This window comes from Schistocerca piceifrons, chromosome 6 (assembly GCF_021461385.2).
Source record: "Schistocerca piceifrons isolate TAMUIC-IGC-003096 chromosome 6, iqSchPice1.1, whole genome shotgun sequence".
Lineage (NCBI taxonomy): Eukaryota > Metazoa > Arthropoda > Insecta > Orthoptera > Acrididae > Schistocerca > Schistocerca piceifrons.
In genome coordinates this window covers 340733624-340977416 of record NC_060143.1, presented here as the reverse complement: position 1 = coordinate 340977416, position 243793 = coordinate 340733624, and the positions used below count along the sequence as shown (strand labels likewise).

Below are 243793 nucleotides of genomic sequence, written 5' to 3'. Positions count from 1 at the left end.
GACACTTCCACACAGTTTTATAACCCATGCCCTCATGAGTTGTTGTTGTAATCAGAGCAAAAAAGCATACTCCACCTGTCAAATTCAGTTTGGTATGTGTACATTTCAGTCCTCATGCAAGTTGCTGAGTGACCTTAAGAGCAGCAGTAGTTCCACAACTGCAAATAAAATTGAGAGCTTCTCAAAATCAAATGCTGTTTTTGTTTGGGGAGGGTAAATGCAAGCAACACAGTAATTCTAGTATTCACAAACTTCTTTTAAAGTTTCAGTGATGCATAATTTATTGTCCTTTATTGTCATGTTCATTATTTTTATGACAGGAATTGTAATGTGACATGAATTATTGTAATGTGACAGAAAATCAGAAGATACAATCAGCATTTGCTCTTGTGCACAACTGTTTTTATCAACATACCTCTAAAACAATAAACACTTTACTGTCTTCTTGCTTTCAATCATTACTGTATCTGTGTATGTAATTTCCATAAAACTTCAAAAAATTTCTAAAAAACATTTAAATTCTATCATTTGATATTGTAATAAGTTACGAAGAGCTAGGCATACTTTATAACAGAATTTATCAGATTTCAGATCAATCAGAAAAACCACATCTCTGGTTATAAAGAGAAATCCATATAAAGTATATATTTTTCATATTTACCTTATTCCTCTGTTAAACTGTGTGTGTGTGTGTGTGTGTGTGTGTGTGTGTGTGTGTGTGTGTGTGTGTGTGTGTGATTTTGTAAATGCATGCACACCTGCATTATGCAACTAATTTGTAGGGTAGTTCTGAATATAACACTCCTTTACCTCGAAGTAAAAATGCTATTAACATTCATACAATTGTCACTGGTTCCAAAAATGATGAAATTTGAACAATATTAGCTATACTGTTGCTGATAGAAATGATTGCATGAGAGTTAAACATTAACTTGTAATAAAAGTACATAAGTTTTGTTACTACATGTGCACTACTGTTTCTATATCCACAATAGATTTACTTTGCCATTATTATGCCAAAAGGCACATTACATTAAATGAAGTTATCGTTATACTTCCTTGCAGAGTTAAGATTATCATTTATGCAAAAATCAGCTAACCTTCTTGAGATTGAAAGAAAATTTGATCTCTGACTGCATTGACAGCAAATGAAACACAAAATAATAATTCTATAATTTCTGTGGGTATGTAACGTCACACAAATGTAGATAACATTTCCATTATTAAAAATTATATATCTATTAACATGAAAGAACATTTGTATAGTCTTTTGCTTCTTGCTACTAGTGGTGGTTGATTAGATAGGGCCATGTTTGTAAATAAATAAGCTTTTCACAAATTATTGTCAGTTTATTTAGCTTTTTCCAAGCTCAATGATAATTATCTGTTGTTGTGCAATAATTCATTTAAGACACATACATAGCCATTTCCTCCAAGCCCACACTGATAAAACAGAATGAGTTAATAACCTATTATTCAAATTTTGCAGGCTAAATACAGTGTGGTGGAGAAATGCTGTTCCAAATCTTGAACATTAAAAAAAAATGCTATTACTGACTTTTTGATCATCTTGGCTATACAATGGAGCACCACAAAAAGTACATGTAAAACATGCATAAATAATACATAAATTACAAAACATAAAAAATTAAGTTAAAATAATACTTACTGGCAAAAGGCAGTATTTTGTTTTAAAATAATTTTCTCCACAGAGAAAGTCATTATATACTTAAGAGACATCGTGCATACAGCTCCTTGACAATGAAACATTTACAGCACAAACAGTGTCTATGCTCTTACATCTCTTGTTGGCATGTCTCTTCAGATGTACAGCTCATTAATAAATACATAATTATGATAAGATTCACAATTTAGCTGTGCGTATCTACAGTTTGCTATTGCAAGTTAGGTGTACACATTATAACATATACTTATGTACATGTGCCATACATCAAGCATCGATTTGTGCATTTTCAGATAATTACAGCTGAACAATAGATTCAGATATACAAATTAGCATTGCTCATTTGTACATTTTTTGCATTAACTGCACCATAAAATAACACAAATATCTTTGGCATTTATTATGCAAAACTGTGTTCTTTGAAGTCACATATAATCACTATTACCATAAAAAGGCAACTGGTTCCATTAGTATCATAGCTAATCTGACAGTTGTTATTGTAACACATGGAAGCTCATTTTCATCTGTTCCTCTTACATTCAGTATTCACATTCACTATTCTATTTTTGAAATAAAAGTGTCAATATTTTTTTTAATTGTGGCCAAATGTTCTTTGTCTCATCAATGTGCTACTAACATACCCTGAACTTGAAAGCTCATTACAAAATAAGTTAATGTAATCTTGTCAGTAATATCACAGGTCTTTGGAAGATACAGAAAAGTCTTGCTATCTTATGCAAGAAATAATCTGTCAGTATATTCTGAACAGAAATATATTCTTAGAAGCATTATTTTCCTAAAAACCATTTTATCACATACATTTTACATTTGTTAAAGTTGTCATCGAAGAAGTAATATTGAAATTAAAACAGGGCAACATATTAATATACACAAAGTATTTACAATTTACATTGCCATAGACAAGTAAACAAAAATAAATAATAAATATGTTCAAGTATCAACAACAACCACATTTTTTCCGGAAAAATGTGGTGTTACAAAAATAAACTTCCTTTGTACAGTAAACTTCCTTATAAAATATCTAAATGTTTTTTCATAGTACCGTATGATATCAATAAAACTCCATGAAGTGTATAAAACTGCACAATATTAACATCTGTAAACTTATTACAACAGAGGTGAATTTGTTCCAAAACAAATTTATATTTGCTTTATGACAACAAATTAGTTTTTCTGTTGTATAATTGTGGTATATCATGATGATAATTTGTGACTGGAAGACTATTCATTCTTCTGGTGAAATTATGTTGGCAATACTAACATATGACCCAAACATAAAGCCACAGACACCAAATATCATAATGCAGATATCTTTACAGAGTATCCAGTTATATCTTCCAAGATCATCATGCCAAAAGGTAAGAATCTCTATCAGAGGAGGAAATATGAGGGCTAATGTGGAACTGCTGACTGCACCGACCAACGAGATGACAGCTCCAAGATTTGGAATAGCAATAGCGAGGCAAACTGGAAAAGGAAACAGATACATTTCAATTTCTTCACATATGCAACTAGATGTTCATTCATTTTGGAGATGAAATTTCACATGAAACCATTTCATTTTAGCTTATAACCTGTACACATTACATGCTGCAGGGGCCAATATACAGTCACAATACAACATAAATGTAAAAACATTAAAATAACAATATTTTATTCATTTAAAGGAAGAAAAGATGGAACACAAGTTATTCATGTTTAGTGTTATTGGTGTCTTGATTCTCACTTTCTTTTGTTTGTATCATAAGTTTGTTCATCCTTCTTATCTCATCAATTTTGGGTTATATTTCTTTAACTAATGTTACATCACAGAGCCATTTAATACAATAGCAAAAATTTCTTTCCTATCTTCTTATACAGAGTTGGGGAAGTAGAGAGGGGAAGAGGGGAAGTAGAGTGAAGCACAGAAAGAGAGCTGATATTATCTGAAGGTAAGTCTACTTACAGTGAAAAACCAAGGGGAATCATCGAGGCCACTATAGAATACAGGTTATGTAGGATCTAGTATCATGAAACATTTCCATTGCTAGTACTTCTGTTGAGTTTGCAAATTGTCACTCCATACAACTCTGGTTGTGGTTTACATTACACTGGGTTATTTGTAGAAAGTGGGATTATATTTTGACTATCTACTAACGACTGTAATGAGTTAACTTTTACTCCCAACTGAACATGCATGTAGCATGAATGATATAAGAAGGAGAACATGACACTATGATGGGTGTCCATTTACGTTTAGTAAGACAGGAATGTACAGCCAATTCTGTGACACAGTACGTAAGAGTGATCCTGAACAGAAAATTGTAGTAACTGGGGTAAGAAAATGTTTGTTGTAAACCATTACATAACATACAAACTGGATGAAACTTCCTGGCAGATTAAAACTGGGTACCCGACCGAGACTCGAACTCGGGACCTTTGCCTTTCGCGGGCAAGTGCTCTACCAACTGAGCTACCGAAGCACGACTCACGCCCGGTACCCACAGCCTTAATTCTGCCAGTACCTCGTCTCCTACCTTCCAAACTTTACAGAAGCTCTCCTGCGAACCTTGCAGAACTAGCACTCCTGAAAGAAAGCAAGGTTCGCAGGAGAGCTTCTGTAAAGTTTGGAAGGTAGAAGATGAGGTACTGGCAGAAGTAAGGCTGTGGGTACCGGGTGTGAGTCGTGCTTCGGTAGCTCAGTTGGTAGAGCACTTGCCCGCGAAAGGCAAAGGTCCCGAGTTCGAGTCTTGGTCGGGCACACAGTTTTAATCTGCCAGGAAGTTTCATATCAGCGCACACTCCGCTGCAGAGTGAAAATCTCATTCTGGATACAAACTGGATTTCTGAAGTGGTCATAGGCCTTGAAAATGTTATTGGTGTTACCAAAATCATTATTTGAGTCTTCCTCTACTATTGTACTTTTGCTTGTTGGATTACTTTTCCTGTAACTGTCAATCTAATTTTTAATTCAGTAATTAACTTCACTGTAAAGCTTAATTATTAATTTAGTTTGCAATCCAATAAAGATTGAAAATTATTTCTTGTCATTCAATCACAGATTTACAGTAACTGGTCATAAAATGTACACAATATGACAAATAGATTGCCTGGAAATAACAACATAATTCACAACTTTGACGGTCTGAAAACAGTGGAAAAGGCTGAAATTGCCTTGGAGCTGTGTATCATGTTTCGACAACATATTGAAAAGCCCACACACAGCCAAAATTGGAAACAGTGACAGTGACCCAGTTAATTTCATTACACTGTGCTTATTAGCAAACTGTTTTTGTTGAACAGTGAGAGTTACATATAATGGATCTCTCTATGCAACACTGTGTACAGAATATTTACATGACATGATAAACATGGCTCCCTTTGGTAACACTTGGCATCAATGAAAATGTTTCGGGCTTAAAAATAGTAAATTTACATGTATTTCCATCTGCTGAATTCAAAAATCACCATAAAAATTACAGATTAGGTCTCAGATAAAGTGACATTTCATTCTTTGGAGTGAAAATTTTAAATTATGGGGGATTTTTTTTTTTTTTTTTTTGGGGGGGGGGGGGTGGCACACCTGTGAAATAACAAAACACAAATGCTCTTCAGCTGTTTGTAAGTCATAAACATAGATACTGTTGCTGTGACTGTGAATTACATGTAGTTTTTACTCAAATTAATGCAAAATTCCTGATTCATGAGTGCTTTTTTTAGTGTAAAATTTGTAAAAATGCCACAAAAATGTGTAAATATGGTGAATAACTTTTGTTATATTTGTGGTGAAATAACATTTTCCTCACATAAATGCAATCTGATGCCTCTTGTAAAGACTGCCTATCAGTATTATTTCGGTATGAAAGTAGGGGACCAGTCTTGGGCTCCACATAAATGTTGCAATGCATGTTCAGTTACACTGCGAGAATGGCTGAAAAAGAAGAAACGATCTATGGCTTTCGCTGTGCCTATAATTTGGCGGGATACAGATGACTGCCTATAAAGGCAGGATTGTCTATGAAGAAAAGAAGAACAGTTCAGTATCCAAATCTTCCACCTACTATTTGACCCATTCCACATTCGGATAGTTTACCAGTTCCTACTGCACACGAAAATTGTGTGTTTGAAGTAGAAAATGAAGACAGTGTGGAAAAAGAAGAACCAAACAAGCCTTCCACATCCCATGACCATGATTTTGAGGGAAAAGATGATAAAACCCCACAGACTGAGTCAAGCAGAATTGAGTGATCCCATTAAAGACCTTGGCCTGTCAAAGGAGAATGCAGAAATTCTTGGGTCTCGACTACAGCAATGGAATTTTCTCCAAAGTTATGTGAGAATCTCACAGTACAGAAAATGTCACATGGAACTGCTTCCCTTTTTTAAGAAGAAAAATAACCTTGTTGTTTGCTGCTACATTAATGGCTTGATGAAATCTTTGAATTTGAACCATGATCAAACTGAATGGAGGCTATTCATAGACTTCTCCAAGCTTAGTTTGAAAGCTGTGTTACTTCACAACAGGAACCTTCTTTCATTTATTCCTGTTGGTCATGCTGTTCACATGAAGGAGACATATGCAAATATGACAGCTCTCTTGGACTCAATTAAATATCATGAACACAAATGGAAAATCTGTGGTGATCTAAAAGTCACTGCCATACTCTTAGGAATGCAACTGGGTTACACAAAGCATTGTTGCTTCTTATGTATGTGGGACAGTAGAGATAGGAAATTGCATTATATTAAAGAAGACTGGCCTGCAAGAAATCTTCACCCTAGCGAGAAAAATGTTGTTGCCAAGCCTCTTGTGGACCCAAAAGACGTTCTTCTTCCACCCCTGCATATCAAGCTCGGTTTGATGAAAAACTTTGTCAAAGCTATGAACCTAGAAAGACAGGCCTTTAAGTACATAAAAGGGAAATTTTCGAAATTAAGTGACGCAAAAGTTAAGGAAGGCATTTTTGTCGGACCACAAATAACAGAACTTGTAAACGATCCTGCATTTGACCAAGTTTTGGAGGGGAAAGAAAAGGAAGCTTGGGAAGTCTTCAAGAGTGTTGTTCATAGATTTTTAGGCAACAAAAGAGATGACAACTACAAGCATTTGGTGTCAGTGCTCCTGCAAAAATACTGTAACCTTGGATGCAACATGTCCCTTAAGATCCATTTTCTCCACTCTCACCTAGACTTTTTCCCTCCTAGTTGTGGAGCTGTTAGTGATGAACATGGTGAGAGATTCCATCAGGACATTTCTGTTATGGAACAAAGATATCAGGGCCATTGGAATGGAGTAATGCTTGCAGATCACTCTTGGTCTTTATGTAGGGATTCTACAGAACTCCATTACAAGAGGCAAGCTAAAAGACGACGAAGTCCATAGGCCACCACATGATTCTCTTCAGACACTACCATCTGCAAAGTATTTTTCCAGCAATTTATAACTCTTAGCATGTAATTACCAGTTGAAAAAAATCCAATGCACTTTCATTGTTGTTAGCATGTATGTAATTAAAATGTATCCTTTTCTCTCAATCCGTTAATATGTAATATTTCCACCTTGTGTATACCATACAAACTAGAGCTAATAACAAATTTTCACTGTCATATTTGTTTTTCTCAACCCAAAATTAGTATGAATTGCCTCATGAAGTGCTCGAAACATTCAAAAATTATTTTTTTGTTGCACAGTGTAATAGCAGCAGTCAATTAGAGTGCATAAGATCTTCAGCTATAACCATAGTACCATGGTTAATGATGGTTAATTTTAACCATCATTATATAGCTATTTTAACAATCATTAACCATGGTACTATGGTTATAGCTGAAGATCTTGTCTCATGAAGCAAACCTGACAGACCATAAAATTATTCTGTGACATTACCTTACAGATACAAATACATTGTAGTGTATGCAACTGAAAATGAAATGTACATCAGATGAAGACAGATAAAAAAATGTGTCTCACTAGCATGAAAGTGCAAGTGCACAGACAGATACAACTGACCTCAGACAACAAAATCTATTTGTTCAAAGATCCTAAGTGGTTCTCCCATTCAGTGTTTTTAAGGACCAAACAACAAAAATTAAAATAACAGCTAATTCACAAATTTTGCTCCCTCATCTGTTTTTCCCACCTGCTGAAAGATCCCCTGGGTACTTAAGTTTGAAACACAATCACATTTTTGCATTACTATGCAGCTGGTGCTGTTCTTTATCCTTACCTATCATTACAATTTGCCAGCTAACTTATAGCAGAATCGCAGCATATTTCTATGAGCATTACTGTCTTACTGGCTATATTAATCTGAACACAACCACACAATAGAAATAATAAGAATGTACTTACAAGTGAAAATAACTAACACTGTGCGTAAAATATACTCTCCCAGCATTTGTGCTCTCTCTGTTTCCAGCCGAGGTCGAATCAAAGGCCATATAATACTCATTGGAACATAAAACTGCAAACCATAGGAGAAGAAAATGGCAACTGCCATCATCAGTCGCACTGACTGTGCCAACCTGGAACATACAAACACTGTGTGTCAAAAAGAGAAATGTATATAAATAAAACACAGATATTGGTGGATAGTAAAACAGCTTGTATTATTTGAAGTTGGACCCAGTTATTCTGGAAACTAAGAGAAATCACTTTATGGATGTCATTACGAGACTAGTTCACACTTGCTACAGTATCACAAAATATTTGGGTTGCTACTAGTTCTGTAGAGTGCTGTTTGCAGTAAACATCTTTGCTTGAACAAATCTGGCAATAAGTGTTAAGGATCCTGTAATACCTAAACTATACTGTAGCAAAAATTTTTATACAGAACCCTTTTACCTCTTTATTTATAAGTTATACTAACAATAGAAAATCCAGGATGGAATGTAACAATATTATGAAAAGGAAAGTTGCTACTCACCATATAGCGGAGATGCTGACTCGTAGATAGGCACAATGAAAAGACTGTCACAAATAAAGCTTTTGGCTATTAATGCTTTTTTCAACAACAGGTGTATACACACACACACACACACACACACACACACACACACACACAACTGCAGTCTCAGGCAACTGAAACCACACTGCAAGCAGCAGCACCAGTGTATGACGGGAGTGGCGACTGGGTGGGGGTAAGGAGGAGGCTGGGGCGGGGAGGTGGAGGGACAGTATGGTGGAGATGGTGGACAGTGAAGTGCTGCAGGTTACACAACAGGCAGGAGAGAGGTGGGGAGAGGGAGAAAGTAGCGAAAAAAGAGAGACGTAAAAAGACTGGGTATGATGATGGAATGATGGATGTCCGGTGCTGGAATGGGAACAGGGAAGGGGTTCCCAACTGTGCAATTCAGAAAAGCTTGTGTTGGTGAGAAGGATCCACATGGTACAGGCTGTGAAGCAGTCATTGAAATGAAGGATGTCATGTTTGGCAGCGTGTTCAGTAACAGGGTGGTCCACTTGTTTTGTGGCCACAGTTTGTCGATGGTTGTCATGCCCACATAGAATGCAGCACAGTGGTTGCAGCTTAGTTTGTAGATCATGGCTGGTTTCACAGGTTCAGATTCATTAATGACATCTTTCATCATGTGATCTAGTAGATAAGCTGCAACCACTGTGCTGCATTCTGTGTGGGCATGACAACCATTGACAAACTGTGGCCACAAAAAAATGGATCACCCTGTTGCTGTACATGCTGGCAAACATGACATCCTTCATTCCAATGACTACTTCACAGCCTGTGCCATATGTATCCTTCCCACCAACACCAGGTTTTCTGAATTGTGCAGATGGGAACTTTCCCTGCAATACATCCTATGTTCCTGTAACCCTCCTAGTCTCAACCTTCTTTAGTGACTGTCCTCGCCAATCCAGCCCCTTCCCTGTTCCTATTCCAGCACTACAAAGACCCATCACTCCATTACCACACCCAGTCTTTTCACTTCTCTCCTTTTTCGCTACCCCCACCCTCCTCGCCACCTCTCCCCTGACCACCACCTAACCTGCAGCACTTCACTGTTCACCACCTCCAAAATACTATCCTTCCCCCTCCCCACACCAGCTTCTTCCTTACCCCCACCCAGTTGCCACTCCCATCACACACTGGTGCTGCTGCTCACAGTGTGGTTTCAGTTGCCTGCCTGAGACTGCAGTTTTTTTTGTGTGTGTGTGTGTGTGTGTGTGTGTGTGTGTCTACATCCATTGTTGACAAAGGCCTTAATGGCTCAAAGCTTTATTTGTGACAGTCTTTTTATTGTGCCTATCTGCGAGTCAGCATCTCCACTATGTGGCGAGTAGCAAATTTCCTTTACATAATATTGTTATACTAATAATATGATTATAGAACAGACATTTGAAGAGCTCTACATTCCTTATAATTTTTTTTCACAATATGTCTATACAACAATCTGCCAGCCAATGTATAGTAGGATTCAAGCATATTTCTATTTTCAAATCTGATGTAAAATAACTTACAAATCCCTTTGTGGCAGATTCAAAGTGATGCTTCCCAATTTAACTTTTTCTCCATACTTTAGGTACCCAAAAAATCCAACTGATGTGTACAAAGCTGCTACAATAACCATTCCTGTATTTAGAACTCCAGTCCATCCACCAAAATCCTGAGGGGTTTTCATGTTGTTTTCCAGAGGAAGGACCTGAAAAAATAAGCAATACAAACATGATTTTTGAAAACAATTATTTGAATTGTGCAAATACATAACGGCTTACAGAATTGTGCAAATACATAACAGCTTACAGAATTGTGCAAATACATAACAGCTTACACCTTTTATTGGAGTATTGTGCGAGATTATTAATCTATACCATCATCTCACAAGACCACAAAAATGAAATAAGAACATAGGAAGATCATCAAGTACACTTGATTGAAATACTGTGTGTTCGAGTGTGTGTGTGTGTGTGTGTGTGTGTGTGTGTGTGTGTGTGTGTGTGTGCGTGCGCGCACACGTGCAGGAGCAGGAGGGGGGGGGGGGGGGGGTGAGGAGGAGGATACCCACACTGAAATGCCAAATGAAAATGCCCAATGTTCAGAGGAAAAGCACTGCGGTCAGCTGAACTACTGAATCTATTACACATCATTTTACAAAGTGATACAGTGTTTCACACCAAAGAGTAACAATGTATGGAAGGTTATCAATAAGTATGTAAAAATGTATGAGAAAGTATTTTGTGTGTTACCTCATCAGCACTACGAACTAACTTGAGAATGTAATGATTGTCAAGGCCTGTAAAATACTCATCATAATGTCAATACCACAGTCGGTCAGTGAGAATTTGTGTCATCTAGCCAGGAACTAAGAATGATGAATGGGGAAAGCTGGAGATGATTTTGGTGAATATGCTACATTAGCTAATAATTTGTGTTCCAATTGCAGCAATTTGGCTCTTGTGGGGAAAAAAAGTGTCACCTAGCACACAGATGAACATTAAAAATGCAAATATTAGTTCATAAGGTCAAGGAGAGTTGTACAGTTGGCCCTTGTTATTGTTCAACTTTTTTTTTAAAAAAATTGAGAGACATTTTTTCTTTCAAACATGTTTTACTTTTTTCAAAACTCCATTCTGTATCTCAAAAAATGTTATGATCAATCTATGTTTCCATCTACAATCATGAAGTAACACCACAAATTTTGATCCACATTGCTTCAAATTCTGGTCAAAAGCAGAAATTGTGACACATGTTACACACAAACGTTTATTATCATTATCCTTTTCTGCATGATACTGTACACAAGAATCTAAAAGCATGTCAACATTATCTATGATTTGGAAACCTCCAGGCAACAATCATCTGAAAGCATACTATCAGTTATTGCAATTACTTTAGCTGTGGTTGATTTTAATTATAAAGAAGCAGGAGGTTTCATCTTTCAATGATCTATCAAATCTGTAAGTAAATCATATTCAACACTGGTTCGGAGTTCCCAGTATATTGTAGTATTTTGCTCTGATCTGCACAGTCGTCTATTTGTTTACAGGGTATTTAAGCACTATGTAAAAATAATTGTCTTGCTCTGTTTGTCATAATCACTGCTCCAACCACTTCAAATGTTAACTGCACAATACTATTACAGCTTTTACCAAAAGCTGTTCAGATATTATTGTCATATAAACAGACTTTAATTTAAGAATGTCCACAGAGTAGTGTGTATTTTTGTTGTTCTGTAACTATTTGAGATTTCGTAGGGGTAGTAATTCATGTCAGTTTGTGGTTTTGAAAATGAAATCACCTCTGTGCTGACAATATGTCATAGCTTTTGGTGAATGCTGTATAATTTTCTATGTGTAATAGTGTTTATTCTCTTACTTCATATAGTAACAATCACAAGCGTGTAAATGAATGAAATAAAAGACAAAATACAGAGTAATGATCACTTTTGTGGAAAGCAAATACAAAATGGCTAATGACAAGTGGCTGGTGGAGAAGAGTTGCACAGGGAATAGAAGGATGAATAAGTGTAGAAGCAGTGCAACAGGCAATGAAAATGACTGTATGACATGGATGAAATTGTAGAAAACAGAGAAAAAAATCCATGAAGCAGACGGATGCTGAATAAGAAGATTACCTACCATAACCAAGAGTCCTGGGGGGACAGTAGCACAGGCTTTGTTTTCATTATTAAAGCACTCGGTTGATACAATATAACAAAGAAGAATATTAGATAACAGGTAGTTTAAGGGAATATAAAAGTTACTGTAGAATGTAAATAATTTAGAGGTAACAAGACCACTCACTGAATAGTAAAAGCATTGAATAATCGACGAAAGCTAGCATGTTTTCTTTTTCTTTTGTCAATGACTCAACGCTTCTATGTTCGATGAGTGGTCTCCTTTGCTCCTTTTTACTGAGAAATTTAGTTCTCTTAATCCATCTTTACATACGTTTCTGCAGTATATAAGAAGCCCTGCAGATAGGCGACTAGCGTGAGTTTTGGTGTTCTCGTAAAGATAAGTCATTTTAGATTATAACAACATTTAGTTTAGTATTGGCTATGTGGTAAATAGATGTATTAGTGAGCTTTTTATACATACCATTAAAGGTTTCATTTTTCTTCACGTAATATAGCAGAAAACGCGAAAAGATCGTACAGTCGGGTTTTAGTCGTATTTTCTGTTTACGTTTTGTCGCAGCAAATGTATAGAATTTTGTTTAATTATTCCTTGCCCTCTCCAGCTCTTTAACAGTAGCATACCTCTTCATTATTTAACTCACACTTCCGAAAAGTAGTGTAAAGTTTACGTTATTGTTTCAGAAACTTTGCACTTTGTTTTTGTTTACATACAGTTGCGTACACGCCAAATTTGTAGAATCATATTTTCAAGTTTATCTGTAATTTAACTGACTTATTCTTAATACACTATTATGTTTAGCATGAGTGAAAAGTGTTTGACCTGCCATAGAATTGTTAGATCGGGCCTTTGGTGTGACGGGTGCTGTAGTTTTTTCCATGTTGGTGACTGTAGTGGCATGGGAGTAGGGGAAGTAAATGACACTCATCAGTGGTTTTGTAGGATATGTAGTAGAGATAGGAAGATGCTAGAACAGGAGGGGACATTTTCCACCCTTCTGGCTGAATTAGACAAGGCCAGGGGAGATTTTGACATGTTAAGGAGGGAGAAGGGTAAAGAGAGGTGGAAAGTGGCAACAGGCAACAGGAGGAACAGGCCTAGAACTTTGTCTGACAGCTATGTGGTGAATGTGGAAAATAGACTTGACCTGTTGCCTCAGTTAGAAGCTGGTGAGCCTCAAGCAGTTGCAGGTGTAGACAGGGCACAACAAACTTTCAGCAGCAAATTGAAAAGTAAGAATATAGGGAAATCAGTAAAGAGAAAGAAAGTGTTGTTGTTAGGTGGTTTCCATTAAAGAGGTGTTGACCAACTTTTGCAGGATGAACTGGGATCAGAATACCAGGTCACAATTTTTTTTTAAACCTAGTGCTGGAGCAGGTGACAGAGGATTTAGGGTCACTTTGCAAAGATTTCACTAAGGATGACACCGTGGTTACAGTGGGTGGGCCAGGTAACAGTGCTGACAGGGATCCTGGGTACAGTATAGCTCGTATCTGTTCTTGGGCGCCATGACTGACCTCATTCGAACTCTTCTGTAAAGAGAGTTAATTTGGAGTTGGATTGGCTGCTTATGTCGGGTGCAGGTTCACACACTGGTGTGGTTCCTGCTGATTATCTCAATAGGTGGGATTATACTAGGCATGGCCTTCACCTCAACAGGGAATGGAAGGGTTTGGAAAAGACCATTTTTTAGGGTAGGGAGGACAGAAAGAAACTAAGTTTTAAGAGAGGTTAGGATTGAGACAAACCTTCAGTTTGAGAAAGAAACCCAAAAACATAATTCTAGCTTATTACATCAGCATAAATAGCTGTTGGTCAAGAATTTTCAACAATCTGGAGAAATTTCAACTCTACCCAATTTTAACTCAGTCAATGTGAAATGTCAGCTATCTTTATTGCATCAAAATATTTGATGACTGAGAAATAAAATTAATGAATTAATTAACTGCATAGATGAATTAGAGTCCTCAAACCAAGCTGACATAATCTGCCTCTCTGAACATCATGTGACTACTGTTATAGAACTTTTAAGTGTTACAGAATTTAGGTTAGCATCTCACTTTTGTAGAGCAGAGATGGTGAAAGGAGGAGTTGCCACATGCATTAGGAACTGTCATAAATTTAAGAACAAAGACATTCATAAATTTTGCCTAGAGCAACATATGGAAGCATTTGCAACAGAAGTGGAAGTTTATAAAAAAGCCTTCATAATATTAAGTGTATATCAAGCACCTGCAGGTAACTTTAATTTGTTCATAAACCACCTTGAAGCTGTACTGGCCCATTTAACAACCAAAAACAAAGAAATAGTGGTTGCTGGTGACTTCAATGTAGATTCCCTTAAAGACTCTCCCAATAAGAACTTATATGAGTTAGTAACACTATCATTTAACTTCATTCCCACTGTAAAGTTCCCAACTGGGGTAGCCAATTGCTCACAAACAGCCATTGATAATATCTTTATAGAACAGTCTAATGAACAAAATTATATTACAAAACCAGTAGTCAATGGCCCCTTAGACCATGAAATGCAATTCCTTCTGTTAAATGTTAATACTGGACAGGATATAAAATCTGTCAAATCTGAACTCAAGAGGGTAATAAATAAGGAAAAAATTGATTCTTTTAGGACACTCCTCAGAGACATTCACTGGAGTGAATGAAAAATATAACACTTTTGCTAATAAAGTGCTTACCTTATTTGAACACTGTTTTCCCACAAAGCTAACCAAGGTTAGAGCAAAGTCTACAAAGAAGCCATGCATTACTCAATGAATAGAGGTATCATGTAAAACAAAAACAGTTCTGAGGTTGATGCTACAGCACATTACAAGAAATACCGAAAAATATTAAAGACTGTAATACGGACATCAAAGCAAATATATAACAAGTAAAAGATAGTCATATCATGTAGCAAAATAAAGACAATATGGGATATAGTGAAGGAGAAGACCAGTAGAGCCAGACATGAGGAGGGGCAAATAGCATTAAGAGTAAGTGATACATTGGCGACAGATATGTACAGTGTTGCAGAACTTTTTAACAAACATTTGACAACTGTTACTGGAAACATGGGGTTGTCAGGTTCTGTAGATGCTGCCATGGGATACCTCAGACCAGACATTTCAAGTAACTTCCATAATATGAATGTGACCCTCACTACCCCAGCAGAAGTAATGTCCATCATGAAATCTTTAAAATCAAAAATGTCTAGTGAGTATGATGAAATATCAACAAAGTTAATTAAAGAATGTGATTCTGAGTTAACATATTAAGCTTTCTGTGTAACTAGTCGTTTATCAGTGGAATATTTCCTGAATGGTTGAAATATGCTGAAGTTAAGCCACTGTTTAAAAAGGGAGATAACAAAATAGTGTCTAATTTCACTTTTGACAGCATTCTCAAAAATTTTAGAAATGGTAATGTACAATCAGCTTTATAACCATCTTATCACAAATAACATACTGTCAAAGTTGCAGTTTAGATTTCTAAAGGGTTCTGATATTGAGAGGGCTACCTATGCTTACAGTGAAAATGTACTTAATTCACTAAACAAAAAATTGCAGGCAACTGGTATATTTTGTGATCTGTCAATGGCATTTGATTGTGTAAATCACAATATCCTTTTAAGTAAAATAGAATATTATGGTGTAACACAAAATGCTGCAAAATGGTTCAAATCTTATATCTATGGCAGGAAACAAAGGGTGTTATTAGGAAAGAGACTTGTACTAACCTATCAGCCATCATCCAACTGGGAACTAATTAAATATAGAGTACCACAAGGTTCCATCTTAGGGCCCTTACCTTTTCTCGTGTATATCAATGAACTTTCATCAGTAACATACATTGCAATAAGTAGCAAATCAATTGTAGTCTTAGAAAGATTGGCTAATAAAATATTTGTGGACGTTAATCACTGGTTCCTAACCAGTTCTTTGTTACTAAACTTTGAAAAAACACATTACATGTAGTTCAGAACTTGTAAAGGGTGTTCCACGAGAATGTGCCTAACATATGATGACAAGCAGACAGGAGAAGTGGACAGAGTTAAATTCTTGGGATTACAGCTTGATAATAAATTCAACTTGGAGGAGCACACCCACACCACAGAACTGTGGAAGCATCTAAACAAATCTCTATTTGCAATGCGAATTCTGTCAGACATAGGGGATATAAAAATGAAAAAGCTGGCATACTATGCTTACTTTCATACGGGATTATTTTTTGGGGCAATTCATCAAGCCAAGCTAAAGTTTTCTGGGCACAAAAATGTACAATAAGAGTTATATGTGGTGTAACTCAAGAACATCCTGCAGAGGCCTGTTTAGGGAACTAGGGATACTAACTACTACTTCCTAATATATTTATTGCTTAGTGAAATTTGTCATTAAAAATATATCATTTTTTGAAACCAACAGCTCAGTTCATGGAATCAATACTAGAAATAAGAATAATCTTCACACAGATTTAAAGTCACTTACTCCTGTACAAAAAGGTGTGCATTGTTCAGGAACACACTTTTTCAATAACTTGCCAGCTGCCATAAACAGTTTAACAACCAATGAAATTCAGTTTAAGAGAAGCCTAAAGGATTTACTGGTGTCCAACTCCTTCATACTCCTTTGATTAATTTCTCAGTAGAACCAACTGTAGTAGTTCGATTATATGATTATTACCTTACAAATAAAAAACACTTTTTTAATTTTAAATTCAGAGCATTAATGTGATCTTAGTAAATGAGTGTTGTAAAATGATCCTTTCATATAGTGTTCATAAAAAAAAATTACGGTCATTCCACTTGGGACGTGTGGAAGGTACATTAGCTTATTTGATTTAGTTGTAAATATTTGTCTTAGTTGTAAATATTTGTCATGTATTATAGCTTTTCTGACATGTTCTACATCCTGGAGGACCTCCTCACTATGGATCGATTGGAATGAAAGTAAATCTAATCTAAATCTAATATGGCAGAAGATCTCAGTAGGAAGGGAGCAAACTAGAGAATTTACTCTCATTATGAGCAAGGGGATGGGACAGGACAGGGGATGAAGGCAAGATTTTCATACCATCTTTACTGCCCCACTTTCAGTCTATTACCCTCATAAATGATGAATAAATACTCACCACACCAATTCCTTCAAATGCATATATGGCAGTTCCAAAGTAAAGGGGCAGTTGTTTCCATGTAGCAAATGCTTTGACAGATGATGTTCTAGGTAGCCCTTGTAGCATGTAGAAGAATGTAATTCCCAGGCCAGTCACGGTAACAATGGCAGCAAACAATGATATTGGTGTGAGGTACTTCAAGTTCTTCACCCAGTTTAGAAATATCATGGGAATCAATAATAGTAGAAGATACGCATCAATTCCTAGATGCCACTTGAAGTAATACGACATAACCTGAAACAAATTATTTAATTCATCAGTAAAAGAATGTACTATTTGGACTGTTCCTAAAGCGGTATCTTAAATTTGAAATACTTTACAACATAATTTTTGATAATACATATCCCTCATATTTTTGTAGCAAACAATAAAAGAGGTTACAACATTATCACTTTAATTTTTGGATGTTTTGAAATTGTTACCTGCTACACAAAGAAAAATGACCACTACACAGTTTAAAAAACATTGGAAGTTAGTTATTTACATGTTCCATTGATCAGTCTCGCAGTAACCATTATTATGAAATGCACACAAGAATAAAAAAAACTTTAAAAATTTTTATTACCTGCCCCACTCCCTTAAGTGGCACAAAATGCATATATTATACATGTAGATTTATTTATTTCTATTCAAGAATTCATCTATGTTATAAAATGATTTGTCTAGGAGATATGATTTCAATTTATTTTTGAAACTATTGCTGCTGTCTGTTACACATTTTATTTCATGTGGTAATTTATGTAAAAGTTTCACAGCAGCATATTATACCCCTTTCTGTGCCAAAGATAGGTTAAGTAGAGCACAGTGTCTTTCTTTCTCTCTGGTATTATAATCATGAATGTCACTGTTGTTTTTACACTGGTCCATATTGTTGAGAACAAATTTAATTACTGAGGAAATGTACTATGAGGCTGTTGTAAGAATTCCTAACCTTTCAAACAAATGTCTACAAGATGTGCAACTATGAGCCCCATACATTAAACCACTTTCTTTTGAGCAATGTATACTTTTTGCCTGAGTGCTGAATTACCTAAAATATTATTCTGTAAGACATCAGAGAGTGAAAGCATCCAAAGTTAAAGACTACTATACATTTTAGCTTTCAGCAAAATGGCCTTCCCCTGAAGTAGAAAACACACACGTATGTGCGCGCGCACAAGCCACATGTACGCGCACACACGCATTTTGACCACTGTGCCTGGCTGGTGTGGCCTCAGCGGCCAGAGACAGTGATCATTCATGTGTGAGTTGTGCTTGTGTGGACTGTATGTGTTTTTTACTTCAGAAGAGATGATGATGATGATGGTGATGATGTAAATAAAAGCAGGTAAAGACTTCATGTAGTGTGAGGATAAGATGCGTAGCTCTTACTTACATCTCTCAAATTGGCTGCCACAAATACAAAGTACACACAGCAGAACCCAAGTTGTGTTATACACAGAAAAACGTTTATCATAACTTTGGCATAACTTGAATACTTCCGAAGAGGTTGTGGTCCTGTTTGGAATGAAGTTTCAACTACATCAGAAAATCCCAGCGATGGTACTTGATTCCTTCTGCACAGTTCATGAGAGCATTTCACCTGCAGAAAAATGTTTGTTTGTAAAGCATTCCTTACATGAAATATCTCCATCTAAGGAGAGTTTTAAACTATAGCAGATAAGAATATTCTAAGACAATTATGAGCTGTCCAAACAGTCTGAAGCCTGATTGCAGTATTATTTATCTGTGCATACTTTTACCCCTGACCTGGATAAAATAAGACAATTGATGGAGTGGTCCAAAGTGAATTCTTTGGGGTAGGAAACCACGGGACATAAGTCTCTGAAAGATGTGTGGCATAGTCAGGAGTGGAGACCAAGACAACTGAACAATTGTACCATCCAAAATTATGAGATAAAACACTGCTACGCCTCCAAAACCACAGTTTCATTTTTACACTGTATATACACAGTAAACACAATGGATTAAATGGACCAATGTAATCTACTGGCTTGTATTATTACCAGATCTGACGGCCCCCTTTACTATGGGACTACAGCAACCCATTTAAACATTAGTGTAAAAAACCCAATTTGAAATCAAAAAACACATGCTTGCTACTGTAACCGGAGCTTACATTTGCCATAAATGTCATGCCATATAAATGACTGGGGCAGATTTTCAGACACAGCCGTGATACATTTTGAAGGTTGGTGGTCAGAACTTCAAACTAAAGCAGGGTACATTATTATGACTGGTTGGTACAATTATTCTGCCACCCTGTTGTCTCCTGTTTGCTGTGGAACATCAGCACCAAATGCTTATGTGTTCTTATGTAGCCCACTTCATCTCGTATCCAGTTAATAATAAGTATAGTCAGTGAATTATTACTCTAAAACACAAAGAAGACCTCCCTGAAATGAATAAGATGCCAATATTTTCTTTGGGAGGTGATTCTTATCATGAAGTAGTGCCACAAGAATAAAAATAGAAAACAGTTATTACAAGAATTGTTCTCAAAGACAAAAACACTTACCAACATGTGCATACAGTGAGTGCAGATCACCCCCATCAAGAGAGTCCCAATTGTTCCCACAACAAGCCCAGCATTCCTAAATGCATCTGGCATAGCTAAAATTCCAGTGCCTATATTTCCTTTCAGTAAGTGAATCATTGTATCCAAATTACTGAAACAATAAAAATATATATAACAGATAATAAATGCCAAAGTAAATTATACCAAATCAAATGTCATACAGTACTATAAATAAAGCAGCATTTGTTCTAAACATTAAAAATGACATCTGTGAAATATTTAAAGTTTGTATGTACTACAAAAATAAAGTTTCTCAGCTGAAAAACGTCCACAGTTACATCAATCAACAGTCTCCTGTACTAACGTGCAGTGGAACAAAACATAAATTATATTTATCTATGTGTGACACTCCAAAAGCATTTCTTTACACCTTTTCAGTGCATACAGAAGCTGGTCTGTGTGTAGAGAGAGCAGTATCACACAATCTGATTAATTATACTATTAGTAGATCATGTACTAATGCCACACAGTCTCATGCAGTACCAGTCTGAAGGTGAAACAATATCCTCAACAGAAAAAACTCTCAAATCCATTACTGTGGCAACAATCCAGTTGAATCAGTTTTCATTCTGAATCTCAGGATTATACAAAAGTCAGATTGTTTACACTGTATATTAATGGCTAGCATAACGACTGTATCAGTTGAAATTATGTCAAAAAAATACTGCTTAGATGTCACAACCAGCGCAAAGATATGTTCCTAGGTATCTGCGAAAACTATACAACTATCAGTGATATCCAATTCAATTTGAGGTATATAAATTCATGTAGCTACTCTTTGATTTCAAGTAAACATTTAATCATTTTCCTGATACTTATGATCCAGTATTTTCATTAGGGGCTAAACAGATACTTACAGACCAGACATGTTCAGATTGAAGGCCAGTGCTCACACATTTGTTAAGGTGTAAGGCAGGTTAAATGATGTCACATTACCACCAAATTTCACCACAATTCTGCCCAACACCACCATGGACATGTTACTCCATGAGATGGCTGTCACACTTCGCATTACCCACATCTCACCCCTTCTCTTGAAACCATGCGATTTTGTTATGGATGGGCGAGGAAGTCATTTTGGTCACCCCACTGCTGAGAATCAACATGAAACGCTTTCAGGTGTCATAAAGGTCATGAATGAAACGAGTCCTTCTCTTGGAGCATTCATTTTCACACATCCTGGGGTCATAAATGAAAGTTTGCAGTGTCACATGCAACAGCACAACTTTCTTGACAACCTTTGACACTGCTGTCACCTCCCAAACAATTCATCCCTTCTCTACAGACATTGTAGGGTTGTACCCTCTCTGACTGTGATCTCATCCGTTTGAAGTTAAGTATGTCACAATTTTTTGCTGTTGTATACAGGGCGGAAGCACTAGGGTCCATTCAAAATCATTTGACGACATTTGAACATGATTCAAGGTGGAAACCAGTGTTTATGCTCTCATTCTTCTTTTTACATGGTCTTTGCATGGGGGAGGGGGGTGGGGTGGTTTGATGTTTATACATTTATGAATAAAATGCGAATGGTCCCTCTAAGATCCCCCCTGTTCGGCAACAGCCTCGGTGCCACCCATGCACCATTCTTCGGCACTTTACAAAAGTCTCTGCACATAGATACCCATTCACTTATCGCTATCCACCAGCAGGACAGGCAACCCTCTTGACACCACCACCTGCTAGCCACAACCAAAATTAGAGGAGCTTTGAAAGGGTTGCCTATACTGTACGGGAATAGCAATGCACGGATGGGTGTGTCTGTACAGAGACACTTTTCAAATCCCCAAAGAATGTGCAAAGGTGACATCGATGATGTAGCCAAACTGCCAAATTGTGGGGATCTCAGTGGGACCCATTGCCATTTTATTCATGGAAGTGTCAATGTCACACCTCTCTATGAAAGGAGGGATGAAGAAGCATAAAACAACCTTTCCTGCTTTGGATCTTGTTATATTGTGACAAATGGTTTTGAACTGTCCTTTGGTGGTTGCACCCCATATACCAGAGCAAAAACATTCTCACACTACACTCCAAAGGGGTGAGGTCATGTTCGGTGGGGATGCAGGGCGATAAAGTCCTAACAAAAAGGTTGAATTGTCCAGGACACGGTTGTCAAGAACTTATTCTCATTGCTCGTAGCACTGCAAACTGCACATTTTTTACCAAGAAATGTGCAAAAATAAACGTACCTAGGAAAGCGGTGTTTTCACTCAAGATCTTCATGGTACCTACAGAGGCCTTTTCGTGTCTATCCTGAGCAGGGGTGTGTCTGAAATGTTTTCCTCAGCCACTTATTAGAAAAAAGGTTGTTTTCAACTCTGCATGCTGTGGTTCTGACTTCCATCACATAGTTGTGAAGAGAAAAGGCAAGATGGGGTACAAGCAAGTGTGACACCCTTCCCTAGGTGCAACATGTCCTCAGTGGCACTGGGCAGAATTGTGGTGTAATTTGGTGAGAATGTGAATTCATTAACCAACCTTACACCTCATATACGTATACTTCTGAGCACTGTCCTTTTCACTGAAAATGTCAACACCTTGCTGCTTGAAGTGTCACAGAGGCAAAGGGTGATGTCGCAGATTGCCATGCTTTTGCACCACTCAGAGGAATGGTGTAGGCACCTTTGAGCCAAATTTTTAACTTATGCATAGCAACAGGAGTAAATAACGAGTTTCAGAAAAGTGATCCTTTCATTTTTTTGTGCCGAGGAAAACATTTTACACACACCCTGCTCAGAATTGACACAAAAAGGCCTCTGCAGGTGCCATGAATGGCTTGAATGAAAATACCCCTTCCCAAAATTCACAAATGGGAACATTCTTACTCTACTGTCAGCATACTGGTATTTGGCTGAGAAGATCTGGTTGCTAAGCAATGGCCCAGCCTATTTGCTTGAGGAGGGAGTGAATATATACAGGATGAACATCAATAAAACTGAGAAACTACAAGGATGGATTCCTGACAGGAAACAGAGGAAAACAGGTCCTATGAACATGTGTCCGGAAATGCATTGTTGCCACAGGAGATGGCGCTGACAAATGAAAGTTCCTCTGACCACATGCCATGTGTTCCTTGTGTGTTACATGCTTTGTGATTGATACAGTGCACTGTTAGCAGCAGTATGATCTGGTATTCATGTTGGGAATAAACCGAGATGGTGCTTCTGTATGGCCAAGCAGGTGGAAACAGTCGAGACACAGCAATGCTGTACTAAAACAAGTACCCTCATAAACATCAACTACATCACACAACATTTCAAGCCCTTTTAGGGCGTTTGTGTGATCGTGGGTCCTTTCAGACAGACAAATGTGCAGGGAGGCAGTGGAATGTGAGTACACCGGACTTCAAGGACTGGATTCTGCCTCATGACCATTCCATCTGCTTGGCCATAAATAAACTTCATCTCGGTTTGTTCTTAACATGAATACTAGACCATTCTGCTGCTTACAGTATGCTGTGTCAATCACACAGCCTGCAACATGCAAGGAACACAAGGCATGTGGTCAGAGGAATTTTCACTCGTCAGCACCATCTGCCTTCCATTTCCAGTCAGGAATCCATCCCTGCAGTTTGTCACTTTTATTAATGTTCTCCTTCTACATTTGTTTTTTGTGTGTGTGTGTGTGTGTGTGTGTGTGTGTGTGTGTGTGTGTGTGTGTGTGTGTGTGTGTGTATTCTGAAACCTGTAAAAATCATTATCATCTTATCATACACTCTGCAAGACAATTCTTAACGCAGGTATGAGTTTTGCCTTAGTGTGTGATCACTAAAATACCTAAAAAGTTCTTGAGAAAATATTGGTAGTGCTTCACTCTGTGAGATTCAGATATTTTTGAGGTAACTGACTTTTTGTAGTTTAGTACAAGAATATTTTCTTAAACAGAGCCATTACTAATCCAGTAGTAGTAGTAGTATAAGGAACAGTAAGAGTAGTATTTTGAAGTGACTGAGTTCTGTAGTTTTTTTTTTTTTTTTAGTTTAAATGGCAATGTACACAAATGTGCCCATTTTACAGTCTGTGTTCTTCACTGTTGCCTAGGAGCATTATGAAAAAATACATTGAAAAAGAGTAATTTGAACTCCTGGCATTTAGTATACGAGGAATTATTCATACCGTCCCAGAGTATTAGTTTACAGTGGCAACCATTCCCATAGTGAATAACTGAATACAGTGCTACATAAGATGAGTAAAATAAGTTTGGATTACAGAAATCCTGACCCCATTTTGTCAGCAGTTGACGGCTGCTCTTAAATTCTTCATCATTTCATGAATCACCATATAAAAGTAACCCTATGTTATTCCACACCTTTCCCTCCTTGTACTGTTTTTCACAGCATGGTGTAGTTTATCTTATGATATCCTTCTTAGATTTTATCTTTGGTAGTCATCAAAATCACTGAGCATCCTGAACAATTAAAACTATATTCCACACACTGTCAATCATTCTCACAAGATACTGTGTTTAAGTAATGACAGATATAATCTGGTAATCTGTAACTGTATGCTACCAACTAATCTCACCTCGCCAATCAAATCTTGTGACACAAATTTCTGCAGTATCCAGGATTTAAACTGCCTACCTCCAGATCAAGCAGTACTGAATCATCATTTTTTATGAACATCAGTCTCGGAATTGGATGTGTGAAGCAGAAAGCAGCACTTTTTTTTGCGTATGATGGTTCACTTTCTAATCTAATGTGGTATATGGGTAATGGGAGACTCATACTTACGAGGTGGGGTGTTCCAGATCCCTCTGCAGCAGTGGGTCATAGTCCCCATCGCCAAGCGTTGGCTCCAGTGGTGGCTTGCTGCCACCTGTGCCTACTGGGCTGCTGACACCACCATCTGCCTCCATCTGGCCAGGCAAGTGGACCAGCACGCTGTCTGGAGAAGCGCGTGGAGGTGGTGGGGGTGCAGCCAGAGCACGTTTCTCATAGCTGTCATTGAGTGGCTCTGTGGCAGGCAGCAGTGGTTGCCGTTCATCTCGGCCCTCCTTCATCTTGGCGCCCACCGGCAACGGTGTCGCGGCGCCCAACTGGACAATACAAGTGCATACATCAATAGCTGTGGATTACTTCACAGACACAAAATGTTGCAACACTAAAATTGAAGTTACATATCATGCAAATTATAGCATAAAGCAATGTGCAGACCTTGGAAAAACAATAAAAACAGCTACACCAACAATTATACCCTCTATTGCACATGCACTTTTAGAACTTTAACCATGAACAGATGAGGAACTGATGAAATTAATAATAATATCTATCTGCTGGGTAATAATCTAAAACTAATGCTGTCGTCAATCCAAAGGTTTGATTGAACACCCCACTGTTATATGAGACATACTTTTGGAGATGGTATGCTCTTCCCTTCCTCAAAACTTTGAACTGACTTACCAAGCCATTATATGTAAACCTACTATTTAACGTGCACTCGGGACGCCATTTTCACATGCACAAATCACTACTGTAGCTGAAAGGCCAGATAAGTGGCAGATAAAAAAATCTCAGAGTCAAGTGAGAACTACAGATTTGTAGCCTGACACTGAGTTACACAAAGAGTACACTGTACTGCCAAATTATTACATTTATTCCTAACACTGACACCTACAGTACACAGTGGATGCCATGTTATATGATGTGTGGTCATCAAGTAGGTAAACAAAGGTATTAGCAGACTTTGTATACACATTTTTGTGTCACAACCACTGTAGCAGGAAGATCCACTTTACATGAGGGGTGAAACAGGATGACTGTAAACTTTCAGAGCAAAAGAACAGTGTTCCTGATAAAAACAAATTTGTGGACTCTGTTGTGGGACGGTGTGGGTCAGTATATAGTCAATAAACTCTGTGGAAGCCATAGATCTGTACACAATACTGATTTTGGAGCCTGTACTCTGATCACGTTGGTATATGGAGACCAACAATACCTTCCAAAATAACAGTCCACTGACTAAATAAGCCAGGTTCTCTACCCAAACTATTGAGTGAAATCTACAGTGACTCAGAACTACAAAGATGGCGTCAATAACCATACCAACAACGGTCTACCGACGGAAAATAATTTCTCAATGGATGTAAGTAGTTCAGCAAGACACACATTACATTTCTGGAAGAATACAAATTGGTAAGAGAGAATTATGGGCTGTAGTATGATTTTGTGGCTTTCTCTGCGACCATTACCCCACATGAAAAGTAATCTTAACTGATTTGGTGCAAATTCATCATCAGGCATTACATTTACTCTTTTTATGATGATTGTGAATGGGACAGTCCAGAAAAATAACACATCTTACCAAATGGTTGGAAGAGCACAATAAAGGCTTTTGAGTACTTCCTTGTCTTGAAACTGATTTGATCTTACCTCTGTTGAACATCTGTAGGGGCACATAATTTGTTGTGTTTGATACATGAATCCGCCACCACAACCATTTAAACAGTTGTGGGGCACTTTGCAGTGACCATAACATCAGATGTGGCGGGATGCTTTATAGTGATTACAAATTCATTTATCTTTGGAAACCTATGACAATAATAATTACTTGTAAAGCTCAATGACCAGGTGCAAATCTTTCAACTGATGCCATTTCAACAACTTACGTGTCCCAGTTATTCAACCAGGGGAAGGTAACCTACAGTTTACTGTGGAATCAGAACCACTAGTGAATCTCTAATTGACCAACAGATGAATGCCATGTTAAAAGGCAGACTGAAAAATCAATGGTCCCACTGGGATTCCATTCTTTCCAAGTACGTGCTTTACTGGCAGACCACCAGGCCCAACTTTGGAGGCCTATAAGAAACTGATTGAGTCACTTCCACTTTGCCTAGTTATTATGTGCTTTGTAAGTAGTGGTTGTTCTGGATACTGGCATATGATAATAATATTTTGACTGGGCAATATATGCTGATTTGAGCCAACTGCTAATATTCGAATGGTCATTTATCATTAAATTGCTGGTTTTTAAGGCTTTTGACTAATCAGTACATTCATTACACTGTAAATACTGGCCAACCCAAAGATAAAAGTGGACAATATTATTTTACTAGCCTAGTCCTCTTACCTAAATAGTTGTAGACTATTAAAACTATAGTGTGCAACACAGTTAAAGAACTTCTTTTTTGAAATCACATAATTGCCTCCCACTGTGACACATAAGTTTCATATTTGGCTCAAAGGTTTCTACAATCTTCCTCTGAAACAGTGAACAAGTGTGGCCCCTGTGACATTATCCTTGGGCTTTGTGACACTTCAAACAGCAGCGTCTGCACATGCAAAAAGAGGCCAGAGGTCAGAAAAAGTTCATGTGAGGTGTTGGATGGATTAATGATGTCACACTGACAACAAATGTCACCAAAATTCTGCCCAACGCCATTGTGGGCTTGTCACACGGTGGGCGAGTGAGTGACACCAAGGGTCTTGCAGTATCATTCATGCATGTATCAAGATCGCATCTTTCCATGACGAAATAGGAGGGCCGAAAAATACAAGCACCCTTTGCTGCTTCGGATCGTGTTCAAATTTCTTTGAATGGATTTGAACAGTCCCACCCTGTACACCAGAGTAAAATTTGCAGTCATTCTGCACTCCAATAGGCTGCTGGCCCACAAATGTCCTTTGTGTAGGGTTGAATCAACCTGAGGTTGTCAGCAGTGTCAAAGGTATAAAGAACATTATCCTGCTGCACGTCGCACCGTGAACTGTATTTTTCGACCACGAAATGTGCGGGAATCATCCCCAAGGGAAGAGGTGGTTGCATTGATACCCTGAGGCCTCTTCGTGTAGATTCTGAGCAGCAGTGTGTCTTAATGTCTTATTTGATCATTCATAAGAAAACCGCATGATTGCAATGCTGGGAATTTCGGTTCTGACCTCCATCGCGGAGAGGTCATAAGAAAGGACCAAATGTTAGTAAGAGTGGTTGTGATGACTTTTCTTTCATGTGACACGTCCATGGTGACTTTGGGCTAGAGTTGCGCTCTACCAGAGCTACTGGTCGGTAGTTTTGGTACATCACACAAGTGACGTAGTAAATGGTGGGATTACCAGTAGTATTTGGTAGCATTGCTAGGAAAAGGAACAAAAGAGAATGTGTAAGAGAGAAACTTGGAACAGACGAGTTCTCTTTGTTTTCTGTTTCTTTGTTTTTAACATAATTAGTGCCGCACATCACTGAATTTTAATCCATGGTGTAGTTTACATCCCTATATAATACAAATTGTATTTTATGAGTAATAAGTGTTAGTTGATCGCGGATCTTCCGTGCTTTTATGTAAACAAAGCAATAACTTTTGGTGCGAGTAGAGTTTACATGCGCAAACATAAAAAAATATAATTATTGTTATTATTTTGTACTCAATACGACGTTCTTCATCATGATCAACAGGGAATCGTTACCGATAAATGCGAAAGTTGCTTACAAATAACAGAAACATGTTTTATATAAAGTTCGACGCAGTACTGCAGCAATGTCTGATATATTGTTGTTTGGCGGTTCCTTTTATTACAAATGAAATGAACACCACTGGCTGTATACAGGCATTGATGTAAGTCAACAGGAACAGTTGAAAATGTGTGCCCTGACTGGGACTCGAACTCGGGATCTCCTGCTTACAAGGCAGACGCTCTATCCATTTTTTTAAATTTTTATTTATTTATTTATTTTTTGCCATCTCATTTTGTTCGTCTTCGTTCGTTGCATCTGCTCGGGCCGGATGTCGCAATACACCAGTTTCAGTTCGTCGTTGATCCATTAACTCAGTTTTTTTACTACAGAGGGCGGCTACCCCTCAGACCAAACAATCCATCTGAGCCACTGGGGACACAGAAGATAGTGTGATTGCAGGGACCTATCTCCGGCACGCCTCCCGTGACACCTACATTCGCAACTTATTGTCCCGCACTATATTCATAGTGCTCCTGCCCATTATACCCACTACTCGCGGCTTTATTGCTGATTCCAGTAAGAGTTCTGGCATAGTTAGGGTTCTTTTTATCTTTTTGTCGAGGAAATTGTGTTTTCTCGTGCTATATGATAAAACTGTATTATTTCCTTTATATTTACAACATTCCTCTGTTTTACGTTACAAATCAACAATTTGCGAATAAAACCTGAACTGAACATTGACAATTTTGATACAAATACTTTGTATTTTAAAGAAACAGACAGGAGTATAACTATGCAGAACAAAAATGTTCCGCAGATTACTCGGGCCTCTAAACATCCTCGCTCAGTTTCTAGAGAGTTCGCCGCTTCTGGTTTTTAGGGGAATCTAGTAAGACACTGAGCGCTTACGTAAAGAAAGACATCGTTATGAGGAACGCCCGATAGGTATGCAACACACACAACGTACAGGCAACGCAGGTGGGGCCTTAGCTGATCAAAGCTACTATTGTGGCGAAGTCTGATGCCATTGTGACATCTTTACCGCAATTTACACCTCACATTAACTTCTGAGCTCTGGCCTTTCTTTCGCATATGTCGCCACCTTGCTGTTTGATGCGTCGCCGAGCCCGAGGATGAAGTCGCAGGGCGCCACGTTTCCGCACCATTACACAGGAAGGTTGTTACGCTATATTGTCATTAATGACGTCTGCTTGCTTAGCTGGGTGGTTACGTGCTTGCCTCCCATGCAGCGGGCCGGGATTCGATTCCCGGCCGGGTTGGAGATTCCCGCTCGTGGACTGGGTGTTGTGTTGTCCTCATCACCATTACATCCTCATCACCGGCACGCGAATCGCCCAGTGTGGCGTCGACTGGAATAAGACTCGCACTCGGCGGCCGAACTTCCCCAGTGGAGCCTCCTGGCCGGCAATGCCATCCGATCATTTCATTTTTTTGCCATTAATGACGCAACTACCGCACGGAGTAGTTAATCTGGACCTATTAAAGATGTTGATATTATTTAGGCCTGCCTTTTGCCTGTATCACACAATCTAAGGCGTGATGGAAGAAATCTTTCCACTGTTGTAGTTGTGGTCTTCAGTCCAGACACTGGTTTGATGCAGCTCTTCACGCTACTCTATCCTGTGCAAGCTTCTTCATCTCCCAGTACCTACTGCAACCTACGTCCTTCTGAATGTGTTTAGTGTATTCATCTCTTGGTCTCCCTCTACGATTTTTACCCTCCACGCTGCCCTCCAGTACTAAATTGGTGATCCCTTGATGCCTCAGAATATGCCCTACCAACCGAGCCCTTCTTCTAGTCAAGTTGTGCCACAAATTTCTCTTCTCTCCAATTCTATTCAATACCTCCTCATTAGTTACGTGATCTACCCATCTAACCTTCAGCATTCTTCTGTAGCATCACATTTCGAAAGCTTCTATTCTCTTCTTGTCTACACTATTTATCGTCCACGTTTCACTTCCATACATGGCTACACTCCATACAAATACTTTCAGAAACGACTTCCTGACACTTAAATCTATACTCGATGTTAACAAATTTCTCTTCTTCAGAAACGCTTTCCTTGCCATTACCAGTCCACATTTTATATCGTTCTACTTCGATCATCATCAGTTATATTGCTCCCCAAATAGCAAAACTCGTCTACTACTTTAAGCGTCTCATTTCCTAATCCAATTCCCGCACCATCACCCTATTTAATTCGACTACATTCCGTTATCCTCGTTTTCTTTTGTTGATGTTCATCCTATATCCTCCTTTCAAGACACTGTCCATTCCGTTCCGCTACTCTTCCAGGTCCTTCATCGGCGAACCTCAAAGTTTTTATTTCTTCTCGATGGATTTTAATTCATATTCAGAATTTTTCTTTTGTTTCCTTTACTGCTTGCTCAATATACAGATTGAATAACATCGGGGATAGCCTACAACCCCGACTCACTCCCTTCTCAACCACTCCTTCCCTTTCATGCCCCTCGGCTCTTATAACTGCCATATGGTTTCTGTACAAGTTGTAAATAGCCTTTCACTCCCTGTACTTTACCCCTGCCACCTTTAGAATTTGAAACAGAGTATTCCACTCAACATTGTCAAAAGCTTTCTCTAAGTCTACAAATGCTAGAAACGTAGGTTTGACTTTCCTTAATCTATTTTCTATGATAAGTCGCAGGGTCAGTATTGCCTCACGTGTTCCAACATTTCTACAGAATCCAAACTGATCTTCCCCGAGGTCGGCTTCTACCACTTTTTCCATTCGTCTGTAAAGAATTCGAGTTAGTATTTTGCAGCGGTGGCTTATTAAACTGATAGTTTGGTAATTTTCACATCTGTCAACACCTGCTTTCTTTGGGATTGGAATTTCTGCAAGTATCTGCTTGCTTTTTGCCAGAAACGGGAAGTCCTCTGTATTCATTTTCTAGTGCTCTTGTCTCACTGTCCTTCTTTCCACAGATGCTCATCTGGACCAAAGCCTGAATTCTGATCATTACATCCAGCTCCTTCCACTCCCACCTAGCCGTACTATCAGCTTCGTTTTATGAAACAGAATCTCATGTTCAGAATGAAAAAGAAAAGTTACAATTTATAGTATCAGCTATTTCATCGGCGTGATTAATGAGAGGAGTAATTCCGGGTCCAAGATCGATGGTACTCGTGTAAAGTGACCTTGCTGCATCTACTCAAAACAGATTGTAATCCAGGAAGCGAGCACCTCCTAACAAAAAGTAACGGTGTCATCGTCCGAATACTTCGCATAGAAATGAAATACGTATCCTGTCTTCTTTCAGGTAAAAAATTTTCACAATGCAGCTAGGACAGTAAAGATGAAGAGGAACTGCGGAAAACAGAATCACGCATCATGCTTTGTCCCTGAAACATCAGAGAGTGAACCAAATATTTCGGCAATGCTTCCCTGGCATTCATTGTGTCCTTATATGCTCATTCGTCATTTCAAGTGAAACTTCCAGTGTTCCGCGTCTAACCACAGGATGTTTTGCATCACTATAATCGATGACGATAGTGGGGGTAGTGCTGCTGGCTAATGGAAACCAAGCCCAACACCTCTCGACGAGACGTGCGAATTCAGACAACACTCCTACTAGACAACCGAAAACTCATATCATGTGAAATGTCGAATCAAAACAACTTCAGCCGTCTAAATTTCCAGTTGTTATTTTATTTGAACAATCAGTTTCAGCGCTACATTACGCCATCTTCAGACCCACTGACTGACATGTAGGAAGACTCCCACCTTTGGTGCAGTCAAAACAGGGATCAGCATTCAGTGACTGGTATATGTAGATTTCTTCTTAACACAGCGATCCCTTGAATCATTACTTGCCGACAACGGATTGCTGTGTTAAGGAGGTCACCTGACCCCTATTTTGACTGGACCACAGATTAGATTCATCCTATCATCAGGGGGTTTGAAGATGGCGTAATGTAGCACTGAAACTGATTGCTCCAATAAAATATCAACTGCAAATTTAGATGGCTGAGGGTGATGCTGAGGGAATTAGATTAGGAAATGAGACGCTTAAAGTAGTGAATGAGTTTTGCTATTTGGGGAGCAAAATAAAAGATGATGGTAGAAGTAGAGAGGATATAAAATGTAGATTGGCAATGGCAAGAAAACCGTTTCTTAAGAAGAGAAATTTGTTAACATAGAGTGTAGATTTAAGTGTCAGGAAGTCGTTTCTGAAAGTATTTGTATGGAGTGTAGCCATGTATGGAAGTGAAACGCGGAAGATATATAGTTTGGACAAGAAGAGAATAGAAGTTTTCGAAATGTGGTGTTACAGAAGAATGCTGAAGATTAGATGGGTAGATCACATAACTAATGAGGAGGTATTGAACAGAATTGGGGAGCAGAGGAATTTGTAACGCAACTTGACTAGAAGAAGGGATCGGTGAAAGGACATGTTCTGAGGCATCAGGGGATCACCAATTTAGTATTGGAGGGCAGCGTGGAGGGTAAAAATCGTAGAGGGAGACCAAGAGATGAATACACTAAACAGTTTCAGAAGGATGTAGGTTACATGTTGCAGTAGGTACTGGGAGATGAAGATGCTTGCACAGGATAGAGTAGCTTGGAGAGCTGCATCAAACCAGTCTTCGGACTGAAGACCACCACAACAACAACAACAACAACAACAACAACAACAGGGTGTTTTGATTCAACATTTTATATTGAACAGCCGAGGTCCCGCAGCCATCTGTCTGAAGATGGATTTAACAGACTATAGTATGTGATTCTGACAAAGATTGCCAGTTGGACTGCGCCACACATTTAAGGTACAGGCAGTACTTATCTGTCGAAGTTCTTGTTTTCTCTACATAATTAAACCGATCTCTGGAGTCCCCATTTTATGTAACATTTCTACCGGAAGTGCAACGGTTGTAAATTCATGCTTAAATGGTACACATCGCCCGACTGTGGATTTGATTTTGTAGTAGAGTGATCGGCAGGGAAGTCTTTAGGATCAACTGAAAGAAAAAATACTTGGATGAAACCGGGCTGCAAAAGAAAAACATTAGGACATTGTACTTGCACACAAAGATGTTTTGGAAATGGGAAAACTGAGGATTTAAGTACGAATTCGTACAACGTACACCATATTCGTGATATGTAGGGCTACGTGGCCCCACCGCACTCCGCAGTGCTCTCACACCTACAGTCATATCGCTCAAGATCAGGGCTCTTGTGCTGTTCCTTCTGACGTTGCACTGTTTGGTATCTTATCTGTCCGGTAGGTGTAACTGTATTCCCACGGTGCGCATTTGTACAGACAATGACTGTCCGAACAGTGCACTGGATCTATGAAAAATCCTGTATCACTGTATATGATAAAGTGCAAGGATACTAAGTAGATTTAACTGAACAGATATTTAACATAACAGCTGAACGTCACGGGCAAAAACACACCAAAACGGAGGAAGAAGTTTAAACGAAGAACAGAAACGGAACGTTATTTTTTTTTTTTTAAGAAAAACTTCGCCCGCTTCGTCTTTGTATTACTTGGATTTATCTACCATCATGTGAGTCCTGCAGTAACAGTAATATTCGTTACTAAATAACATCGTACCAACTTTCAACGGCCTGACACACAGAAATTTCCGAAACATCTGGTTCCATTTCTAGTTATGAACGAGAACTTGTGTAAACTCTGAGACGCACAGTATGGAGTAAGACGCATAAGTAGAAGTAAATTGTCGCAAATACGCGTGTGTGGCAGAAGCATTATGAACAAAGAAAACTGCACCAAGTAGTGGTAATCTATTAAGCACGTGAAATGATAGAAGATAGAGAAGACTACAGAACGGTCGAAAGCAACAGCTTATGTAACAAACACGCGACGTTATTTTCTTTTTTATTTGCTACACCGCTGAAGGTCAAGAGAAACGCAGCGAGTAAACTGACGACGTTCGACGAATGGGATATTCGGTTCTTCCTCTATAAACGACGTTAAGAAGCTAAGCAAAAGTTCGATAGCCGCATAGATTACTTCCCTGTAATATCTGTACCCATAATATTCCATCGACAACCAGTACAAGTAGGTGTTTTGAAATCTGGCGATTCCGCTGGCTCCAGTGATATAATGTGGTGCTTCTATTTCACACACCTCGCTCAAATAGTACACTCATCCTACCCCGTTCACTTTTTATTCACTGATTACTTTTACAGACGTCACTTTTTGGCAGCATTTTCCTATCCTCAGATACCCGAAAGAGACCATTTCACCACATATCTTGTTGCAAGCGCGCACACTTTATTATCGTTACTATCGTCTGTTACGAGATCATGTTTCTAGTATCTACACCAAAACACTAATCTCTTGTGCACGATGGAAAAACAAGTTTGTACAGCACACAAAGGGGTTACTATTTTGCTGCATCGAAAGCGATGCTTTTTTTAATGGAACAGTTTGGTGCTTTCATGACGACTGTTAAAAGTTGTAGTAACTCTCAATTTTCCAATTAGAGTGGGTATCTTTTCCCTCCGAAACGAAACACGACACACATTGCTTGGACGAGTTGTACTCTCCCGTTGCATAACATCAACTTGAAGACCTCCTTCCAAGACCTCTTTATTTTTATAAAACACCCAGATACATGAAATTTACTAGCCATAAGCACACACAGTACTGAGCCGAACTTATTTAGGTGTTCTGAGAAGGCAGCTTGCACTCTAAACGCACCGATTCTAGTTGTGTGTTGAATACTAAATGTTTGTTATTTTGTAGAGCCTTATTGAAAACAAACTGGTATACATAGGAGTTGGACAAAAATACGGAAACAGTGTCCAGTGTAGCTGTGAATGCAATATGTCCGATCTAAGCAGATTGGAACGTGGGCAAATTGTTGGTGTTCGTATGACGTGTGCTTCCGTAAACAAGGCAGCGAAGTGTTTGGTTTTTCAAGAGGCACCGTATCGGAGATTTGTACTGCGTACAGGGAAAGCAGAGAAACATCAGCCACTAAGTCGCAAAGCTCAATAACTAAGTCACAACGCGGACGGAGGTGTATGATGAGCGATCGTGACGGGCGATCACTGAAGAGGATTGTGACGACAGCTGCAAAGTGTCGCACCCGAGAACACTGTCAGCACGAAAACAACACGATGGGAACTCCATAAGTAGAGCACTGCAGGGCGAGCTAGAATTCCAAAACCAGTCATCAGTGATGCAAACGCGCATAACAGGAAAACGTGGCGCCGAAGCCTTAGAACCTGAACTGTGGTGCAATGAAAGGAAGTCATTTAGTCGGATGAGTCTTGTCGCACACTGTTGCCAACTTCTGGCCGAGTTGACGATTCAAGAGTGAAACGTGGCGAGGATTCGATGATGATTTGGGCAGCCATACCGTGGTATTCCACGGGTCTCATCGTTACTGTTTAAGGTCTCGTTACCACCAAGGATTATGTGACCAGTTTGGTTCATCGGGTCCAAATCAGGGTAAAATGTTTGTTCGTCAATGGCGATGCTTTGCTCCCATCGTCCGGGACTATCAGCACGAGGATGAACTGTCGCATCTCCCCCGGTCACCATTCAGGAATTCGCAATATTATTGAGCTTTTGTGGTCGATTTTGGAGAGAATGGTGCAAGATCCATTTGCACCAGCATCATCCTTACTTGAATTTGCAACTGCTTTCCAGGAAAAATGTTATAGGATTCTCTTGAAAACCTTGCGGGGCCTGTATTTATCCATTCAAAGAAGACTGGAAGTTGTTCTGAATGCCAACGGGTTTCCTAGACAGTCTTGATGTAACGCAGCAAGTTATTATGAGATGACATTCGTTGCAGTAAGGCACGCAACCGTCTAAATACGTGGGCTGCAGGATGGCTTTTTTCACAGCACAGCTGACTCTGCCTACCGTGAGAACTGCACAGAGTAACATTCAGTCGATATGAAGATTCATACCCTCTACGAATCTATATAATCCATATTAGTTACTATCCAATTTTGTTCAAATTTGGTACATAGCCTTTTGTTATTAATGGAATGATGCTGTCAAAATTTCAGACTTTCATTTATTATAGTGCCGGAGATAAAGAAAGTTACCTAAAACTCATAAAACCTACGCTTGTTTCTTAAAACCACATTAGGAACAGTAACAGATTGACTTTCATTATCATTTTAAACCATTCCACAGTTATCAGTGCATGAAAATCAATTAGAGTTTTCTTTTTAAAACGTTAGTCAATGTGCATTACGTAATACAAACATCGGTCAAAATTATTATTTGATTATATTTTGCCGTGTGAGTGCATGAGAGAGAGAAAGAGAGAGAGAGAGAGAGAGAGAGAATGTGGGACATACGTTCAAATTTCATATTTCATTTTTCGTAAAACCTTGTACAAACGAACCGTGGGTAACTTATGGTGCAATCACGATTCGGGTGACGTATATCGGTGTGTGCTTGCTTTTGTGTAAAAGCAGCCAGAATGGAAGTTAGAGGCGGAATAAGTTCATTTATCAATTTGGAGAATATTTCGCACTTCGTTTATTTTGATTGAACAAAACACAAATGGTTCAAATGGCTCTGAGGTCATCAGTACCCTAGACTTAGAACTGCTTAAACCTAACTAACCTAAGGACATCACACACATCCACGCTCAAGGCAGGATTCCAACCTGCGACCGTAGCAGCAGCGCGGTTCCGGACTGAACCGCCTAGAACCGCTCGGCCAAAACAAAATACAAGAAATTGAAGTTTTGCTGACATTAATTACTATCAAATTAATGATAGGATATGGAAAGATTTGCCACGAGAATGATCTGGAAGGAACGTTCTGATTGGTCGTTTAGATCAACAGCCAATCAGAATTAAACTGTTACCGTGCGAATAGAGAAGTGGGCAGATAGGAGCGTACCTCGAGGAAGAGTCGCTTCCTAGCCGGTCTACGGATAACACGATGTCAGGCCGCTCCTTAAAAATTGTAAGATCAGGAAATACTGAGCAAATTTCGGTTAGAACATACCGTGACTGAAGCGACTGGAGTTACGAATATTTTAATGAAAGTTTGGTGTTTCTAAGTTAAATAGTTTGAGAAATATGAGCGTGTAAACTTTCTGGTCGTAGTAACTACTCCGCGTAGCGTGTTTCGTGCTATGTACGGAATATTTTGGCGAGCACCTCTTACACGGAAGACCACTGAAACAACCGAATGTTTAACTAGCGAATAGTTGTGGGTCTGTGACTGGTAGAACGTGAAAATTAGTTTCGCCGGACTTACTAAAATTCTGGCTGCTTTTCGAGTGAATATTTGTTACACAGACAGTGAACTTTGAATGATAACGTTTTACCATATTAAATACGGACTTGATAGTCATTTCATGTGTTTCAATATGAATAAGAAGCAGAGTTAATCTAATTTTAAAAGCTTTTCTGCAAGATCCCGAACGCCAGATTTTTTAATCGTGAACTGTCAGGTACTGACTCCCAACTAGTTACGCGGCCTCCGTGTGGTAGGTATTAGGTGGTAGCTTCATCAACGCTGCTTTACACTGCCTAGCACGTATCCGCTACCACAGAGTGAAGGGACATCGGCAAGAATCCTATCGAGGTAGGTGGACTGAACGATAGCGCTAACAACAACACAGAACATCGACCCCGCCTCGCCGCATTGTGTTTTCGGCGGTCCCATATTTTTGTCCACTGCCCTGCAGATACAGTACTCGCAGTGACCAGAACGTAAAAATTCCAGAGTTATCGGAAAAGAAATGACGCACGGCAACAAGTTAGGTTTCGTATCGTATCTCGTGCAAACTACTGGCTGTTGAATGGTTTTGACGAGACAGCAAGTGAAGTGTCCCTGCAGAGCCTGGCGGTAGCAACTCGGTGCCTGACAGCAAGTGGTGGAATGCGGGCTCATTAAAACAGCGGTATGCTCCGTCGTTTCGTTTACATGCGAGGAAGCAAGGTCAATAGAACGGCTCCCACACTTATTGTTCAATTGAGCTCCACTGGGCGGAAAATGGCGTAATAAATGACGAAACAGCTGTGTGTGTGTGTGTGTGTGTGTGTGTGTGTGTGTGTGTGTGTGTGCATTATCGTATTTTGCTTTGTATAGCCACGCGGGCTTCCGCTCTATCTGGTTGCAGAGCGCAGACTACCACATGTGGTGGCGTCGTTGGCCCAGATACATAAGCAACGTGCCGACTGCGGCGAGGAAAAAAAAAACCTTCATCCACAGAACTGCCAACGTAGCTGCAAACAAGGCCGTAGAGGCATACAGATTCAGCACTAACTGAGCTGTGGCACAAACATGCAGCCGAGGGAAAAGACAATTTAAAAATGGTTACTATGTATCAGAACACTGATTTGTTTTACGTAGTAGTAAGCAGAAGAAGATGTGATACAGGACTTTACGGCTTTAACAACAAGCACAAACCAAACTGCGATTTGAGATATCGCTCTCTCCCAGCAATGAAGCTTTCGCGACGAGCCTGAAAATATCCTGCCATTAACAAATACAGGTACACATGAATGTAACTTCAATTACGATGATTATACAGATTGCTGAGTGTTTTCTTCGAAGAAATCGATGGAAACGTGTGTATTTCACTGAAATTTTCATGTCTCTAGTGGCTTACGAAATGTAGATTATTGCGCCGAGGTTCGAAGGAACAGTGATGCTATGGAAATGAACTTTCACTTTAAAAAGGCACTATTCTCACTACGCACTTGCCAAATTATTAATGCATAAATGGTAAAGACTAAAGACACGACAATGAAAGATTTTTTTTTTTTTTTTTTTTTTTTACAAGAGCTTCATTGCTGAAATTAACGCCAACAAAAAGCGCAACTAGTGAGCAAGACAGTAGTGTTAGGTTGGGGACGAATCTGTTGGATCTGGACCTGTCTCGTACACTAAGTTTTATAAATTTTTCTTGTGTACTTTAAATAAGGACTTGGTCACGACGTAAAGTATGTTGTCACTCGCCTACTGTCGTTTAAAGAAACACGCAAAACTCTAACTTACGAAATAAATAAAGCAGTTGTTCCAGCGAGGATTGGCCTTTAACACCACTTTGCTTTACCAGACATGACACTAATCGATGTGGTACGCCCTGTCATTCCGGTGGTCTTTGAACAGACGCTTCCTGCCACTTAAGCGAGCGACTTTCAACTTAATATGCTGTACAGTCAGAAGCAATTACACGGTCAATTCAATTAATATGGCCACCTCCTACCTTCGACCTCAACGTGCAATTACTATTCACAGACGGCAGGTGATAGCACTAGCAGTGGAGGGCATATAAGGCGTGTCGGGGAGGAGGGGGGAGCGTGGACGGAAAACAATGCAATCGTTGTGGGTAAAGCGGAAACGGAGCGATTTATCTGACGTCCAAAAGGCATGATCACCGGCTTTCGGGCAAAGCGTGGAAGCATTTCTGAAACGGTTAATTTCGTAAACCGTTCGCCTGCCGCCGTGGTTACAGTACACCGTGCAGGGAAAAATGGCATTATCCAAAACCGGCAACGAGACAGAGGTGCACCAAGGGCCGTAGTTGACAAGGGTGAACGATGGCTGCGGAGATGTGCACGGGCGAACAGACGTGCACCTGTTGAGCAGCTGGGCGCTTAGATGAACCAAGGGGCTACCAACAATGTCTTCTCAAAGACCATTCAGCGAACGTTGCATATGGGTCTGCCGCGCAGGATTAGCCGCGCGGTCTGAGGCGCTGCAGTCATAGACTGAGCGGCTGGTCCCGGCGGAGGTTCGAGTTCTCCCTCGGGCATGGGTGTGTGTGTTTGTCCTTAGCATAATTTAGGTTTAAGTAGTGTGTAAGCTTAGGGACTGATGACCTTAGCGGTTAAGTCCCATAAGATTTCACACACATTTTGAACATATGGGTCTCCGCAGCAGGCGCCCGTTTCACGCACTCACGGTGACTGCTTTTCATCGGCGACTAAGGCTGCAATCCACATGCCAATAGCGCAATTAGAGGTCCACCGACTGGCGACAGGTAGCCTCTTCTTATGTTCCATCGGACAGATGGCCGTTGACGTGTACGGCGTGAAACGTCTGAAAGCAACACCATTCAACAATCGTCGGCGCGTTACGGTCTGGCAAATGTTTTCGTGGCGTTCCCTCGGTGATCTCGTCATTCTTGATGGGACAATAGATCAACACATGTATGTAACTACCATTGGGGATCATGTCCAACCCGACATGCAGTTTGTTTTTCCGCGGCGCGATGGTATCTACCAGCAGGACAATGCAACGTGTACGTGCGTGGTTCGAAAAGCACCAGGATCAGTCAACCGTACTCTCTGGACACCAAACTCCGCGTATTTAAACCCAGTCGATAATGTATGGGACCACCTCGGTCAGGCGGTTCGTGCCTTGGATCTTCAACCGGGAAGTGGTGGCGTCAGGAGCGGCTTTCTACCACCTACTGTCATTAACGTATAACAAAACCCGCGTAACAATGCCGAACCTGTACAGAAACGGGAAATTGGCAAAGAGGAGGAGGAAATTAGTGTTTAACGTCTCGTCGATAAAGAGGTCATTAGAGACGGCGCACAAGGTCGGATTAGGGAAGGATGGAAAGGAAATCGGTCGTACCACTGTGCTACCTCGCTCGGTGGCAAATAGGTAATGATGATGATGAAAGAAAAAGGCCGTGTACTTTGACACGTGTTAGTATCCGCTACTGTGATGCACCCTGTGTATCACGTACCAACGAGAGACGCTACTATACGTGCCGTTCCGCAATTTTCTTCAAAACAACTACGAATCCAGATGCAATCTTTGGTTACACCCTCGCTCATAGATCGAAACAGGATACATTTCAACAGTGATGGTTGTTTCCTGTCCCGACGCCCCTAGCCATCCGTGGTCGCAAACGACACCACTGGCGGATGACAACCAGCGCTAAGGAGATACGGAAGGTTTCCTAAACCAGCCGTCGTCCCTGGGTAACTGTAGCTTTTGCTTATTAAGGAACGGCGCAGATAACTGCGTGCCGGTGCCAAGATATCTGCATACCAGCCAAGCAGGAGCCGCAGGGCAGCATTCCATACGTGCTGACGTTCGAAGGCGGAAGATTCAAGTGAAGACGGTCTGTCACACGAAGTTTCGTGGGCGCTGTGGAGAAAGCTGCGTTTTGCTTACACAAAACTGAAACGTACAATAGTTTCGCGCAAGCGTTGCAGATATTGTGAAATAACCATTTAACTAAAGCAAATATTCAAACTGTTGTGTTTTCACTCTTAACGAGGTTCCTCATTAAACCTTCCATACAGGAAACAGTACTAGCAGCGGGCAAATTCTGAAAACAGCCGCAGTAGAAAATATCATCATCAACTATTTCAGGTAAAAATTCTTCCATTGTTGTCGTAGCATATGTTGTATTGAATTTTTGTGACAAGATGATATTGTACGATATTTCAGTACTTGTGTACTGATTAACACAGGCACTGCAATAGCGTATTTATCTGCCGATCAACTTTCATGTACGTCTGATCAGTGCGGGAATATACATAATGGAAGTACGAGTACAGGGACGGGCCGTAGACGCGTGGTTGGCGACATATGATAGTTTGGGTCTGGCCGTGAGTCGTATACGGATAGTCTAATGGTAGGCGGCCGCTGTGACAAGCGGGAAATAAGGGTTCGAATCCCAGTCCGGCACAAATGTTCACTGTCGTCATTCCATTCTACAGCTGATGATTGTCCTTGTTCGCAATTGCGAATACATTTACTATAGATAATACTGTGTCTGAAACAGAAGGTTACGTGGACTTGTGTCTTAGTTTGGCACTCTCATGTAAGTTGTAAACATTAGTGAACTGTATGTTGCTAAACACACTGACTGGTACCGTTTTGCGATCGAAAAGGCGCCAATGTTTTTCTAATCGCAGATAAAAATTGCCAACTCTACTGAGGTAACTGATTTCACTCCTGTCATCACCACTGGAAGTAACTTTCGTCGCTATCTAGGTCATTAATGATGGATCCCTCGATCACATGAAGATGGATGGGGGAAGGTATCGGCTATGAAATTGCCAAAGGATTCATCCCGACATTCAAGGAATTTAGTAAACCGACGAAAACACTACATCAGCACTATCAGAAGTGGAGATGAATGTCGCTCCTCTGTAAAAAGATTCCACCATCTTTGCATTTGCTGAAGTAGTTTAGCGAAATCACGGAAACTTAAATCAGGGTATTCGGAAGGAGATTGGATACCTCATCCTCACGAATAAGAAGCGAGCCTGTTAAAAAAAAGCGCAACCTCATTTGACTTGTCCCTAACGTACAACACTGCGTCAGTTACCGGTTAGTAAGAAAACTGTGTTTTTTTTCTACTAGGACATCGCCATGTATCACGTCTCATCGCTAATACAACAGATGTATGGGGTACACTATGTATAACAAAGGGTACGCACGTTCCCGAGTCAATTAGTTTTCTTACCAACAGGATTAGGAAGCGATGCATCCTAAATCAGTGGGCAATTCTGTATGCACTACGATCGTGTTTTCTTGAGGAACTTCCTGGAGATAGCTAGAATGATGCTTTCATCGCCTGAACATCCTTAAGTGATTTGATGCACCGACATCACTTATTTGTAGATTGGTTGGACAGATGTCATACGCGAATGCTCAACTGGAAAGCTACTCTGCCTGAGGTAAGTGTACAAGAACTTTTTTTAACTTCCTCTTGCTTGTTTGGTGTAACGTCACAGGCGCACAACATCAAAGCAATGCTGTCTAGTGTATAAGAAAACAAACGTTTGCTGTTTTCCTGTGCTCTAGGAGAATATCGCGACAAAGTTACCACGAACAAGTTTAAAGCGCAACATCATCTTTCATGTCATCACATTCACAACGTGGTATCCTGTTCATTTGCAGAATGAAAGTCTCCATTTAATCAGTGAAATAACTAGATTGACCCTTATCTCCTCTACAAACATTCATCGCACACATACTCGTACATGTATAAATCCTCTAAAGGTTGTGTCAGCAAGCAATGTAAACAATAACAGAGACGAATGTGTACAAACAACCCCGCTCTCCTGATACAGGCAGTGTGAAAGGAAGCAGTCCACGCACACGTGTGGCTGCCAGAAGCTGGTAGTGGATGACGTAACGAACCAGATCAGCGAGTCCTCGGAGAACTGTCCGAACAGGTTCTGCGGCCACCAGTGAATGGTATTCAAAGATTAACTGAAGAACGACACACTCGCAGCTGCAACAGCATTTTTTTTTTGCCTGGCTGAAGGTTCTTTATAAATTAGACAAAAATCAGCCAACAGGTAAACATTCTACTGTGCCACAACAACAGACATAAAATTACAGTGGTCTGTCTGCAGTTTGGGATTCTGTCAGTTCAGAACAAAAGCTCGAAGTAGACAAGGATTGGGCCGGAAAACTACACTGTCATCCTATAAGTAACTACATGACCACTCCCCTTAAGGGATTTTAGGAAAATACTCAGAAAACCTGATTCGGAATGCCCTGACGGAAATTGTAATCCTTCCCTTAATGGGAGTCTAGTTTCACAAAATTTTCACCAATTCGCTCTGTGTACATTGTTCAAGTTACCGTTCTTGGTTGATAAATACTTCATCACAACTCCAAAAAAGAAGACGTTTCGAAATCTAATTGCGTATCAAATTGCCGAAATGATAAAATTTCACCTAAATCGTGTTATTAGCAAAAACTGAATATGGAACCCATCGCTATTACACATATTCTGTTAAACGCTATTGACTTTTGTATAGATTCTTGGAGCTAGAGGCTATACAGACATGCTCAGACGTAACCAAACTCATTCATATTTACGAATCGGCTCCACATCCCATCTACACTCCGTAAGCAATCTCATGGTCTGTGGCTGAGGGTATTAATACCATTATCGCTTCGCCTCTTTTCTGTTCCTCGTCATGAGTGATGCGCGGGGCGAACGGTTTACGGTAGGACACCGTATGAGCTCGAATCTTTCCCATTTTACCTTCATGGCATTTTCGCAACAGATAAATAAGAGGAAGCAATATAATAGGTGTTTTCTGACTCTCCAAGGGATTTTAATAACAAAGCACATCGTGATCCACAACTCCTGTAGTAGTTAGCGTCTTCCACTGGCGTTGTGTGAGCATCTCGGTGCCACTTTCGGCAAGGGGCCCACGCTGACATTCAGTAAAGTATCGGCCGAAAGAAGGTTTTGTACGCCGACTACACTTCTTCAGGGTTTTTCCAATAAATCTGTGAGAACGCCAGATGGCCAAGCGTTTAGCAAAAATCTCATTTTTGGCGCGGATCGGGTGAGGCATGAGCCAATTGTGTTATGTAGTTTCCAGGGAGCGGTTGGCGCAGCAGAAAGAGCACAGAACGGTAATCCGAGAGTAGTGGGGGTCGAGATACTGAGTTTAAGCATTTTTATTTTTTTATTTACAGTTTTTACCTTACTTGCACTGCATATACACCGAAATAATGCTGAGTATGTTGTACTTATTCATAGAATGCATGAAAACGAAAGGCAAAGTAAAATTTTGGATTGCAAATATCTTTCCAAGAAAGAATTGTATGGCAAGCGTAAGGAATTTCGTTAGCGGTGGGTTACTCACTAACTGTCCGACGACAGAACCTTTAATGAATGTAAACCACTTTTTTCTAGAATCTTTCCAGCAACCACGTAATTGTAAAAAGAACCGATGGCAATAAAATTACTGATACTTCCACTTTTGCAACGAATATCACCCCGGCACATGTGCAGCATCACCTGCAAAATATTAAAATTATCTAATTTGACATATGAAGTTCTCGTTTCCACTCTACCATCCCTTCCTGGAAATTTATTTGCAATCTCTCATTTTCCTTTGCCTTTTCTTTCCACATCTTTTACGAAAATGCTAAAAATACAATACATTGAGTATTATTTCGGATTATTTGACGTGTAAGTAACGCAAAAATTGAAAACAAAAACGGCGACGCGACGATCATCGGATGGATTACCATTCTGTACTCATTCCGTTGCGGCAACCGCTGCCTGGAAAATATGTCATGACTCGCACTACTCGTACCAAAAACTCTTTTTTTCCCTAAACGCCCTTGAGCTTCTGGCACTTTCATCTCTGGCCAAGTCCTGCATATGCCACAAATTTGAACAAAATAGCTGATGACAGAGAATAGAAGCTTTCGAAATGTGGTGCTACAGAAGAATGCTGAAGATTAGATGGGTAGATCACATAACTAATGAGGAGGTACTGAATAGGATTGGGGAGAAGAGGAGTTTGTGGCACAACTTGACCAGAAGAAGGGATCGGTTGGTAGGACATGTTCTGAGGCATCAAGGGATCACCAATTTAGTATTGGAGGGCAGCGTGGAGGGTAAAAATCGTAGGGGGAGACCAAGAGATGAATACACTAAGCAGATTCAGAAGGATGTAGGTTGCAGTAGGTACTGGGAGATGAAGAAGCTTGCACAGGATAGAGTAGCATGGAGAGCTGCATCAAACCAGTCTCAGGACTGAAGACCACAACAACAACAACAACAACAACAGCTGATGACAAGCAGGCATGGTGTCCTTGACAATCTGGTGTGTAGCATTTGCCATTCCTACGATTATTTTGTGTGTTCCTTCCTAAACAAACTGATCCAGATGCATATTCCCACATATTTAATGTAGGCAACTGCATCCAGTGACTGTTCCACATTCGCGTTATCATACAGTGACAGGTAGTTCTGTTGGTTGAGTGGTTGATTTGGTGGAAGAGACCAAACAGCGAGGTCATCGGTCTCATCAGGAAGGATGGGGAAGGAATTCGGCCGTGCCCTTTCAAAGGAACCATACCGGAATTTCCCTCACGCGATTTTGCGAAATCACGGAAAACCTAAATCGTAATGGCTGGACGCGGGACTGAACCGTCGTCCTCCCGAATGCTAAGAAGTTCTGTCTATTTATCTGTAATACGTTATATTCTTATTTCTGTTCAGCTCAACTACCAACCTCTGCACCGAGCTTCGATCCTCTGCCGATCTTCTTACATTTCGCTAGTGTTTTCAGGCGTTGCGACTTGTCTACAAAAAGCACCGTCTTCTGCGAACAGCTTCATGGAACTTCCGACGTCATTCGCTACGTCATTTGTGTATATTATGAACAGTGATGGTCCTATAACATTCTCCTGTGGTACACCCGAAGTTATTTTTCTGCATGAAAATCTCTCTGTTAAGAACAAACTGCTGTTCAAATGGCTCTGAGCACTATGTGACTTAACATTTGAGGTCATCAGTGCCCTAGAACTTAGAACTACTTAAACCTAACTAACCTAAGGACATCACACACATCCATGCCCGGGGCAGGATTCGAACCTGCGATCGTAGCAGTCACGCGGTTCCAAACTGAAGCGCCTAGAACCGCTCGACCACACCGGCCGGCAACAAACTGCTGTATTCTGTCCAAAAAGAATTCTCCAATAAAATCATAAAGCTGTTCCAATAGTTCAGCAACGCGACTGTGCGGAACTGCATCGAAATCCTTGCGGCAGTGAAGGAGGATGGAAGAAAGGAAAGAAGATGAGAGTTTACGGTACTGCTGACTTCGAGGTCATTTAATGACGGAGCACGCGCTCGTGTTGTTTCAATGATGGGGAAGGAAATCGGCCGAGCCCTTTCAAAGGAACCATGCCGACATTTGCGTGGAGCGATTTAGGGAAATCAGGGAAAAATCTAGATGACCGGACGCGGATTTGAACAGTTGTCATTCCGAATGCGAGTCCAGAGTGTGCTAACTACTGATCCACCTCGCTCCGTGTTGAGAAGAAACGCAGCATTAACATGGGAGCCGGTAGCTACTGCGTTTTGGGTGTCGTGAACACGGTGGTCACATAATGACGACGATACAGCAACTTGTTCAAGATACTATTGTCGTACTCACTCAAACCAGATGAAACAGACGCTGTACGCTGTAGCCACCTTACAGACGCTGTACGCTGTAGCCACCTTTGTGTTGTGGAACAGCAGCTACAGCCAGCCAGTCAGCACAGCATTTCAGTTAAAACTGATACTGCGGCGACACTGGGCGGAAACACGTGGACACACACACAAAACACGTACTACGGGGCGCGGAATCAGGTCCCTCCGCCGCACATTGACGTTCAGCCGCTTGCAGCTGGCTGGTACTCCGGTCGCGCGACCACTGACGCAAGACGCCGTTCTGTCGGTCGCGTTGAGTCACGGCCGACTGCTCTCCGCCCCCCCCCCCCCCCTCCTCCCCCACCCACAGCGTGACTGCCTCACACACATACACTCCTTTTCTTCGCGTAGGCCGACTAAGGTGCTTCCGACAACAAGTTCTTTGTTGGCAGTGCCCGCTCTTGCGCTGTCAACCACCTGCTGCCGCTACCGGTTCTAAGCGGTTGGGAGAGGACAGGTTGGTCCTATCCTTCCGCGGCACTGTCTTCTCTTCCTCCAGAAGCAATTATACTCGAGCGATTCAAAGCGCCACGGGGAAGGGGAAGGTGAAAGTGGCGTTCTCGAGAAGGCAGCTTCTGGATAACTTTCTATCTTGACTGTTATAAGCTAAATGCTGGACGGATTCTACGAGTACGTCTCTCCTCCAAACTCTCGCCCGTTTATAAAGTGCGAAACCCACAGACAGGAACGAAGGTTAGGAAAATTCCACACATCGACTAATTATGTGGATTCCTATGGGGCGCGGGTCAGAGCCGCGGTTCTAGGGGAGGGGCTCAGTCTTACTATCACAACCCCTCCCCCCCCCCCCCCCCCCTCCCGCAGATATTACTTGCTGTTACCTTCAACGCAACAGAGATGCCTTCATGATCGGTAAGCTCGATTATTCCACGGATAGTGTAAATAATTTCAACACTATGCAGCGTGTAGTTTATAGTTGACAGCCGTCTGAATTCGTCAATGTATCGTCTGCGGCTGCAAACCGAGTTTCGTGCTGTTATTAAACATTTTCGTTTGAAATGTTGGACAGCCACACAAATCAAAACAGAATGGGATGAACGTCACACACACTCTGCATCATCATTGAAGTGGTTCAAGTGGCTCTGAGCACTATGGGACTTAACATCTGAGGTCATCAGTCCCCTGGAACTTAGAACTACTTGAACCTAACTAACCTAAGGACAACACACACATCCATGCTCGAGGCAGGATTCGAACCTGCGACCGTAGCGGTCGCGCGGTTCCAGACTGAAGTCATCATTGAAGATCATTTAGTTTTGGATTAATGAATTTAAACGTGGTCAGTGAAGCACCGAAGAGGAAGCCCGCTTCGGCTGAGGTCACCACAAAGGAAACCACTGACAAAATCTATGATATGGTAATGCAAGACCGCCGAATAAAAATTACCGAGACTCTAGATATATCAACTGAGCGAGTGCATAAAATTCTGCTCGGAGAATTGGGTATGAAGAAGCTCTGTGTGAGGTAGGTACCGCGATAGCTCACAGTCGACCAAAAGCTCATCGGCATATTTCAGTACAACGCTGGCTGCCTTTAATCGCAATCCGTAAGCCTTTTTGTCCCAATTTGTGACTTCTAATGAAACCTGGAGCCATCATTACACACCAGAGTCAAAACTGCAGTCAAAGCAATGGACAAAGGTTGGTGAAAGTGCACCGAGGAAGGCAAAGACTACTTTGTCGTAGATTACTTGGAAGAAGGGAGAACCGTAAGTGGACCCTACTATGATTCATTGCTGGAGCGTTTTAAACTTGAGTTGGTTGAAAAAAAAATACCAAGGTTGGCACGTACCAAAGGGGTCTTTCACCAGGATAATACACCATCCCGCATATCTGCGATGCCACTGGTGAAAGGCCATAACTTGGGCTTTGAATTGGTTCCTCGTCCAACCTATTCACCAGACTTAGCTCCAAGTATTCTTCCTGTTCCCTAACTTGAGACTTTGCCTTGGTGGGAAGAAATTTTTATCAAATAAGGAAGTGATACTTGCAGTCAACGAGTATTTTGGAGAATTTGACACAACCTTTTTTTCCTATGCGATCAAAAAGATGGAGGATCGCTGGGCCAAATGTATATAAATCAAAGGAGCCTATGTTAAGAATTAAGGCAAGTTGTTTATGGAAAATACATTTTTCCTTGCTTTTTTTTACGAGATTTGTCAAACGGTCCTCGTAATAATAATATAACAGTACATGCAGTGTTTTAATATAACAATTTGTTCACTGCAGGACGTAGCACATCGATTTTGGTGTATCATTCATTCTGAAAAATATAGGAAATGAAAAGCGTTTAAGAAATGAAACGTGCGTATGAGATTTTTGACCGGAAGACCACTTTCGGGACGTCCAGCCGCCGAGCGCACATCTTTTTATTTGACGCCATTTTGCTACTTGCGCGTTGGTGACTATTAAATGACGATGAGTACTACACACGCATCCAGTCCCGAGCGGAGAAAACCACCGACCCGGTCGGGAATCAAACCAGAGCCCTGTGATAGGTCAGCAACGCTAACCACAGCTCTATGAGATGCTGGCAGCGTTTAAGAAGCATATAATGGAGGAAATGATCCCTGAGAAGATAAGCAGCAAAAAAGGTCGTATGGACATATGGCCTGAAATGCTTTACCACGGGAGATACAGCCACTTGAATGTAGAGATAAAAGGTCTTTGACCCCAGGCATCAGCACTAGGCAGGTGGCCCCCGGAAGCACGGGGTAAGCCGGACGACCGTGTGGAAAATTCTCCACAACTGCCGCTATCCTTAACACTTACAATGCGCGCAGGCCTTATTACCTACGGCCTTGCCTTCGTGGCGACGGTTCGTCGCACAAGCTACGACCGTGCTGGGACTTCTGTCATCCATTCTATTCACAGATGAGGCTACGTTCACCACGAGCGGTATCGCAACCTTCACAACACACACTTGTGCGATACGAAAAGTCTTCATGATATGGTGGCAGCGAACCGTCAGCACCGGCCATGCCTCAATGTGTGGGTGGGAATTAATGGCGATCACCTCATGAGACCAGTGATCCATCCACTACGCCTCAAAGATGACGCATATCTTCACTTCCGTATGTAAACTGCTACTGCTTTTCGAAGACGTGCCTTCGGTGGCACGAAGGATAACGCAGATACTACACGATGGTGTTCCAGCTCACTGCCCTCTTGAGTGTAGAGCTAAAGCACTAGTACAGACAGAACACCCCATTTGCCTGTCTGTTCTCATCTGTGTTTCAGTCACTGAAACCTACACTGTCAAAGATCGTTGCGACAGGATCTTCTCATGAAATTTCAATCACCAGTTTTCTCTTCCGAATGCGAAAACGTTCTGTTGGCACTCACCTACATGGGAAGAAATCATCATCACGACAAAATAAGAGAAATCAGGACTCGCACAGAAAAATTTAAGTGCTCGTTCTTCCCTCGCGCCGTTCGAAAATGGAACGGTAAAGAGACAGCTTGAAAGTGGTTCATTGAACCCTCTGCCAGGCACTTAATTGTGAATAGCAGAGTAATCTCGTAGACGTAAATACAGGCCTCCTATTTTACCCCCTTTTTTGAATTTCAAACAACAGTGCCATGTGTATGTTTTATTTCTAATAGAAACTCCAAATACAAATTTTCATAGATTTAGCTTCACAAATGCTTGGACATGAAATATTTCCATGCAAACTTTCATCCCCGTTCCACCCCCCCTACGGGTTGAATTTCCAAAAACTGTGAAACGCATTTTTTTTAATATCTAACTGAGAAGCCAAATTTATATTTCCATAGATTTAGCTTTAAAATTCTTCTGTAGTAAAATATTTTCTAAAAATCTCATCCGCTATTGCATTTCCCAAAAAAAAGGAACACGTATTTTTTTTATTTGTAACCGAGAAGTCCAATATCAATGTTCGTAGAAGCAGCTTTAAAAACACTTTAGTAGTTCTTTACTAATGATATATTTTCCAAAAAAAGCTTTCATCCACTATTTCACCCCCATAGAGTTAAATTTCCAAAAATGCTGAAACACGTAGCCTATTTCTTTACTTGTGAGCGAGAAACTAAATCCAATTTTCATAGGTCTGGCTTCAAAACTGCCTTAATAGCGACATTTTTCATGAAAATCCTTCGGCCCCTATTTCACCCACTTAAGGTTGGAATTTCGAAAAACCCCTTCTTAAACGTCGTCTACAGTACAAGATCCACACCTTCTCCAAATTTCAAGAGTCTGTCCTCTGCGGTTTGGGCTGTGCGATGATGAGTCAGTCAGTCCGGACATTGCCTTTCATAGGTAGAGGTGACACCTCTGTATACAAATTACACGTTTACTAAGTACTTTAAAACAAATAAAATGGTACTTGTAATAATATGAAAAGAGAGTCTCTCATCCATGTTGCCCTTTTGCCTATGATAGTTAAGTTTCTCATACGTTGAAATTTTTCACAAATGATAAGTTTAAGGGCAAAATCTGTATGCAGCGTAAGAAGCCGGTTAAAAAATCTTTCTAACGATACCTCATTCGCCACTCAACGATCAGTATCTGTCGAGAAAAAGAGATGTTGATTTGAGAAATTATATGTAACGTATTTGGATCCTAACAACCCTACTGTCGCGTGACACAACCCGAACAGCAGCTACGACTACTTAGTGTTAAACTCGCGCAACAACCATCCCTGAGTTGCAATTCTTAATTGCTTTCTCCTGTTAAATACTCTCATGGAGCGTCGCACCGATAACTACTATCCATTCCATAACAATTGAAGCTTGAATTTGAGCTCATTTTCTGGTTGCATCGCATGACGGACATCGATGTATTGTACCTTGCCAGAATATAGGAAATGAATAACTTTTATTTGGTGTATGAATATCGTATTTTAGTTGAAGAGGGGACGACATAAGCGATGACATTTAAGGGAAAGCGTGCTTTTTTTTCGAGCATTTTTTGTTTATTGTCGAATTTGAAGAGTCATAGAAACCAAACCATAAACAGGAGAAAAATTTCCCTTGCACAGTTTTTCTATTTGCAAGAGGTTTCTCGTTATTTCCTGATTAGTCGTTTCATCGCTATACTGCCAAACGCAAGACGCTGCGACTGAGCTTACAATTGCAGCTAGTGGCAAAAAGCATGCGTGTAAGGCTTGCACTTCTGTTGGTCCCGTTGTATGTCATCGTTAATGAACACTCTCCGTGTTTTTCAGTTAAGAGACTGTAAAGTAAATCCCTTAGGGGCCGCAGCGTATGTGAGGCTGTGGTGGAGCGTGTTTGTCAATACTAGGGCGGCGCCATCGTTCTAATGCGCGATAAGTGCCTATTCATGGGCGAAGAATAGCCACGTCTGGGAGGGGGCAACAAAATGAGAAACTGCTAGTGAACGCTAGATATAAAATCAGTTCTCAATAAATGAACACTGAACAATACTGCATATTTTAAAAGTAAATGAAAATTCGATTAGCTCGAAAAAATTTTGCAGGAAAAAAATGACGACTTGAAATAAAAAACACCTTATCGCTTTCGCCGCTGTCTGCAGTCTCCTTGCTGCAATTGCAGTCGTCTACTTGGATCAGCGATGGTTCCAGTGCAGTGGGCTCTTTGTAAATACCTGTTTTCAAATTTGTGCACATGGCCCCCTGAATTCCTCCAGATACATTGGTAAACACTTTCGAGAGTGGAGCTACAAAACTGTAAATTATCTTTTATCTTAAAACTCTTGTTCTTCTTTGCTACCACGTTTTTGATAAAGGTCTAAATAAGTTCAGTTGCGTTGAATTTGCAGTACGTCACTGGCAACCACAGAAGTTTAATTTCCTTGTCCACCAACCGCAGTATAGTTTCCAAAAGGTATTCCTGTGAGCTCAAGCGCGGTCGCGTATGTTACAGTACGACTGCTTTAGTAGCTCTACGTTATTGCTTCCCATCCATTCAATACCAGAATCGTTCCTCCATTTCACAGATGGATTTCGTGATACTGGATTTATCATGGTGCGGTATGGAGCTCGATCTGTAACAATCGCAGATACGTTTGATAATTCTTCGAGAACGCTCCTAAATCAATCTCCGTAGTGTCTGGCATTCACCTCAGAATCATGATCTGCACCTTCTTTTTGCCCAATGATAGATAAGCCGGCATTTTGCACGAACCCATCTTCATTCCCAATCGATTTTTCAAGACCCGGACGGAGTTTAAATTCTTCCTTCTACATCTACATTTACATTTATACTCTGCAAGCCACGCAACGGTGTGTGGCGGAGAGCACTTTACGTGCCACTGCCATTACCTCCCTTTCCTGTTACAGTCGCGTATGGTTCGCGGGAAGAACGATTGCCGGAAAGCCTCCGTGCGCGCTCGAATCTCTCTAATTTTACATTAGTGATCTCCTAGGGAGGTATAAGAAGGGGGAAGCAATATATTCGATACCTCATCCAGAAACGCACCCTCTCGTAACCTGGACAGCAAGCTACACCGCGATGCAGAGCGCCTCTCTTGCAGAGTCTGCCATTTGAGTTTGCTAAACATCTCCGTAATGCTATCACGCTTACCAAATAACCCTGTGACGAAACGCGCCACTCTTCTTTGGATCTTCTCTCCTCTGTCAACAAGACCTGGTACGGAGCCCACACTGATGAGCATTACTCAAGTATAGGTCGAACGAGTGTTTTGTAAGCCACCTCCTTTGTTGATGGACTACATTTTCTAAGGACTCTCCCAATGAATCTCAACCTGGTACCCGCCTTACCAACAATTTTATATGATCAATCCACTTCAAATCGTTTCGTACTCATACTCCCATATATTTTACAGAAGTCACTACCACTAGTGTTTGTTCCGCTACCATCTAATCATACAATAAAGGATCCTTCTTTCTATGTATACGCAATACATTACATTTGTCAAGGGTCAGTTGCCACTCCCTGCACCAAGTGCCTATCCGCTGCAGATCTTCCTGCATTTCGCTGCAATTTTCTAATGCTGCAACTTCTCTGTATACTACAGCATCATCCGCGAAAAGTCGCATGAAACTTCCGACAATATCTACCAGATCATTTATAATATTGTGAAAAGCAATGGTCCCATAACACTCCCCCGTGGCACGCCAGAGGTTACTTTAACGTCTGTAGACGTCTCTCCATTGAGAACAACATGCTGTGTTCTGTTTGCTAAAAACTCTTCAATCCACCCATACAGCTGGTCTGATATTCCGTAAGCTCTTACTTTGTTTATCAGGCGAAAATGCGGAACTGTATCTAACGCCTTCCGGAAGTAAAGGAAAATGGCACCTACCTGGGAGTCTGTATCTAATATTTTCTGGGTCTCATGAACAAATAAAGCGATTTGGGTCTCACACGATCGGTGTTTCCGGAATCCATGTTGATTTCTACAGAGTAGATTCTGGGTTTCCAGAAATGACATGACGCGAGCAAAAAACATGTTCTAAAATTCTACAACAGATCGATGTCAGAGATATAGGTTTACAGTGTTGCGCATCTGCTCGACGACCCTTCTTCCAATCATTTAGAACCTTCCGTTCCCCTTAGAGACCTGCGGTACACGGCTGTTAGAAGGGGGGCAAGTTCTTTCGCGTACTCTGTGTAGAATCGAATTGGTATCCCGTCAGGTCCAGTGGAATTTCCTCTGTTGAGTGATTTCAGTTGCTTTTCTATTCTTTGGACACTTATTTCGATGTCAGCCATTTTTTCGTTCGTGCGACGATTTAGAGAAGGAACTGCAGTGCAGTCTTCCTCAGTGAAACAGCTTTGGAAAAAGCTTTACGCGTGTAATCCTCTGTTTTAATGCCATTATCATCCCAGAGTGTCTGGAGACGCTGTTTCGATCCACTTACTGATTTAACGTAAGACCAGAACTGCCTAGGATTTTCTGTGAAGTCGGTACATAGAATTTTACTTTCGAATTCACTGAACGCTTCACGGATAGCCCTCCTTACGCTAACTTTGACATTCTTTCTGGTCATTCCACTCTAACACTTGCTCTGCGACAATCTTATACATTTTCTGATGCGAAAAACATTTTTCCTGCAATCCAAACTTTACGGAATTATTTGCGTCACACTAACTCTCATCAGTTTAATAAACAGTCCAGCCAATGTTTGGTAAGTATCTTAATTCCTGCGAGTTCTTGTTTATTTTCCTGCTACTCGGTTGTTTTACATCAGCACGGGTTTTTTGTTGAACTTTTTTTGTACTTGAAGCTCAATTCCCGAATAGCATGCCAAAGGGATGTTTCACTTACGTCAGGGAAGTCTTCCACTTCAGCTTTTTCAATGAAGCTGCTACTGTTGGACACTGCTTTTCGTGGATTTTCCTTCTTATGACACCCTGCGTAACTCGTCCAATGCAAATTTCCGACGTCTGCTAGTACTCTTTTGTTTTGGCGACACAAGACACCATCAGAAGTCGCCTTTACCGGCTGTGATACGCAACTGGTCACACCCTGCTCTTTTTCGGCCTCAAAGCAAGCACGCGCAATGATCACCATGGACTTTTCACAAGTCCGTAAATGGTGCATGGTTTCACACATGAACAAGGCACATAATTATATCACGAAGACTCTCTCAGATGAGTACAAAACAATGCACGAATGACAGCACAATTCTTTCTTATCTGTTGTGAAGCCCCCACGTAAACACTACAACATTCAACATTCAAATGTAAATACTGTTCGGAGGTTCGGCAACATAGTATAAGTCAGCAACGGGGCGTAAGGACGGAAAAGCAAATAAATTACCAAAAAAAAAAAAAAAAAAAAAAAAAAAAAAAAAAAAAAAAAAAAAGTGTTCAAATGTGTGTGAAATCTTAGGGGACTTAACTGCTAAGGTCATCAGTCCCTAAGCTTACAAACTACTTAACCTAAATTATCCTAAGGACGAAACACACACACACCCATGCCCGAGAAAGGACTCGAACCTCCGCCGGAACCAGCCGCACAGTCCATGACTGCAGCGCCGCAGACCGCTCGACTAATCCCGCGCGGCAAATAAATTACACGCTTGTATTAGCGCTTCACGTGGAAAGTATCTGAAAACATAACATCAGTGATAGTGAATATTTACACTTCTCATGTTGTTCATACGTATCAGCATTAGGCGAATTACGGCATCTACATTTGTCATTATTACAACAAAATGACTACTCGGCAACCAACAAAATCCGCTAAGTAAAGAATGGTTGTAAGTTTGGACTGTGCAAAGAAAATTTTTCTCCTAATTATGGTCAGGTTTTTATGACAACTCAAAGTTGGTACTCGCAAAAAAGTGCTCGAAAACGCACGCTTTCTCTGAAATATTATCGCGTATGTCGCCCCTTTCCAACTAAAATATTATATTTATACACTAAATAAAAGGAGACAGTTGCACGATTCCACACACGATCGATGATCTTCTTTTTAGTAGTGATGCTCTCACCAAAGACAGAGCACGTAATACGCTGTGATTAATAGTTCTAAAGTAATTATTGCGCAATCAGGAGAGGCCTTTCAGTATTCCCTTCAGCTCCAAATGTTCAATTGTGTGTGAATTCCTAAGGGACCAAACTGCTGAGGTCATCAGTCCCTAGACTTACACACTACTTAAACTAACTTATGTTAAGAACAACACACACACCCATGCCCGCGGGATGACTCGAACCTCCGGCGGGAGGGGACGCGCAATCCGTGACAAAGCGCCTCAAACCGCTCGGCCACTACGCGCGACCCCTTCAAGCTTCAGTATACAGACCGTAAGTCTATTTTCTAGGAATTAAAATTGGTCACTAAAACCGGACAAAGCCAATCTGCTTTGGTCAGATGCACTTTCTACACTACTATCTTGTGCTCATTTCTCACCGATATCGCTAAACGAATGTTGTTTTACGGATGATGCGAGAGCCGTAATCTTATCGTGTCGACGGCGCTGCTTCCTTATTTTGATGGACAGAATTCTCAACAGTCCACCGGGCGGTGGTCTCCTTGTTTCCTCATGTTGACACACGGTATCTTCTCGGGACAATGTTCTAACTGCACCTGTAAACTGAGTAACTGATGTTATCTCTAATGGGACGCTATGTAGTTACAGCATTGATTCATCTGTCCTCCTAGCTGTCTGAGCTTTATGATTACATGGTTTCGTCCCGATATATCCTGACAAAATTCTCTCGGACTTAATAGCGTCAAGTAGTTTAAAATCAACGATCTTTCGACCGAGTAATTCACAGTCATCGTCAAGTGGTGACTGTACGACTTGACGACGGGCGAGGAGTACTCGGTCGGTAGTCTGTGGTTTTTGAACTACTTGACGCGGCTGGAAGCCCGACAGGAGTTTATCCGTTTGAACCTTATCTGCAAGCAGCGGTGCAATAATATTTCTTACCTTTAATGTACGTACTCTTTGGCTACTTCTATTAGTTCATGTTTCCTCGTGTATTGACGGTAGCAAGTAAAGCAGCATTCAGAAATTATTTGCCATCGATTACAGTAGGACGTGAAAAATACAACATTTTGGTAATTTAGTCTCCCACAGATTCTTTGTGGATTGCGCAACAAAATTTCTCCCTGCTTCCTTACGCAATAGAAAGTGCTCGAAGCTCACAGAAGCGACGAGGCGTCTCGTATAACTAGCAAAGTCTTTCCAGTTGCGGGACAACGGACACAGGCCACACTTACGGTCACTTACACGTCTAATTCATTACAGACGGACTATAGACTCTAAATAAGAGTGTAAGTAGCCATCCTGGTATCGCCCTCATGTTATTTCGGGAAGCTATAGAAAACTGTACCTGGATTACTGAATGAGGGTGTAATTTTCTTGAAAAAGCCCTTTTTGCTGAGCCATCTGACTTATTCGACTGCACTACAGATACACAGAACTAAAGACTTATATTCCTTGCCGGCCGAGGTGGCCGAGCGGTTCTAGGCGCTACAGTCTGGAACCGTGCGACCGCTACGGTCGCAAGTTCGAATCCTTCCTCGGGAATGGATGTTTGTGATGTCCTTAGGTTAGTTAGGTTTAAGTAGTTCTAAGTTCTAAGGGACTGATGACCTCAGAAGTTAAGTCCCATAGTGCTCAGAGACATATATTCCTTACGTCGATATGTTGCAGACTAATGGAACACATCTTGTAAAGTATGCTGACCTTTCCGGTGGCTTAAATTCCTTGACCACGTCCAGCAAACAAGGATACCCAATCTTCCTCGACAAATCATTCACGGTCAACAGCAAAAGATAAGTCAAATAAGTATTAAATAGGCCAGACTGTCTAGCAGAAGATGGCTGGCTCCAATTAGAGGAGAAGATGCCTAGCTCTACTTCAGGTGGAGTTGATGTGTTCGACAAGATTAGGTGGACACGGAGCGTAAAGTAAAAAAAGACGCAGACTCTGGCAAATCCAATCAAGTTTCTCACTTACTAGACACACATACGTGGATGCGAATTTTCTACGTGGAGTGGCTCTCTATTTCACCAACAACACCTACACCGCAAGCAAGAACAGTTGCTACACGACGACCATAATAATTTCCTAGGCGGCCAAGTGAGGAGCGTATTTGCTTTAGCAACTATCAAGCTTGAGTTGCACAATAGCTAAGACATTTGTTTCTCATTTAGGACGAGAATGTTCGTTCCTATTCCCTTTCTGACGTTCTAGGCTTCAACACAACTTTAGAGTTTAACTTCGCTTTTTTTAAGAGGTGGGGTCATTCTTAATGTGAACAATTATTCGAAAATCTACGAACTTACTACGAACCACGCCAGGACACGACTGGGGGCAAATACCACTAAGAACTCAGTTGTCTCTTGTTACGAAAGTCAGATAAATACTCATATGGTGGCTACTAAAAAGAATTACGGATCAATCCTGTGTCACTTTATTGGTAGTTAAAGATCGAGTGTTCGCAAAATCCCGATTTTCTTTTAAGGAATACAGCACCACAAAAAAAAAACAGATATGTACTACTACAGAATGTTATATCAATAAACGGCTAATAGCTCATGTTCAGCAACGAAATTGGCTTTATTTTCACTTAATATGAACTAAAACTAATATTTCACCAAGTTCAAAGAGAAGACAACAGCTTCTCGTTAACTAATGCGGTAAAATATTGTATCTGGTCAATTCGGCAAATGGTCTTCCTCACGCCAATGATCTGACGTTTTCACAAACGGCACTATGGACCTATCGCTACTGCATCAGATGAATCTCCGACGCTCATAAATATTTCTCAGATAGCCTCAAATTACGAGGGCAATCCCAAAAGTAATGTCTCCTATTTTTTATAAGTACATAGACCTGTTTATTTCTACAATCGTTTACATCAGTTTACAGCTTGAACATTTAGCTATTTTTCGACATAATCACCATTTCTGTCGACGCATTTTTGTAGACGCTGTGGCAGGTTTTGTATGCCCATGTCATACCAGCTCGCCGCGGCTTTGGCGAAGAGGAATGCCACCACTGGCGTGATTGTTGCTTGGTCTCAGGTGTAAAGTGGTATGCCCAAGTTTAGTCACCCGTGACAATTGAGTCCAGGAAGTTGTCCTGTTCGGCTGCAAGGCGGTGAAGAAATGCGCAGGAAGCATCATCTCGTTTCCGCATGTGGTCCTCGGTCAGCATGCGTGGCACCCATCTTGCGCACACCTTCCGGTAGTTCAATGTTTCCGTTAAAATTCTGTGAGCGGTGCTTCGGGAAACCTCAGGAACCAACGTGCAGAGACTATCCAGGGTGACCCGCCGATCTTCACGCATGCTTTGCTCAACCTTCAACACCGTCTCCTCAGAAACTGACGGTCTCCCGCTCCTTTGTTCGTCGCGAATTTCGGTCCGATCAGCTGCAAACTCTCTACACCACTTGCGAACATTTCTGACATCCATGCACGACTCACCATACACTTCCGTCAATTGGCGATGGATTTCAATCGGCGCAGTGGCCTTTGCGTTCAAAAACCGAATAACTGCGCGCAATTCGCACTAGGCGGTAACATCCAACGGGAGCTCCATTCTCAACGGCTGCCAAGCCAAGACAGCGCCTCAGTGCAGTGTGCGCATGTTTACACACAGTGCCTGAAGCACTCTTCATAACAGTGTGACCAACTGCCACACAAAGAGTGTTCTGTACTTATTAAAAAATAGGAGACCTTACTTTTGGGATTATCCTCGTACTACCTGGGATTAAAACATGTAGAGTTACTCTAAAAAGTGCAGCTCGGCACGCAGCACTAACAACGCCGCACTTAGTAGCCTTGACACTACTAAGATGTTACTGTGTTGCAATGTGACATCAGTGCGCCTCGATAACACCTTTTACAGACAGTTTTTGAGCTACTGCCTCCCCTCTTCCCCCGAAAATTCGGATTTCTTGGTCACAAAAAATAACTAACAAATGACAAAAACCAAGGTGTCTCGCAGGCTTGTAGTTTGAAGATCGTAGTTTGAAACCGCGAAGGAAGTAATATTTTTAATGTACCACATATAAAAGTATAAAGGGATGAGATATCTACGAATAGAATCACTGCAGCCAACACTACCATTCTGGCGGAAAGCACGGGAGATTTTGCAGAATTGTCAAATAGAATGGACAGTTTTTCCTATCTCCCAAAAAGTAGAGCGGGCTGTTTGATGTCCGTCCCATTAAAGAGCCAGGGTTCTCTTCGGCCTATTAAGAGGCAAGCTGATAGAAGGGCGGAATGTTTTCATGTGGTAGTAAATGGAAAGGGATTACCACTTAAGGCAGTTGCCTAACCACCAAGAGAAACCTGGCGAAAACCTTAGTCGGAGCGAGAGTACTGGACCTAGAACGATGCTGTCCATTGTTCCAGATAAAAATAATAAAAAAATTGTGTGTGTGTGTGTGTGTGTGTGTGTGTGTGTGTGTGTGTGTGTGTAATGGATTCGCAGTGACAATGATTTTATTGTCATTAATCACCCTCATCATTTTCTTTGGGTATTTCTGGACGATGTACGTAAGTAAGTTACGTAATCGTTACATTGATCTTATGAGTCAACGAAGATAACAACGTACAAAGCACTCATGTATGGTAGTGGAAATATCCAAACAGTGCTACAAGCTGGTACGCAGCGGCAAGCTTTTAGCGTCTTTATCTCCCCAAGTACGATCGCAATTATTAATACTGTCGCCCCACCTCTTTTTCTCTTATCGTCGTCAAAGTTAATTTTGTGTCACCATAAAATGCCGTTTATACACTGAGGCATGTGACGTCGCGACTGGCTAGCGCCATTTTCATTATCACCAGAAAGTTGAAGCCAGGTGCGTCCACTGTGCGCATATACGTCACGTACTCTGTATCTACTGCGTTGCGCAGACAGCAATACCAAGGTTAGGCAGCTGTCCATCATCAGTCACAGAAAATAAATGAACTGCTCTGGAGTTTCTATGAATAAATTTCTTGCCTTTCTCAACATTTAAGCATGAAGACTAAGTGGCAGCAACACTGAAAAGACTGAGTTAAGATAACCGTCATATGATTTTTCAGGATTGAAACAAACCCTTGTCAACCCCCCTATAACAGTAAAGTGTGGCATTAATAACACATTCTGTTTCATTTTACTGGTTCACTACAATAGAGCAGAATAAAATGAGTAAGACGTATTCAATAGTTTGTACTGAAAGGTAAAGGATGATGGGCGAGAGAGATATTTCGAGTTCAACGGCAATATTCAGTTGATTTCAGCGAGCACTGTATTAAAAGAAGTCAAAAGAGAAGATGGCATACTTGGAAAAAGCCATTGCGGCACGAGAAGAATATTTAAATTAGTAACTGCTTCAAGGCACATTCAGGTACAAATAGTGATTCTCGTCATAGGTGGCATTCGCCTGAAGTCAATTATGTATACGATGGGCAACGTTAAATCAAGATTATGGGACGGCGATTAGATATTTGGTACTTCCGAATATGAGCACAGGGCCTTAACCATTGTGCCACCTATTTCTCTACGATCAGTGTGAGGTCTGATAATGACAAAAACATACAAAAGAAAAGAAAGTCACATTGGATCTAGGAAGATTCTGAAAAATAAAGATATAATAGAAACTGCTGACCTTGCGCCTATAAATGGAAGACAAAGAAAAGATTGAAATGCAAACAAAGATTACACATTCGTGCAGTTTTCAGACCTGGCGAGTGACAGCGACAACATAAATTGAAAATTTATTTTCGATTACCTGTGAAAAAAACTGAAAATATCGAATTGAGAGAGATGAATAATCTATTACAACGAAAAGGGAGTCATTACTTCTGGAAACCGGGACAAGCATATTCGTCTTCGGAAAGATAGAATATATAGCGTCGCAGATTATCGCCATATCTCTTTTACTTCTTACTGTGCCGGCCGGTGTGGCCGTGCGGTTCTAGGCGCTTCAGTTTGGAACCGCGCGACCGCTACGGTCGCAGGTTCGAATCCTGCCTCGGGCATGGATGTGCCTGATGTCCTTAGGTTAGTTAGGTTTAAGTAGTTCTAAGTTCTAGGGGACTGATGACCACAGATGTTAAGTCCCATAGTGCTCAGGGCCATTTGAACCATTTTCAACTTCTTATCCTAAAGTGCGCGAAAATTACAAAGTACAAAAAGAAATGTAGCCGATCTTTGTGGATATGTAGAACGATGTATAAGGAATAACTGATTCAGATAGCGACCGACATGCCTTCTCTCTCTCTATCTCTGTTGTATAACCAGAAAGATCGTTGCCGCACCATGCTCACTGACTGGAGGAGACACCAGACGAAATGGAAACATGAAAAAAATTGCCAGTATCACTTGCCCACTTTAAGGGGAACATTAGCGGCAAGTTAGTTACAATCGGGCAAAATGAACTGTCTCCAGAAAATAGATTTTGTCGTAATGATATCTTGGCTCTTAAACGGCGCGCAACAACCGCAATGACGCTTACGTCGAAATGGTGTACGTATTCCTGACACCTACCTGAGAGCCAGGTGCGGGGATTGTCGTAAGTGCGGCATTTGTAAAATTTGGTTCGGGTCAGGTGGCTCTTTAAAATATTAAATTCTATTGCATCACAGCAAAGGGCGAAATTCTTTTCATAAAAAAATTAATATCTTCCAGGAACATATGTATCTATGTTTATCACTTACATATTTCGCTGAAAACCAGCACTCATGGTAATCTTATCAGTTGTCTCTCGGTGGCTTTAGACACGCCTTAGCATTGTTTCACAGTGTGACGATGATCCACCAAACAGGCTTCTTCCCAGATTATCTGTATTGGTAGGGCAGATTTCACGACACACAATCCGGAAATTAAAACGACACACAATTCGGAAATTCAAGGATGTTGATGGACTTTTACTCAGATCCATTGCCAGTTGGAGATTTCCGCAATAATTCTTATTCAGAATACGCGATACCCGAATGCGGCAGACTTTAGGAAGTGAGGTTAACATGGACCAGGCAATAGGCGAAGCAATGGTTCGTTTGTGGGTGCGAATGTTCAGTGCAGAGTGCGGAGTGTTCACTACCAAACGCGTCACAGATGTGGATTCGCGCGAAGCGTGAATGTAGAGAACAGCGACGCGACACTACATGTTGACAAAAGTTGCCTCTTGTATGGCGATGACGAACTGGAACGTAGTGGAAGGTACGTATTTGCTTCTATAGCAAACTCCAATGCTGCTCCACTTAAAAATTTCCCATTTACCTCGGAAGATGTCTCCCGCAGTCGGAGACGAAACGTCAGGAGAAAGTTTTATACATCGGCCACGGGCTATCAGCCCGGACGTTTTAAGTGAAGACAATATCGGCCGTGAAAGCCTACATTGTATGATCCAATGCTACTGTTGTTACTGACCATCGTATCTCCGGAGGTGGTGACACTCAGGCGTTTATCATCATTCGTTATTATGTATCGTACAGACGAGAGGGCACTCGGAAATTTTGTACAGAACGAATACTGACTTGTGTTTGCACACCCCAATGACCTTCGATGACAATACCTTCATCACCTCGATCACACGGGTCTAAGTACCACTTGCCGTGGAAATGATATCCTATTTGCTACTATGTACCAAACAGAATAAACATGAAATTGCTGTAACTACTGCAACAGGTCGATTAACGATAGTTCGTAAATGTGAGAGAGATACTCCAAGAGACAGATCAGCTTCGAATTCCACGACCATAAATTCTTTGTATCTCTTTCTCAACTGATCTGACGCTTCCTTCATTGCCTAATTTTTCCACTAAACCTTTCGGTCGTCTTCAAGTAATTAAATGGGAAAAACAAACAGCCGGTCTCGAGGCCCTTCAGACCCTACTGATGTCGACATCCCCCATCTCTGGCTACAGTACGGAAGTTGTTTATACGAGCTTTATTTTGGAAAATGCTACAACGTTAACACTTGGATAAAGGAGCTGCCTAGGTAGCACATTGTGAAACACTTTTGCCTTGGGCTATTTTCTCTAACGCACAAGACAAACGAATTTTGCGTCGGAAAAATCCAGCTATGTTTACACACCGGCAACTTGCGACTACGAATCGACAGACGAGCAAACTGACCGCCCCTGTTGGCTGAATCCCAATTATCACAAGTAAAAATCCGCTAAAACATTTTATGATACTCATAGTGGAAAGTGTCCTTTAATGTCAAGTAGATCTGTTTTGTAAATATAAAGTGGTGTAAAGATCAGCAAGATTTGCAAGTTGCATACTTCCTGCAAAATGTTGCGAGCCTCGGTCATCCTTTCTCAATCCAGTGACTGTCCAGCCACATTTATCTGTTATAGTGTTTTAGACATTCCCACTGGATTTCTTCTTTGTTTTCAAAAGTTTCATAACTGACAGTAAACTCAATTTTAGTACTTCCGGATGCGCGGAGGGACCCGTTTATAGGGAATTGTTATATTTTAATTCACAAAAATTACAAACAGCAACCAGACACTGATTACAAGGCTATTTATGAAGAAGAGCCCTGTATATAAACAATATTTTCCCTTTCTGTCGTCACACCAAGCCAGTTATGACAGTGCACTTGTGATATGAAGTTTCCACTCTCTTAATGTCAAAGGCATCGACATACCATACAAGGCACGCTGAGTACCGCAACTTATTGTTGTCCAGGAAATTTGAATGACTTTCCTTGTGAGAATATACAGGGTCTTTCTCCGATTACGAAATATTTATTTCTAAGGAACTACGTTAGATACATCTATACGGTTTGTTGCAAAAACTCATGAAATTTTTATACGAGTAAATACACTTCTACTGTGACCTATAGCATTTAATTTCTTTTCTCTTTCTCTTGTAACAGGCGGCGTCATTTAGGAGTGCTTCTGCCAAAACGGTGTGTATGCAGCAGAAAGTGCAATGTGCTTTGTGGTTTCATGAAATACCGTCGCCTATTACAGTACAACGACAATTCAGAAGTTACATAAGGTCGTAATCCACCAATGTCAAAACCTTCAAAGGATGATATGAAAAGTCGAAAGCGACCGGCATTGTTTGTGAGCAGGGAAGAGGGGGTAGACCTGGAGTGAATGACATTGTTGAAACCATGACTACAGATAAACTTCAATGCAGTCCGCGGAAATCGACGCGTCTTGTTTCAAGAGTAACATACATACTTCGGAGCATTGTGGTGGAGATTTTACACAAACAGCCGCATTTCCATGCATACAGCACGAAGTGCAACTTCTGCAAGCTCTGCAGACAGATAATATGCCCAGACGATTTTGCTGCGAACGTGACGGAACGAATTAATTCAGACAATGAATACCTTAATGAAGTTTGTTTTCCCGATGAAGTGATTTTTCACATCCCATGGAAAGTAAACAGGCACAACGTCCGAATATATGGGTCGGAGATCCCACAGGTCGTGGTACAGCGTATTAGCGAAAAGGTGAATGTGTGGTGTAGCCTAATGTACAACACAATTGCTGGACCGTTATCTTCCACTGAGCCTATCATTACGGCAACAGATTACGTGGACATACTGGACCTTAACTATGCACCTCAGTTACAGGAATTACAATCATGGGTAGTGTTGAAACAAGATAGTGCATAGTGGCTGTTACTTGTTCCCAAGTTCTTGGATGAAACGTTCCCGGACAGTTCGACCCATAGAGACGGTCCAACATGATGGCCACAACGTTCACAAAACGTAACCCAGCTGACCTTTCTTCCTGGTGTAATGTTAACGGGATAAAGTGTTCAGTTCACCAGTTCCTGAACATCGCTTAGAAGTTGTACGGGCAACAACGGAGAACACGGGCAAATGCATCCATACAACAATTTACGTGTTAAGCTTCCGTTTGCAACAAACTACATGACTATGTAGCATAGTTCCTTGGAAATAAGTTTCTGTAATCAGAGAAAGATCTTATGCTCACCCTGTATAGTAGGTTTTGCAAACAAAGTATTCGTAAATATACTCCAGAGGCTGTTTTATGTAATGTGGCACCTCTAACACTGGATCCATACATATTATAAAAGTGAGTGAGTGAGTGAGTGTGTGTGTGTGTGTGTGTGTGTGTGTGTGTGTGTGTGTTCAACATCCCTTCCTAAACCGATGGACCGAATCAACCAAACTTGGTACACATATCCCTTACTGTCAGGTAACAATCGCTGTTGGGGTAAGAACCTACTACCTATCATAGTTCAAGAGATATGACGCCATAAACAGTGAGATGCGTGAAGGACTGCCACATCATCCATGACGTTTAAATTTATTACTTCTTTGCTACTAACTGTATTCGCATGACATATAGTTCAAAAGATACGTCGTCATAAACGCTAGGATATGCGACAAATGCCGCATCGTGCATGAAGTTTTAATTCATTTATTCTTTAGTACTAAAACATTCCTACAGTCGAGTAACTTACTGAAATCCCTGACACATGACAGCGCTTTCGACAGCTTTCAACTGCTAAGCGCAAACGGCTGTAGGCGAAAACAGCTGTATGTAGAGCTATAAGAGGCGTTGCCATAGAGACGTTTACAAAATCGCTTTGTAGACACGCGAAGCAGTTGTACTTATACATTTGTACATTATGCATATTTCTTTGTACGACAGTTCCATAATTTCAAATGTGTTTTCACGAATACATGGAAATAAAATTTTTTCGATATTAATTACCAACAGCGCAAATTTTTTATTTCCGTTTCTAATAGAAAATTGGCAAAATGAATACCTAAGCAATGTCGGGTTAGCTAGTATGTATATAAAAATTCTTAAAGGTTTTCGAGAATTCGTAACACGCAAAGTGGCGATCATTTTCCTTTATGGTTAATACTTGTGACTTTCTACTCTTATTGTAGCAATTAACTTTCTGAAAAGAAAAATATTCTTTTTTAAATGGGATGCAAGAGATTAGTTGTGATATTCTTCCTAGTACACATCACACGACTGTACTAAAACTGGGCTGTGCAGGCAGACTTTGTCCGTAGTTTCAGCATCTTTACAGACAAGGAGACGCATTACGATATACGACGATACTTTTTTATAGCACATTACGAGGGACACAACCTTTATGTTTAATTGTGACAGCAGTCGCCAAACATGTTTTCTTAAAAAAAACACATACACAAAGTGTGTTTTTTCACACTTCGAGTTACAGGCACCTGTAAGGGATAGTTGCACTCCACAACCAAAGAGCTCTGGCGGATTCAAGTGTCATGACATTACTAGCAGAGCAGGGTAAACAGGACAGCGGGCGCCAGGAGAAATCTCGCGCTGGGTCTGCTGAACCACGGTCTCTTGCACACGGCACGGAGGTACAAGCAGCCCAATTGGAACCATGCCGCAAGATAAGGGAGTCATTCGAAGGTCACACCGCAGGCCACTTGCATTTTAAATATTGTACCGCTTTCTACCGGCTTTGCTGCCCGATCTGATTGCTTCTCCGGGACAGCTGTGCGATGTATTCGGGCGAAAGGTAGGTACAGCAAGTAACTAGCTAACACAGATGTCCGCGTCGGGTAGATCGGCTTATACTGCAGAGAATGCAGCTCAGCTGTGGCTAAGAAATACTGCGGTACGTTATAGAAACCGGCTTCGAAGAGTATCTATGATTGAGCCTACGTGATCATTACATTTCATATGCCTACAAATTAGTTAACTCGTCTTGAGTAGTAGTGGGGAAATGTGCAATAATTACACGAGAGTGGATGAACTACTTAGCCAAGCTCCCTTGCAAACAATTTTTATAACTGGTTACAGGTTTCGGTAAGCATGGTTACCATCTTCGGATCTCGATAAAAGTTATTACATGTCTCCTAGAGCAGTTGTACAAGTACTTTCTAAAATCATCTCCAGGTATGTGAGGGTCACGATAAACGATGCATCATCAAGTCAAGGTTAACACCAGAGCATGAAGAGTAATTCGCGAAACGCTCGTGTCCCGTACCACACAGTACCGTGCACTCCATGCTAGCTGCAGTGAAGTACACAGTAGTGTGTGGTATGTGACACGAGCATTTCGCGAATTACACTGTATACTGCTGTGTTAGCCTTGACTTGTCGATGCGGCGTTCATCTCGACCTTCACATAACTGAAGATGTTTTTAGAAAGAGTACTTGTGTAACTGGTATGGGAGACATGTAATAACTTTTACCCAGAAATGAAGATGGTAATCATGCTTACCGAAACCAGAAATCAACAATAAAGGTTGCTTACTAGCGATCTTGCCTAAGAAATTCACCTTCTCTCAAGTCCAATTATTTGTATCCATTTATTTGTATGAGTTACTTAATTCCAGTTGTGGCTCACTGATGTTGTAGATATAGGATACTACTTTTTTCTCGTATGAAGCGCACAATTTTACATTTGTGAACATTTAAAACGCGTGTCCAATCTACACACCACTTGGAAATTTTTTCCAGATCTAACTGAATATTTGTGAGGCCTTTATACCTGACGGTATATCATTATCGGTAACTACATCATTTTCGAAAGGTCTGAGATTACTAATGTTATTGTCTGCTGGTTCATTACTATATCAAATTAACAGCAAGGTCCAACACAACTCTTTCGGGGCACGCGTAGGTTTCTTCTTCTCCTGTCGCTGACTCTCCGTCCAAAACATAAGAAAAGCCGTGTTATCTCCACCAAGAAATCTTCGCTTCAATTCAGATTTCGTTTAAGACTCCGTACGATAGTAATTTCAGTATTGACGATGGTGTGGTTCTTGCAGTGAATGGGCCTTGGACAGCATTCCTGCGCTCTCCGGGACAGCGGAAGGTGAAATGAACGATAACTGCTATGCGTGAGGCTTTCTGAGTAAGACTGAGGAAGGACCGAAGACAGAGGCTTAAAGCCTCGTCAACGAGAACTTCAGACTGAGGAAGTCCAGTGGACGAGACAGGGCACGACATTTCGGAGGAACCAACCGGCTTTCGCCTTAAGCGATTTAGGGAAATCCCGGAAAAATCTGAATATAGACAGCCTGAAGTGGATTTGATCTGTCGTTCTTCCGAATACTAGCCCAGTGTCCTACCACGGGGCCAACTCGCTCCGCCGGAGTAATAATTCGCCTCAGACCAACAAACGAAAGAAGTAAGAGACGGACCACAAGTGGAATTGGACGAGGATTATGAAGGGAATCAACCACGGACCTGTTGAGGAAATCGCCCAGGCCTGTGTTTGAAATGAGGTATGGAAACCATCGAAACCTAAATCGAGATTTAAGCCGCGAAGCGTCCAAATACAAAGTCCAGTGCTGCAGGACGATCGGTCGGTTAAAAGTGTGTTAAAAGTTACACGAGTAACAGTGCGTACGGCTCCACATGGATTACAAAGATAGCTTAGGTAATAACAGCGCCATCATATCACTACAATTAGCCATAAATCGGACCGACACGGTCCACAAGTACTCACTCTCACTCTCACACTCACACAAGGAACAATAATCGGTTCTGCGTAAGACGGAACGGTCTGTGTGAGACGAGACACGCTAATACGCGCAAGCAAAACAAACACTGTCTCCCATTCAACGATCACTTTGCTCCAATAAAACAGTTTTTTTAAAAGCTTCAAACGCACAACTGTTGTGCCATTATCAACGGGTAGCTTATATCCTTATTTTCAATTAATGCCTGATTTGCGGTACATTTTCGGATGTCCAGGTGGGTTGACGATCTCAGATATATGCAGAATATTTTGACAGCTGATTGAACGGTCCTCGTCAAGTGGTGCCAGAAGTGGTCTCTGGAATGATCCGCAACTGCACTCCAATCCGTGTGGGTGCAATCCAGATAGCCAGCGCCCTGAAGACCGCTCGCAGCAAGAAGAAAGACGACTCCGTCATGCGTCCAAATACTGTGCATACATCTGAAATTCTCGATCCAATTGGGAACTGGAAAATACGTCGCCTATTTTCGATCAAGGTCGTTGGTAAAGAACATTTCAGCTCAGACAATGCTGTCCCAAAATTTGCAGCGTTTTGACGAGAATTGGATACAAGAGGAGCCCTGGCGTTTCCTGTATCGCACAATGTGGGCGCAGACAACGTAGCGCTGGCTGCGCGCCACTATCTTCGACCAGCGGCCGTGACCCCCGTCTCCCCAACTGATCTCTGCTCTTGCTGATGCGGACACACTCTGCAATTCCGCCAACTGCTACTGTCCAGTCCGAAGGATGATCCGTTAAATGACCCAAAACTCTTACAGCTCCTCTCTAGACACAGTATACCAATGTTGTTCTGATCCGCTCACCAGACAAATAACGAGAGCTATCCAGAAAGTAAAAAACGTTTTGGTCTATCGCGGCGGTGGGTGGGCTACAGCCGCCACGTTATTGCCATAATGTTTCTATACTCAATACGCATCCAGCGGTGGTGGCGTGTGGTCGGTGTCTATGCTACTTTGCTTTCTGTAACGTACTGGCCGGCCGAAGTGGCCGAGCGGTTCTAGGCGCTACAGTCTGGAAACGCGCGACCGGTCGCAGGTTCGAATCCTGCCTCCGGCATGGATGTGTGTGATGTCCTTAGGTTAGTTAGGTTTAAGTAGTTCTACGTTCTAGGGGACTGATGACCTCAGCAGTTAAGTCCCATAGTGCTCAGAGCCATTTGAACCATTTTTGTAACGTGCTGAAATGTGCGCTGCAATAGAAAATCCCGCCACTTGTGAGGTGCGATCTGTGATTAGCTTTCTGTTGGCAAAAACTTCAAACCAACTGAAACGTATCGCAACGTTCGTGATGCCTACGGAATAGGAATAATGAGAGAAAGCCGACTTATGCAATGGAGCACGGATTTAAAAAATGGCCGTACCATTGTTCACGATGAGGATCGCGGTGGTAGGCCCAGCCTTGTGGATGACGAACTTGTGAAGAAAATTCGTGAAAATGATCGTTTCACGATACGGAAACTTCACTACATTATCCCGAAATTTCATTCAGTTTGGTGGATGAAACTGTGCCGGAGAACCTTGGCTACCACAAATTTTGTGCTAGATGGGCTCCCAAAATCCTAACGGAAGACCACAAAAAACAGAGACTGACTACAGCACTGACCTTCCTCGAAGATTATGACAAAACCGGTAGCCAAGAGAGGGAAAGAGAGAGAAGCAGTCACAGATGACGCCCCAGCTCGTATTTCGTTTAAGAGTACATTTCATTACTTTCTCTACCACTCTCTTTACTTACGATAAAGTTTAAGCCAAGTAACAGCGAAAAAGAGAAATGTAGTATGGAAAAAAAAAGTACGTATTCAACAGCAAAACCAACCACACCTACAACGCACACAACCCGCAATATGAACGAGTCAGCCAGGGTGGCCGACTACTCAGGGGTTCCTACGGTAGGGCTCTTCGCTCCAGAGAGTACACAATGGGGCCGGTTGTCCGAAGAAGCCAACAAAACTTTTTTTGGATCTGTTATTACGTATTCGGAACCTAGAGTTACGCATTTAAACAATATTTTCCCCTTTGTCATCGCCATCGATTCCACTCATGACACTGCACAACCGTTAGAAGGCTGTTTCCGGCTTGTAATGGAGAAATCATTATTGAGGCTATTCCGTTAACGAAACTGCCATCGACGTAAAAAGGTATGGTGAGAAGTTCACTCCGTGCACACTGTCGTCTAAGAGAGTGAGTGACATTCCTTGTGAAAATATTTTCTGGGTAGATGTTTTATATGCACCGATAAAGTTTTTGTATTACTAACGTTCATACATAAGGTGATACTCTGTGGTTACTAATTATTGATGTCTCATGTGCAAGATTGTAAGACTTCCAGCCGCTGCTCTCATTCTGGTATTCCCTACCGAGCACATCTGATGTGGAATACTATGCTAACTTGTCGTTTCGTCCATGGCTTCTTTTTTTATCTGAGACGATGATACTGTTTGAGTAACGAGGAAAATCTTTAGAGCATATTTGTTTATCCTTAATTTCCAACGCGAACAAAACTATATATCTTAATCCCTCAAGTATGGTTGCCGCCAGTGGTGCCATCAACACATTTTTCGAGGCAAAAAATCTTTGCTATCTAAAATGACACGTTTGTCAGACCAGCCACTACGTGTCACTCTCCTCACCGCGTCAACTGAGGCATCTTCTTTTGTAACTTACAAAAGTGACGTTATTGTTACGGCGACCGCCAAGTTATACGTTATAATCATAAAAATCTTCTAATTCAATCTTATCTATAGCTGCAAATTACGCTAGAGCCCAATTTTATGGAAGTTTCAGCGAATTAAAATAAAAATCAGAGACCCTCGCAGATTGTCAGTTCTGTTCGTTTAAAAACTGTGTTCATAAAATGTCGACTTGCACCTGGTTGACGCGATGACAGAATGGCTAAAAGCGTACAAAACAACTTTACATAGAAACTGAATAGTATGTTGCTCCTATGTATATAAAATGATTGCATTTGATTAGGACAGTAAAAATTTGAAACTGGAGCATTCACGGCGAAGAACTTCGAACGTTGTCGATGCATTTTTATCTGAATCAAGGTATTTAGACGTCATGGTTTGACTGAGATAGTGCAACTGCCTCAAATGGCTTTTTACAAAAACTGATGTCAAAATCTAAGTTGAGCAGTGCTCTCATATCAGGCTTGGTGGGAACAGTTGATGGAAGTTTTTGCCACCAAAACCTGTGGTCTTTGTGAATAAAAGATGGTTCTGACTTTCAATAAACGTTATTACCATAAGGCATAATTTCTAGACTGAAAATCAAAAGCGAAAACTTGAATTAGGCGATGAGGGCTGACGCAAGAAAAATGACTGGTATGAAAAGAACCGGATAATTTCAGGCAAAGGAGTGCTTGCACTCCTGATTAATACAGCGTAGAACTCAACAAGCATTAGACCACTAAGTTCTCGACGGCTCTCGTAATGAACCCTTCCAACTCTTGACGATTTCTTAAAAATGAAATCACACGATGAGATACCCAATGAGTGAGACGGCCATGTGTAAAAGCTTTTGCCGGCCGGAGTGGCCGTGCGTTTCTAGGCGCTACAGTCTGGAACCGCGTGACTGCTACGGTCGCAGGTTCGAATCCTGCCTCGGGCATGGATGTGAGTGATGTCCTTCGGTTAGTTAGGTTTAAGTAGTTCTAAGTTCTAGGGGACTGATGACCACAGCAGTTAAGTCCCATAGTGCTCAGAGCCATTTGAACCATTTTTTTGTAAAAGCTTTTGTCTGTGTCGGATTGTGAGTAATCGATCGACACGGCATGTGCTTGTCCCGGAACTGTCCGACATTCGCATAAAAACTTAGTGGAGGCCAGCCTTGCTGTCGTATGTTCGCATTCTTCTACCCCTTCACCTTGCCTCTCGATTCCTCAGGCGTTCCAAAATATCCCTCAGGCGTTCCAAAATATCCAAGTATACATCCCCTCTGATTCTTCTCTAGGTGAACAGGAATTAGCTAACATATGAGCGACCATTTTCTTTTTTCTTTTAAATATAAAGGGCAGTGTGTGATGTCTGGGGAACGAGTGTCGCAGAAACGGCGCGACCTGTTAGATGTCCGCGAGCTGTCATCAGCAGAGCTTATCGAGAGTGGACGGCTGACAGTGACGCCGCCAAACAGGCGACAAGGCGGTGGGCGTCCTTGCACAAACCAAGGCCGAGGACGGCCAGGACGAGGCTGGCCTGCCCTGTAAAGGAGAACAGGAGGCATTCTGTGTCACCACGGACATTACGCTGGGGAACAGCAAATTTTGCGGAGCCCATCATTTAAGTCACTTTACCTTAGAACCTGATTTGTAACAGACGATATCGTAGTAGTAGTAGTAGTAGAAGTAGTAGCAACAGTAGTTTTAATCATCATTGGATCTGTTTTACAGAGATAATGGACATGTTATGGTATTACAGTTTTGTTGTTGTTGTTGCTTTCAGTCCGAAGACTGGTTTGATGCACCTTTCCATGGTACTTTATCCTATGCAAGCTTGTTGGTCTTCGAATAACAACTTGTATCCTTCTGAATCTGCTTAGTCTCCTTCTACGATTATCACTCCCCCCCCCTCCCCCACGCACTTGAAAGGTGGCTACACTGAGTCACAGCGCCAGAGATTGCGCCAAAAATTATTTATTATTCCGCCGCCTCCACTGCGGCAGTAGTAGTCCAGAGGATGTCGAGAGCAGTCGTTGTACTGTTGGGCGAGAGAGTGGGCGATCTGAGTGTTGCACGGTTCCGTTGGTGTAATGTATATATGGAAGAAGATGCAATTGTCAGAATATATTTTAGAAAGGAGATGGGCTTTTGATTTATGATGCTGGTGTAATGGAATATTTTCGTCAATATCTAATGAGGTAAAAAGATGTTACAGTTTTCTTTGATAACAATCCCTCTTGCTCACAGATACAAAAAATGCTTCAAATGGCTCTGGGCACTATGCGACTTAACTTTGGAGGTCATCAATCGCCTAGAACTTAGAACTAATTAAACCTAACTAACCTAAGGACATCACACACATCCATGCCCGAGGCAGGATTCGAACCTACGACCGGAGCGGTCGCTCGGCTCCAGACTGTAGCTCACAGATACAGTCAAAAAGCATCTCGCTCGTGTTCATTTATTAGACTTGTAATTCTGGTTTCTATGTGCAATTACAGTATTTCTGGTTTTTCAATTAGTTCACTGTAAATGGTGTTTAAAGTATTTTGTCGTATTGAGAAAGAACCGAGCCAGATACATGTACGTTGAGTCGCACTACCACACACAGACCAGTTACACTTGTGCTTTGTTGTTTCGTAGCTTTTATAGTTGCAGGGGACTTAATTAATCAACTGTGTTAATGGAAATTCCTTGTCATTCTTTATTTTTATTTTATGCAGTCAGATTGCGTGCTAATACTAGTCAGGGCCAACCGATTACGAGACTTCGTAACTGGTCACACAGCTAGTAAAATTATTGCATTTATTCATTAATATTAGTCTTTTCTTTTTAATTAAGCCCCCTTGCACACTTCACTCCAATACTAAACATATGATTCCTTGATGTCTCAGAATGTATGCTAACAACCGATCCCTTATTCTAGTCACGGTGTGCCAAAAATTTCTTTTCTTTCCCATTCTGTTCAGTACCTTCTCATTAGTTACGTAATCTGCCCATTTAACCTTCGTGTTCTCCCGTGGCAGCACCTAAAAGCTTACAGTTTAAGGAAAAGAAGATGGACTATCTATGTAGGGATGTACAAATAGGTCTAGTTTGACAATAATTAGACAGGTAAGTGACCAAGGGCTTATTGTGGGAACTATCAATACGTTGACTGAAGTGAATTAGGGAAACCACGGAAAATATGAACCACGATGGTTGGATGGAGATCGCATTCTCCATCCTCCAGAATACAAGGCCAGTCTGTTTAAAACAGCGCAACTTCATCCAGTTTCTCCCTAGTCACTTACTGTTTTGCAACAAAGTTAATAATGTAAAGAGATAGTGCTGCATTGTTCATTCACTTACTTAATAAGTGCTTTTCAACACCCATTTTAATAAGTTTGTTTTTGCAATCTCTTTTACATTTTTAGGCAATTCAACTTAAAATTTTTATCACTTGATATTTTTGTTGTGCATAACTGGTTGATAATGGGCAATTTAATACTCCAGCTTGATTGTTCCTTCACTATACACGTTTCCACTTCAATACATCATAAAAATGTGTCGGATAGACACAGATGAGAATGATCAAACAATACGGTGAACGAATTTTTTAGCAGCGACTGCTGACGCTACAACCGTCTGATGTAATATCTTCAACAGCCTGGTCCAATGAGACGGGTAGCGGCTAGAGACGCTAGAGTGAGGCAGTGTTTACCGCGTCTGTCGCGCGTCATGGATTTCGAACAACGCGTGAATAATTTCTATGTCAGGTTGCCAAAGAAATTCATGAAATGTTGAAACTGGTGTATGGCGATAATACTGTAACTCTGAAGACTGTTCACAAGTGGTATGAAAGCTATAAAATAGGAAATGAGGCAGTAAACGAAGCTCGGGACACCCATTAACCTCAAAAACCACAAGAAAATATGCAAGAAGTGCCAGAAATTGTTCGTTTCATCAGGCGAATAACTATTCGAGAGCTTACTGAAGAACTTAGCAACGAGTGAGTGAAAAAATTATTCGCTAACTTTTTAGTGATGAAAACAAGGAAAATCTTGTTTCAGTTTGCACGGAGTTAAAGGAGCGTCTTCATTCAGATTATGACCAAAACTCTAACTGGAAATGAAACTTGGGTTTACGAGTATGACCCTGAGACGAAAATTCGGAGCTTCCAATGGAAAATCAGTGAATCCCCCCCCCCCCCCCCCCCCAAGAAGGCACGTCAGTCAAAATCGAATACAAAATCATGCTCATTTCTTGCGATATTAAGGGCAGAATGTGATCAGAATTCGTTCCAAGGGGAACAACTGTAAACGCCGAATTTTACGAGAGCGTCTGCAATGTTTGCGATACAATGCACGAACAAAGAGCTCAGAAAAGTGGGACAGTGGCTTCCTTCTTCATCACGAGAAAACGCCGTACCACACTTCGCCTTTGATTCGCGGGTTTCTGGCCGGAAAAAGTGTTCCTGTCTGTCCACATCCGTCTTACGCAGCAGATTTAACACAATTCCACTTCTGGCTCTTCCTAAAAATTAAAACCGGCTTAGAGGAAAACATTTTGACACCATTCCTGACTTTGAGTGGGTCACGACAGAGCAGCTGAACACCCTTCCACAAGAAATTTTCCAGAAATATTTACAGTCGTGTATTCAGCATTGGAACAACTGCACTGTTAGCCAAGTACTTTGAAGGACATTAAATCAAATTCCATGTAAGCACATTACTTTGGTTCTAGCAAAATTATTCACCGTATCATTCTCTCTCTCTCTCTCTCTCTCTCTCTCTCTCTCTCTGTGTGTGTGTGTGTGTGTGTGTGTGTGTGTGTGTGTGTGTGAAAATGCCTTGTGTTATGAACAATCAGACCTGTTATTGTTATGCCCCTATTATGTTCCCCTGAAAGGATTCCACAGCTAAGAATTGAGTGTATATATGAATGGTGTGTAACTGGCTGTTACAAATTGACATGACTCTAAGTGCTTAACCTGCCGATGTCACTTGGCTGCAGTATCGTTGGGTGTTCACACTATTTCAAGTGAAAAGTGAAAATTTTTATTTTTCCTAGAATGTATGTGTTTGTTACACAGCTTATAAGGCTGTTATCTTCATTTTATTTAACAGAGTCATTTTCCGTCTTCGAACTAAAATTCACGGCTTTTGTATTTTATGTTCATTGTAACTTTATAGCACACTGACCAACTGTAAACTTCCTAAAGGATGTTGGTTTGCTTTATTTTCCAGGAGGTTCTTTTTTTTTCACTGTAATGTTGCTGCCATCCGCGAAAACAATTTCTTTTCCATGATTACCGCTATACGGAAAGTCACTGAAGGTCCTAATACGCTTCTTCGAGGAACACGTATATCAATACTTTTTGGTTCTGGCAAGTGCTACTGTCCTGAAAAACAGGGAAAAGCGTGACTGAAAAGCAGAAGAAGGGAAGAGATTTGTCTCTCACACGGGTCAGGCTTCTCATTACATGACATCAACGGTTGTTTCAGGACACGTCGGCATCCAGGATATCGCCTTCCCTGCAGTAAGCAAACAGATAGTTCTTTATACCAGTGTCCTATAGCAACATTTCCTGGGAAATTTGCTACAGACAGCACCATGAAAGCACTCCACAAGTTTTTAACATGACATGAAATTTTCCATTGCAGCGTAATTCTCCATGATAGAAAGCGAGAAACGCACTAAAGTGGTTTTTAGATCACAGCAATAAATTCCCGTTCATGTCTTGATCCATAGATATCCTGAATACCAACCTCATCGAGAACATCAAGGAGCGAAAGCTTGGAGCCCACCAAACGCCAGCGGGTGAAGAGCTGGTGCCATCTACCTCCTCCGACAACGAACAAAGGACGTGTGGAATTCTTATTTTTTGCTGGCATAAGGTGAAGCACTACTTTCTGGCTGATCGTTGTTACTAGAGGCATAGTTCTGATCTCCAATACACACTCCGTTCTGTGATACAAAGATAACCACTGGGAAATGGACCCACTCTGTGAGTGCACAGTGTCAAAGATGGATTTACTTTGCTCTGAGTCTTCTGAGGTCCAATGTTTAGGTGCCAAGGCTTTTTCTGTTTTCTTTGGCACCATGTTGTTCAGACAACACTGTTGGTTTGTGGAACAGGTGACAAGACAGAGATTAACTCAGAAGAGGGGCGTTAACACCAACTTTCGAGCTAGATCATTGATGCCACGACTGTCGATGTTGGTTTGATGTGGCTACGTAGCAGTGTCGAGTAAAGAGAGTTTTTGGTTACGAAAGGGGTAAAACACAGGGCGGAAAAGCTATTTACAACTTATACATCAACAAGACGGCAGTTACAAGAGTCTAGAGGCATGCAAGGGACACGTGGTAGGGAAGGGAGTGAGACAGGCTTGTGCCCTATCCCTGATGTTATTCAATCTGAACATTGACCAAGCAGTAAAGGAAATCAAAGAAAAAATTGGAGAAGGAACTGCAGTTCAGGGTGAAGAAATAAAAACTTTACAGTTTGCCCGCGACTTCGTACATCTGTCATCAAAAGGCTTCGAAGAGCAGTTGAATGGAATGGACACTGTCTTGAAAGGAGGATATCATCAAAAGCAAAACAGCTCATCCGAAAAACAGTGATACGAGCCACTGGCATGCAAAACAGCGGAAACTTTGAGGAACTTTGATAAAGCAAACAACCATAATATAGATATAATAAGATAAAAGAATACGTATTTCAGTCTCGTGACTTAATGTTACATTTCCCCCCGTTTAAAATAATTACGCTATTTCAAAAAAAATTACTTCACTGACCTAATAATGCACAACAGCAATTCAGTCTTCAAAGTGCAACTGTGGGATTTAAATGAAGCGGTCGAAAGAAAATGGAACAGAACATTTTCTACATACTTCTTCACACTCAACATCACTTCCGCATTCAATCAGTCCCATATCAACTGCACACCAATTACGTTTTCTAACGATGATAATAGTATTTCGTTGTTATAACCTGCCGTTTGCCAAGCGTATTGTCAACATAGGCTTTTACTTGCGATTTTTCAGATTGCAGTGTTACAAAATCAACAATCCATCTCATGCAGAGCCTGTATTGCCTGTAAAAGCGCACCTCAAGATTAAGGTAATATATTGCTGTCTTCGGTATTTTCTTTTTGGTCCTATTATACCGATAGCCAGTTTCTTCGCGTCACCAGTTACTCTCTTAGCCTCTGAATAGGTGATCACCCAAATGTCTAGCGTGATAAGGGGCGCAGTTTTTTCCATTAAACACTGCTTTTCTGCTTCGCCTAGTTGCAGATGTAGGGCTATCGCTTCTTTATATTATATGCACTTTTTCGTACGGCTCTGAGCATTCGAGATCACGCATTCCTCTTATAATTAAGAAACTGAAGAGACAACGTAAGTGTTTTTCGTATTATCCAGGTTGAACTATAAAAAGGCAGTTTTTTGGCTCCTTGTGTCTACCTGCATGCATAGAAAAATGTAAGAGCTCTGTGTAAACCAAGTTTCGACTTACCAGATCTATCTTTGCACAGACATCCGTATAATAAGGGTATTGCATTTTCTATTCCAAAAAATCTACACTGACTGAAAAAAATCGCAACACCAGGAAGGAGTTGTGCTGCATAACCGTAAGTCTTTAGGCGTGTTTCTACTTGTGAAAGGTGATGTCTATTCAAATTTTGTGCCACTCACATTAGAGTGGCGCCAGCAGCAAGGATTAAAATCAGATTTCTTTAGATACATGCTTAACGGTCGTGACCGTTAGCTACCTGTGAGACTGGACATGGTGAGTTGATGTTACTCAAAAATGCATTTAAGGCGACAAAGACGCTATAACCATAACCTCACCAACTTTGAACTACGAGAAGCTCTATGTTCCTTCTGCGATACTGCAAAAAGATTTGGCAGGAATGTAGCCAGTGTACATGATTGCAGGCAGCGGTGGTCACAAGAACACCGGGCACTAACGAGAGGGAAGACCACCGTGTTCGGCATATGGCTCTCGTGCATCGTACTTCATCTGCAGCAGCAATTTGAGTAGCAGCTGGCACCGCAGTGAACTGTTAAGTAGCCCGACATCCTTACAGAGTGCATTCCACTGACCTCCAAAACAGTCATTTGCAACTTCAGTGGTGTCAAGCTAGAGTTCATTGGAGGGTAGGGTGGAGGTCAGTTGTGTTTCCTGATGAAATCTGGTTGTGCTTCGGTGCCAGTGATGGCCGTGTGTTGGTTAGAAGGAACCGAGTTGAGGGCCTGCAACCAGCCTGTCTACGTGTTAGACACGATGGACCTACACCTGGAATTATGGTCTGGGACGCGATTTCATATGACATTAGAAGCACTCTTGTGGTTATCCCAAGCACCCAGACTACAAATTGGTACGTCAGTCTGGTGATTCGACCTGCTGTGCTGTGCTGTGAACATCATTCCAGAGGGGTATTCTCCAACAGGATAAGGTTCTCCCACATACCACTGCTCCACAGAGTGCCTACACATTGCCTTGGCTTGCTCGATCGTCAGCACATAAGTGGCATCATCTGACAAGTCCATCGTCATCCATAACCAGCATTAACCGTCCCTCTACTGCCCGACCGAGTGCAACAGGCACGGAACTTCATGCCACAAAACGACATCCAGCGCCTGTAGAACAAGACGCGCACACGTTTGCATGTTTGCATTCAACAATACGGCGGTTACACCGATTATTAATGTTCCAGCATGTCAAATTTTCAATGGATTATCTCACGCTTACATTAATCTGTGACCCTGCAATTTTAATCTCTGGCATATTTTACCTGGACAAACGTATTCCAGAAATTTCATTAATCTTCATTAATCATGTTTTCGTGTTACGATTTTTTTCCGTCAGTGTGGATAGGGAAATATTCTACGGCTTGCAGTGATCACCGGGTGCTGCAGAGAGCGCTTTGAGGCCCAGAGAAAGACAGTTGTTGCCAGGCAGGCGGAATCCTTGAAAGCAACGACGCAAACACGTGGCCTGGCGTAGCGTGGCGTTATCACGCAGGCCGGCCCGACCACAGCTGCGTCCGCGCGGCACGCCAACTTTCGCAAGCGTGCTCCCGCTGGCTGTTTTACTCTGCGTTAAATGCTGCAGTGTTCCCTAGCATCGGGAACTCTGTTACAACGCTTTGAGTCCGAGGCGTCACTGCTTTCTGTATCACCTGATGCAGATTTAGGATTACCGCTGTTCTCTGTACAGTGTGTCTTGCCGATAACGTAGAAATCAATGCCCTGCGAATCCGACACAATCTTATGTATCTGCGCGTTTCTGTCTCCAATTAGACGACGAATTCATAACAATAAAGATGTCTATGAGCTGTTGAACAATTTGTATAAATTTTTCTCTGTGTCTGACGGAGTCTGAACACAGGCAAAATTTTATGTAAGGGCGCCGCCGCGAAAAACTTCAATGCCATGTAGTACGATTTCAGCCATCAGTGAACATAAACATATGATATTGCCACTACACGTAAGAGGCAAGTTTCTAAGTTGGCAAATCTTTGCAAAACACGTATCTGGTAGTATATCATTACGACTGTATACAGAATATGCTAAAGATCTTCCTCTTTAGATGATGATGATTTTTGGTTTGTGGGACGCTCAAATGCGTGGTTATCAGAGCCCGAACAAATTCCCAATCTTTTCACAGTCCAATCTTGCCACTTGCATGAATGATGATGAAATGATGAGAACTACACAAACACCCAGTCATCTCGAGGCAGGTGAAAATCCCTAACCCCGCCGGGAATCGAACCCGGGACCCCGTGCTCGGGAATCGAGAACGCGACCGCGTGACCACGAGCTGCGGACTCTTTTCTTAGAATCAGTGTAGTGCTCGACGAGCGAAATATTCCTACCGATTCGAAAAAAGCGCAGGCCACTCTCACTTTGAAAAAGATTCGACGAACAGATGTACAAAACTATAGGCCTGTATCTCTGACGTCTGACTATTGCAGAATACCGGAACGTATTTTACGCTCGCGTATTATGACGTTTCTGGAGATCGATATTCTCCTGTGTAGGAATCAATATGTGCTCAAGTTGAGAGTGGAACAAGAAGTATCGGTACGAAGTACCCTCTGCCACGCATTCTACAAAGGCTTGCGGGGTATTTCTCTACGAGGCGTATTTTTAAAAATTTATAAGAATTTTATTTTTATATCAAAGCCTGGATTTTAATGTACTTTTCAACACAATTTCCAGCTATATTAAGGCACTTATCGTTCGTATTAGCATCTTCTGAAATCCGTCCTCATAGAAATATGGTGCCAGATGTTTTAACCAGTCCTGTTCTGACGTTTTAATATTCTGATCTTCCTCGCAGCGCTAGCCGATTATGTGCCTCTTTAAGTGCAATGATAGTCTAGGTCAGGGTTATATGGAGGTTGATTGTTTCCAACCATACGACACGATGACATCTTGAGTGTGATGAACCACTTGGACAGGAATTGTCACGCAGCAAAGCGATCCCTCTATTGAGCATGCCACGCCTTTTGTTTTGGATTGTACAGTGCAGTTTTTTCTCTCTCACAATAACTGTCCGCATTAACCATGCTACTACGAGGCGAAGAGAAACAAAACACTGTACCCACTCCAAAACGCAGTGCACATGAGTTGCCGGATTGAAAATGTTTGCTGGAACTTCAGTTTTTAGGGGACGTTGAATGTGTCTATTCCAAGCACTGTTTAGAATCCAGTGAAACGTGAGCAATCCTTGTATCGACACTAGTGACAATTTAGCTTAGAAATGTATTCCCTTCGAGATAGTAACTTTAGTGGATAGTCATTGCACTGGTTGAACGACTGGTTCTGTGCATTTTTTGTAACCTGATTGCGCACAGCTTTGGATACTGTAAGCGTTCTGTCACAATTTCATAGAGAACACTTGTTGAAACGCGAGGAAAGACATGCTATTAGGATTAAGTCGTGCTGCTACTGTCTTCTTGAATTTTTTTAACGACTTTCTGCACGATGTGGTCAGCAATGACGGGCGGTCGCTTACTTCCTTTCTCATCGCGCACGTTTGAGTGGCAGTCTTTAAATACTCTACGCCATTTTCTAACAATTCCAGCACTAACTCATACTGTTTTCTCCACACACTTCATTCATCCGCCGATGAATTTCGACAGCTTTCACGTCTCATACATTTAAAATACGAATAACAGCGCGTATTTCGCAATTGGTCACATTCTCAACCAGTTGAGCTACTTTGAACACCGATCAATAAACGTTCGTGCAAGCTAAAGCTACCGGAGTGGCTTTTTTTAGATAGCCAAAAGTTGAAGGTACTTTCCCAGCATGCGAAGTACGTCGACCGCAAAGCTGCAATGGCCATATTTCAAAAGGGTACTCGTAGAATAGAAACGGTGTGTTATTCAGATGTAAAGCTGATTGGGCAACATGTAAGTAAAACGCCAAGAACCTCTGTGAACACTCACAATTAATCAGGGGTTTAGTTTTTGCCGATGGCGTTGCATTTTTAGCCAAAAAAGCAAATAATGTTGGGGATCTTGCAGTAAATTGCTGGAAAAACTGGTCTAAAAAATATCGTATGAAAAGATGGAAAGACCAGAAAATTAGACCTCGCTTACTTACTAACAACAGAACAGCTAAAACAAACGACCGATATCTTACAAAGCCAAAATCAGACACTCTATTTAGTTATAAAACCAGAAGGACCCGACATTGCTAAGACTCTTATTTTAAATAAAAAGTGACAGCTCGAAGAAATTGAAAACATGGAAAGGAAGATTCTCAAAAAAAAATATCTTGGACCCCAGAAGACTACCGATGGTAACTGGAAAAATAAGCAAAACGAGGAACTGACTAATGCACCGAAAGATTACGAACACAATGCGGAAACGACAGTTGAAACTTTATGGACACCTCGTAAGAATGGACGAAAATACTCGGCAAATAGATCGTCAGTTAGATCTCTGATGGTTCAATCCCGTCACATCTGCGAGCCGCTTTGAATACCCGCCCAACAGTTTCGACGCGTTCTGCACGCACCGCCGAAAAAGTGTTGACGTTGGACAGGACTGGTGATACGGCGCTCCGAGGCCCGCTACGGTGGAACTTTCCAGGGTGGTCTCAGTTCCTGCCGAACGGCAATGAAGCATACATCTGGTGGACAACCTGCGCCGTGTGGACACAGTTTGCTGCGTGTATCGACTTAGACGACAAGTGGGACACATCAACGGCTTTGAGGCGTGGTCTGATATGTTTGACTTACAAGTGCATTGGATTTTCGGCTCGCTTGAAATCTGTTGGCTGACAAGGTGCACTGGTTTACGGATGTCTGGTGACCTTCGCTTTGGTCAAGTTAAAATGGGATTGTGTTTACGACAAGCGCTTCCTGTTCATTATTAACTGATAGCGAGACATTGTGTGTTACCTTGCGCAGCCTACTGAACAACCGTTACTATGGGTTCTTTTACGAGCGGATGTAATTCTTGATTACTGCTTGAACGGCCCTTGTTTTGATGATTACATAATTTGTGGACAGTCATTCAAACTAAAGTGTTTCTTCACACCTCTGGTGGTTACGATTTGAAGTTAGTTTTATGTAGCTGCCAGCCTGAATTAAAACTGCATGTAAGAATTTTTAAATACTGATGTTACCTACCATCTCAAGGCTAATTCTTTTAATTCTGGCCTTGCCAATTAACTACTGTGAGAGTTTAAATTTTAGTAAATTCCTTAACAACCCATATAAGGCGTACTTCCTTGTGTGTGTGGTTTTTTTTAATGCTTGTGCATTATACACTGTGTAATTATATATCGTGGTAATACACTTGTAATGTCAAGTAGGTCTCCCTCTCTTCAGTAGGATTTTTATTTTAAATAGATGCCTAGCGTTGATAATATAAAACCTTTTTTTTTTTAATTTGTTGTACACACCTCTCTGCCCGGTACTACCACTCCTACTTACCGTCGTAACTTCATTGAAGCCGACATCTTAATGAGTTAAGAGAGATCAAAAGAGATGGTATTTTAGAGATGATCCGAAAGGGGCAAAATGAGTTGTAACGCAGAGACTTTCTGAGGGCATACAACGCGCAGGGCGCGACCACAGTGGCTATACTGGCGAGTTCCCACCACAAAGAAAGAGAGCCCAATACAATTAATTTGATATTTCGAAACACACATCGGGTTGCCTACAAAATTTGAAACTCAGTAATAGTAATCAGAGACCGGACAGATCTTTAATTAACAAGTCATAGAACTAAAACGGTCGTTTTCTGCAATTAAACTAATTTTCCCCAGCCGACAAGTATCACCGAATGATTGCTTACAAGGAGGACCAAAGAATGGAGAGGGCAGAGTAATTTTAACAGTCTGAATTTGGTTAATGCACTAAATGCTCAAAATGAAAAATTTACTTAACAGTTCCTGGTCGTCACGTTCGAATGTAATGTGAAGTCACGCGGTGGGTAGGCAAACCAGTTTTCCCTCATTCGGAGAATTTACGCCAAAACAGGTGCCCCAACTTGAGAGTGAAAAAGACCGAGCCGCCCTCCCGGGTGAGGTTGCATCAGCGGATCGTTACCTCCTGCTGTCATGTTGGCTGCTGGGACCCACTTGTGAACTACGGACGGCCACGGCGGTGCGGTGCCCGAGTTTACAAACAGCACCGAGAGTCACGAGCCGTCTCCTTTCGGTTGCTGACCTCGGACGCATTCAATTCGCAGACAGTAGTGTTACGGACGTTACCGACGTTTTGTTGCTGAAATCTTGTCTTGAGAGTGGCCATGTGTTTGAGCTGTGCGTGGAGATCAGCATGATTCGCCTTCCGAAGCAGCAGTCTGATTGGCTACTACCGAGCCAATGCACCGATTGCACATTGAGCATCCGGCATTGCGACCTCATAAATCGCAATGAGATAAGTTTTGTCGTTCGGACCCCCTTCCCTTCTTTCATCATACGGATCTAATGGCTAGCATCTTATTCTTTCATTCAACCATTCCTCGCTCTCTATGGGCCGGACTGAATCTAGTTCAACTTCAGTGTCGTTTGGCCTATTTTCTTCAGCACTTCCTTGTCCTACTCGTACAACAAGATGGCTTCGTGCGATATTCAGATTTTCCAGTGCATGCTCAAAACTTGTGACAGAGATACCTCTCATTCGTGTGTTTTACTGCAATATACACTCGAGAGCCACACAAACTGGTACACCTGCCTAATATCGTGTAGGGCCACCGCGAGCACGCAGAATTGCCGCTACACGACGTGGCATGGACTCGGCTATTGTCTGAAGTAGTGCCAGAAGGGAATGACACGATGAATCCTGCAGAGTTGTCCATGAATACGTAAGAGCACGGTGGGGTCGAGATCTCTTCTGAACAGCACGTTGCAAGGCATCCCCAGATACCCTCAATAATGTTTATGTCTGGGGAGTTTGGTGGCCAGCGTGAGAGTTTAAACTCAGAAGAGTGTTCCTGGAGCAACTCTGTAGCAATTCTAGACGTGTGGGCTGTCGCATTGTCCTGTTGGAGTTGCCCACGTCTGTCGGTATGCACAATGGACACGAACAGATGCAGGTGATCACACAGGATGCTTACGTATGTGTTACCTCTCAGAGTCGTATCTACACGTATCGGGAGTCCCATATCCCTCCAACTGCACACGCCCCACACCATTACAGAGCCTTTACCAGCTTCAAAACTCCATAGATTCATGAGGTCTTCTCCATACCCGTACTTGTCCATCCGCTCCATACAATTCGAAACGAGACTCGTCCGACCAGGCAACGTGTTTCCAGACATCAAAAGTCCGATGTCGGTGTTGATGGGCTCAGGCGAGGCGTAAAGCTTCGTGTCGTGAAGTCATCAAGGGTACACGAGTGGACCTTCGGCTCCGAAAGCCCATATCGATGATGTTTCGTTGAATAGTTCGCACGCTGACACTTCTTGATGGCTCAGCATTGAAATCCGCAGCAATTTGCGGAAGGGTTGCACTTCTGTCACGTTGAACGATTCTCTTCACACGTCGTTGGTCCCGTTCTTGAACGATCTTTTTCCGACCGCAGCGATGTCGGAGATTGGATGTTTTCCGGATACTTGATATTCGCGATACACTCGTGAAATGGTCGTACGGGAAAATCTCCACTTCATCGCTACCTCGGAAACGCTGTGTCTCATCGCTCTTGCGCCGAATATACCACCTCATTCAAACTCACTTAAATCGTCATAACCCGCTATTGTAGCAGTAGAAACCGATCTAACAACTGCGTCAGACACTTGCTGTCTTATATAGGCGTTTCCGACCGCAGCGCCGCATTCTGCCTGTTTACATAGCACTGTATTCGAACACACGTGCCCATATCAATTTCTTTGGCGCTTCAGTGTACATGCCTACTTTAACCATATTTACTGGCTATCAAGTTCTGTAACTTTCCCAGTTTCCCTTTGTCATTAAATGAAGCTATCAATTAGACGACGAAACATCTGCCGAGAGAAGTAGTCCCGTTCCGATATAGAGTAGTAGTCAGACATCTTTACGATCCAGGGACCGTATATCAGCATGTGAATGTAACTTTCTGGATGAGAGGGAAGGCGATATACAGAACACCATACTGCATCAATCTGTTCAAACAACAGCCCAGCATTTACATACAAACATAAAATAATTTGAAGAGAAACCATTAATAACGGTCAAGAGAGAAAGAAAAGAAGTGGAATAATGAAGAGATTCTCCGCAGAGAGGAAAAGCAAGGTCAAATAGCCATAAGTTCCAGGCAGTCCGTAGTTGGCCGCATGCGTAAGGAAAAAAAGTTCCATCCTGCAGTATCGTCTGACGTTTGACAAGTCGTGGAACGTTTGAGGCGCACTGCTCACTCACCAGCCGACGCCTCGATGCCTCCCTATCGCTGAGCACGAGCCGCCGCATCGCAGCGAGGCCGACAGGTGCCGGTTTGCCGGGCGAAGTCTGCCACGCGTTTGTGCTCAGGCAGCCCGCATGTGCTCTCCGTGACGCAAGTGTTATCTGATGTCGCCCCCACCAACGTCGATACAGGTGATCACCAATTTGCGTCAGCAATGTTCAGAAACGTGACAAGCGCGCTAACTTGAATTTACTTTGATCTTGTTTAGCAACTGCTACTCGCCGGACCCATGTACTCTCTTCACGCACATAACAAAAAAAAAAGTTTCAGAATACGCGTGAAAGGACCGGCGGAGTGTAGAGCCGGCCGTTAACAGAGGGCAGCTGACGGCGCAGCAATAATACAACGGACATCTAAGAATCCCCGCACATGGCATTCAAAAATTGATGTTGTAAATTGATATTGCTAAGAAGTTCAGTTCACGCTCGTATTATACAGGAGCAAGATATTTGAGCCACAGACTTTTGTAATACTGATTAATATCGTATCTAATTCAACTTGACGTAGATAGGGAAGACAACTGGAGAAGGGGGGGGGGGGGGGGGCAAAAAACACGAAGGAATTATCCGAAGAGATGGAAATCGGTAGATGAGACGTACTTGTACAGGCAAACGATTACAATTTCAGAAAAATTGGATGATGTATTCAAGAAAAACGGAGAAAGTCAACAACGCGTTGCTCCATCTCTGCCACTAATGCAAGGAATTATTCAGCTTGCCATTGATTGATAGAGTTTTTGAATATCCTCCTGATGGACATCGTGCCAAATTCTGTCCAATTGGCCCGTTAGATCGTCAAAATCCCGTGCTGGTTGTAGGGCACTGCCCATAATGCCACAAACGTTCTCAACTTGGTATCTGTCCGAAGACCTTGCTGGCCAAGGCAGGGTTTTAGCAAGCACGAAGACAACCCACAGCGTATGAGCAGCATTATCTTGCTGAATGTAAGTCCAGGATAACTTGCCATGAAGGGCAACAAAACGGGGCGTAGAGCAACGTCGACGTACGGCTGTGCTACAAGGCTGCCGCGGTTGACAACCAAAGGGGTCCCGCTGTTAAAAAAAAAAAAAAAAAAAAAAAATAATAATAATAATAATAATAATAATAATAATAATAATAATAATAATAATAATAATAAGTGCTACCCCAGACTATTACTCATGGTTGTTGGGCTGCATGGCGGGCGACAGTCAGGTTGGTGTCCTACCGCTCTATGGGACGTCTCACTGACTGGAGTAGAAGTGTCTTCAGTGATGAGTCCCGCTTCGAAGTTAGCGCCGATGATCAGCGAAGACGTGTTGGTAATATCGTTGTCTGTAAAACAGACCCGGCTTAAATTTCCGGTAAGCTGGTTTCAAGTTCTTCTCTGTCCATGAGATAACTACGCTACAATAAATGTGTAACTGACGCGCTACACTGAAGTGATACGTACTCTTCTGAAGCTCTGCGTGAATATATAGTAACACTAAAACGATATGTTGAAGCATCTTTCGTTCTACATTATTACAGTGCTAAGTATTACACAGAACGTCGAAAAAAGCTAGGACTATTTCAGTCTAAATATACGTTATTCATGCGCCTATTGTGTAGCACTCATTATGCTCGTGAATAGCAGTGAGCTTCATTTTTCATTTCCAAGCTGTTGTTTACTGTAGGGCGGTGTACTGCAAGCAGCTGAAGGAGGAAAGGTTAGAGTTTACCGTAACGTCCCGTCAACAACACGGTCGTTAGGAACGGAACACAAGTTCGGATTAGGGACGGCTGGGCAAGAAAATTGGCCGTGCCCTTTTCAAAGGAACCATCCTAGAATTTGCACTGGTTTACGCAAATCAAGGAAAACCTATATCTGGATGGCAGGAAATGCAGATGAATTGTCGTCCTCCGCCTCTCCCCCCTCCACCGAATGCGAGTCCATGTGCTAACCACTGCACCATCTCGCTCGGTAGCAGGCGGCTAAAAACGAACTCAGTTGTAGCTCTTTTACAAATATATTCTTTTTTTACCAATTAACAAACTATTTGACACATTGCATATCTTAGCAACGACCATTAGCAGCAGCAGCAGCAGCAGTGTGACAGGGATAAAAATCTGCAGAACATTGTATGATGATGATCGGACGCAGGAACTCTACGAGGGGCGTTTGAAAAGTCCGGGCAAAGTCCGAAAGATGGCACCACCGGCGCCTATCGAGGTCAAGTTTAGTAGGTCGCATCTTTGGAAAGAACGCACACCAAGTTTCAGCCATATTGGTCTATTTCTTTATGTTTGGCATTCGTGTGAATAAAGGAAGCCGAGTGACTGTCAAAAAAAAATGGACGAAAAAGAATTTCGTGTGGTGATTAAACATTATGAAAGGCAAAACGCCTCAGGAGACTAAAGAGAAGCTTGATAAACATTACGATGACTCTGCACCTTCGATTAAAACAGTTTATAAGTGGTTTCAAAATTTTCAGAGTGGCCATATGGGCACAAGTGGCGCTGAACGTTCTGGACGCCCTGTGGAGCTTACGACTCCAGAAATTATTGATAAAATCCATAATATGGTGATGGATGAAAGAAGAGTTCAGGTGCGTGAGATTGCTAGTGCTATGGGCATCTCAAATGAACGGGTACATAATATTTTGCATAAACATTTGGACACGAGAAAGCTATCCGCAAGATGGGTTCCGCGATTGCTCACGCTTCACCACAAACGGAATAGTGTGAAGTGTTGCAAGGATAGTTTGCAGCTGCTCTGGAAGAATCCGCAGGACTTAAAGCGTCGTTTCGTCACTGTGGATGAAACATGGATACATTACTATACTCCTGAGACCAAACAACAATCTAAACAATGGGCTACCAAGGGAGAATATGCACCAAAAAAGGCGAAAACCATTCCTTCGGCCGGAAAGGTTATGGCGACTGTCTTTTGGGATTCGCTAGGGATAATCCTCATCGACTATCTGGAAAAGGGCAAAACTATTACAGGTGCATAATATTCATCGTTATTGGACCGTTTGAAAACCGAGCTGTAAGAAAAACGCCGGCGATTGGACCGCAAAAAAGTCCTTTTCCATCAGACAATGCACTAACACACAACTCAGCAGTTTTGGTCGCAAAATTATTGGAAATAGGATTCCAACTCGTTTCACATTCCCCCCTATTCTCCAGACTTGGCTCTCTCGGAATACTATTTGTCCCCCTATTTGAAGAAATGGCTGGCGGGACAAAGATTTTATTCAAACGAGAAGGTGATTGCTATTTTGCAGATTTGGACAATTCCTGGTATTCGGAAGGGATGAACACATTAGAACAGCGTTGGACGAAGTGTATAAGTCTAAGAGGAGACTATGTCGAAAAATAAAAAAGGTTTATCTCAAACACGTAAGTAGTTTTTATTTTTGCACGGACTTTTCAAACGCCCCTCGTATGTAATTAAAGCATGCAAGCATCACAAGTTGAAAAAACTGACACTATCTTTCCGCTATACTTAGTAACCACATTCTGCAAGAATCGTCACAGGTCACGCCGTTGTGGGCCACTGCTACCAAGCGGCAGAATAGTGTCAGTGTGTGTGTGTGTGTGTGTGTGTGTGTGTGTGTGTGTGTGTGTGCGCGCGCGCGCTGCACGCGATCCTAGCGCACGTGCTCCCCTGTGGCCCGTCCTAGCGTGACGACGTGTCGGAAAGTCCCCACGCCGGATCCGCGTCAACTACTCCCGCGACCTCATGGTCCCCTGGCACACTGGAGTATAGGCCACCCGCAGCGCGCCGCCACAAGTTAACGAACCTCGCGACCCGCATCCGTTGCTGGTGCTGCATTACCCGGTGGCATGACGCATCTTTATCGCATCAACGGACCAAATACCACATCACTGACTCACCACGGCGGGTGCACACAAAAACTGTCTGCTTCCAGTGTAAATATGAGCGTCGCTGCGACCCTTGGCAGTACAAAGGAACGGAAAAAAACTTCAGATCTCGTCCTCACGAGGGCAACGAATTACCTTCTGCCTTGACTCCTGTTCATTCAGCTACTCGGGATATAATCCGGAAGATTATCCGCTAGTGACTGAAACACGCGACAGGATTGTTAACAGATCGGCATTCATCCACGAATGATACGATGGATCGCCATACGCCGAGAGTATAGATACAGATCTAGAAGAACGATTACTGTTTTATTAGCATTTGCGGTATTATTAACCAAGCAGCATGAGCGTTGCTGTGACGAGTATTTAGTTTCCTCACTGAAAACAATAGACAGTTTCGCAAAAACAATTGGCGTCTTTACATTATCGCCTCCCAAGGAACCTCCACCTTATAAATACTACACTTTTATCTTGGTTCCTTCGTGTTGGTCTAATTTTTTTATGTCTCATGACAAAAAAAGTTTCAGATCAATAAGACGACATGTGCGGTAAGCATCTGCTGCAAAAGTACATCAACAGTTGTTGCTGGAGGGCCTCGACGAAGCAGCTGTTGACCGATCATATCGAACACTTGTTCCTTGGATACAATCGTATGGCAGGCAAGGGAGCAAAGGTTCCATCGTCCTTCAGCGACACTCTTCGCCACATGTGACTGGAAAGTGTACTGCTGAAATAAGGCTCGGGGAGTTGCCTGAGAGAGGGGTAACGACTGTTGTTCAGACTGCCCTCAGTATGATTCGAGATAGCATGCTGAATCCAATGGACTGGCGAGCCACTGAACAATGTACGCTGACATTACGGTAGCTTGAACTTGTATGTGGCTGACATTGTACGACTCGTCTTAGGACGTAACATTTTATCATTCAGCACACCTGCGAAGGCTTTCGAGTACTCATAGCAGTTTGAGGCGGTGGTTATTTCTAAATAATGGAAACTGAGATAACAATAAGCGTGATCTCAGTCTAGACATCAGCAGAAGCCGATGAAATATCGATGCTGACAGGACGACAGCCACAATCACGTTCCAGCTTCGAGCAAAATACGGTAGATGGATCTTTGAGGCCAATTATGGCCACACTCCTAGTATGGCGGATATCCCATACGTGACGAGTAGGGCCCGGATTTTAACGACAACTCATGGTTTCTTCCTGAACTTTAAGGTGAACTCTACACTAATTTGTACACAAATCCAGACAGTGTCGTGTACAAAATCTGTTTTTACTATGCATATTTCGGCCTGCTTTTGCCACAGACACAAGAATAAAAACATGCCAATCCGTTACACAGAGTTGCAGCACAGATGCGATCAGATTACCCCGATGTGGACAACTTAGTTTCCTGTGGCAAGAAAATCAATTTTAAAGCTCCGTTACGGCTGCAGAATACAAGGCACAAGCGTCTTCTCTGTCCCTGCCCCTCATCCTGTTCTTACACGATGAGGGTCTTGGCTTAATGCTGTTGAGTATTATTGCACCAAAGACACCAAAATGAGGACAGCATTTTGCAAGCTTGATAGCGATGAATTAAGTGTTCTCAAGTCTGTAAAAGAGGTCTTTACAGATACCATGTCTGTAAACTTTGCATACATCAAAACAAACTTTTCAGTGGTGTCGAAAGCATCACACGACTGGAAGGTGCTGGTAATCAACTGTGTGATGCCCTGGGTGTTGTGTTAACATGTGCAGAGTGAGTTGGGTCGAGCTCGTGACAGACAAAGTGAACAACAAACTGCAAACTGTTCTACAGCGGAAACTTGGATATTCTACAACGTACAAAATAATTGAGTCTTTCTGGGAATCCCACAACATTTGAAAACAGTGAACCAAAGCTGGAGCTCCAGTGGCCTCGCCGCCTTCAAATACGCTCCTCCTGTGATGTGGAGAGGAGCTTTTCCAAATAGAAAACTGTCTTCGGCGACGAACGTAGATCTTTGAAAACAGAAAACCTGAAAATACACCCTGTGCGCCAGTGCAATCATTGAGAAACTGAAAATTGATAGAACGTTTTAACAAATTGGGAATACTTTAACCAAGTGGTGTGCAGTAGTAAAAACACGGTTTTATTATTCGTATACGTGTCACTGTTATGAGTGTACTTGGCGCTTTTTTCCCATACCAATGCACACATTTCGAAAACAAGTCCTAGTTAGTTTTAAAAAACTACAAAAAAAGTACTACACTCACAATTTCTTCAGAAATGAATTCTGTACTGCATGGTGCATTAAACAAATCAACAAGGACATTTTGAATAAACTTCTCTAAAGTTATATTTTAAGGTCACATTTTTATAAGTTTTAGGTCATATTCTGAAATGAACGTGTTCAGTGTACAAAAAGATGTGGGTAGGTCCAATAGTGTTATGCACCATGAGAGACGCCGACTCTTCCAACGGTTTTCGTCACTCATCAAGGAAGTAAGAAAGATTAGAGTTTAACGTTCCGTCGGCAGCGAGGTCATTAGACGGCGCAACTCGGGCCTGAGTTCAACGAATTTTGCAGGTTTTACACGGATAAAGCATTGGATTAAAAACTATAGGTATTCAATAAATGAGCTCAACTGTACGAATATGGAGGGATTTTATTCTCATTCATCCAGTTTACAAATATTAAACTGAGTATTATTCCATGATTTTACATGTTCTTCATAGGAGTATTACTGAGGAAAAAGTCTGTTGAGTCCACATTTTTGCAATGGTTGGTGAAGTGATGTGTTCACATTTTTGCAATGGTTGGTGAAGCGACGTGTTTACAAACCAGTAATAAAACAACTTTTTTTACACTTAATGATTACATCAGTTTTGCTCCATGTTATATAGACTAGCAGAAAGGTAATCGAAGTCACTATCTGAATATCTTTCGGAACCTTATATTGTGTAGGCCACGACGTCTGATGGTTGTTTTAATCTTAAAGCCGGGAAAGGCCAGTCAGTTCTTAATTCTTAGGATTTATGCTTAGTAGTGACTCATTCCCTTGACAATATACCGAGCGAGGTGGCGCAGTGGTTAGTACACTGGACTCGCATTCGGGAGGACGACGGTTCTAACCCGTGTCCGGCAATCCTGATTTAGGTTTTCAGTGTTTTTCCTAAATCTTTTCAGGTAAATGCCGGATCTGTTCTCCCAGAACGACTGTTTCACTTCCTTCTATTGGACTCAGGAGGCCGAGATTTAATAAATAAAAATTTTATTCCATTCCATTTCATGATATGCCACGGTCCCATTGCTCCATCCAGTATTCCCTCGGCCCGTGTACAGTCCTGTCCTACCATACAAGCATCGCTGTCGCACTACGAGAAATGTGACAGTGTGAGGGACGACTCATTATTCTAGTCCCATTTCGAATTCGCTCTGAAGCACATAATGCACAATTTTTTGCGACGAAGCACACTGGTTTTTTCTTTCTATTTGCTTTGGTGGTATTTCAGTGGATGATCTGGCTTTGTGAGTCCGTTGCGTACACCGTCTCAGTAACAAGATGGTGGTACATTGTTCTGTCTGGGTTTGGATGTATTCGGGTCATTCTTTACGGATATTACAATTAACACAAGCATTATTGTATATTGACCACTGGAAAGACTTTTTGAACTTAGTACTATCAATTATATAGGGACGGCGTCGCGATATTTCAGTACGGATGCACAACTGGGTCCGAACCCTCGGGTAAATACATTTAGGCTGCGATCAAGTGGATTAATGGATAGAGGGCGCTACTCTATAGTCTGTGGGATAGGGAGATTTGAGTCGGACGGGGCTCGTGCTCAGATGGACGAGACAGTTAAGGAGAAATCCGGGTTCGACTCCCGGTTCAGCACAAATTTTTATCTGTCGCAGTCGAGTCGTTCAGTGCCCCACTGCACCTAAATACCGCATATTTCTTTCGTCACTGTACTATCAGACTGTTCAAACGTTTGATGTTTTACTGGCTGGTGCCTGCCGAAATGCTTCAAGTCTAAATTTCCCTTGTGCTGAACGCTGGATGACAGTTCCGAGGGACGACTTAGTTGGAGAAAGAAACTGTTTATTGCTGCAATGTGGGAAACGTTTGCACATTCGGATAAAAATTTTAGGAAAATGGGAATAGGTTATGCTGAAAGGAGATATAATCTTCTCCTGAACTGTGTCTTAGTTTCTCACAGCAGCAGCGATATGTAGCGGTAGAAATCGGCGATGACACCCAAAGCTTGCTCTGTAGCTTATATTTTGAGTCAAGTGCCTTACGAACTTTCGTAACCGTCTTGTTGATTTGCAGCTCCTTGTATTGGCCAAACATGCAGAAACTTCAAAACAAGATATTCGGAACATCTCAGAGCTTTAAAAAGCAACAGCTCCCATAGCACATTTGCTGACCACCTTGTAGCCAACGATCACCACCCAACCACAATAGAAACAGACTTAAGAATACTAAAACCCAGCCACAGCCTATAGAGCAAAGTGACCACTGAGGAAAACTTCCATATACAAAAGCCAATAGCAGAAGGAAAACAGGTCTTAAACGAATATACTATACTCTGCAAGGGCACACTATTTAACACATTAAAGGAACTTTCCAAATAAAAACAGCACAAAAAGATAAAATCTACACACACACACACACACACACACACACACACACACACACACACACACACACAAAAGATAAAATGCAAACAAAATTCAAATTTGATGCCGAACTGTCTGGTGAACAAATGAACACTGCCGGCCGGAGTGGCCGTGCGGTTCTACGCGCTACAGTCTGGAGCCGGTCGCAGGTTCGAATCCTGCCTCGGGCATGGATGTGTGTGATGTCCTTAGGTTAGTTAGGTTTAATTAGTTCTAATTTCTAGGCGACTGATGACCTCAGAAGTTAAGTCGCATAGCGCTCAGAGCCATTTGAACAAACCAACAAATGAACACTGACTTGGCTGGGACACATAACAAACCACAATCACACTGTGTTCTGGTGTAGTGGAAAGTGTTTTACTACGTTATTTGTGGAAAATACTTGTTATAGTTACGTTTGCATCACAACATCTCAGCATGATGCGGAGAATGGAAGTGCTTGCCACACGAAAACGTCAGTAAATACGAAAATAGGTGCAGAAACATCGCAAAAAAGTAAATTACATTCTAGAAGATAGGTTAACTCCCAGCAAAAAACTTTCTGATCAACAACGTTTCGTTGCAGATGACAAGCTCCCTGTAGTAATTAACACAAAAGTGATCCAGAAAATTCATGCACACCAAATGTAAAGGTATTTACAAAAAGAAACGATCTGTTGTTTGAACTAAAAATGCACATAATTTTATAATCATTTAACAAAAATGTTCACATTGCAGAATAAATAAAAACGAAACCCCACTGATGATGGCACAGTGGTGCCGAAACATGTTTGGGTACTGAGAATAACAGTATTTTGCATAACTGGCGGACCTCACATCCAAAATTTTTTTTCGTAACCGTTCTCCATTTCATTATATGCAGTGCAGAGCGCTCATTTCTGTACAGCCCCAAGGCCAAACTAACTAAATAACAACTGGTACAATTCCAGTTTCTGCATTGACATTTTCGCCTGGTGTAACGTACTGAATATCAATCCACGAAAGTAGAAAGGCACATGCTAGTACACCGACCAGCCTTGTGTATCTTTTTCTGTACCAACTCATATACATTTGAACGAATCCTGCGCGGATACCGATACTTATTATAGTTAGAATATGAATAAGTTCAGAACAAAGGTTATGCATTTCACATGACCACGAGTCCTTCTTTGTCAACCTGAATTACGTTGCTGTCCATAGTCGCAACAGGGCCGATTTAAGGCCCAAGCGACATAAGCTGAGAGGGCGCCACAGACGTGCACGTTATACAGTGTGTATCACAGTTAGTAGCGAAAACTGAAAGGGGTGATGGTGTGCGAGGGAAAGACCAAGGCGGTGGGGGATTTGGGGGGGGGGGGGGGGGCGTGGCACCAAATGGAAAGCCCCTTGTGTGGAGAAATGTTCTCGAACCGGCGCTGGACCGCAGAACTAATTACTGCCGATGATCGGAGAACTGTATCATGTGGATCCCCCAAGGTCGAAAACAACGCCGAGAAAAAAGCAGAGATTGATCAGAGTTACAGTCTTCTCGTCGAATATTTGAACTTCGCTGTTCGTTTCATAACGAAATTAACGGCCATGGATAATTTCGTGCACCAACCGCAAACTTGTCTCTTAGAGAAGGTGATGGATTACAGGATCACTTGACATCTTTATTTGTTCTTAATTTTTTAGGTCCCTCTTTGGAATACGATGTCACGCTGGTAATTAATAATGCTATGACAATAAGTTGGACACCAATAGCCGCAACGTGGGCAAAAGCGAACAACGGAATCTTAAAGATTTCCAGTGAAACTAAAATCAACAAAGGAAAGGAAGGAAGATCAGAGTTTAGCTCTCAGTTGACAACGAGGTCATTGTTTGGATTGTTTATGCTTACGGATAGGGAAGGACGTCGGCCGTGCCCCTTCGAAGGAAACATCCCGCAATCTGCCTGGAGATGTTTAGAAAAGTCACGAAAAATGTAATTCTAGATTGTCGGACGTGGATTTGAACCGTTGTCCTCCCAAATGTGAGTCCGATTTGCTAGCCACTGCGCCACCTCGCTCGGTAAAAGCGAACAGTCTATTTTACAGTCTGTTTTTCAAACACCTGTGTGAGGAGCTGAACACAGTGCCACCGGGTGTTCTACAAAACAGTTCTATTAGGTGAGAAAATTAAATTTTTCCGTGTCTTATATCGATTGCAAACGTTGGCTTGCAAATCCAAACCAGAATGGTCTAACCAACTACCTGGTTACAGAGGAAGTGAATATTGCAAACATCGCAACTGACAGTTTCGGCGCGGCTCTTTCTGATCACTTGGTTAAGGTAAAACAAACAAGAAGCAGCGTATCACGTGAACAGGCAGTGCCACGAACTTGAAAGGCCAACGTTTGGCCTGTTTTCGCAGCGTACGCCGATAGACTCCAATTAATGTCAGCAACTTTGATATCTGTCCAATGACCGGCAAAAGATCAGGGGAACGGAGTCGAGGGACAACGTAAAAGATTAGACCGAGAGGAAAAGTACTGTCCAAAATAAACAAACCTCAATACGGCGCGCTACTTTCGAAATATCCAGCGTTGTCTCTGGCGATAGGATCGATGGTAATCACCACGATGCTACGAAGCCCCATCATAATTTATAGAAGCAAAATGTTAATAATATGAATCCCAGTCTGGAGATAACATTCATTCGATTCCTCGTCTGGCTATCTGCACAGACGTTTGTTATGTTTTCCCTAAACTTTAGCGCAGTGCTGGGAGGGTTCCTTCAGTAATACGCCGTCTGGTTTCTTCCACTTATAGCTGCTGAACTTTCTTGGACATGGTGTGATTCCAAAAGAAATGTGTGAACTGCCTGCCGATGATTCCCTCTTAGCTGTGTCATTAATTTCACTTGCCAATCTGTTGTTCTCTCGACTATGGTGCCATCGGGCTTCTTCACGTGTAGAAGAGATTTCGATAGCTAAACGAAAATTAGTCGTTTAGGACAAAAATTTTGGGAGGAACAATTGGACGAACTTTGGGAAGAAAAACAAGAAAGCAAACACAAATGAAACTCTTATAAAGTTATGGCCATTCGAACTCTTATATATGGTTCCGAATCATAGACGTTGGCAAGAACACGAAAAATCACGTTTGCAGGCAGCCGATACGAAGTTCATGAGAGATGTAAGAGGCCGTATGGATAAAATAAAGATTGAAACGATGAGAGTTAGAAATCTTTCCAGTTAATGACAATGTAGAAGAGAACAGAATGAAATTGAAGGATCATGTTGATATAATGATAGAAAATTGACTGCGAAACAGATAATGAATTATCGGCCGACTGGAAAGAGAAACCTCGTAAGAGATGGATGGATGTTGGATAACAGAAACCAGAACAGGTGACAACGCCTAATCATTGGAAGGATATGATGATGATGATGATGATATATCACAACACGGGAATGCTTAAGATCAACAGACAGACGGAACGATATATAAATTAGATATATTCACTGAAACAAAAATTAGATCTGCTCACCAAAATTAAATGCCTGAAATGACAGGTAGCTTGTTACATGCTATACAAGATTGAGCCACTCACAACATTTTTTTTTTTTTTTTTTTTTGGGTCATCAGTCTACTGACTGGTTTGATGCGGCCCGCCACGAATTCCTTTCCTGTGCTAACCTCTTCATCTCAGAGTAGCACTTGCAACCTACGTCCTCAATCTCTGTCTTCCTCTACAGTTTTTGCCCTCTACAGCTCCCTCTAGTACCATGGAAGTCATTCCCTCATATCTTAGCAGATGTCCTATCATCCTGTCCCTTCTCCTTATCAGTGTTTTTCACATATTCCTTTCCTCTCCGATTCTACGTACAACCTCCTCATTCCTTACCTTATCAGTCTACCTAATTTTCAACAGTCGTCTATAGCACCACATCTAAAATGCTTCGATTCTCTTCTGTTCCGGTTTTCCCACAGTCCATGTTTCACTACCATACAATGCTGCACTCCAGACGTACATCCTCAGAAATTTCTTCCTCAAATTAAGGCCAGTATTTGATATTAGTAGACTTCTCTTGGCCAGAAATGCCTTTTTTGCCATAGCGAGTCTGCTTTTGATGTCCTCCTTGCTCCGTCCGTCATTGGTTATTTTACTCCCTAGGTATCAGAATTCTTTAACTTCATTGACTTCGTGACCATCAATCCTGATGTTAAGTTTCTCGCTGTTCTCATTTCTACTACTTCTCATTACCTTCGTCTTTCTCCGATTTACTCTCAAACCATACTGTGTACTCATTAGACTGTTCATTCCGTTCAGCAGATCATTTAATTCTTCTTCACTTCCACTCAGGATAGCAATGTCATCAGCGAATCGTATCATTGATATCCTTTCACCTTGTATTTTAATTCCACTCCTGAACCTTTCTTTTATTTCCATCATTGCTTCCTCGATGTGCAGGTTGAAGAGTAGGGGCGAAAGGCTACAGCCTTGTCTTACACCCTTCTTAATACGAGTACTTCGTTCTTGATCGTCCACTCTTATTATTCCCTCTTGGTTGTTGTACATACTGTATATGACCCGTCTCTCCCTATAGCTTACCCCTACTTTTTTCAGAATCTCGAACAGCTTGCACCATTTTACATTGTCGAAAGCTTTTTCCAGGTCGACAAATCCTATGAAAGCGTCTTGATTTTTCTTTAGCCTTGCTTCCATTATTAGCCGTAACGTCAGAATTGCCTCTCTCGTCCCTTTACTTTTCCTAAAGCCAAACTGATCGTCACCTAGCGCATTCTCAATTTTCTTTTCCATTCCTCTGTATATTATTCTTGTAAGCAGTTTCGATGCATAAGCTGTTAAGCTGATTGTGCGATAATTCTCGCACTTGTCAGCTCTTGCCGTCTTCGGAATTGTGTGGATGATGCTTTTCCGAAAGTCAGATGGTATATCGCCAGACTCATATATTCTACATACCAACGTGAATAGTCGTTTTGTTGCCACTTCCCCCAATGATTTTAGAAATTCTGATGGAATGTTATCTATCCCTTCTGCCTTATTTGACCGTAAGTCCTCCAAAGCTCTTTTAAATTCCGATTCTAATACTGGATCCCCTATCTCTTCTAAATCGACTCCTGTTTCTTCTTCTATCACATCAGACAAATCTTCACACTCATAGAGGCTTTCAATGTATTCTTTCCACCTATCTGCTCTCTCCTCTGCATTTAACAGTGGAATTCCCGTTGCACTCTTAATGTTACCACCGTTGCATTTAATGTCACCAAAGGTTGTTTTGACTTTCCTGTATGCTGAGTCTGTCCTTCCAACAATCATATCTTTTTCGATGTCTTCACATTTTTCCTGCAGCCATTTCGTCGTAGCTTCCCTGCACTTCCTATTTATTTCATTCCTCAGCGACTTGTATTTCTGTATTCCTGATTTTCCCTGAACATGTTTGTACTTCCTCCTTTCATCAATCAACTGAAGTATATCTTCTGTTACCCATGGTTTCTTCGCAGCTACCTTCTTTGTACCTATGTTTTCCTTCCCAACTTCTGTGATGGCCCTTTTTAGAGATGTCCATTCCTCTTCAACTGTACTGCCTACTGCGCTATTCCTTATTGCTGTATCTATAGCGTTAGAGAGCTTCAAACGTATCTCGTCATTCCTTAGTACTTCCGTATCCCACTTCTTTGCGTATTGATTCTTCCTGACTAATGTCTTGAACTTCGGCCTACTCTTCATCACTACTATATTGCGATCTGAGTCTATATCTGCTCCTGGGTACGCCTTACAATCCAGTATCTGATTTCGGAATCTGTCTGGCCATGATGTAATCTAATTGAAATCTTCCCGTATCTCCCGGCCTTTTCCTAGTATACCTCCTCCTCTTGTGATTCTTGAACAGGGTATTCGCTATTACTAGCTGAAACTTGTTACAGAACTCAATTAGTCTTTCTCCTCTTTCGTTCCTTGTCCCAAGCCCATATTCTCCTGTAACCTTTTCTTCTACTCCTTCCCCTACAACTGCATTCCAGCCGCCCATGACTATTAGATTTTCGTCCCCCTTTACATACTGCATTACCCTTTCAATATCCTCATACACTTCCTCTTTCTGTTCATCTTCAGCTTGCGACGTCGGCATGTATACCTGAACTATCGTTGTCGGTGTTGGTCTGCTGTCGATTCTGATTAGAACAACCCGGTCACTGAAATGTTCACAGTAACACACCCTCTGCCCTACCTTCCTATTCAAAACGAATCCTACACCTGTTATACCATTTTCTGCTGCTGTTGATATTACCCGATACTCATCTGACCAGAAATCCTTGTCTTCCTTCCACTTCACTTCACTGACCCCTACTATATCTAGATTGAGCCTTTGCATTTCCCTTTTCAGATTTTCTAGTTTCCCTACCACGTTCAAGCTTCTGACATTCCACGCCCCGACTCGTACAACGTTATCCTTTCGTAGATTATTCAATCTTTTTCTCATGGTAACCTCCCCCTTGGCAGTCCCCTCCCGGAGATCCGAATGGGGGACTATTCCGGAATCTTTTGCCAATGGAGAGATCATCATGACACTTCTTCAATTACAGGCCACATGTCTTGTGGATACACGTTACGTGTCTTTAATGCAGTGGTTTCCATTGCCTTCTGCATCCTCATGTCGTTGATCATTGCTGATTCTTCCGCCTTTAGGGGCAATTTCCCACCCCTAGGACAAGAGAGTGCCCTGAACCTCTATCCGCTCCTCCGCCCTCTTTGACAAGACCGTTGGCAGAATGAGGCTGACTTCTAATGCCGGAAGTCTTCGGCCGCCAATGCTGATTATTTATCAAAATTTAAGCAGTGGTGGGGATCGAACCCGGGGCCGAAGACGCTACCCCTAGACCACGGGTACTTCTACTCACAACAGTTAATACTGAAATAACCTAGCTCGAAAATATCTTCCTGTAGTTCAAGACAAAACAATAAAACACCACTTAACACAGGAATGAAACATTGAAAATGCGTCCAGCCGGAGATCCGCGTTGGAACAAAGGCCCAGACAGAGATAGCAGGACTAGCTTACCGCGCCAGCGTGGAAGAAGTCGCCACGCTCGACAATAGATATGCAAACGGTTGCACCTTTAGCAAAATAGTGACCCGAAAAGTTATCGCGAGCGTTTTATTCAAAAACTGGGGCACTAAACCAAACTGCTCGGTCAATGGCTGCTACCACGTAACGAAAGTAAACTCACGGATACCGAAAATGGTAGCAACAAGCGCTTTAGTGCCATCAGAAAGTGACTCCAACATAGGACTGCAACAAGATGACCGTGAAAAAGCAGCTCTCGGCACTTTTCTCAACTCGGCTGCGCCCCCACAGTCGGCGTCCGCCGGCAGAAAGAAGTTCCTGCGAACAATCTAACAAGCAATAACAGTTAAATCTGCACCGAGCGAGGTGGCGCAGTGGTTAGCACACTGGACTCGCATTCGGGAGGACGACGGTTCAATCCCGTCTCCGGCCATCCTGATTTAGGTTTTCCGTGATTTCCCTAAATCGTTTCAGGCAAATGCCGAGATGGTTCCTTTGAAAGGGCACGGCCGATTTCCTTCCACATCCTTCCGTAACCCGAGCTTGCGCTCCGTCTCTAATGACCCCGTTGTCGACGGAACGTTAAACATTAATCACCACCAGTTACAATCTGTTCTGGCCCGGCTTCCCGATTCAGCAGTTGGGGAGACTGAAGTGGCGCCAATTTTGCGAAAGTGGGTAAGTCTTGTATGCTTGCGCGGCGCCGCAGCAGTGTCGTGTTCTTAATTAACAATAATCTATCTGTGGTAAAGAAAATTTCTACACCCATACCAGTCGATAATTCCCTATTCAGGCTGATTGCCGGTACCATTCATTCATTACCGTAAACCAGGTATACCTCGACCGCCATGGTTACTTTGACCACTCATACAGCAACAGTTTACCAGCGCTCTGCTGGCTCTCAGTTGGGTGTTCAGTATATACTCCTTGGTGGGAAAGTTACTTCAATATACGCTAAATGGCACCCTGTAGTGTCGATTTTCTTGCGCAACAGTTGACGAACCTGTTGCGACTTTTGTTATACACGAAAATGTGTGTTAAGATATGGTTGCGCAAAATCCACCGATATCATTTAACTCCAAAGCGAACGGTGTTTTCGATTATATCATGTATATTACTCGATTAATTCTCAAAACAGATAGCTGATTAGTTTTTTGGTCGCATATCTGCCACCATATTACGAATTCTGAGGTCATGTGCATGATTCTTCTGATTCGGGGTTACTTTGACCATTGGTCTTTGTTACTCCGGGACTACAGATACACAATTTATTGAACGATAATTACGCCAATGAGAGTGTGAAACTAAGGAATACACACATTAACCGTCGGTATAAAGACAAAGGCTCATTTGTAATTGTTAATATGCCTGCAACTATGGAAAACAAATGTCAATCATACACTCCTGGAAATTGAAATAAGAACACCGTGAATTCATTGTCCCAGGAAGGGGAAACTTTATTGACACATTCCTGGGGTCAGATACATCACATGATCACACTGACAGAACCACAGGCACATAGACACAGGCAACAGAGCATGCACAATGTCGGCACTACTACAGTGTATATCCACCTTTCGCAGCAATGCAGGCTGCTATTCTCCCATGGAGACGATCGTAGAGATGCTGGATGTAGTCCTGTGGAACGGCTTGCCATGCCATTTCCACCTGGCGCCACAGTTGGACCAGCGTTCGTGCTGGACGTGCAGACCGCGTGAGACGACGCTTCATCCAGTCCCAAACATGCTCAATGGGGGACAGATCCGGAGATCTTGCTGGCCAGGGTAGTTGACTTACACCTTCTAGAGCACGTTGGGTGGCACGGGATACATGCGGACGGGCATTGTCCTGTTGGAACAGCAAGTTCCCTTGCCCGTCTAGGAATGGTAGAATGATGGGTTCGATGACGGTTTGGATGTACCGTGCACTATTCAGTGTCCCCTCGACGATCACCAGTGGTGTACGGCCAGTGTAGGAGATCGCTCCCCACACCATGATGCCGGGTGTTGGCCCTGTGTGCCTCGGTCGTATGCAGTCCTGATTGTGGCGCTCACCTGCACGGCGCCAAACACGCATACGACCATCATTGGCACCAAGGCAGAAACGACTCTCATCGCTGAAGACGACACGTCTCCATTCGTCCCTCCATTCACGCCTGTCGCGACACCACTGGAGGCGGGCTGCACGATGTTGGGGCGTGAGCGGAAGACGGCCTAACGGTGTGCGGGACCGTAGCCCAGCTTCATGGAGACGGTTGCGAATGGTCCTCGCCGATACCCCAGGAGCAACAGTGTCCCTAATTTGCTGGGAAGTGGCGGTGCGGTCCCCTACGGCACTGCGTAGGATCCTACGGTCTTGGCGTGCATCCGTGCGTCGCTGCGGTCCGGTCCCAGGTCGACGGGCACGTGCACCTTCCGCCGACCACTGGCGACAACATCGATGTACTGTGGAGACCTCACGCCCCACGTGTTGAGCAATTCGGCGGTACGTCCACCCGGCCTCCCGCATGCCCACTATACGCCCTCGCTCAAAGTCCGTCAACTGCACATACGGTTCACGTCCACGCTGTCGCGGCATGCTACCAGTGTTAAAGATTGCGATGGAGCTCCGTATGCCACGGCAAACTGGCTGACACTGACGGCGGCGGTGCACAAATGCTGCGCAGCTAGCGCCATTCGACGGCCAACACCGCGGTTCCTGGTGTGTCCGCTGTGCCGTGCGTGTGATCATTGCTTGTACAGCCCTCTCGCAGTGTCCGGAGCAAGTATGGTGGGTCTGACACACCGGTGTCAATGTGTTCTTTTTTCCATTTCCAGGAGTGTAAATTACTGAAACTGCAAGCTGTTGTGGTCCAGCCAGTGATTCGGATATAACATATAATGTCAAATATCTCCGGAAACAAGGAATGAAGTTTGTTTGGCCATAAGTGCCAGAATGCACAGCTAAATTTGGAGATATGTGTATGGTACTCATCCTAGCAGCTTTCATTACATTTATAATTCTGGTGATGGATTATAGCGTTTGATTTATGCACAGTAGTAGGTTTTTTATTCTCTTATGATACTTTATAAAACACTTAAGGAAACATTTAAGCTATTTATTTATTTCTTGGTGGTCAGTTTCATTGTGTTTTTGAAATACTGACCGCAAGTGGAATGGTAGCTGGCAGCCGTGGTGGTCAGTGTATTTCTAAATCCGTGCTAACTTTGACCACCTACATTTTTTCCTTTAATTCCTCTGCATTTTAGAAAATGTGTTGTACTAATTAGTATGTAATTTTTTAATACAAGCCGCTATGATCACTAACACAAATATCACAGAAGTTAAAAATAGGCATGATAATCACATTTGTATCTGAAAGTCAGTCAAAATATACCAGGTTTAAGGTAACTAATTTTACTGAATTCCGAATTAGTAATTCGGCTGATGTCATATGAGTCTTAATTTCGCAAGTAACCTGAATCTATGGTTGGAAATATAAATTAAATTTTACTAGCAACCCTCTCTTTATCCGGATGCTGGACAGGGCTTCGGTTGCGGCTTCTCCACGTCTCACGTACGGCGGAGAAAATCACTACTCAACTCCACGTGCTTTCTTTAACAGGTCGCTTGGGTGATACGCTAAACGTCGAAGTAAGAAGTAAATGCTTGCTGTGGAAATCAACTCGCCGAACACTTCATTACCTCCCCAGTTTATCGAAACACCAGAGTGAGTGCTGCACTGTACAGATTTTATCAGTGAATCGCTACAATAAGACTGGCACCAGTTTCCGAAATATCACTGACAAGCAAGACACTTATGTTTCCAATGCGCAGACTGTCGTGGTCATGACGTAGTACTGTCCTTAAATGACATTGTGATATGAACAGCTCGTTGGCATTCTCTGAGTAAAATACTGTTTCCCATTGATGGAGCGGAGAGAGCCGTGAGCTAATCGAGGTGAGGAAAGACGTGGAGAGGGAGAAGAGCAGACGGTAACTACTGACGAGAGATGGGGGAGGATGGGGGAGGAGGCGAGATGGACGACATTAGAGAGAACGATATCGAGCGGCCGGCGCAGAGTGCTAATCTACAATGTAGCTGTTTACTCCTGGTATAGGTTTCAGTGCCGGCTGCAACCAGACAAAACCGACCCAAAACTGCTGCAGAACTACACTGATGGAAAAAAAATTGCAGCACCAAAAAATAATCAACAGTAATGACATTTCTGGTATATCTTTGTCTAGGTACCATATTTAAGTGATAAAACATTGCAAGACCACAGGTTAATGTAAGCGTGAGATAAGTCATTCCAAATATGAAATGCTGGTACATTAATAACCGGTGTAGCCGCCAGACTGTTGAACGAAACCTGCATGCATTGTGTTGCACAGGTGCCGCATCTCAGTTTGTGCGACGGTGTTCCATACCTGTTGCACCTGGTCGGTCAATATATGGACGGTTAATGCTGTTTGTGGATGGCGCTGGAGTTGTCCGATGATGTCCCATACGAACTCGAGGGAGACCTGTTGACCGGGCAGGCCAAGGCAGCTTGTCTACACTCTGTAGAGCATGTTGGGCTACAACAGCTATATGTGAGCGAGCGTTATCCTGTTGGAAAATACCCTCTCTGAATGCTGTTCATGGATGGCAGCACAACAGGTCGAATCACCACGTTGAAGTACAAATTTGCAGTCAGGGTGCGTGGGAAAACCACGAGAGTATTCCTGCTGTTATTCGAAACCACAACCCCGACCATGACTACAGGTATAGGTCCAATGTGTCTAGCACAATTTGGCTGCAGGCCCTCAATTGGTCCCATCCCAACCAACAAACGGCCGTCAATGACACCGAGGTAGAACCAGCTTTCATCAGAGAACAGAGTGAGCTCTCCTCTGACTCCACTGAAGACGCAAATGGCCGTGATGTGGAATCCACGCTACAGTTTGTTGTCACTGTGGTGCCAACTGCTGCTCAAATTGCTGCTACAGGTGCAGTACGATGCGCCAGAGCCATACGCCGAACACGATGGTCTTCGCTCTCGGTAGTACCACGTGGCCGTCCGGGGCTCGGTCTTTTTGCTACTGTACATTATCGTCACCACTGATGCCACCAATCATCCTGCCAAGTGTTTCTGCAATATCGCAGAAGCAACATCCAGCTTCTCGTAGCCTTATTACACGACCTCGTTCAAACTCAGTGAGGTGCTGATAAAAGCGTCTTTGTCGCCTTAAAGTCATTCTTCACTAACATCAACTCACCACGTCTAATCTCAAAGGTAACTAACATTCACGACCGTTACAGCGCACATTTACAGCAAACCTGATTTGCATCCTCATTGAAGCGCTACTAGCGCCATTCTTATGAGACTGGTTCGAAATATGAAAGGACATCATCCTTCAGACGTAGAAACACGCCTATCAACTTTCGTTTATGTCAACACGATCCCTTCTTGGTGTTGCGATTTTTTTTCCGTCAGTGTATCTGCTACGTGGTCATTTTCCTTAAAATATGGAACTTCGTCAAACCATTACCATAGGAGTTCCGGAACGTAACGTCCTGCGCGTCAACGGACAAATTGTAGCAAGCCTCGTTATAAACACCGGAAACGGTATTCAAATAACATGCGCACTATCCATAACTTGTACCTGGTCTCGAAAAACAATCCCGTGTTCGGCCATCCTGATTTAGGTTTTCCGTGATTTCCCTAAATCGCTTCAGGTAAATGGTGGGATGGTTCCTTTGACAGGGAACGGCCGATTTCCTTCCTCATCCATCCCTAATGCGATGAGACCGATGACCTCGCTGTTTGGTCTCTTCCCCCAAATCAACCCAACCCTCGAAAAACAATGAATTTTAAGCAACACAGTATGCAGGTTCCAGTCAGAAATTAGTAATTTTCACTTCGAAAAATTCAAAAATTAGAATTCTGTCTTTCCGAGATAAGGCAATATTGTTGCTTGCAGATGACGTTTCTCCGTTCCTTAGACGAAAACTGTACGTGACCGTTAGCCTCACTGAAACTTTGGTCACCACGAAAACTTGATATTACATACTCAGGTTATTCTACTTTAAAATAAACAATGTTTCAAAAAGATTCATCCGATTTGACAAGACTGACCACACCTATATCTATCCTATGCAAGCCACTGCGGTATTTGGCCGATGGTACATCTGGTACCACTATCTCCCCCCTGTTCCATTCATGAAAGGCATGTGGGAAAGCTGACTGTTGGTAAAGTTGAGTATTATCTCTAATTTCTCTAACGTTCTAGTCGTGATCACTTCGCAAGACTTACGATGATAACCCTGTAGTAATTTCATTTTATTGATTTGGACTACTACGGATGCCACGAATTTTCTTTTCTACTTCCTTTCTTTCCAGTACAGTTGTTTCGCTAATCTTTTATCTTCTTTCTTCTGTGCCTACTGACCTGTCTTTTCTATTTTTCTTCTCGACTTTTCTTTTATTTCTTCCTCTGTTACTTCCATTTCCCTCGGGTCACCTTCCACTTCCTTGCTCCACGTCATTGATGTTTTTGGGATAAAAATTCTTTTGTCATCTATCCTTTTTAGGTGTCCACAGAATACACCACCTTTTCTTCATTATATCTAATATTCGTTCTCCGGTGAGAGGACGTGACCGATAAAAGTAAAATTTAGAGTTTTATTGAAGAAATGAAACATTTGAAAAAACGTGGAAAATTACTCATTTGAAATTTCATGCACAGACGACCTAATAGTTGATAATAAGTTTGATTTTGATATGGTTAAGCATAACATGCGTTAATAATTGATCAAATATTGTCAGATCTTCGGAATTTACTCGATCGGGGTTTTAGCACAGATGGTCACTGTAACAGTTCTAGAAGCAGAAGGACACGCGTAGAAACTAGTGCGTCAGTTGTTTATACTCGGTGTTAGTGCTCATTACATTTGTAAAAAGAGAGTGGTGGTCGCGAAGAAGTGCACCTATGCGAAAGAGATCGCGTACAAAAAAAGTTTGAGAAGCTCTGCTCCAGAGCTCTCAGGACCACTACACTCATTAACCGTGCAATCTCACGTTGCCCAGTTGTTGCAGACCTAACTGCTGAAAAATGATTACAATAACCTGAAAGTGTATTCAGGCAACAGGTGCAAGCCTTCAACGTGTAAAGTGTGGAACTCGGGGCCCGCGGCGCGCAACGGAAAAGCTGACAGGAGCTGCTATCAGCCACTGAAGGCCAGCGTGACGTGACACGGCTGCTATCACTCCGCCAAAGCGCAGGCCCAGTACTGAGCGACGCAGAACAATAAGGGGTCGCGGGCATCCTCCGTTGTACTCGTAGCCAGGCGGAGAAACGTCGCCCCCCCCCCCCCCTCCCAAACATACGGCGTCACCGTGTTTCTACCTTAAGACACTGTAGGGCTTCTTTTCGTGCGATACGTCACCCGCAGCGCGGCTGTTGTGCACCTTAAGTGAATCCCGTGCAAATCTCTTCTATCACGTTGACTATTGCATCATTATTAGACCACATGCACCAAATAGCTGTTTATAATTATCTTCATTTACGACAGACTGTTTCGGCTTTATCGCCATTTTCAAGTATCTGCGATTACCATTTTGGTGAGAACATGTATGGATGTGAATGTCAGTTACATTAAAGGAGCTTTGACTGTTACTGTCTTAATATGTTGATAAATGATGTCAATATGTTGAAAATAAAATGTTAATACGATGTGACAGTAGTTTGACAGTTATACTCTTACGACGCTATATGTTTACAAAGATTGTGCAGAACAACAGTGATATTATTTTATTAATAAAATTTCTTACGATTGTCTTTGATTGTTGCATATGTTTCTTCCGAATTATCTATTTTCGTGTTCTAAGAGTTCATTAAGTTTTTGAAATGGCTCTGAGCACTATGGGACTCAACAGCCTAGGTCATCAGTCCCCTAGAACTTAGAACTACTTAAACCTAACTAACCTAAGGACATCACACACATCCATGCCCGAGGCAGGATTCGAACCTGCGACCGTAGCAGTCCCGCGGTTCCGGACTGAAGCGCCTAGAACCGCTCGGCCACACTGGCCGGCTCGTGCGGTTTCACAGTACCCCCAATTCGGCAGTTATTTGTACACACTGCGCCCTGTAATGTAAAATGTGGCTCGCCGCTCCATAGAATATTGCCCGGCCATATGCCGTCAACTTCTATCCGTGCCATAAACCGGAGAGCATATTCAGAATGTTGGCGAGGAGCAAGAGGTTCCAGTTGCTGCACCGTCTGGATCCTGTACACGTATCAGTGTAAAATATTCGTAGATCGCAAAATTTTCCTTACTGTCGACCACAGGATGATCAATTCACGTGACACTGCACGAGCACTAGTACTACCTGACCTGAGACACTCATCCTCGTCAACAACTTCCAGCGGGATGTGACGCCTTCCTCTTTCAGGTGCCACACCAAGCTCACCCGTGTTTTCGACTTTCGTTATCAGCTCCTTTAAACCATTTCATGATATCGGGCCTCTCCTCACGTCTTTCAGTCAGAGATACAGTCTCAATGCAGCACTGTAATCGCTCAAGTTTCACTAACAGCGCACGGTCTCTCTTTTCGATAGCCACACTCTCCACTCACGTTACGGCTTGTCAAATGATAAACAGTGAAGAGCGCCAGTTTCGCACCTGGTGACGAAAATTGGAAATAATTTTTTCTAACCGTAAATCGGTTCCGCATTAACGCATATCCCACACTGGACTCCGTGAGCAGCTGCACTTTACCACTTGGTACTTCCGGAGCACAACACTTTATGGAAGTAGATTATGTACTGGAATGTCGGAAAACCGGCTACGAGGAAAATCGAAGCGTTTCAGATGTGATATTACAGAAGGGTGCTCAAAATAAAGTGGACTTATGAGGTACGAAAAAGAGGTGGTCCTCCACTAAGTCGGCAAGGAATAGAATAAATGGAAAATGTGACCAGAAGATGCAATAGGATGAAAGGACATACATTAAGACATCAGGGAACTGCTACTCTATGGGTGTGGTATTCCGAAACAAGAGGTTGACACAGGAGTGGAGGTGGTGGCGGACTGCATCAAACCAGTCAGAAGAGTAATGAAAAACCCCTGCTGCCGTGACCTCTTCCCCCCCCACCCCCCACCCCCCCACGCTGCAAAAAAATACTGTTTTTAGTGAGAAAATCATATGGGAAGACCTCGAACTTTGATTTCCAAGTACGTGGTGGCTGTGTACCGTTCCCCAGCACCAGACTATGCGCTACTGTACTGGACTCGATTCCAAACCTGTCGCTATTGGAGATCCGTCAGTCCATCCGATGCGGTCATTGAACTCTGTGGTCCCCTACATTCTATTTTAGATGAGTAGACCTTGTGCCGCCAGCTCGTCTACCTTATTTTTACCCGTAACTAGGCAATCAGCGTTCTGTAGAAGCACTCATCATGATTATTCACACGACGCAGATACACACTTGTCACTTCATAATAGCTCGAACACAGGCAACGGCAAACCACCTCCATTAGGAATTTATCCTGGAAGGCAAAGACGTTCATTTCCTGAATATGGGAGTTACTTAGCTTAGCTGAAACAAACGTACAGTACTAAAATATTTATGTGATGAAACGAAAGAAAAGGTGCAATACGACCCAAAAAATAAAGTGATAAGCGTACAAGGAGACGTAAGTGTGCTCTACAAAGTCACTCACAGCGACATAACAAAGGACAGCACCACTACAAAAAGACTACAGAGAAGGATCCTCTGATGTAGTTGCCACAGACTACAAAAAGAAGTTCTTGAACATAGTCACAAGTAGCGCTTAGTATTTTTTATTTATCGGTTTCGTTCTTCAGATGAACAAGATAATCTTCAGACTATAAAGTTTAAAGTTGTCTGACAGCACTAAATGTCATTTATTACTGTACTTAAAACGGAATTTCAAGTACTATAGTGCAGCCAGTTTAATCTTTAGTGCTGTCAGCAAACTTTAACCTGTACATTCTGATGAAGCCCATGTTCATTTGAAGAGCAAAACCGATTCATAAAAAATACTTAGTGCGACACGTGGCTGCCTTCAAAAACTTCGTTTTAAGAGTCGTTTCTCCTGCAGGCAATGCCTGCTCTTGTTAGATTACAGAAATGTTTGAGCGACTCAAGTTTACGGGTGAGTGCTAGGGCTGTTGTGCTAACATCATCAATACGTTCACTTTCATATACCTTGCTGGGTAAATATGCGTAGGAAATGAAATAACGGAGTCTACTAGTTGCCAAACAGTCGTGAGTAGGAAAATGGAAAACAGACTACTGAAAAATCATTGATCCATTAAGTTAATAACAAATGGGAGCATGTAGACGTGTGCAAGAAAGGACAATTTAGCATACCAGCTACGATAAACAGCTCCCGCAAAAAGCATTTGTTCGCAGAGTGTGATACAAAGGTCTTACAAAAGGAAGGTACTCTTGGTCACAAACAAAACTGACGGGTGAGTACTGAGGAGAAAAAAACCTAGTGAGATGGTAACGCGTTTTGCAGACAGCAGTCTTTTCATTTGTGAATCACCAATGCGACGAATTTGTGGCTTATAATAATGGAATACAATGAGTGTGGAATGGAACTGTCAAAGTTTATTGACGGTCAGAATTTGCTTTTTAAATTAAAGTAAAAATGACCTGTGTCTGCAAACTCGACAGCTGAAGCCCCCTCACTTTGTTTGCCGTCCTTCAGAAAGTAGATGATTACATTTCTCGAGAACAGGATTATCGATTTAAATTATTACAAGACAATAGACAGATGTGTGGTGATTGGAGCGGAGGAAACAGCGAGTGAGAGGGGGGGATGAATTGATGCAGACAGCGAAAGGTATAGATAGCAAAGGGTACAGATAACGGTAGACAACTTGGAAATTATAGGTACGAAGAGAGAGGTAGGGGAAGAGAAATACTGATAACTGATAAGGAGGGGGGAGGCGAGAGATAAATAGAGGGGGGGGGGGGGGAGATGGCACGCAGGGCAAAGAGGCACACGAAGAGAAATCTATAGTATGGACGGTACAGTGAGTACAGTGGCGGGGGAAAAGTCTGTCTGTGGTGGACGGTGAAAGTCTGATTGTGGTGGAGAGGAAAGTTTGCTTCTGGTGGAGGGGGAAAATCAGTTTGGAGTGCTGGGGGAAAGACAGTTTGGAGTGTAGGGGGAAGGTCAGTTTGGGGTGAAGGTCAATTTGGGGTGGAGGGGAAATGATGATGATTGGTTTGTGTGGCTCTCAAATGCGCGGTCATCAGCGCCCGTACAAAGTCCCAATTTTTACACAGTCCAATCTAGTCACTGTCACGAATGATGATGAAATGATGAGGACAACACAAACACGCAGTCCCCGGAAAAACAAAATCCCCAACCCGGCCGGGAATCGAACACGGGACCCCATGATCCAGAGGCAGCAACGCCAGCCACTAGACCACGAGCTGCGGACGAGAAGGGGGAAGGTCAATTTGAGGTGAAGGGAGAAAGTCAGTTTGGGGTATAGTCAGTGCAAGGTGGAGAAGGGCAGTCACAGTGTAATGGAGGTGGAAAGTCAGTAAGGGACAGAGGGCGAAAGTCTGTGTAAGGCAGAGGGCAAGTTATGTGGGACGGAAGGGAAAAGTCAGTGTTGATAGAAGGCGAAAAGTCAGTGGGATGGAGATGTAATGTCAGTGGGATAGAGAGAGAAATAGTGAGATGGATAGAGATGGGGACAACTGGACAGGAATGGGGAAAAGTAGAGAATAGAAAGGGTGAAAAGAGGAGCAGATAGGAACAGTTTGGGAGGGAGGGAGGGAGGGAGGGAGGGAGGGAGGCAGTCAGGGGAGAGAGAGAGAGAGAGAGAGAGAGAGAGAGAGAGAATGACTTAGAAATCAATAAATTTCTGGAAGTCGCCACAGAATGTATGTAGCAAACAGGTTGCTCGGGGACATCATCATGTCTTACTACACGACATTCAGAGGAACAGACTGGTGGCACATGATTGATGACAACGTGCCTCCTACCGGCCTGGTGATTACACACCGCAATGTTTGTCGTATTTGAACGGAAGATGGCTAGTCGAGGTAGCTGAAATCAGCCATCAATGATTATAAACAAATTTTGCGATCTTGACTAATAAAGGATTATTTGTAAGAATCCGTAACTTTTGTACAGGGAGAACTTGGTGAAAGCCAGACTACAGCTTAGTGCGGTGCAGACGCGTGTGCGAGGTGGCTGTTGCACAGTGTGTGGGCAGAGAGCGGTGGGCTATCGGCCGGAAGCTGAGGTAACCGGGATGGAGCTGTACCTTGCCGAAGAGCACATCGACGACAGGAGAGAAGTCCGGCTCGTAGTGCCTGGAGGGCCCCGGAGCCGACGCCGGCGGAGGCGAAGGCGGCGAGAACGGCTGCGCCAGGTCTCCCTCCATGGCCGCTCGCTGCTCCTACCTGCGGCGGCCAACAGCGACACGTCACTAGACCGTCGTCGCGCTTAGCGTCTGCCTGCTAACCACCAGCCACTCAACCCGCTGCTTACGTCACGGCTGTCTTATCACAGCGCCTCCCACAGCACCGTCACAATATCAGCATATGACTCGTTTCTTAGGTCACGTCTGCGACACCGAGGCCCACGAGAAAGACAGGCCGCGGCGCGTACGTCACAGCACTTCTGCCATTCTTACGAATGCCAGCAGCTGTCTCCGGAGGGAAGAAAGTAACTATTTCCGACCAGTTTCATAATTCTTCACTGCGCGTTTAAATGCATGCAAGTTCTCGACAGCACACGACAAAGTTAAGGCCTTTAGTGGGTACCTTTTCAATATATATTGATTTCCCGTGGGCCCTGCGTGGAACGGAGCGTTCGCGAAGTGTGGCGGACAAGCCATTTTCGTTGCGGGGCCCGTATTTCTCGTGAGCCCCGTGTCTTATCGTAGTGCGTCCCACGGCACGGTCACAATGGCCTCACATGACTCGTTTATTAGGCTACGTCTGCCACACCGCGCTGCATCGGACACCACCGTTAATGAGGCCTCCACAACTTTCCTGCTACACTGTCTCTCCATTTTTCAAGTCACTTAGTTAATGCACGTGCCATAATTATTCTAGATCGTTGAGCGTATACTCTAATACCCAGAATAAACAAAACGTCGTCAAAAGGAGATATCAGAGACACAGAAAACTTGCTTAAAACAGTGCCAATTCAATAAAAAAATACACCGAATGGGGCAGTAACTCGTGCATCATACATAAACCACTATTCACTGTACAGAAATACGGTGCACGCATCTTTTGTCGCAATCTATTTCTTACGGTAGCTAAATAGTAATATTCCTGTAATACAGTAACGGTTGGTAGATAGTCGGCCACACACAAAGAATCGAAATCGCATTAGACTGAAACTACATGAGACACAGCATTGTGCTGTTGTATTTGACTACGAACGACTCTTGCTCAGTCCACCGAATACGTTGCAAGTGTCAGCTGTGGTCAGAACAGACTTCGGTCTACTCGTTAATGCTTTATGCCGTAGCTATACGATTTTGAAGACAGGCAAATTGTTGGAGCTCGCATGGCACGTGCTTCCGTAGCCATGGGAGCCAAAGTGTTTCGCGTTTCAAGAGGCAGCGTATCAAAGACTGGCTCTGAGCACTATGGGACTTAACATCTGAGGTCATCAGTCCCCTAGAACTTAGAACTACTTAGAACTACTTAAACCTAACTAACCTAAGGACATCACACACATCCATGCCCGAGGCAGGAATCGAACCTGCGAGCGTAGCAGTCGCGCGGTTCCGGACAGAAGCGCCCATAACCGCTTAGCCACCGCGGCCGGCTATCAAAGATTCATAGCGCACGATGGGAAATAGGAAAAGCATCATCCGCTAAGTTACAACGCGAACGAAAATGTATGTTGTGTGTTCGTGACAGACGATCACTGAAGAAGATTATGACGAAAAACAGACAGACAACAGCTGCAGAGGCACTGCATAATTTAATGTCGCACTCGCGAAGCCTGTCGGCACCATAACAAAACGAAGGGAGCTCCGTAAGCAGGGAACTGCAGGGCGAGCTGGAAGTCCAAAACCACTCGTCAGTGATGCAGATACCCTTAACAGGAAAACGTAGTGTCGAAACCATAAAAAAACCTGGACTATGGAACAATGGAAGAGAGACATTTGGTCAGATGAGTCTTGTTTCATACTACACTCCTGGAAATGGAAAAAAGAACACATTGACACCGGTGTGTCAGACCCACCATACTTGCTCCGGACACTGCGAGAGGGCTGTACAAGCAATGATCACACGCACGGCACAGCGGACACACCAGGAACCGCGGTGTTGGCCGTCGAATGGCGCTAGCTGCGCAGCATTTGTGCACCGCCGTCGTCAGTGTCAGCCAGTTTGCCGTGGCATACGGAGCTCCATCGCAGTCTTTAACACTGGTAGCATGCCGCGACAGCGTGGACGTGAACCGTATGTGCGGTTGACGGACTTTGAGCGAGGGCGTATGGTGGGCATGCGGGAGGCCGGGTGGACGTACCGCCGAATTGCTCGAACACGTGTGGCGTGAGGTCTCCACAGTACACCGATGTTGTCGCCAGTGGTCGGCGGAAGGTGCACGTGCCCGTCGACCTGGGACCGGACCGCAGCGACGCACGGATGCACGCCAAGACCGTAGGATCCTACGCAGTGCCGTAGGGGACCGCACCGCCACTTCCCAGCAAATTAGGGTCACTGTTGCTCCTGGGGTATCGGCGAGGACCATTCGCAACCGTCTCCATGAAGCTGGGCTACGGTCCCGCACACCGTTAGGCCGTCTTCCGCTCACGCCCCAACATCGTGCAGCCCGCCTCCAGTGGTGTCGCGACAGGCGTGAATGGAGGGACGAATGGAGACGTGTCGTCTTCAGCTATGAGAGTCGCTTCTGCCTTGGTGCCAATGATGGTCGTATGCGTGTTTGGCGCCGTGCAGGTGAGCGCCACAATCAGGACTGCATACGACCGAGGCACACAGGGCCAACACCCGGCATCATGGTGTGGGGAGCGATCTCCTACACTGGCCGTACACCACTGGTGATCGTCGAGGGGACACTGAATAGTGCACGGTACATCCAAACCGTCATCGAACCCATCGTTCTACCATTCCTAGACCGGCAAGGGAACTTGCTGTTCCAACAGGACAATGGACGTCCGCATGTATCCCGTGCCACCCAACGTGCTCTAGGAGGTGTAAGTCAACTACCCTGGCCAGCAAGATCTCCGGATCTGTCCCCCATTGAGCATGTTTGGGACTGGATGAAGCGTCGTCTCACGCGGTCTGCACGTCCAGCACGAACGCTGGTCCAACTGAGGCGCCAGGTGGAAATGGCATGGCAAGCCGTTCCACAGGACTACATCCAGCATCTCTACGATCGTCTCCATGGGAGAATAGCAGCCTGCATTGCTGCGAAAGGTGGATATACACTGTACTAGTGCCGACATTGTGCATGCTCTGTTGCCTGTGTCTATGTGCCTGTGGTTCTGTCAGTGTGATCATGTGATGTATCTGACCGCAGGAATGTGTCAATAAAGTTTCCCCTTCCTGGGACAATGAATTCACGGTGTTATTATTTCAATTTCCAGGAGTGTATTTCCAACTTGTGGGCGAGTTTACGTCCCAAGAGTGAAACTGGCGGGGTTCGGTAATGATCTAGGCAACCATATCGTGGTCTTTCAGGAGCTGCGACGACCTGAAGTCATGGAAGCGACAGAAAGGGGTCGCCGCACATGAAGAAGTAGCCCAAGAAGAGAAGGTGGACACCCCGCCCTCCTATCAAGCAGGGGAAGCCGACCGCGCCACAGCAAAGACGACGACAGCGTGTTCCACGAAACGTTGCGGAAAGCCAGCGATGACGCCATTGCCGCCCTCAAATCCGCCATGGAGGGCGGCCCTGAGGGCGGAACTCGACGAGATGCGTCGCGAGGTGAGACAAGTGGGGGTAGCCCTGTACCTCGCATCTCGCACCACACAGCACACCTGAAGAGGCGCCGACCCCCACCAGTGTGGGGGTAGACGCGAAAACGCAGAAGACCGTCCCCCTGGACGATGCGGCAACGCAGTCTGCTAGGGAGGTGGTCATGGAGTCGGGGACACCCGACGACAGCAAGAAGACGGCCCCCGTTCGAAACAGCCGTCGCTTCTGCCTCTGCAGATACGCAGACGGCGGAAGAGACGCCCGTGGACACCGAGGGAGAAGAAGACGAGCCGTTCGAGTGTCTGCCCCTCCCAACAAGAATTGTGTGAGGGAGGTACTCACTAAGATTGCTGACTCCCTTCGAGATGGCAGCAATCCCCACCATGGAAATCCGTACCCCTTCACGAAAACCGATATTCCTTCCCTCCCACACAAACCATTCCACTGGGGGGTGTGAACCCCTAAGCCAGAAGATCAAAGGGTGGGAACTCGTCCGGCGTGCGGATCTGGAGCTAATAAACTGCTACCCGATCTTCACCGACGCGGACTGGAAGTACATGACGGAACAATCCGCCCTGTACTACATCAAATAGAACTCGCCGCCAGTGTACCTCTCCTGTCTGACAAAATAAAGTTCGGACAGCCAGGAAACAAGAAGAAGAAGAAGAAGAAGAAGAAGAAGAAGAAGCCGCCAGAGACATCTGGCCATTAATTCTTTGTTCCAGATAACCTAAAGGCCCAACCAGAACCAGAGGAAAAACAACCCAACCAGTCAGGAATAGCGGAGGAACGGCTTCTCACAGCATAAACTCCTACGACTCGGGCCAAGTATAAGGCCCGTCATTTTAGCGTCACAGTCAGCTATCCTCTTAATTTTTTGATAGTTTTGGCAATTTGTTACTTGCAAACAAATTTTCAAGTGTGGTTAATGCTCTCACAGCAGCACAGATGAAGTAGCGTTTTACATCCAGACGGTGTTGTTACTGCACCACAGACATAATATTTAAGAAGTACAGTGGAAGAATACGGACTGATAACACCTCCACATAAATGGAAAGTAATGGCATTTCTGGGAAACACAGCGATAAGATCCAGAATTGAGATAAACGATAAAATATTGGAGCAGGTATGCAACTTTATCTAGATTGTGAAACATCTTCAATAATAGAGTGTGGCATGGAAACAAAACTTTACAAATTTAACAAGCAGAGTGATTGCTACTAACATTTAAAAACTTCCAATTTTAACTAATTTTTTAATTGGTGGTCATGTATTTAAAAAGGCGAGGAATTGCCATTGGCTAATCTAACTGTGCAGTCTTTTCTATCGGTACACCAAATAACTGTTGTATTTAGTTAATGTCATGTTTTAAAGCGCAAGATGTTTCCGGTGAATGAAGTAATGTTTGCAGCACCTTTCCTTGGTGTTCGCCATATCCTTGCCTCATATTTTGTAAAAGTGTTTCTGGTAATGTGCTTCTGTTATGTTCAGCACTTTCTAGGCGAGTTACTGATAGATTTTCTCTGTTTTAGAAACTTGTATTTCGCTATTAAGATGCGCCCTGTTTGAGGGCGTGATTGGCTGAATGTTTAGAGCATGCCTTGTGGGAACGTAAAGTGGGCCGCCTCGGTTCCGGACGAGCGTGCCTGTTGGTAGAACGGTGTTCTTTATGCAGTTTCTGAGATTACTGAAATGAATTAACCCTCTTAAAAGAGTCCTTGTTTACCAACGTTAATTAATTTGGCGTTGATGCCGTTGGTTGTGATGTATAATGATGTCTGTGACCCCCCTTTTTTTTTTTTCAAAAGGGTTTTTAGGAACAAGTAATTTTAAGTTTGGGAATTTTCTTAAGAAATTTTTTTTAATTAGCTTTTCTTTTAATTCGGTCATTCCTTTAAAGTAAATCCTCGGTATGACCTTGGTCTAAAATATTCTGCAATTTCAGAATTCAAAAAACAGAATAAGTGATTGTTAGCCAGATTGCTATTGAACACTCATTTAATATACATCTATATATACTGTTGCGATCAATTGTGAAGTGCACTTAATGCTGCCGTGATAGTTGCTGTAACGTTTAAATCCCCACTGAATTCGCCCAGAACAGCTTCATTAAGTTTTTCTTTATGTCCACGTGGCCCTCATTACAATTCTCCAAAGCCACTTTCCGCAACTTTTAATCGTTTTCTGTCTGCCTTCAACAGTGTCTAGCTTCCACAGTCATACAGGAGCGTCCATCGTACGAACGGTTTCACATTTCGTTTTCAGCTCTATACTAAAAAACTTTTTCAAAAGCAGTCTTCATTCTGAAAACACGTTTAGCTGTCTCAATTATTTTTCTTGTTTCCATATTGCAACTCTTGGCTACTGAAATTAAGGTCCTTAAACAATCTTGATGTCATGTGTCACCACTCTTGTCTTGCTCACTAACAATTTAGTTTTGCTGTTAATTTTAAGTTCAATCTTTCCATAACTGCTGAAAATGTAGAAAGTATACGTTTTTCACTATGGGCTATTAAGGAAATATCGTCTGCGAATCGTATGTAGTGAATGGAAGTCCACTCACCTTAAGAGCAAACGTTTTTCTTTTCAAGATCATAGTGGTTTTTTCAATGAAAATGTTAAATTAGGAGATAAAGAGACGGACAGGTCTTTAAGGAATGATGAGTTCAGATGAGTTATCACAAAAATTATTTTGAATTGTAGAATGAAACAGGCTGTATTACAAAACTGCTTAGTAATCTTTGTAATAATAAGAGGAAGCCGAGGAACTGATTATTATTGTTATCATCGTTCTACGGAACACATGTTGTCCCACGCTAAACTAGACTCGATACTTCTTATCGGTGGGATTCTGTGAAGGAAAGATCCAGTGTTTATACACAGACTGATGTTTGACTAAGGGAAGCAGCTATCGCCTACGGGTCAGTTTGCATACTAGTTCAGAACGGTACCGGTACCACAACGTCTAGACGCATGGAACAGCTAGGATGACAGATTCACGACGAAAGGGCGTCACTGTTGCAGTTTTGTTACCATGTACGTAGTGTTGGCAGTAATGTGTACTGAAGGCGGAATGTTTGCAGTGAGAGGAGAAGAATTAGTGTAGGCTACATCTAACGAGAATATTCGACGGTTCTTATGAATGTTTTATTTACTTTTATTAAGTTGGGCACACATTTCGTTGACACAATGTCACAACATGCGTTATAACATATCTGTAAATTACTGAAACAAAAGAAAATAGAATAATAAAACACAGAGCTACGAAAATGACATAAAAATAACAACAACAACAACTAAATTAGTACATTCAGCACTTCAAGCGCTTTCCTGTCCAGATTTTTTAGTACGTGCTGTACATCTAACAACTATGCATATTTCATCCTTCTTAGCTCATTACTAGAGAAACAACTAAGATACTTCTCTCAGCATGTTACCAAAAGCGACTTTTCTATGAATCGTAATGACGTAATTGGGATCGTAGAGTATTGTATTGTATTGTATTGTATTGAACTGGGGACCTAGAAACGACGGAAAGACTTCGTCCCCGTCGCAGCCCTCAATGGTTCACAACCCCACAACAGGCCACAGCAGTCCACTCACCCCACCGCCGCCCCACACCGAACCCAGGGTTATTGTGCGGTTCGGCCCCCAGTGCCCCCTCCCTCCCCCAGGGAACATCTCACACCAGACGAGAGTGGCCACAAATGATTGCGAGGTAGAGTAATGGTGTTTTATGTGTACGTGGAAATGGTTCAAATGGCTCTGAGCACTATGGGACTTAACAGCTGTGGTCATCAGTACCCTAGAACTTAGAACTACTTAAACCTAACTAACCTAAGGACATCAGACACATCCATGCCCGAGGCAGGATTCGAACCTGCGACCGTAGCAGTCGCACGGTTCCAGACTGCGCGCCTAGAACCGCGAGACCACCGCGGCCGGCTGTGTACGTGGTGACAGTGTTTGCGCAACAATCGCCGACGTAGTGTAATTGAGGCGGAATAAGGGGAACCAGTCCGCATTCGCGGAGGCAGATGGAAAACCGCCTTAAAAACCATCCACACACTGGTCGGCACACCAGTCCTCGACACTAATCCGCCGAGCGGATTCGTGCCAGGGACCGGCACGCCTTCCCGCCCGGAAAGCAGTGCGTTAGACCACACGGCTAACCGGTATTACATGAATGATGCGTATTACTGATTGAACACCTCTTTGAAATTCACTATTACTATGTAAAAGACTTTTCATTCGATTAGCACCTATTGAGATATTCATAACGTGAAGTCTCATTAAAATTTTGCCGATCAGTAAAGCAACCTGACATGTAACAAAGCAGGATTATAAATATTTACTAGTTGTTGCATTACATCGTCCTTGTGCTCTATAGACATCCGTGGTGCTATTTCAAACATTTCATTAATAAATACAAACACATTAAACACAGTTTTCCCCAAAATAACGAAAAGCAAACTAGAAAAATAACAACAAGTCAAAATAGTGTGGAATGTGTTGAAGTTTATCCAAACCACACAATACATCAGAAACAAAACAAAAAATTAACACCAGGGAGAGAATTGATATTGGAATGAAGTACACGTTTGAAACGCCAGTTTGGTTCAAATGGTTCAAATGGCTCTAAGCACTATGGGGCTTAACATCTGAGGTCATCAGTCCCCTAGACTTAGAACTACGTTAACCTAACAACCTAAGGACATCACACACATCCATCCCTGAGGCAGGATTCGAACCTGCGACCGTAGCAGCCGCGTGGTTCAGAACCGAAGCACCTAGAACCGCTCGGCCACAGCGGCCAGCGTCACTTTAGTATAGCATAACAAACGTCAATGCGTAACGTGGTTACATTGAGCAGCAACACAATATATATGGCGACTTGTAATGCACGTAATTTTGGTGTCTACGAGCCGCATAGGGAGCGAATGGTATTCCTCTTGTACAGCTGCTACAAGCGAGGCTGGAGACTGGGGAGGATCGGAAATAGACACACGCTTCCGAGGGGAAACAAAAATGCTAAATGGATCTCTGATGATTTTAGCATATCCCCCATAAAACAGTAATTGCAATGGATGTAAATAGCGACCTTCAGAGCCTACTTAATATGCTCTGTAAGGCTTTTCGTCAGATCGACCTAGCCTCTCAGTGTACTAAAATGTTTTGTCTTGAAGCCTTTCAACTGAGATGCAAGAATTGCCACCTTGCCATCTATTGCTTTACACAGTTGCTTCGCGAATGACGACTTATTGTTCCTTGCGAATCTAAATTTTCTGTGGGCCTTCTTAACCAACACTGGAACTCGCCCATGCTGTTCCACGTATCTAAAGTCCAGGGCACATGTCAACGTGTACAATGCAAGCGTTCCATGTGCCGAGCGATGAGCAGTACACATGTTGCTACGAGAGGCGTTCAATAAGTAATGCAATACATTATTTTCGACCAATTTCGGTTGAAAAACGCAGAATTTTTTGTGGGACATGGAGATATACTCCAGTTTCAGCCCCTACAGCTTCATGAAGTTCAGAAAGGTGTCGGTGCTATAGGCAGACTTCAACACGGCGTCTGCAACGGAGGTGATTTCCAGCCACAGGGCTGTCACTGAGCTTCTTTCGGCGGAAAACCGGAGCTTCCCAGATATTCATATGCGCTTCGAGAACGTCTACGGAGACCTGGCAATGAGCAAATGCACGGTGAGACGTTGGGCGAGGATTCTATCATCATCATCGCAACAAGGTCGTGCAAACCTGTCCTATCTCCGTGTAACGACTAGCCGCAGACAGCTGTGACACTCTGAATGTTGGAACGTGTGGGCAGTCTCATTCGAGATGATCGGCGGATCACAATGAAACACCTCGCTGCTCAATTGGACGTCTCTGTTGGTAGTGCTGACACACCCGTCCACCAGTTGGGGTACTCAAAATTGTGTGCCCGCTGTGTTCCTCGCTGCCTATAAAAAGCAATGAAAGGCAATCTGGGCGGAATTGTTTGCGCATTACGAGGCTGATCGTGACTATTTCTTGTCGAACATCGTGACAGGCGATGAAAGACCGACAGCTGTGGCCGAGCGGTTCTAGGCGCTTCAGTCTGGAACCGCGCTGCTGCTACGGTCGCAGGTTCGAATCCTGCCTCGGGCATGGATGTGTGTGATGTCCATAGGTTATTTAGGTTTAAGTAGTTCTAAGTTCTAGGGGACTGATGACCTCAGATGTTAAGTCCCATTGAGCTTAAGAGCCATTTTTTGAGGCGATGAAACATGGATTCATCACTTCGAACCGGAAACAAAACGGCAATCCATGGAGTGGCGCCATAATACCACCTCTCCTCCGAAGAAAAAGTTCAAAGCCGCGCTCTACACCGGTGAATTCGCAGCGACAGTTCTCTGGGTCTCTGAAGTGGTTCACCCGTTTGATGTCCTCCTCCATAGTGTGACGATCAACTGAAGTGTATGTTGCTACCCTCAAGAAACGGAAGAAATGACATCAGCGTGTTCGTCGCCACAAAAATGCAAATGAACTTATCCGTGATAGCACAAAACGTCGCACAAGTCTGCGCACCCGATTGGAGCTCATAAAACTGCACTGGAATGTTCTTCCTCGTCCACCCTACAGCCCGGATCTCGTACCTTCCGACTTCCATCCGTTTGGCCCAACTGCAGGATGCTCTCCTCGGCAAGCAGTACGTGATGATGAGTTTATTGATGCAGCAAGACTTTGGCTCCGTCTTCGATCAGTAGAGTGGTGCCGTGCGGATATAAAGCCCCTTCCGTAGTGCCGTGCGGACACAGAGGCCCTCCCAATAAGGTGGAGTAAAGCCGTAATATTGGATGGAGATTATGTTGAAAAACAGGGTTTTGTAGGCAATGGAATGGGGAATACTATGGCGTACTGGAATCCTGAATTCCTGAATAAAATCTACCTGCTTTTGGAAAAAATGTGTTGCTTTACATAATAACATAATAACCCGACGTCCATGTGAATTACAGGAGGCCTACACCAGCACAAAGACCGGCCGTCCTTTCTCATCGGTGCGTAACATCAACTGGAAGTTGGATCTGTGGTTAGAACGGGTTTCCATGGTTTATTAACAACGGAGACAAACTGTGTACCATTTAGCGACGTGTTTGTGTTTGTATGTTAAAACCCCTCGTCGCCGTTGGGCACTTGAATGATGCCAGGACGTAACAGGTTATCCCATTTGCCTTATTTCATTGTGACACCAAAGATTGCCATACTATGCGAGTACGTTGTTATAATCACGTACGAGGGGAAGTCATAAGGTTTTAACTGTCACCTCAAATAAATAAAGTTATGTAATGAATGTTTTGTTTCTCTGCAGGTTCCTGTCTGCAATTATAGTACGCACTGAAAGTCCCACCGCAGTACACCGATAGAGGAGCAAACAAATGGAGTATCGTACGGTAATTAATTTTCTGGATTTGAAGGCGAACAAAGCTGCAACTATCCATGCTAAGTTGGTGAAAGTCTATGGGAACAATGCACCACGATATGACGAAATGGGTAGGTGGAGCAGACCGTTCTTAGTCTTATCCAACAAGTCCGAATGACGACGAACGAAGTGGCACATCATCTCACGGTCTTTTTGGGACTGTCATAGTTTCATGCGAACAGATCATGCTCGCAAGGGCCAAAAAGTCAGAGAAGCACACAACTGAAATCTCGCGACGAGATTACTGGACGCTCTGAAGACAAAGCTGTCGAATGTAGTGTTTTTTGTTTAAGACGAGACTCCAACTCATTCTGCGAAGAACATAGTCACACAGGCTGCGTCTTTAGTTTATTAAGAGACTCTCCTGATACGGCACTCAGTGGCTTCTTCCTCTTCCCTCGGATGAAAAACCATTTCATGGCAGGTATTTCCAGACTAGCGTTGACGTGATTTTCGAGGTTGAATGGTTCCTAAACAGTCAGACGTCGAAAACCAAGGTCTCCGCCAACTCGTTCATCGTTGGAACAAAATGTGTGGTACTGGAGTATGAATCTGTGGAGATAGTCCAGCACCATTAGCGAGTTTCATGGTGGCACCTTGACTTTTTCGAAATTGTAATTAAAAATCTGGCTCTCGTATAGCTGAGAAAAATGGATTTTAACGCAGTAGGTTTGAATACAGTCGTCTAGCCAAGTATTACACTGCCAATAACATAACCAAGCTACTTGCGTGCCAGTTGCCTTTCTCCGAATTCTTGTGACTCTACCTAATTTATGCAATCAATTATACAGGATGTACCAGATCGACGTTTTAAATTTTTTGGGAGGTTGTGGAGGATAAAATTTGAAACGTTTTGATATAAGGAACCTATAAAACTAAACTCCTCCCGAACAGGCCATGAAGGCCCAACGGTACCGACCGGAGGCCGTGCCATCCTCAGCCCATAGGCGTCACTGGATGCGAATATGGAGGGACATGTGGTCAGCACACCGCTCTGCCGGCCGTATGTCAGTTTAAGGAACCTATAGCCGGAAATGTAAATTAAAGTTTCTACAGCAGTAGGAGCCGTTTGCGTTCCTATCTCTCATACGCTATATGCGGGAAATAAAAGTGCTGACTAGTTTTGTGGGACACCTTTTTGTGGCTCAAAGCAATGTCTGCAGCTTGTAGTCTCCCTTTGCGGTACGACATCGGTACGGTCATACTATCTAATGTTACAGGTCCAGATCAGTTAATCATTCATACTGCCGCCCCTGAAATTACTGAAAAGGCTGCTGTCCCCAATTTTATAGGCCTTGTGCTGTTTACTTATGAGTCAACTTTTACAAAGGATAGTCAGTAAACATTTGATCTGGAGTTGTTGGAAATCACCTTATTCGACCACACATCTTACCAGATCGCATGACTAGTGCATGGTACTTGAACTTTCTGAAGAACGCCTTGCCTAAACTTCGGAAGGACGTTCTCTGTCAACTGCGCGCCAGTCTGTGGTTTCAGCACGATGGTGCTCCGCCGGACATTGATCGTCGGGCTAGGACATATAAAAAAAAATGGCTCTGAGCACTATGGGACTTAACATCTGAGGTCATCAGTCCCCTAGAACTTAGAACTACTTAAACCTAACTAACCTAAGAACATCACACACATCACCTGCCCCAGGCAGGATTCGAACCTGCGACCGTAGCGGTCGCGCGGTTCGAGACTGAAGCGCCTAGAACCGCTCGGCCACACCGGCCGGCAGGACATATCAAACAGGCAATTTCAGACAGAGTGTAGCTGGAAGGAAATGCCTAGACCTTTGGTCTGTGCGATTCCCTGACCTCATCCTTCTTGACTTTTTTCCCCTGTTGTTACGTAAAGTCCCTTGTGTACTCAACACCAGTAGGATCGACGAAATAAAGCTCGGGTGAACAGCCTGGTATGAGTGTGCATAGGACACAATATTTCGGCAATCGACCACGTTGCCATCATCAGGTGAGCTGATGTACTGACCGGCGGTGTATTTAGGAGAATCCCCCTCCCGGTCCTCCCTCAGGCGCTTCCTAAGAGTCGTTGCAGTCCGCGCCCCGCGCGCGGTCCAGGTACAGCGTCCGTTCTCCCGCCGTCTGGGCGCTGCGTCCTACGTGTTCTCGTTCAGGAGGGTCTGCCGGCACCGTTCTCGTTATTATTCCCTCCTCTGGGAAATATCCTTTTTCTTCTTAATCCGGGTGATCGCGGGTTCCCACGCCTTGCTAAGGATGTAACTGCTGTCACGATTGTGTCCTATGCAGACTCATACCAGGCTGTTCACCCGAGATTTATTTCGTCGTAAAATACGCCTGGAGAAATTGAAGAATCACACCAGTTGGATCAGTACCTGAGCTTCTTGAACGTTTCTTTACAGCATTTGTTACCCCAAGTTGGAAGCATAGAATATTACAGGAAATCAGACAAAACATGGCTTGCCGTTGTACATTATGTAACGAAGTTGGTGATCGTCACACTGGACATTTACGACAAAATAGTGAAGCCACTGCTTTGGTTTACGGTATTTGATTGCACTCTAGTGTTTTGTCAATAAAAGTCGCTCAAATTAAAGTATTCTGATGTTTCATTTAGCCTACCGAGCGCACAGAACGTGTCTAGAGCTATAGAAACTTTACTTCATATTTCTGTCTATATGTTCTTTATATCAAAACGTTCCGAATTTCATCCTTTACAATCTCCCAAATTTTTGAAGCGTCCTTCTGTTACACCCTGTGTGTAGCCTTTCATCGTAATTACGATCATAAATTCCAACAGCGAACTGCCTATTATAGTTGCAGTGGGTTTAGCGCAGTGCCTGGGTGGGCGAAACAGCTGCTCGTGAACTGGAATGTGTCGGATAGCGGCAGCCGGCGCAAACGATAAGGGCAGGTCGCCACGCTCGGCCCGCCGTATGGATATCAGAGCGTGCACACAACACGCGCTCGCCGTGCCACAAAGCGTGCGTCGCTCGCGGTAAAAACTATCCTGGCAGCTTCTGTTGGCAACGCAGACACCTTATATAGACCTTACAACGTACTCGAAGTAGGAACTAGCTTGTCACAGGCTAACGATTCGCCTTATCACGAGCGACCGATATGATGCGCTCTATGTACTGTTACGAAGAATGAAGAACTACATTACATGGGTTACGTGGAACATGACATTAAAATCTATATACTCTCTAACAACATAGAAACCTTAGCATGCGAACGCCATGCAGCCGATGCAGACAGACGGTGGAAAGGATCAGGATGAAGGCAGCCAAGAAACACACAGAACATTTCCCACACATCACATGGTTCGACTACGTTCCCATTAGTATCCGAGGGAAAACAGACACTGTTAGTGACAATTCAACTTTTCAGTCCCTCAGTCGAAGATCCAGCACAGACTTACACCTCTGGCGAGCGCCACTTGCTTGTTGAGGGTGCCGTAGGCCCTGCCCGATGACATGATGATTCTGTGCTGCGGGACAATCACGCACAGTTAGATCATATGCAATTGAATGAGTAACTATAGTTCGAACAACAGAGAACGTGTCTGCAGAACTATAGCAAATGTCAATACAGTACTTCTTACATTTATTGTCTAATCTTCAAACAGCATATTGAGGACAAACTCATTATCAGACACTTTATGAGCAGTGCTTTGTTAACACAAGCGATATAATTTTGCAATTTTCCAACCATCATTTAATAATTTTTACTGCATATGCACAGGGCGTGGTGGTATTAAAATTTTGGTTTCGCTAGACCTTCGAAGTGTCTGATAACGAGCACACGTCGTAACAGTTAGGTACACTTAATACACAAGATACTACATCATTAATAAATGGAGTTTCTATGACCACAATAGTCCATTCTTTTATGCATCTGACGTGTTCACCATTTCTTGCAATCCAAATCGTAACTGACTCCGTAAGGATTCACAGACAGTCAGCTAACCACGAAAACACAGTCAGAATATGAAATTGGATGATGACTGACTTACAAACAGGACTGATTTCTTGCGATTAGTTAAATCATTAAACTCTGTTTCTCCATTTCACCGAGGAAGACTGTGTTTTTCAAAAAAATGCAACTTACAGCTTGGAATGGTACACTAAAAGGTTTATTTACATTTTGATTAAGTAAAAATATAACTCTTAAATGGTACTGCACATGGAACTGACATGTATAGCAAATACAGCAGTTCAGATATAGGACATCTCCAACTTACTTGTGTGAAAAGTTACGCTGCATTCATAAACAAACTAAGGGTATTGGTCTTTTCAGGAGCTCTCAGGTGCGGTTTGGTTTCTTTCTTATTTCTTCAATTGTGACAGGATTTTGATTGGATAAAATGGCGATGAATTCCAGACATGATATAGTGCTGTTGGGGGCGGGGACCTTGGTGACTTCAGGTGAGGAATTTGAATGGGCAATTATTGGAACAATGATAAATGAAAAAGGATGTGGGGTGCATATGGGAGAAGGAACACACAGTTAGCATATAGGAATCAGCTAGAAAATAGTACAATAGAACCTTCTTTTGAGTTGGTAGGATTGGGAGATTTCAGGAATTACTTCATGGTCTGGCAGAAGGAGCAGTTACAACAGCCTCGGGAACAGGTTCGGAGAGTTTGAAAATAAAAGGAAAATCGGATGTTGTGATAATAGGCACGTCAAAGGGCTGGAGTTATCAAGTATGGTCGGGGGGGGGGGGGGGGGTCAGTGGGGTGTTGTGATTCACGTGTTTGGGAGGAGGACGGACAAAATTGCCTAAGAAGTTGGGGTGACGTCAGAACTTTATGGAGTAGTACAGAAGGGATTGTAGGATGCGGTAAGTAAAGAGAGTGCAAGTCGTTCTAGGATTTTGATTGGTTGCTTGAATTGGGGGAGGGGACCAAACGGCGAGGTCATCGATCCCATCGGATTTCGGAAGGATGGGGAAGGAAGTCGGCAGTGCACTTTCATGGAGCCATCCCAACAATTGCCTGAAGCGTTTTTGGAAAATCACGGAAAACCTAAATCAGGATGGCAGGACGCGGATTCGGATTTTGAGGGAGTGTCGGAACTTGAGAGGAGTGAAGGTCCATGATAGCTTGCATAGATGTGACTACGGGTGGATGACGGTCTTTGTATTATGGATGTTGCTTGTAAGATGTAGCCAACGTGTTTGGCCTGTTGCTAATTTAAGTAGTTTCATTGCAGGATTACTTTGGAAGGTTACTACGTGGGGATTTCAAGTCAGTTTTGAAGTGAGTCTTAGGTCAAAGTCTATTAGGGTGTCAGTTACGTTACTAGGATAGTTGGCTCGTCGTCACTTGTTAGGTTTTCGTGTCGGTGACGGAATGCAAGGGTGGTTTCCTCTCTAATTATTATCTGGGTTTTTACAGAGGTGATTTAGAGATAACGTTGGTTACAAAAGGATACTAATTGGAGGAATTTTAGGGTGTTGGTGGTGAAGTGAGAGGAAGATGGTGTCATTAGGATATTTTCTTGTTTTCAATCTGTAGTGTGCAGTTCATATGAGAAAAATACATATTTACTGATCTTGTAGTTTTGACAAACATACGGAATGGTGCTTCGCCTTTCTGCAGGCCATCAGCCTAACAACGTCACATGACACACAAAGTAAAATGATTCACAGCATTTTTCTCAGTTTCTCATTTCGGCTCGTTCAATCTAGATTTCCCAATGTTTCATCGGTATGTATGATTATTAGTGTCAGAGCTGACATCTTCCGCAGCCGTTAACTTGCATACTTGGTCTGATGATATTAGTGCCGACAAAGACCGAATTGACGAACAGGAGTCTGTATGTATGTTTTGTTTATACAGTACACAGATGCGCACTGCCTCACAATTGAATAACCTCTTATACATCCAGAGAAACAAGAGCAAGAGACTTGATGAATACTTCAGTATCCTGTTTTCAACTCATTAATGAGGTCGAGCATCTAGACTGGCAGATGCAATACTTCAGGTAAGGTCTCAGAGCACACAAACTTTTCTTACCGGGTATTTGAAAGGCGATGAGATCAGCCCATACCAGAAGCAATTCCGATCAAAGTTGCCTAAAACCAGAGTTATTTATCTCACTCTCTTTGTTCTTCACGATGAAAGCCAAAAACGAGTAGCATATGCCGTTTCGTCTGAGCTCGGTCGAAGAGAAACACCTGCAACATTTACCATGGTATTGCATCCTATACAGAAACGTGTACGCAAGGACGACTATGGTTTTTGTAAACATGCGGATAATGGAAAACCGATGAAAAAGTTATTTACAGGAATAAAAATTGAAGGTGAATAGGTAGTGTACACTTCATAGTCAAGGAAATCTTGAAAGCCCTACTGAACAGGATGGAGAGCATACGAAAAATGAGGAATAAGGATAAACAAAGCCAAGATGGTGATGAAGAGTGGTAGAAAGTGAGATGCTTGATATTACAATTAGGAAAAACAAAGTAAAGTTGAAGAACTTCCCTAGCTAAGAAAAAAAAATATCTAGTATGGCTGAAGCAGGAAAATATGGTTACACAAAGATAGATCGGAGAAAGAAGTTTCCGAAAGCGTGCATGTAAAGCGCAGTATTATGTGACGTGAATAGCTGTCCGAGAACCGGAGAAGTAAAAATTATAACGATTAGAAATGTGTTGCAACAGACAAATCTTGAAAAACTGATTGGCAGATGAAGAATGAAGGGAAGAGGTTCTGGAAAGAATACGCGAGAAAAGAAATTTATGATAAATACTTACTAGAAGAGTCACGGCATCATGAATAGTGGAAGTAACTTCGGAGGTGAAAATTTTAGATATGAGCAAAGGTAACATAGGGAATGCAGATTGTCGAAAAAGCTCGGGAGTGGTAAGTACACAGAAAAAAAAGAAACAATATAAGGCAAGAAGAGGAGGGTGGCACCAAAACAATCGACAGGCTGATAAATATAAAAAGTTTAGTTAGAAACGGAAAACGAAAGGTAAAGCAGACAGGGTGAGATGAAAAATTCTGCCACGTGGCGAAATTTCATGATCGTGTCAGTAACTGAAATGGTTCGCAGATCTTTGGCAGTAGTAACATGACACACATTTATTAACGTGATTACTGAAGTTCATGAAGATGTCGACAACCTTAACAGGGAGGAAGAAACGCACAAAATATGAATAGTGCGTGTATCCTACTATTACGCCAAACCTCATATCGTAATATGAACTAAACGTAAACATAACAAACGCTATCTCTGAGAAGCGCCATTTGTGAACGGAATATGAAGGGTAAGGACGTTAACCTTTCAAAATACTGGTCGATGACGTTAGCGAGACATTGGGCAACAAAACGCGACCGCGATGCATTAAGAAAAGCTCATTCCTATGAGTTACAACAGTCATACATAAATTTCAACAATTTCATCAATTCAGTTACATTGAGTTGGACATGTTTTACGAAGAGAGAACGATCATAATAATATATAAAGCGTGATAATATGAAGCACATAAAAGTGTTCAGTGAATACTACTAACAAATATTTGTTTCCTGCTTGGCATCAACGTCAGCGACATGTATCACACACAGAAAGAGAAAATAGCAGTTACTTATATTTTTGTCCCGACTCGTGGGTTAATGCGGACCCGACACTGAACGGATAACCAAAAAACACCAATAATTAAAAATACTGCTTTCCCTTATTTCCTCTAAAGCAGTTACTGTTTGTATGCCTACCGCACAACGATAAAGTTCTATTGCATAATTGCTCTTCTCCATCTTACCTATAACTTACCAATTATTTTCGATAGAACAACACTTCGGAAACAAGAAAGGTAAATATTCATTGTCACTGATCCACTTTAGAAGCCGTTGTATTCCTGAGATCTGTCGACGGTCCGAAAAGTACTATCAACAATGGGCAGGCAATTTTCAGCAGTATGCTTTAATTTCATTACAACAAATCGCCGACCTATAGATCCTAGGGAAAGGACTCGACTATCATACAGATAGGAAATCACCCGTGCACATGTTCCAAGAGTAGAATCCTTCGTTTGCCTCAAGATAGGAAGACAGCGGAAAAAAATTTTCAAGAGATGTCCAACTGTGGGATTGGAGTTCGCTCCATCTTCCGGCAGTAAACGACGGGCCGCATGGAAAATATTATATTCTAAACGAAAATATTCGTTCTCATTAAAGCACAATACTTCAGGCTTCGTTTTTTATTTTCTCAAAATCTGCCGAAATATGCTTGGATAATTCGCAGCCTTGTAAACGGGAGCTTCTCGTAGTTCTGATACAAAACATTAATGCGAACTTTCTCTGCCCCTTATTCCTCCGACTACCCTCATCCCATCACCACCACCATCACCACAAAAAATGAGTGTCCGCACAGTACATGTTATAGCACAGTACTAGAGTTTACATTACGAATGATTTTATGGATGAAGGAGTTGGACAAGGCAAAGTAATTTGAGTCAGGTAACTATGAGGTTCGCTCGATGTCAACAAGAGAATTTTCTTTTCCAGATCTATGAATAATGATATCGAGGTTGTTATCTGTATCAGTAGAGTGGTATTCATGTACATTTTTTATGTTTATTACGTATGTTCCGTGATTTTTTCTTCCATGAAAATATTCGCTGCAATTTTTCTTCCCAAGTTATGAGCTATCATGCTTTTATAGCTCTAATATTTACCTGTTGATCACGGCTTAAGAACTATTTCTGACGGCTTAAAAAGTAGGCCACGCCAAGTATAAGACTCACCCTGCGTGAAGCTGGAACTTTGACATAGACAACACCCAGACAACCCACACTTCCTCCGCTATAACTGTATAGCTGGACTAGAAGTTGTGCCTCCGATTCGACCGCGTGCGATCAGAAATACCGGGCGCCGTTCCGCAGCCTTGCCGCGGGCCAATCACAGCGCCGGCATTGGCTCCACTGCTTCCCACGCTGAGATCTAGGAGGGGTGGGTGGGCGGACCGACGCCAGTGCGCATGCGCGCAGTAATCTGACAGATGACGTCACGACCACCGGAGGCGCGCGCCGCGCCGGCTGCCGGAGCTGACGAGATAAGGTCCGGCCTGCCCCCTCTGGCCAAGGACTCTTCCGTTACCCAACTCAGCGCCGGCGGAGTCGAGGAAACCGCGACCACGTGACCGCTACGGCGAACGAGTGTTGCCTTTTGATATCGGGCAGGCAGGGCGGCGAGTGTGTTGTCGGTGCAAGTAGCCACAAGTTCGTCATTACCGTACAGCGATCTTCATCTTTGTGTGTCGATGACAACCATTTAAATGAAGTGTAATGCCTGAGGAGGGTGCACTGCTTTCGGGCTTCCTGATGCCAGATCCTCTTGCGTCGCGACGCCTGACGAGATGGTGTGAACGAGGCAGTGATGGAAATGGCTCATCGTCTGCACAAGAACACACACTCACAAGACATCTTGGTTATCGCAGTCTCCATTTTCACGTGACAGTCTTACTTTGGCCAATGCCTACGCGGAGAAAATCTAGTGATATCACGTTGGAAATGGCAGGCTGGTTCCTAGGGTTAGCTCCTGTTTTGCTGGTATCCAATTACATTTAGCTCCTTGCTGTCAGTGTTGAAGCTCTTTTCCACCTCTGGCTTCCACTTCAGATGGAGCTTTTCCTGTTGCAAAGATGTCGCGCAACAGGTTCATGGCCGTGAAGTGGGTGTCTGTCATCAGTGCTCACTTTCGCCCTTTCGGATTTCGCTGTTACTACCCGCCTTATATCGGGTGGAGCTACTCCGGCCAGAACGTGGATCTTCTCGACTGGGGTAAGCATATTCTCCTGCAGCGTAGCACTAAGCTGGAGCCGACATCCGAAGCACATGTAGGCTTGCTACCCAACTTGTCCCTCTCAGTTTTATTAAGATATTGCTTCGTGCTGCGATCTCCATTCTGACACTGTCACAATCTCTACAGTGATGTGAGTAGCCACACATATGAAAATTATGACTAATGTTTCTCGAGTGAGAACCGACTGATGGCATATTAGTGGAAGGCCCGCGAGTTCTTCGTTTGGCACAATGACTCTTCTGATATAAAACTGTGTCTCCGAAAACAAAGTTGGAAACCTGTGCGATCGTTCTACAGTGCAAAAAATACTTTGAAGGTGACTGACAGCTATCAGCAAAGTGTGATCATACCAGCATGTCCGGTTTCTAAACGCAGGGAATGCAATATGGACACAGATTCACCGCTATGCCCGTGAAGAGTAAAACTCTAGCTCTAGTCTTGGGTCGATGACATTGTTCAATAACCTTGACTAACCGTACACGATCAAACGTTAAGATTCACGAAATATTTGATCGTTTGGGGGGGGGGGGGGGGGGGGAGGAGCGCTTTACTCGTGGCGTCATGGTGTGCGGAAGGCTGTTAGTGACTGACGGAACTCTGGCGGTACAGCAGTACGTTACGGGCATCCTATGTCCTCATGTCCAACGCCTCATATGATAGTATCGTGGTGTCGTTTTCCAACAGGAGAATGGCCGCCAACATATGGCACATGTTTCTGTTAACTGTCTGCTTGATGTCTTGTGGCCAGCAAGATCCGCAGATCTGACCAGCTCGAACGCCAACTCCATCCCAGTGCCAAGATCTAGGATATCAAGGATCGGCAACAACAGTTGTGGTCCAGCCTGACTTTGGATAGGATAAAATGGCGTTATGGTACCCTTCCTCACCGAATCAGTGCAGGCAATCAGTACAACGTCATACTTTTAAGTGGTCTCATAAGTTCTTATGTAAGTTTGACTAGTTTTTGTGATTACTGACATATCTTAATATGCCTTCTTAACCCGAGAACTTTCATTTCGTTTTTGCTCTTTCTAGATGCTTCACCTTTTTTTTGAGAGGTGGTCTATTTCCAACTCTGACATACCGATGGTGTAGGGGACGAGTGCTTCACATGAGCCATATAAGCTCACGTCCTCTTTAATTAATTTTACCATTGTTGTCATCTGTTGTGTTTGTCAGAAGCGCATGAAACACTATCGACTGTTCAGCATGCTACTCTGATAATACGGATGCAAGCCCTCAGCGTGTCTTATTTGACGATGAACTAGAAATGGATCGAAATAAGTAATCCAGTAAAACAAGTGCCGTTTGAAGCACTACTTGATTCGTTATAGTTTTACATAATTATTTTCACAGATACGGGCATTTTGAAACACTAACACTTCTTGTGTCCGCAGCTAGTGGTCTCGCGGTAGCGTTCTCGCTTCCCGAGCACGGGGTCCCGGATTCGATTCCCCGCGTGTCGGTAGGGGCTGTTCAAGCTGGTGGAAGCTCTGTAATGGTGTGAGTCTTGTGCAGTTGGAGTGATGTGGGACCCCTGATACGTCTAGATACGACTCTGACAGGTGACACGTACGTAAGCATCCTGTCTGATCACCTGCATCCATTCATGTCCATTGTACATTCCGACGGACTTCAATTCCAGCAGGACAATGCGACACCTTAGACGTCCAGAATTGCTACAGAGTGGCTCCAGGAATACTTTTTTGAGTTTAAACACTTCCGCTGGCCATCAAATTCCCCAGACATGAACATTATTGAGCATATCTGGGATACCTTGCAACATGCTGCTCACAAGATATCTCCACCCCCTCGTACTCTTTCGGATTTATGGACAGCCCTGCAGGGTTCATGGTGTCACTTCCCTCCAACACTACTTCAGACATCAATTGAATCCATGACACGCAGTGTTGCAGCACTTCCGCGTGCTCGCGGGGGTGTTACACGATATTACGCAGGTATACCAGTTTCTTTGGCTGTTCAGTGTAAAAGAAATCTAAATTTTCCGGTTCTTCCACGGACGATGTGGGCTATACGTTCCCACGTTTGCAATATTTTAATAAACTGTCGTAAGAGAACGAAGTAGAAAAGAATAAATTTTGGCATACTCGTGTCTTTTTTTTCAGTATGAGGTTGAAGTACTGCTGAACAAGTTATTTAGCGTGTCACTGTTCAACCGCCGGAACTTGATGTAATCATCAGGTTCTGAATGAAACATTCCCATTCAGAAGTTTGCAGTTGTATGTTTCTCATTTTAAACCATTCCCTGGACCAGCGTCTTGTTTTCTTCTTCTTTAAATACAGTGCCAGAGGCCATTTTTGAAATGTTTAACCTGAATTTGCAGCCGTTCCCACTAGTGCCAAAATACAGTACACACGAAAAGTGTCTGCCTCAAAAGTGAGGTTAAATTGATTAGCTTTCTTAGTAAGTGTACAGTTTTATTCGACACATCCGTGGCTAGATAAGACCGGACTTGACAGACAAGTTTGATCTTTTAGGAGGGTCTTCATAAGTTTTAAAAAGTACCATTGTCCGTTCGAAGCAAGGTGATGTAGTCTTCAAGTTCTGAGAGTAAAATTTCCTTTAGCATGTTTTCATGGGTAAATCTCTCATTTTAAGTCATTCCCTGGACTTGAGTCTTGGTTTCTTCTTCTTGTTCTTCTTTAAACATAGTGCCAAAGTAATTGCCACGACTGCTTTTTCTGCATTTGTCGTCTTTCTCACTACTCTCAGAATACACAAAGTGAGGCTAAAATGACAAACGTTGTTTGAACGTGTACAGGCTTGCTTGGCAAATCGGTGCCTATCTAACACGTCTGATCGTTTTCGGGGACCTTAAAACCGAGCGCCTCTCCAAAACCGTGGGAGAACGGGCCGATGACGGTCATCCGGGGTAGTGCAGAGCCGCGACTCGTCATTGAACGCAATGCGACGCCATTTCATCAACATCTACATTTATACTCCGCAAGCCACCCAACGGTGTGTCGCGGAGGGCACTTTACGTGCCACTGTCATTACCTCCCTTTACTGTTCCAGTCGCGTATGGTGGTGGTGGTGGTTGTTGGGATGTTTAAGAGGGACTAAACAGCTAAGGTCATCAGCCGAAAATTTGCGGAGCAGGTAAAACCCCAAGGGGAAGGAGACTCCCTCCCAGGCACTGAAAGAACACAAAGGCGGCAACGAACACTACACACAAGAAGAGTACAGATGAACACCAGACAGAAAGAAACAGAAGAAAAGAAGATGGCCGGAGACTGGTTGACTGACCACGAGAACAAAAAAAAAAAAGGAAAGAGTCAACCATCCGACTACACACCAAAATCTGCAACCAATTATGAGAGACTCGAGGACAAGAGACACAGAAAGGGAAAGGTGCAGGACCTCCCTAAATGGAACCATAAAAAGGACTGCCACGGATAAAATTTAAAACGTTGTCAGCCATGGAGGCATCGTCGCATAAAACCAAAGTGCCCGGGAGATTAAAAGACTGCCGGAGGGTGCGCAGTCGGGGACACTCCAATAAAATGTGGGCGACCGTCAGCCGGGACCCACACCGACACAGGGGGGGATCCTCCTGACGCAAAAGATGGCCGTGCGTCAGGTAGGTATGGCCGATGCGGAGCCGACACAGGACGACAGAGTCCCTGCGAGAAGCCCGCAGGGAGGACCGCCACACATCGGTCGACTCCTTAACAGCCCGCAGTTTATTCGGGGATGTCAGGCCACGCCACTCATCATTCCACATCCCAAGCACCTTACGGCGCAACACCAACTGCAGATCACGGGCCGGGAGGCCGATCTCCAAAGCTGGGGCGTCGATCGCCCCTTTGGCCAGCCTGTCGACACGTTCGTTCCCCGGGATGCCAACGTGACCTGGCGTCCAAACAAAGACCACCGAACGACCAGAGCGGGTAATGGCAGAAACAGACTCCTGAATAGATGATGCCAGAGGAGAAGAGGTATAGCAGCAGTTGATAGCCGGGAGGCTGCTCAAGGAGCCACTGCAGATGACGATGGACGTACCTGAGCAGGAACGCATATGCTCAAGAGCGCGCAATATGGCCACCAGCTCTGCAATAAAATTCTGCAGCCAGCCGGCAAGGAGCGCTGTTCAACATGGGCAGCGTCAGCAAAAGTGTAGGCAGTACGACCATCAACCAGGGAACCATCGGTGTAGACAGTCTCACAGCCCGAAAATGAAGCGAGGAGCGCAAGAAAACGGCGACGGAGGGCCACAGGCGGAATCGAGTCCTTGGGTCCCCGTGCCAAGTCCAGACGGACGGACGGACGGACGGGGCATACACCAGGGAGGCGTAGGTGCACGGACCCGGAAGGGAGGCAGAAGAGGGAATGACCCCAGTTCCGACAGCAGGGACTGGACGCGGACAGCAATGGAAAGCCCAGACCTAGGTCGCCGTTCGGGCAGATGGAGGACCATGGCAGGGAAAAGCAGGCGACGATTGGGATGGCCCGGCGAGCAATGCACGTGGACAGCATAGTCGGCGAGCAGTCGATGGCGGCGAATCCGCAGCGGGGGAACCCCGGCCTCCACCAGTAGACTATCCATGGGGCTCGTACGGAAAGCGCCAGTTGCAAGCCGAACCCCACAGTGGTGTATGGGGTCCAACAACGTCAACACTGAGGGTGATGCAGACCCATAGGCCAGGCTCCCATAATCAAGCCTGGACTGCACAAGGGCTCTGTACAATCACAACAGCGTGCAGCGATCGGCACCCCAAGACGTGTGGCTCAGGCAGCGGAGGGCGTTAAGGTGCCGCCAGCACTTTTGCTTCAGCTGAGTAATATGAGGAACCCATGTGAGCCGGGCATCAAAGACGAGTCCTAAAAAGCGGCTACTGTCCACCACTTCAAGGAGGTGGCCGTCGAGGTAAAGTTCAGGATGAGGGTGGACCGTCCGACGCCTGCAGAAGTGCATAACTCGAGTCTTGGCTGCAGAGAACTGAAAACCATGAGTCAGAGCCCATGATGCTGCCTTGCGAACGGCTACTTGCAGCCTGCGTTCGGCGACTCCCGTAGTCGTTGAGCTAAATGAGATGCAGAAGTCGTCGGCATACAAAGAAGGAGACACCGACGACCCCACGGCTGCAGCCAGACAATTAATGGCCACTAGAAATAAGGAGACGCTCAACACCGAGCCCTGCGGGACCCCATTTTCCTGTATATAAGATGAACTAGAGGCGACACCGACTTGCACCCCCGGAAAGAGCGGCGCAATAAAAAGGTTTGAAGAAAAGCTGGGAGCTGACCACGAAGACCCTACTCATGCAACGTAACAAGGATGTGATGCCTCCATGTGGTGTCATACGCCTTCCGCAGATAAAAAAATACAGCAACGAGATGCTGACGTCGGGCAAAGGCCATACGGATAGCAGATTCCAGCCGCACCAAATTGTCCGCAGCAGACCGGCCCCGACGGAAGCCACCCTGGGATGGAGCGAGGAGACCGCGCAACTCAAGGACCCAACACAAACGCCGCCCCACCATACGTTCGAGCAATGGTGAGGGTAATGGGACGATAGCTGTCCACCGCCAGTGGGTCCGTGCTGGGCTTCAAGATGAGGACAATAACACCCTCTCGCCAGTGCGACGGGAACACGCCCTTGCTCAAAATGCGGTTAAAGATGGTGAGGATGTGTCTCTGGCAGTCCCTGGAGAGATGCTTCAGCATCTGCACGTGGATGCAGTCTGGTCCTGGTGCTGTATCAGGGCAATCAGCGAGGGCAGCAAGGAATTCCCTCTCACTGAAAGGAGCATTGTATTTTTCAGAACGACATGTGTGGAATGATAACGGCGTCTGCTCGGCTCGCTCCTTTAGAGAGCGAAAGGCGGGGGGGTAAGTGGCAGTCGCAGAGCTCGTAGCAAAGTGCGCGGCAAGGTGTTCAGCAATGGCGGCAGAGTCCGTGCAGACAGCGCCGTCCCAGGGACACCCATAGGGGTCCGGTATCCATAAATCCGCCAGATCCGGGACCACACGAGCGAGGGGGAGATACGGGAGCCCAAGGATGAGACATACCTCTCCCAGCACTCCTGCTTACGCCATGCAATAAGACGACGGGCCAAGGCACGGAGCCTCTTAAAGGCGATGAGGGTCTCCAGAGACGGGTGCCGCCTATGATGCTGGAGAGCCCGCTTACGGTCGCGAATAGCCTCAGCAATCTCCGGCGACCACCAGGGTACAGCCTTCCTCTGACGGAGTCCAGAAGAGCGGGGGATGGCAGCCTTGGCCGCAGAAATGATTAACGTGGTCAAGACACGGACCACCTCGTCAATGTCACCCTGTGGGGGAGACTCAATGGTGGCAGCGGAAGTAAAAGCCGGCCAGTCAGCCCTGTTGAGAGCCCAGTGGGGCAGGCGCTCAGAAGAATGACACTGGGGCAGTGACAAATAGATGGGAAAATGGTCACTACCACACAGGTGAGGATGCACTCTTCAGTGGGGGGATGGGACAAGTCCGGGGCTGCAAAGAGAAAGATCGATGGCCGAGAACGAGCCATGGGCCACACTGAAATGCGTGGGAGCACCGGTGTTCAAGAGGCTAAGGTCAAGCTGAGTCAACACATGCTCCACGGCACGACCGCGGTCATCAGAGACAGTCCAACCCCATAGAGGGTTGCGGGCATTGAAATCACCCAGAAGCAGCAATGGTGGCGGTAGTTGAGCCAGCAGCGCAGTCAAGACATGTCGGGGGAGCTCCCCATCCAGAGGAATGTAAACAGAGCAAACAGTAATAGCTGGTGAGAGCTCAACCCTGACAGCGACTGCCTCTAAAGGCGTCAGAAGGGGTACTGGAGAGCTACAGACAGAGTGGTGAACAAAGAGGCAAACTCCACCTGTCGCTCGTTGACAGGCAGCGCGGTTCTTATAGTATCCCGGATAACCGCGAAGGGCGGGGGTCTGCATTGCTGGAAACCAAGTTTCTTGAAGAGCAATGCAGAGAACAGGGGAAACACTCAGAAGCATCTGGAGCTCAGGCAGGTGGCGGACATAACCGCCGCAGTTCCACTGGAGAATGGAAGCAGTAAGGGACTGGGAGGGCGAGAAGGCGACTAAGAGGCAGACAGCGCCTCAGAGCCAACTGCCACCACCGGGGGAGAGTCAGCTGTGTCCATAGGAAAGGCCCCCGAGGGTTTAGTGAGGGCGAGATCCGCAGCAGAGGCGAGGATCTCCACCTCATCCCCGGAGCCAGAACTATTTACAGCAGGCGGTACTGAAACCGCCGGAACATCCTTCTTCTTGGACACGTTCCATTCTTCTTCTTGCTCATGTCCTTAGGGTTAGAGGGCTGGGAGAGCTTCTCTGAAGGAGCGTCGAAGGCTGACGACGATGCAGAAGCTCTACGACCAGCAGGTGGCGGAACCTTCAGCCACTGGCTGACATCAGGCGGGGTAGGAGAAGAAACGGAGGAAGGGAGAGCCTCGAGGGACCCCTTCCGCGAGAGAGGAACCAATAGAGGCAACGCCGGTGGAGAAGGAGGGGGAGGGATCGAGCCCCCCCCCCCCCCCCCCGGTTTTGAGCAGATGTCACTCCTGAAGTAAGCGTGGGGGGAGACAGAAGAGGGTTTGCCCCCACCTGCTAAGGGGGCAACGGAGGAAGGCTTGCCCCCAGACACTAGGGGGCAGACAGAGATGCACAGCCCTGAGGGCCCACCGAAGGCGGCACAGAGGAGGCGACAACTGCCGCTCGCGAGGGCGACAATAACGTGGCTGCAGCATAAGATATTCGAAGGGAAACAGGATACAACTTTTCAAATTTCAGTTTTGCCTCTCGATAAGTAAGCCGGTCCAGGGTCTTAAATTCCATTATCTTCCATTCCGTATGAAGAACGGGGCAATCCGGCGAGCATGGAGAGTGGTGCTCCCCACAGTTGACACATACAGGCGGAGGCGCACATGGAGAATCGGGATGAGAGGGGCGTCCGCAATCTCGACATGTGGCGCCGGATGGGCAATGGGAGGACACATGCCCAAACTTCCAGCACTGGAAGCACCGCATCGGGGGAGGGACGTATGGCTTGATGTCACAACGGTAAACCATTACCTTGACCTTCTCGGGCAATACATCACCCTCGAAGGCCACCCTGTTAGTCTTGGGTCCTCTATGTACACGACGGACAAAATGTACACCACGTCGTTCCAAGTCGGCTCTCAGCTCGTCGTCGGATTTTAACAATAGGTCACGATGGTAAATAATCCCCTGGACCATATTTCAGTTACTGTGGGGAGTGACGGTAACAGGGATGTCACCCAGCTTATCACACAAGAGCAACGCTCGTGACTGAGCTGGGGAGGACGTCTTGAGGAGGATAGACCCATTCATCATTTTAGACAACCCCGCCACTTCCCCAAACTTACCCTCCAGGTGTTCCACAAAAAACAGAGGATTCGTCGTAAGAAAGGAGTCACCATCAGTCCTGCTGCAGACAAGGTATTGTGGTCCGTAAGGCTCCCGCTTGGCACTAGATTTGCGTCCCTCCCACGGCGCAGCCAACGAGGGGAACGACTGAGGGTCATATTGCGCAGCATCAAAGTCAACTCTGCCTCGCTTAGAGACGCTGGTGGCCGTGCGACCACCAGCTTGGTGTGATTTATTGCGCTTCATTGTGCCACATCCACCCAGATGCCACCTACTCCGAACGAGGGCTCTCCCCAAGCGCGCCACCCAGCCAAATCAACAGGTACCTGGCCGATATCCCGTTGCCCGGAGACCCCGTGTCCCAGACAAGATGGGTACATACTCCTTGGCATGCATGGGGAGGAAACAGCTCTTGCATCTGTAGTGCGATCCCTGCGTGGTCAGGGGGCTACCACCAAGAGGGTACATGACGATCCCACCACAACGGACTGGCTACCGTGCTGGATTTTAGGTGTTCAAAGGGTCCACAGTTGTCGGGGGTGCTAAGAAGGGGATTGTGCACAAGACGAGAAGGAGGCAACCCAGAAGACGTTGGGTGTAAATCCCGCCACACGAGAATAGGTAGCATGAAAAATGGTGGTGCATGATGGACCAATAGAAAAACACCACGTAAGGCGTCCTTCCCCAAATGGCATGCACTAACAACGGAAATTTGGAAAAATGGAGGTCAAACCCAAGAGGGGACCATCACACTAAGGCCGAAACGTTTGAGACTCCTTTTAGTCGCCTCTTACGACAGGCAGGAATACCGCGGGCCTATTCTCACCCCCGAACCCGCAGGGGGGTAGTCGCGTATGTTTTGCGGGAAAAACGACTGCCGGAAACCCCCCGTGCGCACTCGAATCTCTCTAATTTTACATTCGTGATCTCCTCTGGAGGTATAAGTAGGGGGAAGCAATGTATTCAATACCTCATCCAGAAACGCACCCTCTCGAAACCTGGACAGCAAGCTACACCGCGATGCAGAGCGCCTCTCTTGCGGAGTCTGCCACTTGAGTTTGCTAAACATTTCCGTAACGCTATCACGCTTACCAAATAACCCTGTGACGAAACGCGCCGCTCTTCTTTGGATCTTCTCTATCTCCTCTGTCAACCCGACCTGGTACGGATCCCACACTGATTAGCAATACTCAAGTATAGGTCGAACGAGTGTTTTGTAAGCCACCTCCTTTGTTGATGAACTACATTTCCTAAGGACTCTCCCAATGAATCTCAACCTGGCACCCGCCTTACCAACAATTAATTTTATATGATCATTCCACTTCAAATCGTTCCGCACGCATACTCCCAGATATTTTACAGAAGTAACTGCTACCAGTGTTTGTTCCGCCATCATATAATCATACAATAAAGGATCCTTCTTTCTATGTATTCGCAATACATTACATTTGTCTGTGTTAAGGGTTAGTTACCACTCCCTGCACCAAGTGCCTATCCGCTGCAGATCTTCCTGCATTTCGCTGCAATTTTCTAATGCTGCAACTTCTCTGTATACTACAGCATCATCCGCGAAAAGCCGCATGGAACTTCCGACACTATCTACTAGGTCATTTATATATATTGTAAAAGCAATGGTCCCATAACACTCCCCCGTGGCACGCCAGAGGTTACTTTAACGTCTGTAGACGTCACTCCATTGAGAACAACATGCTGTGTTCTGTTTGCTAAAAACTCTTCAATCCAGCCACACAGCTGGTCTGATATTCCGTAGGCTCTTACTTTGTTAATCAGGCGACAGTGCGGAACTGTATCGAACGCCTTCCGGAAGCCAAGGAAAATGGTATCTACCTGGGAGCCAGTATCTAATATTTTCTAGGTCTCATGAACAAAAAAACCGAGTTGGGTCTCACACGATCGCTGTTTCCGGAATCCATGTTGATTCCTACAGAGTAGATTCTGGGTTTCCAGAAACGACATGATACGCGAGCAAAAAGCATCGTCAGTCCACGCTTCCCGGTAACGGCACCACTCCAAACGCAACCGGCTGTGTCGTAAGCCATTTCAATTATTAATTCCCCATGAATTTATTCGCTACAAAACCGCCGATTCACTTCTCCCAGGACTGTTAACAGAAGTGTGCGCGTGGGACGGTGGTTCCCTAGCCCGGCTGCTAGCAGTCTCCAACCAACGGTGGCGCGGAATGATATAGAATGTTGCAGTGACTCCACTACTTGTTCTCGGAAGGCAGAGGCAGACGTAAAGGGGTTACGATGGATGTGCTTGGTGGACAATACGGCGATCCTCACTTGTGATGCTTAGACGTCGTCCCCCGGAAACCTGACGACAAGTATGCCTGCCCACACGTTTCCCTGCGGGACGCTGTCACATTCCAATACCCCACAAATCTGGACACCGCACGATGCGACCAGCCTGCCAATCAGCAATCCACAATTAGAAAGGCACCTTTCTAACTCTGTCAGGAGTTAAAAACGCTGTCTCACCTAAGTATGCTGCACCTCCGTGTCCTTCACAGTGACACTCAACATATGACGCCGCTGCAGAATATATTGGGGCATCTAGGATTGCCCAGTCTGAAAATAGAAGTTCAAGCCATGCGACTACGCCTTCAATAATAAAAACTGACATTAAAACAATAGCTTTTTGGTTGTCTTGTTTTTTTCTGCTTTTAAATGATTTAAAAAGACATTGGCTAGATGATAATAATTTTTTAAATTTTTTTGTTTTTTTTTCTCCCATTCACTCACACATTCACACTCATACATATTACAGTTAACACATTCTCACACTCATTCATTCACCTTTTTTTTAAAAAATAATAAAATAAATAAATAAATAATAAATACAGTAAAATAAGATTTAAAATAAAATTTAAAACAAAATAAAATAAAATTAAATTTAAAATTATATAAAAAATATCTACACAAGATGTGTAGTCTTGATATTTGCGTAGATCGTCTGGCCATCTGGTGGAGGCCAGGTAGTGCACCCTGTGTCCAAGATCTCGTACAAGGTCGTTATCTGACTGTTGTGTGTTTTCGTAGGTTTTGGCAGTGGTTCTGAATCGGTCCCTCAAATAGGGTACCCCTGCGAGTTGGTGAAGTTCGTTTGTTGGGAACCGGTATGGCAGGTGAAGTGCCCTTTTCAGAGCACGGCTCTGAATTCTTTGTAGCTGTTGTATGTGGGTTGGAGCAGCATTGCCCCACACAACAGCGGCGTAGTCCAAGATAGGTCGCACCAATGTAAGGTACAATATCACCCCCAGTCTTGATGGTAGTGTTGATAGGTTTAAGAGTGGGTAAAGCTGTACTATTCTTCTCCTGGCTTTCTCTTGATGTTTTCTTTATGAGGTTGCCATGTCAATCGCCTATCAAGCGTCACACCCAAGTATTTTGCTGTTTTTGACCATGGGACTGGGGTGCCACTTATCTCAATGGGCTGGATGTTAGGCGAGAGTGGTCTTCTGCAAATAGCTATTGCCTGCGTCTTCGTGGCGTTGAAAGACAATCGCCATTTCGTCGCTCATTCACTCAGCTTATTACATGCTTGTTGCAGTCTTGCCTGGAGGTGTGCAGCATTCATACTTCGGGAGTAGATGGCGGTATCATCGGCATATAGAGACAGGTGTGTTCTGGCCGTCGATGGTAGGTCGGATGTATACAAGATGTATAACAGTGGTCCCAGTACACTGCCCTCAGGTACTCCTGCTTTGATGGGTCTGGTGGACGATGTACCATCTTGAGTGGTGATAACATATGACGCTGTTTACGCCCCTTATATAGCCTATCAGGCCTGACAACGACACTAAACATGAACAACACTAATGCGCTCTGGTGACCGTTCCACTAGTCACAAAAAATTGCAACCCTAACCATTTACAGACTCACTGATGGTGTGTACGTGAACGAAGGCACCTGACCATGTCTTCTGGGTGCTTCAACTTCTTTGTCGGCACTATAGATCTCGTGAAACTAGGATTCGTGGATTCTACACATCAGTGACGAACACAGAATATTTCTTCTATTTGAATATAAGTGTATACGTTACTTACACGTGCGGAAACCACGAATCTAGTTTCAAGCGATTTATTTTCGTTACTTATTGATGGCATATGTGACGAAATCTGATACGAGCGATATAGGCTAACATCCGTATGATTTATTTTAGTATTATTGACAACTGTCGTGTTTACAGCACCTCAACCACCTAAAAATGACTTAACAGTTAAAACTGCTACTGTGGAAGTTACAGTAAATAGCGCAGTTGATGGTGAACGTGTTGTCACTTAAACGACACTGTAAAATGGTTCAAATGGCTCTGAGCACTATGGGACTTAACATCTGAGGTCATCAGTCCCCTAGAACTTAGAACCACTTAAACCTAACTAACGTAAGGACATCACACATCCATGCCCGAGACAGGATTCGAACCTGCGACCGTAGCGGTCGCGCGGCTCCAGACTGAAGCGCCTAGAACCGCTCGGCCACAACGGCCGGCTAACGACACTGTAGCCCCAAAGCAAATGCAATTATGTATAAGTATTCTGTGGGCATTTTTGTCGTGCTTTACGTCAAGAAGTTTGTAGTGCTGCAAGACAAAGTGAAATGAACCCAAAACATCAGTTCCAAACGCAAGAATACTTGAAAAATGTGCACCCAGAGGGCAGTTCCAGATGTACGCGAAATCAGACTGAAATGATGGTAAAATAAAAAAGAATTAGCTGCAAGTGTTGTGACTTGGCAAGACAGCCAAGTCACTATGAGAGGAAGCCGAAAGGCACGCGCCTAAGCTCACGCAGGCTGGCGCGAGGTCTGGAACAGTTAAGGGAATTAATTGTAGCAAATAAAGTACGTAGTTGATGTAATACTTAACTTTAATCCATAATTGGTGTACATCGCTCTTGACGGTACATGCTTCACATAATAAATATCAATTGAATACGGCGCCTTGCTAGGTCGTAGCAAATGACGTAGCTGAAGGCTATGCTAACTATCGTCTCGGCAAATGAGAGCGTAATTTGTCAGTGAACCATTGCTATTAACGTCGGCTGTACAACTGAGACGAGTGCTAGTAAGTCTCTCTAGACCTGCCGTGTGGCGGCGCTCGGTCTGCAATCACTGACAGTGGCGACACGCGGGTCCGACGTATACTAACGGACCGCGGCCGATTTAAAGGCTACCACCTAGCAAGTGTGGTGTCTGGCGGTGACACCACAGCAAGCACGTATTTAAAATAACTTTAACAACTGTAAAGCAATTAATTACGGACTCTATCGTTTTAGAAATAAAGAATTGAAACACCGAAGTGTTTCATTGCAAATGAAGTGCTAACAAGTGGCTGATACTCTTATTTCATCAAGCGACGGAATCCACAACCGCTGTGACCAGCCACTTTGCAATGGGTTACACAAAACTAAAGCCTGACTTTGGCAATAATTCTCAGTTAATCAGAATTTTATATAAGGTCGATAGAAATAAACGGGAGGTGTGTACTGTGACCATAATATGATCTATTATATTCCTGAAATCGTTTTACTGGGGAACAGGCTAGAACGAATGGCTATCGCGCGCTGGAGAGCGCCTCTTTGCAGATTAGAAAAATAGATTTCCATTAAATGCTTGCCTCAGAACTACACTGACAATCTTTTACTGCAACCGATTCGGTATTGCACCATCTTCTCGGCATCTGTATCATCCAAAACACAGCAGAAACACGTACAGAAATATACGAAAATATGCCACTTGCGTATAGGCTATATTTGAAGCGTCGTTTACAAAAATATTATTATAACTTAAGTGTCATATCATTTAGACATGGAAAACCATGTAATACTCGTACAAATACAATCTCCACAAATATGCATACAGAAAGGCAAAAATTCAAACCTAAGAACATCACACACATCCATGACCGAGGCAAGATTCGAACCTGCGACCGTAGCAGCAGCGCGGTTACGGATTGGAGCGCTTAAGCGCCTAGAACCGCTCGGCCACATCGGCTGGCTACAGAAAGGCAACAAGTGATGCAACACAGAAGAGGTTCCTTCAGAACAGCAGATAACCCTTGATCGTCATCAGGTATACAGGGTGATTCACGAAGGTATGAAAATATTTTAATACGTTATTCTACAAGTAAAACTATAGAAAAAGATCATACAAACACAGGTCCGCAAATGTTTAGTCACGGCTAATAAAAGATTTTGTCTGAAATTCAGTAACTTCGCTAATATGAAGCCATCGCAAAACTGTACGAGGTTAAATTCAAGCATGGTTTCCATTTATTTTGTTGTTATTGGTCTGATGAATCTAATAAAACATGTATCTGCAGTATTTTTCCAGAACATCCAGAGAAGCAACGATTATTATACAAGTAAATTTGTTTACTTTCCATTCAGAATGTAGAAACGTTTTTGTCATAGTTGGCAACCGTTAAGTGAGTTGTTTCAGTCGTTCCCCAACCCTGAAAAAGAGTTAGTTTTCTGTATTGTCCAGTGAAAGAACATAATAACAAAACAACAGTGTATTTCCGTTTAACTTGAATTCACGTGTGCTATGGTATTAATAAAAGCAGATTATGACACATTCATACAGTTTCAGTTAATGTTATTACCATCATTTTTCCAAAATTAAATTCTCTACAATTTCTGTTGAAAATTTTGTGCAACTGTCTGGAATTTAAAAAACAAATTGGGCCACGTAATTACTAAATTACCCGTGTGGAGTTTGCTGGTCTCCCATAGGACGCCTCACCAGGTCGCGGATAGGGGAATGCTCACCAAATATGGTGGGTACTGGGAAAATAAAATACCCGGGGTGGACCAAAACTAGCAACTGCTGCATTGTAGTATGATATTGGCTTATCAGAGGCTAAAGGAAGAAAACGTTGAGTAAAAATTACCTGGTCCTCCGGGTTGGGGGTTGTGCAGTGGGCCAGCTCCTCACTCACATAAAAACATAAAAATGCTAAAAACCTAATAATATGCCTCGGAAAAATTGGAACTTTGGACGACGAACTGGCAATGAGAAACTTAAAATGATGTTTGGATGCTGGAATGTGCAAGGTATTTCCACTAAAAGAAATTTACTACCTGCACAACTTGACATGTTCAACATGGATGTTGTCGTACTCTCTGAAACAAAGAAGAAAGGCCAAGGAGAAGAAGAACTGGATAATTATGTACATATCTGGAGTGGGGTATCAAAAGCAGTAAGAGCCAAAGCAGGAGTCTCCATTATGATAAAAAAATCATGGAAAGAAAGAATCACAAATTGGACATTCATCAGTCAACGCATTATAACTGTTGAAATGACATTATTCGCTAGGGCAGTTGTGATTATTGGCGTATATGCACCCACGAACGACACAAAAGATAAGGAGAAAGATGCATTCTGGGACACCCTCAGGGAGACTATTGAAAAAATCCCAAGAAGATAGGAGCTGATTATCATGGGAGATCTGAATGGAAGGGTAGGAATTAGAGAATCCTGTAGAATAGTAGGAAAACATGAAGAGGACGAATATAATGACAATGGGGAACGATTGATTGCAATTTGTGAACAATTTGATCTAAAAATTACCAACACGTTTTTCAAACATAAGGACATCCATAAATATACTTCGCAACAGAACACTAAAGGACTTCGTTCTATAATAGATTATATTATCATTAGGCAAACAAGTAGTTTCAAGGCAGTAGACGTCAGATCTTATAGAGGAGCCCAGTGTGGATCAGATCACTATCTAGTAAAAATGAAGTCTTTCTGGCCATGGAAGAATACAAAGAATGATACAAGTAATATAAATAAAACGAACCAAACTGAGAAAGATAAAAATTTACCTTTTAATATTGACAGCCTACAAGGCGAAAGTTTCAGAACACTCTTTGCGGCCAGGATGGAAAGGAAACTGGTTGAATCATTTGAAGGATGCACTGAGGAAATATATGACTATATAAAAACTAATGTGAAAATCATAGCAACAGAGGTGTTGGGTAAAAAAGATAGCAACCACAACCGTGCAGCAGAGTTGTGGTCAGGGGAACTAGAGGTCCTCGTTAGAGAAAAACGAAATGCGTTCCTTCAGTGGTTGAATGACAAATCAGAAGAAACAAGATCAATATACAAGGAAAAGAAGAATGAAGCCATGAAAAAAATAACGATGACAAAAAATGAAGCATGGGAAAGAACATGTGCCAAGGTGAATAGCAAATTAGGATTTGGGAGAGCAAAAGAAGCATGGTCAGTATTAAAAGGGCTTCGACAGGATACGAAACGCAAAACTATTCTCCAACTGATAACACAAAAGGAATGGGAAGAGTATTTCCAAAAATTATGAAATGAGGACACAGAAGAATATCTAGAAGAAGGAACAGCTAAAGAAAAAGGACATGAAGTTGATGAGATCCAGATTTTAGAAAGTGAAGTACTTCAGGCGTTCAGAACAGGAAAGAATGGTAAATTACCGGGACCAGGCAATCTCAATCTGGAGTGTCTGAAATATGGGGGTGACAAAATTCTGAAATTGATAACACAGCTTTTCAACAAAATGATACATGGAGATTCAGTACCCAACGAGATGAAGCTAGGTTACATTAATACAATATTTAAGAAAGGGGATCGCAAAATTTGTTCAAACTATCGAGGAATTTGTGTTACAAACACATTAATCAGAATTTTTGCGAAAGTAATTAAAAACAAACTGGAAACAAATTTTAGAACCCAAGAAGAACAATGTGGATTCACGGCTGGGAGATCATGTGTAGGCCATATTTTCACATTAAGACAGATTTTGGAGAAACATAGGGAAAAATCAAAAAATATAGGATTAATTTTCATAGATCTAGAAAAAGCGTATGATACTGTTCCAAGAAAATTACTTTGGAGAGCACTACATATGGCAAACATAAACCCTTCCTTGATTAAAATAATACAACAGATGTATAAAGATAACATTTGCCATGTGAAAGTTGGTAATAAACTTTCACAGAAATTTAGAACAAGCAAAGGCCTTTTACAGGGCTGTCTCATGTCACCATCATTATTTAAAATCTATATAGACATTAGCCTTAGAACATGGTCTCGTAAATGTAACAGTATGGGATTAGAAATAAGAGATGGAGTTTACCTGCATCATTTATTGTTTGCTGATGATCAAGTAGTCGTAGCACAAGATGGGGAGGATGCTAACTATATGTGCAATCAACTAGCAGTAGCATACAAAACTTGGGGTTTGAAGATTAATTACCATAAAACAGAATACATGACTAATGAGTCAGATGAGCTATACATTGAAGGAAAGACAATCAAAAAGATAAACACTTTTTGTTATTTGGGATCCATTTTAGAAATCGAGGGAAAATCAGAGTCAGAAATCAATAAAAGAATTAGTAGCGGACGGAGGGTCATTGGGATGCTTAACTCAGTCTTATGGAGCAGGAATGTAATGACCAGAACTTAAAAATTAATATACAAATCCATATTAGAGAGTGTAGTTCTGTATGGAACGGAGACCTGGACAATTAACATGAAGCACACTAAAAAATTACAAGCTCTAGAGATGGATATCTGGAGGAGATCGGCAAGAATCTCCAGGAAAGAAAAGATAAGGAACACCGAAATAATAAGGAGAATGGAAATAAAAGAAAGAATATATGTCGTAATGGATATGAAGAAATTACAGTGGTACGGACATGTACGACGAATGGAGAAAACCAAAATACCAAAATTGATACTGGAGTGGGAACCGGAGGGGAGAAGAAGAAGACGACCTATGACCACCTGGCTCCAAAATGTACAGCACACAATGAGGAGAATGGGAGCAGAGGAAGAGGACACACAAGATCGAAACACCTGGAGGAATATTTTGAAAATATAGTTTAAGAACGTTTATTCATTGTATTGTAATTTCCAAGTAAATTATTATGTTGGAGAGAACCTCTGTACTGAGGAAAGCTCAAAATAATAATAAAATAATTACTAAATTAAAATTTTTACGAAATTACATCTTTGCTTCTTTGGATGTTCTGGAAAACTACTGCAGATACACGTCTGGGACACGTTTTATTAGATTCACCAGATCAATAACAACAAAATAAATCGAAATCGTACTTTACTTTAACCTCGTACAGTTTTGCGATGGCTTCATATTAGCGAAGTTGCTAAATTTCAGGCAAAATCTTTTATTAGCCGTAACTCGGTAACTACACTAGTTTTACTTGTGGAACAACACGTTAAAATATCTGCATATCTTCGGGAATCACCCTGTATATATGATACATGAGTCAGAATCAAAAGTAATTGACACAACACATTGACGAAGCAGGGACACAACTCATGCTATTTCATACATTGAATTTCACAACATTATTTCACATACATAATCACAGAACAAAACTTGTTACAATAAAATTGCAAGTCAGTCGGTTGAGACAGATACCGAGAAGATGATACAAAACCGAAACCAGTTGTAATAAAAAATTATTACTACACCTCTGCATTTGAAAAAAATACGTTATTGCTGTTGCAAATCTCCTGAAAAGGCCGTTAGGTAATATCAGTTAACGAATGTAAGCACTCGCGGTTTTCCATTGCAACACAGTGGCCTCCAGAGCCTGAATTTGAACCATATCAAAATATAAGCAGCGTCGAATCTAATTAACAGAGTTTAAGAAACTTATGAAGCCAGATAATCACGTTCTGGCAGACTGTCAAATCTAATGGGTGCTACAGACGGCAAACAAAATTAAACGTTCCCCCCAGGCTCTCCCAGTCACATTCCCAGACCATGTTTCAATTTACCAGAAATAACAGAAATACTAATATCCGCCTGTGGGCCTCACGTTTTGACCGAGTGGCGCTCTTTTCGGGCTGCTGAACCGGAACGAGGCTAGCCCAGTGGAAACCGCCAGAGCGATAATTCTCCCAGGCGCCAACTTATCGCCCACACTCTTTACAGCCGATCGAGTTCCTCTGATCTGGTGCAATTACACGTGCTCACTGCCCTGGCTCTGCACTTGCGCTCTGTGCAATGTTTATCTAGAGTATGAGGACAGCATCTAAAAAAAATGCATTGAGAACAGCCAGAGTGGCCATTTAGATAACCCAGTCCTGAAAACCCAGTGGTCAGCCTAGCTGTTTATCAGTCCACTGACAACGAGCGAATTAGGTATGTGGCAGTCTCTCAGGTGACAGTGGTACTGTTGTATAATTTTTCTACTTTCTTGAGCAGGTAGTCAGACTAGTATATAACCATGCAGCCGAAGTTTGTGCCTTTGGTGCCATACTCGGGAGACTATAGACTATAGAGGGTGGGTCAAAAAGAATTTTACAACCTTGGAATTATAAAGAAATTTATTGAGATGACTTACACAATTGGTAGATGTTACATTTAGTAACAAAAGACGTCAAGTTTCACATAAAAGAGTCAGGTGTCACTTTCGCTGGATGTGACAACCATTTGTGATGAGGCTAATATGCCACTGGTAATCAATTTCTTCTGACACTTGTTACAGCAAATCGGCCTTAATTTGTGCAACGGTAGCGTAGATTCGATTTTTGAGGTCGGTTGAACTGTTTGGTAGGGAAGGAACATGCACACGGCCTTTAATGAAAACGCGGAGAAAGAAATTCAGTGGTGTCACATCTGAGGAGCGAAGTGGCCGTGCTGTTGGCCCTTACATGGCCAGTCCACCGACCTGGAAAGCGATTACCGAGGAAACCTCGAAATTCCATGAAGAAATGAGGTGGTGCACAGTATTGCTGGTTGTAAACTTCACAGCGATCGGTGGAATTAAAAAGCTTTCAAGCAGATCCAGATACACAGTAGCAGTGACAGCCCAACACTGCACTTTATTCTGGATGCTGTGGTATTCGCACCCAACACCTGATCCTGGTGGCGGAACGGGGTACTGTTGCACTTCGTGAATGAAACTTCAGGTTGTTTGCTACAAATTGACACATTACCGATTCTACAAGTTATCTCAATAAATTTCTGTACCACTCCAAATTCGTAAAGTCCTTTATTTACTCACCCTGTACAATGCAATTTCGTCCAAGAGTGTGAACGACATTTTCAGAGAAGCTTACATAAGGCTGATGCCGTTCACACAGAGAGTACTCTAGCTGAACACTAGGGAAGCGAATATTTATCGTGGCATCTCTCTCCTTTTAATACTATGTTTCCGTCGTAACCAGTGTACATTTCGGTAGTTTTCGTCCCTTCAACTTCGTCAGTGTCATTAGAGACTGAACATCACCTCGGATTGGCTTGCATAAGGATGGGGAAGAATATGGGCCGCACCTGTCATCGTAAAAATGGGACAGACGTAACAGCACGAAAGGAGGGGTCACGAGACGACCCAGGCAAGAGTAGAGAAAATTGCCACGAAAAACTTAAGGCCGGAAGGCTAGACTGAGGTTTGAATACTACTTCCTCGTAATGTGAGTACTATGCGTTACCCAGTACGATACCTCGCACTGTGGTTAATGTCTGTGTTATTACGAAGACGAAGCCAAATGAAAGTAAGTGAAAGAGTGAACTTCCGTTTCAGAACATGAGATACTCTTCTTGGAAAACACCAACGGATTTATGGATCTTAGGATTCCAATCCACTGAAGATATGATTTTTAATTAGGAATTTAGTGCCATAATTAAATGATAATCTTCTCAAACTGCTCACACAGACTTTCGATCTATGTTAGCTCTGATTATTAATCCGATTTCCGCTACAGTCTACTTCGCTTTCTCCGCAAGAATATCAGCTAAGTTCGTACCTTTTCTTGCCTGTGTTTAAAGTGGGATACATACAGATCAGTCAGAACATTATGATCACCTACCTAATAGTCGCTGGAGGGAATTCGCACATCTGCAGATCTGCAGTCACAGGTCACCTAATTTCCGTAAATTCCGCGGAGGGTGGGGTGGGGGGGGGGGGGGTCGGGGGTGGAGGATGATCTCTGACGCCACGTTCAATCACATCCCAGATGTATTCGATCGGGCTCATATCACGCGAGCTGGGGGGGGGGGGGGGGGGGGCAGCACTTCAACTGGAACTCGCCACTGTGTTCCTCAAACCATTCCATCACAGTCCTGGCCTTGTGACATGGCGCATTATCTTGTTGAAAAAGTCACTGCCGTCGGGAAACATGATCGTCATGAAGGGGTGTACGTGGTCTGCAAACAATGTTACTCCTTGGTCGTCATGATGCATCAGTTGCGCTGGACCCACGGATGCCCATGTGAATGTTCCCCAGAGCACAATGGAGCCGCCGCCAACTTATGTCCGTCCCGCAGTACAGGTGTCAAGGCGCTGTTCCCTTGGAAGGCGACGGATTCATGCTCTCCCGTCGGCATGATAGATAAGGTATCGCGTTTCATCAGACCATCCAACGCTCTGCCACTGCGCCAACGTCCAGTGCAGATGGTCGCGTGCCCGTTTCAGTAGTAGTTGCCGATGTTGCGTTAACACTGGTCGTCGGCTGCGCAGGCCCATGGTTACGAGTGTTCGCTAGCTGCCTGTCCCGTTTTACAAATCTGCCCAGCCTACCTCGTCCGACATCTGTAATGAAGGGTGGTCGATCAACCCCACGGCGTCTGAACGTGGTTTCACCTTTGTTTCGCCACTTGTTGAACACACTCCCCACAACACTCCTCGAACACCCGACAAGTCGTGCAGTTTCCGAAATGCTCTTGCCGAGCCTGTGGACCATCACAATCTGCCCTCGGTCAAACTCACAAGGGGAGGCGATGTTGTTGGGATAATGGATTTACTTCAGACTTTCTACACCTGAAGTAGGCCATTAAAGAAATATAATGTGGAAGCAGTAAGGTGCACTACTCTGGCAATTCCAACAAAAACGCAACGGAAGTTTTAAGCGTCTATTAAGTGAATGAAGTATCTGTGTGCAGATGCTCGACATTGGAGTTCATGGTGGTGAAGCAGTTCGCGTTCGAGTTTCCTAAGACGAACGTGTATGAGGCGACGCTTCGATTCCCGCTCAAACCTACATTTTTGTAGTGCAAATGTAAATTCTGCGATATTTAAAAAAAATTGCACAAACACTATTCGTTCTTGCTATATTGGCAGCGTCACGCCGTTACGCAGGTTAACTGAGAAATGGGACATGCCTCTGTGTCTGCAGGCCGAAGAGTCGAGGCACAAAGAAGTTGGCTCTGAGCACTATGGGACTTAACTTCTCAGGTCATCAGTCCCCTAGAACTTATAACTACTTAAACCTAACTAACCTAAAGACATCACACACACTCATGCCCGAGGCAGGATTCGAACCTGCGACCGTAGAGGTCGCGCTCTTCCAGACCGAAGCGCCTCGAACCGCTCGGCCAGCCCGGTCGGCCGCAAAGAAGTTGCAGGTACCTTAACAGATGGCATGTATAAGGAGTTTCGCAAATCACAACAGGCATACATTTTCTTGGTAACGCTATACGTTTCTTCATTTCTTTGTCGATAGTTATAAATATGTATGTTCTAATAGTTAAATTTCGTTAAAAATAATAAGTAGTCAAATAAAATGAAATTCGCTAAAACTTAATGTAAATACACGTGTTTTTTAATTATATTGCTTCTCTACTGTCATATTAATTAAATAATATAACCAGTGATGAAAATGACATAGATTAAAAATTAAGTTGGAGCGGGAGTCGAACCGTCGCCTTATACAAGTTCGTCTCACGAAGTGCAAACGCTAATCGCTTGATCACTATGAACTCTCACCTTCAGCCCCTAAGCACAAATACATCCGTTACATAACAGATGCGTAAAATTTTTCTTGTGGTTTTCTCGGTATTGCCAGAGTAGTGTACCTTACTACTCAACATTATGTTGTTTTGCTGGTCTACTACAGGCGTAGGAAGTTTTAAGTAAATCTGTAACCCCAACATCAGACAGATCGTGCGCCTTTCCCGTTGTACACGCGGACAGCTCATTGATACTTCATGTACCGTGCGTCCGTCTGATTAGCAGCCATTTCTCGCTAAGTGAAGCTGCTATCGCCTGGAAGCGTTTATATCGATAGCGTGTCGGTGGTCATAATGTTCTGGCTGATCACTGTAGAACTTAAATAGCAATATACGTTTCTCGGTTAACGCTGTGGTAGTTTCTCGATTTCACATTTGCGATTTGGAGTTGACGAACTCGACCGTCCAAGGCTGAAAAGCATCTTAGTTACAGAAGAAGTGCTCTTAAAGATTGTGTACAGAATAGAAAAGGCGGAAGTTGGGGGGTAAATCGAGGAGAATATGGGATATATGGAATCACTTGCAAACCATGTTTCTGAACAGTCTGTTTTCTACATTACTGTAGTGGAGACGCTTGCTATAGTATTGTAGTAGCTCTTGATACGGTCTTGTCGGCAGTCTGTCTCTAATTACAGCCGAAAAGCGCCTGACCTGTTCTCAATAAATGTCGTCAGTTATTTTCTTCATTTTTGTGGCCATAGTGTCCGTAGCTGCCTTATAATTTTTGGTCTGTTGCAACGACAGACCAAAAATACCCTCAAGAGTCATCAATCCTGGGACAAAATCTTCTGTGGATGCATATAGAGTTTTTAAGATGCGCTGTAGTTTTTGTTACGACACAGTCATTAAATACCTCTTGATGTTGGTATACAGGCTCTATTTCTTGTTACCAATAAATATTATCGATAGAACGGGGTCTGTTTCTCGAGCAACTTCAATGAGGCAAACACTGCAATGTAAAACAGTGAAATAGTTTCTTGCTAGTGTAAATGCCCCTCGACGCAAAACGAGAAGCGGAACCACATCCACAAAACCGCTGCGTAAATTCAGTACGATCACATGCCTTCAGCGCATTATCTGCAATGACAGACAAGAGGTAATCACTCATGTCAAAACTTTTCGACAGACAAATGGAGCCACAAGCGCTCTTAGCGTGATACGCATAGGGTCGTTGCACAGCTATCATTCAATACTCAGAACATTCTCCAGCTAAAAAATATGCAGGATGACAGTATTAATAATACTGTCCTGTCGTCGTCCTCAAATTTCAATGGTAAAAACTTTGTAAGACACGAACGCATAAATATTCCTTTATTTACAACAACCGGTTTTGACAGACTTTGCTGTCAACTTCAGGCCATCAAAAATTTTTTGTTGTAAAACATGTTCATTTTTGAGTTGGAGCCTCACGCCAAGCTGTCACGTTCGGGGATACATTGTAGCACGTTAGACAAAGATTTGTCATAAGAAAACATTTAAAAGCAAAAAGCATTTTGGGCATAGACCCATGTCCATTTATGTAGCGCTCACAGATGACTGTTACATCATAAAAATCACAGTAGCATTTCTGTTTGCGTTAACTAACGTAAAGAGCTAACAAACGGACGTGCAACTGTGCATTTTGTTGTGTACTGTGATTTTTATGACGTAACAGTCATGTGAGCGGTATATATATGGCCATGGGTATGTAAACAAGGTGTTTTTGATTTGGAATGTTTTATATATGACAAACCTTTAACATGGGAACTTGGTATGAGGTTCCAACTCAAAATGAACAAGCTTTATAACAAGTGTGTCAAAACCGGTTGTTGTAAAGAAAGAAATATTTATGTGATCTTGGTTTTAGAAAGTCTTTACCATGTAAAACGGATCGCTCCTTCTGATTCCTCAAAATGAGAAAAGTCAATCCAACTACAATGAAGCTAATGCTCCACAGACTGCTGTACTGAGACTGCTGTCCAATGGTAGAACATATCTGCAAGGTTTTCCACTGCGATGCGTTCTTCACAAAGTTAATTTTGGATTACCTATTACATACGTGACTTAAGCCGAAAAAAATTTGTTTTTGTAATTTAGCTTGACGTATCAGCAGGAAAAGAGACGAGGCGAAGTGAACAAAGTAATTAATTTTGACTATTGAAAACTAACAAACTTTTCGACTCGCCGAAAGTATGCTTCGAAACAGCCTATCGTCTCCGAGGAAGACTGCACTAATTATTGTCAAGCATTCTTAAACAATGTGGTATCATTAGTTACTTATTTTTCACCGAGCGTCAGTATTCCAGCGACGGCAGTGTCAGAAAATCGAGCTTATCTAGACAGTTAAATTGGTGATGGAGGGTAGCAATAATCTGAAGTCAGTAAGGTAAAACAGAGAATGCCTAAATCAGTGGACCAAGGTAGTGGAGCAGAAGCGTAGAATTAAAAACACAAAGTTCCAAAAGTACTGAAACTTGGGCCAGAATAAACAATACGGTGTTTGCACAGACATGAATAGTTAGCAAATGATGTCTCATATAAACACTTCTATTTTGGCTCCTCTTATTCCACTAACTGGTACGTAGCTACTGCAGATTTGGAAAGCTCTGTATCGCGTCTGGATCTTACTAAAAATAAACTAAACGAGGCGCTGTGGCGGTTAAGTCACTGGAGTTGTATTCAGGAGGAGCTGGGCTCAAAAAACCCGTCCGGCTAACCCAGTTTCAATTTTCCACGGTTACCGCAGATCACATCACGGGATTGGAGGAGATAGTATCTTCAAGCCACAGACGATTTTCTTGGCCATTCCGAGCTGTATCTTCGTCTTAATAACTTTGACAACGACGCTCCATTATACATCATATCTCCTTCGTTCACTGTTCAGGTATGTTGATAATTTTTACTTTTGGACTGTCTAATTACAACAGAATGAAACGCAAGTTTCGTGCCATACGCCTTTCGCCTTTCTTCTTTGTAAGGCATCTTCGGGGTCAGGTTCCGTGGATGCTGTTCTACATGTTGCGTTTTTGTTCCATTTTTGACGCGTAAAAAATTGAACAAAAACACAACATGTAGAACAACATCCACGGAACTTGCCACTGAAGATACCCTACAAAGAATAAAAGTGAAAGGCATATGGCACGAAAACTGTGTTTCATTCAGTTGTAATTTGACGGTATGAAAGTAAAAATTGTCAAAAAACCCTAATATTACTAGAGGACTACAAAAGTTGAAGATGCTTCTTAGTTTAGTTCGAAAACAAGACTTGAGGGGATTCTGTAGCGCCAATGTGGTCAATGTTAAATACGTTAAGTTTATGTAACTTTATCTCTGGAGCCAATGCAGACAACGATCTAAAAATTTTTACAGGTAACTTATCGATGTTATTTATGTCCAATGATATAGAATTAAAAAAAGAGATACAAAAGAGCCAGAGATACAATTTTTTAAAATTTAGTTTTTACTGTGAAAATTTTTACATGTGCGCCCTTGGATTAATATCTATTCAAATCACTACCAAGACTGTGTTTCAGTAGGTATAGTATGGCCAATAAATAATAAAACATATTACAAAGTTTAATGTAACTATCACAAATATTTTTTGATGTTTAAGTACATATAGTATAAAAAAAGTTATTTTCAGAGAATGACGACGACGTCGACTCGGTGGGAGGTACGCTCCTCTAGAGCAGATGTTCCCAAACTTTACCTCTGACGGAAAACTTTGAAATCCTGGTACTGTGATGGAACGCCTTGCTTATTTTGGTGGTTAATCATCTTTTTTTTAAAAATATGAAAAACTTATTTTATTCACTGATTCCTGCAATTTTAAATAGTAACTAATAACACAAATCATAATAAAATTTTTAAAAATAATTTGTATCATCAAAATGAGGAAAAATAACCGCCATGTTATTAACAGTTTTTCAAGGAGCATTCATTTATTTCCCACGGAGTACTGGTTTGGGGAACCCTACTCTACAGAAGCAAAGCTGAAGATCACGACGCAGAGCCACGACATTCGGCGATCGCCTAAAGTGATGCCAACCTGCTTTTATCTCTCTCAATTTATGCCCAGTTTCAATTCCAATCCTCCAGTGGATATACGACATCGCAAAACAACTACTTGGCAAGAAAATCCAAAAATCTGAGTTTTCTTAGTGTTCTATAAATTTACAACTGGGATCTGAAATGGAGCCGTAAAAACCGGATGGACTGCGAATAAATCGGGTGATTTAATAACCCTATTCGAACGGGTTGTTTATAAATCCGAGAGAGACCTTTTTTGAGTAATCAGTCTTCTGTCTGCTTTGATGCGGCAAACCATGAATTACTCTACATTTCTACCCTCTATAGCTCCCTCTAAGACCTAATTTTTGTCAGTGTTTCCCATATGTACCTTTCCTCGTTGATTCTAAGGTGAACCTCCTTATTTCTTACTTTAGCACTCCAACTAATTTTCAACATTCTTATGTAGCACCACATATTAAATGCTTCTATTCTCTTCTGTTCCGATATTCCCACACTCCTTGTTTCACTTCCAAACAATACTGTACTCCAAACGTAGAAATTTCTTTCTCAAGGCCTATGTTTGATATTAGTAGATGTCTGATAAGGAATACCCTTTTTGCCTGTGCTAATCTGCTTTTTATGTCTTCCTTGCTCCGTCCGTCATTGGTTATTTTGCTACCTAGGTAGCAGAATTCCTTAAATTCTACTACTTCATGATCACCAATTCTGTTGTTAAGTTTCTCGTTACTCCCATTTCTGCTCCTTCTCATTACTTCCGTCGTTCTTCGATTTACTCTCAATCCATATTCTGTGCTCGTTAGACTGTTCAATCCACTGAACAGCTCCTGTTATTCCTCTTAACTTTCATAGAGGACAGCAATGACATTCCGGCATTGCTCCTTCGACTTAGAACAGCAGGGGCGAAAGGCTAAATCCTTATCTTATACGCTTCTTAATCAGTGCACTTCGTTGTCACATTACTCATTCAACCACTCTCGTACTTAGTATTAATCTACGTTTCTCAACTTTGTAGTTCAGCAGACCGTCATACTAAGAAGAGCCGTTTTCTAGGTAAATTGACATTGGCGATACTTAAGCTTCTGTGTGAGCCGGTAGCGGGGTATTCCCCATTCGGCCTTATGAGTCACTGGAAGGGCACAGGAGAAAGTCGATACGTGTGGCGAGCTCACGCAAGTCAAATTTGAGACTCCGGAAACCTGTCGGAAAACTGCAACAGACGTTCCGAGTGTGCAGTACAAAACTTAGATTTCTATTAGGCTGGTGGTGAGTCTAATATTATATTCCGGTTTAACCCCAGATTACTAAATTCTCGTAACATTTACGAGTGCAGCAGGATATAAAACAGGACATTTTGCACGTAATTTGGTGTGTAACATACCACTGGAGATTTAACAACTGTAACTAACTAATGTACAACCCATAAATGTCTTCCTTTGAATAAAATGTGGAGTAGTTCAAATGGCTCTGAGCACTATGGGACTTAACTTCTGAGGTCATCAGTCCCCTAGAACTTAGAACTACTTAAACCTAACTAACCTAAGGACATCACACACGTCCATGCCCGAGGCAGGATTCGAACCAGCGACCGTAGCGGTCGCGCGGTTCTAGACTGTAGCGCCTAGAACCGCTCGGTCACTCAGGCCGGCATGTGGAGTAGTAATATTTACAATGTTTCAGTAACAATGTAATATTCCCATCCCCCCCACCCCCATTTTAATGTTCTAGCCGGCCGCGGTGGTCTAGCGGTTCTGGCGCTGCAGTCCGGAACCGCGGGACTGCTACGGTCGCAGGTTCGAATCCTGCCTCGGGCATGGGTGTGTGTGATGTCCTTAGGTTAGTTAGGTTTAAGTAGTTCTAAGTTCTAGGGGACTTATGACCTAAGATGTTGAGTCCCATAGTGCTCAGAGCCATTTTGAACCATTTTTAGTGTTCTAGGGTTAAAGACGGAAAACTGCACTCGCTTGGCTTTATTTCTATACTGATCCGTAGCCACATAATTTGCGTTATATATTTGCTGTTCAGAGATAGGTATCAGTTTAAAGTGCAGTCACTTCCCCGCTACTTCCAAGCGCCATCTCAGGAATGTTTGCTTATCACGACACACAACTAAGCTTGCACGACCCCGCCGTACACTTGCCCATTGTTTGTGCGTTAACATTAAACACACCACGAACGTTATCTCAACACAATAACGTTCCAGTGGTCTTCCAGAAATCGAGGCGAGCTAGCAGTGGTCAAAGGAAGGCTACTGCATACTGGAAGGGTCCTACAGCACAGTTATAAGGTGCATGACACAACTGTTAAAACAACACATTCGGGTGCAAACACAGCCCTCACAACTATTGTCTTATGTAAAGATACCAGCCAAAACAAGTCGCCATGATAGAAGCTGTTAGGTTCCAGTGCCCATTATCTGCAACGAACAATGATGTGGGCAACTATCAAATGCAAACGAAAATCTTGTAGTAACTGCACTGTTATGCACGCAGTACTGTGACGCACTTTTAGGACGACGTGTGTTCTTTGCCAAACATTCGTTCACCGCCAGAATTGTTAACAGATAACAGTGTCTCGTCCACAACAAGTTTTGTTTGGAGGCTGAGAACTCACTCAGTTCGATAAGGACGGGAAAAAGATCCTGCATGCTCTTGATATGATTTCTGGGAAACGTCTTTTGTTTCACTGAGTACCGCTTGGGTCATAAAAATCCCAAGTAATTAAAGCAGAATGTATTATCACTATTTCAATGAACTAACATAAAAACATAAGGTGTATAATAATAACCGCTGCTAGTCACACAACAGAAGGTGATTTTATTTAATGCTCCTACTACCAGGCTTTTCTTTTTGTCTCACTGAGTACCACTGGGGTCATACAAACCCCCCGTGATTTACATCGGGTATATTCACAGTGTTTGAATTTACTAACATAAAAGATACGTTACAGTTGTTCAGTGCAATATTAATGATTATATTTTTACAAATATTACGTTCAACAAAGAAAAAGAAATTTAGGTAGGACTCATATTGACCCAAATGGTAGTCAGTGCAAAAAAACATTATAAACCTTAACGTGTTGCAGACATAAAACTGAACAAATCATAATTGGATAAAATTTCTTAGAGAGACAAAGTCGTGTATTTTCAAAGAAAGAAATAGCTTTGGAAACAACGGAGATAAGATTTTCCAATGTGCTAAATGGAAATGTCGTGTGGCTAGGGCCTCCCGTCGGGTAGACCGTTCGCCTGGTGCAGGTCTTTCGATTTGACGCCACTTCGGCGACCTGCGTGTCGATGGGGATGAAATGATGATGATTAGGACAACACAACACCCAGTCCCTGAGCGGAGAAAATTTCCGACCCAGCCGGGAATCGAACCCGGGCCCTTAGGATTGACAGTCTGTCACGCTGACCACTCAGCTACCGGGGCGGACTTCCAAAGTGCTTATGGGGTTGTACTGACACCATCGGTTCTAGGAAGGGTTCAACAACAGCTGATGCAGGAAACCCTAACAACGGATTCAAAAATAAGCATGAAGTAATATTTTCATTCTTGCAGGTGTTTCCTATAGCAGTTGTTCAACATAACATTTACTATTTTCATTAATATGACATTCAATAAACAAACAAACAATTTAAGTTGGGGTCGCATTGACCCCACTGGTACTCAATGAGAAAACCACGGATAAATTTTAATTTGCTGTAATTTTAAAACTGAACAAAACATCATTGGATATAGTTGACTCAAAGGAAGAAATCCACTCATCCACTCATTCTGAAAACAACAGCTTTGAAAAAAAGAGATGAATATACACTATGTTATGAAAAGTATCCCGACACCCCCAAAAACATACATTTTTCATGTTAGATTTATTGTGCTGCCACCTACTGCCAAGTACTCCTGCAAGTACTATGATAGTCAGGCGGGATTAAGAAAACATGGATTTCATGGTCACATATCACGCCGGTAAATGCCAAACGACGCCTCGCTTGGTGTAAGGAGCGTACACAATGGACGACTGAGCAGTGGAAACACGTTGTGTGGAGTGACGAATCATGGTAGATAAATTTGGAGATCCGGGGGCAGGGCGTGGGTATGGCGAATGCCCAATGAACGTCATCTGCCAACAGTAAAGTTGGGAGGCGGTGGTGTTATGGTGTGGTCGTGTTTTTCATGGAGGGGGCTTGCACCTCTTGTTGTTTTGCGTGGCACTATCACATTGATGTTTTAGGCACCTTCTTGCTTCCCACTGTTGAACAGTAATTCGAGGATGGCGACTGCATCTTTCAACACGATCGAGCACTGTTCATAATGCACGACCTGTGGCGGAGTGGTTACACGACAATAACATCCCTGTAATGGACTGGCCTGCACACAGTGCTGATCTGAATCCTATAGAACCCCTGTGGGATATTTTGGAACGCCGACTTCGTGCCAGACCTCACCGACCGACATCGACACCTCTCCTCAGTGCAGCACTCCGTGAAGAATGTGCTGCCATTCCCCATGAAACCTTCCAGCACCTGATTGAACGTATGCCTGCGAGAGTGGAAGCTGTCATCAAGGCTAAAGGTGGGCCAACACCATCCTGAATTCCAGTAGTACCGATGGAGGGCCCCACGAACTTGTAAGTCGTTTCAGCCAGATGTCCGGATACTTTTGATCACATAGTGTATATTGGGTTGGTGCATAAATTCGTAGCGTTTTTCCATAAATTTAATAGACACAACATATACACATAATACAGGCTTTCGTCATCAATGACATATTCTCTTTCACTATTTACACAGTCTGACAACGTTGGGGTATCTGTTCGATCGCGGCTATAGAAATCACGTGGTTTCAAGGCGATGAACTCGTCGACCCACGTTCGGAACGCATTTTCATCCGGCAGTTCCTCGAAGGCTGTTCGATAGTGTGTGGAAAAGGTGAATACCTGACGGCGCGAGATCAGGTTAATAAGGTGGGTGCGGAACAACTTCCCAACCCAAGTTGTATATCGTGTTATTTGTCGGTCTAGCAGAACACAGGCGGGCGTTATCGTGGAGTAGCGTCACTTCATGCAGTCTTCCTGGTCATTGTTCTTGGATTGCGTCTGCAACACCTCTCAGTTGTTGACAATAAATGTCAATAGTGATGGTTAGACGTCATATACGCAATTCGTAGTACACCAAACCGTCGCTGTTCCATCAGATGCGTAACATTATCTTTTGTCGCCGCATGCAGGTCTTTAAACGGGGAGTTACGTCTTTGTTTGGGCTCAACCGTTCCTTTCCTTAGCATAAAGATTGTCTTTGTTTGGGCTCAACCATCCCTTCTCTTACGTTAGCATAGAGATACAATTTGTCGTCACCAGTAACGACACAGGATAGGAACGGTCGGTGTTGTTCATGAGCCAACTGATGATGAGCAAACAGAGACGCTTATTTTTGTGATCTTAGCTTAGAGTGTGTGGTACCCAAACACCCGATTTTTTAACCTTCTCCATTGCATGTAAAAGTAGCACGATGATGGAATGATCACAGTCCATCACACTCCACTGCTGTCACCCCTCTACTGAACCAAAAGAGTAGAATATGTCGGATATGTACTGATTTTTCCACTTGGCATTCCATTTTCTAGCGTCCAGCTCTCCTCACTATCTCTAAATGACAAGATCACAATATGTAAACTCAAACAGCAACAACATACAAATAAAAAATGATAAACGATAAATAAATCCATAACAACTGGAATACCAACCTGCAGAATGTAGAAACTACGAACTTATGCATCAATCAAGTATTTCCCATGTGTTAGTGGGTCATATTGTCCCAGTGGTTCCTGGCAGGGTACAACAACAGCTGACGGAAGAAACACTAACAAAGAGTATAAAAATAAGCTGGAAATAATATTTTCAGTGTTGCAGATTTTTCTTATTAACATCTGTTGAACATATTGGTCATGATTCCGTTATCACAAATGTTACATTCAAGAAACAAACAAACAATTTAAACTGGGGTCATGTGGATCCTACTGGTACTCAGTGCAGACACCATGAATAAATTTTAATGCGTTGTAAATATAACAATTAACAATCATCACTTGTAGGGTTGCCATCCGACCCGATATATCGGGAACGTCAGCGTCATGGACCTTCTCGTGCCGACATCCCGACAAGACCCAATTTTTCGTTTCTTTTTCTCCTTTTTTTTTAAGACATCATGTTTAGGCCAGTGACTGTTACACTTTTTATTTCCACTATTGCAATTTCGGCCTTAGGCCATTATCAAGTGCAGATGTTTTGGCTTTAAGCCATGTCAACTTTATACAGGCTGACACCTTTATATGTCGTTGTGATTTGCTGTTATATACATTCGTAACGCTGCCCCGTTTTTTGCAAAATACTGTTACGAACTCATCTCAAGTCCTGAAGTAACGCCATCTTTCAGCGCAACCTGTAAATACAGCCTCAGTTTTATTTGTGTCAACAAGTTTACGTTGATAAGGTCGTCTCACTGATGGCACTGCACGTTGCTTATCCAGCATCTGAGATGGAAGCACCATCTAGCGCCATCATTCGAGAAAATACTAGACTTCTCCAGTAGTAAAGGGCTGGAACGAAATAACCTACGCTACGCGGATGGATCTGGCAGTTCCCATCTGAATAGTGATCTGATAAAACGATTCTTTCTAAACGTAATACGAACAGCGAGCGCTATTTAGTTATGTTCGAAGTGTTTACTATGGATATATAGGACGTGAATTGTATATTGAAGTGTACTTCGGTGCCAAGTGTTATATTCGACTATTGTCCGTCTAATAAACTTACATTATCATAGATTACAGAAATGCTTCAGGATGGAAAGAGAAAGTCTCACTTTCTTGTGTTACTTAGAGAAATAGGCTATTTCTTTTAATAAATTTCAGGTATTTCATTGGATGACGCTATATGAAACCCTGATAGGGTGATGACTGAAAACATTTATTATATTCCTGAATAAAAATGGTATAAAGATTTCAGGCGACAATTGTCAGGAATATATGTATCTGAAGAGCTTCGTAGAAACTAAGCGTGACTCCGAAAAATGGAAGTCTAAACACTCCGTGGAAGAAAGGTGGCGCTACTTTCTTAAGCAAACCGAAAATCCTGAACGTAAATGCCAACTGCTGAAATTATGCGAGTATCGGTTTTCTATTCGCGCACACAATGCCACTGTGGAAAGAATATTTTCGCCGATATTGGCCTAGTTGACTGATGAAAGAAATCGACTCTCTTCAAGGGACTGTGGGATCTTACATTGCAAGTTCAACTAAAAGCTGACTTGCATGGAGTTTTATAAATACGTAAAACGGAAAAAATGACTTGCTGAAAAAGGGTGAAATCTTTAGAAAAATATGGTGTACCAAGGACATCTGCCCCAAAAAATTCCATGTAATTGTGTTCTAAATAAAAAGTAATTATATTGAATAAGTTTTTTACTTCATTTCCACACCCCATTTCTGAGTATCCCGACTGGATCCCTGCTAGATATGTCAACCTTTATCACTGGATACCGTAGACTCGGACAAAAAAAGCCATATACATTAAAAATAAAAGTTTTCAAAACAAGGAATATATCTATTTCCAGTGTGCTTTGCGGCCATATTGACCCTAGCGATTCTAGGAGGGTTCAGTTAGAATGGCTGAACGGGGATGTGAGCTCTGCTCCTCTGGAACAGGTTTCTAACGTACGTAGACACAGCGCTTCTTCGTTCAGTCACGGCCATTGGATAGCAGTTTTTGAAACATTTCGTTAGGAGAATGGTGCTTTGATCTAGGAGAAAATATATATGATGTGTAAACGCTAGAAATCTGGACAATATGAGTAAATGATGATCTTTGTTAACGACCACATACATCAAGCATTAACATTCTACTGCAATTATATGTTCTCAGAGATAGTGGCATAAGTGTTTCTGCTGAGGGTTGACAGAACCGCTTTCAGGCTATTTCTCGATCGTTCCCCTCTCGAATGAAAACTGCGAAAAATTAACAAGTAAATGTTCTCCTGCGAGGTCTAATTTCCCTTCTTTTATTGCGGTAATAATTTATCCATACGTAGGCGGGAGAAAATAAGTTGGTGGCTGCAACGGAAGATACCTTTGTTTTAATGATTGCCCAACTCGCTTATTATGCCCGTGACATACTCTTCCCTATTTCGCGTTTTGTCCCTCCTCCGTCAATCCTAGCTAATGGGGATCCCACACCGTGCAGCAATACTCCAGAAGAGAACGGACAAGCGTAGTGTAGGTAATCTCTCTTTAGTAGTCCTCATGAGTCTTCTGTTCTGCCGACGAATCGCAGCCTTCGGTTAGCTTTCCCCCCAGCGTTATCTATGTGATCGTCCCAATCTAAGTTATCCGTAACTGCGGTCCGTAAGTGTTTAGTTGAATTCACAGCCTTTAAAACTGTGTGATTTAACGTGTAACTCAAGTTTAGCGGATTCCTTCTAGTACTCATATGGATGATTTCACAGTTTCCATTATTTACTTTTCGCACCATACAGATATCTTGTCTAAAATCATTTGCACGCTGCAAACAATGTAAGAGGGCTGCTAGAATTGTTTCCTATAATCGTTTATACAGACTAAGAACAGCATAAGGCCTTTTTTGAGGAACCGCAGACCGCTTCAGTTTCACCACATGAGTAGTGTATGGTTGTGGCCGTTACCGCCCTTCGACGTGTTACGTAGGATCAAGTATGGGCACCTTGCAGATGACTACGATGAGAGCTTAAGTGTCGCAATGTTTACACTTTGTCGTTACGTACGAGAATATAATGAAAGGAAGGGAGCGGGTGACACATGGTGCCGGTGAATGGCTTGCTCCTCACGAATAACACCAGGGAGGTCGGTGAGATGAACACCCTGTCCAACGGGCGGATCACCATCAACAGTACCAAATATTCAAGTGATATTTTGGGGACGTTCGGGATTTAATCCACGTACTGACGTACTGCAACTGTGTTCCGGTACCTCTAACCCATTGCCTTCCAGATACTAAGGATTAAAATTTATCCCATCGCGAGAATCCGCACCACCATAAGAATCCGTCCCACCAAGAAAACCCGAAGCCTCCAGCGCCAACGTGCTAACGTGCGTTTGCTATTCCGGATACTGAGACGAATCTCATTCTTCTCAGCCACTCTTAAGAACCAGCGAAGATTCAGTACTTGGATAGCAGCTAAGTCGCAATGCTTACATTCCAAATGGAGTATCCCAATCCGCGACAATGGCTGTGCGCTGACCCCATGCCCTCCATAACGAATCCGAATGACGTCATATGACCGAAGACGAGACCCACGAGCGAGGCAGTCCGCGGCACGTACTTCACAGGTCTTTCGAGTGTCAGCAGCCCTCTCCGCGTGGAGCGAGAAACTGTTTCAGACGAGTTCAATAACTCTTAACTGCGAGTTTAAATGCATAGCACACGAAAAAGTTAAGACCTTTACTGGGTGCCTCTTCACTGGCGCACTGATTTACTCTGGGCCCTGCACGGAACCAAGCATTCGCGAAGTATAGCGCACAAGGCAGGCGACTAGTGTGACATCACAACTTCGTTGGGGCCCGTATTTCTCGTCGGCCCCGATTGAAGATGACGGCGGGCGGTCGGCATTGCGCGAAACTCTGGGACTGATCGCACAGTTTAATTGTTTTTTTTTTTGCTTTTTAGACTCGTTCATTGCTGTGCTCCTTCTTTTGCTTTTCATCTCTACATAACTAGTACATATTGTTTACTCTATTTAACACATTTCTGTCGTTGTTTACCCCTTCAGTTTTTGCTCTCTACCCTTCCTCTCAGCAAAATATGGTGGGGAGAAATAGATTATGTAAGTCTACACGTTGTCGTGGCCTTTGTCACTGATGGCGAAGCTTGTGGGTTGCTAGGCTGCATCATATTTTCTTTTACACGATCGACGTTTCGATGGGATTTTCTTCAGGATCTTAAGGTATCCACGGTTAACTCCTTGGATACCACAAGATCCTGAAGAAAATCCTAGCAGAGGGTTCAAAATTGGTTCAAATGGTTCTGAGCACTATGAGACTTAACTTCTGAGGTCATCAGTCGCCTAGAACTTAGAACTACTTAAACCTAACTAACCTAAGGACATCACACACATCCATGCCCGAGGCAGTGTTCGAATCTGCGACCGTAGCGGTCGTGCGGTTCCAGACTGTAGCGCCTAGAACCGCTCGGCCATTCTGGCCGGCCCAGCAGAGGGGTCGAAACGTCGATCGTGTAGAAGAAATATGAGGCGCTCTAACAACCCAGAGGATTTTTCCCTTCAGAAATGGATTAGTCACTCAAGCTTGAAACACGACAACATTTCATCAGTGTTACACTGGTGACAGGCACGCACCGTCCGTAAGTGAGTGTTAACCTGATAGTATGTATGTTGCAAAACTCACCAAGCTGTGCAAAGAGTCAGAGGTTTCAGACGCCACTTGACATGTGTTAGATAAATGATATCGGAAAATAAACCACAAGAAAAAGGAGGGTCAATATCTTTCAGGGTCAACTGAGACGACGGTATGCAAACATTCAATGTTTACGTTTGAGCATTTCATGTTGCTAATTTCAGAGGAAAATGAGAAGATACTATTGGTCATATCCTTGACAAATGTGGGAAACAGACTGTCTGACGTTACATGAAAGTATGTCTCATAGCATGACTGCGATCTTCAGTCCTGCATGGAATCTTGGTAGATACTAATACTTCACAAACTTTTTAAGTTGTGCTACCGTCGAAACCGCAGCAAACACACCAATTTTTGTCTTCCTTTCCCGTGCAGTTGATTCTATATAGTCTCATTAGTTGTAACGCAAGGATTAAGCCAACAGAAAAGGAAAAATAAATTCAAAATGATGACCTCGTATATTACCAACGTATTAGTGAACACCTGTAGCAGTAACACATAATTTTATTTTGGGGGAAGTAGTAGTTCGTCTTATAAACAATAGCACTAGCTTTTTTTCAAACATATTAGAGCTTATAAAAACCTTTCATTGACAACTTCCTTCCGTTATTAAGCAACTTCCCCCTTACGTTCCATCATCCAGATTTCCTACAACAAATTTAATTTCTTCCAGTTTCATGAAGACACACCGCAACAAAATTATACCCACTCATATCGCCATTTTGTTATTAGATCAAGAGATAACTATCTCCACAGTTTTGCCAGTTGGCTCCTGTCTCGGTATCTTTGGGAGACGCTTGTTTAACGATTTTCTTCACGGTTCGCCAAGACGAATAGCTAAGCATAGTCAACGTTATCCCCCATTGCTGGTTGCAGAATGGAGGGTTAACCTTTGAAAATGCCAGCCACTCGTGCTAGCGACACGTCACGAAAATCGTTAAACAAACTTCGACCAAAGATTTCGAACAGAAGGCAACAGACAAGCCATGCGGCCACGAAAGCCTAAAAAATTTTATGTGTTTTCCGTATCAGTTAATAAGAAAAGAACAAAGTCATAATTTTCGCTATATTCTACATGTCACTGGAGAACGAGTGTGGCATTTTCAGCAGAACCTCTCGTGTAAAGTGGAACGATTCTTGGAGTAAAATGTACGATTAACGGAACTTACTTCGTACACACAATCACACAATCAAAACTCTAGATTGGAATATCAACAATATAAGGCAAAAATAGATTCCTACTCATTTTAAAGATGACATGTTGAGTTGAAGACAGGCACAACAAAGTGACAGCACATTAGCTTTCGGCCAAACCCTTCTTCAGAAAAGGAACACGCACGCGCGCACACACACACACACACACACACACACACAAACACACACACACACACACACACACACACCACCGATGGCGGTCACGTGTGCATGAGGTGCGCTCGCTTTGTGTGTGTGTGTGTGTGTGTGTGTGTGTGTGTGTGTGTGTGTGTTAGTTTTTCCTTTTCTGAAGAAGACTTTGGGGGAACGCTAATGTGTAAGTGTGTTTTCGTTATACCGGTCTGCAACTCACCGTGTCATCTTTACGTTGGGTGGCAATCTATCTTTCCTCATATTGTTTGCATAGTACAAAATAACTCCACTTCAGATTAACGATTATGCTCGGAAGTTTCATTCACTACCCCACAGGAGCAACGAATTATTCTATTTCGTATTTTTTTTTCAAACTGGAAACTATAATTTTAATTTTCTTTGACTACTAAGGTAAAACCAGTGCTCTGAAATTGGTGATCCAAATTACATAGAAAATCGACAAAAGTTTCGATTTGGAATGTTGGAAGCGATCTTGAGAAGATGTTTATTTCTGCTAGTAGTCCATTACCAAGACAAGAAACGTATTCATTTCGTCTGTCAACTCAGATCTGCCTCGCTGTTATATCGACCACGGAAATTTGTCTGAAGTGCCTAATTGAGTTCGCAATCTATAAAAAGTCTGCAGACAATATGTCTGCAGAGTTATTATTTTTTTTCTTCTGTTCCCACTGAAGCCAACTGTACTGCAGTACGTCTGACGGAGTTTCGTGTTTTAATCAACAACAACTTAGTGACGTGAGTACCTATGAAGATCCGCTAACAAGAGGAAAAGTACGCAAAACAGCCAAAGCTCGGAAAATAAAACATAAAATCATTGTTCTGAAAGTTGGGTATGCTGTTAGCTCAGTTACAAAAATTAATATGAGAACGAGAGACCATGGCATGCAGTTCTATTATAGGGACACAACAATTAACTGTACAACGGAAGCGCGATAGAAGGTAGTATGTGAAAGAGAACTTCGGCAATCATCTTGGTCGAATGACGTCGATGCATCATTTACCAGGCGATGGGCCAATGGCGTATAAGAGTCAACTCGAACTCCGGAAGAGTTGGTGCAGTTACCTATAATGAAGTAAAGAAGAAGCATAAATCGCTCACATAGGGATCGCGAGGACAAGATTAGAATAATTACAGCGCCTAGAAGCATTCAATCGATCACTCTTCCCGCGCTACATACGTGAATGGAGGAGGAAGAAATCCTAATAATTGGTACAGTGCCATGCACGGTCGTTTTCGGAGTATAGTTTAGCTATGCACGGTCGTTTGCAGAGTATTATAGATGCAGATGTCGACCTGCTTAAATGTTTGTAATTTTACGGTTCAGACTGTGCCAACAATTTCTAACTGCAGATTTGGTACCCACTAGGTTCAGCCAAATATAGCCAAGGGCTAACACTGTGTGTCAATGACCGATATTTGCTGTTATGCAATCGACGAACCGCGACTCCAAAAACGACTTGACCTTGATGACATCAACGAATGGGTAACGTCTGCAGACGGCTTCACGTAGATGATACGAGAGACAGTAAAAAGTTTTAGATATCACCTCGAAGAAATAAAAATACGTAATTAACTTGTTTGTTTGTAGGTAGGTACACGTCTGCAGTGCTGGTACACGTTGAAACCATCGCGACACAAACCCTAGCACGACGCTAGGCGAGTCAAAAGAAAATGGCGCAGCCTACTGATAAATTGAAGTATTGTGTTGTAATTGGTTTCCTGCATTTGAAGAGGAACAATGCTGCAACAAACAATCCATACTGACATCAGCAGTTCACCATCATGTGATACGGTGGTTAGGTGGCGCAAACGTGTACTCAAACTAGTCGGAATGACACGAATGAAGTACCATTCTATATCGTTTGTCAATTGCTAAGAACAACTAGCACTTGCTAAGGAACACCCGACAATTGCTACGGAACAACCGACAACTGCTACGGAACACACGACCAATGACAGTAAAAGGAAATGTAGAGGGTAAGAGGTATTAAATGCATCGAAGCCTGTGTACGAATGCTCTGTACATGCTGGGATCAAAAAGTAAGGGGAACTTCTGTTTCTCTTAAAAATATTTATTTATTCATCAACATCCTTTCCTTTAAAGTAATCGCCCTCAAATGCAAAACACTTCTGCCTGTGCTTTTTCCGTTCTTGGAAGCTCTTCTGGAAGTCATTTTTCGTTATGGTGCACAGCTCTTTCAACGATTCTGTGTTTATTTCATCAATGGTGGCAAAACGACGTCCATCCATCTTTCGCTTTTGCCTCGGGACTAGAAAGAAGTCGCAGGGAGCCATAAGCGGCGAATACGATGGCTGAAGCAACATAAACTTTTTTTTTTTTTTTTTTTGGCCAATACATCAAATAAATCACAACGAAGCACTGAGATGTGAGAGGGAGAGTTATCGCTATGCAATATCCACGAGTGGTTTTGCCCATAATTCTGGTCGTTTTCTTCTGATTGCTCCACACAAACAATGATAACTTCCAGGTAGTATTCCTTACTGACCGCCGGCCGCGGTGACCGAGCGGGTCTAGGCGCTTCAGTCCGGAACTGCGGTACTGCTACGGTCGCAGGTTCGAATCCTGCCTGGGGCATGGTTGTGAGTGATGTCGTTAGGTTTAAGTAGTTCTAAGTTTAAGGGACTGATGACCTCAGCTGTTAAGTCCCATAGAGCTTAGAGCTATTTGAACCTGACTGACCGTGCGACCATACGCCTGGAACTCATTATGCACTATCCCACTGTAATCGAAGAAAATGGCTCTGGGCACGATTGTACTTAACATCTGAGGTCGTCAGTCCCCTAGAACTTAGAACTACTTAAACCTAACTAACCTAAGGACATCACACACATCCACGCCCGGGGTAGGATTCGAACCTGCGACCGTAGCAGTTGCGCGGTTCCGGACAGAAGCGCCTAGAACCGCTCGGCCATCGAGACCGGCTGTAATCGAAGAAAACTGTGAGAAGAACCTTCACATGTGATCGAACTTGTTGAACTTTTTCGGTCTTGGCTCTTCAGACAGTTTCCATTGGACGATTGGGTCTTGGCTTCGATGTTCTTGTTTAGAGTTTTTTTTTTTTTTAATTTCACCTTTCTTTGAAGATATTGCATTTACTAGCGCATTAATAAATCTGTACTTTTAAGGTTCCATACCTCAATGGGCAAAACGTAACCCTTATGGCTTATAGGATCACTTTGTCTGTCTGTCCGTCAAACTGATGAAAAATCTTTTTCTCAAGAACGGGGACACGTACCACGTTAAAATTTACGTCACTAAGCAGGGTCTACCGTGCCTTGGCGATGTAAGAAACTGAATCCTGTAAGTCAATGCAACTAAAAAATACGGCCATTTATGTCACATATTTTGTTGATACTTAAAAAAACCTATAGCGCACTTCCCGTTGGCCTGGAATCATGAAATCTTTGGAAGAAGCAAGGTTTCGCAGTACAAGGAAGGGAACAATACGAAAAATGTTAATCTGTAATTATCTCACACCAAAAAATGTTTTGTCATTTATGACCCAACTGTCTATCCGCCCGTCAGACCCCTTTTTTATCAGGAACCGTTATACGTATCACGCTGAAATTTATCTCACATATTGTGGTTTATGGTCCTCTAGCGGAATGAAAAACGTAAGTATCTAACTCAATGCTTTCAAAAGATACGCCTATTTACGTAACATTATTGATACTAATAAAAAAAAAACTCATCAAACCCGACAGGGTACTTCATCTTGTTCGAGAATCATGATATTTGGCAAAAAGCAAGGTTTCACAGTAGAAAAAAGGAAAAAATCCAAAAACTCTATCAGACGAAAAAAGTATTTTTGTCATTCTCGAAAATCTTGGACCTCCTGTTGCTGGAATGGATGAACTATCTATATACAGGGTGGCGCAGATAAAAGTAGGCCGTATAAGTATAAAAGAAACGTAGTGAAACTACAGAAACGAAGAGCAGAAATGGACTTGCCATTTGCCATTTATTTACAATGAAAAGTACAGTGAAAAATACATTTATATAAGATGCTAAAAGTGAAATCCTGAAACATCAATACACAGCTGTGCATGTCTAAGCGTATTCAGATACATCCAGCGTGAAGTTCAAATGTCGACTGCGTCAACTACACGGCTAATGTTACCTTTGAGTTCCTGTATTGTGTATTGATTCGTTTCACAGACTTCTAGTTTTCCCACGGAAAAAAATCAGACGTTGTTAGATCCGGCGAACGTGGTGGCCATAAATGTTTGTCTACAGGAATACTTTAGACGTGTGGCATGTTACCCCATTTTGCTGGAAGATGGTTCAAATGGCTCTGAGCACTATGGGACTTAACATCTAAGGTCATCAGTCCCGCCGGCCGGAGTGGCCGTGCGGTTCTAGGCGCTACAGTCTGGAACCGCGCGACCGCTACGGTCGCAGGTTCGAATCCTGCCTCGGGCATGGATGTGTGTGATGTCCTTAGGTTACTTAGGTTTAATTACTTCTAAGTTCTAGGCGACTGATGACCTCAGAAGTTAAGTCGCATAGTGCTCAGAGCCATTTGAACCAGTTTTCATCGGTCCTCTAGACTTTCAAATACTTAAACCTAACGAACCGTGTGATGTCCTTAGGTTACTTAGGTTTAATTACTTCTAAGTTCTAGGCGACTGATGACCTCAGAAGTTAAGTCGCATAGTGCTCAGAGCCATTTGAACCAGTTTTCATCAGTCCTCTAGACTTTCAAATACTTAAACCTAACGAACCTAAGGACATCACGTACATCTATGCCCGAGGCAGGATTCGAACCTGCGACCGTAGCAGCAGCGCGGTTCGGGATGAAGCGCCTAGAACCGCTAGACCACAACGACCGGCTTGCCAGAAGGAGTATTTTTTTTTTTTCATATTCAGTGAGTTGAGCACAAAATGTATCAAAAATTCCCATATACGCAACTGTGTTGAAGGTAGTGTCAAAAAATATAGCGGTCCAATGATGCGCGTTCCTGTCACACCGCACCAAACGCCGATTTTTTCATCATGGAATGGTTGCAGACGCACAGTGTTAGGGTTCTCCGTTGCCAAATTCTGTATATTCACATGACTGGAAAGATGAAACCATGCTCCCTCACTCACGATGTAATGGAAAGGGTTTAACAAACCATCGTAGATGTTATTCAAAAGCCACGTGCAGTAATCTACACCTTCCCGTTAACTGCTGCACAACCGTCACACGATATGGCTTCAAATAAAGACTTTTCAGTATCCGCTTTACGCGTAGACTTTGTTGGCCTCTCAATAATTCTTCAGCGAATGTCTGCAATAACTTCCGGTGTGCGAACTGAAGGAATTCTTTGTCGTCTTACATTTTGCACAGACGCATAGAAGTGCCAATTTTTATGCAGACTCTGTATTGCTCCCTCCTGGTAGTCCTCTACCCGAACATTTGACCCCGAAAATTTCGCGAGTTTCCTTAATCGAACCCTTTTTCACATATGCTTAAAAAATTTCAATTGTTTCTTCTACTGATTAAGTTACTTTTATTTTTAAGACCACAAAGAGAAACATCTAATTTCATTGATGAAATAAACTGAAATATTGACAGAAGAATGCTAACAATCGATTATTGCATAAAGATATCCATTGCTGTAGCTGTTTACTCTATTTCAGAAGGGGAGGCGGCCTACTTTTAACTAATTTGTATGGAACCGACGGTGCGCAAGTATCCCAAGTGCACTTACCCTGATTTTTTTTTTCACGTTACAAGTTAATAGTTTTCCAAAACCTGAATTAACCAATGGCAGTTTCAATTTTTCTATACATACAGTTTATTCTTAAGCAACAGACGGGAGGATAACTACGTGGAACAAAAATGTTGGATACGTTACGCGGCCCTTTCTATACCCACACTCAGTTTCTAGGCAGTTCATCGCTTCCGGTAGCTAGGAGACACTAGTAAGACACCGACTGCATATGCAAACAAAGCAACCTAAATGAGGCAACGCCCGATAGGTATGCAACACACCTAACATACAGGTAACGCGGTTACTATCTTAACCGATCAAAGCTAATACGAAAACTACTGTAGCTTGCTCTTCCTTACGATAGTTTACAGTAGCCTTAGATAGTTATACAACTCTAGTCGTAATAGTATCGCACTCTGACGCTCTGTCACCCATAACTGCGGATCTTTTTTGTCTTCATAGCTGTACCGATGCACACCAGCTGACTTGGTAGTAGCAAAAGTAATGTAATTTAGGTAACATGATAAATTCATGTATTTATCTCTTTCGTGTGTTGTTATGAATAGCTTAGTTGATACGGACTATCAAAGGCTTTTTTTCTATTTATTCTAGTGTTATAATCTGATGGTGGCCTAGTTATGGAGAAACTGCTCATAACAGTTACATAAAACACGATCTAGATTGTTTTGTTCATTAAATAATACATAAATCTGTTGGAATACACTTGCATTTTGGCCCAACCATTCCGTATCCGTATCAGAGACCCATTATTTTACATTGGCTCCCTGCGATCGCAGCGCTGTGTTCCTTGAACGGTGGTTTCTCAGTACTTTCGCCTTCCACGTCTCGTGGTCAGCTGGCAGGGGCATGAGCAACATGTGCCGCCCTGCGCAACCAAACACGGCCGTGGGAGATAGGATAGCGGGCGGGTGGACGTCCGCTTCGCCAGATAGCCGACGCAATGGACGCTGCTTTCATTACGCAGGAATTCAAAACAGCGCCCTTATGTAAACCAGTTTTCGTGGCTCCGGACGTGTGTTCACGGCGCGAAATGAACTTATCCAGGGCCGGCTTATCATACTCCGTAGGACGTTAAACTGCGGCGGCTGGCAATTTAACAAGAATTTGATAGTTTGGCTGCCCTTGACGTAACATCATTTCCCACATTTCCTCACCCTAAACTGCATCACATGGTGATGGAGTGTTGTTATAAACGAGGGCAAACGCACACAATAAATAACACAGGCTAACTTGGTTGAATCTGGAATTGAGAGGGGTGAACTGCAGTTGTCATGGTGGACCTGACGACAGTTTACAATACTATATGGATAGAAGGGCTGAAACTGAAAGTAGTAGTTGTAATTCCATATCAGAAGCTAGCACGTTTGCTGAACATTAAGCTCTCTGATCGACAATTTTCAGTTTTTCTGAGTGAAAAATCTAGCAAGCGGGTAACCCTTAGAAATGGTCACAACCACATCTGACTCATAAGGACATCCGGAAAAATGCTGATAACTCTGGATTGGTAGACACTATCGAAAAAAATTAATAAACAAACAAATAAATAAATAAATGGTCAGGTGCTTGTAGCACACGCGGACTGAGGATTCCGTACAAATATAATTAACTATACAGATAGTTCATTCATTCCTGGAATCAAGAATCCCACCGATTTTTGCCTGTTATCGACATTGGTACTGGCAAGATATCGATTCCAGGGATTACAAGACGTTCGGGAATGTTTTAATTACAAGTATGTTGTGCGATAATAAACGGCAAAAAACATTTTTGTGTGATTTAAATACAACTTAATCATTTTCCCTTTTTTTTCCTTTACTTGTACAGTGAAACTTCGCTTCTTGTCAAATTTCATGATTCTACGTCAACGGGAGAATCATCCCATAGGTTTCAATGGGTGAGTTTGGGAGTCTCAAAATATGCGACACAAATGGCCGTTGCTTTCAATTGCATTTACTTAGAAGCTTCCAATTTGTACACCGCCAACGGTAGTAGATCTTAGCACGTGACATACATTTCGACTTGATACGTGTACCCATTCTCGAGAAAAACGGTTTTTTGACAATCGTAAATGAAATGATCGTATGACGTTGTTGGCCGGGAGGCCCCATTCGGGGGAGTTCGGCTGCCGTATTGCAAGTCCTTTTTAGGTGACGCCACATGGGCGACTTGCAAGTCAATGATGAAAATCATGGACACACAACACCCAGCCCCCTGCCGGGAATCGAACCCGGGCCTCCTGCGTGGTGGGCGGCTACGCTACGGAGGCGGACTTGACAATCGGACAGACAGACGGACAACGAAGTGGCCCTGTTAGGGTTCTGTTTGGAAGTTGGACGTTCATATTTCTTTCGAAAGTTGTACACTGATTCTGCTCTGGTGTGCATACTCAAACTCCGAGCCTGAGATATTATTATCGCGCGTAGTGGCGAGCGAGCGGTTGCTGAGACTAGAGGTCGTCGAACGCTGCGTGCGGTGGAGAGAATTCGTGCGACATGTGAGGTCGCAGCCTGCTCTGACCGTGCTAGTAGCGCCGGAGGAGATTTTGACATTAATTGAAGATTTTTGGTATTTTGCCTTTTTGCTGCATGTAGTTTGTTGCTTGCTTGCGCACTGGAGGGACTTTGTCAGATTCGTGTATGCGTACATTGAAAGAAATATTCGTATCATTGTTGTGGCAAGAGACGTGATTATTGATTATAGACATTGTGAAATAATTAAAGTTGTTGCTAATCATACGGTCGGACAAGAGGAAAGGTCTGTGTAAAGTTTGTCAGTGTTTAAAGCACCAATTTTCTGAATATAGTAAATTAAAGTTTTTATTGGTTTCTTTCAGTTTTACACCGCTTAAGGCTTGTTGATCAAACGCCTCCTGATCATTGAATTTCTATATAAAAATACGGCTGTAGTTGTGTCCATGCATTGCGCTCTGCATGGATGGCAGTACTACTTCTGAATTATTTTAGCATGTTGACGGTTACGCAGTTGCAGCGGCAAGACGAGGTAGACGAGTTGTCTGTTGCGTACAGGAGCATTGCAGTGTTGTTGTCAGAAGACGTTAGAGAATCTTAAAACCTGCAGTCAGATACTAGAGAACTGGTTTTCTTATCATTTGTAGGAAGAGTCATTAATTCTTTTTTTCTCCCAATCAGAACCCTATTATTGTCAGAGATTAAAGTTCACACATTTCCGTACGACTTTAACCAGAACAAATAATAATTACAAATGCAATTTAAGATCTTAAAATTTTCACGTTTTTAGTGATTGAGGTTCTGAATCCCTAAAACGCCCGTTTTAAAAAAACCTACAGCTGACAGTATTGGTCAAACCTAGAAGAAAACTTCCCGTAATGATACGTCCGGAAAGTAGTGCCCGAGCAGATGTCTCCTCTCATTCCCATCTCTGCGTTACGTACAAGTAGTCACTATAAGCATTGCTGCATGTGGTTATCACGCATACAGCCGCATCCCTCAGCTCGTATTTGCTGTGAATAATGCGCCCTTTGAAATACAGCTGGCTCCAATCCGACTGGGTCACACGCCTTGGTCATACGCTCGTGTAACGTCTGCACATTGTCGATGCCTTGGGAATACACCAACGCCTTTAAATGTCCCCAAGGAAACTCACGGATCACAGGTCCGATGAACGGGAAGGCTCTGCCACTGGAACTCACGGATCACAGGTCCGATGAACGGGAAGGCTCTGCCACTGGACCTCCTCGGAACAATCAGCCGCCTACGAAACGCGGTGTAGTACTGTCGAGGCGCGATCCGAAGAAAATGGCGTGGCGCCCCGTCAGTCATGAACCAAAGTCTTTATCTTTATGCATTCTCCAGTGGCACTGGTAATTCGACACGCATAAATCTGAAATAAACCGCACCTGTTAATATGTTTTGTAAAGTGTATGGTCTATTAGTCTGTCACTGACAATTCCTGCCCATACATTGATACTGAAGGGTTCCTGACGTAATCACCCTGACTGCTCCAGGATACGCATCTGCCCAGTGCCTACACGTGCGTATTGTGGTACTTTACTATGTCATCTCTAGTGAATCTGTAAACGAAATGCAGGCACTGAACAGCGGATCTTCGGCTCATATCCCAGGAGGTACTGGCTTTCGGACATACAAAAAATTATAGGTACTTTCCTTCTAGTTTTGACCAATACTTAAGAAAATTATCTCTGAATGTGGTCAGAAAGCTTAAATCAGGGAACTTTAAAACATCATTTTATGTGCGCAGCACTGTTTAACATTTTTCCCCAATGGTAAAGGGCCACTTTAGCTTTGAAAAACAGTGAAATAAACAAAATCACTTGTCATTGTGGCAAATTCTATATAGGTCAGTTCGGCAGGGCAATATGCACCCGTTTAAGGGAACACTACAGAAGTTGGAAACTTCGAAAAGGGCACTCTACTTTTGCAGACCACCTGCTTCAAGAAGGCCATATTTACAAGGTGCAACATGAGGTCTTGCATCACATCAATAAAGGGAGGGAGATGAACTACCTTGAAATAATGGAAATTAATAAACATACGTCCATTTTCCCAAGCTTAGTATTTAATGACCCGTCGCACTATTATTAGCCACTTGTAACCGCAGATAATGCTCATAATCCCATACAGGCCATGTTATAAATTACCCTTCGTATTCAGATGCCCCATTTTTTCCTTTATTTTGGTACCCTATTTCACTTACCCTGGTAAAAAATTTTACTTTTTATAATCGTAGCTACTTTACTTACCTGCTTAGTCTTGATAGTACGTTTTATCTGTAACACAGGACCTGTTAAAGACAAATTATTTTGTTCAGCGTGTTCGCTGGACCACGTCGCCAAAGTTTATTGTTTAGTTTATTTTGTTTCTAGAACAACTGCTGTAATCACTGTATAGTTCATGGTGTTTATCACAACGACCGGGAGAGCGGTATGCTGACCACACGCCCCTCCTATCCGCATCTGCGTTGAGAATGATACGGCGGTCGGATGATGCCGATGGGCCACTTGTGGCCTGAATACGGAGTGCTTTTCATTGAATTTAATCTGTTGGCGCTTTATCCAAGTTCAATAATCTTACAGAGCATTTTCACTGAAATAATTCATCTCTTTTTAGTCCTAAATCAAACATTAATTGTAATCTTTTGCAACCGAGATACTCTGCATGTGTGAATAAGTGACACTTTATTTTAACGCTGTGTATATACGGAATACAAACAAACTACTTTCATTGCTATACGCAAACAGATAAAATACTATAACACACGGAACAAGTCAGACAAAGGTACAACACACGCCTTTTCTCCCTCAGATAAGCGATGACTGCCGCGACGCGAAGGGTATCCGACCGCCAGATTAAATAAACATGTTGTTGTTGTTGTTGTTGTTGTGGTCTTCAGTCCTAAGACTGGTTTGATGCAGCTTACCATGCTACTCAATCCTGTGCAAGCTTCTTCATCTCCCAGTACCTACTGCAACCTACATCCTTCTGAATCTGCTTAGTGTATTCATCTCTTGATCTCCCTCTACGATTTTTACCCTCCACGCTGCCCTCCAATATTAAATTGGTGATCCCTCGATGTCTCAGAACACGTCCTGCCAACCGATCCCTTCTTCTAGTCAAGTTGTGCCACAAGCTCCTCTTGCCCCCAATTCTATTCAATACCTCCTCATTAGTTATGTGATCAACCCATATAATCTTCAGCATTCTTCTGTAGCACCACATTTCGAAAGCTTCTCTTCTCTTCTTGTCTATTTATCGTCCACGTTTCACTTCCATACATGGCTACACTCCATACAAATACTTTCAGAAACGACTTCCTGACACTTGAATCAATACTCGATGTTAACAAATTTCTCTTCTTCAGAAACGCTTTCCTTGCCATTGCCAGTCTACATTTTATATCCTCTCTACTTCGACCATCATCAGTTATTTTGCTCCCCAAATAGCAAAACTCCTTTACTATTTTAAATGTGTCATTTCCTAATCTAATTCCCTCAGCATCACCCGACTCAATTCGACTACATTCCATTATCCTCGTTTTGCTTTTGTTGATGTTCATCTTATACCCTCCTTTCAAGACACTGTCCATTCCATTCAACTGCTCTTCCAAGTCCTTTGCTGTCTCTGACAATTACAATGTCATCGGCGAACCTCCAAGTTTTTATTTCTTCTCCACGGATTTTAATACCTACTCCGAACTTTTCCTTTGTTTCCTTTATTGCTTGCTCAATATACAGATTGAATAACATCGGGGATAGACTACAACCCTGTCTCACTCCCTTCCCAACCACTGCTTCCCTTTCATACCCCTCGACTCTTATAACTGCCATCTGCTTTCTGTACAAATTGTAAATAGCCTTTCAATCTCTGTATTTTACTCCTGCCACCTTCAGAATTGGAAAGAGAGTATTCCAATCAACATTGTCAAAAGCTTTCTCTAAGTCTACAAATGCTAGAAACGTAGGTTTGCCTTTCCTTAATCTTTCTTCTAAGATAAGTCGTAGGGTCAGTATTGCCTCACGTGTTCCAACATTTCTACGGAATCCAAACTGATCTTCCCCGAGGTCCGCTTCTATCAGTTTTTCCATTCGTCTGTAAATAATTCGTGTTAGTATTTTGCAGCTGTGACTTATTAAGCTGATAGTTCGGTAATTTTCACATCTGCCAACACCTGCTTTCTTTGGGATTGGGATTATTATATCCTTCTTGAAGTCTGAGGGTATTTCGCCTGTCTCATACATTTTGTTCACCAGATGGTACAGTTTTTTCAGGACTGGCTCTCCCAAGGTTGTCAGTAGTTCTAATGGAATGTTGTCTATTCCGGGGGCCTTGTTTCGACTCAGGTCTTTCAGTGCTCTGTCAAACTCTTCACGCAGTATCATATTTCCCATTTCATCTTCATCTACATCCTCTTCCATTTCCATAATATTGTCCTTAAGTACATCGCCCTTGTATAGGCCCTCTATATACTCCTTCCATCCTTCTGCTTTCCCTTCTTTGCTTAGAACTGGGTTTCCATATGAGCTTTTGATATTCATGCAAGTGGTTCTCCTTTCTGCAAAGGTCTCTTTAATTTTCCTGTAGGCAGTATCTATCTTACCCCTAGTGAGATAAGCCTCTACATCCCTACATTTGTCTTCTAGCCATCCCTGCTTAGCCATTTTGCACTTCCTGTCGATATCATTTTTGAGACGTTTGTATTCCTTTTTGCCTGCTTCATTTACTGCATTTTTATATTTTCTCCCTTCATCAATTAAATTCAATATTTTTTCTGTTACCCAAGGGTTTCTACTAGGCCTCGTCTTTTTACCTATTTGATCCTATGCTGCCTTCACTATTTCATCCCTCAAAGCTACCCATTCATCTTCTACTGTATATCTCTCCCCCATTCCTGTCAATTGTTCCCTTATGCTCTCCCTGAAACACTGTACAATCTCTGGTTCTTTCAGTCTATATTTGCCAAATCTTGAGCACAGTGGCGCCACGTACTATAGGGGATTGAGCCAAACTAAAAGAAGAGAAAGATAAGAAACTGGTTTCAGTTGGGACAAAATATCTCCTGGAGTGCCTACAAACCCTCGTATAGAAAAGTAAATTACAGCTCATAAATGCCATATAAGAAAAATCCTCCTCAGTCTCGCCGGCCGCTGTGGCCGAGCGGTTCTAGGCGCTACAGTCTGGAACCGCGCGACTGCTACGGTCGCAGGTTCGAATCCTGCCTCGGGCGTGGATGTGTGTGATGTCCTTAGGTTGGTTAGGTTTAAGTAGTTCTAAGTTCTAGGGGACTGAAGACCTCAGATGTTAAGTCCCATAGTGCTCAGAGCCATTTGAATTTTTGAACCTCCTCAGTCTCCACCCGTTCAGAAAACAACGATGAAGCACTTAGGCAATGTACTGAACTGGTCGAAAAGGTATAGCACAAACCAAAAGCCTCGCTCTAGAAATGCCAGGAAAACTCTAATAATCTACTGAAGCAATCCTTTGAACGGATGTTCCTCGGAATAGCGTGACAGACATTTATCCTGCAGAGAAAAGGATATTTGGAGACTACGCAACGTACGTGGTACGAGCAGCGTTCGTGCCGGCAGCGGTGTGCTGCAAACAGAGCCCTATCTATCAGCCTGGAGCACCAACGTACAAGCATGTTGCTCGACGTCATAGCGGGCGGAAGATTCCAACGGTACATTGGACGCGCGGCGACTGCGCCGAGATGCTCCCACGGCTGGGGTCTCAGCTGAATCCGGAGCGAAGCCAGGCGGACAAACAACCCCTAACGTTTCCGGCAACACGTGCCAGCCAGCTAGACCAGTACGCGGAATTTTCTTGCTGGACTGTGACCGCCGGTAAACATCTGATCGTTGCCGACAAGCTAGCAGTAGACACAACGCTTTCATTACCAGAGACGCAGCGCCAGTGGACACAGTGAACAGGGAATTCGTGGAATTCAGCATCAGTCATCAAATTGACAAGTATTGCTCACACCTTCTGTTATTCTCAAGATAACAAAACTGTATAAGCTGTTACTGCTTAATAGCAGCCGCATTTTATGCTATAGTGATCAATGTCGTTTAATAGCAATGGTATTCGCCAAGGAGATGGACAGTTCAATCACCGATGATTAAAAAGTTTCGTCGTCAGCTTGGAGATGAGAGATGGAGGGTATACGATTCTATGGAAGTAAGGCAGCTTACATTCTGAGCATCTCTGTAATGAAATAAATTTTTCGATGCGGACGTAAGTATATATTACAACGTTATTTGCTGGCTAATTAAAAACGTGTACCGGACTGGAAATAGGAAAGGACTGCTGCACTCAGCATGCAATTCACAATAATAGCAAGGGTTGGAATCGGAGCATCAAACATCTTTAATTTGTTGGAAAGTTGCATTACGGTGTACACTCGCTACATGTGAGAGATGAATAACCCGTCATGAGTCACAGCTAGAATTGTAAAACTACTGTAGGCTGTTGTAGACTATCATAAATAGCGTAGCCTACTGTAGTTCTCCTAGTGGCTTTCCTCAGTTAAGGTCGTACCCGCGTTGCCTGTAATGACGTGTGCTGCATGGTTGTCGGTCGTTACCTCTCAACGATCGCTTTCTTTACGTACGTGATCAGCGTCTTACTACATTCCAGTAACAACCGCACGCGGTGAACCTTCTACCTTCTAGAAGAGTGGTTCCCAACCTCTTGGTAACTACCCCCTGAGGGGTAAAATGAAATTTTCTGAAGAGAAAAACTAAATGATTCGATTCTGTATCACTCACGAAACTAAATTATTTTCAGGAGATAATTACTATTATCACAATTTTGTAAGACTCTAATACTGATTATATAAATTACCAATAATTACTTTTTCTCGGTCAGTATCGTAAGCCGGTGGAGGTTACAGGTTCCTCATACAGTCCACCCACCACAGACATATATATAAATTAACAATGAAATCCAGACCATTAGCTGCTTACACGCGTTGATAAATATCAACGAGAACAGTTGAAAATGTCTGCCCCGACCGGGACTTGAACCCGTGATCTCCAACTTACATTGCAGACGCTCTATCCGACTGAGCAATAGAGAACGCAGAGGATAGTGGACTGCAGCGACTTATCTCCGACACGCTCCCAGTGAGACCCACACTTCCAACTTACTGTCCACACACTACATTTGTAGTGCACCTGCCCACTATACTCATTACTCGCGGCAGTCAATCTACCGATTCCCGTAAGAGTTTGAGCAATGCTAGTGGAGAGGGGAGGAGGGTTAGTAGCTTGTATCTCATTGCACTCAGGTGTAATCTCTAAGAAAGGTTGGAGACCACTGATCTACAAACTGAGTGAGGATATATAAAGGACTGAGTAACCTACGGAACATTTTTGTCCTTTATAGTTATCCTCCCGTCTGTTACTTAAACACAAACAGTATTCATAGAAAAACTGAAACTGACAATGTTTAATTGAGGTGTCATTCGACAATTGCTGATTTGTAACGTGAAACAGAGGAATGTTGCAAAAATAAAGAAAACAATATAGATTTATCATACCGCGCTAGAAAACGCAATTTCTTCAATGAAAATGTAAAAAAAAAAAACTTGCAAATCAAAAATATATCAACCATCGCTTCAATACCTCCTTAACCTTATAGAAAACATGTTTCTGTTACTGATAAACAGCTACCACAATTATCAGTAATAGCTTGAAACTCGTGCTTTCGATCACGATTAAGAACGTTCTATGGAGTGCCAAATAACAACAATTACATATTTGTGCATGTTAACGTACTTGTATCAAACGTAAATACTTTGCTTACATAAAAGCGCATAAGTTACGCTTTCAACTAATTTTTATTATAGAATGCAATTCATATTCTGTGGTAATGGAAAATACACAATGGACTAACACTGACTGATGTGCGGTTTCAATTATGTACAAAGCAAACAGAAATCGTCGGTTGATGATAATACCGAAGAAAATTGCATTGTTCTGTACGTTGGGCTGCAGTACTTTCTTTTTTTAAAAAAAAAAAATCTTATGTGACTGCTAAGGTCATCAGTCCCTAAGCTTACACACTACTTAACCTAAATTATCCTAAGGACAAACATACACACCCATGCCCGAAGGAAGACTCGAACCTCCGCCGGGACCAGCCGCACAGTCCATGACTGCAGCGCCTTAGACCGCGAGGCTAATCCCGCGCGGCGATGCCACTCTATATACACTCCTGGAAATGGAAAAAAGAACACATTGACACCGGTGTGTCAGACCCACCATACTTGCTCCGGACACTGCGAGAGGGCTGTACAAGCAATGATCACACGCACGGCACAGCGGACACACCAGGAACCGCGGTGTTGGCCGTCGAATGGCGCTAGCTGCGCAGCATTTGTGCACCGCCGCCGTCAGTGTCAGCCAGTTTGCCGTGGCATACGGAGCTCCATCGCAGTCTTTAACACTGGTAGCATGCCGCGACAGCGTGGACGTGAACCGTATGTGCAGTTGACGGACTTTGAGCGAGGGCGTATAGTGGACATGCGGGAGGCCGGGTGTACGTACCGCCGAATTGCTCAACACGTGGGGCGTGAGGTCTCCACAGTACATTGATGTTGTCGCCAGTGGTCGGCGGAAGGTGCACGTGCCCGTCGACCTGGGACCGGACCGCAGCGACGCACGGATGCACGCCAAGACCGTAGGATCCTACGCAGTGCCGTAGGGGACCGCACCGCCACTTCCCAGCAAATTAGGGACACTGTTGCTCCTGGGGTATCGGCGAGGACCATTCGCAACCGTCTCCATGAAGCTGGGCTACGGTCCCGCACACCGTTAGGCCGTCTTCCGCTCACGCCCCAACATCGTGCAGCCCGCCTCCAGTGGTGTCGCGACAGGCGTGAATGGAGGGACGAATGGAGACGTGTCGTCTTCAGCGATGAGAGTCGCTTCTGCCTTGGTGCCAATGATGGTCGTATGCGTGTTTGGCGCCGTGCAGGACTGCATATGACCGAGGCACACAGGGCGAACACCCGGCATCATGGTGTGGGGAGCTATCTCCTACACTGGCCGTACACCACTGGTGATTGTCGAGGGGACACTGAATAGTGCACGGTACATCCAAACCGTCATCGAACCCATCGTTCTACCATTCCTAGACCGGCAAGGGAACTTGCTGTTCCAACAGGACAATGCACGTCCGCATGTATCCCGTGCCACCCAACGTGCTCTAGAAGGTGTAAGTCAACTACCCTGGCCAGCAAGATCTCCGGATCTGTCCCCCATTGAGCATGTTTGGGACTGGATGAAGCGTCGTCTCACGCGGTCTGCACGTCCAGCACGAACGCTGGTCCAACTGAGGCGCCAGTTGGAAATGGCATGGCAAGCCGTTCCACAGGACTACATCCAGCATCTCTACGATCGTCTCCATGGGAGAATAGCACCCTGCATTGCTGCGAAAGGTGGATATACACTGTACTAGTGCCGACATTGTGCATGCTCTGTTGCCTGTGTCTATGTGCCTGTGGTTCTGTCAGTGTGATCATGTGATGTATCTGACCCCAGGAATGTGTCAATAAAGTTTCCCCTTCCTGGGACAATGAATTCACGGTGTTCTTATTTCAATTTCCAGGAGTGTACATTACTGATAGTATGGCTTTTATAAGCAATATAATTTGAAATGCAACATGCCACAAGTATGATTTAAAAAGTTTATATAAATCAAACCATTATCAATTTCAGACTTGTTACAGATCCGTATTCGGAGCCTCTTCCAGACTTCCTTACCTCCCTGTTCCGGCTGTTTCTTACCTCCACATTATTTCTTTCCAAATAGCAAATAACGTTTACCAAGTTTGGCTCGAATCGATCCGGGGGTTTAGGAGGAGCTTTGTACCCGTGGCTTTGCCCGTGCACGCATATTATTATCACTATTATTATTATTATTATTATTATTATTACCTAAAATCATCAGTCTTCCGATTGATTTGGTGAGGCACGCCACGGATTCCTCTCCTGTGCCAACTTTTTCATCTCAAAGTAGCAATCGCAACATACATCCTCGATAATCTGCTGATAGTTTTCCAATCTCTGTCCATCCACACAGTTTTCACTCTGTTCAGGTCCTCTAGTATCATGGAAGTTATTTCCTGATGATTTAACATATGTCCTGCCATCCTGTCCTTCTTTTCAGTGTTTTCCACATACTCCTTTCCTCTTCGATTCTGCAGGAAACCTCCTCATTGCTTACCTTATGAGTCCACCTAATTTTAAACATTCTTTTGTAGCACCACATCTCAAATGCTTCGATTCTCTTCTGTTCCGGTTTTCCCACAGTCCATGTTTCACTACCATACTATGCTATGCTCCAAACGTACATTCTGAGAATTTTTTTTGTCAAATTAAGGCCTATGTTTTGATGCGGTAGACTTCTCTTTGCGCATGTCACACATATTTCACACATATCTGTATACGTATTTCACTTGTATCTCTAGCAGATTTCGCCCTATAGTTTCGTTTTCACGCAGCTCAATGTTTATGATCTCGTATCTTCTTAACTACGTGCGTTAGAATGTTATAATTTTGCAACTACATTCAGTGATATATATGTGGGTACTATCTGCAGAATGTATTGCAAATAGAGTTAGTAGAAAAAAACTAGAACGTCATGAATGATGCGGCAGTTTTAGTGCAAGAATAGCGAAAATATAGTAAGGAATAAACTTTTTTCCTTTCATCATTTTGTATGCGCGTGTGAGAGGGGGGAGGGGGGGGGGGGGAGGAGGAGGAGGAGGAGGAGGAGGAGGAGGAGGAGGAGGAGGAGGGAGGGGCACCGAGAAAAAGTCTTATTTAAGGTCTGAAATTATGTATAAAATGTAAAGCCGGTTGCAGGTCACTAAGTGCTCTCAGTCTTAGATTCTGGGTGAAAATAACCTGGCTATTTGCCTGTTGTCAGCTACACTTCTTTTCAACCCCTACCCCATCCCTATGAAAGGCAGGCGGTTCTTACCCCGACAGTGGTTCCTCCCAGACAGTAAGTAATACGTGTACGAAGTTTGGTTGAAGTCGATCCAGTGACTTAGAAGGAGATGTAGGACGTATATACATACACTTATGTATGAATGAAGCAACAACAGTCGTCCTCCTCGATTTTCGATAAAAAAAATACATCTAATGATTACTCTGCAATTCAAACTCGCGTGTTTGTTAGAGGATTCATGGAACCGCTTGCAGACTATTTCTCAGCCGTTGCACTCGCGAACTGTACGTGGGAAAAACGAACACCTAAATTTTTCCGTGCGAGTTGTGATTTCAACTTGTAGCCAACAAAATATTTTGGTAGTCGGAGGAGAAAGTTGATGACAGAAATTTCGTGAAATATCTCGCAGCAAAGAGAAACCTCTTTGTTTTAATTACTGCAAAGAATCTAATACGGCTACTCACATTGGTCTTTGAAATCATTTATATAGTTTAAACAGCAACCTGCCTATAACTCTTCTTTGGGGAACCCCAGATACCACATCGATGTGTGTTTCGATTGGGTATCTCACTTATTTTTAAGGTGATGTTACTTATAATCCGTCTTGATTGCAATTTTTTTTTTATTCATATGACCGGTTTCGGTTCATCCTGAACCATCTTCAGATCTGGTATTTCAGTTACAGGAGTAACCCGTCCAAATCCAGCAACTTTCACGTGCTGATGTGACGCAGCATGTGAAAGTAGCTGGATTTGGACGGGTTACTCCTGTAACTGAAATATCACGTGTGAAGATGGTTCAGGACGAACCGAAACCGGTCATATGAATAAAAAAAAATTGCAATCAAGACGGATTATAAGTAACATTATACAATCACTGATTGCTGCTCTCCCATCAGACATTATGTCTGTTTTTGGAAAATATTTTTAAGGTGACTTGTAATGCTTGTTACTGGAGAACCAGCAAACCGTTTTGCGTGCCGCAAACTCAACCGAAATATTCAACAAAAGGCAGTCGCATACCTGTGACACAAGTCGTTCCCCTCTACGAGGGATCAGTGAGGTGCTCAGTTCTCACGATTTCAAAACCAGCCGTCAGTTTTCTCCACATCGTTGTGTGACCAGAGGAGATTACGCCTTATCGACAACAGCTGTCAGGGAACAATAGAAAAATTTGGGATCATCGTCCCGCCACACCGAGTTTGTGTCCACAAGAAAAACAGCCGACGGCCGATAAACGGAACGGGCCTGTGTGGGGATCCCTCGCGCCACCCAAGGGACGCACAGTAACGCTGTCAACACGAGTGTATGAGCGGTCTGCACGTACACTTCATCTGGTGAGGTCCCAAACCCCTCAGTTCTGCCGAGTGCGCTATATTAAACTGCTTGAACGGGCGATTTTACGGCTTCCAGATGGGTTGTCAACTTTAGCACAGATACAGTATCAATCAGCTTCTCTCGGCAGAAGCAACCCCCCTCCCCCCCCCCCTCACACACACGCATACAAAGCGCATACGAGTAAGCTCTTGCGTTGTACAAAGCGGTTCCTTGAAAAGACATGACCTGAATGCAAAAAGAAGACAGAAACAACTCTGTAGGCTTTAAAAAAAGTGTGTGTTTGTATGTTCAGTATTTCAGTGTTACACATATTAAGAACTGTCGGACTTCATCTCAAATTAATAAATACGACAAAATTATCCCTCACGAACACCAAATCCAATGTGAAATTCAGAGGGGGACCATCCGTGCCGTTTACGATTAAAACAAGACTAAGAATGGGTGATGGTCTATCACTGCTACGCTTCAACTGTGCTCTGGAATATTTGATGAGAGAATTATACTAGGAAAATCCTAAGAAAATACAAGCTGGAACCAAGAAAGATCAAACGAACTTAAATTCCTCACGATTCGCATATGACTTAGCGTTACATACAAAAAGCCAGAAATTAAATAATAACCCTACAAAACACATCACAAAAAATAGGACTCCAGATATCATCCGAAAACACTGAGATGATGATAAGAGGCTCACTAATAATAAACCACATGACGGTAAGCAATAGGAAACTAAAAATACTGAAACAGTTTAAATACTTAGGAGAAATTATAATATACAACTTGAACGAAAAACCTGCTTGGCAAGAAGTAGCTCAAAAATTAAAATAGTCTACATACAATGAAAATTTCTATCGATTAAAACAAAATTAATAAATTATAAGACAGTGGTACAGCCAGAGATAACATACGCAACTGAAACTCCTTTTTAAAGTCACTCAGAGAACCAGAATCTACAGGAAAGAATCACAATGGAGGGCAGCGCCAAAGTAAGTGGTGTACACGGAACTGAGGCCTGTTACAGACATTAACCGTAAGAAGAGGGCTTCTTTCTTTGACCACGTCATGAGGACAGCACATACCAGACTAACAAGAAGAATTATAGAAAAGCTCTGTAATTCGACGCAACAAGTACGATGGACGAAGCAAATTAGAAAGGAAAGCAACTAGAAATAATCCTGGACGATCTGCAAAACAAAACAGAACAAATGGTTGAAATGGCTCTGAGCTCTATGGGACTTAACATCTGAGGTCATCAGTCTCCTAGAACTTAGAACTACTTAAACCTAACTAACCTAAGGACATCACACACATCCATGCCCGAGGCAGTGTTCGAACCTGCGACCGTAGCGGTCGCGCGGTTCCAGACTGAAGCGCCTAGCACCGCTCAAAACAGAACATTTCAAGAAACTGTAATACAAGAAAATAATATTTAAACCAAAAATTGACAAACAACAAACAGTGAAGAGTGTATTTGCAGATGAGAAGAGACGGAAAAGAACATAACGAACGAAAATATATTGGGCAAAACTCTGAAGGAACGACATATGCACTTATCGAAGAAGATGAGCCGCAGACGGTTGAGTAAAACGGCCCGACGAGTCCATAAAAGTAAAATTAATAAATGGAATGCAAAATACGAGAACAAGAAGAAAAACAACTCAAGGGAAATTCAATGAAACCAAGTTGTCATTTGTCGCTGCACACTTTTTGTTAAAGAGAACAAGGAAGGAATATTCAGGATCAACGTCCCGTCGACATCGATGTCGTTAAGAGACGGAACATCAACTCCCACTGTGGAGCTATGTTGAAGGAAATCGGCCGTGTCATTTTCAAAGGAACATCCAAACGTTTGCTTGAAACGATACAAGGAATCCGTGGAGGAGCTACACTCTGGTCATTCATACTGCAACACCAGGAAAGAAAGCAAATAATGTAATTATGCTTATTGTGCCTACACAGTGTAATAGGAAGAATATATGATAAAATTTGTGATTTAGTGGTGTACATGGTACGAAATATACGATGTGCTACCGAAAAGTTCCCAGAATGTATGTGTAGCTGGTGAAGCCTAGTTAGTACGAGCCGCGCAGGATTAGCCGAGCGGTCTAGGGCGCTGCAGGCGTGGACTGTGCGGCTGGTCCCGGCGGAGGTTCGAGTCCTCCCTCGGGCATGGGTGTGTGTATTTGTCTTTAGGATACTTTAGATTAAGTAGTGTGTAAGCTTAGGGACTGAAGACCTTAGCAGTTAAGTCCCATAAGATTTCACACACATTTGAACATTTTTTGAGTTAGTACGATGAAATGTCGGCAGGTGGTACACATACGTCCTCTGAACGTTAGTTGCTCAGGCGGCTTTGTGGTCGGTGGTAGCGTTTAGTTTTTATGCACATTTCTCCATTCTCGTGTGGTGCGTGCCTTGCAAAACTGACGATGGCCAGTGTCTGGGAACAGCGTGTGTACACAAACTTTTGTTTCAGACTCGGAAAAACCGCTACAGAAACACATGGCATGTTAAAGGTTGAAGTAAGCATTCGGGGAAGACGCCTTAGGTTGCAGTCAAACTTACGACTGTTTTGAGCGTTTTCAAGAAGGCAGAACGTTGTTTGACAATGATCCTCAATCAGGGCGACTGCCAAGCGGCATTACTCCTGAAAATGTCACTGCTGTTCGGAATACACAGCTGGAAGATCGTGGACAGACCATCCAGGGCGTATGCAATGTAGTGGGGACTGTCTTGAGCGACGTCTTTTTTTCTGTTTATTTAGAGCATGCATCATTATTATTGTGTGTGTGTGTGTGTGTGTGTGTGTGTGTGTGTGTGTGTGTGTCTGTGTGTAGTGCATTGTTTGTGCTGCTCCTCGCGAAGAGTAGCAAGGGGGCCGCCAAGCTTAACTCCCCATACGACAGACATATCATCTTCAACAGTGTCACGTGTCCTCACTTCATGAGACGCTGTGGAGAGTTTGGTGTTTAAACCACGACATTGTCTGGTGTTCAAGAACTTTATGCTACCACCTTTCCTCCCCTCGCCGGTCGAATATTGGCAGTGAAACTTTATTCCATCACCAGGATTCGAACCGGCTTACTCACAGATCAAAACGCGATTTTATCCGACGAAAGCGGCGCACGAGCATTGGTTCTTCAATTATGACGATGCGAGGTCACACACTGCGTTGAGCGCCCAGGAGTTTCTGGAGAAAACACAAATGATATTAAATCTACCTGGCATTCACCAGAATGAAATTAAAAAAGCCGAAGATTTCACATGGTTGGGGAGATTCAAACAGAATCGCAAGTGGTACTACACTGGCTCATAAATAATGCATTCTACGGAACTCTCAGTTCATGGAAAAACGGCTGCGAGCGGTGTATACACCAGCAAGGGGATTACTTTGAAGGTGATGTTGACAAATAAGATCAAGGTAAAATTTAATTTTATTTATTACTATATTCCAGGAACTTTTGGGTAGCATCCCGTAGTACCCGAGCTACTACCGTGGAAGCAGCAATGGCTCTTACCCGAATGGCTACTAAAACCGAACTGAGCTTCAGTTCTATGCCAGAATTAATGAATCGTAGTAACTGAGCCTCCACATTCTGACACGTCCACTGTGATGCTGTGTGCAGAACCTAGACCCACCTGCATCTAGTGTTGTCGATGACTGCACCACTATCGATGCCTCCTGTTGCAGAATTAAGGCAAAGCTTAAGAATGATCGTCAAGCTGACAGTCTATGGTGATACAGACGTCGTCGCATGGTTCATAAGGATATTGTCTTGCTGCAAACAAGCACATTTCCTGATTCATTGTATGGGACATGGCTGTACCAACCCGCATTGCTGGACAAATAATGACTCTCCTCTCGGGCGCTAGTCACGTGCTCCCATTCCTGCATAGCATTTGAGTATGGCCCTCCTGAATCCTCGATTCCATATTAGCACGACAACTGTGCGATCTCGACCAACGTGAGCAGAAACATCAAGAACTGATAAACAGCAATCTTGATAAGCCACGAGTCTCCGCTGTCCTCTATTTCTCTTTTTTACATGAGGCGTAAGAAACCAGTATTCAAATTTGCATTAGCAAGCTGCTACATAATCTTTCTTCATATAGTGAATGAAGATGGCGTTACCTACGTTGTGCGAAATGAACATTCGGAGGACACAGATTGTATATTTTTAATATATAAAGATATAAATATACACACATCAAAAGTTTTGCATCACCTCGGTTCCGAGAGTTCCGGAACTAGTACAGAAAATTGGAATAGAATCAACATAAACATCATTCTCGCTCTTTTTATTGCTCTTGAAAACCACACATTGCATGTTGTACCACCATACAGCGAGACCTTCAAAGGTTGCTGTATACACCGATACCTCTAATACCCAATAGCACGTCCTCTTGCATTGATGCATGCCTGTACTCATACTATCCACAACTTCATCAAACCACTGTTGGTCCAGACTGTCCCACTCAACGGCGATTCGGCGTAGATCCTCACGTCATACATAAACAGCTCTTTTCAATTTATCCCAGGCATGTTCGATACAGTTCATGTTTGGAGAACATACTGGTCACTCTAGTCGAGCGATGTCGTTATCCCGAAGGAAGCCACTCACAAGATGTGCACGATGGAGGGGCGAATTGTCGTCCATGAAGACGAATTCCTCGCCAATATGCTGCTGATATTGTTGCACTATCTGTCAGAGGATGGCGTTCACGTATAGTACAGCCGTTACGGCGCCTTCCATGACCACCAGTGGTGTACGTCAGCCCCACATAATGCCACCCCAAGCAGCAGGAAACCTCCACCTTGCTGCACTCGCTGGACTGTGTGTCTAAGGCGTTCAGCCTGGCCGGGTTGTCTCCAAACACGTCTCCAGCGATTGTCTGGTTGAAGACATATGCGACACTCCTCTGTGAGGAGAATGTGATGCCAATCCTGGGCAGTCCATTCGGCATGTTGTTGGGCCCATCTGTATCGCACTGCATGGTGTCATGGCTGCAAAAATGGACCTCGCCATGGGCGTCGGGAGTGAAGTTGCGCTTCATGCAGTCTACTGCGCACAGTAGGAGGCGTAACACGACGGCCTGTGGCTGCACGAAAAGCATTATTCAACATGGCGGCGTTGCTGTCACGGTTCCTCCAAGCCGTAATCCGTAGGTAGCGGTCATCCACTGCAGTAGTAGCCCTTGGACGGTCTGAGCGAGGCATGCCATCAACAGTTCCTGTCTCTCAGTATCTCCTCCAGGTCCGAACAATATTGCTTTGGTTCACTCCGAGACGCCTGGACACTTCCCTCGTTGAGAGCCATTCCTCGCGCAAAGTAACAACACGGACACGATCGAACCGCGATATTGACCATCTAAGCATGGTTGAACTACAGACAACACGAGCCGTGTACATCCTTCCTGGTGGAATGACTGGAACAGATTGGTTGTCGGACCCCCTCCGTCTAATAGGCGCTGTTTATGCATGGTTATTTACATCTTTTCGAGGGTTTAGTGACACATATGAATAATTAAAGGGACTGTGTCTGTGATACAAATTCACAGTCAACGTCTATCTTCAGGAGTTCTGGAAACCGGGCTGATGCAAAACATTTTTTGATGTGTGTATATGTAATGTATAAAGGGGAAACGACACTACCAAAATCTCAAAAAGTTATTGACCGATTTACTTCAAACTTTACACTATACACTAACAAATATTCAGACAAACAGAAGCAATAGGTTTTTTTGAAATACAATGTACAGATTTTCTTATAAAACCGACCGCGACAACGAAAATGCTATGCTGTGCTGCGAATATGTGCGGTTTCGAGTTCGAGTAGACAAATTGTTTGCTCCAATGCATATTCTATCTCTTCTTTCTTTTAGCAAAAATTGTATATCGAATAATGGGCTGTTTTGGTTTCTTCCTCGCAGCCGGATTTAACAGAAAACAGGAAAGTTGTATTTATGGCTAATCGGCTTATGTTTCGAACACTACTACGGAATCCGAATCGTCGGAAACTTTGTGATCCTACACATTTGCACTTTAAAATTACATATGTGAAATACTGTCACTGAAGATACTACTCTCTCAGATCCAGCAAATGGAGAGGTCTCCCCCATTGCCCACTCGCAAATGAGCCCAACCGATTAACCCGTTCATTTTAAGAGACCTCAATTCCCTTTACAATAACAATAAACAAGGCTGAAGGTCAAAGTAAGGGGAGGAAATGGACATACAGAGGGGTGAGGAGGAAATCGGCAGAGAGAGGGAGGCAGAGTTTAAGATGTTCATCAAATCACATTAACATATTTAGCAATTGTGAAGCATTGCCGGGATCGCTAGCAAATAATACATGTCAGATACCAACTGCTCCAAAGTATTCCTGGGAAATAACTTTCCCGAACTGAACGATCACCACCTTGAGGTCTCCCTAATTTTGTGGATTTCTAACATAGCAAGTGTTTTGCGTGACTGGAACACTCATCATATATACAAAAAATGATTCAGGCACGAAAAAAAGTTTTACGATGGTATCCGGAGAGTCGATATTTTGCTGTGCTGTTATTAATCACAACTTTCGATCTATGGCGGTACTGAATTTTTTTCATTGGGATTGCATAATATGTATGTTGTTCGATAGCCCTTACAAAAAGAAATGCAGTAATTTAACTCTTGTCAATGTTTACAGCGTATTCGTCGAAAAAAAAACCGAACGATTTGTTACAGGCGGAGCCTTCGAGTCCTTGCTCAGCGCAGAGCTGATACCTTCCGTTTCCTGGCTACTTAAACATTTCAGTGTTATCAGTACCAAAGCATGAAACTGTCACTTTTTTAACAGCTACCGAATATCAGAGTCACGCCGTTCCGTTTTGACGTCTTCAACATTTTATGCAACAATATTTGTGACCGCCTAAAGTTGGATACGGCGTATATTTTACATTTCAGATAGGCCCCAAAACAATGAGTACCCGAAAAAAAAAAAAAATGGAAACCACACACTTTTGTCTCGAAGCACATTTTCCGACTGAAGTTTTACAAACGCAAGTCCGCGAATCACTGCACGTGAGAAACGTCTTGCTGTCTAATTTAGGCATCCGTGTTCCTCAGCAGTCAACTGGTCGGGGCCGCATTTACACGCAGGCCAATTAGGTTACAGGCTAAAGACAGCAATACGAAATTTTACAATAAAAACGTCTTTGTTCGAATATTATGGTGCGAAACCTCCAATAATCATAAAATATGATTATAGATGTCACTATTTTCCATGGGTTTATATGGTTCCCTTGCGGGGGGGGGGGGGGGGGGAGGGGGGGGGTCTAATTCCCAGTGGCGCCCGGCCAAACGCATGGCACTTCAGTTGGTAAAACCGGTAAGGCTTTTGCGACAATGGTCGGCGGAAGTTGGAAGTGAGGTCGATTTTACAGAAACTCTTCCACACCACAGTTTAAAACAGAACATATACGTATAAACTGGTGTATAGGTCATAATGACGAAAGAAACTTTCACATTATTTTTATTATTGTGTCAGAAGCATATAGGTACATGTATATACCTTTTACACAGTTATGATTAAATTGATGCTGTCCAAAACTTGGCCACTTCCAGTGTATTTTCTGTTGGTTGTTGAAGATCACCTTCTGTACAGAAGACTGGGCACAATCGACACCAAAGCATGTGCCGAACTGTCTGTTCTTCTCCACTGTCACAGAATATCATTTGGATCAGTGTATTCCCATCCTGCCAAGTTCACTTTTGATCTTCCAACTCCGGATCTCAGTCTATTCAGGGACTTTCAAGTTGTCCATTCCCCGTCATGGCCTGGAGGTAAAGCTTCAACAACTCTTTTGCAGCCAGGGGGACGGTAGGTCGTAGCCGTCCCTAGTTGTAACCTAGCTTTTTCAGCAGTGGTTCTAAGTTTCTTTGATGTCCTAAGGAAACTCTCCCTTGACTTCAGTCGTCGCGGATGCGGGTTCATGCCCATACAGAGGATGGGTAATTTCCTGTTCTACTGTCTTTCTTTCCTTGTTCGCAGCTATCTCTCTCCCAACATCTTCAAATGTGTGTGAATCTTATGGGACTCAACGGCTAAGGTCATCAGTCCCTAAGCTTACACACTACTTAACCTAAATTATCCTAAGGACAAATACACACACCCATGCCCGAGGGAGGACTCGAACCTCCGCCGGGACTATCAAGCAACCTTTTACAATTCTGCACGTTTCGTTGAGAGCTACATCCACCTATTTGGCATGAGTTGAATTATACCAAACCGGACAGGCATACTCTGCCGCAGAAGCGCATAGTGCCATTGCAGGTGATCGGATTGTTTCAGATTGACTACCTCACTGTGAACCGGCCAGTTTACGTAGGAGGTTGTTCGAATCCTGCCTCGGGTATGGATGTGTGTGATGTCCTTAGGTTAGTTAGGTTTAAGTAGTTCTAAGTTCTAGGGGACTGATGACCTTAGAAGTTAAGTCCCATAGTGCTCAGAGCCATTTTGAGGTTGTTCCTGCTGGAAACTTCCGACTTGCATTTCCTGCAGTTCTTTTTGAAAGTGAGAGATCTGTCAAGTGTCACTCCTAGGTATATTGGAGCCTCGTAGTGTTCCACTGACACCTCCGACCGTACTATTTTCAACTTGCAAGTGGCTTCCTTGTTTCTCAGATGAAAAGCACACGCTTGGGTCTTTGAAGGGTTTGGTTTAAGCTAGTTTGTGTTGCAGTATCTGAATAGATCTTCAAGGGCATTCGTGATGTTGTTCTCCACTGATTCAAAATCAGTGCTCTGGGTGGCTAGAATGAGGTCGTCAGCATATAAGCCCCTGGTGTTTGGGGCTATAGCTTGGTCGTTCGTGTATATATTAAACCGAATTGGAGCCAAAACACTTTCTTGCGGGAGGCTATTCTTAAGTAGTCTCCATCGACTACGCTGTCCTTGAAAGTCGACGAAGAACCTGCGATTCTGCGATGAGTCTAGTTAGACCTAAATGTTTGGTCAGACTGTAGACCTTGACTAGTAGTAACTGGTTCAAATGGCTCTGAGCACTATGGGACTCAACATCTGAGGTTATCAGTCCCCTAGAACTACTTATACCTAACTAACCTAAGGACATCACACTCATCCATGCCCGAGGCAGGGTTCGAACCTGCGACAGTAGCGGTCGCGCGTAGTAGCTGGTGACTGACCGTATCATAGGCCGCTGAGAAGTCGACAAATGCCACTCCTAGCACCTTCCGAGCTTCAAAGGCGTCTTCTATGATCTGTGTGAGATTTAACAATTGTCCAGTAGAGCTATTACCTGTACGAAGTCCAGATTGCTGAAGTATATGTGAGGGGTCAATTGTAAGTGACAGGCGATTTAAAATCAGTCTTTCCAGCAATTTGTAGAGGTGACAAAGTAGTGCAACTAGTCTAAAGTTCTCTGGATCATCTCCTTCTTTGCCATGTGGACTGCCCGATTGAACTTGGACCATACATTGAAAAAACTGCTACAGTATTGTACAGAAGGTAACTGAAAGAAATGCGCAATAAGGTGAACAGAAACGACACTTTTATTCAAGAACTATAATTACACGGAAGTAACCGCAACTTGTGAGGGTTCCCTGAACATTACAAGCGGCGGGGCATCTGTCTTAATAAGTTCAAAATGGTTCAAATGGCTATAAGCACTATGGGACTTAACAGCTGAGGTCATCAATCCCCTAGACGTAGAACTACGTAAACCAACTAACCTAAGGACACCATACACATTCATGCCCGAGGCAGGATTCGAACCTGCGACCATAGCAGCCGCGTGGTTCCGGACTGAAGCGCCTAGAACCGCTCGATCACAGCGGCCGGCAGGGTGTTTTCGATTACTACCACAAGTCCCATGCATGCGAAGGAGAATCTCTCCCATAGCATAATACTGCTCTCACCAGCCTGCATCCATGGCGCGCTGGGCCTTTCGAGCCGCCATACATATCGATGACGGCGTTTTGGAGTCGACCATCGACCTAGCGTAAAAAAAAATGTGATTCAGCCAAAGAGCAGACACGTTTCCATTGATCGACGGTCGAATCCCGATGGTCCCGTGCCCACAGAAATCGTAACTGCCGATGTCGTTGCTCAACATATGAAAACGTAGACATGTCAGACGCGGAGCTCCATGTTCAACAATGTACTTTGAACGGTGTGCTCCGAAACCCTATTTTACAGAGCGCACAAGCCTCCGAACTCCATGTTCTGTGAAGAGCTGTGGATGTCCAACCATTTAGAGCCTGGTGGTACTTTCACTGTTCCTCTACCTCTTTCCATATATGCTGAAGGCGTGAACATAAGACCACCTTCTCCGTTCTCGAGATACTCGTTCACAGGCTCTACGTAATCATAATCTGCCCTTTGTCAAAGTCGCTTATCTTGATGGATTTCCCCATTTGCGGCCCATATATTCCGTATGGTGCCCGCAACGCCACCAGGCGGCATAAAACGTCGCGGTGGGCAGTCGTCATAATGTTTTGGCTTATCAGTGAACTACCGCTATGAAAGATGGTCAATTCGTGGGACAGCGATTTCTCAGAAACTGTATTAGGGTCATTCAAAAAGAAACAAGCCGAAGGCTGTAAACTGAAAACCGCTGATGGGATCGTATTCCCATTGCCTACGGAAGAAGATCTAGTCCCTAAAACAGGGCTGAGGCACAAAATTCGCCGCCAGAGGGACACGAGCGCACACCCACGTGACGACAGCGATCTCGTGCACGCGTCGACTGCCCACTGCACTTACGAGGAGAACATGCAAGTGCCATCACCCGATTTGACAGGTACCTCGCTCAGCGAAAGAGGAGTCAAAACAAGCGAACACGCGTCTGGGTTTATCTGTAGATACTCGATCATTTCTGAAAAAGCTGTCATCTGTCCCTAGGTTTACACACTACTTAATCTAACTTTAACTTACGCTGAGGACAACACACACACCCATGCCCGAGGGAGGACTCGAACCTCTGACGGGGGGAGCCGCGCGAACCGTGGCAAGGCGCCTAGACCGCGCGGCTACCCCACGCAGCAGCTTTCAAGTTATTTTCGAGGTAATACATGCGCCTATTTAAGCGATATTCTCAGATGAAATGGTGGCTCAGAAGTTAGCGTCGCGGCTTCTTAATTTTGCGCTCCGTGTTCGAAACCTGATTATTGTTTTTATTCATTTTACTCTTTATTGGTTTATTTTATCTATCCATGTCCAGGATAGTTACTACACGAATGTTTCTTATCAAATTAGGGGTTACAAGGGCATTGCAGTAATTCTAAAATTACAACTGCATTTCACAAATATATATATATATATATATATATGTGTGTGTGTGTGTGTGTGTGTGTGTGTGTGTGTGTGTGTGTGTGTGTTGAGGGGTTACAAACTTTTTAGATTCTCATACTATGATATTTCATTCTCATATAAATTTTTATATTAATTCTTATATTTTATTCGTATGATTATTTTTCACGAAGATATGGTGCATTCCCTTGTATAATAACGATGATAGAAACATTCCGAACACAGATACTCAAAACACCATGGGCATCAGGTGAAGGCAGGTTTGCCGCAGTGACATTTCTTCGTATGAATCTCTCTCGGCAAAGAAACGTCGTTAACATAAGTGAAAATTCCCCGCGTTGGCAATACTTTCGCGGCAAACCATACGTGATGGATCACTTTTCGGAAAACTGGCGCTTGCAACTGATTATCGCGGCAAACCTTAAGAAAAGGATCACTTTTCGGGAAACTGGCGCTTGCAACTGATTGTACATCAAGACGCACTATAGGGATTTCAACGTAAACAATTTCAAACAATTTTCTCATTATTTTTAATTGATTTATCTGAAATTCAATTACTAGAGGAATAAGGTCAACGATATGTTAATATACAATGGAAAACAATCGTGCATCTCTACAGAGATGAGTATATAAATGAAGAGCAAATGTAAAAGTAATAATCGGGATTCGAACACGGGGCGCAGAAGTCGCGACGCTAACCATTGTGCCCCTATTTCGTCTCAGGATATCACATGCGGAAACGCACATACAGTAACTCGAAAATATCTCGAAAACTGCGATTGTCGTTTTTTCAGAAACAGTCCAGCATCTACGGATAAGCCGAGACACGTGTCAGCTTTTTTTTCACCTCTTCCACCGAGCGAAGTTTCTGAGAAATCGAGTAGTGGAACTTGCTATGTTCTCCTCGTCGGTCTTGCTGACAGCGGACGGAGTGCGGGGAACAAAAAGTCATCAAAGAGTGTCACAAGTGTACGAAGAGCACTGCATGTCCGTTGCAAGAGCCAAGGCGTGCCACAAGCGATTCAAGGGTAGGCAATCCGGACCGCCACATCGCATTACCGACACCACTGTCCAGCACGTGGATGCTCTCAATATAGAAGACCGGGATAGGGAGCTACGGTTAGCCATTGCCGCAGCGGTCGGATTGAGCGTGAGAATTCCAACGGACATTAAGTGCTATCCGTACACTTATCCATTCTTCGACTTTCCTTATTTTATTACGATGGTGACATTCGCGAGGGAATGGTGATGACTGAAATATAGTGAAAAGATCTCGCCGCAACGAAAGACGCCTTCGTTTTAATGATCGCCACCTCAACTCACTTATCACATTCGCGAAACACTCTTCCGTATTTCGCGATAATACTGAACGAGCTGCCATTCTTTGAACTTTTTCGTTGTCCTCCGTCAATCCTATCTGGTAAGAATCCCATACTGCGAAAAAATACTCCAGAACAAGACAGACAAACATACTGTACGTAGTCTTTTTGAAGGTTAAGGTTCGATATTTGGGATACAATGACATACTTGTTCAAAAAATAATTGCTATACACGAGATTTAAATGAAAGTATATTAGTACCTTTCAGATATCTTGATCACACTTTTTATTACTTCCAAAACTGCCTTATGCACTTCGACATTCCGTCATTTTCAAAGCCTATAAAATACAATACAAAACAATGTTATGTCAATCATAGACAAGTGTTCAATGGATACTTTGTCTCGTGGTTACATATGCTGACGAGATACAATGTATACATTGAACAATTTTCTATGATTGACAAAACGTTGTTTTGTATTATATTTTATGGCTTTTAAAAACAATGTCAAAAACGCGTATGGTGATTTTAAAAATAACAAAATGTGTGGTGAAGGCATCTGAAAGTTATTAAAGTGCATCTAAATGACCACATCGTCTCGCAGCGTTTTCATGCAAATTGAAGCTGAAAACACCTTATGTGGACAAGCATTAATTCATGAGTAGTGGTGGCACTTCTGACGGAACATGAATGGAGTCAGAAGCAGCGATAGATGAAACGTATGGTAAAACTAAAATTGTCTAAAGTATAAAGCGGAAATTTTTAATAAGTAATATAGAAACGACTTTATTTATTTTACTCAAATATTGGAAGGCCTATCACTTGTTTCTTGTAAAGCTCTACTATAACAGTTCAAATTACAAATTAAATACATACATAAGTTGGTGTAACTTATTCTGTATCGCAAATATATCCAGGTCGCAACGCTAACCACTGTTGTTCATAGCGCTACATGACCCCATTTTTGCGTTTATCTTTTTTCCCCTTCTTCAAGACACTGATTATGAAGGGACAGCTAGAGAGTATTTACTCCCTCTAGTACACAGTACCGCCCTACCTTCGAGGACGCGCAATGGACGCTGTTGGATCAAACTAAATTTCACACGACGCTACAGTTCTCTGTTGCTTCTTAAATGCGTTACACAAGTGGTAGCTTACAAATTCGGTATCTCTCAGAAAACAATCCTGCCAGAGGCACTTACCAAGAGCAAAAGAACCGGAGATGAGAAGGCCGACGTGTAACAACCGCCAGTCTGAGCGTTGACCTGCACCGCAAGGAGGACGCCGGCGCGGGCGAGTGGTTACGTAACGCCGTACGAGTCAAAAAGTGCGTAGACACACGGCTTCTTCACAAATGACTTCGCAACCTTAGGAAGGCTGCCACAAGCCAAAGTGGCTAACCTCACGGCAAGCGGATGGTTGATACTGTGTGACCACTCGCTTTGCAACTACAATACACATTTACAAGTGTACATTCGTGAACTACAAAAAGGGTCCAGAAGATAAGAAGAACTGAAGCATTCCTTAACAGTCAGAAGCGATCAAAATATACCGCATAATAAATGACAGGTTATCTGATTTCTCTGTGTTGTGAGGCATGTTCACAAAATAGTTTTTTTGTTTCTTGGGGTTGGCAACACCGAGTGGTTAAAGGGGATCCCCTGACCACAGCGAGCATCGCAGGAACACGGCAGTACGGAAAATCATGTTGTAGTGTCGAGCTGCGTGAGAGATGGTAAGAAATCCCGTCGAGTAAGAGCCACGTGCTGCGTTTCGCTTCCTACTCGCAGAAGGGAAAACACCTACCGAAAATTTTTTGGGGAACCACAACGAGTGTATTGAAGTGGTGTAGAGTTGGTGTAAAAAAATCGAGGACACTGTTAGTGAAGACCACCGACTGACAGAATTATCTTATGTTAAATACTCATAGAACCGCTGGGATACAGGAAACTGTGCGCAGATGGGTCCCAAAACATCTGAAGAGCAGCACAAGAAACATCAGGTCAACAGCGCCGGTGAGTTTCTTGAGCTAGTTGAACTGGAAGGTGAGGATTTTCTGAGCTCTATTGTGACTGAAGATGAAACGAGGGTGGCTCATTACCTGCCTGAAACAAAAACACTGTCGTCACAGTACCGTCACATCAATTCCCCATCTGCCAAAAAGTTCAAAACCCCAATTTAGGCATCATTTTGGTCGAAAGGGAGACCGTCAGTGAATAACAATATTGTGGGATCCTTAAGGGGCTCCGGAAAGGCTCAAAATCATGAAAAGTTCAATTTTTACTTTTTTGCGTTTTCTGAATCTGCAGACTATTACCTTTTAATAGATATATAATTTATTCAATTCCGAAGACAATAACTATTTTTAATTTTTTTTTTTTTTGAAATGTGTTCTACATGGGCGTGACCCACTGTGGCGCTGTTAAACTGCTGTCAAATGGTGTTATTATTAACGTCCGTGTTCATCAGGTACATTTTAGTGATGTGAGATAAAGTATGTGTTGTGGCTAACCTGTGATGGTTCAATACATATCGCTGGTGTGATTGTCGATTGTTTCATGTTTATTTACTCTGTCGTTATCTCGAAAATATTCGTAATTAATTCTGTTTCTTGAGTCTCTGTTTTGTTGAAGTATAATAATGAGTAAAAGTAAAGTTATTAGAAATCCTCTGAAGGCTTTTAAGAAATGGAGAAATGTTGGAAAGCCAAAGGTATGTGTTATTACTGTAAACAATAAAGACGATAACCAAGTGAGTGAACCTAACCTCTCAAGTACACCTGCCCATAGCAGTCAAAGTCGGAAAGAAAATACTTCACAGAAGAAGCTTGGTTCAATGAATGAAAACTATGAATGTTTTATGGGCGAATCGGATGTGAATGAAATATTTGATATGTCGGTTCTCAAAGGAATTTTTTCAAACTGTGTAAGATGTATTCATTGTAGTGAAGTTGGTCTGGAACTCTCCATAATAAAGCACGTAGGACTTGCTAGTGAAATACAACTGAAATGTGATAAGTGTACATACATGACCACCTTTTGGAACAGTGTTGCAGTAACTGCAACTGAAGAAAATGGTAGCAAAATCTACGAACACAACATTAGATTTGTTTATTCCTTGCGTTCAGTTGGTAAGGGTGCTACTGCAGGTGCAATTTTCTGTGGCATCATGAATCTTCCAAATCCCCCAACCAAGTTTACGACCTATAATAAATTAATAGGGTCTAAAGTAGAAGATGTCTGTATAGAATCTATGAAGAACGCTGTGGAAGAGGCAGTAATGGAAAATAATGGTAACAGAGATTTGACTGCAGCGTTCGATGGTACCTGGCATAAACAGGGACACACATCTCTTCATGGTGTAGTATCTGCCACCAGTATGTATACAGGGAAAGTTTTAGATGTAGCAGTAATATCAAAGTATTGTAGATGTCCACAAAAATATAAAGGTACACATGAAAATAATTGCAAAGCTAACTATAGTGGTAGTAGCGGAGGAATGGAAGTGGCTGGTGTTGCCAGTATATTCCAGCGTTCTGAGGCGTGTGATAAAGTGCGATATGTTAATTACCTTGGTGACGGTGATTCTAAACGTTTCAAACATGTTCAAGGACTGAAGCCCTATGGTGATGATGTTGTAGTGCAGAAATTTGAGTGTATTGGACACGTACAGAAGCGAATGGGAACAAGACTTCGGCGACTGAAAGCTTTGTACAAAAAACAAAAACTCAGTCATGGTAAAGGGTTGGATGGGAAGGGAAGGTTAACTGACAGTGTAATTGACAAAATACAGAACTATTATGGAATGGCTATTAGGCAAAATACACAAAGTGTCGACGAAATGAAGAAGGCTGTTTGGGCTCTTTTTTTTCATACTTCTTCAACCGATGAAAATCCCCAACATAGCTTGTGTCCCAAAGAAGAAGACAGTTGGTGTAAATATAACAAAGGATTGCTAACTGGTGAAGTGTACACTCATAAGCATAGTCTGCCTCATGCAATAATGGAGGTGATAAAACCTATTTTCAGAGACTTAGCAGCACCTGAACTGTTGAAAAAGTGTATTCACGAAAAAACTCAAAACCCCAATGAAAGTGTAAATAGTGTTATATGGTCGAGAATCCCCAAGACTGTATTTGTTGGGATAGAAACACTTCACTTTGGTGTGTATGATGCTGTTGCGACTTTCAATGATGGCAACATTGTAATGTGCAAGGTATTTAGAAATATGGGAATGAAGATAGGTTCTAACATGGTACGAGCGATGTTTGCTTTAAACAAGGAACGCCTTCGGGCTGCAGTCAGGGCTGTAAAGAGTCTAGAAATACAAGCAAGAGTAAACAGGAGGAGGAACAAGAGGAAGCTGGAGGAGGAGTTTGCAGAGGATGAAGATAATCCATCCTATGGACCTGGAATGCACCAAAAAGTTAATCCAATCTTTGTCGCTCGATTCTCAAAACTTTTATTTTCTCATACTAATTACATGTTTCCTAAGGATCTTCCAAACATATTTGTTTCAAACTTTCAGTAAATGTTACACAGTACCTTCTGCATAATTTAACACAGCCTTTTTCCAAAAAAACTGTATATTTTTGAATATATAAATAAAAAACTGCAAAAAAATGTTGTGAATTTTCATTACAATTGAAAAAAAATCATCTTTAATAACTGAACTAAAATTTTGTAAAATCCCTGTGTTAAGTTGTAGCCCATATGCCAATAAATAATCTGTAAAAAGTTCAACTTCCTACCTCAAATACTTTGAGGAAAGATGTCATTTATAAGCGTTATTTTAACATTGCAAGTATAGGGCGTTCCGGAGCCCCTTAAACATAAACTCAAAAGGAGCATTAAAACAAAAGGAGGGGAATGCTGACGAGAGAAGTACGCTTGCTGCAAGAGACAGTCCGTCCGCAAATAGCCTTAGCCACCAAGGCGCTCTTGGATTCATTTGGTTAGTATGTTTTGAACCACCCACGCATTCCCCTGACGAAAGAAAAACAAGGTACAAAATGCTTTGCCCATTAATGACCTCTATTACCATTTCTTTTCACACTATGTGTGAGTGTATTCCAATTTTTTTGCAAAAAGTGGTCCCCTACGTCGTTACTTCACGATTCATGTGCCATACAACAAAGCACAAGCCCTCACGACACATGAAGTTTTGTTGCTGACGTGTACATGAAAACGACTAATCGTAATAGACGATAGTGAGTACAGGAACAAAACACCACGGGCGCTGCACGGGAATGACTTGCCAAGAGCGGTCATTTGAAACAAAAAAGTCGCTCGTGTACAAGGGGCTTTAACGAAGATTGAACGTCGCACTCGACTGTCCGGAGGAGTACGTTTCTTGACAACCGGGAAAGCCAAGCCCGAAATCTGACGGCCTTAGTGTCTCTCTCGGGATTCCTGGACAATCTGATTCGTTCGCGCTGCAATTTCATTATCCGCAGATGAATGTAAGCACTGCAGACGACAGCTGCCGGTGCGCTACTTGTAGCTGCCACCACTGCGAAAACGCGCCGCCAGTTGAGGAAGACACGGGACTGCCCTTGGACGGTGTCCAGCAGTCGGTCTGGCGCTCATCCCTGACCTGCCAACACTATCGCCCGTTCCACCCCTAGGGTAAGGGTAAAGCTATGGCCTGCAGCCTCATACGCTGTCGAATGAAGTGAACCTGATGTCGCGCTTCACGCCCCTCCTGACCATGCCTAGCGCTCAGAGGCAGTGTGCTCCGCAGAGTTCTCAAATATTAAGCTGGTAGACAAGTTCGTAGCGTTTTTGTTTTGCATGCTGGTATTCCGGTTGCTAAGGGTTTACACTACTGGCCATTAAAATTGCTACACCACGAAGATGACGTGCTACAGACGCGAAATTTAACCGACAGGAAGAAGATGCTGTAATATGCAAATGATTAGCTTTTCAGAGTATTCACACAAGGTTGGCACCGGTGGCGACACCTACAACGTACTGACATGAGGAAAGTTTCCAATCGATTTCTCATACACAAACAGCAGTTGACCGGCGTTGCCTGGAGAAACGTTGTTGTGATGCCTCGTGTAAGGAGGAGAAATGCATACTATCACGTTTCCGACTTTGATAAAGGTCGTATTATAGCCTATCGCGATTGCGGTTTATCGTATCGCGACATTGCTGCTCGCGTTGGTCAAGATCCAATGACTGTTAGCAGAATATGGAATCCATGGGTTCAGGAGCGTAATACGGAACGCCGTGCTGGATCCCAACGGCCTCGTATCACTATCAGTCGAGAAAACAGGCATCTTATCCGCATGGCTGTAACGGATCGTGAAGCCACGGCTCGATCCCTGAGACAACAAATGGGGACGTTTGCAAGACAACAACAATCTGCACGGACAGTTCGACGACGCATGCAGCAGCATGGACTATGAGCTCGGAGACCATTACTGCGGTTACCCTTGACGCTGCATCACGGACAGGAGCGCCTGCGATGATGTACTCAACGACGAACCTGGGTGCACGAATGGCAAAACGTCATTTTTTCGGATTAATACAGGTTCTGTTTACAGCATCATGATGGTCGCATCCGTGTTTGGCGACATCGCGGTGAACGCACATTGGAAGCGTGTAGTCGTCGTCGCCATACTGGCATATCACCCGGCGTGATGGTATGGGGTGTCACTGGTTACACGTCTCGGTCACCTCTTGTTCGCACTGACAGCACTTTGAACAGTGGACGTTACATTTCAGATGTGTTACGGCCCGTTGCTCTACCCTTCATTCCATCCCTACGAAACTCTACATTTCAGCAGGATAATGCACGGCCGCATGTTGCAGGTCCTGTACGGGCCTTTCTGGATACAGAAAATGTTCGACTGCTGCCTTGGCCAGCACATTCTCCAGATCTCTCACCAATTGAAAACGTCCGGTCAATGGTGGCCGAGCAACTGGCTCGTCACAACACGCCAGTCACTACTCTTGATGAATTGTGGTATCGTGTTGAAGCTGCATGGGTAGCTGTACCTGTACACGCCATCCAGGCTCTGTTTGACTCAATGCCCAGGCGTATCAAGGCCTTTATTATGGCCAGAGGTGGTTGTTCTGGGTACTGATTTCTCAGGATCTATGCACCCAAATTGCGTGAAAGTGTAATCACATGTCAGTTCTAGTATAATATATTTGTCCAATGAATACCCGTTTATCATCCGCATTTCTCCTTGGTGTAGCAATTTTAATGGTCAGTAGTGTAATTAAGGATTGTCATTTTTTATTTGTAGTTCACTGTTGCTATTTGAGTTTACACATTGTCATTTTGTCATTTCGAGATAGAGAGTGGAGCTGTCGACGCTCGACTACGAAATGCCAACTGGAGAAATTGGAACATTTCAGGCATATTCTTCTGTATGAGTCAACCAACAGAGGAACGACAGCAGCGGAGGCAGCCAGAAACATTTGCGCCGTGTCTGTGGGATGATGCCGTTGGACACATCACGGCACGAAAATGGTTTTCTCGTTTTAAAGAGGTTTCTGTCATTTAGTGAATCTCCACGTTCAGGAACATTTCTGGGGATTGATGAAAATGATTTGAACGCATTAATCGACAATGATCCCCGCCAGTGTCCTCGAGAACTGGCAAATGTGATGAACTGTGATCGTTCCACCATCGTGCGACTTTTGCACGCAACGGTTAAGGTTCAAAAAACCAAGTGTATGGATACCGCTAAGCCAAAAATTAAAGGGGGGTCATACGCGCATCTCCGCTTGCTCTTCATCAGTTGGCTCGTGAACAAGATTGACTATCCCTAGCCTGTATCGTTACTGGTGGCGAGAGGTGGTGTCATTATGGTGAAATGAGGGAAAGAAAGAAATGGTAGGGGACAAACAAAGCAGCAACTCCTCGTACAAAGAGTTGCGCGCATCCAAAAAAGGTAATGTAATGCATCTGGTGGAACATTGATTGTGTGGTATACTACGAATTGCTTCGCCGAGGAGTAACCATTATAGCTGATTCTTATTGTCAACAACAGAGACGCCTTGCAGACGCAATCCAAGGACAACGAGCAGGGAGAATGCGTGAAGTTATCTTACTCCACGGTAACTTCCACCTGCATACTACGAATCTGACAAAAACACTATACAAGTGCTGGGCTGGGAATCACTCCGACCCACCTTATTCACCTGATCTTGAACCATCAGTTTTTCACCCTTTCCGCTCTCTATCGAACAATCTTCAAGGAACTTCCTTCCTGATGATAATGCGCTCTGAACATGACGAGTTTTTCGCCTCAAAACCAAGTGATTTCTACATTCGTGGAATCGAAAACATATCCCGGCGTTGGCAGACGGTTGTAAATAGTGTTCCCGGGTTCGATTCCCGGCGGGGTCAGGGATTTTCTCTGCCTCGTGATGACTGGGTATTATGTGATGTCCTTAGGTTAGTTAGGTTTAAGTAGTTCTAAGTTCTAGGGGACTGATGACCATAGATGTTAAGTCCCATAGAGCTCAGAGCCATTTGAACCATTTTGTAAATAGTGAAGGAGAATGTGCTATTGATGACTAAAGTCTCTGTCATGTGTGTCTGCTGTGTTTATCAAACTTTTGGAAAAACACTACAAACGTATAAACTAACCCAATAATCGAAAATCTGATGACTGCGATTAGCAGGGCCGCGGCAAAGGACGCCGCCAAGGGAGCACGCACAGACGAGGCGCAAAAACTCACTGGAAAAAAACAAAAACAAGAAAGAAAGACGGTTGAAGAATTAACCCGTAGGGGCGCGTGAGTTCTTCCACCCCTTGTGCTCCTATCTGCTGACTAAGAAAAGAATACTTCTCTCGACCCTCAACAGTGCACACACGCTTTTGTCACTGTGTTTTCTACAGCGTCATTTATTCTAAATAGCATCATTAAAAAAAAAACGATTACTACGGAACAGACGTCTGTCACTAACACGGTTTACGTGGCATGGGTGCGCCTGATTCACTCAACTGCCGCCTAAACAGCTCGCTCATGTTCAACATTGGAGTTCTTGCTGCTGCTTCATTATGCTGTTATCGGAATTCAAAGTTCGGCGAGTGGGTGATGAATGAGACACGATTATAAGTCGAAGGCTTCTGATGTTCCTTGTTTTCATCCGACTGAGGACTTGAGCGATATGTGACGATCAAAGGAAAAAGGGTGAAGGGGTGACCATACAGCCAATACTTTTGCTGCTCCAAAGTTTCGATGGGTTCGATATGCTGTGTAAATAAAAAAGAATTCAAGTACAAGCCTTCCGAACCCGAAAAATATTACAAGTTTTGATACTCGGTGTCTCCATGGACAGATATACCCTGTTCATCTAATATGAACCCTCGTGTAACATACGTACGCTCTGCCACTAATCGTAGTCAATCAAATAATAAATGCATTTTCTTCGGTCAAAGAAAGGAAATGCAGTGTGGAATCATAATAAAAACACCATTTCTGGATGGAGCTATTTTCTTAATTACTAATTACAGTCGTTTATTATTTCGTATGATTATACACTGTTAATAGTTAGGAGGAGCAAATAATATCTGTTCCTTATTACAACAATATACAGTAGCTGTCATAAACAGAAGAGCATTAATTTTGTTTTATTTTCAATCTTTTTTAAAGTTTGTACAATTTTTAATTTACTTACTACTGTAACACAGTTAATTTGTCGTGTGCGACATTTTCAACAGTATAGTTAATATATTTAAGACGTATTTTTCAATAACGCTTTATTTCATTAAACCTACTCACAAAATTATAAAAGTTGCTAAATCTGCATAGAAAAATTGCTGAAACATGGATAAACGAGTAAGAGGGTAGACGGTGGTGAGGGGGGGGGGGGGGGGGGGGAAATCAGGATCAGCTCGGTACAGCTCTGATGATTATATGCACAACTTCCACAAATTGTGTGATAATTAATAAGTACATAAAAGTATGTACACCTTACACGGTACCGTGGAAAAGTAGTGAATTGTCTAAGACATTCAGCGATTTAATGAAATTCTGTTATTTTCGTACGACACAATCATTTGGCATTTCACAATGTAGTAACTAGTTACCCTACATTTCAGCAGGATGATACACGACCGCATGTTGTACGGGCCTTTCTGGATACAGAAAATGTTCGACTGCTGCCCTGGCCAGCACACTCTCCATATCTCTCATCAACTGAAAACGTCTGGTCAATGGTGGCCGAGCAACTGGCTCGTCACAATACGCTAGTCACTACTCTTGATGAACTGTGGTATCGTGTTAGAGCATTTTTGGAAACGCAATCAGTAAGGTGGTAAATTAGTGAGTGAAAGATTTTTGAAAATAAATCATTATTAAAGCGCTACTAAAGCATTTTTAACGATGCTATGAAAACTGGTATTTGACTTCTCAGTTAAAAATAAAAAATAGGCACGCGTTTCCGTGTTTTTGGATATTTAACCCCCTACGGGACTGAAATAGGGCATGAAAATGTTTATAAAATTATCTCATTATGAAAGCGTTTTCAAATATAAATCTACGAAAATTTGTATTTGGCTGCCTGTTAGAAATAAAACTACGTGTTTGATGTTTTTGGAAATTCAATCCCTATGAAAATTTTTACGAAAATATTTCCTTTGTGATAAATTTTTAAAGCTAAATCTATGAAAACTAGTATTTCACTTCACAGTTATATAGAAAGACATATGTGTTGGGAGGTGAAAGTTTCTGTGGAAATATCACCACTAGAACGCAAAAAGCACAATTAACAAAAAGCTTGGAATACAGCTACCAGAATCGCTTTTTGGTCAGAAGTACATTCGGAAAAGACCACGCTTCTATGGCCTTTAACTGGCATGAAAAGTTCAGAAGGTGTTGCAATTTGTGAACATAAAATTTCGACTAAAAAAAAAAAAAACTGTGTAGACCACACAATCTACGCGAGCGAAGCAGCGGAAGCTACGCTAGTCCTGCTATAAACCGCTACCATATGAAAAAGGAAACAATAGCTTTTATTATTGTTTCACTATAAACAGAGCACAGTAAAAATGAGGTATGAAAATATATCACACATTTCCGCGTTGTGCAGGTCAGTAATTCTCATTTCTTAACGATTTAAGACGTATGGCTTCTTCGTTCAATCCCGACCCATGTGTTGTGAGGATTTGCCACGAAAATGAAACAAAATAGTAAAGTGTCTATTTGAACTTTTTTAGGCGCTACAGTGCCTAATTACCTAAGAGAAGCTGATACCGCCAATGGACACTGTGGAAAGTGACGATGGGTGCTGGAAATAGCTGGCGCATGAGATAAGGCTCTACAACCTGACCCACTTTTTCCCGACAGCGACGACATAGCCCTGCTGTTTCCGGTCAGTCCACTCGACGACCTTCCCGAACAACACTGAGATAAACCCAGGCGGCTGCTTCTGGACTTGTTCTGATTCCGCTGCGGGTTACCAGCGGAACAAAGCAATCAAAAAGGCACTTCTACAGGGTGCAGCAGAACGAATAGTAAAATATAAACAGGACTCAACCTGGAAACAGATTGACGAATGCATTGAAACACACAATGAAAACAATGAAAAATGTAAACCACTACATACAGGGTGATTCAAAATGGATGGGATAAAAAAGAAAGTGTTAGTTCAGAAATACACACATTGCCTGAAAAGTGATTCATCATTCATCACTCCATATTACTCGTTTACAGCCATCCACTGTTCAGTAGCATCGCTCTTTACACCACCTCAAGCGTCGCTCAACATTGAGTATATAGTGTGGCTTCTGAGTTGCTGCTCAACCACTGCAGCCCTTTCTTTTTCACACCCTACGCACATTCGTTGTACTACCTGGAGTGCTGGTAGCACTTTAGAATGAGGAGTGATCCGCTGATTTCATGCGATTTTTTACAGCCAATCTCCGCAACGTTCGACGGTTCCTCTTCGTCAGTATATTAGGTCTGCCTGACCTTGGTTTCGCTGTTGTTGTCCTTTCGCCACTTCACAGTCACATCGTCAACAGCAGAGGCAGCTTTAGAAGAGCTGATATATCACTGATGGATCATTTTTCACATGACATCCAGTGACTGGTCCACCTTTTACGTCACAGAGTTCTTCTGAGCGACCCATTCTGCTTTTACTGCCTATCTATTGCCAACAGATACTCCCTACCTCATTTTATGACGGCGGGATTGCTTCTCGTGACGTCTGGTGGTCGCTTCCGCATTACATAGTAGTGTCCAGATACTTCTCACCAGATAAATGACCTTCAGAGACCGTTTGAAAGCCGCGAGGTCTCGGGCGCCTTGTCACGGTTCGCGTGGCTCCCCCCGTCGGAAGTTCCAGTCCTCCCTCGGGCATGGTGTGTGTGTTATCCTTAGCGTATGTCAGATTAAGCAGTGTGTAAGCTTAAGGACCGATGACCTCAGCAGTTTGGTCTCACAGGCTCTTACCACAAACTTAAAAATTTTACTACGGGAAGAAACTCGCACAGATGGCTAAGGGCGTATTTCAGTATACGAGAGCGTGGACAGGAGTTCATGCTATTTACCTATTAGGCGAGGTCTGGGCCAATACAAAGAGGCCATTCCTAACCGAAATACCTCTACTAATATCAACCGTCGACTTTAATTGGAGGACGAAATTTCCGAGATTGTACGCTGAGAGCTTAGTTTCATTATATCTTTACTGATGTACTTTGGAACGATGTTAACAGGGTGCGAGTGTGTTTGTTTTTCTTTTTCTGGCGGGAAGGAAAGAAGGAGCGATGTAAAGATATTTCTGCTGTGCTCAGCTACTGGACAAATTGTAAATTCGAGTTGCGTACAAATGGAATGACAGCAAGGCATCTAGGACTATTAAATACGAAAATTACTTACGAATCAGTTTGTCGTCTACGTTGTTCAAGAAACAGCTCAACCTATCAGGTTGTAGACAGAAGAAATTCAAGCCATGGATTGAAGGAGATCCTCAAAAAACTAGATGAGTAATTTTTCTTTAAAACTACCTCTAGACCCGGCCAATCTTTTTTACCCAATGCAATTAATTACAATTAATGGTCATACAATTGTGGGTAACAAAGGAGGTCGTTAAACTGGTAGTGAATCATGGACCGCGGGAAAAAAGGGAACACCAGCGTGTGCGGTGCTATAGAAAGATATTGAAAATTAGGTTTACTGATAAGATAAGAAATGAGGAGGTTCTCCGTAGAATCGGCGAAGATAGGAACATGTGGAAAACACTGACAAGAAGAAAGGACAGAATGACAGGACATGCGGGAAGACCTCGAAGCTTCTGGGAACAGTAGAGGATAAAAACTGTAGAGGAAGACAGGTTGGAACATATCCAACAAATAATTGAGGACTTTGGGTGGAAGTGCTCCTCTGAGATGTATGAATTCGTGACAGCCCACACAAAACCAGTCAGAAGACATGGGAAGAATGGTTGTATCCAAAGATGGACAACAGACGGTAGCTGCCCACAGCGCTCCATCGCCACAGAAAAAAAAGACATTTGCAAACCGAATTGAATCCCTCTACACAAGCAGACGTGTATCAATTCACCACCAGTCTGAAGAACAAGAAATAATGGATACAAACTATTAACAAGGGTATCCACAACTATTTATCGTTAAATCCTGGAACTGTTTCGCCATTCGCCACTGTTCTCCCTAAACCTGAAAATGTCAGACGGATCTAGGTTGTTAATGCTTCCAGTAGCGCTGTACCTTCAATTCCCGACTTTATTTTTCCTGTTATCAGCCAATGTACCCGCCTGAATAGCAGTGCGCGCTAAAGCGCCGTTTCCGGGACGGGGAGATGCGCCGGACCGAAGCGTATCCGCCAGGCGGATTAAGGACGACGGTAGGTGCGCTGGCCAGCCTCAATGTAGTTTTTAGGTGGTTTCCCACATCCCACTATCTAAATACCAGGCTGGTACTCGATAAGCAAACATTTAAAAAACTTTCTCTCGTTTTTACATGGATAACACTACAAGCAGACAGTTGAGGTACACATATCCCATCCGAGGGGACACCGCAATAACGACAGGACGTGTATCTGACGCGCCCCTTAAATTAATCATGCCAAATCTGTTAATAACCTTGCTGACCCTATACCGAAACAGATGAAGAAGGGTGTAACAATCAATATCAGAAACTATTAAAAATGTGGATGTAGAAGATATCTGCATGTTACCTAGCTGACAATAAAACAGTATGTACAAAACTCATATGAACTATACTATCTGCTTTCAACAGTTTGAAGTTTTTTTTGTGTGAAATTGTGCTTCATTACCTTTACCCTTCCATGAAAATAACGTCTTCCACCCCCACCCCCACTCAGATGCTGGATAAGCTCTCGAAACTTCCTTTACTTAAACCTTATAGGAATTAATCATCAGTTACATATACATGCATGGAACAGTACATAGACAACATATTTTTCGTTAATATTAGACAGTCGTTAATATTTTTAATTTATTTCCTTACTAATTCCTTGGCTCCACCATTCTCTTCCACCCTCAGCTACATTTAACACAACTTCAGTATTAACAAAACATTAACCAATAAAATACAAATAACAGGTAACAGATGTGACTAAATGAACTTTCCCAGCATATTAATTGATTATATTCTTGACAGGTCTGCAGCCCGGTTATACCGACATCTTGACACAATACTTCAGCAGTCCTTATATCCTTCATCTTTAGGTAAGAGTAATGGTTGCTAACACTCACCAGAAAGATGGCAGCCAGATGAACCACTGAAAAATTTTGTCAATATTACTGTAGAATCTGGCTGCAGATCTGACAATAATACAGCACATTTAACAGAACCCAGTTGGTGCTTATAACACAATCTTCAGGACAAATTAAATGGATAATGTGGTGTCCTTTCTCCATCTAATGCCTGGTCGGGACTGGTATGTTACTTCTCCAATTTGCCAGAGAAACAACTATACCTGTATGTGGGCTATTATTACGATGGGATCCACATTTCCACAAGCTTTTTAAAGCTACTGCCCAATACATGAAAATAAACTTAAGAGAGAGCTTGGATGATTTAATAGGTATAGTAACTAACTTGACACAGGTCACAGATATTTTAAATAGTGCTTCATCACAAATTAACAAAGTTTAAGGTCTGATGCTTGGCCAGTCCTAAGATTTTTTTTCTGTGTCTTACTTTCACTTCTAGCAGTGCTTTAAGACCTGAAACAACAAGCTGTTATGCACATAACTGTTTAGGTAAGAAAAAATGGAAAGGAGGGTAGTTCATAAGCAAGAATAAATGAAAAAAGACATTCCATATCACAGATGAAAAGAGAAAGACACACACACACACACACACACACACACACACACACACACACACACACACAGTAAGAGAGAGAGAGAGAGAGAGAGAGAGAGAGAGAGAGAGAGAGAGAGATGTGCAAAGGAAGAATAAGTGACTCCTAAGTTTCAGATTACAAGATACCAATCATGAGATGTCAGTACCAGTAATGGATAAGTCTGAAAGGACAGATAAAGTCACAAAAATAAAAGCATCCAATAGGGCAAGAAACCTGTGTGACATGATAGAAAAAAGTAAACAAGGTAAATATTGTGCAAGGAGAGAGATATTTGTAGACAGTGAAGCAGAAAAGAATTGAAATACAAAAGAGGATTGGGGAATACAGTGACTTAAGCAAAAATGGTACAAACCAGCATAAATTATAACCAGCTGAATGATTAAGAGTCTTGTGTATATAGGGGCCTATTTTGAAAGGATGTTTCCATCTCCAGAATCAGAAAGCAGTGATTTTAGAACAGTGGATCGAAAGATCGTGTTTGATGAAGCAAGTATCCAAGTCTACACTATTTTTTTCCCACAGCAAGTGGTCCAGTCGGGTTTCCTGGAAATATTTATGATGGATGAATCCCATAATTGGCAAGACAATATAAAATGATGGACAAAAATTGGTGGTCACTGACAGTCAACACATCATCCCTATCCCCACCCCCCTTTCTCTTGATGCTTTTTGAAAGGTAAGGATAGACTTCAATATCAAATTATAAAAGCACAATCTCAGCCACACAAGAATAGACCAGAAAACTGGTCACAACCATTCTAAAGGAGCCACTGTTGCTTTTAGAAAAACTCTGTGAAACCTGAAATAGATTCAACATGCACCGCACTGAAAACTTGTCAAAGTGAATATAAGCTCAAAATTTTACCCACTATGCCATCTTGATTCCTTTGAATACAAATATCTGTCCAATGACAGAAAGACAAAGGAAAAGTGGCATTTGATGTCTGGTCAGTGGAAAGATCATTAAAAATGGAGGGCTAGCTCAGACTGAGAAGGGAAGTGGAAGGAAATTGGCTGTGCTCTTCTAAAGGCAATACCCCAGGATTTTTCTTCAGCGATATGAATTTAATTAAATTGCCATCCTCTAAGGGTAAGTGTCAAGTGCCTTAACACTTGGCCACCTTTGTCTATCTTTCCAGATACAGGTCTGGAAAATATGATATTGTAACAAGCGGTTGTGAAATGAGGCACTCACTCAATATAAAGATCATGTGAAACATATCACTGCTCAACTTACAAAATATGGCAGAAAATCAGTCATAGCTTTACTGACAAAACCACCTTCATACTTGTTTATGTTATTTGGAGACCAACAGAAAATTTAGCTCAGTATAGAAAGATAGGTATTTGAATTACAGTCTCAATGAAAATGATCTGAGCTTTTGCCCGCTGTTACACCTTGCTCTATAAAAATTTTGTGGTAGAAACTATACTTTAGAAGTGTTACACTGGCACTCAGTAAAGTATTAATAGCATCTACATATATGTTGTACACCTGACAATCAGTTTCTTTCCTCTATTCACAGTTTTTGGAAAATCAATCATTTAGACTTACATGCAGTACAATTATTTGATTTCCTAATCTCATGATAAATGGAAAACAGTGGTTTTGCATATGTCAACAAGGTTACTTATCTGTTCGTAACTGCTGCAGTTTATAATTTCTTCACTAATAAACAAATTTTTGTGTGCTATGCACTGTTCAATTTATTTTCCACCTTTTGAATGAACCTGTTAAATCCTGTGAAGTGTATACGTAAGTATCGTGCATGTATGGTTTATGAACGAAAGAGATCTATCAATAATCAATAAGATAAAGGTGGAGGACTCAACAAAATAACAGCACAGAACATGAATTATTATTACAGGATCCTGCACAATTATAGTTTACTTATAACTGGAACATTCTTCTAACTGCCAAGTACTTCAGTAACTTTATATATGTCTCTGCATTTTAAGTGGGGGGAATTCAACAAAAAAAATTCTCATAATCTGATACAATTAATTTCCCTCCATTGTCTGCATAAGTACCCTACGTCTGTAAACAAAAAGAAACTGGTAGAACTTGCTTTTAAATTAAGTGATAATGCATCATTGCTCACAATGAAAGAAATTGACTGTGAAATTGTTAAGGCTTATTAACTTTTTCCTGCTTGTAAAATTCTTCCACAATTAAATAATTCCTATGTTGCAAGAAAAGACGTACCTGAAAATTGGCAAGGCTTATTACTGTCATCAAACTTGTGACACAGGGCACAATTACGCACATTTAATGTGTACTTACTTCAACAAAAATAGTAGAGCATAATTTAAAAAATTCCTATATATGCCAACTCTACCAAAACAATGTGTAATAACCAGAAATAACAATTCAGTGTAAAGATTCTAAGGGAAATCCTATTTAATTCTGCTGTTGCATTCATAATTAGCACCTAGCAAGCAAGGACAGCTATACACTAATCACTGTGCACTGACATACATACATCTCTCATCCAAATTACTTGCAGCAAATATTTGCTATATATGCTTTCTGTGAAAGATGCAAATAAATAAACAAATGAATAAAACCTCTAAGCTAGTATGAAAAGTGAGGGTTCCTTCAAGTGGAATATCTAAGACTTGTCCTAAAGTGACAATGTGTCTTGTTTCTAACAACATACCGCATTTTTCTAACAAAATAAGATTTGAATAAATCACATAAAAAGTATTTTCATCATGAATTTAACAGTTCACTAAAATTAACTTCAAAAGACTTAGATTACAACAGACAACAAAAATTTCTTTAAGAAATGCAATGAGAGAAACCTTTGTCACTACATCATCTACACTTAACAAGTGTTAAAAATAAATAAATAAAAACAGCGAATATAGAACTATAGTCCTAAACATTTCAGGAAAGCACTATATGATTGCAAGAGTGTAGAGTATGCTGGCACTCAAACAATATAAAGCTGATCCTCGGCATCACAAACATAAAAAACTAAGCAATCACATGTGTAACTAAAGAATCACATGCAATCAAACGTAACTGTGCTTCAAGCAGAACGACCAATTGGATATATTCACTTTTAGTTGTTGTAAAGGAGTGATATCTCCCATGCTGCTTCTCAACTGGTGTGCAGATATGTTGATGACGCCAGTGCGATTGCAAAAACGAAGCAAACACACAACATCAACCAATATATTCATCAAAAGAAAAAGTGCATTTCAGGCATACAAATACAAATAATTTAGTCAGGTAATATGGAACAACGTCAGTAGTCGCAAACGAAAATTATATTTATTAACATATTGCTTGTGATCTCTCTCCAATAAATATTTCATCGAGCGAAGAAATAATGCCACTACGTTGCAAATATGTACGTTACCTAGTGTAACAACAGTATTAAATGTAAGTCTTTCATAAAAAAAAAAAAAGATTTCTCGCAGCAGACGGAATACACACGAGTCGTCAAACTGCTGTTAGAGGCTGTCATATGTCTATTTTCACTTTCTAGGCGATCAGAATTGCAGCCAAGCTTCTGGGCCTTGGGTTTATAAGCGAATTTTTGCTTTATTGTTAACAAAGGCGTTCACAAGAAATGTTCCCTGAAGTGGTTAGAATGAGTGAAATACACTTCCAACAACTTAAGAACTATTATAACTGAGAAGCTGCTGACAGATTGCAGGTTAAATAGAAGGTGAAAAACACATTTACCTTGTGAATCCACTAATAATTCAGCAAACCATTCCGATAAACAGCATCCCTACAGCCCTCGGTTTTCGACCTGCCGTAACAAAACAAAGGACCTACCACCACTGTGTTTGTCAATAATCGCAGACGTCCACCTGTCAACTCGCCAAGGCTAAATCCACAGATATCGTCGCATCAAGGCCGAGCGCAGTGTTTACAATATCTTTCACACCAAATGAAACGCTGTGAAGCTAAAAAGTAATGAATACGTCCAGAATGAATTTTGTACGAATACAAACGAGTTACCTGGTTCTAAAAGTAGGAACACACGACAAGCTATAGCCTGATAAACGCAACTCAAGGATTCTGTTTGTGATAACGTGGTTTGAACGAACATTTCAGGGGCAGATGATGACACATTCTCGTTAATAATAGATTTTTGTACAGTGATATCAGACCACTGCTGTTGTTATCTCTGTGTGGCTGTGCATGACACACAATGAAATTCGCCTGCCCAGAGAGTAGCTCTCACCATACCATTTGGGAATGGTTTAGCTCCTAAAATAACACAGAAGTCTTTGAAGTCATCTAAATGCAAAACCTGAATACACAGAATGGTTCTAATCCCATTTACGCTGAAAGAATGTAAATTATTTTTCATGTGTTCCTTCTGCAACAATGCGATAACATTAACCTGACGACATGAGTAATAGTGTGTATCAGGCGTGTATTGACAGTAGTAGGGTAGGTGGGAGTAAACCCCTGCAATTTTAAGTTTTTCTAATATTGTGATCCATGAAGGGTACATTTTCCTGCTATTTCAAACTGAAGTCACAGGTTGAATTGTTACCTATGACTCATAAAAATTCCAGCTCTGTGCGGGTCTTTGCCCCATAGGAAATACGGATGACCGCATAATAAAAACTGTTGAAATAGCCCTTTGTTAACATTGTTGTACTGTAACCAAATTACTCAACAAAATATTAAACTAAAATGTCTCGTAAATTTTGAACGTCATGCTTAAAAATACTAGTAAAAAAATACTTTCATCTCAACGAAATGAAGATTAGTAGGTTAACCTGAAAGAGTTCAATTACTAAGGGTAAGCTACCTAGGTATCTAGTAAATAGCGTACTTTGTTAGGTCCTCTGATTCTTCCTTCTATGCACCTACGTCACGCGTTCACCGACAGACAATGTGCGTTCACTAGTGTTCTGAGCGCTCCGCTGTGAATATTGTATGCGATGCGAACATAATACATGATCATAGCGAGTCATTTAGTGAATTTTTTTCATCTCTTGCGAGTTGTCGTGGTCGTGGTGAGCGAAACATTCTACACAAGCAAGCGGGAGACATAATTTGCGGGATACAAGCTTTCACCAAGCGCAAAGCACATGTTTCCACGTACAACAACTGACGCTTGCAACCGGCAACAATGCAATTTGTCCTTGTCTCGACCTACGCGAATCGCCATCGTTCGTAGATCGGGCTGTAGCTGCCCATACATTTAGTTACTTGAAGTCGCAGACTCGTGTTCTTCGTCTTCTTTAGAATCTTCTTCGCCAAATAGTTAAGTCCATATTTGCACTGTGCTACTGTCATGATGTGAGAAGTCTGAATCTGCCTGCGAGGAGTTTGGTCCACTGGCGGATACCGAAAAATCTCAAAGAGGAGGTGCTAAAGAAATCTTGAGCTGGTTTTACTTTTACCACAGTCTATTATGTTAGACTGTGCTTTTACATAGTAAAAAAGTAATCGAGTCACATGCAAAGCTTAAGAAAGTTTTATTTAAACTGATTATACGCACATACAGGACAATGCCATCTTATCATATAAAAATTACAATTGTGGCTTTCTTTGTTAAATGATGAGTTGTATGCACCTATTCTTCCTGGAAAATTGGTTAATTACATCGTCAACAGGACAATCAATGTCAGGGTGAGTGTTCAACAGAGCTAAGTCATTAAGTCGATCCTCTTTCATTGTCGATCTCAGCCATGTCTTTGTATTGAAAAACTTCTATCTACTGTAGAAATAAAACAAAATTGAAAACCAATACAGACTACCATAATTATGATACACGGCAATGTAAAGATCTCCACTTACAAGCTGTAACAAGGACCTGAAGTCAGAAGCATATATGTAATCAAGGCATCAAACTTTTTAGTGCATTACCAAAACATATCAAAGAGCTGGAAAATGAGGATAAATTCAAAACTGTTATAAAGAATCACATGCTTGACAAATGTTATTACAGTGTAAGTGAATTTCTATGCTCAACTGTATTAGAATACAAAGAACTACATGCTTGACAAATCTTATTACAGCATTAGTTAATATCTCTGCACAACTGTGTAAGAATGTATGTTTAAGTTAATGTGACAAATGAAATTACGTCAATGAATATGTCTATCAAGCACATAAGAAGATTAAGAACCACATGCTTAACAAATGTCACTACAGTATAAGTGAATAGCTCTGCTCAACTGTGTAAGAATATATATCATAAATGTGACAAATGAAATCATATCAAGGAATAGATCTATCAAGCACATAAGAAATTAAGTTATAATTAGTTGTATATTGTATTAAACATAAGATAGATTCATATGAATTCAGCATAGAAAATTTTTTGTAAAGATATTGTATAGTTGTTAAAATGTATCCTGCCAAATCCTATATCACAAATGTGATCATTAGGATGATAGTAAATAAATAAATAGATGCAGGTGGGCTAGCAAATACTTTGTACAGCGTGTGCAAAGTAAGATAGTCAGATCTAGGACAAACAATCAACGCTTGCATGACAGAATCACGATCATTAAGGGCGTTTATGCTCGAGCTACAGAGGGAAGTACAACCACTCGATTAAGTCGAGTCAACTGACGAAAGAAACGAATATCGAGTAGCGTGTGGGCTTACTGGGGGTGGGGGGCGGCAATGCGGGAGGTCCCCCAAGGGGGGCGAACCGCACATGTGTCAACCACTGGTTTGATCTGTTTTCTTCTTTTTTTGGCACAGATGTAGTGAAATTAGGCTTACTTCTTTTTGTTTCTGTAGCACGCTCTTTTTTTTTGCTTTGCCACGTCCCTTCTGAGTAGCAAGCTTTTCTTTCCGCATGCTTTGTTGTTCCATTCGTTCTTTATTGGGTGTCGACGTCAGAAGCGCAGAATGCATGCTTTGCCGGAAAGTTTTCTCTAAATCTTTATTTTACACAGTGGAATTATACCTTCAGGTGAGATAATCTGAAGCGGCGTGGGTCGTATGTCATTTTACGCGGGGGTTATCATTGAAGAATTGTTATCACATTGATGGAGCTTGGGGGATTTTCCCCGAATCACCTGCGTGAATTTGCCCCATTTAGTCATTTTCTGACAAACGCGCCTTTGTTGATTTCGAGAGCCAAATGGAACAATTATTTCCAAACGAAAGTGAAGCCTAAATGCAGTACTGTCAACAAATAATTCGTTGATTCTTCTTTTCAAACCCTACATAATACGATGTTCAAGTAAAACATGAGAAAAGTTATATGCAAGTAGTATAAAACAGACTGAAGTCATTTTTTCACCTCTGGAGTGACCTGCTGGGGCGAACTTTCGTGGATCAATACACTGCAATACAACAAACCTGCCACAGGGTGGTCAAAACCTGAATCGATGACATTCATTTCAATTCAATTCAATTTTTTTATTAATCCATTAATAGTATACCTTGTATGGATGTAGTCAATTCATAGCCAAGGCTGGTTACAATAAAATTTCTTGTAATCTCAAATAAGAAATTACAATACTACATTTACATTTTTTATTAATTACTAGAGTCTCCCTACATGGGAATTGTTCCTTTCATTTACAGAGCTTCTACACTTTGAACTGAAACAAATTAATCAGTTATTATCTCAGTTATAATTTTTTCTAGATGAGTTACATATTTTGTTTACATGTGAAACCCTAAATTAGACTGGGAAATGCTCGTTTTAATTGGGTCTTAATGGACTGTTATGTTTCAACCAGAAGTCCTGTTCATCCAGCCACCAAACTTCTCTAATCCCCACTATATCTAACTTCAGTCTTCCATTTCCGATTTCAGATTTTCTAACCTGTCTGTTCAGTTAAAGGATCTAATGTTTCATGCTCTGACCTGTAGAATACCATTTTTTTCCGATGTTGACATTTTCTTGAGTAGTCCCAACCCAGAGAACCAAGTGGGAAACTATTTTACCTCAGGAATATTTTACCCAAGAGGATGCCATCATCATTTAAACTTACAGGAGGGTTACATGTCCTTGGGAAAAGAAACGGCTGCAGTTTTCCCTTGCTTTCAACCACTGTACCAGAATAACAAGCCAATGTTGGCTGATGTTACAAGGCTAAACCAATCAACCAGACTGTTACCTCTGCAACTACTGAAAAAACTGCTGCCCCTCTTCGTTAACCACATGTTTGTATGGTCTCTCCACAGAAACCCCCTCTGTTGTGGTTGTACCTATGATAAGGCTATCTGTATCACTGAGACACACAAGCCACCTCACCCTGGCAGTATCTGTGGTTCATTTATTTATTTATTTATCTTACAGCTCGAAACATGTATTTAACATGCATGGGCAATGTTACAATAATTACATTTAGATTATTGATACACAATATAAATAGATTACATGCTATTAAATAAAAGATCATTTAAGTATATTTAACATAGTATTCCTGAGGTCAAATCATGTCAGCACCACACTGTATGGGCACTTCAGAATAAGCCATTTTTTAACTCATTTTTAAAAATTCTACCAGAAAGCTGTTTCAGGTTGTTTGGCAGAGAATTATAAAATATTGCTCCCTTAATGAATGGGGTATTTGTTGTTAGATTTAATCTTCTGTTCACCATACGAAAGTCTGATTTGTGTCTTGTATCGTAATCATGGATTTCCATATTCCTATTTGTCACTTTTATGTCTTTTTTCACTAATAATATTAATTGAAACATATATGCTGCATAGATAGTCATAATATTAAAATTAATAAACAGGTTTTTGCATGAAGTTCTGGGTCTTACTTTTGCCATAGTTCTTATTACTCTTTTCTGCAATACAAATACCCTTCTTATATTGTATTGGCTACATCCACCCCACAATATAATTCCATAAGATAGATGGGGATACACCAACCCAAAATACGCTATTTTTATTGCTTCATTATCTAGATATTGAACTAATCTCCTTAGTAAATACAGACTAGATGTTATTTTACCACAGGAATTTACATTCTGAACAGGTATTTTCCTGAATGTCCTCATTTACAACAGCATTTCTATTTTAGCCAATTGTCTTAAAATAAATTAAATTAGTTTTGTTAATATTGACCCTCAGGTTTTCTTTTTCAAAATGTGTTTGCACTTTTTGAACAAAATTCTGTACCACCAAATTTAGGCCATCATTACTACATGCCCAGCAAACCCCAGAGGTGTCATCAGCGTACATAGTAATATGATGACTGGTGTCTAATACTTTTGGGAAATCATTCACATAGCAAATGAACAAGAAGGGTCCCAAGATAGAGCCTTGTGGCACACCAAAATTTATATTTCGTATCTTTGATCTTCTTTTTTCATTACCTCTCCATTATCATACACAACTTCTGTGCATTGTTGTCTATCTTTAAGGTAAGATTCTATTAAAAGAAACAGTTTCCCACTGACACCATTACAAGCAAGTTTACTTAAAAGAGCGCCATGGTGGACTCTGTCAAACGCTTTGGAAAGATCTAAAAACACTCCTGCCGTTTTGTAACCCTCATTTATTTTCTCCATCAGACAGTGTACAAACTGTACTGCTGCAGATATGGTGCTCCGACAACTTCTAAAGCCATGTTGGAAATCTCCTATTAAGTTATTCGTATTATAGTGCTCGATTAAGATTTCTAGCATTATTTTTTCAATTAATTTAGCAAACACTGAGGTTAAGGCAACTGGTCTGTAGTTCTATGGTTGTTTTCTTTCCACTTTTTGTATAAAGGTTTAACTGTAGCAAGTTTCAGTTTCTTCGGAAACACACCTTCTGCAAGCACACAATTTATTAGATGGACTAATGGTCTGGCTAACTCACCCTTACATTTTTTCAGTAGAAAAGGAGAAAATTCATCCCATCTAGCTGATCTTTTATTTTTTAGGCCGTCAATTAGCTGTGTTACGTCCTTGATGGTTACTGTAGGTAGCTTACAAGAGTCCCGTTTCTTTTCCTTATCATATTTAAACTGAGTCTCCTGTTTCATGCAAATACCATTTTCAATAGCATCTTTAAAGTAATCATTGCTAACTATATAAGGATCAGAAAAATTATCAGTACGTGTACTTAACTCTATATTATTAATTTTAGTTTTTGAATCAGTGTTCCTCGTATCATTAACTACTGCCCAGCACGACTTTGAGACACAGTATGAATTTCTGATCTGTTTGCTAATATGTTCTAATTTCCTTCTCCTTACTTCCTTGCGATACTCATATTTATATTTTTTATAATCCTCTTTATATAAATCAAGACTGGTTTCTCTGTGTACATACACGCCATTCCTTCTTTGAGTCTTTTCGTTTTTTCATCCAGTTTTACATGTTTGACTACTGGAGGTTTATTTTTATTTACATTGATCTTCTTTGCCTGGATAGCAATATCTATATGTCTAGTTAAAATTTTTACAAATACTTTCCATTTGCTATCAACTCCCCTTTCTCTATAAACTGATTCCCAAAGTTCTTGACCCAAAGCTTTCTTTAGCAAGGTGATGTATTCAGAAAATAATCTTCTTCTTGTGTAGTGTCGGCAGACTTGCCAACACTACGTACACTAATAGAAAGAGGCGGCCAAGATGCACACGCTAAGCTCAAGCAGATGGGCGTGAGGTCTGAAACAGGATACGTAATGAATGCTATAAAGAAAAGTACGTAGCTGCTGGAATACTAAACTTTAATCCATCCTTGTGGTACATAGCTCTTGACGAGACAAGTGAGACTCTTTAGATACAAGCTATGTAAGGCTAATGGCGCCTTGCTAGGTCGTAGCCATTGACTTAGCTGAAGGCTATTCTAACTATCTGCTCTGCAAATGAGCGAGGCTTCGTCAGTGTGCATCGCTAGCTACGTCGTCCGTACAACTGGGGCTAGTGCTAGTACGTCTCTCTAGACCTGCCGTGTGGTGGCGCTCGGTCTGCTATCACTGAAAGTGGCAACACGTGGGTCCGACATGTACTAATGGACCGTGGCCGATTTAAAGCTACCACCTAGCAAGTGTGGTGTCTGGCGGTGACACCACACTTCTATTCTCATATTTTTTGTTTTGTTTAAGTTTATTAAGACAACCAATCACTAATAATTGTCCTAGATGATCAGATATGTGCCCGTTTACAGTCTGTGCCGACACAACATTTTCATAATTGGTCATTACATGATCTATGGAACTGCTGCTTGACTCAAGTTATTCTAGTGGGCACATGATCAAGTAGATCTTTAATATCATAGGATCGTATGCAGTCTTCTAAACCTTTGTATTCTTGGCTGTTGCTTACTGTGTTTATATTAAAGTCTCCTAACATTATAATATTTACTGTATTGCCACCCTTGCTTAGCTTCCCCAATACACTGTCCAGTGCTTCCAGGAAAACCTCGAAATTACCAGAAGGGGCTCAATATATACCTACCACAATAAGTGGGATGGATACAATCATTGACTTAATTATCACCGCTTCAAAATCTTTCTCAATACAATAATCATTAACCCATGATACTTTTTCTACAGAACTTATTAGGTTACATTTCCTTACGTAAGTAGCAACACCCCCTCGTTTATGTTCTGTTCTACAGAAAAACGATGTATGATTATACTCCTGTAACTTATAATATTGAATAATGTGGTTAGTTTTTCGATGCCCTGTAACCACGATTACATGTGGGGCTAGATCTGTAACTAAGGCCTCAAATACTTCGATTTTGTTACCCAATCCCTCAACATTATAATGTAAAAATGATATATTAGTACAATCATGAGCGGATATATCCTTGTCGAGGTTAATATTATCACACAAATTGAAAGTTTCTAAATTAGGAACACTGAGGGACTTTGTTCTCCTAAAAAATCAACAGTCTTGACATTGCAGTGAGGAATTATTTCCGTTTGCTTGCTCTGCAGGCATATATAATTATCACTTCCGTCTGTCGTGTGTATGACATCTGAGGTAAAAGGTAGCAGATTTGAATTATTGCTTTTTGTTTCCTCAATAGCTCTGTTGATGTCAGTTGCTAGTTCATGGGGCAGAATTCTGATGTACAGTAACACAAATACTTCCCATAGTTTTCAATATACAAAGAATAAAATATATAATTTGCTTGTTCAAACTGTAAAACTGTTCTCAATGAATTCTTCAGCAGAATACTAATACTTTCGCATCAGCAGAGTAAATTTTAGCAATCTTTTCAGCCAACCAAGCTTCTTGTTGAATATATTACTGCTTCTTATTTTATTGTAGACATTTAACCACATATACTCTAGTGTTTGCTCATAGAGCTTTAAACAAGTGTCAGAAGTTTGAAATTCTCTCTGTTGAAAGTGCTGTGGCTGGAGTGGAAACAGAAAGAGTCAAGATATGTTGGTTTTTGTGTAATGAAATCAACACCTCCTCTATATTTAAAGGGAGGGAGGGAATGGATAGCACTTTTAAACTGTTTAGCAGTTGTCGACAGGATACCAGCTGCTTGACAGAAATCCTAATTATTTTCTTTTGCAATACTAGGAGCTTCATGATATCTGCTGAACTTCTCCAGATGATTATGCCGTAATGAATAACTAACTTAAATTAGCAGTGATAGACTATCTTTCAGTTGTCTGTGTATGTGGCAGCTGACAATTTAGACATTGCATATGCTAAGCAGTTCAGTTTATTTCCTAAAAAGTCAATGTTTCCCTTCCGGCTTAAGTTTTTAAAAGATTTAAGCCTAAGAACTTTAGATGGTTTGCATCTGTGATATCATGATCATTGCAAATTATTTTTAGTTCATTTGGTTCTAATGATTTAGTTTTAGATTGCATCATTTTAGTTTTAATTACATCCATTTTCAATCCAGTTTTATAGTAGCAATAGTCTAGTTTTCTGAAGTATTTTTGACACTTCATGGAAGTAAACAGGAACACAATACTGAACCTTGTGCTCTTCTTGGAATTTTTTTTTTCTGCTTTCAGGAGTAATTGCTTGAATTTGAAGTTACAATTACTCTTTGTTTCCTATCTATTAAGTAAGAACAGAACCATCGTAAAGCAGTGCTCCTGACTCCATATATTCATAATTCATGGAGAAGTAAGGAGTATTTCACTGAACTGAATACTTTTGTCAGATCACAGAATATTCCTGTGACTTTCTTACCCTTATCCTGTGTGGAGCACACTTATTCTGTAAAGTCCTTGAAGATATTCACAATATTTTTTCCATACTGGGATCCAACCTGGTTTGTAATATGTCATTCATAGCAAGTAATTTTTGAATTTTTTTGTTGTAACCTTTTAAAATACTTTAGAGAAGACAAGCAGAAGAAAGATGGGATGGTAATGCCCCATACCTTCTGCGGGTCCATTTTTGAATAATAGTTTTATCCTGACATATTTCAATACATTTGAAAAATGTCCCTGCTCAAAGCATTGGTTTACAATAATCAACAGTGGTAGTGAAATGATATCATATGCACCCTTGATTACAGACATATATATTTCATCCCACCCAGACGAGGTTTTTCCACATCTGTGGGTAATTTTTCCCCATATCGTTTAACAGATGTGTTCTGGTTGTTTTCCAAGCTTATAAAATTCACCTTGTCTTGATAGGCTGCCATACCTACATTTCATCTTCCTACATTGATGAATAATTTGGTGAAACAACTGGACATCTGAATAAGATTTACTATATATCATTTTCAAATCTAATTTTCAGAATCTATTGATTGTTAACCCTAATTATGACTAAACAACTGACCACACTGCTTTTGTCTTATTTATGTGTGGAGGATAAGTGTATTATTTTCCAATGTTTTATCACTCAATACAAATTTCTTGAATACAAATTTAAACAGTAGTGTTTAATGTATACATTACATTTATTTTAGCTCATTGTGGAGCTGTCTCTTTGCAACACTAGAGGGTTTTCTACCTTAAGTTTACTGTTTACTTTCTTTTGCCAAGTTCTGCTAAGAAAAGATTCATTGAATGTATCTAAGATACAATTTAAGAACTTGCCATAGTTTATGGTGCTTGATATTCAGTGGTGTATGGCCCAGTTTGCAACACTTCGTTTAATGCAGAAAAAAGTCCATTTATCTTTTGATGGAATCTCTTTTTGTATACGTTTCTAGAGGCTTTAGTTTATTTGCTTTTGGGAGCTCAATAAATGCAGCTGAACAATGTAAAATACTTACAGTTGAGCGGTAATTTTCTGCATTTTCAAACTAGTAATTTGTAATTATATTACCAATGTAGGTCATTGTGAACCATGGATGAAAGGCAACAGGCTGCTTCCGTATTACTAGATTTCTGGAAAGCATTTGACACAGTGCCCCATTGCAGGCTGTTAATGAATGTATGACCATACAGAATAAGTTCACAGATATATGAAGATCTCTTAACTAATAGAACCCAATATGTTGTCCTTTACAGAGAGTGCTCATAAGATCAAGGGTATCATCAGGAGTGCCCCCGGAAGGTATGATAAGACCACTATACATAAATGATTTGGTGGATAGGGTGGGCAGCAATCTGTGGTTGTTTGCTGATGATTATGTCGTGTATGGTAAGGTGTTGAAGTTGAGTGACTGTAAGATGATACAAGATGACTTAGACAAAATTTCTAATTGGGTTGATGAATAGCAGCTAGTTCTAAATGTGGAAAAATGTAAGCTAATGTGGATGGGTAGAAAGAACAAACCTGTAATGTTTGGATACAGTATTAATAGTGTCCTGATTGACACTGTCACATCACTTAAATATCTGGATGTGACACTGCAAAGTGATATGAAATGGAATAAGCATGTAAGAATTGTAGTAGGGAAGGCAAATGGTCGATGTCAGTGTATTGGGAGAACTTTATGAAAGGTTGTTCTCATGCATAGTACACGACATACAAGACACTGGTGTGACCTATTATTGATGCTGGTTGAGTGCTTGGGACCCATATCTGGTCAGACTGGAGGAGAACATTGAGGCAGTTCTGAGATAGTCTGTTAGATTTGTTACCGACAGATTCGAATATCATAAGTATTACATAGATGCTTCAGGAGTTCAAATGGGAATCCATGGAAGAAAGGCTGTGTTCTTTTTGAGGAACACTGTCGAGAAAATTCAGAGCATTTGGAGCTGAATGCCAAACGATTATACTGACACCAACATACATTGTGCATAAGGACCGAGAAGACAAGATAAGAGAAATTAGGGCTTATTTGGACACATGTAGACAGTTTTTCCCTCATTATATATGAGAGTGGAATGGGGGAGGGGGGAGAATGACTATTAGTGGTACATGGTACCCTCTGCCATACACTGTACATTCACTTGTGGTGTATTTATGTAGATCTAGATTATGACTTTCTTGTTACCTTATTTTTGAAGTTTTTCTGAAAGGCGTTAGAATTTTGCTAAGAAAACATTTGTCACAGCAAATCCAACGTTTCTACATATTGCTACAATCACTGTATTCAAATCGCTGAACTCTACAAACCAACTCTCAAATGCACAATGTCCATTTAAATAATTAAAGTTTAACCATACAAAGAATGTGTACTCTCTTGTGGAATATTACAAGGAGAGAGCATACATTCACAATGTGCATGGATAGCACCTCTCTGAGAGGCTGTTTCCTGACATTGCATTTCCTTGCCAACACTTTATGTTTGGCATCAACAGAGTGGTGTGGCTCGAAGGTATCCCCACATACTCTGATGATGACAGTTCACCATAAACTGACTGTTCTGGTAGTTAGATTTCAGCTGATTTTTCTTATAATGAAATTAAGTCCTTGGATTTTGTCAAGTCTGCCTCCACAGATTCGAAAGTATTTTCTTGCTTTATTGTTGATATAAACAAAACTCGTGGGAGCCTGTGGCAAAGGTTGGTTATTTGTATTGATACTACACTGAAAGAAGGTTGTGACGTCATTCACTGCATTAACCTCCTAAAGCAGTATGGTAAAATATCAGAAGGGGTTTTTTTTTAATAAAAACGCCATCCTTTTTGAAAATATGAAGTCCTTTGTAAGATGTAATAGTTTCATCAAGAGGACTGTGTGATTTATTGTCTCATCAAATTCATTTGAGTCTACAGAATCAGCTTCTGAGGTTTTTCATTTCTCCATATTAATTTGTGACTTTCTCAGTTTTGTGAACTTGATAACTAATCTGAAACTTTACAGTGCTTTTGCTGGCTTTTGACTAGTGCAGCTCACCTCATCATACTTGTAATGTGGTCCACTCATTGATGAACGTTGTATAAGTGATCGACTGCAGCCTTTTCCTGTAAAATAAGCAACATGTGTCACTAAGAACCACTCTGACAGATTCCTAATAGCCATTACGCCACCTGAAAAGTGTGTCCATGTCAGGAAGTGGTCACAAAAATGCAAATCGTCCACTTTGTACTGATCAGTGTACATCAGGGCAAGTTAGCATTGTGAACGATCTACCGTAGAGAACAAACCTGTAACAGTGATGAAGTGTGTGATCTGTGTTGCATTCAAAAGATACTGATCTCCTCACTTAGTTGCCTCATTCACAGGGCAGGTGGTACTGGAGCTACTTGGCACATTGTGTGCTAGAAAATGTCCACAGAAGAGAAAAGGCTGGGAAAGCTAAGTACAGAGTAATGAGAGTTCAAATGGCTCTGAGCACTATGGGACTTAACATCTGAGGTCATCAGTCTCCTAGAACTTGGACCTAACTAACCTAAGGACATCACACACATGCATGCCTGAGGCAGGATTCGAATCTGCGACCGTAGCGGTCGCACGGTTCCAGACTGAAACACCTAGAGCTGCTCGGCCACTCCAGCCGGCAGTAATGAGAGTCTTACTAGTTCGTGCTTCATGTGGTGGCCAGTGAAACATATGTGCAAACATTGTATTCTGTCACTATATCTGACTCTATGCCTGTAGATTTACTTATTCATACGGATTCTGAAAGAGCATGCACAAGTGCAGATTTTTGTGCTTTTAGTTATTGTTTGTCATTGTTTGACTGCCAGCAGTCATCCCTGAGAAAGTTTTGTCAGAGAGGCTGTAAATAATGACTCATAGATGGAACAGATGACAGTGTGTTGATTTCATGAGCATATAAAAGTCGGATCCTACTTTGATATATGATTGTGAACAATAGTGGTGCAGTCCACTGATTGCTAAATAATGATCTTTCAAAGAGACAGATGAATGAAATTTGAAAATTGTTGTGCACTGTAAAATTTCCTCATGCATAGCTCCATGATGGTTTATTGATCTGCCGCAGCACAGGATGAACCATAACTGACAGGGATTATCCAGAAAGCAAGTTATTCATGGCACTATAAAATGGTAGGCCATGCAGTGTGAAAGGTGAGAGTGCATTTACGATTGACTTAACACTTGCCTACTGTATGCAACAGTTATTGTTTTCCATAGCTCTTTATTTTTTTACTGTCCAATCGGAAAACGACATTTTTGATATCATCTTCTGCCAGCTGTGACATAAGATCAGTAAGAATGTATTTGTGAGCATATAGCTTTGTTATGACCAAAATTGATCATCAACTCTGCCTGATTTATTGATTAGCTGCCATGAGTAAGCAGATTCAGTGTTTTTGATGCAAAGAATTATCCAAATGTGTCAAAATAGCTATGATGCATAATTCAGTTAGGTAATTGCAAGCAGTCATCCTTCACAAAGGATGATAATGTGGGGTAAGTGTGACAGTGCAGTATGGAGAACTGTGCTTTACCATTACAGACTTTATCAGCCATTTTCTGTAATTATTCTTCTCTATCAAATTGCAACAGGCAGCTCAGAATAAGAGGCAGCTAGAGTAATTATTGTGCTGATCCACAGCAATACTGTCTATATTGGGTTCAGTGTGGAAAACATTTCCTGCAGGTGCTACATTTGGAGATATTTGTCCATCCATCATGCAACACTTATCCGCTCCTACCAGTTTCCATCTTTTCCTATATGGAACTTGAAGAAACTTCTATCTCCTCAATATTTTTACAACTATGAAAATGCAAATGGATCTTGTGCATCAGGTGTAATCACTGGCAATGAACTTTTATGATACAGGAATGCAAACGTTGATCCACAGCACAACAGATGTCTCAGTTGCAGTGAAGACTATGTTAAGAAGTCAGACAGCATTTGCTGTACTTATTGCAAATAAATGTTTTCAGGCAACTATGTATTATTAACATTTATAGCTTAATGCAACTGACTTTCTGAATGTTATTGTTTTTGTTGTTGTTGTTGTGGTCTTCAATCCTGAGACTGGTTTGATGCAGCTCTCCATGCTAATCTACCCTGTGTAAGCTTGTTCATCTCCCAGTACTTACTGCAACCTACATCCTTCTGAATCTGCTTAGTGTATTCATCTCTTGGTCTCCCTCTATGATTTTTACCCTCCACACTACCCTCCAGTGCTAAATTTGTGATCCCCTGGTGCCTCAGAACATGTCCTACCAACTGGTTCCTTCTTCTTGTCAAGTTGTGCCACAAACTCCTCTTCTCCCCAGTTCTATTCAGTACCGAAAGCTTCTATTCTCTTCTTGTCCAAACTATTTATCGTCCATGTTTCACTTCCATACATGGCTATACACCAGACAAATACTTTCAGAAACGACTTCCTAACACTTAAATCTATACTCGATGTTAACAAATTTCTCTTCTTCAGAAACGATTTCCTTGCCATTGCCAGTCTACATTTTATATTCTCTCTACTTCGACCATCATCAGTTATTTTGCTCCCCAAACAGCAAAACTCCTTTACTACATTAAATGTCTCATTTCCTAATCTAATTCCCTCAGCATCACCCGACTTAATTCGACTACATTCCATTATCCTCGTTTTGCTTTTGTTGATGTTCATCTTATATCCTCCTCTCAAGACACTGTCCATTCCGTTCAACTGCTCTTCCAAGTCCTTTGCT

At 42.4% G+C, this 243793-nt stretch overlaps 1 protein-coding gene across 9 annotated transcripts; it reads right to left on the bottom strand.

The window, feature by feature from the left end:
• Positions 1-235: 235 nt before the first annotated feature.
• LOC124802476 (proton-coupled amino acid transporter-like protein pathetic) lies at positions 236-228780 on the bottom strand. Of its 9 annotated transcripts, none has more exons than XM_047263279.1 (9): positions 228645-228710; positions 131108-131176; positions 24758-25062; positions 19963-20113; positions 18820-19026; positions 17403-17678; positions 10158-10339; positions 8034-8206; positions 236-3172 (listed from the first exon to the last, which is right to left on the bottom strand). In XM_047263279.1, exons 2-9 carry the CDS (start codon positions 131162-131164, stop codon positions 2931-2933), a joined length of 1593 nt encoding a protein of 530 aa, XP_047119235.1. In that variant the 5' UTR covers positions 131165-131176; positions 228645-228710; the 3' UTR covers positions 236-2930. The 9 variants fall into 9 exon arrangements, with proteins under 9 accessions (XP_047119235.1, XP_047119233.1, XP_047119234.1 ...); XM_047263277.1 differs by lacking the exon at positions 228645-228710 and adding an exon at positions 136442-136605 and having other exon boundaries at positions 131108-131171; XM_047263278.1 differs by lacking the exon at positions 228645-228710 and adding an exon at positions 136442-136597.
• Between the last annotated feature and the right edge of the window lie 15013 nt (positions 228781-243793).

What these genes read in the sequence shown, in the direction of transcription:
- LOC124802476 (XM_047263276.1), bottom strand. Translation starts at nt 116,720, where the DNA reads ATGGAGGGAGACCTGGCGCAGCCGTTCTCGCCGCCTTCGCCTCCGCCG. An exon ending in TCGATGTGCTCTTCGGCAAG is followed by an intron (nt 25,063 to 116,600) that starts GTACAGCTCCAT and finishes TGTATTGTCCAG; the next exon opens with TTGGGCGCCGCGACACCGTT. An exon ending in CTCACTGTATGCACATGTTG is followed by an intron (nt 19,027 to 19,962) that starts GTAAGTGTTTTT and finishes ATTTTTCTGCAG; the next exon opens with GTGAAATGCTCTCATGAACT.